Raw genomic sequence first — 282,754 nt, 5'->3', positions numbered from 1 at the left:
AAGATAGAAATCCTAAAAATCCTCCAAGATATACAAGAAAACACAGAAAGGCAATTTACGGAGCTCAGAAAACAACTGAATGAACACAAAGAATATATTTCCAAGGAAATTGAAACTATAAAAACAAATCAAAAAGAGATGATAAACTCAATTCATGAGCTGAAAAATGAGGTAACAAGCTTAGCTAATAGAACAGGCCAGACAGAAGAGAGGATTAGTGAAATAGAAGACAAGCAACTTGAGGCACAACAGAGAGAAGAAGAAAGAGACTCAAAAATTAAAAAAAAATGAGATAGCCCTACAAGAATTATCTGACTCCATCAAAAAGAATAACATAAGAATAATAGGTATATCAGAGGGAGAAGAGAGAGAAAATGGAATGGAGAACATACTCAAACAAATAATAGATGAGAACTTCCCAAGCCTGTGGAAAGAACTAAAGCCTCAAGTTCAAGAAGCAAACAGAACTCCGAGTTTTCTTAACCCCAACAAATCTACTCCAAGGCACATAATAATGAAATTGGCACAAACCAACAGCAAGAAAAAATCCTCAAGGCAGCCAGGGAAAAGAAGAATACAACATATAAAGGAAGGCCTATTAGATTATCATCAGATTTCTCAGCAGAAACTCTACAAGCTAGAAGAGAGTGGACCCCAATATTTAAAGTCCTGAAAGAGAGGAACTTTCAGCCACGAATACTATACCCATCAAAGCTATCCTTCAAATATGAAGAAGAAATAAAAACATTCACAGATACAGAAAAGATAAGGGAATTTATCATCAGAAAACCCCCACTCCAGGAATTACTAAAGGGGGTTCTCCAATCAGATACAAAGAACAAAAAAAAAAAAAACAAAAAAAAACAGAGCCACAAGTAAAAGCTCCAAGAAGAACACAATGAAACCAAATTTAAACTGTGACCACAACAAAAAGAAAGGGGGGGGAGAGGATGGAGATTAACAGTAGCAAAGGATGATAGAGTGCAAAAGTACTTACAAAATAGTGCACTACAATGAACAGGGTAGGAACCCTTTTCATTGCTTAAAGGTAACCACCATTGAAAAAACCACCACAGGAGCACATAAGATAAAAAAGATAGCAACAGTGGAAAGATGTATAGAATACAACCAAATAAAAACAAAAGATAGAAAAACAAAAGAGAAGGATAAAACAAGACACAAAACTAACAGAAAGCAATATATAAAATGGCAATAGGGAACTCACAAGTGTCAATACTTACACTAAATGTAAATGGATTCAACTCACCAATAAAAAGGCACAGAGAAGCAGAATGGATTAAAAAAGAAAATCCAACTGTATGCTGCCTACAGGAAACTCATCTAAGTAACAAAGATAAAAACAAATTCAAAGTGAAAGGCTGGAAAACAATACTCCAAGAAAATAACATCCAAAAAAAAAGCAGGCGTAGCAATACTCATATCTGATAATGCTGACTACAAGACAACAAAAGTACTCAGAGTCAAAAATGGCCATTTCATAATGGCTAAGGGGACACTGAATCAAGAAGACATAACAATTCTTAATATATATGCACCAAACCAAGGAGCACCAAAATATATAAGACAGCTACTTACTGACCTTAAAAAAAAAACTGACAAAAATACAATCATACTTGGAGACCTCAATACACCGCTGACGGCTCTAGATCGGTCATCCAAACAGAGAATCAACAAAGATATAGTGGCCTTAAACAAAACACTAGAGCACCTGGATATGATAGACATCTACAGGACATTTCATCCCAAAGTGACTGAGTATACATTTTTCTCCAGTGTAAATGGATTATTCTCAAGAATTGACCATATGTTGGGCCACAAAAACAACATCAGCAAATTCAGAAAAATCAAAGTTGTACCAAGCATATTTTCTGATCATAAAGCCTTGAAACTAGATTTCAACTGCAAAAAAAGGAAAAAAATCCCATAACAATGTGGAAACTAAACAACATACTTTTAAAAAATGAATGGGTCAAAGAAGAAATAAGTGCAGAGATCAAAAGATATATACAGACTAATGAAAATGACAATACGACATATCAGAATCTATCGGATGTAGCAAAAGCAGTTATAAGAGGGAAGTTCATATCACTTCAGGCATATATGAACAAACAAGAGAGAGCCCAAGTGAACCACTTAACTTCACACCTTAAGGAACTAGAAAAAGAAGAACAAAGACAACCCAAAACCAGCTGAAGAAAGGAGATAATAAAAATCAGAGCAGAAATAAATGAAATAGAGAACAGAAAAAACTATAGAAAAAATTAATAGAACAAGGAGGTGGTTCTTTGAAAAGATCAACAAAATTGACAAACCCTTGGCAAGACTTACCAAGGAAAAAAGAGAAAGAACTCATATAAACAAAATCCAAAATGAAAGAGGCAAAATCACCACGGACATCATAGATATACAAAGAATTATTATAGAATGCTATGAAAAACTTTATGCCACTAATTTCAACAACCTAGAAGAAATGGATAAATTCCTAGAACAATACAACCTTCCTAGACTGAGTCAAGAAGAAGCAGAAAGCCTAAACAGACCTATTAGTAGAGAAAAAATAGAAAAAACCATTAAAAACCTCCCTAAAAATAAAAGTCCAGGCCCAGACGGCTATACCAGCGAATTTTATCAAACATTCAAAGAAGACTTGGTTCCTATTCTACTCAAAGTCTTCCAAGCAATTGAAGAAGAAGAAATACTTCCAAACACATTTTATGAGGCCATTATAACCCTTATACCAAAACTAAGCAAGGATGGCACAAAAAAAGAAAACTACAGACCAATATCTCTAATGAATACAGATGCTAAAATACTAAACAAAATACTAGCAAATCGAATACAACAACATATTAAAAAAATAATACATCATGATCAAGTAGGATCCATCCCAGAATCTCAAGAATGGTTCAACATACGTACAACGGTTAACGTAATACACCATATCAACAAAACAAAGAACAAAACCACATGATCTTATCAATAGACGCAGAAAAGGCTTTCGATAAAATACAACACAATTTTATGTTTAAGACTCTCAACAAAATGGGTATAGAAGGAAAATATCTCAACATGATAAAGGCCATATATGATAAACCATCAGCTAACATCATATTAAATGGCACTAAACTGAATGCTTTCCCCCTTAAATCAGCAACAAGACAGGGTTGTCCACTCTCTCTCCTCTTATTTAATGTGGTACTAGAGGTTCTAGCCAGAACAATCAGACAAGACAAAGAAATAAAAGGCGTCCGTATCGGAAAAAAAGAAGAAAAGGTATCACTTTTTGCAGATGATATGATCCTATACATTGAAAACCCCCAAAGAATCCACAAAAAGACTACTAGAAACAATAAGCCAATACAGTAAGGTCGCAGGATACAAAATTAACATACAGAAGTCAATAGCCTTTCTATATGCCAACAATGAAACAATTGAGAACAAACTCAAAAGAATATTCCCTTTCACATTTTCAAAAAAAAAAATAAAATACTTAGGAATAAACATAACAAAGAATGTAAAAGACTTATATAATGAAAATTATAAACCATTGTTAAGGGAAATTGAGAAAGATATGAGATGGAAGAATATACCTTGTTCTTGGTTAGGAAGAATAAATATAATCAAGATGGCCATATTACCCAAAGCAATATACATATTTAATGCAATTCCCATCAAAATTCCAGTGACATTTTTTATAGAAATAGAGCAAAAAATCATCAGATTTATATGGAACTATAAAAAACCCCGAATAGCCAAAGCAATCCTAAAGAAAAAGAATGAAGCTGGGGGCATTACAATACCTGACTTCAAACTATATTATAAGGCCACGACAATCAAAACAGCACGGTATTTGCAGAAAAATAGACACTCAGACCATTGGAACAGAATAGAAAGCCCAGAAATAAAACCACATATATATAGTCAAATAATTTTTGATAAAGGGGCCAAGAAAACACAATGGAGAAAAGAAAGCCTCTTCAATAAATGGTGCTGGGAAAACTGGAAAGCCACGTGCAAAAGAATGAAACTGGACTACAGTTTGTCCCCCTGTACTAAAATTAACTCAAAATGGATCAAAGATCTAAACATAAGACCTGAAGCAATAAAGTACATAGAAGAAGACATAGGTACTAAACTCATGGACCTGGGTTTTAAAGAGCATTTTATGAATTTGACTCCAAAGGCAAGAGAAGTGAAGGCAAAAATTAATGAATGGGACTACATCAGACTAAGAAGTTTTTTCTCAGCAAGAGAAACTGATAACAAAATAAACAGAAAGCCAACTAAATGGGAAATGATATTTTCAAACAACAGCTCAGATAAGGGCCTCATATCCAAAATATACAAAGAACTCATAAAACTCAACAACAAACAAACAAACAATCCAATAAAAAAATGGGAAGAGGACCTGAACAGACACTTCTCCCAGGAAGAAATACAAATGGCCAACAGATATATGAAAAGATGCTCATCTTCTTTAGTTATTAGAGAAATGCAAATCAAAACTGCAATGAGATACCACCTCACACCTGTTAGATTAGCTATTATTAACACGACAGGTAATAGCAAATGTTGGAGAGGCTGTGGAGAAAAAGGAACCCTCATACACTGTTGGTGGGAATGTAAAGTAGTACAACCATTATGGAAGAAAGTATGGTGGTTCCTCAAAAAACTGAAAATAGAACTACCTTATGACCCAGCAATCCCTCTACTGGGTATATACCCCCAAAACTCAGAAACATTGATACGTAAAGACACATGCAGCCCCATGTTCATTGTAGCATTGTTCACAGTGGCCAGGACATGAAAACAACCAAAAAGTCCATTAATAGATGACTGGATAATGAAGATGTGGCACATATACACTATGGAATACTACTCAGCCATAAGAAATGATGACATCGGATCATTTACAGCAAAATGGTGGGATCTTGATAACATTATACGAAGTGAAGTAAGTAAATCAGAAAAAACCAGGAACTGCATTATTCCATAAGTAGGTAGGACATAAAAGTGAAACTAAGAGACATTGATAAGAGTGTGGTGGTTATGGGGGGAGGGGGGAAAGGAAAGGGGGTGGGGAGGGGCACAAAGAAAACTAGATAGAAGGTGACAGAGGACAATCCGACTTTGGGTGATGGGTATGCAACATAATTGAACGACAAGATAACCTGGACTTGTTATCTTTGAATATATGTATCCTGATTTATTGATGTCACCCCATTAAAAAAATAAAATTATTAAAAAAAATAAAATTAAAAAAATAAAATGAATAAATAAAATCTTTAAAAAAACTATTAAAAATACGTATGTGTGCTGAAAGCAGATGAAACAAAGCAAAACGACAAAATGCCCAAGTATCATAAGATATAATACACGAGATGGATAAATAACCCATGTTTCAGAACTGACAATTCACTCAAACGGCATTAATTCACTTAAGACTTCAGTAAGTACCACAAGTCAGTACATGAGGTTTCTATCCTTGGGTACCACAAACTTGGTGGCTAACACAGCATGTGTCTGTTATCTGACTTTATAGATCTCGGGTTCAGGAGAGGATGCCTGTAGGCTTCTCCCAGTCTCATGAGCTAAAACCAAGCTTCTGGCTGGTGGGCACTTACCCAGAGATTCCTGCCTTACTTGCCTTTCAGGCTTAATCAGATTGTTGGCAGAATTTAGTTTCATGTGGTTATAGTTTTGAGGTCCCTGACACCTTGCTGGTTGTCACCTGGAAGTCACACTCTACTCCTATAAGGCACTCATATCTCTTCCCAAGAAACCTCCTTCAAGGCCACCAACATTATATCAAATCCTTTCAGTTCTTTGAATTTCTGACTTCTTTCACCTTTGTCCTCTGCCACCGGCCAGAGAAACTTCTTTACTTTTAAAAGCTCATGTGATTAGATCAAGCCCACCCAGGTAATCTCCCTGTTTTATGGTGACCTGGGCTACAGAACAGCCTGACCTTAGAGGTGGCATCCCTGCACGCTCACAGTTTCTAGAGCGCTGTGTGGAACCCAGGGGCCCTTCAAAGACTCCTGCATACAGGTAGATATAAGTCTCAAGATCAGGCCCCTGTCTGAATCACAGAGTATCAAAATTGAAGAAAAATTTGGAAAATATTAATTTAACTTTTCAACTAAAGCATAAATTCTGCACATGGGGAAAAATATTACATTTAAGTTCACTAATGCAGTGTTTCTCAACCAGTGTGCCATGAGACATGGTCAGGTGTGCCGTGGGGAAAATAAACATGGGTCCCCAAACTACAGCCCGCGTGCTGGATACATCCCGTGGAGGCTATATATCCGGCCCACTGCCAGCTGCCTCCATCCAAACATAAACATTCCCCTCACAATCCCTCCAGCTATCTGTGACAGGAGGAGTGGAGGCTCAGGGAATGCTCACTGACTAATCACCTTCTAGGATTCATCCCGACCACTAGCGATGAACCAATAGTAGGCCGCCTCTCATCCACTCCCAGGAAGGTCCCCACTGGGGCGCCGCGCACTTGTCATTGTGTGGCCACGGCGAGTAGTTGAAGCTGCTACTCCTCTCTATGGTCCCGATTTCTAATCCTGGTCAGGACTGGAGGTAAATGTTGCCACCACTAGATGAAGCCTCAGCCTCAGCTGGTTATGTCTATCCTGATGGTGTATATAGGTATTTGACCTTTTTCTTTTTAAAAGAGGCCCCCACAGAGGGTGATATACAATGCATCACAATGTTATCTATATTGTATATGGCCTCCTGAAGGGTCATCTTCTTAAAGAGCTCAAATGTCTATATACGCCATCAAAACAGACAGAAACAAGGACCCTGCACCCAGCTGACCATGGGATTTGAACCCACAACCTCAGGGAGAACTCTAGTATTTATCAGAATCCTTACCTAGAAAGCAAACTTCTCAATCTGACAGTAGAGATGCTCTGAGGACTTATGATGTTACACAAGTACCCAACATTTTCTAAAATTGATTTTGTCCAGTCTCTATATAGAGAGAGTAATTGCCAAATTGATTTGAACCTACAACCTTGATGAAAGCACCAGTATCTATTAGTGGAACTATATATATGAGGGGATACATGGGACTGTATATATGAGGGGTTACATGGGACTGTATATATGAGGTTACATGGGACTGTATATATGAGGGGTTACATGGGACTGTATATATGAGATTACATGGGACTGTATATGAGGGGATGTTACGTGGGATTGTATATGAGGGGATGTTACATGGGACTGTATATATGAGGGATGTTACATGGGACTTTATATATGAGGGGTTATCCTTTTTTATTTAACTTTTTTTTGAATAAATGTAATTTATTTAAAGGACCTCTGCCAGGCATATTTCACTCTTGTGACAGTTTGGGATCTCAGCAAGATGAGCAAGTGACAGTGATGGAGAAGTTTTTGAGAAAGGAAAATGCAAATGCCGAACAGGGCCCTGGACAAAATTCTGACCCAGATGAAGGCCCTAGTATGAGTGGTCGACAAAAGAAAAAAGACAGGAAGGTGAGCTTGAGGCAATGCAGAGAAAGCTATCTTTCATTTGGATTTACTTTCACCGGGGATGAGACAGCACCGACTCTGCTGTGCTTGGTGTGTGGTGAGAAGCCTAATATCGCCATGGTGCCAAGCAAGCTTAAACACCATCTCCAAACGAAACACCCTTCCGTTCAAAACAAGCCGATGCTCACCCTGGCCGGTTGGCTCAGTGGTAGAGCATCGGCCTGGCGTGCAGAAGTCCCGGGTTCGATTCCCGGCCAGGGCACAAAGGAGAAACGCCCATCTGCTTCTCCACCCCCTCCCCCTCTCCTTCCTCTCTGTCTCTCTCTTCCCTCCTGCAGCGAGGCTCCATTGGAGCAAAGATGGCCTGGGCGCTGGGGATGGCTCCTTGGCCTCTGCCCCAGGCGCTGGAGTGGCTCTGGTAGCAACAGAGCGACCCCCCCCCCCCCGGGAGGGGCAGAGCATCGCCCCCTGGAGGGCAGAGCATCGCCACTTGGTGGGCGTGCCGGGTGGATCCCGGTCAGGCGCATGCAGGAGTCTGTCTGACTGTCTCTCCCCGTTTCCAGCTTCAGAAAAATACAAAACAACAACAAAACAAAAAAAAAAAAAACAACAAGCCAATGGACTATTTTGTACGCTTATGTACAAACAATGAGAAACGGGCAACTTTTTTGAGAAAAACCACAAAGGTAAATGAGAGAGCCCTCAAAGCTAGCTACCTTGTTGCTGAACTCGTAGCTAAATCAAAAAAGTCCCACACTGTGGCAGAAACATTAATACTGCCAGCTTGTAAAGCCATTGTAAATGAGATGCTTGGCCCTACCGCAGCCAAAGAGATAGCTAAAGTGCCTCTCTCAGATAACACAATTGCCAGGCGTATTGATGACACGTCTGCAGACACTGAAACTGTTGTTTTGGAAAAGGTGCGCATCAGTAAGAAATTTGCATTGCAACTTGATGAGTCCATGGATATTAGTGGACATTGTCAGCTCTTGGCCAATGTGCGTTTTGTGGATGGAGAAGCAATTAGAGAAAACTTCCTATTTTGCAAGGCACTGCCAGAAAAATCAACAGGAGAGGAAATATTTCGGGTCACGTCGGAATATCTTGATAAAAGTGGGCTTACATGGGAAAACTGCTCAGGTGTCTGCACTAATGGAGCCGCAGCCATGGTCAGGCGCATCCAAGGCTTCGTAAGTAGGGTCAAAGAAAGAAACCCAGATGTTATTGTTATGCACTGTTTTTTGCACCGTGAGGCCCTCGTTGCAAAGACCTTACCAGCAGATCTAGCTCCTGTGTTGGATGATATTGTGAGCATAGTGAAATTTGTGAAGATGCGACCTTTGAGATGTTGCGTATTTGCTTCTTTGTGTAAAGAAATGGGAGCGGAACATAAAATCTTATTGCTCCACATGGAGGTCCAGTGGCTGTCGCGCGGCAAAGTGCTGGCCCATGTGTATGAGTTGTGAGAGAAACTTAAAGTATTTCTGAAAAATGAGAGGTCCGATTACGCAAAGCTGCTTGCAACTGATGAGTGGTGTGCAAAGCTGGCATACCTGGCTGATATATTTCATTATCTGAATGAACTGAACACACGGATGCAAGGCCAAAATGAAAACTTGCTTACAAGCACTGATAAAATGAATGGATTCCATTTAAAGGTGCAGCTCTGGCAACAACATGTGCAGCGTGGCAACCTTGAGATGTTTCCGCTCACCGAGAAACAGCATGATGGCAACACTGCTGCAATGCGCGAGGTGATTGGCAGACATTTGAAAACTCTTGAGAAGACGTTGTCATTTTATTTCTCTTCAGCCTTCACAGAATGCCTTGACTGGGTTAGGGACCCATACAGCTCAGTATCCGTTGCTGGAAAGGACATGACTTTAAAGGACAAGAGGAACTCATTGAACTGAAACAAGATCATGGTTTTAAACCTAAAGTTTGCTGATCTTCCATTGGACAGTTTTTGGTTATCTGTTGCCAAGAAGCTCCCCATTCTGGCTAACAAAGCTATTTGACATTGTTCTCATTTTCAACCACATATCTATATGAGCTGAGCTTCTAAAGCTTGACTGCAATAAAAACTAAAAACAGAGAGACTGAGAACTGTTGAGGAAGGGCTTCGAGTGTGTCTTTCTACCATTCCTGCCAGGATATCCCTTTTGTGTTCATCGAAACAGGCCCAGGTTTCACACTGAGTATAAATACATTTAGAAAGTATATTATTAACTATATGTATAATATGTACTGTGTTAGAGTGTCATTTTGTGTCATTTTGGTATGTGGTGTGCCCCAGGATTTTGTAAATGTAAGAAATGTGCCGCAGCTCAAAAAAGGTTGAAAATCACTGCACTAATGAATGAAAATAAGGGATCTCACTCTTTGACCAATGTTCTGCTTAAAAAGTCAGAAATACTGTGATGACATTTGTTCCCAATAATTTTTCATTTTTAAAATTGAATCTAGAGAGATGACGTCAGAGTAATGGCGGAGTAGGAAGTGATACCGATAAATCTCCCCCAAACCTCAACAAGATCTTCAACCAGAAACAGAAAAACCTATCCTTGGAGCCTCCAGATGTTTCGCAATACACCCAAAGGTATGATCGAGCGAAAAATTGGCTAAATATATAACCAAACCCCGAAGGAAATAGGGAGTCAGAAATGCTCCGCTTTCCTCACTAACCTAAACAGGGCGATTTTCACTGGAAACTGAGAATATATAAACTAAGGCGGGCAAAGGGGGTGAATAGATCCAGGCCGCGGCACAAACGGCCAAACCAGGCTGTGGCACGGAGATCCAAGCCAAGGAAAAACTGTTCCTGTGACAACCTGGGCAATACAGCTAACACTCGCGCCAAACCCAGACAAAGAAAGACAAGCGGGGCAGCCATTTTACCTGATCCCCTGGTAGGTGCATAGTGGGTGAGAGATTCCTTCCAAAGCCCCCGGAGGGTGCGCCCGTGTTACTCCACAGAGAGGCAGAGTCAGAGGCCTTTGTGTGGGCCGAAAGCCTCCGGGCTGCCCCAGCACCCAGGGAGAGCCGCACACGGGGAGGAAGCGAGAGCTATTACAACACTGGAACTTTTCAGTGCGGGTGGGAGGTTTCACTCAGAGGGCGAGACTCCGGCCTCACATCCTGGTCTGTGCGCACAAAGAGTGGGAAGGAGACTCCTCCCAGCACCTCCGGAGTGGGAGCCCGTGTTGTCCCACGGAGGGGCAGAGTTGGGGGCCTTTGTGTGGGCTGAGGGCGGAGTCACGGGCTGCCCCAGCGCCTTGAAAGAGCGGCACACGGGGACGAGCGAGAGCCAATTCCAACATTGGAACTTTTCAGTGCGGGCGGGGGGTTTCACTCAGAGGGCAAGACTTCCGGTCTAACATCCTGGTCTGCGCGCGCAGACCCGCCCGTGTTACCGGAAAGAGTGACAGAGCCAGAGGTCTTTGAGTAGGCAAAAGCCCCAGCTGATTATGCTAGCAGTTCTGACTGACTGAGCCTTACCCAGAGCCCTGTGCTGAGTGGAAATAAGAGTGGGGAGTTGCCCGCTCTTTGAGCCTCTTACTATCCAGGCAGAGGCAGCAGAAACCCCATAGCTGGATTCTCAGGCTGCTGGTGGAGGAAGGAAAGACTAGGAGAGAGGCTCCTGGAACACGGACTCTCTCACTGTCGGAGCCTATAAACGCTAATGAGCCTCGACTGCCAACGAGACTGAAGCACAATACATGACATCGCCATAGAGACTTATCAACTGCAAACCTCTACCTGAGCGTGCCAAAGGGGCAGAACCCGGGGTACAGAGTCGCTGACCAGGAAGAGGGAGAGAAAAGAAAAAGCAAGAAGATAACCTCTCAAAATCAGAATAATCCGCAGACTTTATAACCTATCCCATTTTATTATATTTGTTCGTTTGTTTCTCTTATCTTCATCCTTGATTTTTTTTTTCTTTTTTCTTTTTTTTTTCTCCTCCAATTTGGTCGTTTAACTCCCTACCGGTCTTACTCTCTCCTCTCCTTGAACTACACTACCCATAAGTGTTACATCTCCCATTATCTTTTCTTTCCTCTTCCTTTCTCTCTATGAGGGTTGCACTCCAAAACCCTTAACTCTCTCTCTCTCTCTCTCTCTCCTCTTTTTTCTTTTTTCTTCTTTTAGTGGTTCCCTCTTTTTTTCTCTCTCTCTCTTCTTTTCTCCCTCTATATTAGTTTCTTCCTTTTTCCTTTACATCTTCTCTCATTCAAACCTCAATAACAAACAAATTATTTTATCTGGGACTAAACTTATGTTTGTGGCATTTTGGGGGGTTTTTACTTCACCTTTTTAACTCGCTAACAGTGCTCCCATCCCTGGCTCTCCATTTTATCAAGCTCTTGTTCCACTAAATACAATAGTAATTTTTTAATTTGTTCCCCCATTTTCCTGTTTCCCTCTTACTCCTCTCATCATAACTCTTAGTCAACCAACACCTAAACGCAAATCATTTTATTCTTGATCCAGATTTTTTCATTATTTGCTTTTTGTGGGTCCATACCCCCACCCCTTTTATTTATTTATTTTTCTTGCCCCTTTATTACTTTTCCCCACTTCAGGCCCTCCATTACAGGCATTGTTTGTTCTATTAAATACAATATAATTCACAGTTCACCACAAGATTTTCTCAAGAAAGAGGGGAGAGGAGAGGAGAAAAAAAAAGGAGGGGGGGAATAATTTCCTTTTTTAAAATTTTTATTTTATTTTATTTTTCTTTATTTCATTATTAATTTTTTTTAAAAAAAACAACTTTTTTCAATTTTTTATTTTTTTAACTTTTTATTTTTTATTAAATCTCATTAATACTATCAACAAAACCACCCTCAGATGCCATTAAGGAAGAGAAAATCGAATATCATGGATACAAAAGAGAGAGAGGTAACACAGATAAAAGAGGAAAAATCTATGGAGAAAAAATGTAATATATTGGAAACCTTGGAGTTAAATGACAGAGAATTCAAGATAGAAATCCTAAAAATACTCAGATATATACAAGAAAACACAGAAAGGCAATTTAGGGAGCTCAGAAAACAACTCAATGAACACAAAGAATATATGTCCAAGGAAATTGAAACTATAAAAACAAATCAAACAGAGATGAAAAACTCAATTCACGAGCTGAAAAACGAGGTAACAAGCTTGACTAATAGAACAGGCCAGATAGAAGAGAGGATTAGTGAAATAGAAGACAAGCAACTTGAGGCACAACAGAGAGAGGAAGAAAGAGACTCAAAAATTAAAAAAAAATGAGATAGCCCTACAAGAATTATCTGACTCCATCAGAAAGAATAACATAAGAATAATAGGTATATCAGAGGGAGAAGAGAGAGAAAATGGAATGGAGAACATACTCAAACAAATAATAGATGAGAACTTCCCAAGCCTGTGGAAAGAACTAAAGCCTCAAATTCATGAAGCAAACAGAACTCCGAGTTTTCTTAACCCCAACAAACCTACTCCAAGGCACATCATAATGAAATTGGCACAAACCAATGGCAAATAAAAAATTCTCAAGGCAGCCAGGGAAAAGAAGAATACAACATATAAAGTAAGGCCCATTAGATTATCATCAGATTTCTCAGCAGAAACTCTACAAGCTAGAAGAGAGTGGACCCCAATATTTAAAGTCCTGAAAGAGAGGAACTTTCAGCCATGAATACTATACCCATCAAAGCTATCCTTCAAATATGAAGGAGAAATAAAAACATTCACAGATACAGAAAAGATGAGGGAATTTATCATCAGAAAACCCCCACTCCAGGACTTACTAAAGGGGGTTCTCCAATCAGATACAAAGAACAAAAAAAAATATAAAGCCACAAGTAAAAGCTCCAAGAAGAACACAATGAAACCAAATTTAAACTGTGACAACAAAAAGAAAGGGGGGGGGAGAGGATGGAGATTAACAGTAGCAAAGGACGATGGAGTGCAAAAGTACTCACAAAATAGTGCGCTACAATGAACAGGGTAGGAACCCTTTTCATTACCTAAAGGTAACCACCATTGAAAAAACCACCACAGAAGCACATGAGATAAAAACGATAGCAACAGTGGAAAGATGTATAGAATACAACCAAATAAAAACAAAAGATAAAAAAACGAAAGAGAAGCATCAAACAAGACACAAAACTAACAGAAAGCAATCTATAAAATGGCAATAGGGAACTCACAAGTGTCAAAAATTACACTAAATGTAAATGGATTAAACTCACCAATAAAAAGACACAGAGTAGCAGAATGGATTAAAAAAGAAAATCCAACTGTATGCTGCCTACAGGAAACTCATCTAAGTAACAAGGATAAAAACAAACTCAAAGTGAAAGGCTGGAAAACAATACTCCAAGAAAATAACATCCAAAAAAAAGCAGGCGTAGCAATACTCATATCTGATAATGCTGACTACAAGACAACAAAAGTACTCAGAGTCAAAAATGGCCATTTCATAATGGCTAAGGGGACACTGAATCAAGAAGACATAACAATTCTTAAATATATGCACCAAACCAAGGAGCACCAAAATATATAAGACAGCTACTTATTGACCTTAAAACAAAACTGACAAAAATACAATTATACTTGGAGACCTCAATACACCGCTGACGGCTCTAGATCGGTCATCCAAACAGAGAATCAACAAAGATATAGTGGCCTTAAACAAAACACTAGAGCACCTGGATATGACAGACATCTACAGGACATTTCATCCCAAAGTGACTGAGTATACATTTTTCTCCAGTGTACATGGATCATTCTCAAGAATTGACCATAAGTTGGGCCACAAAAACAACATCAGCAAATTCAGAAAAATCGAAGTTGTACCAAGCATATTTTCTGATCATAAAGCCTTGAAACTAGAATTCAACTGCAAAAGGAGGAAAAAAATCCCACAAAAATGTGGAAACTAAACAACACACTTTTAAAAAATGAATGGGTCAAAGAAGAAATAAGTGCAGAGATCAAAAGATATATACAGACTAATGAAAATACGACATATCAGAATCTATGGGATGCAGCAAAAGCAGTGATAAGAGGGAAGTTCATATCACTTCAGGCATATATGAACAAACAAGAGACAGCCCAAGTGAACCACTTAACTTCACACCTTAAGGAACTAGAAAAAGAAGAACAAAAACAACCAAAACTAGCCGAAGAAAGGAGATAATAAAAATTAGAGCAGAAATAAATGAAATAGAGAACAGTAAAACTATAGAAAAAATTAATAGAACAAAGAGCTAGTTCTTTGAAAAGATCAATAAAATTGACAAACCCTTGGCAAGACTTACCAAGGAAAAAAGAGAAAGAATTCATATAAACAAAATCCAAAATGAAAGAGGAGAAATCACCACGGACACCGTAGATATACAAAGAATTATTGTAGAATACTATGAAAAACTTTATGCCACTAAATTCAACAATCTAGAAAAAATGGATAAATTCCTAGAACAATACAACCTTCCTAGACTGAGTCAAGAAGAAGCAGAAAGCCTAAACAGACCTATTAGTAGAGAAGAAATAGAAAAAACCATTAAAAACCTCCCCAAAAATAAAAGTCCAGGCCCTGACGGCTATATCAGCGAATTTTATCAAACATTCAAAGAAGACTTGGTTCCTATTCTACTCAAAGTCTTCCAAGCAATTGAAGAAGAAGCAATACTTCCTAACACATTTTATAAGGCAAACATAATCCTCATACCAAAACCAGGCAAGGATGGCACAAAAAAAGAAAACTACAGACCAATATCTCTAATGAATACAGATGCTAAAATACTAAACAAAATACTAGCAAATCGAATACAACAACATATTAAAAAAATAATACATCACGATCAAGTGGGATTCATCCCAGAATCTCAAGGATGGTTCAACATACGTAAAACGGTTAACATAATACACCATATCAACAAAACAAAGAACAAAAACCACATGATCTTATCAATAGACGCAGAAAAGGCTTTCAATAAAATACAACACAATTTTATGTTTAAGACTCTCAACAAAATGGGTATAGAAGGAAAATATCTCAACATGATAAAGGCCATATATGATAAACCATCAGCTAACATCATATTAAATGGCACAAAACTGAAGGCTTTCCCCCTTAAATCAGGAACAAGACAGGGTTGTCCACTCTCTCCACTGTTATTTAATGTGGTACTAGAGGTTCTAGCCAGAACAATCAGACAAGACAAAGAAATAAAAGGCATCCAGATCGGAAAAGAAGAAGTAAAGGTATCACTTTTTGCAGATGATATGATCCTATACATCGAAAACCCCAAAGTATCCACAAAAAGACTACTAGAAACAATAAACCAATACAGTAAGGTCGCAGGATACAAAATTAACATACAGAAGTCAATAGCCTTTCTATATGCCAACAATGAAACAATTGAGAATGAACTCAAAAGAATAATCCCCTTCACAATTGCAACAAAAAAAATAAAATACTTAGGAGTAAACATAACAAAGAATGTAAAGGACTTATATAATGAAAACTATAAACCATTGTTAAGAGAAATTGAGAAAGATATAATGAGATGGAAGAATATTCCTTGTTCTTGGTTAGGAAGAATAAATATAATCAAGATGGCCATATTACCCAAAGCAATATACATATTTAATGCAATTCCCATCAAAATTCCAATGACATTTTTTAAAGAAATAGAGCAAAAAATCATCAGATTTATATGGAACTATAAAAAACCCCGAATAGCCAAAGCAATCCTAAAGAAAAAGAATGAAGCTGGGGGCATTACAATACCTGACTTCAAACTATATTATAGGGCCACGACAATCAAAACAGCATGGTATTGGCAGAAAAATAGACACTCAGACCATTGGAACAGAATAGAAAGCCCAGAAATAAAACCACATATATATAGTCAAATAATTTTTGATAAAGGGGCCAAGAACATACAATGGAGAAAAGAAAGCCTCTTCAATAAATGGTGCTGGGAAAACTGGAAAGCCACGTGCAAAAGAATGAAACTGGACTACAGTTTGTCCCCCTGTACTAAAATTAACTCAAAATGGATCAAAGATCTAAACATAAGACCTGAAACAATAAAGTACATAGAAGAAGACATAGATACTAAACTCATGGACCTGGGTTTTAAAGAGCATTTTATGAATTTGACTCCAAAGGCAAGAGAAGTGAAGGCAAAAATTAATGAATGGGACTACATCAGACTAAGAAGTTTTTTCTCAGCAAGAGAAACTGATAACAAAATAAACAGAAAGCCAACTAAATGGGAAATGATATTTTCAAACAACAGCTTAGATAAGGGCCTAATATCCAAAATATACAAAGAACTCATAAAACTCAACAACAAACAAACAAACAATCCAATAAAAAAATGGGAAGAGGACCTGAACAGACACTTCTCCCAGGAAGAAATACAAATGGCCAACAGATATATGAAAAGATGCTCATCTCCTTTAGTTATTAGAGAAATGCAAATCAAAACTGCAATGAGATACCACCTCACACCTGTTAGATTAGCTATTATTAACAAGACAGGTAATAGCAAATGTTGGAGAGGCTGTGGAGAAAAAGGAACCCTCATACACTGTTGGTGGGAATGTAAAGTAGTACAACCATTATGGAAGAAAGTATGGTGGTTCCTCAAAAAACTGAAAATAGAACTACCTTATGACCCAGCAATCCCTCTACTGGGTATATACCCCCAAAACTCAGAAACATTGATACGTAAAGACACATGCAGCCCCATGTTCATTGCAGCATTGTTCACAGTGGCCAGGACATGGAAACAACCAAAAAGCCCGTCAATAGATGACTGGATAAAGAAGATGTGGCACATATACACTATGGAATACTACTCAGCCATAAGAAATGATGACATCGGATCATTTACAGCAAAATGGTGGGATCTTGATAACATGATACGAAGTGAAGTAAGTAAATCAGAAAAAACCAGGAACTGCATTATTCCATACGTAGGTGGGACATAAAAGTGAAACTAAGAGACATTGATAAGAGTGTGGTGGTTACCGGGGGAGGGGGGAAAGGGAGAGGGAAAGGGGGAGGGGGAGGGGCACAAAGAAAACTAGATAGAAGGTGACAGAGGACAATCTGACTTTGGGTGATGGGTATGCAACATAATTGAAAGACAAGATAACCTGGACTTGTTGATCTTTGAATATATGTAACCTGATTTATTGATGTCGCCCCATTAAAAAAATAAAATTATAAAATTGAATCTAGTTTTCTATCCTGATATCTGGTAGTCTTATACTTTTTTCTATGTTTTAATGTTTCTGTGACTTTGTTTTGTTGACCTTAAAAATTAAACAGCCAGTTATCTTTATCAGAAAAAGAAATTATGTATTTGGGAATAGCAAATAATTACAATTGAGGACAAGTATCAAACAGCAAAACCTATGGGTAAGTCCAGCAAACAAATGAAAAAACAGGTTACATTATAAAAAAAAAAAAGGTGGAATTTGAGAGGAGGTGCTTTGAACAAATGTCCATTGGAGGAAAAGAAGCCTTCAGAGTAATAACTTTTCATTGGCTGAGTTGTGACCACTCTCATTGTTTGGGCTTATTGCCAGGCAAGGAGAAAATCTTCCTTCCTCCTGCGGCAGTAGAAAATAGAGATGCTTCTGTTAGGAATACAAGGGCATCTCTTCCTGTGAGCTGTGTAGTTGACGTGGAGTGGTAGTGCCCTCTCAGGTCTTCCAACTTTATTTAAATAAGGTTTCTTTTATTCAGTTTCACAGTGTTACTTTATCCCAATATCTCTTATGAAATATGGGCTGACAAGAAACAAAGCCCTGCCCTGGCCGGTTGGCTCAGTGGTAGAGCGTCGGCCTGGCGTGCAGAAGTCCTGGGTTCGATTCCCGGCCAGGGCACACAGGAGAAGCGCTCATCTGATTCTCCACCCCTCCCCCTCTCCTTCCTCTCTGCCTCTCTCTTCCCCTCCTGCAGCTGAGGCTCCATTGGAGCAAAGATGGCCCGGGCACTGGGGATGGCTCTGTGGCCTATGCCCCAGGTGTTAGAGTGGCTCTGGTCGCAACAGAGCGACGCCCTGGAGGGGCAGAGCGTCGCCCCCTGGTGGGCGTGCCGGGTGGATACCAGTCGGGCACATGCGGGAGTCTGTCTGACTGTCTCTCCCCATTTCTAGCTCCAGAAAAAAAAAAAAAAGAAAGAAACAAAGCCCTTTAGCTGCAGCCTCATTCAATACCTTTTATAGACATTTATCCTGATATTTTCCTGTTACTAAGATAGCTTTCCTTTTGAAATTGTACTTATTTCAACTTCAGACTCATGTGTTCTCATGAGAATCTTAGTGTTCAGAATAGGCTTCTAGAAGTTTGGAAAGCTCACTAAGAGCCAAAAGAAAAGAGCATAACTTTTAAATAATGGCTCCCTGTGATTGAATCTCACCTCATTCCCTATACCATTATTTGAAGAATCATCAAATACCCTAGAAAGCATTCAAAGTACCATAAGAGCCCCTAGTATTTTGGGCTGCTTTGAAACCCTTAAAAGAAAACATATCTAAACAAACAAGAGAAAAGAAAAATATTGTTAGAAACATTCTGTGGATATACAGGTGCATTTGTGATCTAAACACCTGATTATCCCATCATCACGGAGGCCCAGTGTGAGCATCCACCTGACACTTTCATCCTGAAAGGAGGGGCCTGTGGTGAGCAAAGTGCATCCCTATGGGCTTGTTTATTTCCCAAGCAGGATAAAATCATAAAAAGAAAAGAAATGACTACTGCTATAGAATTAGCCATTCAGGAAGCTTCAAGCTTTGAACACATTTTACTTTTGTTTCTTCATTTATTTTGGTCAAGAGAAACCTTAAAGTTTGTTGAAAATATTTGTTAGTTCAATTATGAGTTTGAAGACCCGGGGAAAAGAACTGTTCTGTTCTCCAGCCTGGCAGCCTGCTGGTCTGGGTTCCTGTTTGCATTTTGGATACTCAGTCAAATACTGGATCAGAGTCTTTCTCATCAAAGTTTACTCTTTGTGTAATATGCCAATATACTGTTGTCATCTGAAATATCAACGCCAAGCAAATAGTGTCGGTGCCTTCTGAAACTTGACAGGCATGGCACAATCCCTTTGATGAAATCTATGTAGCACTTAAATTGTTTGCACCCAAAATGTCCAAACCTGTATCTGAAATAAAAGTTTATTCTTTATTCTTTTATTATTATTATTAAGTGAGAGGAGGGAGATAAAGAGACAGATTCCCACATGTGTCCCAACGGGGATCCACCTGGCAAACCCTGTCTGAGGACGAAGCTCAAATCAACCAAACTATTTTTAGCAACTCAGGCTGATGTTCTCAGACCAACTGAACTATCCTCAATGCCCAGGGCTGACACTCGAACAAATTGAGCCACTGGCTGCGAGAGGGGAAGTGAGACTAAAGGGGGGAAATGGAGTGGGAGACAGACAGATGGACGCTTCTTCTGTTTGCCCTGATCTGGGATCGAACCAGGTATGTACACACACCCGGCTGACGCTTTATCCACTGAGACAACTGGCCAGGGCCTGTTTTCTTTATTTCATGTGATGCTCCATCTACATGGAGCTTTCTGTGGTGGAACAGGAGTGGAATCCCACTTCCCCCAAGAATGCACTATTTAGGTTACATGTGAAATCCCCAGAATACAGTGTGTCCGTAAAGTCATGGTGCACTTTTGATGGGTCACAGGAAAGCAAAAAAGACGATAGAAATGTGAAATCTGCACCAAATAAAAGGAAAACTCTCCTAGTTTCATACCTATTCAGTGCAGTTTGATGTGGGCTCACGCACAGTTTTTTTTAGGGCTCCTTAGGTAGCTATCCCGTATAGCCTCTACAGACTCGTCACTGACTGAGAACCTACCAGAACGGGGATTCTCCACCAAACTGCCGGTTTCCTTCAACTGTTTATCCCACTGAGTAATGTTATTTCTAACTGGTGGTGCTTTTTTATAAACGCGCTGATATTCACGTTGCACTTTGGTCACAGTTTCGAATTTAGCAAGCCACAGAACACACTGAACTTTCCTCTGTACCGTCCACATCTCGACGGGCATGGCCGAGGGCTACTCCTCTGTATACATGGTGTTAATCATCATCTGCACATGCGCACATGCTGCCACATTATCCTACAGAAACTGAAAGGGTTTTCCTTTCATTTGGTGCAGATTTCAAATTTTTATCGTCTTTCGTTGCGTTCCCGTGAACCGTCAAAAGTACACCATGACTTTACGGACACACTGTATATTATTATGATCTACATTAGGTCTCACTCTGGGTGCAGAAGACAAGAAGATATAATTTGCTGTCATGTAGGCAAACTTCTCAGAACTTAGGTGATTGGATGATACACTCTCCCACAAGTCAAGTTGTTCCCAACTATTTCAGTGCAACCTAATGTCAGCTGATAGATGATATAAGAAAAGTTTGTTTTAGATCACACTGTAACTTTCAGCATAGAACTTGGAAAGAGTTAAAATCAATGGAGCGTTGCCACCATAAAAAAATTCCTCGAGTGTCCTGCAGGGTAAGTAAGTCAGACTTCATTGCACTTAAAGGTATCCACTTGAAAACTATGAGGAGAATCAACGCTCAAACCTGTCTCAGTCTAGAGGTAAGTGGTGTTAGTCACATTAGACTACTAGGTCCATTAACTAGTAGAGAAGTAACCCCAAGCCCTTCTTATCACGTGATACATTTCCAATGGGTTTCACTTGTGTCTCAGGCTCCTTTTACCTGGGACCCTTCACTTCTGGATTTGGGTAGTTAGACAACATTTTTAAAATAAAAACATCTCACCTTGTAAGGAGGAGAGACAGGCTGCAGCCTTTGGACAGGGCACCAGAGGTCTGAGCACTGCTCCTGTGCTCTGCCAACACTGCCATGTGGACATCAGAGAGAAAAAGAAAAGGTCCACTATTAATTAACATGACTACACTTTGCATTTTAGTAAAGAGGCATAATTCACTCATTTTTTAAAGTGAGAGTAGGGCAGATGGACAGACTCTCTCATGCGCCCAACAGGGACCCACCTGGCAACCCCCAACTGGGGCCAATGCTGGAATCAGCTGAGCTATCCTCAGCACCTGGGGCTGACACTGGAACCAATTGATCCACTGGCTATGGGAGAGGGAAAGGAAAGAAGGAGGAACGGTGGAGGAGAGAAGCAGATGGTTATTTTTCTTGTATGTCCTGACTGGGAATCGAACCCAGAACATCCAAACATCTGGGCTCACTCTCTACCCACTGAGCCAGCCAGCCACAGCCAATGCACTCATTTTTAAAAAGACATGTTTAATTGGTACAGGGGCACATGAGGATGTCTCCTCAGCTACCCCTGTTACCGGGAGACTAGCTGTTGGTTTGTAAAGACTCAGTAAAGAACCACCACTCATGTGGTGACTTAAATAACACACTTTATTTTGCAGAGTTCTGGAGGCTGAGAATTCCTGTATCGAGGTGCTGGTGGATCTCGTGTCTGCTACGAGAGCCTCCTACCTGGTTCACAGACAGCCACCCTCTCTCTGCATCTTCACATAGGGGAGAGCGATATCTTGTGTCTCTTCCCCTTTTTAGGCCGATAATTACATCATGAGAGCCCTACTGCATGACCTACTCTAGCCCTAATCACCTCCCTAAAAAATAGCACCACACAGGGGTCGAGGGCTTCACCAAATGTGTGAATTTTGTAGACACAAGAGTTCAGTCCATAGCACCTGGTGGACAGGATCTAGTTGGTAATATTATCTGAAAATGTGAATAACCTGTTTGTGAGGAATTAAATGGACCTTACAGCCTAGAAACCCAAGAGAAAGTACACAGTGGTTTTCTCCTTGTTTTACGATGAGTTCTGAGCCTACTTGTTAGGGATTTCAACTGTGTTTACAAACTCCTGAGGCCTATGTTTTCTTAGGCTGGTAATGGATGGAACAAAAGACAGAGATGAGAAACCCCTTGGACTCAGCAGGGCAGGTAAGAGGACAGTGTGTGTCAGTGGAGACGGCATGGCGGGGAACACCGTTTTCCCCACCTGTATATGCACACAATAATAACAGGGGGCTGCTAGTTCAGAAACCATTGGAGATAAAAATATTCCATAGTTTTTAAGGAAATATAGTCACCAAAATAACTATTTGGTGTCAAAACAACAATGTCCAATGTTCCCTCAAAAATCAGGATTTTACTCTGTGGAGTCAGAAAACAAAAATTCTAATGGATTTCTCTCATGCACCTAGCTCAAATCCAGATTGTTTTTTCAAGTAACAACCAATTCATTCAGAACTAAACTTGACTCACCTTACCCCCTGGCTCAGTTTCTCTGAGACAGTTTTTTGAGAGAGATTACATGACAGGTGTTCAGCCACAACCCTTTGTACCACCTTTGTGATGATTTGGGGGTCCTTGGCCCCGGGGGTAGGGTTTGGGAAAGGAACAGGAGCTGCTTTGTTGAGCTGACAGGGAACCTCTTTGTACCAGACTGTAAGTATCACTTCAGAAAGGAATCTCCATCAGAGAAAACACTTCCATGAAAAATAAAACCATTCATGAGAACAAAATCCAACAGCAGTAAGAGAAAGGAAAGTTGGGCCGTCGATGACTGAAGTCACTGTCGATGGTGAGCTGCCCGGGTGAAGGAGAATTACCAAACCAAACCACATAAGGCACACAGTGAAAAGATTCGAGTAAACCCAACACCTGCAAGGAGGCATACTGCCTGTAAGAGCTGTGCAGAAAGCCCCATGAGGCTTTAGAAGATGAGTTCTGTGACCCTGCCATGGCAGTACTGAATTCTTTACCCACGACGAAGCCTGAGTCATGGGGTAAAGAGTTCAGAAGAAAGAAAGAAAATAAGCTGTCCTGGTCGGTTAGCTCAGAGGTAAGGCATTAGCCGGCATATGCATGTCCCAGTACTATTCCCGGTCAGGGCACACAAAAAAATGACCATTTGCTTCTCGACCCCTCCCTCTTCTCTCCCTTTCTTCTCACTCTTTCTTTCTTCCCCTCCTGCAGCCATGTCTTGAATGGTTTGAGCACTGAGTATAGCTCCATGGCCTCACCTCAGGTGCTAAAATAGCTCAGGTACCGAGCAATGGAACAGTGACTCCGGATCAGCAGAGCATTTTCCAATAAGAGACTTCCCAGGTGGATCCCGGTTGGGGAACGTGTGGGAGTCTGTCTCTCTTTCTCTCTGCTTCTCCTCCTCTTGCTTAATAATAATATATATTTTAAAAGTATATAAGCTTATAAGCCCAAGACTCAAAGAAGAGTAGTGGAAGGAGTCAGTTATAACTTGGGTCTGGATGGTGGAGAAGATAATTCCAGTGAATGACATGTACAGGACATTCCAGTGAAAAACATGGAACTTGTGGTCCTGTGTTAGTAGTTGCTTTATATTCAGAGAACCCCAGTCTGCATTGGGACTGGTGTTAAGGACCCCATCAGGTGAGGCTGGTAAAGTCAGCTTGGAACCAGATAAAGGAAGGTCTTACCAGAGAAAAAGGGAGTTAGAAATTGATCTCCAAAGGAGAGTTCCTATGGAAGTTCTGAAGCTTCTCAACAACTGCCACTCCAGCCAGGAGGTCTGGGTGCTGCCAGCTGCCACTATGTGTCCTTCCCACCTCCACTTGTGTAGCACAGCTGTATGGGTCTGAAAGGCTCATTAACATGAAAGCCACGTTCTGATGTCAGGAGTTATTAAACAGCAAGAAATTGGAAAGAAAGCCAAACCATCACATTGTCCCAACTTCACTGATTGGACCACTTTCTGAGTACTTCCTTACTGCTCCACTGCCAGTAACTGCAGACCTAGAGGAAGTGTTACTAAGATACTGCCTTGCTTCTATCTTATCCAAGAGACTCCATAGTCTTGCATTGAGGACATACGTCTAATTCATCCCATGTGTGTTCAGGAAATGATGTTGTCTTTCTATGTAATTTGTTTCAGATTTTATAATTTGGTCTTTGATTTATTTTGAATTAATTTTTTGTGCAGGGGGACAAACTGTAGTCAAGTTTCACTCTTTTGCATGTGGCATTACACTTTTCCCAGCATCACTATTGAAGAGGCTTTCTTTTCTTCGTTGTTTGTTTTTGGCTCTTCTGTCAAAAATTATTTGCCTATATGCATGTGGTTTTATTTCTGGGTTCTTGATTCTGTTCCATTGGTCTCTGTGTTTGTTTCTCTGCCAATACCATGCTGTTTTGATTATCCTAGCTCTGTAGTGTAATTTGAAGTCAGATGGTGTGATAACTCCAGCTTTGTTCTTTTCTCTCAGGATTGCTTTGGCTAATTAGAGGCGTTTGCGGTTCGATACAAATCTGATTATTTTGTTCTATTTCTTTAAAAAATTGAAATTTTGATGGAAATGTTATTACATCTGTATATTGTTTTAGGTAATCTTAAATTTTATTATGTTGATTTTTCAAATCCATGAAAAATGAATATCTTTTCATTACATTGTGTCTTTTTCAATCTCTTTTAATAATGCTCTGTAATTCTTAGTACATAGGTCCTTCACATCATTTGCTAACTTTATTCCTAGGTATTTTATTCTTTTGATTGCAATTGCAAAAGAAATTTTTTTCAGAGGTTTCCCTTATACTATATAAGAAAACAGTGCATTTTTATACATTGAATTTGTATCCTGCAACTTCACTGTATTTGTTTATTGTTTCTAATAGATTTTAGTAGCATTTTTAGGGTTTTTTATATACAGAATCGCATCATCTGTGACTAGGCCTTCCAGACTATGTTGAATAAGAGTGGTGGAAGTGAGCACCCTTGTCTTGGTCCTGATTTTAGAGGAAAAGCTTTCAGTTTTTTATTGCTGACTCTCATATTGGCTGAGGATTTCTCATATATGACCTTTATTATGTTGAGGTACATTCCTTCTGTACCCATTTTTTAAAATCATAAATGGATGTTGTATCTTATCAAATGCTTTTTCTGCATCTATTGATAATATCATATAATTTTTATCCTTTGTTTTGTTAATGTGGTGTATTACACTGATCGATTTGCATTTGTTGAACTATCCTTGTGCCTCTGGAATGAAACCCATTTGATCATGTTGTATTATTTTTAATGTAATATTGTATTCAATTTGCTAGTATTTTGTTTAAGATTTTTGTATCTGTATTCATTAGAGATATTTGATCTGTAGTTTTCTATTTTTGTGTTATCCTTGCCAGGTTTTGGTATCAGGGTTATGTTGGCCTCATAAAATGTGTTAGGGGGTATAGCTTCTTCTATTTTTTGGAAGACTTTGAGAAGGCTAGGTACCAAATATTCTTTGAATGCTTGGTAGAATCCACTAGTGAAGGTATCTAGTCTAGAACTTTTAGTTTTTAAGAGTATTTTTATGGTTCTTTCCACACTTCAGTGTTTATTGGTCTATTTAGATTTTTTAATTCTTCAGGATTCAGTCTAAAAAGGTTTATAGTTCTAAGAACTTATAGATTTCTTTTGGTTATTGAAATTGATAGTACATAGTCTTTCATAGTATTTTAGTATAATTTTTTATGTATCTCTGATGTCTGTGCTAACTTCTCTTTCATTCCTGATTTTGTTTATATGAGTCTTTTCTTTCGTTTTTAGTGAGTCTAGAGCTGTCAGTGGAATTTTAAGGTCACCAATGATGACTGCGTCTTTCTCTATATCTCTTTTCATTTCTGTTCGTAGTTACTTTATATATTTTGATGCTCCCTGATTGGGTGCACATATATTAAGAAGTGTTATGTCTTCTTGATATAGTACTCCCTTTGTCATTAGAATATGTCCATCTTTATCTTTTGTTAACTTTGTTATCATGAAATCTATTTTGTCATATGTAAGTATGGGTACACCTGCTTTTCCTTGGATGTTATTTGCTTGTAGAATCATTTTCCACCTTTTCACTTTGAATCTACTTTTGTTCTTACAGCTTAGATGTGTCTTCTGAAGGCAGCAAATGGTTGGGTTTGCTTTTTGATCCAACCTGTTAGTCTATGCCTCTTTATGTTGAATTCAGTCCCCTTATATTTAGGGTGTTTATTGATGCATGCAGATTCCTGTAGAAATTTTATCTTGTTATCTGATAGTGCTGTTTCCATTTCTTCTTTTCCTTTGTGTACCTGTCTCTTTTGTTGGTGTACTCAATACTTCTTTTTTTTCTCTCTTTTGAAGTAGCTGTCTCAGTTGTGTATGTTTGTGTATGTGTGTGTGTGTGTGTGTGATTACCATTAGGTTTATGAAAAAGAATGTTTTATGTATACAATAGTCCTTTTTTTATTATTAAATTTATTGCAGTGACATTGATAAATCAGGTACATATGTTGAGAGAAAACATCTCCAGATTACTTTGACATTTGATTTTGCTGTATACCCCTCCCTCAAAGTCAAATTGTCTTTTTTCACCTTCTATCTGGTTTTCTTTGTGCCCCAACGCTCCCCCACCCCCTCTCTCGTTTCTCGCCCCCTCCCCCCACATTCCTCACCCCCGTTGCCATATCATTCTTGTTCATGTCTCTGAGTCCCATTTTTATGTCTCATCTATGTATGGGTTCATATAGTTCTTAGTTTTTTCAATTTACTTATTTCACTCTGTATAATGTTATCAGGGTCCATCCATGTTATTGTAAATGATCCGATGTCATCATTTCTTATGGCTGAGTGGTATTCCATAGTATATATGTACCAAACCTTTTTAATCCACTCGTCCTCTGACGGACACTTGGGCTGTTTCCAGATTTTGGCTATTGTGAACAATGCTGCTGCAAACATAGGAGTGCATTTCTCTTTTTGGAGCCGTTCTATGGTGTTCTTGGGGTATATTCCTAAAAGTGGGATGGCTGGGTCAAAAGGCAGTTTTATTTTCAGTTTTTTTGAGGAATCTCCATACTGTTTTCCACAGTGGCTGCACCAGTCTGCATTCCCACCAGCAGTGCAGGAGGGTTCCCTTTTCTCCACATCCTCACCAGCACTTATTCTGTGTTGTTTTGTTGATGAGCGCCATTCTGGCTGGTGTGAGGTGATATCTCATTGTGCTTTTAATTTGCATTTCTCTAATGAATAGTGATGTTGAGCATTTTTTCATATGCCTATTGACCATGTGTATGACCTCTTTGGAGAAGTGTCTATTCATTTCTTTTTCCCATTTTTTTATTGGATTGTTTGTCTTCCTGGTCTTGAGATGTACAAGTTCTTTATAAATTTTGGTTATTAACCCCTTATCAGATCAACTGTCAAATATGTTCTCCCATTGTGTAGTTTGTCTTTTTATTCTGTTCTTATTGTCTTTAGCTGTGCAAAATCTTTTTAGTTTGATATAGTCCCATTCATTTATCCTGTCTTTTATTTCCCTTGCCCTTGGAGATAAATCAGCAAATATATTGCTCCGAGAGATGTTGGAGAGCTTACTGCCTATGTTTTCTTCTAAGATGCTTATGGTTTCACGGCCTACATTTAAGTCTTTTATCCATTTTGAGTTTATTTTTGTGAGTGGTGTAAGCTGGTGGTCTAGTTTCATTTTTTTGCAGGTACCTGTCCAATTTTCCCAAAACCATTTGTTAAAGAGGCTGTCTTTACTCCATTGTATTTCCTTACCTCCTTTGTCAAATATCAGTTGCCCATAGAGCTGTGGGTTTATTTCTGGGTTCTCTGTTCTGTTCCATTGATCTATATGCCTGTTATCGTGCCAGTACCAGGCTATTTTGAGTACAACGGCCTTGTAGTATAACTTGATATCAGGAAGTGTGATACCTCCCCCTTTCTTCTTCTTTTTTAAGATTGCTGAGGCTATTTGTGTTCTTTTTTGGTTCCATATAAATTTTCCAAATATGTGATCTCTATCTTTGAATTATGTCATTGGTATTTTAATTGGTATTGCATTGAACTTATAAATTGCTTCGGGTAATATAGACATTTTAATGATGTTTATATCTCCTAACCATGAGCACGGTATATGCTTCCACTTGTTTGTATCTTCCTTGATTTCTTTTATCAATGCTTTGTAATTTTCCGAGTACAAGTCTTTAGTCTCTTTCTTTAGGTTTACTCTTAGGTACTTTATTTTTTTGGTTATAATAGTGAAGGGGATTGTTTCCTTAATTTCTTTTTCTAACTGTTCATTGTTGGTGTATAAAAATGCCTCTGATTTCTGAATATTGATTTTATATCCTGCCACTTTGCTGAATTCATTTATCAGGTCCAGTAGTTTTTTGACTGAGACTTTAGGGTTTTCTATATACAATACCATATCATCTGCAAATAATGATAGTTTTACTTCTTCTTTTCCAACTTGAATGCCTTTTATTTCTTCTTGTCTGATTGCTGTGGCTAAGACTTCCAGGACTATGTTAAATAAGAGTAGTGAGAGGGGTCACCCCTTCCTTGCTCCTGATCTTAAGGGGATTTCTTTTAATTTTTGCCCGTTGAATATGATGTTGGCTGTGGGTTTATCATAGATGGCTTTTATCATGTTGTGGTATGTTCCCTGTATTCCCACTTTGTTGAGAGTTTTGATCATGAATGGGTGCTGGATATTATCAAATGCTTTTTCTGCACCTATTAAAATGATCATGTGGTTTTTCTCCTTCTTTTTGTTTATGTGATGAATCACATTGATTGATTTGTGAATATTGTACCAGCCTTGCCTCCCCAGAATAAATACCACTTGATCATGGTGTATAATTTTTTCCATATATTGATAGATCAGGTTTGCTAATATTTTGTTGAGGATTTAGCATCTATATTCATCAGTAATATTGGCCTATAATTTTCTTTATTTGTGTTGTCTCTGCCTGGTTTTGGAATCAGAATTATGCTCGCCTCATAAAAGGAGCTTGAACATCTTTCTTCCTCTTGAATTTTTTGAAATAGCTTGAGAAGGATAGGATTTATTTCTTCTTTGAATATTTGGTAGAATTCACTTGTGAAGACATCAGGCCCAGGACTGTTGTTTGTTGGGAGGTTTTTGATAACTGTTTTGATCTCATTTGGTGTAATCGGTCTGTTTAGGTTTTCTGATTCTTCCAGATTGATTTTTGGAAGATTGCATGTTTCAAGGAATTTGTCCATTTCATCTAGATTGTCTAATTTTTTGGCATACAATTCTTCATAGTATTTTCTTACAATATTTTGTATTTCTGTTGTGTCAGTTGTTATTTCTCCACTCTCATTTCTAATTTTATTTATTTGAGTCCTCTCTCCTTTTTCTTGGTGAGTCCAGTTAAAGGTTCACCAATCTTGTTTACCTTTTCAAAGAACCAGCACCTAGTTTCATTGATCCTCTGTATTGTTTCTTTAGCCTCTATGTCATTTATTTCTGCTCTCATCTTTATTATTTCCTTCCTTCTACTACATTTGGACTTTACTTGCTGTTCTTTTTCTAGTTCTTTTAGATGCAGGGTTAAGTTGTTTATTTGAACTTTTTCTAGCTTCTTAACGTGTTCCTGTAGTGCTATGAACTTCCCTCTCAGTACTGCTTTTGCTGTGTCCCATAAATTTTGAGTTCTTCTATGCTCATTGTCATTTGTTTCTAGAAATTTTTTTATTTCTTCTTTGATCTCATTCTTAATCCATTCGTTATTTAACAACCTGCTATTTAGTTTCCATGTGTTTGAGAATTTTTGAGCTTTTTTGTTGTGGTTGATTTCTAGTTTCATGCCGTTGTGATTGGAGAAAGTGCTTGATATGATTTCAATCTTCTTAAATTTGTTGAGACCACTTTTGTGCCCTAACATGTGGTCTATCCTAGAGAATGTACCATAAGCACTTGAAAAGAATGTATATTCTGCTGCTTAATGGTGAACGGTTCTAAAGATATATTAAATAGAGTTGATCTAGTGTGTCCAATATGTCTGCTGTTTCTTTGTTAATTTTCTGCCTTGAGGATCTATCTAGTGATGTTAGTGGGGTATTGAAATCCCCTACTATTATAATATTGCTGTTGATCTCACCCTTTAAATCCATCCAAGTCCACTTTATATATTTAGGTGATCTTATATTAGGTGCATAGATATTTATAATAGTTATATCTTCCTGTTGAATTACTCCCTTTATCATTATGTAGGGGCTTTTTTTATCTCTTACTATATCTTTTGTTTTAAAGTCCAATTTGTCTGATATAAGTATTGCTACCCCAGCTTTTTTTTCATTTCCATTTACATGAAATGTTTTTTTTTTCCATCCTTTTACATTCAATCTATGTGTATCTTTTGTTCTAAGGCGTGTCTCTTGTAGACAGCATATGTATGGGTTCTGTTTTCTTATCCACGCAGCTACCCTATGTCTTTTGATTGGATCATTTAATCCATTTACATTTATGGTTATTATTGATATGTAGTTGTTTATTGCCATTTTATTTTTTAAAGCTGTATTCTTTTTTTGCTACATTCTTTTCCCACTTTGATCTGTTTATAACAAGCCCCTTAACATTTACTGCAGCACTGGTTTGGTTGTAATGAATTCCTTGAGTTGTTTTTTGTCTGGGAAGCTTTTAATTTTAAACAATAGACTTGCTGGATAAAGTAGTCTTGGTTGTAGGGTCTTATTCTGCATTACCTTGAATATTTCTCGCCATTCACTCAGTTCATCTCCTGAAGGGTTCTCTTGTGGTTTCATTTGGATTGCACTTTTTTGTCTTCTCATTGTCTGTGTTTGGGTGTTTTGTTTGTGGAGTTGGTTGAGTCTTGGTTTGGTGTTGTCTGCCTCCAGTTTTCAGTTGTGTTATTTCTAGGTCTTCTTGGGTTGGTATCAGCTATTATTTGTAACCCACTTTCGGATTTGGGCAGCTTTGAAGTCTTGAATTGTTTATTTTCTTAACAGGTGATAGTCTTATTTACTGATCTCAGCAGGGGGCTACCTTGAAACTGTATCCAGGAATGCGATGGGTGTAACCTGAGACTCTGAAGGCCTCTTCCACCAACTAATCTCTCTGGGGGCAGGGTGTTTTCTCAGCTTCAGTAGGGGGAAGTGTATCTCTGATCTTCATGGAGACCTGAGTTACTGCTCCTCCTCCCCACTTCTTGTTTTCAGCTGTGTCTTGTTGCACTGATTGGAGCTGAAGAGATGTCTGGAGATCTCTGATCCGGAAGCAATTCAGTACTGTTTTGTAAAAGGATCAGTCACTCCCCCAGCTATGGCCACCTCCAGCACAGATGAGCCAGCTTTTTTAGGTCATCTCCTGCATTATTTAGCCCTTCTCAGTCGGTTCCTCTGTCTGTCCTTTCCACTTTGGAGATAAGCTGTTCTTTTCAACATACCTCACTCCCTGGTCATCAGGCAAGTGGCTGAGAACAGTATTTTCTGCTCTTTTCCTGAAGTGAGATCTCTCTGGGCTCTCAGCCTCACCCCCCCCCCATTCATTCCTGTAAGCAGGGGAGATTAAGGTGCTCCCTACCAGGTTTACTGTGGCTTCGTCTTTGCTCATTGGTTTTTGAGAGATGTTCTTTTAGTCCAGATTTGGTTTTTCAAGCTGATTTTTCCTAAATTGATTTGTATTCCAGTTTGGTGGTGAGAGCTGGGCGTCTGTGCATCCACCTACTCAGCTGCCATCTTCACGTCCTCTATTCAGTCCTTCTTCTTTTGAATGCATCTGATCTCCATTTTCTGTAAATTCGGATCTTTACCCTTTCTCCTTTTATATTTTTGTTGTCACAAATTATCCTTGTTTATGCTGTAAGTTTGTTAGTGACTTTAGCTGTAGTTTTAGTATCCTTTGTTCTTTGTTTCAGTTAAAATAACACCCTTAAGTATTTCCTGTAATGGGAGGTCTTCTGGTGGAAAATTCCCCCAGCTTCTTCTATCTGGAAAAATGTGTGTTTCTTCTTAAATCTGATGGATAACTTTGCTGCATATATAATTCTTGGCTCTTAATTTCTCTTTTTCAGTAATTTGAATACTGCCTTCCACTCTCTTCTGTCTTATAGTGTATCTGCTGAGAAATCTAATAATAATCTAATGAGATTTCCTTTATAGGTTACTGTCTTTTTCTCTATAGCTGCCTTGAGAATTCCTTCTTTGTCATTAATTTTTGACAGTATTAGTACAATATGCTTTGGAGAAAGCCTCTTTGGATTGGGTAACTAGGTGTTCTGTTTGCTTCATGGATCCAAGGATCTAGCTCTTCCCATATGTTTGGGGTATTCTTATCAACTATTTATTTGAATAGGCTCTTCATTCCCTTTTCCCTCAGTTCTTCTCTTCTTATACCTATTATTATTTTATTACTATATCTGATGGAGTCAGATAGTTCTCAGAAAGTTTTTTTTCTTTTTATGTTCAAACGTCTCTCTTCCTCCATCTGCATTATTTCTAACTTATTATCTTCAGTATCACTAATCCTTTCCTCCATCTGATTCACTCTATTTCTTATGCACATTAGTTCATTTTTCATCTATTTTACTGAATTCTTCACCCCCAAATTACTGTGTGGAACCTATTTAAAGTTTCCATTTCTTTGGTAAAGAATTCATTTTGTTTGTAGATTTCTTTTTTGAGCTCATTAAATTGTCTGTCTGCATTTTCTTGCATCTTGTTCAATATTTTCAGAATACAATCTTGAATTTGGTCTCTAATATCACACATTTGTATGTGTTTAAATTTGTTTTCAGGCATTTTTACTGTTCTCTCTTAGTTGCTTTGTTGTGTTGGTTATTCATGGTATTTGTTGAATTTCTTCTCTTTGTAGGTATCTAGGTATGAGTGGTAATTTTGTAGCAGATTGACATGAAGAGGTCTTTCTATTATTTTCTTGTAGGTGGTTCTGAAGATTTTCTCTGTGGAATCTCAGTGCTGTACCTCACCGTTAGATGTTGCCGTCAGTGTAGCTGCATGCGTGGGGGTGGGGTGGACTGGGGGAACCTGGTAGCCAGCCTTCTATGTTGTTGTGTCGTCCCAGTAAGGGTGACCTCAGGCCACTGCAGGTTCACCTCTGTACCCTCAACCCTTGAACCTGTCACAGAATGTACTTTTTTCTCAGAGAAAAAATAGTGATTCTAAAGCACCTGTTCTTGGGTTTGCAGATAATGTGCTCTGCAACCCAACACCAAGGGCAAACGGAGGTGACCTCTGGGAAGCTATCTGGGGGCCAAGCTCCATGCTCTCTGCAGCTTTGTTTCTCTGTCTGAAATGCTTGCTTCCCAATAACTGAGGCTGCACTCCTGTGCTCTATTCTTGCCCAGGTCTCTGGGCTCAGCCACAACTCATACTACTCACTCCTACAGGAATGCTCAACAAATCTCCTTTCTCTTCCCAGATGAAGTTAGCACCCGCCACAACCCAATTCCCCCCTCTCCATGTTGAGCCCCACCGTGAACTTTCTGCTGCTGAGCTGTATCCATGGCTCATCTCTGCTTTTCTAACTTCTTCTTTTTCCTTTTCACTCCCACTTGCTTACCTTTAGATGTTTCAATGCACGGATCTCTCAGACACATTTGTGCATTGAACAAGGAAAAGCTTGTTGAGTTATAGCTTTTGAAACTGTCTAAACTTCAAGGGAAGGGAGTAAAGGGAATCTCTAACACCACCATTCCTCTGATGTCACTCTTGAGTTTTGCCTCTCAAACCTCAGTAGCTGTTGCCTTTCATGCTTGTTTTACAAACTACCATTTTATAGGTGAAACATGGAAAGTTACCACAGAAGCAAAGGGATTAGCAAGGACCTGAAGAGAGAAAGCAAAGAAGAGGGTCACATCTGCAGAAGTTAGAGCCCGGGGCTATCAGTGAGAAAAGCAGTATGGACTCATGGCCACATTTCAAGAGAGAAGTAGAATTGAAGAGATGCTGTGTACATGTTTAGTTGAGAAGATGTCTGCTCCAAAATACAGAGGCATTTTACAATCAGACAGTGATCTATAAGGAGCTTCAGTTGAAGTTTGAGATTAATAAATTAAGCACCCATAGAATAATAGCCAAAATATGAAAATGAGAGCTCTTTCACAGAGAAAAAGGATAACAGGAGAGAAGAAATAGGGAGGTTTTCCATGACCCAGAGCAAGGATGGAGGAACAGGGACCAACACTAACAGAAAGAACAGGAGAAGCATCTGGACTGGGTTGCTCCATTAGGGATATATACCGAGTACACCAGAGCATGCTGCCTCCCTAAAGGATACTTGACCATGCTTGAAGAGACAAGAAATTTATGCAGATACACATTTATAAATCAGTCTTCAGTTGGCTCCTTGTCATCCTGTTGGTGAGCAAGAGATAAGCACCTAGGGTTGTGGGAAGGACCAAACACACCACAATTAACTCAAAGCAAATGAGCTCAGTAGTCACATATACTCACAGCCCAGGTAGGAGGACACCAGACAACACACAGGACCACACAGGAGTTGTACTCAGCAGCAGGGTACATGAGCACGAGCTGTAGTAACAAGAGGTCGGGTCCCCCTTTAGTCCCTGCAGAATGAAATAGTTGACTGGTTTGAATAATTCTGAGTTCTGGCAGGAAACTGAAGATTGCTACTCTGGGGACATAGGAACTGCCCCTGGTCCCCACAATAAGCAGTGTCATTGGGCAGGGTGACCTTGTCTGTGGGGACAGAGTGGGAAAGGGAATGCTGTCAAGGTGGCACATCATATTGAAGCGTGCTTTGGGTCATGCACTACCATGACCCAATGTGGGGAAAGTCAGGCAGTGCCATCGTGGATCAGAAGCACAGTGTTTATTCAGATTACACATGGCTCTCGGAGTGAGTCAAGGAAATGGTACCGTTAGGAGCGTGACCGACAAATTTCCCCAAAATTTCAATAAGTTCATCAACCAGAGACAAGAAAAAAAAATCTATCCTTGGAGCATCTGAGAGTCCCACACACTGAAAACGAAGGTATGATCAAGCAAAAAATTGACTAATTATATAATCAACCCTGAAGGAAATAAGACGGAGAAAGGAACACTCCACCTTCTTCACTAACCTGAGCAAAGGCTGCTTTCACTAGGAATTGAAATAGAGTTGAGCAGGCTAAGGGTATGGAGGAAGCAAGGCTGTGGCACAGACGTTCAAGCCAAGGAAAGAGTGTGCCCGCGGCGACTCACCCCACACGAGCTAACGCCCGCGCCGTCCTCGGCAAGGACGGGTGAGCAGCAGCTGCCAGCAGCGTGTGGGGAGTGCGCCAAAGCAAACTTCCCTATGCCCAAGCTTCTCTGGTTGGGCGGGGTGCCTCACCCAGCCATTCAAGCTAACAATCAAGCATCAGGGGAGGGGTACACGAGCAGCTTGCATTCTCCTTCCTGGAGCAGATCCAAACACTGAAATAGCTTAACCCACAGTCTGCTCACCTCCTAACTGACCTATGCAGTTCTAACTGACAAGATCTCTCTCAGTTCAGCAATCTAAGACAAGAGGCATGATATTTTTTAGTGCCTCTTGCTAAAGGCACTACAGGGGTGGGGGCAACTTCTGATTGGCAGAGATTTCATGCTCAGGGATATACACTAACAAGAGGGACTTGACACCTGTTAGGACCTCCTGTACTGTAGGCAACGACTAGGGCATATTCTTCTCAGCCAGAAAAGGTTACAAAGTGCAAAAAGCCTGGCGAGAGTGGTCCCACAGAGTGCTAGGCGTGCTGAACAGGACTGAAGGCTCATAGAAAGTCATCTTGAGTCATTGGCTCTTAGCCCCGCCTGATTACGCTGGCGGCACTAACTGACAGAACCTTACTCAGAGCCCTGCATTGAGTGGGGATAGAGTGGGGATTTGCCAGCTCTTTGAGCCTCTTACTCCCCAGGCAGAGGCAGTGGCAGCCTTATAGCTGGATCATCAGGCTGCTAATTCAGGAAGAAGAGACTAGGAGAGAGGCTCGGGGAAAACGGACTCTCTCATTGTCGGAGCCTGCAAACAAGCCTTGACTACCAACGAGACTGAAGCCTAATATATGACATGCCATAGAGTCTCATCAACTGCAAATCTCTACCTAAGCCTGCCACAGGGGCAGAGCCTGGGGTACAGAGTCACTGACCAGGAAGAGGGAGAGGAAAGAAAAAGGAAGAAGTTAACCTCTCAAAATCAAGAAAAATCCTCAGACTTTATAAATTGTTACACTACTTTTTATTGTTTCTTTCATCTTCTTGCCTTTATTATAATTTCTTTTTCCTCCACCTTGGTCCTTTTATTCTCTGCCCATCTTATTCTTTCCTCTTCTTGAACTACACTACATATAAGTGTTACATTTCCCATTTCATTCTTTTCTTCTTCCTTTCTCTCCATGTAGGTTACACTCCAAAACCCTTAACTCACTCTCTCACTCTCTGTCTTTTTTTTTTTCTAGTTTCTTCTTTTCCTTTTCCCCTTTTTATTTATCCAACCAAACTATTAGTTTCTTCCTTTTGCTTTTACTTTTCCTCTCATTCAATCCTCAATCACAAACAAATTATTTTATTTGGGACTGAAATTATTTTTGTCGCACTTTGGGTGATTTTATTTTGCCTTTTAACTCATTAGCATTCCTCCCAAACCAGGCTCTTCATTCTATCTAGTTTTTGCTCCACATAATACAATAGTAATATTTTTTTTCCTTTTTCCTGTTTTCCTCTGATCCTTCTCATTATATCTCTTAGTCGACCATCACTTAAAAGCAAATTATTTTATACTTGTCCCAAATTTTTTCCTTTTTTGCAATTTGTGGGTCCCTACCTTCTTTTTTGCCCCTTAAACACTTCCCCCTAACCCAGGCCCTCCATTATATGCAGATTTTGTTCCATTTAGAATAATATAATTCACAGTTCATAATGATATTTTCCTAAGGAGGAGGGGGCAGGAGGGGAAGAGAAGAAAAAAAAGGGAAAATAATCATTTTTTTTCCAAAATTTCCCCCTTTTTTACTTTTTATTCTTTATTAATTCTCATTAGTGCTATCAACAAGACCATACTCAGATGCCATTAAGAAAAAGGAAATCGAATATCATGGATACAAAAGATAGAGAAGTAGCACAGATAGATGCGGAAAAATCTATGGAGAAAAAATTTACTAATTGGAAATCTTGGAGCTAAATGACAGAGAATTTAAAATAGAAATCCTAAAACTCAGAGATATACAAGAAAATACAGAAAGGCAATTTAGGGAGCTCAGAAAACTCAATGAACACAAAGAATATATTACCAAAGAAATTGAAACTATAAAAACAAATCAAACAGAGATGAAAAACTCAATTCATGAGCTGAAAAATGAGGCAACAAGCTTCACTAATAGAACAGGCCAGATAGAAGGTATGATTAGTGACATAGAAGACAAACAACTTTAGCCACAACAGAGAGAAAAAGAAAGAGAGACTCAAAATTTTTTTTAAAAAATGGGAAAGCTCTACAGGAATTGTCTAACTCCATCAAAAAAAAAATAACAAGAATAATAGGTATATCAGAGGGAGAAAAGAGAGAAAGTGGAATGGAGAATATATTTAAACAAATAATAGAAAAGAACTTCCCAAGCCTGTGGAAAGAACTAAAGCCTCAAATTCAAGAAAAAAAGAGAACACCGAGTTTTCTTAACCACAACAAATCTATTCCAAGGCACATCTTAATGAAATTGACACAAACCAATGACAAAGAAAAAATTCTCAAGGCGGCCCGGGAAAAGAAGAATACAACATATAAAGGAAGGCCTATTAGATTATCATCAGATTTCTCAGCAGAAACTCTACAAGCTAGAAGAGAGTGGACCCCAATATTTAAAGTCCTGAAAGAGAGGAACTTTCAGCCAAGAATACTATACCCATCAAAGCTATCCTTCAAATATGAAGGAGAAATAAAAACATTCACAGATACAGAAAAGATGAGGAAATTTATCATCAGAAAACCCCCACTCCAGGAAATACTAAAGGGGGATTTCCAACCAGATACAAAGAACAAAACTAAACAAAACCACAAGTAAAAGCTCCACCAAGAACACAATAAAACAAAATTTAAACTGTGACAACAAAAGCAATAAAAAGGGGAGAGGACGGAGATTAACAGTAGCAAAGGATGATGGAGTTCAGAAACACCCACAAGATAGGGTACTACAATGAATATGGTAGGTACCCTTTTCATTACTTAATGGTAACCACCCTTGAAAAAACCACCACAGAAGCACATGATTTAAAAAGGTAGCAACAGAAGAAAGAAGTATGGAATAGAAAAAAAAAAAACAAATGATAGAAAAACAAAAGTGAAGAGTCAAACAAGATACAAAACTAACAGAAAGCAATTTATAGAATGGCAATAGGGAAACCACAAGTGTCAATAATTTCACTGAATGAAAATGGATTAAACTCAGCAATAAAAAGACACAGAGTAGCAGAATGGATTAAAAAAATCCAACTCTATGCTGCCTACAAGAAACACACCTAAGCAACAAGGATAAAAACAAATTCAGAGGACCTGAAGATGGCAGTGAAATAGGCAGATGCACAGATGCCCAGCTCTCACCACCACACTGGAATACAAATCAATAATGGAAATATCAGAGTGAAAAACCAACTCTGGACTACAAGAACAGCTCTCAAAAACCAAGGAGCAAAGAAGAAGCCACAACAAACCTGGTAGGCAGCACCTGAATCTCCCCTGTTTACAGGAACAAAGGGACAGGTGAGGCTGAGAGCCCAAAGGGGATCTCACTCCAGGGAAAAGAGCAGAAAATACTGCTCACAGCCACTTGCCTGGTGACCAGGGAGCGAGGTGTGTTGAAAAGAACAGCTTATCTCCAAAGTGGAAAGGAGAGTGAGAGGGACAGACTGTGAGGGGCTAAGGAATGCAGGAGATGACCTAAAAAAGCTGACTCATCCTTGCTGGATGCAGCCATAGCTGGGGGAGGGACTGACCCTTCCACAAAACGGTACTGAATTGCTTCCGGATCAGAGATCTACAGACATCTCCCCAGCTCCAACCAGTGCAACAAGACACAGCTGAAAACAAAAAGTGGGGAGGAGGGGCAGTAACTCAGGTCTCCATGGAGATCTGAGATACACCTCCTCCTACTGAAGCTAAGAAAACACCCTGTACCCAAAGAGATTAGTTGGTGGAAGAGGCCTTCAGAGTCTCAGGTTATACCCATTGCATTCCTGGATACAGTTTCAAGGAAGCCCCCTGCTGAGATCAGTAAACAAGACTATCACCTGTTAAGAAAACAAACAATTCAAGAATTCAAAGCTGCCCAAATCCAAAAGTGGGTTACAAATAATAGCTGATACCAACCCAAGAAGACCTAGAAATAACACAACTGAAAACTGAAGGCAGACAACACAAAGCCTAAACTCTACCAACTCTACAAACAAAACACCCAAACACAGACAATGAGAAGACAAAAAAGTGCAATCCAAATGAAACCACATGAGAAACCTTCAGGAGATGAACTGAGTGATATGGAAATAATCAAACTTCCAGATATGGAGTTCAAAATAATGATTGTAAGGAAGCTTTGGGATCGTAGAACAACAATGGATGGTCATTATGAACACCTAAATAAAGAAATAGCAAGAATAATAAAGAATCAGTCAGAGATGACAAATACAATATCAGAAATAAAGACCACAATGGAAGGAATTAAAAACAGAATAAATAGAGCTGAGGATCGAATCAGCGAATTGGAGGACATCTGCAATGAAGGCATGAAAGCAGACAAGAAAAAAAAAAAGAGACTCAAAAAGTCTGAGGAAACTCTTAGAGAGCTCTGTGAAACATGAAGAGAAATAACATCTGCATCATAGGGGTTCATGAAGAAAAAGAACAAGAACAAGGGATAGAGACTTTGTTCAAGCACATCGTAGGTGAAAACTTCCCTCAATGAAGGTAGGAGAACTGCTCACAATCTCAGTAAGCACAGAGGACCGCATTAAAGAGAAACCCAAAGAAACTTACACCAAGACACATCATAATTAAAATACCAAAGCTAAGCGATAAAGAGGAAATATTAAAAGCTGCATGAGAAAAAAAAAAGCTATCACCTAGAAAGGAGAGCCCATAAGGATAACATCTGACTTCTCAACAGAAACACTTGAGGCCAGAAGGGAATGACAAGAAATATTCAAAGTAAAGCAGAACAAGACCCTACAACCAAGACTACTTTATGCAGCAAGGCTATCATTTAAAATTGAAAGAGAAATAAAAAGCTTCCCAGACAAAAAACAATTCAAGGAATTCATTACAAACAAACCAATGCTGCAGTAAATGTTAATTGGCCTGTTTTAAACAGATCAAAGAGGGAAAAGAATGTAGCAAAAAAAGAATACAGCTTTAAAAAATAAAATGGCAATAAACAACTACATATCAATAATAACCATAAATGTAAATGGATTAAATGATCCAATCAAAAGACATAGGGTAGCTGCGTGGATAAGAAAACAGAACCCATACATATGCTGTCTACAAGAGACACACCTTAGAACAAAAGATACATATAGATTGAAGGTAAAAGCATGGAAAAAAACATTTCGTGCAAATGGAAATGAAAAAAAAGCTGGGGTAGCAATACTTATATCAGACAAATTGGACATTAAAACAAAGGATATAGTAAGAGATAAAGAAGGCCACTACATAATGATAAAGGGAGTGATCCAACAGGAAGATATAACTATTTTAAATATCTATGCACCTAATATAGGAGCACCCAAATATATAAAGCAGACTTTGATGGGTTTAAGGGGTGAGATCAACAGCAATATTATAATAGTAGGGGTTTTCAATACCCCACTAACATCACTAGATAGATCCTCAAGAATAAAAATTAACAAAGAAATGGCAGACTTATTGGACACACTAGATCAACTCTACTTAATAGATATTTTTAAAAGTTTTCACCCTAAAGCAGCAGAATATACATTCTTTTCAAGGGCTCATGGTACATTCTCTAGGGCAGACCACATGTTAGGGCACAAAAGTGGTCTCAACAAATTTAAGAAGATAGAAATCATATCAAACACTTTCTCCAATCACAACGGCATGAAACTAGAAATCAACCACAACAAAAAAGCTCAAAAATTCTCAAATACATGGAAACAAAATAGCAGGTTGTTAAATAACGAATGGATTAAGAATGAGATCAAAGAAGAAATAAAAAAATTCTAAAAACAAATGACAATGAGCATAGAACAACTCAAAATTTATGGGACACAGCAAAAGCAGTACTTAGAGGGAAGTTCATAGCACTACAGGCACACTTTAAGAAGCTAGAAAAACTTCAAATAAACAACTTAACCCTGCATCTAAAAGAACTAGGAAAAGAACAGCAAGAAAAGCCCAAATGTTGTAGATGGAAAGAAATAATAAAGATGACAGCAGAAATAAATGACATAGAGGCTAAAGAAACAATACAGAGGATCAATGAAACTAGGAGTTGGTTCTTTGAAAAGGTAAACAAGATTGGTGAACCTTTAACTGGACTCACCAAGAAAAAGGAGAGAGGACTCAAATAAATAAAATTAGAAATGAGAGTGGAGAAATAACAACTGACACAACAGAAATACAAAATATTGTAAGAAAATACTATGAAGCCCTGGCCAGTTGGCTCAGTGATAGAGAGTTGGCCTGGCATGCAGAAGTCCCGGGTTTGATTCCTGGCCAGGACACACAAGAGAAGTGCCCATCAGCTTCTCCACCCCTCCCCCTCTCCTTCCTCTCTGTCTCTCTCATCCCCTCCCGCAGCTGAAGATCCATTGGAGAAGGGATTGTCCGGGTGCTGGAGATGGCTCCTTGGCCACTGCCCTAGGAGCTAGAGTGGCTCTGGTCACAACAGAGCGATGGCTGGAGGGACAGACCATCGCCCCCTGTTGGGCAGAGCGTTGCATCCTGGTGGACATGCCAGGTGGATCCTGGTAGGGCGCATGCGGGAGTCTGTCTGACTGTCTTTCCCCGTTTCCAGCTTCAAAAAAATAGAATACAAAAAATAAAAAAAAAAGAAAATACTATGAAGAACTGTATGCCAAAAAACTAGACAACCTAGATGAAATGGACAAATTCCTTGAAACATGCAATCTTCCAAAAATTAATGTGGAAGAATCAGAAAACCTAAACAGACTGATTACACCAAATAAGATCGAAACACATCAAAAAACTCCCAACAAAGAAAAGTCCTGGGCCTGATGGCTTCACAACTGAACTCTACCAAATATTCAAAGAAGAACTAACTCCTATCCTTCTCAAACTATTTCAAAAAATTCAAGAGGAAGGAAGACTTCCAAGTTCCTTTTATAGGGCGAGCATAATTCTGATTCCAAAACCAGGCAAAGACAACACAAAGAAAGAAAGTTATAGGCCAATATCCCTAATGAATATAGATGCAAAATTCTCAACAAAATATTAGCAAACCGGATCCAAAAATATATGAAAAAAATCATACACCATGATCAAATGGTATTTATTCTGGGGAGGCAAGGATAGTACAATATTCGCAAATCAATTAATGTGATTCATCACATAAAAAAAAAGGAGAAAAACCATATGATAATTTCAATAGATGCAGAAAAAGCATTGATAATATCCAGCACCCATTCCTGATCAAAACTCTCAGCAAAGTGGGAATACAGGGTACAAACCTCAACATGATAAAAGCCATCTATGACAAACCCACAGCCAACATTATACTCAACGGGCAAAAATTAAAAGCAATACCCTTAAGATCAGGAACAAGGCAGGGGTTCCCCCTCTCACCATTCTTATTTAACATAGTCCTGGAAGTCCTAGCCACAGCAATCAGACAAGATGAAATAAAAGGCATTAAAGTTGGAAAAGAAGAAGTAAAACTATCATTATTTGCAGATGATATGATATTGTATATAAAAAACCCTAAAGTCTCAGTCAAAATACTACTGGACCTGATAAATGAAATCAGCAAAGTGGCAGGATATAAAATCAATATTCAGAAATCAGAGGCATTTTTATATGCCAACAATAAACAATCAGAAAAAGAAATTAAGGAAACAATCCCCTTCACTATTATAACAAAAAAATAAAGGACCTAGGAGTAAACTTAACCAAGGAGATTAAAGACTTATACTCAGAAAATTACAAAGCATCAATAAAAGAAATCAAGGAAGATACAAACAAGTGGAAGCATATACCGTGTTCATGGTTAGGAAGAATAAACATCATTAAAATGTCTATATTACCCAAAGCAATCTATAAATTCAATGCAATACCAATTAAAATACCAATGACATAATTCAAAGATATAGATCACATATTTTGAAAATTTATATGGAACCAAAAAAGAACACAAATAGCCTCAGCAATCATAAAAAAGAAGAATAAGGGGGAGGTATCACACTTCCTGATATCAAGGTATACTACAAGGCCATTGTACTCAAAACAGCCTGGTACTGGCATGATAACAGGCATATAGATCAATGGAACAGAACAGAGAACCCAGAAATAAACCCACAGCTCTATGGACAACTGATATTTTCCAAAGGAGGTAAGAGCATACATTGGAGTAAAGACAGCCTCTTTAACAAATGGTGTTGGGAAAATTGAAGAGCTACCTGCAGAAAAATGAAACTAGATCACCAGCTTACACCATTCACAAAAATAAACTCAAAATGGATAAAAGACTTAAATGTAGGCTGTGAAACCATAAGCATCTTAGAAGAAAACATAGGCAGTAGGCTCTCCTACATCTCTCGCAATGATATATTTGCTAATTTATCTCCAAGGGCAAGGGAAATAAAAGACAGGATAAACGAATGGGACTATATCAAACTAAAAAGATTTTGCACAGCTAAAGACAATAAGAACAGAATAAAAAGACAAATTACACAATGGGAGAACATATTTGACAGTCGGTTTGATAAGGGGTTAATAACCAAAATTTATAAAGAACTTGTACATCTCAACACCAGGAAGACAAACAATCCAATAAAAAAATGGGAAAAAGAAATGAGTAGACACTTCTCCAAAGAGGATATACAGATGGCCAATAGGCATATGAAAAAATGCTCAACATCACTATTCATTAGAGAAATGCAAATTAAAACCACAATGAGATACCACTTCACACCAGCCAGAATGGCGCTCATCAACAAAACAACACAGAATAAGTGCTGGTGAGGATGTGGAGAAAAGGGAACCCTCCTGCACTGCTGATGAGAATGCAGACTGGTGCAGCCACTGTAGAAAACAGTATGGAAATTCCTCAAGAAACTGAAAATCAAACTGCCTTTTGACCCAGCTCTCCTACCTTTAGGAATATACCCCAAGAACACCATAAAATGGCTCGAAAAGGAGAAATGCATACCCCTGTTTGTGGCAGTATTTTTCACAATAGCGAAGATCTGGAAACAGCCCAAGTGTCCGTCAGAGGACAAGTGGATTAAAAAGCTTTAGTACATATATACTATGGAATACTACTCAGCCATAAGAAATGATGACATCGGATCATTTACAATAACATGGATGGACCTTGGTAACATTTTACGTAGTGAAATAAGGAAATCAGAAAAAACTAAGAACTATATGAATCTATACATATATGGGACATAAAAATGAGACTCAGAGACATGAACAAGAATGTGATGGCAACAGGTTGGTGGGGTTGTGGAGAGGTGGGAGGGAGCGCGGAAGGAGAGAGGGGGTGGGAGAGGGGAGGGGCACAAAGAAAACCAGATAGAAGGTGACAGAAGACAATTTGACTTTGGGGGAGGGGTATACAGCACAATCAAATGTCAAAATAAACTGGAGATGTTTTCTCTCAACATATGTACCCTGATTTATCAATGTCACTGCATTAAATTTAATTTAAAAAAATTATACAAATAACTGAAAAAAAAAATCAAAACCCAAATTCAAAGTGAAAGGCTGGATAACAATACTGCAAGCAAATAACATCCAAAGAAAAGCGGGTGTAGCAATACTCATATCTAATAATGCTGACTAAGAGACATAAAAGTACTCAGAGACAAAAAAAGTCATTTCATAATGATTAAGGGGACACTGAATCAAGAAGACATAACAATTCTTAATATATATGCACCAAACCAAGGAGCACCAAAAAATATATATATATAAGACAGCTACTTACTGACCTAAAAACAAAAACTGACAAAAATACAATCATACTTGGAGACCTCAATACACCGCTGATGGCTCTAGATCGTTCATCCAAACAGAAAATTAATAAAGATATATTGGCCTTCAACAAAACACTAGAGCACCTAGATATGACAAACATCTACAGGACACTTTATCCCAAAGCGACAGAGTATACATTTTTCTCTAGTGTACATGGAACATTCTCAAGAATTGACCATATGTTGGGCCACAAAAATAACATCAGCAAATTCAGAAAAATCGAAATTGTACCAAGCATATTTTCTGATCATAAAGCCTTGAAACTAGAATTCAACTGCAAAAAAGAGGAAAAAAATCCCACAAAAATGTGGAAACTAAACAACACACTTTTAAAAAATGAAAGGGTCAAAGAAGAAATAAGCACAGACATCAAAAGATATATACAGACAAATGAAAATGACAATACGACATATAAGAATCTCTGAGATGCAGCAAAAGCAGTAATAAGAGGGAAGTTCATATCACTTCAGGCCTATATGAACAAACAAGAGAGAACCCAAGTGAACCACTTAACTTCACACATTAAGGAACTAGAAAAAGAAGAACAAAGACAATCCAAAACCAGCCGAAGAAAGAAATAAAAATCAGAGCAGAAATAAATGAAATAGAGAACAGAAAAACTATAGAAAAAATTAATTAAAACAAGGAGCTAGTTCTTTGAAACGATCAAAAAAATTGACAAACCCTTGGCAAGACACACCAACGAAAAAAGAGAAAGGACTCATATAAACAAAATCCAAAATGAAAGAGGAGAAATCACCACAGACATCATAGATATAAAAAGAATTATGATAGAATACTACAAAAAACTATATGCCACCAAATTCAACAATCTAGAAAAAAATGGATAAATTCCAGAACAATACAACCTTCCTAGACTGAGTCATGAGAAGCAAAAAGCCTAAACAGACCAATTAGCAGGGAGGAAATAGAAAAAACTATTAAAAACCTTCCCAAAAATAAAAGTCCAGGCCCAGAGGGTTATACTAGTGAATTCTATCAAACATTCAAAGAAGACTTGGTTCCTATTCTACTCAGTCTTCCAAAAAATTGAAGAAGCAATACTTCCAAACACATTTCATGAGGCCAACATAACCCTCATACCGAAACCTGGCAAGGACGGCACAAAAAAAGAAAACTACAGACCAGTATCTCTAATGAATACAGATGCTAAAATACTAAACAAAATACTAGAAAATTGAATACAACATATTAAAAAAATCATACATCATGATCAAATGGGATTCATCCCAGAATCTCAAAGATGGTTAATCATAATGTAAAACGGTTAACGTAATATACCATATCAACAAAACAAATAACAAAAACTACATGATTTTATCAATAGATGCAGAAAAGACATTCAATAAAATACAACACAACTTTATGTTTAAGACACTCAACAAAATGGGTATAAAAGGAAAATATTTCAACATGATGAAGGTCATACATGATAAAACATCAGCCAACATCATATTAAATGGCATAAATCTGAGGACTTTCCCTCTTAAATCAGAAATAAGACAGGGTTGTCCACTCTTATTTAACATGGTGCTAGAAGCTCTAGCCAGAGTAATCAAACAGGAGAAAGAAATAAAAACCATCCATATCGAAAAAGAAGAGATAAAGGTATCACTTTTTGCAGATGATATGATCCTATACATCAAAAACCCCAAAGACTGCACAAAAAGACTACTAAAACAATAAACCGATACAGTAAGGTCACAGGATACAAAATTAATATACAAAAGTCCATAGCCTTTCTATATGCCAACAATGAAATATTAGAAAACGAACTCAAAAAAATAATCTCCTTCACGATTGCAAAAACAACAAAAATATACCTAGGAATAAACATAACAAAGAATGTAAAGGACCTATATAACGAAAACTACAAAGCATTGTTAAGGGAAATCAGAAAAGATACAATGAGATGGGAAAATATTCTTTGTTCTTGGATAGGAAGAATAAATATAATCAAAATGGCCATATTACCAAAAGCAATTTATAAATTTAATGCAATTCCCATCAAAATTCCAATGACATTTTTTAAAGAAATGGAACAAAAAATCATCAAGTTTATTTGGATCTATAAAAAAACCCTGAATAGCCAAAGCAATCCAAAGGAAATAGAATAAAGCTGGGGGCATTATAATACCTGACTTCAAACTATATTATAGGGCCACGACAATCAAAACAGCATGGTATTGGCAGAAAAATAGACACTCAGACCAATGGAACAGAATTGAAACTCCAGAAATAAAACCACATATATATGGTCAAATAATTTTTGATAAATAGGCCAACAACACACAATGGAGAAAAAAAAGCCTCTTCAACAAATGGTGCTGGGAAAACTGGAAAGCCACATGCAAAAGAATGAAACTCGACTATAACTTGTCCCCTTGTACGAAAATTAATTCAAAATGGATCAAAGACCTAAATATAAGACCTGAAACAATAAAGTACATAGAAGAAGACATAGGTACTAAACTCATGGACCTGGGTTTTAAAGAACATTTTATGAATTTGACTCCAAAGGCAAGAGAAGTGAAGGCAAAAATTAATGAATGGGACTACATCAGACTAAGAAGTTTTTGCTCAGCAAGAGAAACTGACAACATAATAAACAGACAGCCAACTAAATGGGAAATGATATTTTCAAACAACAGCTCAGATAAGGGCCTAATATCCAAAATATGCAAAGAACTCATAAAACTCAACAACAAACAAACAAACAATCCAATAAAAAAATGGGAAGAGGATTTGAACAGACACTTCTCCCAGGAAGAAATACAAATGGACAACAGATATATGAAAAGATGCTCATCTTCATTAGTTATTAGAGAAATGCAAATCAAAACTACAATGTGAGACCACCTCACACCTGTTAGATTAGCTATTATCAACAAGACAGGTAATAGCAAATGTTGGAGAGGCTGTGGAGAAAAAGGAACCCTCATCCACTGTTGGTGGGAATGTAAAGTAGTACAACCATTATGGAAGAAAGTATGGTGGTTCCTCAAAAAACTGAAAATAGAACTACCCTATGACCCAGCAATCCCTCTACTGGGTATATACCCCAAAAACGCAGAAACATTCATACGTAAAGACACGTGTAGCCCCATGTTTATAGCAGCATTGTTCACAGTGGCCAAGACATGGAAACAACCAAAAAGCCCTTCAATAGAAGACTGGATAAAGAAGATGTGGCACATATACACTATGGAATACTACTCAGCCATAAAAAATGATGACATCAGATCATTTACAGCAAAATGGTGGATCTTGATAACATTATACAGAGTGAAATAAGTAAATCAGAAAAAAACAAGAACTGCATTATTCCATACATTGGTGGGACATAAAAACGTTACCAGGGGTGGAGGGAAAACGGGGCGCAAGAGGGAAGGAGGTGAAGGGGAAGGAGAGGGGGAGGGGCACAAAGAAAACTTGATAAAAGGTGACAGAGGACAATCTGACTTTGGGTGATGGGTGTGCAACATAATTGAATGACAAGATAATCTGGACATGTTTTCTTTGAATATATGTAACCTGATTTATTGATGTCACCCCATTAACATTAATAAAAATTTATTAAAAAAATGAGACTAAGAGACCTGGACAAGAGTGTGTTGGTTACCGAAGGGGGGGGGGGAGGGAAAGAGTGGGAGGAGAAGGAAGAGGGGGAGGGGCACAAAGAAAACTAGATAGAAGGTGACCGAGGACAATCTGAGTTTGGGTGATGGTTATGCAACATAATTGAATGACAGGATAACCTGGACATGTCTTCTTTGAATATATATACCCTGATTTATTGTCACCTCATTAAAATTAATAAAAATTTATTAAAAACAAACAAACAAAATAACAGATGGCTCTCGAATTCAGCATCTATGCAACTAGAAGCGTGCCTGTCTCCTAATTCACCTGCTGGCGGACCAAGGCATGGTTTACTGCCCCTTAAGTCTGTTTATAAACAAAAGGTGGCAAGGCTTCTACCCTCACATCAAAGAATGAAAAGGCTGAAAACAATAGGACATAAAGCTTCCTTGTTCAAAATTAAATCGTGTTTTTAGGGGCAAAACCAACCAAATAGTTTAATTTGATCCAATATGTGAGTCTTTGCAATAAATAGCTACATTTACATTGAGCTCTGATGTGTTTTGTTTTCATTTGTTTCGTTGAGTATAAATATAAGGGAACTGAGAAAAAATACTAATTTACACAAGTTTAAACCTTTTTAGTATGCCAATATCTCTGTGTGACAGGAAGGACTGTTTTTTTTTCCAAGTGAGAGGAGGGGAGATAAACAGACTACTGCATGCACCCCAAATGGGATCCACCTGGCAACCCTGTCTGAGACCAATGCTGTGCTCTTTGGAGACCATGCTCACAGTGGAACTATTTTTAACACCTGAGGTGGAGTCTCCATAGAGTAATTCTCAGCACCTGGGACAATACACTTGAATTAATCGAGGCACAGTTGTGGGAGGGGAAGAAAAAGAAGTGGAAGCGGGACGGGTGGGGAAGCAGAAGGTCACTTCTCCTGTGTGCCCTGACTGGGAATCAAACCCAGGACATCCACATGCCAGGCCAATGCTCTACCACTGAGTGAAACTGCCAGGACCAAGAAACTTTTGATACTTGCCAGGTTCAGTTTCTGAAATAGCATCATTATCTTGAGAAATAGACATACCGACTTTCCTTTGGATGCATCCATTTGTTGCATTTTCAACCACTGTTTTCCACTTAGTCATTCCTTATGGTCTCACTTTGTATCGTTTCTCAAATCAAACTCAAATTTGTGGAAATCAACCACTTGAAAAGCTACAGCTTCTTCGTGACACTACCTGCTCTCCCATGGGTGTGGCTTTCCATGTTTCAAGGTCACTGCTGTCACTTCAGGCCTGATTATCTAGGAAATGACTGTCTCATTCAGGGGTCACTCAAGTCCCTGCCTCTGTTTTCACTTTGACCCTGCTTTTCTGCTTCTGGGTCATTTCTCAACTGATTAACATCTCCACCTATCTGGTGGACAAAGAAAAAATAAATGAAAGACAATCTAATCTCATTTTCCTGCATCTAGGTGTTGCTGAAGGACTAGGAAACCTGCTGGAGACATTGAAATGAGCAGGAGATGCTAAAATGTCAGAGCGAGCCTGGTCCTGATATTAGCAAACTCCTTTATGAATCATGGAGACCCACAAAGCTGCCCCACCCACAAACACTGGGCCGGTTGAGCCTGGAGATATCCATGCCCCCGCCCCATTGCACCCCACCTGTGAGGTACGGGATTATCTCGAGTTGCCCCAATGAGGCCTTCTTTTCCCTGACCAAAGCTTCCAGAGCCTGCTTTGCACTGCCCCGTGTTGATTTCAGGTAAAGGATAGACCCAAGGCCTTGGAACCCTGGGTTTTGTACAACTTTCATTTGGGAAATTAAGGCCATTTGTCTTCTCAGATTTACTTGGCACATGTCCCAACAACCAACAGGGCAGTTCCCTGGCCTGTACCCTGAACACCCAGCCTCCATATAAGGGAACACTGTCCCTGCCACCCACACTCTACAGCAGGGGTCCCCAAACTACGGCCGGCGGCCGCATGCGGCCCCCTGAGGCCATTTATCCGGCCCCGCCGCACTTCTGGAAGGGGCACCTCTTTGATTGGTGGTCAGTGAGAAGAGCATAGTTCCCATTGAAATACTGGTCAGTTTGTTGATTTAAATTTACTTGTTCTTTATTTTAAATATGGTATTTATTTCAGTTTTGTCTTTTTACTTTAAAATAAGATATGTGCGGTGTGCATAGAGACTTGTTCATAGTTGTATTTATAGTCCGGCGCTCCAACGGTCTGAGGCACAGTGAACTGGCCCCCTGTGAAAAAAGATTGGGGAACCCTGCTCTACAGTGTCTCTGATACTTAGAAATCTTATCCCCTGGCCAGGAGCTACCTTGGATTACACAACCAGCTGGGATCCAGCCCTGCCTTCCCTCCCCGTGGACATTGGTTTAGACACTAAACTGTTCTCTTTTTCTTTCTTTCTTTCTTTCTTTCTTTCTTTCTTTCTTTCTTTCTCTCTCTCTCTCTCTCTCTCTCTCTCTCTCTCTCTCTCTCTCTTATCTCTCTATCTCTCTCTTTCTTTCTTCAAGAGATAGATACAGGCAGACATGAAGGGAGAGAGTTGAGAAGCATCAACTTGTAGTTACATCACCTTAGTTGTTCATTGATTGCTTTCTCATATGTGACTTGACCCAGGAGCTCTAGCTGAGCCAGTGACTCCTTGCTCAAACCAGCAACCTGGGACCATGTCTATGATCCCACACATAAGCCAGCGACCCCGTGTCCAGTCAGTGACCTTGAGGTTTCAAACCAGGGTCCTCAGCATCCCAAGTGGACGCTCTATCCACAGTGCCACCAATTGATCAGGTTAGATTGTTTTCTTGGGAGCTACTTCTGAGGTCAAAATGTTCCACTACTAACCCATCACCCCAATTCCCATTTCAACAGTCTGTTTGCAGATGTTATTTAATCATTATATCACTTTTTTCCATACTCCTAGATCATTAAGTTTTGTCAATAACTACAATAACTAAGGACTGAGGTTCAGTTTTGTTAGTTTCCTATTAATCAAATTGACAATTCATTTAATCAATTCAAAACATTGAACTATATCCAATATTGTTAAGATATCCACTGTCCCCAAATTGATCTATAAATTTAACACAACTCTACCAAATTCCCAGCAGATTTTTTTGTAGAAATTGACAAGTTAATTCTAAAATGTGCATGGAAATCAAAATGATCTAGAATAGCCAGAACAATTTTGAAAAAGAACTAAATTAGAGGTTTCATATGACCTAATCTCAAGGGTAAATGATGACTAAAGCTACAATAATCAAGGGAGTCAAACATGAGTATGAAGACAGACGTATATAGATCAGGGATCTAAACAGAGAGTCAGAAACAGACCATCCATAAGGGGTGAATTGATACTCAACAAAGTAGAGTTGAGAAATGAAGAGTTTTCAGCTATAGTAGAATACTGAATGTCCACATAGAAAATAATGAACTGAAATCTTTTAACTCACATAGTACAGTGTTCTTTGTGGCAGAAGTTTTGTCCAAGTCCTAATTACCAGTACCTGGGAGTGTGACCTTATTTGGCAAAAGGTCTTTGCAGATGTGATTAAGGGAAGGACCTTGAGATGAGGTCATCCTGGACTGATCAGGTGGGCCCCAAAGACACAGACAGAAGAGTTGACACACGGGATAAGACTATGCAGAGATGAAAGCAAAGACTGGAATCACGTTGCCACTAACCAAGCGGCAGCAGGAGCCCCCAGAAGCTGAAGGAAGCAGGACGACTCCCTGGAGCCTTCAGAGGGAGCACGGCCCTGCCAGATTTCTGGCCTCAGAGTAGTGATGGAATGCATTTCTGTCACTTGAAGCTACCATGCCTGTGGCCATTGGTTATGGCAGTCCTAGAAAACTAATACAATGCATAAAAATTAACTGAAAATGTGCCCTGGCCAGATAGCTCAGTTGGTGAGAGCATCGTTCTCAAACACAGAGATTCACAATTTGATCCCTGGTCAGGGCACATAGTGAGCGGATTGATACTCCCATCTCTCTCTCTCTCTCCCTACCGCCTTTCCTCTCTCGCTAAAATCAATTTAAAAAATAAAAGTAAATTAACTGAAAATGTATTACAGGCTTAAATTTAAGATCTAGAACTATAAAATTTCTAAAATGGAGCACAAGAAAGGGCCCTCGTGACTTTAGTTGCACTAAGCAAAGATTTCTTAAGTAGGACAGAAAAAAAATTAAGCTAACCACAGAAGAAAAACAAAGTGAAAACAGCTGCTTTTTGAAAAACACCATTAAGAAAATTAAACAGCAAGCCAGAAACTGGGGTGAGAATACAGAAAAACTGGAACTTTCACTCTGCTGACAGGTATATAATAAAATGTCAACCTGCCACCTCCCGGCCTTGGTTGTGTGGTCTCTCCCAGGGATGTGGTTCCAGCAGACAAGGCTCTGTCCTTCTGCTCCCCTGCCTGGAATCATACAGTACAGATTCCGTTGTGTCTGGCTTCTTTTGTTCAGCAAAATGCTTTCGCGAAATCTCGAGGCTTAGCATGCATCATAACTCCATCCTGACACTGTCGGGGTAAGTATTTCACTGTGTGCATAGACCACGCTTTGTTCTCTGATTCACCTGTTAGTGGACCTTTGGGTTGTTCCTGCCTTTCACCATGACAAATAAAACTTCCGTGAACATCCATGAATAAGTAAGCCTTCATGTGGACACACAATATTTGGGAGCACATGCTAATCGTATGTTTACATTCTTTAAAAAATTACCAAACTGGTTTTCACACACTTTATGAGGATTATAAGAAAAACATTGCAGGGATGAGGACAGTATTACAGAAGCCTGGATGGAGCAGTGTGGGGGGGCTTCTTAAGGAGGTGACACATGTGCTGACTCCCAAGGGTGAGCAAGACTCTGCCAGATGCACGGGGGCGGGGGAGGAGTCTCTGAAAAGGAAGAGTATATGTGAGAAGCTCAAGGCTCAGGCTTTGGGAGGGGCTACACAGAATCCATGAACAGGAGACTCTCACGGTGGAGTCGGCCCGGTCCTACTTTACAAAGGAAGATGATTCAAATGTGTTTTATATTAGTTTTCTATCACATATAACAAAATACCAGAAGTTTAGGGGCTTAACCAACACACATTTTTTTTATCTCATGACTTCTGTGGTTTAGGAGCTAGCTGGGCACATGGCGACTAGGCTCCTCGAGGCTGCAGTCCAGTATCGGCTGGCTGTGTTTTCATTCTGGACACTCAGCTGGGGAGGGACTGGATCCAACTTCCAGGGTCAATGGCAGCACACAGTTCCTTTCTGTTAGGATTCAGGGAAGCTGGCTTCATCAAGGCCAGCAAAGGACGGAGAGATCCAGAGTAAATCAGCTAGCAAGTGGGAATCTTATATAATGTAATGTGACCATGGGGGTGACAACCCATCACTTTGGCCATATCCAGTCAGTTGGAAGCAAGTCATAGATCCTGCTCACACTCAAGAGAAGGAGTTCCATAAGGAATTGAACCAGGAGGCTGAGATCACAGGGGCCAACTTATAGTCCGTCTACCACAACACTGCATCTATATTGATGTTAATTTACATGAATAATGAAGGATATTCAGGATCTCAACATAATAATACATGAAGGACTTGCCTTGGTGGATGATATACATGCTTCTGCCTAAAGGTTTGTCCAGATTAGAAAAGGGTTCAATACAAAATTTATAGGCTCTTTTAATGCATGGCTGAGTGCATGAAATCACTGCAGTGCCTGACCCCTGGTGGCGCAGTGGATAGATACATTGACATGGAATGGTGAGGTCACCATGGGCTTGCCTGGTCAAGGCACATATAGAAGTTGATGCTTCCTGTTCCTCCCCCTTTCTCTCTCTCTTCTCTCTCTCTCTCTCTCTCTCTCTCTCTCTCTCTCTCTCCCTCTCTCTCTTTCCCCCTCCCTAAAATGAAAATAATTTTTTAAAGGGAGAAAATCATTAGTCCCTGGCTGGTTTACTCAGTGGTAGAGTGTCAGACCATTGTGTGGATATCCCGGGTTTGATTCCCAGTTAGGGCACACAGGAGAAGTGCCCATCTGCTTCTTCACCTCTCGCCCTCTCATTTCTCTCTCTCTCTCTCTCTCTCTCTCTCTCTCTCTCTCTCTATCTCTCGCTTCTCTCCCCCTTCCCCTTTTTACAGCCATTGCCCAATTGGAGCAAGTTGGCCCCAGGCACTAAGGATGGCCCCATGGCCTCTGCCTCAGATGCTAAAAAGAGCTCAATTGCTGAGCAACAGAGCAACACCCCAGAGGGGTAGAGTATCACCCCATGGAGGGCTTGCTGAGTAGATCCCGGTCACAGTGCGTGTGGGAGTCTGTCTCTGCTTCCTCTCCTCTCACTGAATAAAAAAAGAAAGAATGAATGGAAGTAATCACTGCATCTTTAACACGTGATTATATTTTGTTCTCAAAGAATGCAGCATGTTGGTAGCTGAAATTCTGTAACTATATAGACAGTGAAGTCCACTGCCCTTTGTTCTTTTCTAGATAAAATACTTTTACCACACTGCAGTGATACATCAGTTTACTTTGGCTGTTTATTCATTGATACAATAACTTTTTAATCAACTTGGGAAAATATTTTTAAGAGGCTGAGTGAAATTTAAATTATGAAATTTTACTTGTTTCCCCTACAATATTTTTTAAATATACAAATGTATGCTATCTACATTGGTGTTTATTACTTTATCTCTACTCTATAGATAAGAAATACTATGATCTTTTAATATCATTTATGATGGTATTTAAATGATGAAACACAAAGTGAAACACCAAGTAGTTAATATCTACTACACAAATTTAAATGCCTATAATGTAGATATTTAAACCTTTGCTAGAGAACATAATTTAACAATCAGTAAATTATTTGTTGAGTATTTACTATATACTCAAAACTGGTTAAAATGGTTTTGCCCCAGAGAGTTGGATTTCCAGAGTGCTAATTAAATATGCATATTCCAAAGGTTAAAACATATTAATTCCCCAAGTTTAACTTCCAAATAGAAAAAGAAAAATAACATACAATTAACAGTTCCATTGGGACTAGATATTAGGAAATTCTGCTTTCGCCATTATGAAGTGAAGCCCCCTACCACCATCCTTTTAATTACTATTTAGCAACATAGAAAAACATAGTGTGATATTAATATTCTGTTTGTCTAGAGTAAACACTACTTATAGAATTTTTTTTATATAGAACATTCGCTAGGTACGTAGTTTCAATGGATTCTTTTTTTAAATAAATTTTTATTAATGGTAATGGGATGACATTAATAAATCAGGGTACATATATTCAAAGAAAACATGTCTAGGTTATTTTGTCATTAAATTATGTTGCATACCCCTCGCCCAAAGTCAGATTGTCCTTCACCACCCTCTATCTAGTTCTCTGTGCCCCTCCCCCTCCCCCTAACTCTCCCCCTGTCCTCCCTCCCCCCACCCCTGGTAACCACCACACTCTTGTCCATGTCTCTTAGTCTCATTTTTATGTTCCACCAATGTATGGAATCATGTAGTTCTTGTTTTTTTCTGATTTACTTATTTCACTCCTTATAATGTTATCAAGATCCCACCATTTTGCTGTAAATGATCTGATGTCATCATTTCTTATGGCTGAGTAGTATTCCATAGTGTATATGTGCCACATCTTCTTTATCCAGTCTTCTATTGAAGGGCTTTTTGGTTGTTTCCATGTCTTGGCCACTGTGAACAGTGCTGCAATGAACATGGGGCTACATGTGTGTTCACGTATCAGTGTTTCTGAGGTTTTGGGGTATATACCCAGTAGAGGGATTGCTGGGTCATAAGGTAGTTCTATTTGCAGTTTTTTGAGGAACCACCATACTTTCCTCCATAATGGTTGTACTACTTTACAGTCCCACCAACAGTGAATGAGGGTTCCTTTTTCTCCGCAGCCTCTCCAACATTTGCTATTACCCATCTTGTTGATAATAGCTAATCTAACAGGGGTGAGGTGGTATCTCATTGTAGTTTTGATTTGCATTTCCCTAATAACTAATGAAGCTGAGCATCTTTTCATATATCTGTTGGCCATTTGTATCTCTTCCTGGGAGAAGTGTCTATTCATGTCCTCTTCCCATTTTTTTATTGGATTGTTTGTTTGTTTGTTGTTGAGTTTTATGAGTTCTTTGTAAATTTTGGATATTAGGCCCTTATCTGAGCTGTTGTTTGAAAATACCATTTCCCATTTAGTTGGCTGTCTGTTTATTTTTATATCAGTTTCTCTTGCTGAGCAAAAACTTTTAATTCTGATGTAGTCCCATTCATTATCTTTGCCTTCACTTCTCTTGCCATTGGAGTCAAGTTCATAAAATGTTCTTTAAAACCCAGGTCCATGAGTTTAGTACCTATGTCTTCTTCTATGTACTTTATAGTTTCAGGTCTTATATTTAGGTCTTTGATCCATTTTGAATTAATTTTAGTACACGGGGACAGGCTGTAGTCGAGTTTCATTCTTTTGCATGTGGCTTTCCAGTTTTCCCAACACCATTTGTTGAAGAGGCTTTCTTTTCTCCATTGTGTGTTGTTGGCCCCTTTATCAAAGATTATTTGACCATATATATGTGGTTTTATTTCTGGGCTTTCTATTGTGTTCCATTGGTCTGAGTGTCTATTTTTCTGCCAATACCATGCTGTTTTGATTATCGTGGCCCTATAATATAGTTTAAAGTCAGGTATTGTAATGCCCCCAGCTTCATTCTTTTTCCTTAGGATTGTTTTGGCTATTCGGGGTTTTTTATAGTTCCATATAAATCTGATGATTTTTTGTTCCATTTTTTTAAAAAATCTCATAGGGATTTTGATGGGGATTGCATTAAATTTGTATATTGCTTTGGGTAATATGGCCATTTTGATTATATTTATTCTTCCTATCCAAGAACAAGGAATATTTTTCCATCTCATTGTATCTTTTTCGATTTCCCTTAACAATGCTTTGTAATTTTCATTATATAGGTCCTTTACATTCTTTGTTATGTTTATTCCTAGGTATTTTATTTTTTTTGTTGCAATCGTGAAGGGGATTATTTTTTTGAGTTCGTTTTCTAATATTTCATTGTTGGCATAGAGAAAGGCTATGGACTTCTGTATGTTAATTTTGTATCCTGCGACCTTACTGTATTGGCTTATTGTTTCTAATAATCTTTTTGTGGAGTCCTTCGGGTTTTCGATGTATAGGATCATATCATCAGCAAAAAGTGATACCTTTACTTCTTCTTTTCCGATATGGATGCCTTTTATTTCTTTGTCTTGTCTGATTGCTCTGGCCAGAACTTCTAGCACCACGTTAAATAAGAGTGGAGAGAGTGGACAACCCTGTCTTGTTCCTGATTTAAGGTAGAAAGTCCTCAGTTTTATGCCGTTTAATATGATGTTGGCTGATGGTTTATCATATATGGCCTTTATCATGTTGAGATATTTTCCTTCTATACCCATTTTGTTGAGAGTCTTAAACATAAAATTGTGTTGTATTTTATCAAAAGCCTTTTCTGCATCTATTGATAAGATCATGTGGTTTTTGTTCTTTGTTTTGTTGATATGGTGTATTACGTTAACCGTTTTGCATAAGTTGAACCATCCTTGAGATTCTGGGATGAATCCCACTTGATCATGATGTATTATTTTTTTAATATGTTGCTGTATTCGGTTTGCCAGTATTTTGTTTAGTATTTTAGCATCTGTATTCATTAGAGATATTGGTCTATAGTTTTCTTTCTTTGTGCCATCCTTGCCTGGTTTTGGTATGAGGGTTATGTTGGCCTCATAAAATGTGTTTGGAAGTATTGCTTCTTCTTCAATTTTTTGGAAGACTTTGAGTAGAATAGGAACCAAGTCTTCTTTGAATGTTTGATAGAATTCACTAGTATAACCGTCTGGGCATGGATTTTTATTTTTGGGGAGGTTTTTAATAGTTTTTTCTATTTCCTCCCTGCTGATTGGTCTGTTTAGGCTTTCTGCTTCTTCATGACTCAGTCTAGGAAGGTTGTATTGTTCTAGGAATTTATCCATTTCTTCTAGATTGTTGTATTTGGTGGCATATAATTTTTCATAGTATTCTACAATAATTCTTTGTATATCTATGATGTCTGTGGTGATCTCTCCTCTTTCATTTTGGATTTTATTTATTTGAGTCCTGTGCCTTTTTTCCTTGGTGAGTCTTGCCAAGGGTTTGTCAATTTTGTTGATCTTTTCAAAGAACCAGCTCCTTGTTTTATTGATTTTTTCTATAGTTTTTCTGTTCTCTATTTCATTTATTTCTGCTCTGATTTTTATTATCTCCTTTCTTCGGCTGGTTTTGGGTTGTCTTTGTTCTTCTTTTTCTAGTTCCTTAAGGTGTGAAGTTAAGTGGTTTACTTCGGCTCTCTCTTGTTTGTTCATATAGGCCTGAAGTGATATGAACTTTCCTCTTATTACTGCTTTTGCTGCATCCCAGAGATTCTGATATGTCGTATTTTCATTTTCATTTGTCTGTATGTATCTTTTGATCTCTGCGCTTATTTCTTCTTTGACCCATTCATTTTTTAGAAGTATGTTGTTTAGTTTCCACATTTTTGTGGGTTTTTCCCCCTCTTTTTTGCAGTTGAATTCTAGTTTCAAGGCTTTATGATCAGAAAATATGCTTGGTACAATTTCAATTTTTCTAAATTTGCTGATATTGTCTTTGTGGCCCAACATATGGTCAATTCTTGAGAATGTTCCATGTACACTAGAGAAAAATGTATACTCTGTCGCTTTGGGATGAAGTGTCCTGAAGATGTCTATCATATCCAGGTGTTCTAGTATTTCGTTTAAGGCCACTATCTCTTTATTGATTCTCTGTTTGGATGACCGATCTAGAGCCGTCAACGGAGTATTGAGGTCTCTAAGTATGATTGTATTTTTGTTAGTTTTTGTTTTAAGGTCAATAAGTAGCTGTCTTATATATTTTGGTGCTCCTTGGTTTGGTGCATATATATTAAGGATTGTTATGTCTTCTTGATTCAGTGTCCCCTTAATCATTATGAAATGACCATTTTTGTCTCTGAGTACTTTTCTGTCTTGTAGTCAGCATGATCAGATATGAGTATTGCTACACCTGCTTTTTTTGGGTGTTGTTTGCTTGGAGTATTGTTTTCCAGCCTTTCACTTTGAATTTGTTTTTATCCTTGTTGCTTAGATGTGTTTCTTGTAGGCAGCATATAGTTGGATTTTCTTTTTTAATCCATTCTGCTACTCTGTGTCTTTTTATTGGTAGGTTTAATCCATTTACATTTAGTGTAATTATTGACACTTGTGGGTTCCCTACTGCCATTTTATAAATTGCTTTCTGTTAGTTTTGTATCTAGTTTGATTCTTCTCTTTTGTTTTTCTATCATTTGTTTCTGTTTGTTTGTGTTCCATACTTCTTTCCTCTGTTGCTACCTTTTTTAAGTCAAGTGTTTTTGTGGTGGTTTTTTCTAGGGTGGTTACCATTAAGTAATGAAAAGGGTACCTACCATATTCATTGTAGTACTCTATCTTATAAGTATTTCTGCACTTCATCGTCCTTTGCTACTGTTAATCTCCATCCTCTCCCCCCTTTTTTTTTCTTTGTTGTCACAGTTTAAGTTTGGTTTTATTGTGTTCTTGGTGGAGCTGTTACTTGTGGTGTTGTTTTCTTTTGTTCTTTGAATCTGGTTGGAAAACCCCCTTTAGTATTTCCTGGAGTGGGGGCTTTCTGTTGATAAATTCTCTCATCTTTTCTGAATTTGTGAATGTTTTTATATCTCCTTCATACTTGAAGGATAGCTTTGATGGGTATAGTATTCGTGGCTGAAAGTTCCTCTCTTTCAGGGCTTTAAATATTGGGGTCCACTCTCTTCTAGCTTGTAGAGTTTCTGCTGAGAAATCTGATGATAATCTAATAGGCCTTCCTTTATATGTTGTACTCTTCTTTTCCCTGGCTGCCTTGAGAATTTTTTCTTTGTCATTGGTTTGTGTCATCTTTATTATGATGTGCCTTGGAGTGGGTTTGTTGGGGTTAAGAAAACTCGGTGTTCTGTTTGCTTCTTGAATTTGAGGCTTTAGTTCTTTCCACAGGCTTGGGAAGTTCTCGTCTATTATTTGTTTGAGTATATTCTCCATTCCATTTTCTTTCTCTTCTCCCTCTGATATACCTATTATTCTTATGTTATTCTTTCTGATGGAGTCAGACAATTCCTGTAGGGCTTTCTCGTTTTTTATTATTTTTGAGTCTCTTTCTTCTTCTCTCTGTTGTGCCTCAAGTTGTTTGTCTTCTATTTCACTAATCCTATCTTCAATCTGGGCTGTTCTGCTAGCTAAGCTTGTTACCTCGTTTTTCAGCTCGTGAATTGAGTTTTTCATTTCTGTTTGATTTGTTTTTATAGTTTCAATTTCCTTGGTAATATATTCTTTGTGTTCATTGAGTTGTTTTCTGATCTCCCTATATTGCCTTTCTGTGTTTTCTTGTATATCTCTGAGTATTTTTAAGATTTCTATTTTAAATTCTCTGTCATTTAGCTCCAAGGCTTCCAATATGTTAAGTCTTTTCTCCATAGATTTTTCCACATCTATTTGTGTTACCTCTCTTTCTTTTGTATCCATAATATTCGATTTCCTCTTTCTTATTGGCATCTGAGGGTGGTCTTGTTGGTAGCACTAATTAGAATTAATAAAGAGTAAAAAGTAGGGAAAAAAAAAAGGGTAAAACACCCCACACAAAAAAGCAGTAATAATTTATTATTTCCCCCTTTTTTTCTTTCTTCTCTTTCCCTCCTCTCCCCTCCTCAGGGAAATATCGTGCCTATAATGGAGGGTCTGCTTTGCGGTGAAGAGTTCAAGGGGCAAAAAAAAAAGGGGAGTAGGGACCTACTAAATGCAAAAAAAAAAAAAAAAAGGAATTAAATCTTAGACAAGCATAAGATGATTTGCTTGTGGGTGATGGTCAACTAAGAGATATAATGAGAGGGATAAGAGGGAACCAGAAAAAAGGACAAAAAAAGGAATAATAAAGAAGAAAAAAATAAAAATAATAAGTAAAAATCTGTTGTATTAAGTGGAGCGGAGACTAAATACAATGGAGACCTTGGGTTGGGAGGACCCAAAATGCCACAAAAATAAACAAACAAGAAAAAAACAAAAACAAAAGCGAAAAAGAAAAATAAAGCCAAAAAAAAGCCTTGAGTCCCAAATTAACTAATTTGTTCGTAATTGAGGATTAAATGGGAGGAAAGTAAAAAGAGAAAAAAAAAAGAAAAAACAAATAAAAAGGAAAAAATAAGAAAAAGAGAAAAATGAAGGAAGAAATAAAAAAGGAAGAGAAAAAAACAAAATAAAGCAAAACAAAACAAAAAAAAACAAAAGAGGAGAACATGAGAGTTAAGTGTTTTGGAGTATAATCTTAAAGGAGGGTGAGGATGAAGAAGAGAAATAAAATGTAACACTTATGGGTAGTGTAGTTCAAGAAAAGGGAAGCATAAGATGGGCAGAGAATATAAGGACCGAGGTGGAGGAAATAAAGGCAATAAGATAGAAGAAACAAACAACAACAACAAAAAAAAAACAAAAAAAAAATTAGTGGAACAAGTTGTAAAGTCTGTGGATTTTTCTTGATTTTGAGATGTTAACTTCTTCCTTTTTCTTTTCTCTCCCTCTTCCTGGTCGGTGACTCTGTACCCCAGGCTCTGCCCCTGTGTCACACTTAGGTAGGGATTTGCAGTTGATGGGATTCTATGGCAATGTCATATAATTGGCTTTAGTCTTGCTGGTAGTCAAGGCTTGTTGGCGTTTGCAGGGTCCAACGATGAGAGAGTTTGCTTTCCTGGATTCTCTCTCCTAGTCCCCCCTTCCTGAATTAGCAGCCTGGTGATCCAGCTATAAGGCTGCCACTGCTTCTGCCTGGGGAGTAAGAGGCTCAAAGAGCTGGGAAATCCCCACTCTATCCCCACTCAGTGCAAGACTTTGGGAAAGGCTCTGGCAGCCAGGGTCTCCAGTGTAATCAGGCAGGGGTGGGAGTCAATTGTTGTCAAGGTGACTGTTCAGCGCCTAGCATTCCGTTGGACCTCTCAACCCAGGCTTTCCACACTTTGTAGCCTGTTTTGGCTGGGAAGAGGAGGCACTAGTCTCTGCTTGCGACTAGTGTAGTATAGATCTTATTATCTGCCAAGTCCTTCTTGTTAGCGTTTATCCCTGAATATGGAGGTTCTATCAATCAGAAGTTGCCCCCGCCCCTTTAGCGAGAGGCACTAAAAAATATCACGCCTCTTGTCTTGGGTCGGTGAACTGAGAGAGATCTTATCAATTAGAACCGAGGGTGCGCAGATTTCACGGGTTAAGTTAATTTCAGTAATTGGGTCGCAGCTGTGCTCCCGAAGGTATTTCAGGCTGCCTGCGCGCGCCCCTCCCCCAACGCTTGATTGTTAGCTTGAATGGCTGGGTGAGGTGCCCCGCCCGCGGAGAGAATCTCCCAAGTAGGGAATACTGCCCTGGGGCCTCTCCCGCTCCCCGTGCGCGGGCCGATGGGAACGTCAGCAGCACTCGCTCCGCAACCGAACCGGGCGCTGCCCGCGGGGCTCGCGGCGGCTGCTCACGGCGGCGGTTCTCGCTCTGCAACCAATCCGGGCGCTGCTCGCGGCGGCTCGTGGCGGCTGCTCGCGGCGGCGGTGCTCGCTCTGCAACCAAACCGGGCGCTGCTCGCGGCGGCTCGCGGCGGCGGCTCGCGGCGGCGGCTCACGGCTCCCGAGTATGGGCTGACTCACCACCACCACAGGCGCACTTCCTCGCGGCTTGAATGAACGTCCCTGCGGTAGCTTCCTCCACACCCTCGTCTCCCAGATCCAAGTGATAACAGTCCCTTCGCTTTCAGTTTGTGTGGAACTCCGGAATGCTCCGAAGATAAATTTTCCTGTTTCTAGTTGATAAATTTGTTGTGATTTTGGGGAGATCTGTCGGACGCGCTGCTCACGGCGCCATTTCCGTGACGTCACTCTCAATGGATTTTTAAAAAAATAAAATGTGAAGGGGATTAATACGATAGATGCATTTTCTGTCTCCTATGCAGTAGTTCCGATCATCTGACCTGATTTTCCCAACCTTCTTCAAACAAGGGAGAAGATATGGACACGGGGTACATAAAAACATGCTGTGTTGCTTACTACACTGTTTAGCAAACCATGTTCTACAATGTTTAAAGCACCCCCTGGTGCCTCCAATGCATCCTGGCTGCCCCTCCCTTTTCCCAAGTCAGGCTCATGACAATGAGCTGCAACATGGAATTAAAAATTAGAGAGTGAGAGGCGTGGAGTGGGTTGCATGCAAAGTGGTGGGGGAAATGGGTTTTATGCATATGTGAATTCATGGCTAAACTGAAAGCCAAGGTCACTTTTTAATATGGAATTGAAGTCCACCATGAGTTAAGTAAAAAATTAATTAGAGAAAAATTTTCCAACTGGGACGTCAGAGTAATGGTGCAGTAGGAAGCGATACCGATAAATCTCCCCCAAAACTCAACAAGATCTTCAACCAAAACAGAAAAACCTATCCTTGGAGCCTCCAGATGTTTCACAATACACCCGAAGGTATGGTTGAGCGAAAAATTGGCTAAATATATAATCAAACCCCGAAGGAAATAGGGAGTAAGAAATGCTCCACCTTCCTCAATAACCTAAACAGGGCGGCTTTCACTGGGAACTGAGAATATAGAAACTAAGGCGGGCAAAGGGGGTGAATAGATCCAAGCCCCAGCACAAACGGCTGAACCAGGCTGTGGCACGGAGATCCAAACCGAGGAAAACTGTTCCTGTGGCAACCCAGGCAACACCAGCTAACACTCGCGCCAAACCCAGACAAAGAAAGACAAGTGGGGCAGCCATTTTTCCCAATCTCCTGGTCGGCGTGCGCAGGTAGTGGGCGAGAGATTCCTTCCAAAGCCCCAGGAGTGGGCGCCCATGTTGTTCCACAGAGGGGCAGAGTCAGAGGCCTTTGTGTGGGCCAAAAGCGGAATCTCCGGACCACCCCAGCACCCTGGGAAAGCCGCGCACGGGGAGGGAGCGAGAACTAATTCCAACGCTGTAAGTTTTCCGTGCGGGCGGGGGTTTCACTCAGAGGGTGAGACTGCTGGCCTACTATCCTGGTCTGCTCGCACAGATAGTGAGCGAGAGATTCCTTCGAGTGCCTCGGCAGTGTGCACCCGTGTTATCCCACAGAGGAGCAGAGTCAGGGGCCTTTGTGTGGGCCAAAAGCGGAATCTCGGGCCGGCCCAGCGCCTTGAAAAAGCCGCACATGGGGACGGAGCGAGAGCCATTTCCAACGCTGGAACAATTCTGTGTGTGGGGGGGGTTTCACTCAGAGTGTGAGACTGCTGGCCTGATCTCCTGGACTGCGCGCACAGATAGTGGCGAGAGATTCCTCCAATTGCCTCAGCAGTGCGCGCCCGTGTTATCCCACAGAGTGACAGTGCCAGAGGTCTTTGAGTGGGCGGAAGCCCCACCTGATTATGCTAGCAGCTCTGACTGACTGAGCCTTACCCAGAGCCCTGTGCTGAGTGGGAATAGAGTGGGGAGTTGCCAGCTCTTTGAGCCTCTTACTATCCAGGCAGAGACAGCAGCAACCGCATAGCTGGATTATCGGGCTACTAATTGAGGAAGGAAAGACTAGGAGAAAGGCTCCAGGAACACGGACTCTCTCATTGGCACAGCCTATAAATGCTAATGAGCCTCGACTGCCAACCAGACTAAAGCACAATACATGACATCGCCATAGAGACTTGTAAACTGCAAACCTCCACCTGAGCATGCCAAAGGGGCAGAACCCGGGGTACAGAGTTACCAACCAGGAAGAGGGAGAGAAAAGAAAAAGCAAGAAGATAACCTCTCAAAATCAAGAATAATCCGCAGACTTTATAACCTATCCCATTTTATTATATTTGTTCATTTCTTTCTCTTATCTTCATTCTTGTTATTTTTATTTCCTCCTCCAATTTGGAAGTTTAACTCTCTGCCAGTCTTACTCTCTCTTCTCCTTGAACTACACTACCCATAAGTGTTACATCTCCCATTATCTTTTCTTTCCTCTTCCTTTCTCTCTATGAGGGTTGCACTCCAAAACCCTTAACTCTCTCTCTCTCTCTCTCCTCTTTTTTCTTTTTTCTTCTTTTAGTGGTTCCCTCTTTTTCTCTCTCTCTCTCTCTTTTTTCTCCCTCTATATTAGTTTCTTCCTTTCTCCTTTACGTCTCCTCTCATTCAAAACTCAATAATGAACAATATCTTCTCCGGGACTCAAACTTATGTTTGTGGCATTTTGAGGGCTTTTTACTTCATCTTTTTAACACACTAGCAGTGCTCCCATCCCTGGCTCTCCATTTTATCTAGTTTTTGTTCCACTAAATACAATAGTAATTTTTTAATTTGTCCCCCCATATTCCTGTTTCCCTCTTATTCCTCTCATCATAACTCTTAGTCAACCAACACATAAAAGCAAATCATTTTATTCTTAACCCAAATTTTTTTCTTATTTGCTTTTTGTTGGTCCATACTCCCCCCCCTTTTTTTTGCCCCTTTATTACTTCTCCCCAATTCAGGACTTCCATTATAGGCACTGTTTGTTCTATTTAGTCTGAAGAAAGAGGGGAGAGGAGAGGAGAGGAAAAAAGGAGGGGGGGGGGAATAATTTCCTTTTTTTAATTTTTATTTTATTTTATTTTTCTTTATTTCATTATTAATTTTTTTAAAAAAAACAACTCTTTTTTATTTTTTTTAACCTTTTATTCTTTATTAAATCTCATTAGTACTATAACAAAACCACCCTCAGATGCCATTAAGGAAGAGAAAATCGAATATCATGGATACAAAAGAAAGAGAGGTAACACAGCTAGATGAGGAAAAATCTATGGAGAAAAAATTTAATATATTGGAAACCTTGGAGCTAAACGACAGAGAATTCAAGATAGAAATCCTAAAAATCCTCCGAGATATACAAGAAAACACAGAAAGGCAATTTAGGGAGCTCAGAAAACAACTCAATGAACACAAAGAATATATTTCCAAGGAAATTGAAACTATAAAAACAAATCAAACAGAGATGAAAAACTCAATTCACTAGCTGAAAAACAAGGTAACAAGCTTAGCTAATAGAACAGGCCAGATAGAAGGTAGGATTAGTGAAATAGAAGACAAGCAACTTGAGGCACAACAGAGAGAAGAAGAAAGAGACTCAAAAATTTAAAAAAATGAGATAGCCCTACAAGAATTATCTGACTCCGTCAAAAAGAATAACATAAGAATAATAGGTATATCAGAGGGAGAAGAGAGAGAAATTGGAATGGAGAACATACTCAAACAAATAAGAGATGAGAACTTCCCAAGCCTGTGGAAAGAACTAAAGCCTCAAATTCAAGAAGCAAACAGAGCACCGAGTTTTCTTTACCCCAACAAACCTACTCCAAGGCACATCATAATGAAATTGGCACAAACCAACGGCAAAGAAAAAATTCTCAAGGCAACCAGGGAAAAGAAGAATACAACATATAAAGGAAGGCCCATTAGATTATCATCAGATTTCTCAGCAGAAACTCTACAAGCTAGAAGAGAGTGGACTCCAATATTTAAAGTCCTAAAAGAGAGGAACTTTCAGCCATGAATACTATACCCATCAAAGCTATCCTTCAAATATGAAGGAGAAATAAAAACATTCACAGATACAGAAAAGATGAGGGAATTTATCATCAGAAAAACCCCACTCCAGGAATTACTAAAGGGGGTTCTCCAATCAGATACAAAGAACAACAACAACAAAAAAGCCACAAGTAAAAGCTCCAAGAAGAACACAATAAAACCAAATTTAAACTGTGACAACAACAAAAAGAAAGGGGGGGGGAGAGGATGGAGATTAACAGTAGCAAAGGATGATGGAGTGCAAAAGCACTCACAAAATAGTGCACTACAATGAACAGGATAGGAACCCTTTTCATTACTTAAAGGTAACCACCATAGAAAATACCACCACAGAAGCACATGAGATAAAAAAGATAGCAACAGAGGAAAGATGTATGGAATACAACCAAATAAAAACAAAAGATAGAAAAACAAAAGAGAAGGATCAAACAAGACACAAAACTAACAGAAAGCAAGATAGAAAATGGCAATAGGGAACTCACAAGTATCAATAATTACACTAAACGTAAACAGATTAAACTCACCAATAAAAAGGCACAGAGTAGCAGAATGGATTAAAAAAGAAAATCCAACTGTATGCTGCCTACAGGAAACTCATCTAAGTAACAAGGATAAAAACAAATTCAAAGTGAAAGGCTGGAAAACAATACTCCAAGCAAATAACATCCAAAAAAAAGCAGGTGTAGCAATACTCATATCTGATAATGCTGACTACAAGACAGAAAAAGTACTCAGAGACAAAAATGGCCATTTCATAATGGCTAAGGAGACACTGAATCAAGAAGACATAACAATTCTTAATATATATGTACCAAACCAAGGAGCACCAAAATATATAAGACAGCTACTTATTGACCTTAAAACAAAAACTGACAAAAATACAATCATACATGGAGACTTCAATACACCACTGACGGCTCTAGACCGGTCATCCAAACAAAGAATCAACAAAAATATAGTGGCCTTAAACAAAACACTAGAGCACCTGGATATGATAGACATCTACAGAACTTTTCATCCCAAAGTGTCAGTGTATACATTTTTCTCCAGTGTACATGGATCACTCTCAAGAATTGACCATATGTTGGGCCCTGAAACAACATCAGCAAATTCAGAAAAATTGAAGTTGTACCAAGCATATTTTCTGATCATAAAGCCTTGAAACTGGAATTCAACTGCAAAAAAGAGGAAAAAAATCCCACAAAAATGTGGAAATTAAACAACACACTTTTAAAAAATGAATGGGTCAAAGAAGAAATAAGTGCAGAGATCAAAAGATATATACAGACTAATGAAAATGACAATACGACATATCAGAATCTATGGGATGCAGCAAAAGCAGTGATAAGAGGGAAGTTCATATCACTTCAGGCATATATGAACAAACAAGAGACAGCCCAAGTGAACCACTTAACTTCACACCTTAAGGAACTAGAAAAAGAAGAACAAAGACAACCCAAAACAAGCCGAAGAAAGGAGATAATAAAAATAAGAACAGAAATAAATGAAATAGAGAACAGAAAAACTATAGAAAAAATTAATAGAACAAGGAGCTGGTTCTTTGAAAAGATCAACAAAATTGACAAACCCTTGGCAAGACTTACCAAGGAAAAAAGAGATAGAACTCATATAAAAAAAAAGTCCAAAATGAAAGAGGAGAAATCACCACGGACACCGTAGATATACAAAGAATTATTGTAGAATACTATGAAAAACTTTATGCCACTAAATTCAACAACCTAGAAGAAATGGATAAATTCCAGAACAATATAACCTTCCTATACTGAGTCAAGAAGAAGCAGAAAGCCTAAACAGACCTATTAGTAGAGAAGAAATAGAAAAAAACATTAAAAACCTCCCCCAAAATAAAAGTCCAGGCCCTGACGGCTATACCAGCGAATTTTATCAAACATTCAAAGAAGACTTGGTTCTTATTCTACTCAAAGTCTTCCAAACAACTGAAGAAGAAGCAATACTTCCAAACACATTTTATGAAGCCAACATAACCCTCATACCAAAACCAGGCAAGGATGGCACAAAAAAAGAAAACTACAGACCAATATCTCTAATGAATACAGATGCTAAAATACTAAACAAAATACTAGCAAATCGAATACAACAACATACTAAAAAAATAATACATCATGATCAAGTGGGATTCATCCCAGAATCTCAAGGATGTTTCAACATATGTAAAACTGTTAACGTAATACACCATATCAACAAAACAAAGAACAAAAACCACATGATCTTATCAATAGACGCAGAAAAGGCTTTCAATAAAATACAACACAATTTTATGTTTAAGACTCTCAACAAAATGGGTATAGAAGGAAAATATCTCAACATGATAAAGGCCATATATGATAAACCATCAGCTAACATCATATTAAATGGCACTAAACTGAAGGCTTTTCCCCTTAAATCAGTAACAAGACGGGGTTTTCCACTCTCTCCACTCTTATTTAATGTGGTACTAGAGGTTCTAGCCAGAGCAATCAGACAAGATAAAGAAATAAAAGGCATCCATATCGGAAAAGAAGAAGTAAAGGTATCACTTTTTGCAGATGATATGATCCTATACATCTAAAACCCCAAAGAATTGACAGAAAGACTACTAGAAACAATAAGCCAATACAGTAAGGTCGCAGGATACAAAATTAACATACAGAAGACAATAGCCTTTCTACATGCCAACAATGAAACATTTGAGAACGAACTCAAAAGAATAACCCCCTTCACGACTGCAAAAAAAAAAACTTAGGAATAAACATAACAAAGAATGTAAAGGACTTATATAAAGAAAACTATAAACCATTGTTAAGGGAAATTGAAAAAGATATAATGAGATGGAAGAATATACCTTGTTCTTGGTTAGGAAGAATAAATATAATCAAGATGGCCATATTACCCAAAGCAATATACAAATTTAATGCAATTTCCATCAAAATTCCAATGACATTTTTTAAAGAAGTGGAGCAAAAATCATCAGATTTATATGGAACTATAAAAAACCCCGAACAGCCAAAGCAATCCTAAAGAAAAAGAATGAAGCTGGGGGCATTACAATACCTGACTTCAAACTATATTATAGGGCCACGACAATCAAAACAGCTTGGTATTGGCAGAAAAATAGACACTCAGACCAATGGAACAGAATAGAAAGTCCAGAAATAAAACCACATATATATAGTCAAATAATTTTTGATAAAGGGGCCAACAACACACAATGGAGAAAAGAAAGCCTCATCAATATAAATGGTGCTGGGAAAACTGGAAAGCCACATGCAAAAGAATGAATCTGGACTACAGTCTTTCCCCCTGTACTAAAATTAACTCAAAATGGATCAAAGATCTAAACATAAGACCTGAAACAATTAAGTACATAGAAGAAGACATAGGTACTAAACTCATGGACCTGGGTTTTAAAGAGCATTTTATGAATTTGACTCCAAAGGCAAGAGAAGTGAAGACAAAAATTAATGAATGGGACTACATCAGACTAAGAAGTTTTTGCTCAGCAAGAGAAACTGATAACAAAATAAACAGACAGCCAACTAAATGGGAAATGGTATTTTCAAACAACAGCTCAGATAAGGGCCTCATATCCAAAATATACAAAGAACTCATAAAACTCAACAACAAACAAACAAACAATCCAATAAAAAAATGGGAAGAGGACATGAACAAACACTTCTCCCAGGAAGAATTACAAATGGCCAACAGATATCTGAAAAGATGCTCATCTTCTTTAGTTATTAGAGAAATGCAAATCAAAACTGCAATGAGATACCACCTCACACATCTTAGATTAGCTATTATTAACAAGACAGGTAATAGCAAATGTTGGAGAGGCGTGAAGAACAAGGAATCCTCATACACTGTTGGTGGGAATGTAAAGTAGTACAACCATTATGGAACAAAGTATGGTGGTTCCTCAAAAAACTGAAAATAGAACTACCTTATGACCCAGCAATCCCTCTACTGGGTATATACCCCCAAAACTCAGAAACATTGATACGTAAAGACACATGCAGCCGCATGTTCATTGCAGCATTGTTCACAGTAGCCAGGACATGGAAACAACCAAAAAGCCCATCAATAGATGACTGGATAAAGAAGATGTGGCACATATACACTATGGAATACTACTCAGCCATAAGAAATGATGACATTGGATCATTTACAGCAAAATGGTGGGATCTTGATGACATTATACGAAGTGAAATAAGTAAATCAGAAAAAACAAGGAACTGCATTATTCCAGTAATAGGTGGGACATAAATGTGAGACTAAGAGACATTGATAAGAGTGTGGTGATTACGGGGGAAGGGGGGAGAGGGGGAGGGAAAGGGGGAGGGGGAGGGGCACAAAGAAAACTAGATAGAAGATGACAGAGGACAATCTGACTTTGAGTGATGGGTGTTCAACATAAGTGAACGACAAGATTACCTGGACTTGTTATCTTTGAATATATATATCCTGATTTATTGATGTCACCCCATTAAAAATAAAATTATTAAAAAAAATTAATTAGAGAGGTTCACCAATACACTTAAGATGGCAGAAGAAAGAATCAGTGAACTTAAAGATGGACTAATAGAAATTGCAAAAGCTGAGAAACAAAGTGAAAACTATGAAGAGAAATGACCTGTGTGCCACCATTAAACACACACTTGTTGATACATGGAGAGTTAAAAACAAAAAGGAAAAAGAAAAGAGAAAAAAAAATCCAGAAATATGACTGTAAATATCAAATCTATATATAAAAATTAATCTAAAAATTTTATGTTTCCCTCTAATAAATTTAAAAAATAAAGCAGATCCACTCTTAGACACATCACAATGAAACTGGAAAAACAAATGGAAACTCATGGCAGTAGCAGGAGAAAACTCGCTCTTTGAAGGCAAGCATCCAGAATAAGGTGAATCACTGACCTCCAGTCAGATACAATAAAGTAATGGCTATGGGTGACATTTTCACAGAAATGGAATAAAAGAAAATTTAAACCAAGGATTCCATGTCTAGCAAATCCATTCTTCAAAACTTAGGGCAAAATCAAAATATTCCAGAGAAACAAAGACAGAGATAATTGGCTGCGTACAGTCTCACTTAAAAAAATTACTTAACAGAGCTTTCAGACTTGAAGGAAAGCTTGATTCTGAGATTTAAGTGCTGGATTGATTTTTTTTTTAAAGAATGTGTGTGTATAGCATGTTTCATATGTTTCTGTGTACGTAACCTTTATGAATTTCAGAGGCAAAACTGTTAGAAATCATTAAAAACATTAAAAGTTTAACTATTTCAATTTGCTTTATATTTATTTAGCTTTGAAACTTTTGAGTAATTATTAAATTTTGAAACTTTTTTGATAAAGATAGTGAAGCTTAATGAAAATAAAAAAGTTTTAATGTTTTCAAAATATAAATACACACAGCTAAATTAGCATAAAAGAAATTTAAGTTCTACGTCTTGCTTCATGCAAAGCAAAAACATATGGAGCCAAGATGGTGTTGCATACAGGAGGCATTCACAGAGTAAAGATACCTGATAATTACCCAAACGTCCAGGGACAATCCCAGAATTCTTAGTTATGAGCTGAAAAAATTCAAATACGACTCTTAAAGGAACCAGAGATTATCTACAATCCAGATGGACTGAAAAAAAAGTGGAGTAAGGTATATCTCTAACAGAAGAGAGAGGATGTGGTTGTGGAAGACTCAGAGAACGGTAGAGATAGCTTTGGGGCTGGATAGGGGAGGGGCAAAGTTTCAGCCCCTTCCTCTTAATGTCTCTTTTCTGCCTCAGCAACCCTTTGTGACTAGACCACAGCTTAGTGATGCTGGCCTGGGGCTTTAGGCTACGAACCCCGCCCAGTGCTCAGTTGCCTGAAGGCAGCATTGCGATTCAGATGATGGAGAACCCTCTCTTTTCTCTGAAGAGCGTTATTGCTACTTGTACGAGCTTCCATTTTTCGTTAATTGACGCCAGTGTTGCCATCCTGTGTGCACTGCTGCTACTCTATTTTCTCTCCTGGGTCAATGGTAATCCATCCTCACCACCAGCTAGGAGACATAGAAACATCAGGGAGGTAAGAAACCCTTTGCCCAGACTCAACACAGGTTATCTTTTTCTATTCTTATTTCCACCTCTCTGTATGACCTAGAGAGACTCCAGAGATGGAAGATAGAACGACTGTTCTCTGGAAAGACTAGAACATCATCCTCTAGGAACAAGCCTGGTTAGGCAGGGGTTAGAGTAGGTCTGAGTATTTCTTTTGAATATGAGAGAAAATTCAGAAATGTCCATCCAGGACTCCAAGTGTGGGGAAGGCTGTAGGAACCAGTGGCCAAATGTTACTGGAACAAACCTGGTTCAGTGCAGTTCATCGCAATCAAAGAGATGCACCAGACTGAGTTTATAAGAGTATCTTGATTCATAAATACCAGTACCCTCAGACTACAGGGGAGTCCTGTCCACAAAGTTGCCTTACATTCTCTTGATGTTGCCAGTTTTATAGGGTTCAGGGGGAAAAGGAAACAAAGTTGAAAGCCCGTGTAGTTAGTCAGGTAACAAGGTGTGGGAGCTGGGTGTTCAGCGGCAAAAATGTCTCCTCTTCAAGTTCTCCTGATGTAACACAGGTCCAGTCAGCATGGTCCTATGTAGTGCCCTCGGTAACTCTTCAAGGCAGCCGGGGGCAGGTGTCTTCCAGGAACAGTGAGTGGTACCTGACGCCTCTGAGACCATTTGCCTCTGGGAATTAACTGTGAAAAAAGTCCCTGTTTTCTTGGGATACAAAGTCAAGATTTAAGATTGGTGAACTAAATTTCAAATTAATTTATAGGCCTTGACTTTTCAAGTAAATCCTGTGGCTAGGCTTTTACAAATAACTATTGTGATCTAAATTCCCCTAATTAGTAGGTCCCTCCCCAATGTAAGCTTTCCTGACAGTCCTGCAAAGGTAAACTTTTCACTAAATTTCAAAGTAAAGGCCAGGGAGTCATGAAGAGAAAATAGCAACCAGATTAACTATTTCCTAACCCTTACAATCCCCTATCCATTTCAACTGATAAGTTACTATTATTGAAGTCAAATATTTAACTTTTAAGCTTCCCTATCACAAAAACTCAATGATAAGAACTGGATCTCTGTGGGACAGACCCAAAGCCCTGGTTCACCGGCTGCCTTCCCACAGCAGGTGTCTCTGGCCACCCTCTCCTCTGCTACGGTTGATCCCTGGGCAGTGCAGAGACTCCGGGAGCCTCTGAGTGGAGGATGGGTGGGGTGGTGGCCTCAGGAAGCAGAGTCCTACCTGAGGGAGCACAGATGATTCTGGAGGTCAGACTTGAGTAGAGGAACAGAGACAGGAGAAATGTATAGTCATCCTCATATAGAAAAATCTTTCTTTACCTTTTCACAGAAGAAAAAACAGAAATACTATTAATCTACTTCAAAACTAAAAGAACAAACACCAAGCCCTGGCCACTTGGCTCAGTGGTATAACGTCAGCCCAGTGTGTGGATGTCCTGGGTTTTATTCCCTGTCAGGGAACACAGGAGAAGCAACCATCTGCTTCTCCACCACACCGCCTTCCCAATCTGTCTCTGTCTCTGTCTCTTTCTCTCCTTTCGCCTCCCTCAGCCATGGCTCCATTGGTTGGAGCACAGCAGCCCCGTGCTCTCAGGATGGTTCTATGGAGCCTCCCCCTCAGGTGCTAAGCCTAGCTCAGTTGTGAGCACAGCCCCCAATGGGCAGATCACTGGGTTGCCAGGTGAACTCAATTGGGACGCATGTGGAAATCTGTCTTTCTAATTCCCCTCTGCTCACTTGGAAAAAAAAAAAAAAAGAGGAAAAGGAGAAACAGGGAGTCCCATTAGTTAAAGGTAGAAAATCATATTGTTCATGAGCATGGAGTGTCCGCAGCTTGTCTGGAGAGAAGAAAGAGGAGAGGGAGGATGGGGTGCCACTCCTCGTTCTCTCTTGTCTCTCAGCATCCAGGGGAGACCAGGTGCAGGAGAAGCAGCAGGAAAAAAAATGAAGCTTTGAAAGGTGAGCTTCTGTCCCTCAGCCCTACACCTGAGAGTTTGCCTAAACGTCTCCTGTCCCTGAGGCCCAAGGCCAGGTCCCCAAGGACACCAGCAGCAAAGCCCATCCCTCAGGATACAGAATCCTCAGGTCGAGAGGCTTCTGGGCAGAAGGTTAGAGCCCTGATTTCCCCAGACCCCGGCTTGTAATGAGGCCTAGAGGCCTGAAAATGGGTGTTTCCCTACAGGGGTGTCCCAGCAGGGGCCTCTGGGCTGTCCTGCATCAACACTGTTTACCCTCTCTCAGATTCCACTGTGAGGTAAACCCTGCCCCCATCCTAACTCCCCAGTGGGGAAGAAGTGTGGCCACACGCGGGAGTGGATTGAGAGCACTTTGTAAATGACACAACTGCCCTGTCATGAGCTTTGCCATCACTGTCAGGGATCATGTGACCTGGACCCTGAGGCTTGGGCTCTAGGGTCCACTCTCCCACGCATCTGCCTGAATGGCCATTGCACTCAGGCTCCGGTAAGACCCCAGACCTGCTTCACCATGTGAGCTGTCTCCTGATTTCCAGCAGGCAGAGATTGCCTGCATGAACTGGAAGAGGTTCGGAACCTAATGTCCATTCTTGGAATGTAAAGGATCTTCCCCTTCTATGCTTTGTCCTCCTCCCTTCCAAACCTACCATGTGACCCCCAGGGCTGCAAGCAGCCTTAGACTGACCTGGGGGGAAGTGGTGGAGGTGAGAGGCAAATGGGAAGGGTGTGGCTAGAGCCCTGGGGTCAGCACTGGGGGGTTCGATAGGGGTCCGTGGGTGACCCTGGGCCCCAGATGCTCACCCCTGCAGAGCCTCCAGGCCCTCCCAGACCCTCTGCCCCTGGCTGCAGCCTGTGCCTCTGTCTCCTACAGCCACCTGGGGAGGCCTCCTGACACGGACAACTCTTGTCAGCGCTCAGATCAAGACCTTTCCGGTGAGGCAAGCACAAAAGAGCCCGAGGTAGCCCACGGTAGCTGCCCAGTGCCTGTGAAAGAGGCCGTGCCCCTCGTATCCCCGGTGGCTTCCCCAGCTCCTTCTACCCTGTGTCCTCTACCTCTGGCCTCTACCTGCTCAACAGACCAACATGACTTGGAGGGAATGCCCCTGGGCACTGAGGTGACCAGCCCACGTCCAGAGAACACATTTCTGCTGTCTCCCATCCCAGCCACCTCAGCCAGCTGCTCAGACTGTCCCACTAAGTCCCTGTCCTGGCAGAGGATGACTAGCAAGGCCTTGTTCCCCTCCTCGTCACAGCCTGAGTCCCAGCAAGAGCACCCATCCTACCACCCACCCGGGTTCTTATTCTGGGAAGACCCCACAGACAAGTAGGTAGAGACTGGTAGCCTCTCTTTTGTTCACCATGAAGTCCAGAAGCTGCTGGAGACACTGCTCAGCAAGAGAGCGCAACTGAAGGTGTGGGAGGAAAAAGAAAAAAGGGGCCATTTTCAAATCCTAAGAGCTTGGACAGAGTCCATTCCTCACAGAGAGTTGAACAGCCCTCATCATCAGAAACAACATCTTCAGAAGAGGATCTTCAAGGACAAACAGCAGGATGGCCCTCACTTGAGAATCCAGGTGTCTCTGAAACTGATGCAGGCTCAGGGCCAGTGCCCAGGGGTGATTCGGGCACAGGGCTCACAGAAGATGGAGCCGAGTATCCAGAGAAGGTCTCACATGAAGAACCAACCACGGCAAGACCTCAGCAGGGGTGTATGGCAATGTGTGGGGGTGAACCTGAAAGGTCCCACAAGAGGCCCAGCCAACTTCGCAGTGGAGTTTCTGGAAATGAACTCCAACAAGTCAGAGCATCACGGGAAGCCTCCAAAGAGTGACCCAGGAACTTGCTTACACAGAAATCAAAAAATATCTAGAAGCACTCTTACAGGCCCATTTGGGCAGGAAGTTAGAACAGATGACACAGGGTTTGAAACCTGTGAGGGTACATTGATCCTGGCTTACTTTTTCCTCGTGCCATGTTCAAAAAAAACTACAGCTGACCCTTTAAGGGTGAACAGCTCCTGTGAGCTTTCTTTCCTCGGTCCACCTGTTAGGTTCTAATCACATACTATAAGGTTTCGGGTGGGACGTCAATGGGGCCTGCCCTTCGGGGACGTTGGTCCCCTAAAGCTCGAGCTACGTGAGGGTCAACATCTGCCCCTTCCACCATCCCACTCCTCTTCTCCAGATGTCTGTGTGTCTGGGGTCCACTCAAAATCCAACTTCACCAAGCTCTTGGGAAAACCTTCTCAGCCATTATCAGAAGAGAAGGTGATAACCACTGAGTCATTTCTCACCTGGCCAGGTCCCCTCTCCACCACCTAACCTGAGGTTGAGGAAATCCAGAAAGCCACGGGAGGGATACCTTCTGGTTATGGCCATGGGCCCTCAGAGGCCCCTCTTACTGGACAGCAGAAAAGGCCACCTTCTCAGTCCCTCACACTCGGCCTCATTGGAAAAACCCAGCAGATTGGGGCTGTCATAGAGGTTAAGGAAAGGAGTCAGGGATCAAAGCCAAGTTCAGTAGCAGCTAAAAATGAGCCACAGGAAGAAAGAGGGTCCCAGATTTCAAAAGACCCCCGCCATAGGGCTGCAGTACTGGAAGAAAACTTAGGAACCCAATAGTCAGGGGCTGATGAGGCCAGGGAGGCGGTGCATGCTGAGGAGGCCCCTCCTTGGGAAGTCACTGTGGGTACCAGTGTGCTGGTTTATCCCAGAAATATGAATATGGGTATGAGGGTGTCCGGGTGTCCAGGCCGTCATGAAATCTCCTCACCACCTACAAAGGCAGTGGCCCGAGACGCAGAAGAGCTATTCCGAAAAACAATGATTTCCACTAAGATGGAGCCCCAAGGGAAGGTAGAGTCAGAGAACCAGTTTCAAGGCCGGGCCGTGGGCGTGCTCCTTCCAGACTGTCACAATGAAGTCCTGCAAGATTATGCCACCGGCGTGCTCTTCAATGACTCTGGCACCAGCATGCTCCTCCAAGACCCTCAAACTGATGTGCTTCTTGCTGCAGACATCTTGGCTTCTCACAATTCACTGACCAGTTCCCCGCGGGAGAGTACCAGTGTGGACGTGCCAGCTGCCCGAGTGCCACATGAGCTCATATGGAATGCACAGAGCAGTCAGGGGCAGCAGGTGCCCAGGGTATCAAAAGTTAAATGTCCATGTGAGAGCCAAAGCAAGCTGTCTCTTCCCCCTGATAAGAGGGAGGATGATAGAGACCCAGCCCAGGAGAACACAAAGAAGGCCAGGCCGTGGTGACAGCTCTCAGACAGATCCTGGTGGAGAAATTAGGACTTCACCAAGAACTTCATGCCAAGGAGCCAAATCAGCACAAAACACAGTTTCAGGCCCCAGTAGGTGGGTTTTCCTCTTTCACAAGGCTCTCTCTTCTCCACAGCAGGGCAGAGTGATGGAAGATACGGCCTATACTCACCAAGTCATGCCCAATTGCCACAAAAATATTCCTAACAAGAGTGGGTCTACCAATGACAGTATCAGCAAGTGGGTCTTCTCACCCACAAAGCCAGGGTGCCCAGGTAGACCCTCCTAACATGGGCTGAAGGTAGCAGAAGTTTCAGACCACCTACATCGTTACCCTACATGCTGTCCCTCCTCTGGTCAACCAGGGTGTGCCTTTCACGTCTCCTCCAGTAAGAGTATTTTCTCCAAAACAACACAGGAGCTTAACAGGCAGGAACGTTCTTCTCGTGGTAGCACAACACCTTCTATTTTCTAATGTCTTCTCCTACCACAAATTTCATAGTTTCCATGAATAAAAGTTCTTACTCATGAGAGCTGGTGGCCTCTGTCTGTGCCCTGCAGGGGAAAGAGAAGTGATCAGGGTCCACACTTCAAAAGCACCTGTTTTGTCTTCCAGAAGGAACGGGGCCATGGGGAGAGTGACCGCAGTAAGGAGTGCCCACCCTCACCCGCTTTCCTCCCACACCTTGTTTCCATAATTGATCATTATTGCAAATGAGAGCATTTGGGAGTCATCGAGATGAGCAAAACTACAAGATCCCACCAGGATCTGGCTCAGCCCGACCTCTCCTTTCTACCTTCTCTCTGCCTTGAACTTGTGGACTGTAGGGGAGGGATTTCCAGATGATGAAATGCTCTCAGTATCTAGGAAGGGACACAGGTGATCTGTGTGTCCAATTCCACATCGTAAACATGCACTTACACCTGAGAGCAATCAACAGGGTTCTCTCTATTTGAAGAACACTGTCAGTATTTGCAGACTTCATGGTCACTGAATCACACCATGAGCTGATCTCGGCGCAGGAGGCATGAGCACACAGACAGCCACACAGATCAGCTGGCAGGGCACAGGGTCTCACAGGGGGCACTCTGAGCACAAGTAGTCAGAGCAAGCTTCTTTGTGAAGACCTCACAGAAGAAGCAAGGCGTGAGGCACCACCAGAGCCTTCATCTCCTGTAGATCTGTGGGCAGTAAACTTCTGAGACAGCACATGGGCCCCTGTCTAGGATCCACCTCCCCGGGTTTCAAGGCTTCCCTCAGACAACCCACATGGACAAGGTGCTCCGCTTGGTGCCTGGCATTTCATCACCACCCCGTCAATGCACATTTCTGTCCTAAGTGCTGTCTACAGCCTACCTAGGCCTCGGTTCCTGCGCTGTGTAGTCCCGGCAGTCATCACACGCCAACAGGTCCCCATAGCACCTTCTCCTTCTATGCACCTCAAAGGCAGAGCTCCATGCCAGTCCAACTAAAGGGCTTGGAGAGTCTGGACTGCCGTCCTTTCATTGACCAGTGGGCCAAGGCCATCTGCTCTCCTTCCAGTGGCATGTGCGCATCTTCTTCTTGGAGGCACAGCCTCCATGTGAGCATAACCAGTCCCCAGCCCTGCAGCTCCCTTTCTTCAACCAAGTGGTTTGGGAAGTCTGAGCTCTGATGTCAACGTGCCCTGGTGTGGCCTCTGCATACTTGGGTCAGTAGGGAGAGGGTTCTCAATAGCCCCTCCAGCTCCAGGCAGAAGCAGGTGCATAAACATCTTTCTATGCTGGTGCTGGACTCACCCTTTCTGAACTCCTGGATAGGCCATGAACCCCAACTGAAGAAACTGTTAGAGTTGACAAATTACTTCTCAAGGTAGGCAGGGGGGTGTAAGTGCAACCCACCAATGAAGCTGGGAATGGGAGAGAGGATTTCTGGAAGTCAGAGCAGGTTGCACTGGCAGGTGGCAGCCCAGCTCGCAGCTGTGCCTGGCCCTTGTCATTATGACAAACATGTGCAGCCGGGCCAGGCCAGCAGCCTCCAGTGGTGTCCAAGGCAGACAGTCCTGGCACTCACAGCCTTAAGTCCCCTGCTTGAGGGTCATGCCCGCGGGGCAGTCCAGATCCACCTCGTTCTCCACCGTGTGTATCCCAGGTGGGTGGAGCTCTGCATTGAGCCCCTGTGCCCAGAGCTGGAGTGCTGGCCACTGCTTGGCATTGTGCACCAGGTAGCTGGCCCAGCCTGGGTACAGGTGCCCGGGGGTGGGGTGGGGTGTTTGAGCAGGGGTGCCTCGGAAGCAGCTCTCCGTTTGTCCTTGTGGCGCTGCTTGCTAAGGCGCACATACCTGGATTCTGCCCTTAATCCAGGTGCTTTATGACTCTGGGAACCCGCGCCATGTTACCGGGGAAATCTCCTGTTCCTCTGAAACTCTAAGTCATCTTACAGTTTCGTTACCCAAGGCTAACGACATCAGGGCTTAACTGTCCTGAGAAGAGTTCTAGAAGTGGCCGAGCATGCGCGCCAGGCACTGCCCCAGCACTTGCATCCATCGCCGCCCAAGGCTCACAACCAGCACCATCCAGATCACAGGCGAAGACTGGCCACAACCTGAACCCCAGGACTGCCGCTAGGGTCCGCTCAAACAGTGCTTTCAGCGCTCTGCCAAGCCCCCAACCCCCTGCTCCCGCGCCTGGGTCGCTTGTATTTTATTTTTGCAAGAATCACCTACTGTGAATCTTATAAAGACTTTACCATTTCTACATACAAACAGAGATGCTAATTAAAACTAAGATAATGGACAAAATGACAAAAACAAATCTGCTTTGTTTTCAATATTTTTCGCATGAAAACATTTTGCTGAAAATAAAGTGATTTTTAATCTGCAGGGAAAAGGCTACATGAGATTCAGGATATGTTACAAATTGGTTTCAAAATAGATTTCTTTTTAGAATGTCTCCCACTGATTTCGATAAATACGTGTTCACGAATGTGGTGTGGAAAGCAGTGATTAATTCTGCAATAACTTTTTTACTGAATAACTTGCCTGAAGTTTCAGAGTAATTCTTGTTTTGTTTTGTTTTTAATTAAATTTATTGGGGTGATATTAGTTTCTGGTGTATTATAATTCTATAATACCGCATCTATATATTGCATTGTATGCTCCCTACCCAAAGTCTAGTCAGTCTCCCTCCATCACCATCTGACCCTCTACCTTCTTCATCCTCCCCAACCCCTGTCCCCTCTGGTGACCACCATATGTTTTGTCTGTGTATATGAATCTGTTTGTTCTGTTTGTTCATTGTTGCTTTCTGCTTTACATCTCGCATGAGTGAAATCATATGGTTGTTGTCCTTTTCTGACTTATTTTGCTTAGCATGATAGGTTTCGCTATGTTGACACAAATGGCAATATGTCATCTTTTCTTATGGCTGAGTAGTATTCCACAGTATATGTGCACCACCTCTTCTTTATCCAACCATCTATCATACGACACTTCCATTCTTTCTGTGTCTTATCTACCATAAATAATGCTGCAGTGAATGTGGGAGTACATATATCTTTATGAATAAACATTTTCAAACATTTTTGGATAGATACCCAGAAGAAAGATTACTGGGTTATAAGGTAAATCTATTCTTAACTTTTTTAAGAAACTCCATACTGATTTCCATAGTGGCTGTACAAATTTACATTCCCACCAGCTGTGTATATGGGTTCCTTTCTCTCCACAACCTCTCTAGCACTTATTTCTTGTCTCATTGATAACAGCCATTCTAACAGATATGAGATGGTGGAGTTGTGGTTTTGTTTGCACTTCCCTTATATATAGGGAGGTTGAACATTTTTTCATATATATCTAAGATTTTAATTTTTTAAATTTTATTTTAGAAAGAAAAGATAGAGAAAAGGGGGGTAGGAGGGGGAACATCAAGTTCCATAAGTGCTTTGACTTGGCAACCCCAGGGTTTCGAACCGGTGACCTAAGCATTCCAGGTCGATGCTTTATCCTCTGCGCTACCTCAGGTCAGTCTCTTCTGCACATTTTGTAAATAGACTTTTTCTGTTGTTGAGATTCACCAATTTTTGGAATATTGATTACAAATATCCTCTTCCACTTGTTTGTTTGCCTTTTTGTTTAGTTGATGGTTTATTTTGCTGTGCAGCAGCTTTTTAGGTTAATGTGGTTCCATTCATTTATTTTTGCTTCCACTTCCCTTACCTTTTGGGTCAAGTTTACAAAATCCTCTCTTAGACCAAGGTTCCTAGTTGTAGTACCTACATTTTCTTTTATGTATTGTACTGTTTCAGGTCTTATATTCTTTAATTGATTTTGAGTTGATTTTTGTTTATCATGCCAAGTAGCAGTGTAGTTTCACTCTTTGCATGCAGCTTTCATTTTCCCTGCATCGTTTATTGAAGAGACTCTTCCTTCTCCATTGCCTGTTTCTGGCTTGTCAAAAATCAGTGGCCCGTGTACATGTGGGTTTATTTCTGGACTTCCAGTTCTGTTCCACAGGTCTGTATCTGTTCTTCTACCAGTACCATATGCTTTTTATTATTGTCACTTTGTAGTACAATTTAAAGTTAGGAATTATGATAACTCTAGCTTCGTTCTTTTTTCTCATGATTGCTTTAGCCATTTTGGGGTCTTTTGTGGTTTAATACAAGTCTGATGAATTTTAATTTTATTTCTTTGAAAAATGCCATTGGGTTTTGGTGGGGATTGCATTAACTTTGTACATTGGTTTAGGTAATATGGCCATTTTAACTATGTTAATTTTTCCAATTCAAAGATATGCAATATCTTTCCATTTCTTTCACCGTTGCTTCTTCACTCCATTTATTTTTCTTATTTTTAGGTATTTTATTCACTTGTTGCAGTTGCAAATAAAATCGTTTTTATTTATTTTTCTGACATTTCATTGTTATGATATGTGAATCCAACAGACTTTTGCGCATTGATTTTGTATCCTGCAACTTTACTGTATATTTATTGTTTCTAATAGTTTTTCGATGAAATCTTTAGGATTTCCTATATATAGAATTATGTTATCTGCCAAAAGTAATCATTTTCTTTCTTGGCCTATGGTCAAGGCCCATACTAGAAAGCAATCAATGAACAACTAAGGTGTCGCAACAAAAAACAGATGATTGATGCTTCTCAGCTCTCTCCAATCCTGTCTGTCTATCCCTACCTATCATTCTCTCTGACTCCCTCTCTCTGTCTCTGTAAAAAAAAAAAAATTATAAGTTCAATTATAAATTTCTTTGAAAAATGGCATGTCTAAGTTGCTGTCTAAAATTTAGCTCACTTTTATTGTTAAACATGGCACAGGGCAGCTGTCTGTGAAATTGCTAATTCCCTTCCTGCTTGGGAAGGGCCATTGTTATGCTACTGTCTCCTCCCCTTCTGCCAGGATTTTAACCTGACCTTGAAGGTAAATACACTTCATAAAGCGGTTTATTTCTTTACATTTTCTCTTATTATGTGTGTGTGTGTATGTATGTCTTTGTTATTTATAAAGTACATTTTCTTATTTAAAAGCATATAAAACAAAACATTTCTGTAGTTTTTAGGGACTGGAACAGATTAATTGCATTCTCAAAATTTAAAGGGGGAAATTCGATTTTGACACACGAACAAATTGAATCATGAGCTCAGCCATGAAAGAAATTAAATTCGAGTGTCAGGGCACCACTGAATTTCAATGTGTTTGAATATGTCCAAACTTTATCAATAAATAGCAACCCTTGCTGTTTTTAGAAAGAGCTAACTAAACCTCATAGGACTGTGCTATCCCGTATTTCTGTTTTTGTTTTGCTGATAATGAAAATAATATACTCAGAATTTATAACAAGTAAAAGAAAAAAACCACTGAAGATGATTACACATTTTTTACCTCATAAAAAATATGTACTTATTAAAGAATCAACCTAGAATGCTGAGGTCGCAGGTTTGAAGCCCTGGGCTTGCCTGGTCATGGCACATATAGGAGTTCATGCTACCTGCTCCTCCTCCTCCTTCTCTCTCTCTTTCTCTCCTCTCTAAAATGAATAAATAAAATCTTTTAAAAAACTATTAAAAATATGTATGTATGCTGAAAGCAGATGAAAGAAAGGCAACACCACAAAATGCCTAAGTATCATAAGATATAATACACGAGATGGATAAATAACCCATGTTTCAGAACTGACAATTCACTCAAACGGCATTAATTCACGTAGGAATTCAGTAAGCACCACAAGTCTACTACATGAGCTTTCTATCCTTGGGTACCACAAAATTGGTGGCTAACACAGCATGTGTCTGTTATCTGACTTTATAGATCTCGGGTTCAGGAGAGGATGCCTGGAGGCTTCTCCCAGTCTCATGAACTAAAACCAAGCTTCTGGCTGGTGGGCACTTACCCAGAGATTCCTGCCTTACTTGCCTTTCAGGCTTAATCAGATTGTTGGCAGAATTCAGTTTCATGTGGTTATAGTTTTGTGTTTTGTTTTTTTTTAATAATATTTTTATTTTTTTAATGGGGTGACATCAATAAATCAGGATACATATATTCAAAGAAAACATGTCCAGGTTATCTTGTCGTTCAATTATGTTGCATACCCATCAACCAAAGTCAGATTGTCCTCTGTCACCTTCTATCTTGTTTTCTTTGTGCCCCTCCCCCTCCCCCTTTCCCTCTCCCATTCCCCCCTCCCCCCCGTAACCACCACACTCTTGTCAATGTCTCTTAGTTTCACTTTTATGTCCCACCTACGTATGGAATAATGCAGTTCCTGGTTTTTTCTGATTTACTTATTTCGCTTCGTATCATGTTATCAAGATCCCACCATTTTGTTGTAAATGTTCCGATGTCATCATTTCTTATGGCTGAGTAGTATTCCATAGTGTATATGTGCCACATCTTCTTTATCCAGTCATCTATTAATGGGCTTTTTGGTTGTTTCCATGTCCTGGCCACTGTGAACAATGCTGCAATGAACATGGGGCTGCATGTGTCTTTACGTATCAATGTTTCTGAGTTTTGGGGGTATATACCCAGTAGAGGGATTGCTGGGTCATAAGGTAGTTCTATTTTTAGTTTTTTGAGGAACCACCATACTTTCTTCCATAATGGTTGTACTCATGTGGTTATAGTTTTGAGGTCCCTGACACCTAGCTGGTTGTCACTTGGAAGTCACACTCTGCTCCTATAAGGCACTCATATCTCTTCCCAAGAAACCTCCTCTGGGTTCAAGGCCACCAACAGTATATCACATCCTTTCAGTTCTTTGAATTTCTGACTTCTTTCACCTTTGTATTCTGCCACCGGCCAGAGAAAATTCTCTCCCTTTCAGGGCTCATGTGATTAGATCAAGCCCACACAGGTAATCTCCTTGTTTTAAGGTGACCTGGGCTATAGAACAGCCTGAACCCTAGAGGTGGCATCCCTGCACGCTCACAGTTTCTAGAGCGCGGTGTGAAACCCGGGGGCCCTTCAAAGACTGCTGCATACAGGTAGGTATAAGTCTCAAGATCAGGCCCATATCCGAGTCACAGAGTATCAGAATTGAAGAAAAACTTGAAAAATATTAGTTTAACTTTTCAACTAAAGCATAAAGTCTGTACATGGGGAAAAGATCATACATTTAAGTTCACTAATGAATGAAAAGAATCTCACTCGTTGACCAATGTAATAATTAAAAAGTCAGAAATACTGTGATGACATTTGTTCCCAATAATTTTTAACTTTTAAAATTGAAACTAGTTTTCTTTACTGACACCTGGTAGTCTTATACTTTTTTCTATGTTTTAATGTTCCTGTGACTTTGTTTTGTTCACCTTAAAAATTAAACAGCCAGTTATCTTTATCAGAAAAAAAAATAATATATTTGGGAATAGCTGAGAATTAAAATTGAGGACAATCATCAGACAGCAAAACCTATAGGTAAGTCCAGCAAACAAATGAGAAAACAGGTTACATTATAGAAAAAAAGGTGGAATTTGAGAGGAGGTGCTTTGAACAAATGTCCATTTGAGGAAAACAAGCCTTCGGAGTGGTAATAACTTTTCATTGGCTGAGTTGTGACCACTGTCGTTGTTTGGTCTTATTGCCAGGCAAGGAGAAAATCTTCCTTCCTCCTGTGGCAGTAGAAAATAGAAACGCTTTTTTTAGTAATACAAGGGCATCTCTTCCTGTGAGCTGTGTAGTTGACATGGAGTGGTAGTGCCCTTTCAGGCCTTCCAACTTTATTTAAATAAGGTTTCCTTTATTCAGTTTCATAGAGTTACTTTATACCAATATCTCTTGTGAAATATGGGCTGACAAGAAAAACAGCCTTCTAGCTGCAGCCTCATTCTATACATATTATAGACATTTATCCTTGTATTTTCCCCTGATACTAAGATAGCTTTTCTTTTGAAATTGTACTTATTTTAACTTCAGACTCATGTGTTCTCATGAGAATCTTAGTATTCTGAATAGGCTTCTAGACGTTTGGAAAGCCCACTAACAGCCAAAAAAAAGAGTATAACTTTTATATAACGGCTCCCTGTGATTGAATCTCACCTCATTCACTATACCTTTATTTGAAAAATCATCAAATACCTTAGAAATCATTCAAAGTACCATAAGAGCCCCTAGTATTTTGGGCTGCTTTGAGACCCGCAAAAGAATACATATCTAAATAAACAAGAGAAAAGAAAAATATTGTTAGAAACATTCTGTGGATATACAGGTGCATTTGTGATCTAAACACCTGATTATCCCATCATCCCAGAGGCCCAGTGTGAGCCTCCACCCTGACACCTTCGTCCTGAAAGGAGGGGCCTATGGTGAGCAAAGTGCATCCCTATGGGCTTGTTGATTTCTCAAGCAGGATAAAATCATAAAAAGAAAAGAACTATCACTGTAGAATTAGCCATTCAGGAAGCTTCAAGCTTTGAACACATTTTACTTTTGTTTCTTCATTCATTTTGGTCAAGAGAAACCTTAAAGTTTGTTGAAAATATTTGTTAGTTTAATTATGAGTTTGAAGACCCCGGGGAAAAGCACTGTTCTGTTCTCCAGCCTGGCAGCCTGCTGGTCTGGGTTCCTGTTTGCATTTTGGATACTCAGTCAAATACTGGATCATAGTTTTTTTCATCAAAGTTTACTCTTTGTGTAATATGTCAATATACTGTTATCATCTGAAATATCAACGCCAAGCAAATAGTGTCGGTGCCTTCTGAAACTTGACTGGCATGGCACAATCCCTTTTGATGAAATCTGTGTAGCACTTAAATTGTTTGCACCCAAAATGTCCAAAACTGTATCTGAAATAAAAGTTTATTCTTTATTCTTTTATTATTATTATTAAGTGAGAGGAGGGAGATAAAGAGACAGATTCCCACATGTGTCCCAACGGGGATCCACCTGGCAAACCCTGTCTGAGGACGATGCTCAAATCAACTGAATTCTTTTTAGCAACTGAGGCTGATGTTCTCAGACCAACTGAACTACCCTCAATGCCCAGGGCTGACACTCGAAAAAATTGAGCCACTGGCTGTGAGAAGAGAAAAGAGACTAAAGGGAGGAAATGGAGTAAGAGACAGACACCAGGTCACTTCTTCTGTGTGTCCTGATCTAGGATTGAACCGGGTATGTACACACGCCAGGCTGACGCTTTATCCACTGAGACAACTGGCCAGGGCCTGTTTTTCTTTATTTCATGTGATGCTCCATCTACATGGAGCTCTCTGTGGTGGAACAGGAGTGGAATCCCACTTCCCTCAAGAATGCACTATTTAGGTTACGTGTGAAATCCACAGAATACAGTGTGTCCGTAAAGTCATGGTGCACTTTTGATGGGTCACAGGAAAGCAACAAAAGACAATAGAAATATGAAATCTGCACCAAATAAAAGGAAAACTCTCCTAGTTTTATACCTATTCAGTGCAGTTCGATGTGGGCTCATGCACAGATTTTTTAGGGCTCCTTATGTAGCTATCCCGTATAGCCTCTACAGACTCGTCACTGACTGAGGGCCTACCGAAATGGGTTTCTCCACCAAACTGCCAGTTTTCTTCAACTGCTTATCCCACCGAGCAATGTTATTTCTATCTGGTGGTGCTTCGATATAAACACGCCAATATTCACATTGCACTTTGGTCACAGTTTCGAATTTAGCAAGCAACAGAACACACTGAACTTTCCTCTGTACAGTCCAAATCTCGACTGGCATGGCCGAGGGTTGCTCTGCTGTATACACGGTGTTACGTCATCATCTGCATATGCGCACATGCTGCCACATTATCCTGCAGAAATTGGGAGGGTTTTCCTTTTATTTGGTGTGGATTTCACATTTTTATCGTCTTTTGTTGCTTTCCTGTGAACCGTCAAAGGTACACCATGATTTTACGGACACACTGTATATTATTATGATCTACATTAGGTCTCACTCTGGGTGCAGAAGACAAGAAGATATAATTTGCTATGAACTTCTCAGAACTTAGGTGACTGGATGCTAAACTCTCCCACAAGTCAAGTTGTTCCCAACTATTTCAGTGTAATCAAATGTCAGCTGATATATGATATAAGAAAATTTTGTTCTAGATCACACTGTAACTTTCAGCATAGAACTTGGAAAGAGTTAAAATCAATGGAGTGTTGTCACCATAAAAAATTCCTCCGGTGTCCTGCAGGGTAACTAAGTCAGACTTAATTGCACTTAAAGATATCCAGTTAAAACTATGAAGAGAATCATGCTCAAACCTGTCTCAGTCTAGAGGTAAGTGGCGTCTATTCACAGGTCCGTTAACTAGTTGAGAAGTAACCCCAAGCCCTTCTTATCACATGATACATTTCCAATGGGTTTCACTTGTGTCTCAGGCTCCATTTGTCTAGGACCCTTCACTTCTGGATTTGTGGGGTATGACAACATTTTTTACATAGAAACATCTCACCTTGTAAGGAGGAGAGACAGGCTGCAGCCTTGGGACAGGGTCCCAGAGGTCTGAGCACTGCTCCTGTGCTCTGCCAACACTGCCATGTGGACATCAGAGAGAAAAAGAAAAGGTTCACAATTAACATGACCACACTTTGTATTTTAGTAGAGAGGCATAATTCACTCATTATTTTTTAAGTGAGAGGAGGGCAGATAGACAGACTCTCGCATGCGCCCAACGGGGACCCACCTGGCAAACCGAATCTGGGGCCAATGCTGGAATCAGCTGAGCTATCCTCAGCACCTGGGGCTGACACTGGAACCAATTGAGCCACTGGCCATAAGAGAGGGAAAGGAAAGAAGGGGGAACGGTGGAGGAGAGAAGCAGATGGTTGTTTTTCTTGTGTGGCCTGACTGGGAATTGAACCCAGGTCATCCATACAGCTGGGGCTCACTCTCTACCCACTGAGCCAGCCAGCCACAGCCAATGCACTCATTTTTAAAAAGGCATGTTTAATTGGTGCAGGGGCACATGAGGATGTCTCCTCAGCTACCCCTGTTACCGGGAGACTGGTTGTTGGGTTTGTAAAGACTCAGTAAAGAACCACAACTCATGTGGTGACTTAAATAACACACTTTATTTTGTAGAGTTCTGGAGGCTAAGAATTATCGAGTTGCTGGTGGATCTCGTGTCTGCTGAGAGAGTCCCCTTCCTGGTTCACAGACAGCCACCCTCTCTCTGCATCTTCACATAGGGGAGAGCAATATCTTGTGTCTCTTCCCCTTTTTAGGCCGATAATTACATCACGAGAGCACTACTTCATGACCTACTCAAGCCCTAATCACCTCCTTAAAAACAGCACCACACAGGGGTCGAGAGCTTCACCAAATGTGTGAATTTTGTAGACACAAGAGTTCAGTCCATAGCACCTGGTGGACAGAATCCTGTTGGTAATATTATCTGAAAATGTGAATAACCTGTTTGTGAGGAATTAAATGGACCCTACAGCCTAGAAACCCAAGAGAAAGTACACATTGTTTTTCTCCTTGCTTTACGATGAGTTCTGAGCCTACTTGTTAGGGATTTCAACTGTGTTTACAAACTCCTGAGGCCTATGTTTTCTTAGGCTGGTAATGGATGGAACAAAAGACAGAGATGAGAAACCCCTTGGACTCAGCAGGGCAGGTAAGAGGACAGTGTGTGTCAGTGGAGACGGCATGGCGGGGAACACCGTTTTCCCCACCTGTATATGCACACAATAGTAACAGGGGGCTGCTAGTTCAGAAACCATTGGAGATAAAAATATTCCATAGTTTTTAAGGAAATATAGTCACCAAAATAACTATTTGGTGTCAAAACAACAATGTACAATGTTCCCTCAAAAATCAGGATTGTACCCTGTGGAGTCAGAAAACATAAATCCTAATGCATTTCTCTCATGCACCTAGCTCAAATCCAGATTGTTTTTTCAAGTAACAACCAATTCATTCAGAACTAAACTTGACTCACCTTACCCCCTGGCTCAGTTTCTCTGAGACAGTTTTTTGAGAGAGATTACATGACAGGTGTTCAGCCACAACCCTTTGTACCACCTTTGTGATGCTTTGGGGGTCCTTGGCCCTGGGGGTAGGGTTTGGAAAAGGAACAGGAGCTGCTTTGTTGAGCTGACAGGGAACTTCTTTGTACCAGATTGTAAGCATCACTTCAGAAAGGAATCACCATCAGAGAAAACACTTTGATGAAAAATAAAACCATTCATGAGAACAAAATCCAACAGCAGTAAGAGAAAGGAAAGTTGGGCCGTTGATGACTGAAGACACTGTCGATGGTGAGCTGCCGGGTGAAGGGGAATTACCAAACCAAACCACATAAGGCACACACTGAAAAGATTCGAGTAAACCCAACACCTGCAAGGAGGCATACTGCCTGTAAGACCTGTGCAGAAAGCCCATAAGGCTTTAGAAGAAGAGTTCCTGTGACCCTGCCCTGGCAGTACTGAATTCTTTACCCACGACGAAGCATGAGTCATGGGGTAAAGAGTTTAGAACAGGGGTCCCCAAACTTTTTACACAGGGGGCCAGTTCACTGTCCTTCAGACTGTTGAGGGCCAGACTATAAAAAAAACTATGAACAAATCCCTATGCACACTGCACATATCTTATTTTAAAGTAAAAAAACAAAACAGGAACAAATACAATATTTAAAATAAAGAACAAGTAAATTTAAATCAACAAACTGACCAGTATTTCAATGGGAACTATGCTCCTCTCACTGACCACCAATGAAAGAGGTGCCCCTTCCAGAAGTGCGGCGGGGGCCGAAAAATGGCCTCAGGGGGCCATAGTTTGGGGACCCCTGGTTTAGAAGAAAGAAAGAAAATAACCTGTCCTGGTTGGTTGGCTCAGAGGTAAAGCATTGGCCGGCATATGCATGTCCCCGTTCTATTCCCGGTCAGGGCACACAAAAAAATGACCATCTGCTTCTCCACCCCTCCCTCTTCTCTCTCTTTCTCTCTCACTCTTTCTTTCTTCCCCTCCTGCAGCCATGTCTTGAATGGTTTGAGCACTGAGTATAGCTCCATGGCCTCACCTTAGGTGCTAAAATAGCTCAGGTGTTGAGCAATGGAACAGTGACTCCAGATCAGCAGAGCACTTTCCAGTAAGAGACTTGCCGGGTGGATCCCGGGTTGGGGAACGTGCGGGAGTCTGTCTCTCTTTCTCCCTGCTTCTCATCCTCTCGCTAAATAATAATATATTTTTTAAAAGAATATAAGCCCAAGAAGCAAAGAAGATTAGTGGAAGGAGTCAGTTATAACTTGGGTCTGGATGGTGGAGAAGATAATTCTAGTGAATGACATGTACAGGACATTCCAGTGAAAAACATGGAACTTGTGGTCCTGTGTTAGTAGTTGCTTTATATTCAGAGAACCCCAGTCTGCATTGGGACTGGTGTTAAGGACCCCATCAGATGAGGCTGGTAAGGTCAGCTTGGAACCAGATAAAGGAAGGTCTTACCAGAGAGCAAGGGAGTTAGAACTTAATCTCCAAATGGAAGTTCTGAAGTTTCTCAACAACTGCCACTCTGGCCAGGAGGTCTGGGTGCTGCCAGCTGCCACTATGTGTCCCTCCCACCTCCGCTTGGGTAGCGCAGCTGTATGGGTCTGAAAGACTCATTAACATGAAAGCTACGTTCTCATGTCAGGAGTTATGAAACGGCAAGAACTTGGAAAGAAAGCCAAACTATCACATTGTTCCGACATCACTGATTGGACCACTTTCTGAGCACTTCCTTACTGCTCCACTGCCAGTATCTTCAGACCCAATGGAAGTGTTACTAAGATACTGCCTTGCTTCTATCTTATCCAAGAGACTCCACAGTCTTGCATTGAGGACATACGTCTAATTCATCCAATGGGTGTTCAGGAAATGATGTTGCCTTTCTATGTAATTTGTTTCAGATTTTATATTTTATCTTTGATTTATTTTGAATTAATTTTTTGTGCAGGGGGACAAACTGTAGTCAAGTTTCATTCTTTTGCATGTGGCATTACACTTTTCCCAGCGTCACTATTGAAGAGGCTTTCTTTTCTTCGTTGTTTGTTTTTGGCTCGTCTGTCAAAAATTATTTGCCTATATGCATGTGGTTTTATTTCTGGGTTCTTGATTCTGTTCCATTGGTCTCTGTGTTTGTTTCTCTTCCAATACCATGCTGTTTTGATTACCCTAGCTCTGTAGTGTAATTTGAAGTCAGGTGGTGTGATACCTCCAGCTTTGTTCTTTTCTCTCAGGATTGCTTTGGCTAATTAGAGGTTTTTGTGCTTCGATACAAATCTGATTATTTTGTTCTATTTCTTTAAAAAATTGAAATTTTGATGGAAATGTTTTACATTTGTATATTGTTTTAGGTAATCTTTAATTTTAATATGTTGATTCTTCAAATCCATAAACAATGAATATCTTTTCATTTCATTGTGTCTTTTTCAATCTCTTTTAATAATGCTTTATAATTTTTAGTACATAGGTCCTTCAGATCCTTTGTTAACTTTATTCCTAGGTATTTTATTCTTTTGATTGCAATTGCAAAAGAAATTTTTTTCTGAGGTTTCCTTTGTACTATATAAGAAAACAGTGGATTTTTATACATTGATTTTGTATCCTGCAACTTCACTGTATTTATTTATTGTTTCTAATAGATTTTAGTGGAATTTTTAGGGTTTTTTATATACAGAATCACATCATTTGTGGCTAGGACTTCCAAACTATGTTGAATAAGAGTGGTGAAAGTTAGCATCCTTGTCTTGGACTTGATTTTAGAGGAAAAGCTTTTCGTTTTTTATTGTTGACTCTCATATTGGCTGAAGGTTTCTCATATATGGCCTTTACTATGTTGAGTTACATTCTTTCTGTACCCATTTTTTAAAATCATAAATGGATGTTGTATCTTATCAAATGCTTTTTCTGCATCTATTGATAATATCATATAATTTGATCCTTTGTTTTGTTAATGTGGTGTATTACACTGATCGATTTGCATATGTGCAACTATCCTTGTGCCCCTGGAATGAAACCCACATGATCATGTTGTATTATTTTTAATGCATTATTGTACTCAATTTGCTAGTATTTTGTTTAAGATTTTTGTATCTGTATTCATTAGAGATATTGGTCTGTAGTTTTCTATTTTTGTGTTATCCTTGCCAGGTTTTGGTATCAGGGTTATGTTGGCCTCATAAAATGAGTTAGGGGGTATAGCTTTTTCTATTTTTTGGAAGACTTTGAGAAGGCTAGGTACCAAATCTTCTTTGAATGCTTGGTAGAATCCACTAGTGAAGCTATCTAGTCTAGGACTTTTAGTTTTTAAGAGTATTTTTATGGTTATTTCCACTCTTCAGTGTGTATTGGTCTATTTAGATTCTTCATGATTCAGTCTAAAAAAGGTTTAAGTTCTAAGAACTTATTGATTTCTTTTGGTTATTGAAATTTATAGTATATAGTCTTTCATGGTATTTTAGTATAATCCTTCATGTATCTCTGATGTCTGTGCTAACTTCTCTTTCATTCCTGATTTTGTTTATATGAGTCTTTTCTTTCTTTTTTTTAGTGAGTCTTGAGCTGTCAGTGGAATTTTAAGGTCACCAACGATGACTGTGTCTTTCTCTATTTTCCTTTCAGTTCTGTTAGTAGTTGCTTTATATATTTTGATGCTCCGTGATTGGGTGCACATATATTAAGAAGTGTTATGTCTTCTTGGTATAGTGCTCCCTTTGTCATTAGAATATGTCCATCTTTATCTTTTGTTAAATTTGTTATCATGAAATCTATTTGTCATATGTAACTGTGGCTACACCTGCTTTTCCTTGGATGTTATTTGCTTGTAGAATCATTTTCCTCTTTTTCTCTTTGAATCTACTTTTGTTCTTGCAGCTTAGATGTGTCTTCTGAAGGCAGCAAATGGTTGGGTTTGTTTTTTTATCCAAACCATTAGTCTTTGCCTTTTTATGTTGAATTCAGTCCCCTTATATTTAGGGTGTTTATTGATACATGCGAATTTCTATGGCTCTTTTATCTTTGTTATCTGATAGTGCTGTTTCCATTTGTTCTTTTTTTGTGTACCTGTCTCTTTTGTTTGCTGGTATTTCATACTTGTTTTTTTCTCTCTTTTTAAGCTAGGTGTCTCAGCTGTGTGTGTGTGTGTATGTGTGTGATTACCATTGTTTATGAAAAAGAAATTTTTATATATACAATAGTCATTATTCTTTTGAATGCATCTGATCTCCATCTTCTGTAAATTCAGATCTTTACCCTTTATCCTTTTATGTTTTCGTTGTCACAAATTATGTCTGTTCATGCTGTAAATTTGTTAGTAACTTTAGTTGTAGTTTTATTACCCTTTGTTCTTTGTTTCAGGTAAAATAACACCCTTGAGAATTTCCTGCAGTGGGAGATCTTCTGGTGGTAAATTCCCCCAGCTTCTTATATCTGGAAAAGTGTGTGTTCCTCCTTCAAATCTGATGGATAACTTTGCTGGATATATTATTCTTGGCTCTTAATTTCTCTCTTTCAGTAATTTGAATACTCGATTCCACTTTCTTCTGTCTTGTAGTGTATCTGCTGAGAAATCTAATGATAATCTAATGAGATTTCCTTTATAAGTTACTGTCTTTTTCCCCCGGGCTGCCTTGAGAATTCTTTCTTTGTCATTAATTTTTGACAGTTTTAGTACAATGTGCTTTGGAGTAAGCCCCTTTTGGGTAACTAGGTGTTCTGTTTGCTTGTTGGATTCAAGGGTCTAGCTCTTCCCAACTGTTTGGGGTATTCTTATCAACTATTTATTTGAATAGGCTCTTCATTCCCTTTTCCCTCAGTTCTTCTTTCCTATACCTATTATTCCTATATAACTCTTTCTGATGGAGTCAGATAGTTCTCAGAAAGTTTTTTATTCATTTTATGTTCAAATCTCTCTCTTCTTCCCTCTGCATTATTTCTAAGTTATTATCTTTAGTATCACTAATCCTTTCCTCCATCTGATTCACTCTATTTCTTATGCTCACTAGTTCATTCTTGATCTCTTTTACTGAATTCTTCACCTCCAGAATTTCTGTGTGGTTCCTTTTTAAAGTTTCAATTTCTTTGGTAAAGTACTCATTTTGTTTGTTGATTTATTTTCTGAGCTCATTAAATGGCCTGTCTTTATTTCTTGCATCTTGTTGAATATTTTCAGAATACAATCTTGAATTTGGTCTCTTATATCACACATTTGTATGTGTTTATATTTGTTTTCAGGCATTTTTACTGTTCTCTCTGAATTGCTTCGTTGTGTTGTTTATTCATGGTATTTGATGAATATCTTCTCCTGTAAGTGTCTAGCTATGAGTGGCATTTCTTTAGCAGATTTACATGAAGAGGTCTTTCTATTATTTTCTTGTAGGTGGTGCTGAATATTAGCTCTGTGGTATCTCAGTGCTGTACCTCACAGCCTGATGTTGCCGACACTGTAGCTGTATGCGTTGGGGTGGAGTGGACTGGGGGAACCTGGTAGCCAGCATTTCGTGTTGTTTAGTCCTCCCAGTAAGGGTGACCTCAGAGCCCTGCAGGTTCATCTCTGTACCCGAACCCTGGAACAAGTCACAGAATGCACTTTTTTCTCAGGGAGAAAAAAATAGTGATTCTAAAGCACCAGTTCTTGGGTTTGCAGATAATGTGCTCTGCCACCCAACACCAAGGGCAAAGGGAGGTGAGCTCTGGGAGCTACCTGGGGGCCAAGCTCTGTGGTTTCTGTGGCTTTGTTTCCCAGTCTGAAATGTTTGCTTCTCAACAACTGAGGCTGCACTTCTATGCCGTATTCTTCCCAGGTCTCTGGGCTCAGCCACAGCACATACTACTCATTCCTACAGGAATGCTCACCAAATATTTTTTTCTCTTCCCAGCTGAAGTTGGCACCAGCCACAACTCAATTTCTACCCTCTCCATGTTGAGCCCCACCATGTGCTTCCTGCTGCAGGGCTGTGTCCATGGCTCATCTCAGCTTTTCTAACTTCTTGTTTTCCTTTTTCACTCCCACTTGTTACCTTTAGATGTTTCAAAGCACAGATCTCTCAGATATGTTTGTGCGTTGAACATGGAAACCCCTGTTGAGTTATAGCTCTTGAAACTGTGTAAACTTCAAGGGAACAGACTAAAGGGAATCTCTCAAACCACCATTCCTCTGATGTCACTCTTGGGTTTTGCCTCTAAAACCTCAGGAGCTGTTGCCTTTCATGCTTGTTTTACAAACTACCATTTTATAGGTGAATCACAGAAAGTTACCACAGGAGCAGAGGGATTCACAAGGACCTGAAGAGAGAAAGCAAAGAAGAGGGTCACATCTGCAGAAGTTAGAGCCCGGGGCTATCAGTGAGAAAAGCAGTGTGGACTCATGGCCACATTTCAAGAGAGGAGTAGAGACGATGAGATGCTGTGTACATTTTTAGTTGAAAAGATGTCTGCTCCAAAATACAGAGGTATTTTACAATCAGAAAGTGATCTGTAAGGAGCTTCAGTTGAAGTTTGAGATTAATAAATTCAGCACCCATAGAATAATAGACAAAATATGAAAATGGGAGCTCTTTCACATAGAAGAAGGGTAACAGGAGAGGAGAAATAGAGAGGTTCTCCCTGACCCAGAGCAAGGATGGAGGAACAGGGACCAACACTAACAGAAAGAACAGGAGAAGCATCTGGACTGGGTTGCTCCATAAGGAATAAATACCTGCTACACCAGAGCATGTGTAAAGGACACTTGCCTAAAGGACACTTGACCACATTTGAAAAGTCAAGAAATTTATGCAGATACACATTCATAAATGAGTCTTCAGTAGTCTCTATGTCATCCTGTTGGTGAGTAAGAGATAACCAACTAGGGTTGTGGGAAGGACCAAACACACCACACCTAACACAAAACAGATGAGCTCAATGGTCACATATACTCACAGCCTAGGGAGGAGGACACCAGACAACACACAGGACCACACAGGAGTTGTACTCAGCAGCAGGGTACATGAGCACGAGCTGTAGTAACAAGAGGTCGGGTCCCCCTTTAGTCCCTGCGGAATGATATAGTTGACTGCTTTGAATAATTCTGAGTTCTGGCAGGAAACTGAAGATTGCTACTCTGGGGATACAGGAACTGCCCCTGGTCCCCGCAATAAGCAGGGTCATTGGGCTGGGTGACCTTGTCTGTGGGGACAGAGTAAGGAAGGGAATGCTGTGAAGGTGGCACATCATATTGAAGCGTGCTTTGGGTCACACACTACCATGACCCGATGTGGGGAAAGGCAGGCAGTGCCAGCCTGGATCAGAAGCACAGTGTTTATTCAGATTACAGGATGACTCTCGAGTTCAGCACCTGTGCAACTGGAAGCGTGCCTGTCTCCTAGTTCACCTGCCGGCGGACCAAGGCATGGTTCACTGCCCGTAAAGTCTGTTTATAAACAAGGGCTGACAAGGCTTCTACCCTCACATCAATAAGTGAAAATGCCTCCAAAGGAAAGGCTGTAAAATATAGGACATAAGGCTTCCTTGTTCAAATTTAAATAGCGTTTTTTTGGGTCAAAACCAACGAAATAGTTTTATTTGATCCAATATGTGAGTCTTTGTAATAAATAGCTCCATTTACATTGAGCTATGATATGTTTTGTTTTCATTTCTTTTGTTGAGTTTAAGTATAAGAGAACTAAGAAAAAAAATAATTTACACAAGTTTAAACCTTTTTAGTATGCCAACATCTATGTGTGAAAGGAAGAACTTTTTTTTCCCCAAGTGAGAGGAGGGGAGATAAACAGCCCCCCTGCATGCGCCCCATCTGGGATACACCTGGCAACCCTGTCTGGGACCAATGCTGTGCTCTTTGGAGACCATGCTCACAGTGGAGCTATTTTTAGCACCTTAGGTGGCGTCTCCACAGAGCCATTCTCAGCACCTGGACCAATACACTTGAATTAATCGAGGCACAGCTGTGGGAGGGGAAGAGAAAGAAGTGGAAGGGGGATGGGTGGAGAAGCAGAAGGTCACTTCTCCTGTGTGCCCTGACTGGGAATCAAACCCAGGACATCCACATGCCAGGCCAATGCTCTACCAGTGAGTGAAACTGCCAGGACCAAGAAACTTTTTGATAGCTGCCAGGTTCAGTTTCTGAAATAGCATCATTATCTAGAGAAATAGACATACCGACTTTCTTTTGGATGCATCCATTTGTCGCATTTTCAACCATTGTTTCCACTCAGTCATTCCTTATGGTCTCACTTTGTATTGTTTCTCAAATCAAACTCAGATGTGTGGAAATCAACCTCTTGAAAAGCCACAGCTTCTTAGTGACACTACCTGCTCTCCCATGGGTGTGGCTTTCCATGCTTCAAGGTCATTGCTGTCACTTCAGACCTGATTATCTAGGAAATGATTGTTTCACTCAGGGTTCATTCAAATCCCTATCTCTGTTTTCACTTTGACCTTGCTTTTCTGCTTCTGGGTCATTTCTCAACTGATTAACATCTCTACTATATGGTAGACAAAGAAAAAAATAAACAAAAGACAATCTAATCCCATTTTCCTGCACCTAGGTGTTGCTGAAGGACTAGGAAACCTGCTGGGAGACATTGAAATGAGCAGGAGATGCTAAAATGTCAGTGTGAGCCTGGTCCTGATACTAGCAACCTCCTTTATGAATCCTGGAGACCCCCAGAGCTGCCCCACCCACAAACACTGGGCCGGTTGAGCCTGGAGATACCCATGCGGCTGCCCCATTGCACCCGGCCTGTGAGGTACGGGATTACCCGAGCTGCCCCAATGAGCCTTCTTTTCCCTGACCAAAGCTCCCAGAGCCTGCTCTGCACTGCCACGTGTTGATTTCAGGTAAAGGATAGACCCAAGGCCTTGGAACCCTGGGTTTTCTACAACTTTCATTTGGGAAATTAAGTCCATTTTTTTGCTCAGATTTACTTGGCACATGTCCAACAACCAACAGGGCAGCTCCCTGGCCTGTGCCCTGAACACCCAGCCTCCATGTCAGAGAACACGGTCCCTGCCACCCACACTCTACAGTGTCTCTGATACTTAGAAATCTTATCCCCTGACCAGGAGCTACCTTGGATTACACAACCAGCTGGGATCCAGCCCTGCCTTCCCTCCCCATGGACATTGGTTTAGACACTAAACTGTTCTCTTTTTCTTTCTTTCTTCTTTCTTTCTTTCTTTCTTTCTTTCTTTCTTTCTTTCTTTCTTTCTTTCTCTCTCTCTCTCTCTATCTCTCTATCTCTCTATCTCTATCTATCTCCCTTTTTCTTTCTTCAAGAGATAGATACAGGCAGACAGAAAGGGATAGAGTTGAGAAGCATCAACTTGTAGATACAGCACCTTAGTTGTTCATTGATTGTTTTCTCATATGTGCCTTGACCCAGGAGCTCCAGCTGAGCCAGTGACCCCTTGCTGAAACCAGCAACCTCAGATCATGTCTATGATCCCACACTGAAGCCAGAGACCCTGTGTTAAGTCAGTGACCTTGAGGTTTCCAACCTGGGTCCTCAGCATCCCAAGTGGACGCTCTATCCACTGCGCCACCACCTGATCAGCTGAGATTGCTCTCTTGGGAGCTACTTCTGAGGTCAAAATGTTCCACTACTAACCCTCCACCCCAATTCCCATTTCAACAGTCTGTTTGCAGATGTTATTAAATCATTATATCACTTTTTTCCATACTCCCAGATCATTAAGATTTGTCAATAATTACAATAACTAAGGACTGAGGTTGAGTTTTATTAGTTTCCTATTAATGAAATTGACAAATCATTTAATCAATTCAAAACATTGAACTATATCCAATATTGTTAAGATATCCATTGTCCCCAAATTGATCTATGAATTTAACACAACTCTACCAAATGCCCAGCAGATGTTTTAGTAGAAATTGACAATTTAATTCTAAAATGCGCATGGAAATTAAAAAGATCTAGAATAGCCAGAACAATTTTGAAAAAGAACTATATTACAGGGTTTATATGAAATAATATCAAGGGTAAAAGATGATTAAGCTACAACAATCAAGGGAGTCAAATATGAGCATGAAGACAGACGTATAGATCAGGGAACTAAACAGAGAGTCAGAAACAGACCATCTATAAGGGGTAAATTGATACTCAACAAAGTAGAGTTGAGAAATAAAGAGTTTTCAACTATAGTAGAAAACTGAATATCCACATAGAAAATAATGAACTGAAATCTTTTAACTCACATAGTACAGTATACTTTGTGGGAGAAGTTTTGTCCAAGTCCTCATCGCCAGTAACTGGGAGTGTGACCTTATTTGGCAAAGGTCTTTGCAGATGTGATTAAGGGAAGGACCTTGAGATGAGGTCATCCTGGACTGATCAGGTGGACCCCGAAGACACAGACAGAAGAGTTGACACACGGGAGAAGACTATGCAGAGATGAAAGCAAAGACCGGAATCACGCTGCCACTAACCAAGGCACAACTGGAGCCCCCAGAAGCTGAAGGAAGCAGGACGACTCCCTGGAGCCTTCAGAGGGAGCACGGACCTGCCAGATTTCTGGCCTCACAGTGTTGACGTAATGCGTTTCTGTCATTTGAAGCTACCACGTTTGTGGCCATTGGTCATGGCAGTCCTAGAAAACTAATACAATGCATAAAACTTAACTGAAAATGTGCCCTGGCCAGATAGCTCAGTTGGTGAGAGCATCGTTCTGAAACACAGATTCACAATTTGATCGCTGGTCAGGACACATAGTGAACGGATTGATACTCCTATCTCTCCCTCTCTCCCTACCGCCTTTCCTCTCTCACTAAAATCAATTTAAAAAATAAAAGTAAATGAACTGAAAATGTATTATACGCTTGAATTTAAGATCTGGAACTATAAAGTTTCTAAAATGGAGCACAAGAAAAAGTCCTCGTGACCCTAGTTGCACTGAGCAAAGATTTCTTAAGTAGGACAGAAAAAAAATTAAGCTAACCACAGAAGAAAAACAAAGTGAAAACAGCTGCTTTTTGAAAGACACCATTAAGAAAATTAAACAGCAAGCCAGAGACTGCGGTGAGAATACAGAGGAATTGAAACTCTTACTCTGCTGACAGGTATATATTTAATAAAATGTCACCTGCCCCCTCCCGGCCTCCACCGGCATCCTTGCTCCTTCCCCTCCGCCCTACCACCACCACAATCACATACCCGCCTGCCCTCGGTCACGTGGACCCAGGCTTGGTTGTGTGGTCTCTCCCAGGGTTGTGGTTCCAGCAGACAAGGCTCTGTCCTTCTGCTCCCCTGCCTGGAATCATACAGTACAGATTCCGTTGTGTCTGGCTTCTGTTGTTCAGCAAAATGCTTTCGAGAAATCTCCCTGCTTCTGCACGCATCAGGACTCCATCCTGCCACTGCCGGAGGTAAGTATTTCACTGTGTGCATAGACCACGCTTTGTTCTCCCATTCACCTGTTAGTGGGCCTTTGGGTTGTTCCTGCCTTTCACCGTGACAAATAAAACTTCCGCGGACATCCATTAATAAGTCTTCGTGTGGACACACAAAATTTGGGAGCACATGCTAATCATATGTTTACATTTTTAGAAAAATTACCAAACTGGTTTTCACACACTTTATCAGGATTATGGGGGAAATATTGCAGGGGTGAGGACAGTGTTACAGAAGCCTGGATGTAGCGGGGTGGGGGGCTTCCCAGGGCGGTGGCACATGTGCTGACTCCCAAAGGGTGAGCATGAGTCTGCCAGATGCACGGGGGGAGGGGTCTCTGAGACAGAAGACTGTAGAATGTGAGAAGCTCAGGGCTCAGGCTGAGGGAGGAGCTACGCAGAATTCACCAACAGGAGACTCTCATGGTGGAGATGGCCCGGTCCTACTTTACAAAGTAAAATGATTCAAATGTGTTTTATATTACTTTTCTATCAGGTATAACAAACTACCACAGATTTAGGGGCTTAACCAACACACATTTTTTTTTATCTCATGAGTGCTGTGGTTTAGGAGCTAGCTGGGCACATGGCCACTAGGCTCCTCGAGGCTGCAGTCCAGTATCGGCTGGCTGTGTTTTCATCTGGACACTCAGCTGGGGAGGGACTGGATCCCACTCCCAGGGACAATGGCAGCACGCAGTTCCTTTTTGTTGGAGGATTCAGGGAAGCTGGCTTCGTCAAGGCCAGCAAAGGAAAGAGAGACTCCAGAGTAAATCAGCAAGCAAGAGAAAATCTCATATAATGTAATGTGACCATGGGGGTGACACCCATCACTTTGGCCATATCCAGTCAGTTGGAAGCAAGTCATAGATCCTGCTCACACTCAAGGGAAGGAGTTCCGTAAGGACTTGAACCAGGAGGCTGAGATCACAGGGGCCACCTTATAGTCCATCTACCACAACACTGCATCTATATTGATGTTTCTTTACATAAATAATGAAGGATATTGAGGATCTAAACATAGTAATATATGAAGGACTTGCCTTGGTGGATGATATACATGCTTTTGCCCAATGTTTTTTCCAGATTAGAGAAGGGTTCAATACAAAAATGATAGGCTCTTTTAATGCAAGACTGAGTGCATGAAATCATTGCTGTGCCTGACCTGTGGTGGCACAGTGGATAAAAACATTGACCTGAAATGGTGAGGTCACCATGGTCACCTGGTCAAGGCACATATAGAAGTTGATGCTTCTTGTTCCTCCTCCTTTCTCTCGCTCTTCTCTCTCTTCTCTCTCTCTCTCTCCTTCTCTCTTTTTCCCCCTCTCTAAAATGAATAATTTCTTTAAAGGGAGAAAATCTTTAGGCCCTGGCTGGTTTGCTCAGTGGTAGAGTGTCAGACCATTGTGTGGATATCCCAGATTTGATTCCCTGTTAGGGCACACAGGAGAAGTGCCCATCTGCTTCTTCACCTCTTCCCCTCTCATTTTTCTCTCCCACTCTCTCTCTCTCTGTCTTACTCTCTCTCTCCCTCCCTCCCTCCCTCTCCCCTCTTTTACAGCCATGGCTCAATTGGAGCAAGTTGGCCCCAGGCGCTGAGGATGGCTCCATGGTTCTGCCTCAGGTGCTAAAAAGAGCTCAGTTGCTGAGCAGCAGAGCAACATCCCAGATGGGTAGAGTATCACCCCCTAGAGGGCGTGATGAGTGGATCCTGGTCACAGTGCGTGTGGGAGTCTGTCTCTGCTTCCTCTCCTCTCACTGAATAAAAAAAGAAAGAATGAATGGAAGAAATCACTGCATCTTTAACAAGTGATTATCTTTTGTTCTCAAAGAATGCAGCACTTTGATAGCTGAAATTCTATAACTATTATAGACAGTGAAGTCTACTGCCTTTTGTTCTTTCGAGATAACATACTTGTACCACACTGCAGTGATGCCTCATTTTACTTTGGCTGCTTATTCATTGATACAATAACTTTTTAATCACCTTGGGAAAATATTTTTTAAAAATTGAATAAAATTTTAATTATAAAATTAAAATGTTTTTCCCCTAAAATATTTTTTAAATGTGCAAATGTATACATTCTACAGTGGTGTTTATTACTTTATGTCTACTGTATAGATAAGGAATACTATGATCTTTTAATATCATTTATGATGGTATTTAAATGATGAAACACAAAGTGAAACACAAAGTAGTTAATATCTACTAAACAAATTAAAATACCTATAAATGTAGATATTTAAACCTTTGCCAGAGAACATAATTTAACTATCAGTAAATTATTTGTTGAGTATTTACTATATATACCAAACTGGTTAAAATGGTTTTCCCTCAGAAAGTTGGAATTCCAGAGTGCTAATTAAATATGCATATTCCAATGGTTAAAAGATAGTAATTCCCCAAGTTTAACTTCCAAATAGAAAAAGAAAAATAACATATAATTAACACTCTCCAATGGGGCTAGATACTAGGAAATTCTGCTTTCTCCATTATGAAGTGAAGCCCCCTCACCACCGACCCATTAATTACTATTTAGCAACATAGAAAAACATAGTGTGATATTAATATTCTGTTTCTCCAGAGTAAACACTACTTATAGAATTTTTTTATATAGAATATTCTCTAGGTATGTGGTTTCAATGAATTTTTAAAAAATACAATGTGAAGTTCATGGTCCTGCCTTGAAAGGAGACAAATACGATAGGTGCACTTTCTGTCTCCTATGCAGTCGCTCCGACTATGTGACCAGATTTTCACAACCTTCTTCAAACAAGGGAGAAGATATGGACACGGGGTACATGAAAACATGCTGTGTTGCTTACTTCACTGCTTAGCAAACCATGTTCTACAATGTTTAAAGCACCCCCTGGTGCCTCCAATAGATCCTGGCTGCCCCTCCCTTTTCCCAAGTCAGGCTCATGACAATGAGCTGCAACATGGAATTAAAAATGAGAGAGTGAGAGGCGTGGAGTGGGTTGCATGCAAAGTGGATTTTGTGCAAATGTGAATTCATGGCTACACTGAAAGCCAAGGTCACTTTTTAATATGGAATTGAAATCCACCATGAGTTAAGTAAAAAGTTAATTAGAGAGGTTCACCAATACACTTAAGATGGCAGAAGAAAGATTCCGTGAGGGAGGAAGGGCAGCCCTGCGAAGCTCTGGCTCGCCACACCCCTCTCCTGAATTTCCATGGGGAATGCTGTGAAGGCCCCTGGGTGTGCAGTCCTGGGGGCCACGGGTGCCTCTCCCTGCCCCCCTGTCACATCTGCTTGGGTGGGGGTGATGACTGCTTGTAGGGGTCTATAGGGCTGCCCACGGTGCCCGTGTCTGGTCTGGCTGCCCTGTTAGGGTCATACCTGGTGCATCCAAATCAGGGGCGTGGGCAGCTGTGCCAGAAACTTACTGAGGGCCATGTTGTCCCAGTGTTTTATTTCTGAATTATCAGCATGGCTATTTCCAACAGGCCAGGAAGTAGAGAGAATGACTAACAGACCTCGTCCCACCCCCAGTTACCATCAGGAGTATCCTGTGTTCACCTTCCTCTCGCACCGTGAGATCTGGATGCTCCCCACATGCCCACCTGGGGCTCGCCTGTGCAGGTCTTGGGCCCTGGGCCACGGGCCCCATAGTCAGGACTCCCAGCTCCTGAGAGGGTCATCACTGTCACTCAGCACAACACAGGGATCGGGCCACCCTCCTCTTTGCCCCTCGAAGTGACAGAGCCCAAGAGGGGGATGTGGTCAGTGGCTTGTGGGTTTTATAGAATTGAGACTCTGTGTTCAGTGAGCATGTCTGGTGCAAACCCTGAAGCCATTCATAGAACAGACATTACCTGGGGCGCTTGAGGAAATTGGTGCCACTGTCACCATTCTGGGGAGGAGAGCCTCATGGTAGCAGGACTGCTGCCCAGAGCCCGGTCCGGGACACGGCTTGCCGTGCTTTCTGCTCTTGGCTTCAGGATGTTAAGCAGCCTACCAAGAACTGGGGATGCCAGGAAGGATGAGAAGCTCCCCACACACTCCCACTCCACCCTGAACACAGCCCTGTTCTCGTCATGGTCACTGGTGGGGGGCAATTCTGTCAAATTCCAGTGTGCCGCCTTTCACCCTTGTCCGGCTCCTAACTGCCCTGAGGACTGCACGACATTCGTCACCACCACCAGGCTGTCCCAGGAAGTCGATAGTGTCTTGTGACTATAAATAACCGTCCAGTGAGCAGTTCCACACACACACTGGCAGCGCAGTTTTGGACGACTCCCTGTGGGGGCCTGAGGGTGCTTTGTGGCCTGTTGTGACTGAGAACGGAGCTCGGTGTTAACCTGCCACCCTCTTACTTGGTGTTCTGAAAAATATTTTGAAAGCAGTAGAGGGAAAAGGTTTTTATAGGGCAAGTGTGCCCCCTTCTGCATGAGCTCGTCATCACATGTTCCCTGCACCCTCTGTGTGTGTGTGTGTGTGTGTGTGTGTGTGTGTGTGTGTGTGTGTGTGTGTGTGTGGTTTACACACATGCAATTGCCAAGCCCAGGGCTGCCTGCATATCTCTGTGGGGGCTTGTGGGGTGTTGCTCAGGAGGGGCAGCTCCCAGGACGGAGTTGTACCTCGCAGAGGGAACAATCCTGTGTTGCAAGTGTGACTGTGCAGGCCTTCTTGTCTGCTTTGCCGAGGGTCACAGGGGTGATGGTGACTCCAGACGAGAAGCCTGTGAGCAGGGTGTGTCCTGCATTCACATTGGCCCAGTCTATGTCTTGCCTTGAAAGGAGGGTCCTTGTGTCAATGGTGAGGAAGCCAATGGTGCCAGTTTGTGAGGGGCCCTGAGCTGGGGTATCGTGTGCAGCCGAGGCATGGTGAGGGAGGGGCTCATCTGTGGCCTGAGGAACAAGGACGAGGACACTGACAGTGCTGAGGACTTCTTAGTGCCCTGTGTTCTGGTGAGGAGAGGGTGCTTTGAATGTGGTGGTGACCCTGACCCTTGTGCCTGGGGCAATGCACTGTCTGCTCCACGTAGGGTCCATCTTGGGAGTGGTGTCCCCAGGTCTCCCTGTGTGGTGACCTCCTGCCCTCCTAGGCTGTATTGCTCTTGTCTGTAGACTTGGGGAGGACAAAGGGTGTGGGGGGTGTGGGGCTTTAGCTGGGGGAAGAGGCTCTGAAATGAGGTGGTGGCTGGAGTAAGGCAATGGAGTGTCTCCTGTCCCCGGGCCTGTGCTGGGCACCTGCGAGGGCCTGACTGCTGTCTCCAAGCAGCCCTGCTGAGAAAGAGGTGGAGGGTGGGTACTCTCCTCGTGGGTAGGGGTACCAGGTCCTGGCAAATCTCCTGGATCCGAATGATGTGTGTGCTTCACTCTGACAGACCTGCTTACCATGTGTAGCTCTGCCTCACCTGCCCCAGCACATTCTCAGGAGTCTGCAGGCAGGTTACAGGTCCATGTCCCTGGGCAGGGGGCAGGCAGGCAGGTCCTATTCCTAGGGGGGTTCCTCTGTCTCAGGGATGCTGAGTTGGGAGCACGCCCTATGGTGGGAGCATCCCTCTGTCTCAGGGATGCTGAGTATGGGGTAGGCCTTACGGTGGGAGCGTCTGTCCCTCTGTCTGAGGGATCTGAGTGGGGGCAGGTCCTATGCCTGCCCAGTACACTACTGTGTCTGTTTTCTGTTTGGGCTGCATAGGAACCAGACAGACGTGACCTGCCGTCTGTGGTGATGGGTTTAGGGGGACACACAGATGCATGAGGGGCGTGATGATGGCTGATGAGGCCCACCGGGTGCCCAGAAGCTCCCTGGGGGACAGATCCCAGGAGGACATCTTCCTGGGCGGCTGAGGTTGTGACGGGGGTCCTCTTCCCCACACAGGGCTCAGCAGGTGCCTGCCCCTCACATGGAGCTCTTGTGTGACCCTGGGCATCCTCACCTGTCAGATGCACTTGGGATGAGTGCCTCACTCTACAGTTTGAAAGTCTTCTTTGGCCGCCGTTACATATTTGTGTAGCTCTTTAAGATGTGATAGAAGACGTGGCTAGGCAAAAATGAAATAAAAATCACCCTGATCTTACAGAATAAAGGGAGGGTCACAACCATAGTTGAGGACGTCATGGGATGTGCGATGTGACCTGACAACATATGACGTGATTTGATGTGTGATGTAATGTGACATGTTATGTAACGTGTGGAATATGGCATGTGACGTGGTGCACTGTGTACCCTGTGATGTAGGCCTTTTCAGGTGGGGCATTTGTGACATGGCTGGTTTCTCCCTGGCCGCTGTGCAGGTTTGCACCAGCCTTCAGTTCCTTCCTTCCTTCCTTCATTTATTCTCTCACTCTTCGTTCATTGTTCATTCATTCACTCCTTTGTTTGCTAACTTGCTCTCATCCATCATTTGTGAGGCACCTGCAGACCCTGTGGGGAACCACAGAACAGAGGGATTTCCTTCCCTTTCTCCTGGGGCTGCTGGGTTTGGGAAAAGCCAGCGCCTGGAAGGTGGGGTGGGGGGTGTGGCTGTGGGTTGAGAGCTGATCCCGCTGCTGTGCTCAGTGTAGCTTACCTGCCCCTGTGACTACAGCCTGTGTGTCAGCGGGCAGTGTCCCAGAATGCCGACTCCTCCTTGTCACTCTGTTTCAGCCTGGCCCCTGACCACCCCCTTCCCTGTTGTCCCCCAGGGTTTGGGGCATTCCGGCCCCCACACATCTGGAGTCAGGAAGAGCCAGGCTGGCCAAGGGTCACGTCTGACCTTCCGCGTGTGGAGCTGTTGAGCCTCTCTGAGCCTCAACTTCCTTTCTGTAAACGGGCAGCGTGCACTTGTGTGGCTCAGAGAGTAAGCACCAGGGGAGGAGGTCTTGTCTCAGGGTCACTTTGTGGGCTCAGCGAGTGTCTGTCCAGTAGGTCATGGCTGTCAGTAAATGTTTGCCTGCGGGGAAGGTAGATTTGGGTGTGGAGGGGGGGGCACTCCTCACCCACCAGGGTTTGAGTGACAAGGAAGGATTCCCTTGCTTTAAATGTTTGGGTCCACTCTCTTCTGGCTTGTAGAATTTCTGATGAGAAGTCCCATAATAACCTAATGGGCCTTCCTTGCATGTTATATTTTTCTTTTCCCTAACTGCCTTGAGGATTCTTTCTTTGTTATTACACTGGGAACAATTTGTCTTTTCATTATCTGTTGCATGAGGTTTTTGAACTATTTCCATATATCTCTGCATTGCTGATTCCAAATCTGAAATCCGTTTTTTTGGTGCATGCTCTAATTTTTATGCAATTTTAATTTCTTTTTGTTACAATTAATGGCATGCATTGGTTTATAAATTGGAGTTAAAGGGCAATGACTCTGCAATTAATGTTTTACAAACATCACTTTTACATAATTGCAGTTGTTTTTAAATGTAAAATATTATTATCTGATAAAAACACCCTCTTATTTTGTTTTAAGATTGAATCATGGCTTCTTTGAGTAGGTATAAATGTAAGAATAGTCCTGACACCTTCTGTTATATATGTGGCTGTTACACACTTCAAAATCAAAGGCACAATATTTCATCATTTGTGACACATGCATATATTGCTTATTTTCAAGCTCCCCTTGGCCATCAAGACAAGAATTGGGTTGCTCATATTGTGTGTCATAATTGTGAGGAAATGCTTCGTGACTGGACAAAAGGAAAACACAAAGGAATCCTTTTTAATATTCCGATGGTTTGGCGTTAACCTAAGGACCACAGTAGTGACTGTTATTTCTTTCTGAGCCGTACAAAGGGCATTGGCAAGAAAAAACGGCATATGATCACATGTCCTAATATTCCTTCAGCAATACAACCTATCCCACACTTGGAGACACTCCTGGTTCCAGTTTTCAATGGTTTTATTTCTTCTAAAGATGAAGAAAGTGAATATGGTGATCAAGTGTATTTTGATAAGATGCATGAGGAAATGGTTGTAGAATCTGAAGGGTCTTCTTCTGATGCCAAGCAGTCATTAACCCCTCAGCAGTTTAGCCAACTCAAATTGAATGACCCCAGACAGGGGTTTCCGATTGGGTCTCCATCAGGGCAAACGCGGGAGTCTATCTCCTGTCCTCTCACTAAAACAAACAAACAAAAAACAAACAAACAAATCTTATAAAATTTTATATGTCCATTATATCTCAGTAAAGCTGGGGAGAAAAAGAATGATGAATAGAGAACCAAATGAATATCAAAACCTATAGTTATTGAGTGTTGACAGAGAAAAGAGTCATGTCTATGGAACAAAGGAAAGTTTAGAGACAGATCACACACATATGTAACTTTCTTACTTGGCAGAAGTTATGGGAGAAGAGTGGGAAAAGAAGAAATAATCAGTAAATTGAACTGGAAAATGGGTTCTAAATACAGGGGTGGGCAAAAGTAGTGTTATTTTTCCAGCTTGATTGAGATATTCCTTGACATACAACACTATAAGTTAACAGTGTACAGCATGATGATTTGGTACCTGTATACTATACTGCAAAATGATTACCATAATAAAGTTCATTCATGTGTTTTTAACATTAGTTTTTATTATGTATAACTATTTTCTTCAAACCTAATTATTTCTGACCTAGTGTACTTTTCAACGAAAAACAAAAAGATAACTAGCTTCATTGTCAACGTTCAGTGCTAGTTAGTGCGCAAGCATTATTCAGGTCAACCTCCTCGGCCTGCGGTTCACCAGAGGATCGGCTGTTGGGAGTGGGAACCCCCACGAGAAGGAACAAGCCCGAGCCACACGGACCCCACACTGTACATCCCCAGCGCAGGTTGAGACCAAGGGAGGTGTGACTCGCACTTCCTCCGACCACCGCCAGGGGCGCCAGGCCGCGAGGAGCCGGACAGACGGGAGCGGCGGCGGCGGGATGGGCGTGGCCGCAGGCGGGGGCGCGGTCCTGCAGCGGCGGGGCGGGGCGGAGACCAGGACCGCAGAAGGTCTCCGCGGGGCCCGGGCAAATCGAGCCGCTCCGGACCGCTTTGGCTTTGCGGAGGGAGCGGAGACCCGGCGCCGTGAGCATGCACGCTGTCCTAGGAGCCCTTCTCAAGCTGCTGTTCCTTTTGTCCGCGCAGCCCGGGAGCCCAGGGGCCGCCGGGGAGCCCGGTGAGTCGCGCGCCTTTCCGGACGTGTGCCGGCCGCTCAGCTCGCGTGCTCGTGTTGTCCACCGTAGTCCTGGAGGGGTCCTGGGTGGTTCTGAAAACGGGGCATTAAAAAAAAAAATCTTTGTGAAATAAGTAAATCAGAAAAAGCTAAGAACTATATGATTTTACACGTAGGTGGGATATAAAACTGAGACTCAAGGACTTAGATAAAAGTGAAGTGGTTACCGGGGGGGAGAGGGTGGGGAGAGAAGCGGTGTGAAGAGGTAAAAATACACGGACAGAAAGTGATTTGACTTTGGGTGATGGCACACAATACAATCAACAGTTCAAATGCTATAGAGATCTTCACCTGAAACTTGTGTTCTCTTATTGATCAATGACACTCCGTTAAATTTAATTTTCTAAATAAATCATAAAAATTAAAATTAAAAAGACAACAAAACATCTTCAAGTCCCAACGCAGCGCTAAGCTAGGGTTGCGCGCAAGGATCTGGCTAACCAAGCAAAGCCTGTGTGACTTTGAGGTGGATCCAAGCGCTGTGTTGGACACGCGTGGGAAAAGCTCCAGTGGTAGGGACACGTGCAGTTCGCACGCGTGTGCTGAGACGCGAAGAGGGACCAGCGAGAGGACCACGTGCGAGGATGAGAACCTGCGTGAGGTCCTGTGTGTCTTCGCGGTCCGGTGAGTGTGTGACTCGGCGGCAGGACGGGGCGCGGCGGCGGGTGCTGCCCCGCAGGGTGCGGGGGGAGCCTCGACCCTCCGCGGGCGCCGCAGGGCTCCGGGAGACCCGGCCCCTCGGGAGACACAGACACTGCGAAGGCGCACAGCCCGCCGCCCGGGTTCGTGCACGAGGGCGCGGCGTCCGCGCTGCGGTCCGGGGCGCTCTGACTCGGGGGCTCAGCGACGGCCCGCGCACCCGGGACCGGGACCGGCACTCCGAGTCTGACTCAGCGATGCTGCCGGATCCATTCCGCCGAGCTCATGACATTTTAATCTTGAAATCGAAAAAAGGTTAACAGTCATTCATTTGGATATCGCCGTCACAAAGCTTTTCTTTCCTTGAAGAACTTTAGGAAAGTCCACCTCATCCTCCCTCCCAACCACACGCCCCTCAAGCATTTTTCTAAAAATCAAGGCGTGGGCAATAGGAGGAGCCAGTGTGCTTTTCAGGAAAGTGTTAGTGGGCTTGTTCGGAAACGGACCTAGGTACTGGGCATCCATCCGGACTTGGCTCTTGGGGCCCAACTCCGCCCTCGCGGGGAATTTTGCGGCCAAGCGAAAAGCATTTCAAATAAAGGTACGCTCCCACGCACTCATCACAGGAGCGGGGAGGCTGTGATGATTTTATGACGTTATCATTTAGTAGTCACTCGTTTAATGCCAAATTGTGTGTATCACTCCTAAAAATGAGCCTACCCTCTATGCTGCTCTGTATTTCAGACTCAATTTGAATTTAGCTTTGTGCAACAACCCCCATGAATTAATTAAAATGGGGCATTTACATAAAATCGAATCCGTAGGTCCTGCAATAGCGCTCTTGTCATTTTGCCGAGAAATTAAAAACAACTAGGACTAAATGATTTGGCTGTACAAATAAACTGTAGAATAATTCAACAAACTACTTACTCTGAAGGAAGATTAAAAAACCACTGGAGGTCATTTTACTTAAAGCAAACGTGGCTTTAGAAATCCTTCCCATAAGAAAAGCAGAGGGTCCTTTGCCTTTCTGCCTCCTTAGCTGTAACCACAGGATATTGGCAAGATCAGTTGTTTCAGTTTTTTTGATATTTCTTTATTTTCTGTTTGCATTTTATTCCCTAAAATCCATGGAGGTATCACATGCACACTATCCTTTTTAGGACTCGCTTGCCTTGAGGTGCTGCTGTGTGTCTCCATATCCATGCAGATGATTGCATCTAAATTAGATGGGTGAGGCCCCGGCCTGGTAGCTCAGTTGGTTAAAGCATCCTCTGTTACACCAAGCTGGCAGGTAGCTGGTCAGAGCACGTACAAGAATCAACCAACAAATGCATAAATGAGTGGAACAACAAACTGAAGTTTCTCTCTCTTCCTCTTTCTCTCTTCCTCTCTTCCTTTCTCACTAAAATCAATCAATAAATAAAATTACAAAAATAAATTGTATGTGTTGGTCTGTTAGGGTGTCTGGCTGACTCTTCAAATGTCAGTGCTAGGTTTCATTTTTCAGCCTCTTTTTATTTAGATGCCTTTAGCAATTGTTATTCAATATTCAGTAAATTAAACTGCTTATGTAAATTTGCACTGTTAGGACCTTTTTAAAGTACTTTAAAATGTTACGAGTTCTTGATCACCACAAATATGCTTATTGATAGTTCTCAAAGATTCATAGAATCTACACAAATTGCAACTGATAAGTTCTTGTTGATCTCATTTTGACACTGTCATTTGTAGCAGAAGTACTGGTGAATGACTCTCACTGTGGTCTAGGTTAGCTAATTTGACCAATTCAAGTTTTCATTAACTCCTGACTATTTGGGAAGTGTATGTATGTGTGTACAAGCAAGGTATGTCAAACATGTATTTGAAATCTGTTATGACTGAGTTAAGACAGAGGTCTCTCTACTCCTGCCCCACCATTTGAAAACTTCCACGGAGGAGTTGGCCAGCAGAGTGGATTTAGGCTATGAATGAGAAATGCTGAACATCAGACTGCTCAAGCTTTTGGATGGCTAGCCTTTTATCATTGAGGCCCTGGCCAGTGGCTCATGAATAGAGCCTCGGCCTGGCATATGGTCCTAGGTTTGATTCCCAGTCAGAAAACACAGGAGAAGCAACCATCTGTTTCTCCTCGCTCTCTCTCCCCACTTCTCTTCCTCTTCCCCTCCTGCAGCCAGTGACTCAGTTGGTTCAAGCGTGGCCCTGGGCACTGAGGATACCTCAGTTGGTTCCAGCCTGTCACCCTCAGGTGCTAAAAGTAGCTCAGTACTTGAGCATTGGCCCCAGACAGGGGTTGCCTGGTCTGGGTGCATGCGGGAGTCTGCCTCACTATTTCCCCTCCAACCACCTAAAAAAAAAAAGAAAAGAAGTGTTGGAAAACTCAATCTTTACAGACACATCTTTAACAAAAATGAAATATTCCCAAGCATTTAAAAGAAATTAATGAGGACTGTATGTAAATTTTTTAAACTAGCAAAGATCTTCTTCCCAAATAGTCCAATGACATTATTGTTGTATTCCCAGCTGGTTCTCACCAGTGAATCAGTCAGCCAGGGGCCAGACTGGGTGAAGTTTTGTCATCAGACATCCTCTCAAGGAACAGGATTTGCTTGAAGCATCGGACATCTCAGAGACTATACACATTTTGATGTGAATCTTTTTAGTCAATAAGAAATTTTTAGTCAGGGGGATTCTGCTCACGGAGAAAATTGTTTCTAAATGGCAAAGGCCAAGGACACCCCCACACACACACACACACACTATACAGTCTATGTCCTTTTGAAGATAAAACAAGTTGAATGGACTGCATCCTTTAAAATATGATGTGAGCCCTGGCTGGGTAGGTAGAGCTTCATCCCAGCAAGCCAAGGTCATGGGTTCCGTTTGATCCCCAGTAAGGGCACACACAAGAAGCAACCAGTGAGGGCACAACTAAGTGGAACAACAAGTTGGTGCTTCTCTCTCTCTCTCTCTCTCTCTCTCTCTCTCTCTTTTCCTTCCCTTCTCAAATCAATGGAAACATTTTTTTAATTAAAAAATATGACCTAGAACCTGATATTTTAGAAATGTAAACAATTACTTTGGCTTCCTTCTAGATCTCTGTGTCCTCAGCAGAACGAGTGTTATATGGAGCTGACCTTCTGAGTGGAACTCGGGAATAAAGTTTGAGTGTAGGTTTCAAGTTAGAATTCTGTTTTCTAGATGTTATTTTGTGGGCAGCTCTGTTCTTCCATACTAAGAGGCAAAACAGAGGAAGGTTGGAGCTCTCTGCTTTAGAGTTATCCTTGTGAATCTATTTCTTTATGAATTTCAAGACCTTTTGGGAAAGGAAATAATATAATCACAATAAGAAAATGTCAAGGTTTCAATAGCTTATTTAATGTTGTAAATCTGTCTCCTGGATTGTCCTCTCTCTGAAGAATAATGTTTACCCTCCCCCCAATCAGGAACAACATAATTGGAAGTTAAATTTTTTGTTTAATTCAGTGAGAGGAGGGGAGGCAGAGACAGACTCCTACATATGCCCTGGCTAGGATCCACCCGGCAAGCCCACCAGGGGGCGATGCTCTGCCCATCTGGGGCCACTGCTCTGTTGCTCCAGCCGAGCTTTCTTAGCGCCTGAGGTGGAGGCCATGGAATCATCCTCAGCACCTGGGGTCAACTCTCTCCGGTCAAGCCAGGGCTGCAGGAGGGGAAGAGAGAGAGAGAGAGAGAGAGAGAAGCAAGAGGGGTAGGGGTGGAGAAGCAGATGGGTGCTTCTCCTGTGTGCCCTAACCTGGAATCAAATCTGGGACATCCACATGCCAGGCTGATGCTCTACCACTGATCCAACCGGCCAGGGCCCTCTATTCCCCTTTTACTAAGACGTTTTATTCTGCATGGATGTTGAGTATTGTCAAATGCTTCTATTGATATGTTATGGATTATGAAAATTGATTTTTAAATGTTTAATCAGCCTTGCATTTCTTTGTTAAATTCCATTTGTTCACTATATATATATTTTGTATATTGGATTTGATTTGGTAATATTTTGTTTAGGATCTTGCATCTACATTCATGAGAGATAGTGGGATGTAAATTTATTTTAATATCTGTGTCTGGTTTTGGTATTAGGGTAGTGCTGGCCTCATAGAGCAAGTTAGAAAGCCCCCCCTCTGCTTCAGTCTTCTGTAAGGGATTATAAGGTATTGGTATGATTTTCCCCTTAAATGTTTGGTAAAATTCATCTGTGAAGCCACCTGGCCTGGTGCTTTCTGTTATTCAAATAATTATTTGAATAATATTTTCAAATTCTTTAATAGATATTGGCCTATTCAGACTGTCTTTCTTCTTGTGTGAATTTGGCAGGTTGTATTTTTCAAGAAATTGGTCCATTTCATCTAGATTATCAAATTTGTGGATATAAAGTATTTTTATATAATTCTTTTATTATCTTTTAAATGTCCATGGTATCTATAGTGATATCTTCTATTTAATTTCAGATATTAGTAATTTGCATCCTTTCTCTTTTTTTCTAAGCTAGCCTGGCTTATCAGTGTTATTGAGCTTCTCAAAGAGTCAGCTTTTGGTTTCATGGATTTTCTTCATTGGGTTCCTCTTTCCAAAGCCATTGACTGCTGCTCTAAGTGGAAGACTTTTCATAGTTGATTTTGTGTGTTGGAGTTACAGATTATCTGAAAGTTTAAAACATGGTCACTAGGCAAGAAACTCTTTTTATCAACAAGTTCTTACTTAATTAAATATTCTCTGCCATTTCCATTTTAGTATTTAGAATATATTATTTTATAATTTCAAATTTTCCTTGAAAATATGGAAGCTATCGTACAATGCTATGTTCTAAAAAAAGAAAGTTTTCCCTCTTCAACTACCAGCATGAAACCACTCAAACACAGGGAACATGAGGGATAATTTGACTATAAGAAGAATGAGTGTTTTAAATTTATGCCAAATGTAATCCCTAATAATAGTTTTAATTAATGAGCCATAATTTGTTGTATTGCAGCACTAAAATTAATATCAAATAGTTCTTTCACTGTTACTATCTGATTTATAATAAAATGTGAATTTTTCAACACTGTGGAATAATTTTAAAGGCACCACCCAAATCTAGTTCTATCCATTAAAGATCTCTGAGTTAATACAATGAATATAAACCAATACTTTGAAATAATTCACAACATGTTTTGCAATAGGAAAGGAAGCCTAGAAATAAAAATAAAAGTGTTTAACTATGGACTCTGCTAATGGCTAGGTATAAAACCTCTGTGTGCGCACTGTAAATAAATTAGCCAAGAACGGCATTATGTGCCATTTTGACTTTGTTCTGCCAAAAATATAACTGTATTCTATCCTTAGAATGCATAAGTTATTGGAACAGATAAGACATTAGAAATCACCCCTGTTCTCTTCTAACCCAATTCACATCAGATTGGGCCTTGAGGGTAATGGAATTAAACTGCCAGGTCTGTTGTGGTTATTCAAGCTCGTGGTGTGCACAGCAGTGCCACGTGTGGAACCACATGGGTAGCGCAGACATGGACACACTGGGCGCCTTCTGCACTTGCTCTTTCAGGGGCAAATAGAGATAGGGGTGGATGACATGGGGCTGGAGAATTACGCAAAGGTCACTGGCCCATCTTGCATGCTGGGGTTACAAGCTTGAAATGTTCTGTAGATAATAAGAGGTTATTACCTCCTCTCCACTGGGTGTGTGTCTGAGAGTTGGAAACTGGCCAGTGTTCCAGAACACTTGGCAAAGTTTAAAACTGGGGTCCAAATCGGTGAAAACCTGACTGGCAGTCTGCACGCAGAAGAATGCTCATGCCTTCAGAAGGGTGAGGAGGTGGCATAGGTATTTAGAAAGTTCTCAGAGCCCTCGACGGGCCACTAGGAACAGTGGATATTGTAGCTCCAGACGAGCTCCAGGCCTCACTGTTCTTTTTGGGAAAGATTCTCAGGTACCCCCCGGGTCCTTCCAAGTCCAGATGTTCTCACTGGTGCAGAGTCCGAGGAGGCTCACCAGGTGATTGTGTACTTTACACACTGGTAACTACTGGTATTAGGGCTGATTGGGGCTGCCCACTTGGGAAGAACAAAGAGGGCTGGAAGTCCATCTCCAGGGAGATTTGTAACCCACTCTTTTCCATTCCAGGGACCAGAGTTCATTATGATGTGTTAAAGGGTGAGAGATAAGCAGCAAACAAACTTGCTTTTTCTATGTTGAGGAAGCTTTAACCTAGTTCACACCTGAAAAGATACCACTTATATATAGTGGTGTGTAAACTGAATTTGAAAGTGCTAAAGAATCTAAGTCCAAATGCATTACCAACAAGTTGTAGCTATCCCAAGAAGTCTCTCGAATTCTGTTCAACTTATGGGGCAGGGTAGATTTAAGTAGTTTTAGAAGGAAGTCATGAGCCAGAAAACACTCAGATTGTCTCGTTTAGATTTGGAGGACTAAGTCAATTATGTTTTCCCCAGCTGTGGGAAATTCCAGATTTCTAAGATTCTACCTGGCCCTGGCTAATTGGCTCAGTGGCAGAGCACCGGCCAGGCATGTGGATGTCTGGGGTCTGATTCCCGGTCAGGGCACACAGGAGAAGCGTCCACCTGCTTCTCCATTTCTCCCCCTCTCACTTCTCTCTCTCTCTCTCTCTCCCCCCCTCCTGCAGCCAAGGCTTGATTGGTTCGAGTGCATCATCCTGGTCACTGAGGATGATGCACTCAGTGCCTCAGGTGCTAAAAATAGCTGGGTTGTGAGCATGGCCCCAGATGAGGTTGCCAGGTAGAACTCAGTTGGGGTGCATGTGGAAGTCTGTCTCTTTATCTCCTCTCCTCTCCCTTGGAAAAGAATAAAATAAAAGATTTTACCTGGAGGAAAAATATATGAACATATATACATAACTTTTAAAAACAGAAGCTGAAATATTTTGTAATTTCCGTTTAAGGCTGTTTTGTTGGCAGGACAAACAGTGAGCTATAGGTTAATGTGGCATTAGATTAGGCACAAATACTGAGGCAAGATTTGAGTATTTCATAAACCCAAATTATTATGTAAGCATGAAGACAAGGATGGCACAGCCCCTGATGTAATCCTACATCAAACATGAACAATTGTGCTATGTTTGTTTTCTTTATAAAACACACTACAGCAAATCATCACTTTCCCTTTAGAGTTCTTAAGTTTCTCTGAGAACCTAACCTGAGTACAGTGAACTTCTGAAGAACTGAGTACCTTTCAAAATTGAGTTTATTTCATATAATCATTCCTTATTAATACGAGTGGTTATTATAAAGGGAAATAAAGTGGCTTTGCCCGATTTAACTTGACTGTTGTCTATTTTCATACCTTAATTCTTTTACACATATTATTCTTGCTCTGCATGTTTTTTCCCCAAGTGATAAATTGTTGTGTTTTACAATTGTTTTTTGCCATCAAACCTGTTTAAAACCATTATTTGTGAATAATTCCGGTAGCTTTGAAGCATTTCAGGATTCATCTATGTTTTTGGATAGAAATATTTATCAGATTAATGATAAAATAATATTCTCTTAATGGGATTCAGATGTTTTTTAGTGATGCCAGAAAAAGAAAATGAAGTTGTATCATAACAGTTTTTGCTCTAAGGATATTAGTATAAAATTTAGACATTTCAGGTTAAAAACAATAGTTAATGGAGATTTTAGATGGCATCTGAGCCTTCCCTTTACATGGATATATGATATTTCTAGAAACACAAAAAGTGTACAGAAAACACTGTCCATACACTGAGCTGCTCCTACCCAAGGGCCATATGGAGTGTAGCCACCTGGCATTTGACCACATGCATTCTCAAATTTGACTTCGTTGGAGTTCATTGAAACAGCTGATTTCAAAGTTTCTAAGTTAGCGTTATAAAAAAAATTATCATTGAAATAAAAACTTTCATAGCCTGACCAGATAGAGGTACAGTGGATAGAACATTGACCTGGGATGCTAAGGACCCAGGTTTGAAACCCAGAGGTTGCCACCAGCTTGAGCACGAGCTCACCACCTTGAGCACTGGGTGGCCAGCTTGAGTGTGAGAACACGGACATGATCCCGTGGTCACTGGCTTGAGCCCAAAGATTGCTGGCATGAGCAAGGGGTCACTGGCTCGGCTGGAGCCCCCTGATCTCTGGTCAAGGCACGTTTGAGAAGCAATGAATGAACAAGTGAGGTGCTGCAACTGCAAGTTGATGCTTCTCATCTCTCTCCCTTCTTGTTTTTCTTTCTGTCTCTCTCTCACAAAAGAAAAAACAAAACAAAACAAAAACAAAAAAAGTTTTATAAAATTGTTCCTCAAAAGTAAAGATTACATTACAAAAGATTTATTTTTCTATTAAACTTTATATGCCTTGTTTTGAGGGAAGAATAAAGAATAACAGTATGGTTTGGAACTTGAGGTGGTGCTTTCTATATCTCTCTATGGGGAAAATGGCCTTATAGAATATTTTGAAGGAACTTTTAATATGTGATGGCTTGTTTCACTCTAACAAAAATAATAAAAGCAAACACTTGTAATCCTCCCAGCTACTCTATTAGTTGTGTGATATTATCCCCATTGTACAGATAAGAAAACTGAGGTTTAGAGAGGGCAAGGCATCCCAAGAGCAGACAACTGGTAAATGCCATCCCCATGACTGGCTCCAGAGTCCACACTTGGTTCTTCTTAAGCTCCCAGCCCAGTAGGGGAAACCCCAGAGTAGTGAGATGAGGAGGATGAGAGCAGAGGGGACTGGGTGGTAGCACCTGGGGAGACTCATGAAGGAAGCTTTGCTGGGACCCAGGTGGGCAAAAGAGCCGGCTTCCCAAGTTATCAGTTAATGCCGATAATGAGGTCCTCACTTGTGCCCCGCCCACTGTGACATGGAGGAAGTTGGCTAGCTCCCAGGGGCCCCTTTACACACAAAGGGACTGCCACAGACCTGTCCTTCCAAGTGCTGCAGAGAAATATCTGTGCTCATGCCCCAGTAGTAGCTGCAGAGCAGTGTCCTTCCAGTGCTCACACCTGCCACGGGGACTTCTAGCCATTCCTCCTGCCAGTTGGACCCCTTTGGGACTTTGCTGAGACCTGTGAGCCCTTCTCAGGGCAATGCTTGTAAATGCATAAAATGTATACCTAGTGCTGGAGGATAGCTAAAGCACCAAGTGACTTTCTGTTCCCATCCTGAGGAAGTGAAGGTCGAGGCCAAGCACCTGTGACTGAAAGCAGTTGCGTCCAGGGAAGGCCCAAGGACATGGGTGTATGGCCCAGCTGGAGCTTTCTGCAGGTCAGGAGTCAGACAGCAAACGGTGTAGTGTTTTGGATCAGAAAGGGCAAGAGAAATCTTATCAGTTTTGCAAAACTAAGCAATAAAATTATACACTGTATTCTGCTTATTAGTTTCTTATGCAGGATGACATAATTCTGCTTAATAAATTCGATACCTGATCTCTCCAAGGCACCTCAGTCCTGGAGAGATTGAGGTCCTCCACTTGCAGTATTGTTGCTGCCTCATTCCTTTGTGGCTCCTCTTCATGAAACCCTGAACATTAACAACAAGTGGTGCCTGAACAGGGACATGAAGAGGAAATAAGTTTTCAAGACTGCTTTTGGTTTTCAGCCCAAAGAAACCAGAGGGATTCATGTGGACGGGTAAGTCCCTACTCTGGGATAGTGGAGCAATGGGGAATTCCCCATCAAGTGACTATGAAGCTTATTCGTAGTGGCTTAAGACATTATTACATCGTTTCGGAGTCAAAGTTAAGAGAGAAACTTTAGACAAACTATGGTATTTTGTTAGAAGGCGTTGTTATTGTTTTACTCCCACAGAAAAAAATTTACTTAATTTAGGACAGTGGAGATTAGCAATGAAGTCTCTAGGGAGAGCTCATCAGTGTGGAGAAACCATTTTTTTAAAAGTCTGGTCCTGGCCCTGGCCGGTTGGCTCAGTGGTAGAGCGTCGGCCTAGCGTGCGGAGGACCCGGGTTCGATTCCCGGCCAGGGCACACAGGAGAAGCACCCATTTGCTTCTCCACCCCTCCGCCGCGCTTTCCTCTCTGTCTCTCTCTTCCCCTCCCGCAGCCAAGGCTCCATTGGAGCAAAGATGGCCCGGGCGCTGGGGATGGCTCTGTGGCCTCTGCCTCAGGCGCTAGAGTGGCTCTGGTCGCAACATGGCGACGCCCAGGATGGGCAGAGCATCGCCCCCTGGTGGGCAGAGCGTCGCCCCTGGTGGGCATGCCGGGTGGATCCCGGTCGGGCGCCTGTGGGAATCTGTCTGACTGTCTCTCCCTGTTTCCAGCTTCAGAAAAATGAAAAAAAAAAAAAAAAAAAAAAAGTCTCGTCCTTATGTACTTTAATTAAAATGGCCCTGAAACCTTTACAGTCAAATTCAGAGGAAAATGAAAATCCTTTAAGTTCTTGTGAAATGCCTAGATCTTTGTTGGATGACAAGGGTCATTTGGCCTCTGGTGAAGAAGAACATTTGTCTTCTGAACAATTAACAGAGCGACTTTTTGAATTATGGTCTAAACTTTCTGACACAGAGGTTCGACGTAGTATTAACTCTTTCAAAACTGACCAAGATAATTAGCCTCCGCCTCCTCCTTCTGTTGTTGGGAGATGTTAGCTTGGACTGTTCTTTCAAAAGTGGAATATTTACAATTTATGACTTGGTAGAAGGATCAGGCTCATATTCAAGCTAATCAGAATGCTAACGCCAACCCTCCTGTTAAGATGAGCTTTTTGGACAGGGACGGTTTGCTGATTTACAACAGCAATGTGGGATGAGTGATTGTGTTGTGGAACAAGTTAAATTAGGCTGTAAAAATGCTTGGCAGAAAATAGCTACTCCAGGGGAGGTGACGCCTTCCTTTCTTAATGTTAAACAAGGAGTCTGTGAGCCTCATGTTGATTTTCTTGCAAGACTCTGTGATGTGTTGTTAGCTAAAACAATCCCACAAGTGGGACTCAGAGACATGTTATTTCTAGTAATTGCTTTTGACAATGCTAATGCTGAATGTCAGAGGACCTTACATCCCATTCGTACCAATGGTGGTAATACAGCAGATTCTGTTAAGGCTTGTGCTGGTATTAGCACCCCTTTGTATAACCTGAATCTTCTGGCCTCAGCAATTAAGGGAGTTAGTCCCTATGAATCAAAGACCAAGTTAAGATGTCTTTTGAACAAAACCTTCAATGGCAATTGGGTGTTGCTGATTTTTTGGGACAAATTGACAATCATCCCAAATCTAAACTCATTGATTTTCTTAAAAGAACTGCTTTTATGCTACCAAAAATTGTTAAAGATTCTCCAGTTCAAGGTGACACTTATTTCACTGATGCTGATAAGAATGGCTTTTCAGCTTATTTTGTCCCACAACAGCAACGTTGTTTCTCAAGTTATAAATCCATCCAGAAGGCTGAATTGTTTGCCATCCTTATGTTATTGTCAGATGTAGCAGATCCTATTAATATAGTTTCTGATACTCAGCACTCTACCAATGCTGTTCAATTTCTTGAAACTGTTACCTTATCTAGATCCTCTGTTAATGATACACTTTTTCTCTTTTCTCTGACTTATAAAATATTATTCACACTCATTCTGATCCTCTATATATTGTTTATATCATTCTCATTCTAATTTACCAGGTCCTTTAGCTGCAGGTAATCAAATTGTTAATCAATTGCTTATAGGTAATGTTTCCTCAGCTACAGATTTCCATGCATTTATCTTAATTCTGCTGGCCTACGCAAAAGGTTTTCTCTTACTAGACAACAGGCTTGAAAGAGTGTGAGCCCTTGCCCTACCTGCAGTCCTCTTACCATTATACTCTTTACAGGAGGAGTTAATCCTTGTGTCCTGCATCCTAATCAGGTTTGGCAAACAGATGTGACCTATATTCCTTCATTTGGGAAACTCTCCTATGTTCATGTTTCCATTGACACTTTCATGGATTTTTATGGGCCACACCTGCTACTGGAGAACAAACACGTCATGTGATCCAACACTTTTTAGAAACATTTGCTGTCATGGGCATCCTTTTGAGCATTAAAACTGACAAGGGAGGCCCTGGCTGATTGGCTCAGTGGTAGAGCGTCGGCCTGGCATGCAGAAGTCCTGGGTTTGATTCCCAACCAGGGCACACAGGAGAAGTGCCCATCTGCTTCTCCACCCCTCCCCCTCTCCTTCCTCTCTGTCTCTCTCTTCCCCTCCCACAGCCAAGGCTCCATTGGAGCAAAGCTGGCCCGGGCGCTGAGGATGGCTCTGTGGCCTTCGCTTCAGGCACTAGAATGGCTCTGGTTGAAACAGAGCGAAGCCCCAGATGGGCAGAGCATCGCCCCCTGGTGTGCGTGCCGGTGGATCCCGGTCGGGCGCATGCGGGAGTCTGTCTGACTGCCTCTCTGTTTCCAACTTCAGGGAAAAAAAAAGACAAACTGACAAGGGTCCTGCATACACTTCCTCTGCGTTTTGTCAGTTTTGTCAACAATGGCAAATTAAACATACAACAGGCATCCCTTATAACCCTCGAGGGCAAGCAATTGTTGAAAGAGCTCATCATACAGTGAAAACTATGTTAAACAGAAACGGGGGAATAAGGGGAAACCCCCAGGATACAATTAGCCAGAGCTCTTTTTACTTTAAATTTTTTAGACATCAGAAATTATGCCACTGATACAGCTGCTGAAAGACACCACTTGAAACAGCCTTTAACTATTAATCACAGCCCACTTATTGGAAAGATGATAATGGGCAATGGAAAAAGGGATTAGTCAGAATGTGGGGGCGAGGATTTGCTCTTATCCCCACAGATACGGGAGACCAGTGGGTACCTTCCAGAAGATTGAAGCCTCGGCATGAGCTGGAAGTGGAAAAAAGGGAGATTTGACATCTTTGAGCCACCAGAAGAACGGAGAGACTAAGCCTAGAGCCAGAGGTCATCAGAGAAGTGAACATGAAGACAACTGCAACACAGAAAGCTGAACCACCTACTGGGGGCAACTGAAAATACTTACCAGGAGGCAGAAAATGTTTTAATTGGGACCAAGACTCCAAAAATGTCCTGGACTCTGTTTCTGGCAATGTTGGCTGTTGTGTCTGTAACAGTGAGGAGAAGTAACTCTTCTTACTGGGTTTATATTCCTAATCCTCCTCTAAATACACCCGTTAATTGGAAAGACATCCCTTTTTCTGTATATGTTAATGATTCTGTTTGTCTTCCGGGACCATTTGACAGCCATGGACCCTTAAGGCCTGAAGAAGAAGGACAGGTTATATCAAATTATACTGTGGGCTCAGATGGATTACCCATTTGTATAGGTGCAGGAGATCATTGCTTAAAGATAAAATCACAGATTTATATCTATTATATAAAAATGGGTCACATCACCTTATTCTATATATATTACAAGGGTGGACCTTTCAGAATGAGTCATCTAATGGCACCACTGATAGTGCTCCCAATCTTCCTAATTGTCAGCAAAGGCATGCTAATGGTATGGATAGTTGGATAATGTGGTAAACATGTAAAGGAGAAATTGGAAGAGTACTTCTTAATACTTCCTAAGGCAGCATCATTGATTGGGCCCCAGTTGGCTCTGCTTGAACCAAATATTCTTTACATATGTTAACCTGGAAAAGAGGGACTAGCACCATATTTACCGATAGCACTGGAGCACCTATTGTATGGCACAGTGAGGACTGTCTCCCCCGGCTCCTCACTTTATAGGAGCACCTACACATACAGATCTATGGAAAATTGAAATAGGTTTAGATCATATGAGTGCATGGAAAGGTTCATGTATTTATCAATCAGGAAACTGTTCATTGACATTTACATGCAATGAATCCCATAATATACAGGCTTGTGTAGGCCTACCTTATATGTTCATGATTGGTCCTGTGTTCTGGAATGAATCAATTAATCTCATTACCTGTGTGAATTGTTCTTTTTATACATGTCTCAATTCCTCTATTAATTATAATCAATCTGTTGATTCTGTGTATATACTTAAAGCTAGAACAGGAGCCTCGATCACTGTTCAGATGCATAGACAATGGCAAAACTTGCCTGAATTGTATTTAATAGATGAGGGTTTAAAAAGATACTATGCAGAGGAAAATGTTTTATAGGTATGTCAATCGCTGCTATTATTGGAATTATAGCTATCACAGCCACTGCGGCGGCAGCAGCAGTTGCTCTTCATCAATCTACACAAAACACTGAGTTTGTGCAAAACTGGCATGAACACTCTGAAAAATTATAGAATAGCCAAAGATTGATTGATAGTCATATTGAGAGTCAAATAGCGGATTTACAACAGGCAGTAGGGCTATTGGGAGATCAATTGGTAAGCTTACAACATCAAATAAAACTTAAATGTGATTGGAACATTACTACCTTTTGTGTAACCCTGCATCCATATAATGAGACTAATTTTCCTTGGGATAAAGTTAGAAGACATTTGCTTAATCAAGATAGTATATCATGGAAATACAATAATTGCAACAAGATATATATGACACTCTCAGAAAAAACTGAAAGTGCTTTCCAGTGCACCTTTATTAAGTAGTATTGCTGATGGATTATCTGAACTGAACCCTGTTAAACATTTACAATTATTAGGAGCTTCTACAATAAGCACATTAATTGTCATTGCTGTTTTATGTTTTTGTGTTTGCTTAGTCTGGAGAAAGAGCAGAAGTGACTTGCGTCGTTCCAAAGGACGAGCCTCCTTGTACACCATAATGTTGCAGAATGAGTTAAACAAAAAGGGGGCAGATGTTGAGGAAGCCAAAGCACCGAGTGACTTTCTGTTCCCATCCTGAGGAAGTGAAGGTCGAGGCCAAGCACTCATGACTGAAAGCAGTCGTGTCCAGGGAAGGCCCAAGGATGTGGGTGTATGGCCCAACTGGAGCTTTCTGCAGATCAGAAATCAGACAGCAGATGGTGTGGTGTTTTGGATCAGAAAGGGCAAGAGAAATCTTATCAGTTTCACAAAACTAAGAAATAAAATTGTACACTATATTCTGCTTGTTGGTTTCTTATGCAAGATGACAGATTTCTGCTTAATAAATTGGATAACTGATCTCTCCAAGGCACTCAGTCCTGGAGGGATTGGGGTCCTCCACTTGCAGTATTGTTGCTGCCTCATTCCTTTGTGGCTCCTCTTCATGAAACCTGAACATTAACAACACCTAGGATTACAATGAAAATCCTATTGAAAAGTCACCTTAGTTATTAGCACAGCCAATAACAAGATCTAGTGGTGAATTTACTGAATACTGTTATTTTGAAGTAATGAGGAACATAAATTTCTAGGTATCTGTCACAATATCTGCTATAAAAATACGTAACATGCAATGATAACATATACTGGCACTACTGAAAATGGAGTGGTTTGTCTACATTCATGACTGAAGAAAATGCTGAATTTTAGTTATAGGTTATCAAAAGAAGGTATACTTTTTCTCTTCATCTTTACAGATCTTCTAAATTATATTGGTACTCTATGTTAAGAACCCCTGAGCTAAGTGGTTCACTGCTTCAAGTTCTAATAAGAACTCTCCTGCAATTTTTAATTTTCTTTTTTCTTTTTTGATTTGAGAGAGTCTGGGAGAGAGAGTGAGAGAGAGAGACACACACACACATTGATTTGTTGTTCCACTTCTTTATGCATTAATTGCTTGATTCTTTTATGTGTTCTGACTGGGGATCAAACCCACAACGTTGGTATATCAAGGTGATGCTGTAACCAATTGAACAACCTGGCCAGGCCTTCCTGGGCTTTTGATTGAACTTCTAATGAATCTTTAGATCAGACTAGGAAAAACTGATACATTAAATATACTTAGTCTACTTGCATTTATTGTAGTCTGCATTTACACAGTTTTCTTTTAATGTCTTTCAATATAATTTTTAAAAAATATTTTTCCATTGATTTGAGGGGGGAGAGGAAAGGGGAATAAAAAGACAGGGGAAAAGTGTGAGAGAGAGAAAGATGCATCAACTCATTGTTCCACTGAGTTCCATTTTGTTGTGCCCTCATTGATTGCTTCTCATCCGTGCCCTGGCCAGAGATTGAACCCGTGACCTGGGCGTGCAAGACAATGACAATGCTCTCTGCACTTAGCCTCCCAGCCAAGGCCTCAGTACAATTTTTATAATCTCTATAAATGTCTTGTACAATTTTGTAAGACTCATTCTTAGATAATGTATATGGGCTGTTACTATTTGCTATTCTATTACATTTATTTTTATACCTGTAAGATAAAGTTTAAAATAAAACCAGCTTTTTTAATATGGAGCTACTAAGGTAGCCAATTACTTTTGGATTTTCTTCCCATTCAGTCATATCCTCTAGAACAGATGACAGGTGCTTCCCCCCCTCCCCAGTTCTTTGCTTTTAAGTTAAATTTTTTTCTTATGTACTGATAAGACTTTCAGTGCAATGTTCAATAGAAGCAGTGATGCTTATTAAAGTATTCTTCCTGGTTTTGAAGGTGATAGTTTTAATGTTTCTCCACTGAGGAGCAGTATGCTGGAACCAAGTTTTAGCAGCTAGCAAGAGCTAACTTTTAGCATCATTAACTTTTCATGAATTTTGCAAGCAAATTGTTAAAACACAGGTTAAGAATTCAATTATAGAAACTTACAATTAAGTCAATCATATGTAAAAAAGTAATAAATCCTCAAAAATCACCACTTCCTACTTTATTTCATGGCATCTTACTATGACCTATGCTGATTAGGTTATTTACATATCTTGTATCTATCTTCTATGTTGTTGAGGTCATTTACCTATCTTGCAGCTGCATGGTGGAAACACTATATAAACATGTTTGCATGTCTTTCTCCAACCCCATGGTCAGTGACATCGCATCTATAGCTTTGAGTTGGCTGTGATAGGGGTATTTACACCATGGAAAGTGGCAAATGCTACCAAGGGTTTTTATTTTTCTTAAGAAAAATAAAATGTTAAATATTTATTATCACAGCTCTGATCAAAACTGAGGTTTTGCTACTGGTTCTAGCATTTTCCTAGCATGTTAACTCAAAAGGAAGAAAGGAAGGATAAAAAAGAGGGATGGAGGGAGGGAGGGAGGCAACCAGAGAGGGGAGAAGAGAAGAAGACATGAAGCCTTAAGCAGTGTGTTAACCTGAACGTGGGGCTTTCCCTGCAGATAACTGCGATGCTCCCCTGGGGGCTGCCTTGCCTCGCACGTCCTTCAGCAGCTCCTCTGAGCTGTCCGGGAGCCACGGCCCTGGGTTCGCAAATCTTAATCGCAGAGATGGTGAGTCAGCTCCTGTGTTCTTGTTAATCTGCCATGATTCTCTCTCAGGGAGAACTGTTTATTATTCTTATAGATGAAAAATTAATTATATTGAGTTTAATAAAATTGAAGGAAGCAGATTCATCATATTATTATTTGCTAGCTTTCTTCTTGTTTATTATCAAATTTTTTATTGTTTTGCTGTATATCTCTTCTCCTGATTGTCAACAAATGACCATAGTGAGATTCAAATCAGAGAGGAGTTGTTGGAGCCTAGATGATTTTCATTTTTATCTTAGCTATTTAGTTTTTATTTTATTTTGAAATGAAATCTAACACAGTGACATTGATCAATAAGAGTACATAGATTTCAGGTGAACATCTCTATAGCATTTGAATTGTTGGTTGTGTTGTGTGCCCATCACCCAAAGACAAATCATTTTCCGTCACCATCTATTTGTCCCTCTTTACTGCCCTCCCCTCTCTTCCCGCTGGTAACCACTTCACTTTTATCTCTGTTCATAAGTTCAGTCTTCAATCCCACCTATGTGTGAAGTCATACAGTTCTTAGCTTTTTCTGATTTACTTATTTCACTCAGTGTAATGTACTCAAGGTCTATCCATGCTGTAAATGGCACTATGTCATTATTTCTTATGGCTGAGTAGTATACCATTGTATATATGTACCACATCTTCCTACTTAGTTTTAAACAGGCTAGAGGAGGGTGACTAGTCAGGTTTGCAACAACAGATGAATGCACTAATCTCAACAGCCGCTAGGGGGAAACTGAACACGCTACTGATGACATCTGTGGCATGTGCGGCTGCTGTTGGTATGATGGGAATATGATTCTGTCCCAGGCAAAGGCTCCTGCTGAGAATAAAGACTCCCTTCTTCTCAGTGCTAAGGGAGCTATGCCATACTGTTTTTGGAGCTGTGTTTATCCATTTATGCTACTAGGTGTCATGAAGTAAATTACTTTCTGTAGTCACAAATAATAGTTCAAATGTTTCATTACCTTTTTTAAAGGGATAGATTTCCTTTTTATGAAAGATTAATTCAGAAAATAGAATTGAAAATTAACTGTATCCTGTGTAAGTGCACTGTTGTAAATTCCAGAGATATTACTATGGGAGTAAGTGTTTTTCTCCCTTTATTTGGTATTTCTAAAATCAGAGTTTAAGGATAGCTTGAATTTTACTGTGTTCTTAAAAATCGAATGGGAGCCTAGCACGTGATCAGATAGATTGGGAGCAAGAGAGAAAACAAGCAGAGAAAGTCAGAGAGCCTGGTGAGAGAGTGTGCCCATTTATTTTCCAACTCCATGTCCTTTTACTGTGAATGGACATTTTATGGCCAGATATTTACTACTCAGAGCATCATTCCTGGTCATTTTTAGTACTCCAGTAAAAATATTTTCTCATTGAAGGCAGAAATCAATTAATAATTCCATTATCAAATTAACTATTTTTGGTCTGCTGGTTCCTCTTATATTAGAATCTAAACTTTACAGTGGCTTCCCAAAGATTGTAAAAACTGAATGAGTACCATGTTTAATTAGTGTAAAAAGACCCAAAGGGTTTGTATTGTGTTTCTGATTTTATGTACAGAATATCCTTGTGATTCAGGCCTCCCATGCTGTCAGTGTGGTGACACCGTGAAGCTTATCAACATTATAAAGAAAAACTTGAAATTTAAGATTAACTTATTCCCATTATATTTTATCTATCTATCTATCCATCTATGTATCTATCAATTAAGTGAGAGGAGGGGAGATAGATTTACACATGTGTCTGGACCAGGATCCATTGGTGACCCCTATCTGGGGCTGATGCTTGGACCTACCGAGCTATCCTCAGCTCCCGGGGCCAGTGCTCAAACCAATCGAGCCAGTGGCTGTGGGAGGGGAAGTGGGAGAGAAGGGAGAGAGGGAGGGGAAGAGAAGCAGATGGTCACTTCTCCTGTGTGCCCTGACCAGGATAGTACCCAGGATGTCCAGATGCCGGGCCGATGTTCTATCCACTGAGCAAACCGGCTAGGGCCACTAAATGTTTTTCTATAACATGGCACCTCTGATTATTTGGACTCTGAATATCCAAAATAAGATATGATATAAAATTCACTTATTTTTAACAAGAAATGTTATCAAAATGTATTGAGAGGATAATGATCATTTAAACTATCTTAAAGTATGTCAACTCCTTGTGTAAGTCAGAATATTACAAAAATGTTTGATGAAAGTCATAATGGTAAAGGTCCCTATATGTTTTTAATGAAATCATAGGTCTTGTATATTCCTATCTTTACTCACAAGCCAGGAGTCTGATGGAACTGGGCAGTTTAACCAATTTATTTATTTATTATTTATTTAGCACAAGAGAGAAAAACAGACAGGAAGTGCAAGAGATGAGAAGCATCAACTCATAGTTGTGGCACCTTAGTTGTTCATTGATTGCTTTCTCATATGTGCCTTGACCAGAGGGTTCCAGCCGAGCCAGTGATACCTTGCTCAAGCCAGTGACCTTGGACTTCAAACCAGCGACCTTTGGGTCAAGCCAGCGAACATGGGATCATGTCTATGATCCCACTCTCAAGCCAGTGACCCTGCACTCAAGCCAGTGACCTTGGGGTTTTGAACCTGGGTCCTCCGCATCCCAGCCTGACATTATTCACTGCACCACTGCCTGGTCAGGCAAGACTGAGTAATTTAAATCACAATCAATGGGCTTGCAAACCAGATATTTATAAAATCATATGAATGTACTGGAAGATCTCTGCGTCTGGACATCAGATTCTGCATTCTGTTCATCTGTCTTTCCTAAAGACAGATAACACTGGGGAATAAAATTTTTGTTGCATCCACAAAATCACTTGTTCTTACCTAACTCGAGTGCGCTGATCTCAAATCTGCCATTAGTTTTTCTCTGTAAGCTACAGGTTTTTTTGCAATTCAAGATTTTAGGTTTTCATCTTATTGTAAAATTTTCAACATTTAGTTTAACATAATGAAGTAGAATGTCTTCTTGGGCATCATCTCTGTAAAAATATAATAATTTATATAATGCAGTAAATACACTAATACACTAAAAGATATGCTTGCATCAGAATTTGTATACAATTTCAAAATAGAACATATTAATATTAAAGCACTTACTTTACCCTGGCCGGTTGGCTCAGTGGTAGAGCGTCAATCTGGCGTGCAGGAGTCCCAGGTTCAATTTCCGGCCAGGGCACACAGGAGAGGCGCCCATCTGCTTCTCCACCCCTCCCCCTCTCCTTCCTCTCTGTCTCTCTCTTCCCCTCCCGCAGCCAAGGCTCCATTGGAGCAAAGTTGGCCTGGGCACTGAGGATGGTTTCATGGCCTCTGCCTCAGGCACTAGAATAGCTCTGGTTGCAACAGAGCAACACCCCAGATGGGCGGAGTATCGCCCCCTGGTGGTCATGCTGGGTGGATCCTGGTCGGGTGCATGCGGGAGTCTGTCTGACTGCCTCCCCGTTTCCAACTTCAGAAAAATACAAAAAAATAAAAAAATAAAATAAAATAAAACACTTACTTTAATCATAAAATTTGCGCAAAACTTATTTAAATTCTATTCAGGCAAAAATATGCATTTGTAGCTCTTGCATTTGTGTACTTGTTGAGGACAATCTTGTTTGATGCTCCAGCAGTAGTCTGCTCATCACTAACAGCTCCAAGATTTTCGGGAAACTTATCAAGGTGACTGTTCAGGAAATGAATCTTAACGCTCATGTTACATCCAATTTTGAAGAAAGCCAACAGCATCCTTTGAACCAGAAGTTCATAGTTTTCTGCTTTTTTGTTGCCAAGGCAGTTCTTTGTAACTGCCACAAAAGACTGCCATGCTGCTTTCTTCCCCTTATTCATCTTTCTGGCAAATTCTTTGTCATGTATGAGGGTTTGAATTTGAAGTCCATTAAATACACCTGCTTTTATCTTCTCGAAAGACAACGCAGGTAAAGCAGAAATAATATGTTGAAAGCATTCACTTTTTCTATTCAAAGCCTGAACAATCTGCTTCATTAAGCCAAGTTTGATGTGAAGTGGGGGGAAATGATTCTGTATTGATTAACTATAGGTTCATTCACAATATTTTGCATCCCTACTTCCAGAGCTTTCCATTTTGACCAATCCTTCTGTGTCCAGTGTTTCTCCCGAGCTCAGCTGTCCCACAAACACAGAAAGCAAGGATATTTTGTGAAACTTCTCTGTTGTCCTAGCAGGAAATTTACCATTTTAAGATTCACAAAAATGATCCAGTTATGCTCCTCATACTTCAGAAAATTGAAGAACAATTTTTATGACATTATAATCTTCTCGCAGATGAGTTGAATAACTAATTGGAACCACTGCATAAACATTACCGTTGTGTAGGAGAACACATTTCAGACTCAGTGTAGAACTGTCAAGAAATAGCTGCCATTCTGTTGGACTGTAAGTGCTAACACCTAGCTGGCTGAGAAGACTACTGATGTAATGACAGTAAACAAAGTCTTTGGAAAAAAGTCCTCAAAAATTTGTTCACGCTTCTTGAAATGAGACACTTTAGCTGACCAGTGAAGTACATTCTTTTCTTGAAGGCTGGAGGCTAATAACTCAGCTGCTTTCTTTGATAAGCCCAAATCTCTTACTAAGTCATTTAATTCGGTTTGGCTAAACTGCTGAGGGGTGAATGACTGCTTGGCATCAGAAGAAGACCCTTCAGATTCTGCAACCATATCCTCATGCATCTTATCAAAATACACTTGATCACCATGTTCTTCTAAATACTTTCTTCAACCTTAGAAGAAATAAAATCATTGAAAACTGGAATCAGGAGTGTCTCAGAGTGTGGGATATGTCGTATTGCTGAAGGAATATTAGAATATGCGATCATATGCTATTTTTTCTTGCCGATGCCCTTTGTATTCCTCAGACAGAAATAACAGTCACTGCTGTGGTCCTTAGGTTCACTCCAAACCATGGGAATACCAAAAGGCATTCCTTTGCATTTTCCTTTTGTCCAGTCACGAAGCATTTTCTCACAATTATGACACACAATATGAGGAGACCAATTCTTGTCTTGATAACCAAGGGGAACTTGAAAATAGGCAATATATGCACGTGTCACAAATGATGAAATATTGCACCTTTGATGTTGAAGTGTATATAACAGCCACATATATAACAGAAGGTGCCAGGACTATTCTTACATTTACGCCTACTTGAAGAAGCCATGATTCAATCTTACAACAAAATAAGAGGGTGTTTTTTATCAGATAATAATGTTTAACATTTAAAAACAACTACAATTATGTAAAAGTGATGTTTGTAAAACATTACTTGCCTTGTGGTTATGTTCAATCCAAGAGTTGTTGCCCTTTAACTCTAATTTAAAAACCAATGCATGCTGTAACAAAAAGAAATTAAAATTGCATAAAAACTAGAGCATACACCAAAAAGTGGATTTCAGATTTGGAATCTGGGATGCAGAAATATATAGAAACAGTTCTAAAACCTCATGCAACAGAAAATGAAAAAAAAAAGTTGTTCCCCAGTGAGTAGGTCTTTTAGACCTATTAAAGCCAATACACATTCTCTTTTTGAGCCATCATGTTTTCTGATTTTCTTAAAATTAATGACTACAGATGCAGTCTGCATGTGAGTGGTGTGGGCAGTCCGCTGGTGACACAGTGCACACAAGCACACAGAGCACTGTCTCGGTGGCTGGTCAGCTCTCACATTGCAGGTCATCTAAAAGGTGTGACGATACAGGTGGGAGGTGGAGCCCCCAAACCCTAATGGTTGTGCCGACCCCACCGTCCAGTTATTCCAGGGAAACCACACAGTTTATTCGCTCGGATTCTTCCTGGGTCCTCTGCAAAGCCTGGAGCCTCCAGGTTCCCAGCTCAGAGCCCGAGGTGCGGTGCTGGTGAGACCAGCCAGAACAAACCAGACACACTCCGGTACTGTCAGCTACCTGCAGGGAGGCAGTGTCTTCATCATTTTTGTCTATCAGGTAGTCCAAATTATTGAATTACCCCCAGAAAAAGGCAATCCTCAGTCCCATTTGGACTCAGCAGCCCCTCTGGATGGATGAGTGCATTCCAGGGATGGTCAATGATGTTGTGTGTTTCCGACTTTCCAGGGCAATGCTTCAGTGCTCAGGATGGGCTCATGCCGTCAGGAGCTGGATGGTAGGAGGGCTCCCATGTTGGCTCTCTGCTCACTGCCATCTGTGAAGGTGGCTGATTGGCTCTTAGCCTTGTGGGTTACTTGACACCCGCTCCCAAATCCCATGGGGAGTATACTTCGTGGTCAGGCCGTGTTCTCAGAGGAGAGGTCATTGTCCCTTGAGGAATCGGACATACGTCCCTTTCTGGCTCCCTGAAGTCTGACCGTTCATCTCATTTGGTTTCCAGACTGAGCAGTCAGGCTGTAACCGTGGTGATAGATTTAATTAGCCCTTGCCACAGTGACCTTCTCCCCAGACCCAGTCAGAGCTCAGCTGACTTCTGTGCCCCCATCTGGTGGCCTGTGAGGGGTCCTGAGTCACCACATCAAGGGGACCAGGAGTATCAGACAGTTTTGTCCTGGCTGTTTGGGCCCAGAAGTGGCCTGTTACTCGTTGTGATATGAGACCTCATCCTTTTCGTTTTTGCGTTATAATACTCTATTGTGTATATCAGGTAATCTGAGCATGCCTCTTTTTAATTCCAGAGGCCTTTGGCTGACTGAGCAGTCATACGTGAATAGATAATTTAGTTCTCACGGTTTTATTTCTGAGCATCTCACCCTTACATTTTCTGATATGATACTATGCCATATTTAATTAAAAAGATAAAGATGTTGCCTTAAGAACAGCAACAGAGCAGCAGAGCATTGATGAGAAGAGAGGCTGCAGCCTGGGCAGGTGGACGTCCTGTTCTGTACACACAGGAGGGCGGTGCTGCTGCTCCCACAGGCCTCGCGGACGGGCAGGACCATCTGTCCTGTGTAATTCAGGTGGCCTCTGCGCAGTGCACAGTGAGGCTTTGTAGTGTTAGACCAGCTCCTGGGGCCCCACTCCGCATACACACCAAGACTTCATGGGATGTGAACAGACAGACTCAGTGTCGCATTTTATTTGGTCATAAATCAGGTATTTACCTCGTGTTCAGACCGCTTATAGGCAACTCTTGTTTTATGTCCAAGGTGAGAAATGAGCAGTCGCCTTACGTATCTGTCAATGCAGAACATCAAAGGATTAAGAACCAAAAAGCTTCAGACCAGCTCAGATCTGAGTGCTTCTACCATCTGTGCCTTTAAAACTTGGTCACAGGTGTATGTAGGGAAAGAAAAGGAAATCAACACACGCTGTATCAATAGATTTCTGTCTATTTGATGCAGCAAGAGCTCTAGTAATGAATGTTTAGTGCCAAAGGGCCGTGAACTTGTCCCTGGGGATGCTGCACTGGGACTCAGAGAGTGACCCACAAATAGAACAGGGGGCTTTTGTCAGTATCACTGGTGTTTAATGTGAATCTCAAATTGACCAGGGTACTCCTAATTTTAAAATATTTTATTTTTGAATTGTTCGCTCATAAAGCTATCGTAAGGTACATTTGCATTTTGTACAGGAGTCTGTTCGACAGGGTGGCCGCGTGTGACTTTCCCTACGGGTGCACTCTGTGGGAAGCCGCTCTTGTCCTTGCTCAGGCTGCTGGCGGGTGCAGGAAGCACGAACGAGGGAGCTAGAGCACACCTGGGCAGTCCAGAGGCAGGATTCCTGCCTTTTCTAAGCCTGAGACCAGAAATACTGCTTCCTAAGAGTGGAGCTGGAGCAAATGCTTAAAATCCCGTCAGCCACATAAGCAACGTGTGACAGAAGCTTCAACAGTTAGAGCCCAGAGATCTCTGAGCATCGCACAGCCACCACCAGCTGCCAGCTCCTCTTTCCCAGGGACACCTGCCATCTGTCAACAGCAAAGCACTGATGAGCTCCTGCTTCTCGTCCTCTTCCCACTCATCCTCGGCCCCATCTGCCTGGAACTTGTAATGACTCTTCTGTGCATTAAGACCTATTTAGGCTCTGGCCTGTGGCTCAGTGGATAGAGTGTCAGCCTGGTGTGTGGACGTCCTGAGTTCAATTCCTGGTCAGGGCACACAGGAGAAGAGACCATCCGCTTTTCTCTCCCCCTCCCTCTCCCCCTTCTCTCCCTCCTCCCCTCCCATAGCCAGTGTCTCGATTGCTTTGAGCAATGGCCCTGGGCACTGAGAAAAGCTCCACTGAATTGTGTCAGCCTCAGATGCTAAAAATAGCTCAGTACTCAAGCATTGGCCCAGATGGCCCCAGATGGGGTTGCTGGGTGGATCCCGGTTGGAGCACATGCAGGAGTCTGCCTCCTTATCTCCCCTCCTTTCAACTAAAAATAAAAAGAGAGACCCATTTGAGTGAGGAGAGAAACATAGAACTGGATGAGATTCCATTGAAAGCAATATATTTATAATAATGATCTTGCAGGGAAACTTCCTTTGGCAACAGTTTCAGTGTAGCCAAATATTTGCTTGGCATGTAGATACCCTTCAAATAGGTGGAGTCTGTTCTCTTCAAATTAACTGGAGACTTTTGCTCCCGTGGGTATCTTTGTGCTCTGGGACTTGTTGAAACTTAATGAAGGTATTGTTACTTTATTTCACTTCTCTGCTATGGGTAATTTCCCCCTCTGCACAAAGCAGACACTGTCTGTGACAGGACATACTGTGTGGCCACCAGGAACAGTGGTGATTGTCATTACAATCAGTGCCCAGAATGATTCAGGCCCCAGATGAGAGTTTCCTATTAAAACTTTTTTCTCCCCAAGGAGGTGTCACTGCCTGTGTCTGAGCCGATCTATCACACAGCAATAAGCAGAGACACAAACCTTCCAAGATAGCTTCCACTGTATCAGTACACATGACATTCTCGTTCTCGATTAGCAAAGAATGCTGAATAACCACAGGGATGTGTTCTTGGATAGAGAAGGAAAGGGGAGCTAAGCTTTAATAACATACCCTCTCAAGAACTGAAATGATTGTTTCTTCCCCGTCTGCAAAGCGGAGAGTAGCGCAGACCCACTTGCTGAGTGTGTGGAGGAATGGTGAGGTGCTGGCAGGTCCGTGTCTGACCTCCATTTAGTATGAAATGGCAGAAACAAGCCATTCAGTGACGAGACAGCTGAGACGTACAATGCCCTGCTGTGGGCTGTCTTTTGCCCGGAAGCCACAGCCTTGACACTCACAGTGTCCGTGACCATGTCTGTGTATATAGGAGGGAAGTAGCAGGTGCTTCTTCACACATCTTCTTGTGACCTCCTAGCTGCAGCCCTGACACACGCCTGCCCCACCTTAAGAGGGGAGGGCTGTGTTGTGTCTGGTGACCTCCCTGGCTCTGAAACCCTCTGGACACGTTTTGCTATATTCAGCTATGGGGCTGAGGCAGGGGAGAGAGGGGTGGCAGTGGAGAAAGACTGTATATGGGGTGTGAGGCGGAAGAGCTGGGTGGGGGCCGGTGTCTTTCTTGTGGGTTAAGCACTGGTGGATCCAGAACAGTGATTACGAACCTCTGGGCTGTGTTTCATGAAGGGAACCCAAGGTGAGCACCATTTGATGCAGGCTGATGGGTGTGAGGACCACAACCTGCATGCTGGCTGGGGGCGGGGGGAGTGTACCCAGTACACCCTTCTCACTGTCAAGTATGTGTGCCTTGCATTGCACAGCAGTGGTCTCTCACCCGGTCAGTAAAACTGTGATGTGCTCTCTCACTGTCCTCAGGTCGCATTTGTATATTTCCCACTCTTCCCATTGGACATTTTATTAAATGTTAGAAGAGACATCAGTGCATACACAGCACCTCCTGTCGGCACTCAGCAGGAGTCTGAGGATTGCTGTGCCTGCCTTATCCTGGAGAAGTGAAGGGTCCTCGCAGCACAGGGGGCTCTGAAGGTCAGAGAACCTAGTTAACCAAATAGCTTAATGTGCACACAGTAGTACTCCTGCTCACCACAGGGAAGGGATGTGAAATGTCCCAGCTCAGTGATGACCTGAGCCATCAACAGCTGGTTGGTGGAGATGTAGGAGCCCCTGTGGGGAGTCTGGTCTCAGCGCCACACGCTGGAGACTTGTGCGTACTTCTGACCCCTCTGCGCTCTGTGCACAGGTGCTATCCTGCACCTCCTGGCTGCAGGAAATTAAAGATGATGGAGAAAGATTGTGAAATGTAAAGAAGTATATCAGTACATTTTTTAGCACTTTAATACTAACTAGTATGAGCCAGGATATAGAACATTCAGTAGTTTCTCAGAGATTTAAACTGATTCACATAAAATTTCAAATGTAGAACCCCCCAAGTTAAAATGATCAGCTAAATGCCAACATCTACTTTTTAATATTTTGGAGGCAGTTGTTATGAAGTACAGGCAGTTGCAGAGTAATGTTGCCCAGGGCTAGTAGTTCACTCCCAGCTAGAACCCCGGAGGACTTCCAATGTATTCAACCTCAGGTGGGACCTGGGGGAAAACAGCAGAAATAGCAGGAAGGTGTTGGGTGATAGACAAGAAAAGACTGAGGATCTTCCATAGGACACTGAGAAGACACCGTGGGATCCTGGACCGGACCCTGGAAGAAGAGGAAGGTAATGGAAAAACTGGAGAAATCAAAATAAAGTCTGTCATCTTATTAATATGATAGCAGTGTTCATATCTTAGTTTTGATGATGGTGCCGTGGTGATGTAAGATGTTAACATCAGGACAAGCTAGGTAAACGTAGTTGGGAATTCCTATACTGTCCTTGCAGTTCTTCTATAAATCTGAAATGATTTCTTTTGTTTTAATTTTATTTAGAAAATTAAATTTAACAGGGTGACATTGATCAATAAGTACATAGGTTTCAGGTGAACATCTATCTCTATAGCATTTCAACTGTTGATTATGTTGTGTGCCCATCACCCAAAGTCAAATTATTTTCCATCACTGAATATTTGTTCCTCTTTACCCTCCTCTCTCCTCCCTCTCTCCCTGGTAACCACTTCACTTTTATCTATGTCCATGAGTCTCAGTTTTATATCCCATCTGTGTGTGAAATCATACAGTTCCTAGCTTTTTCTGATTTACTTATTTCACTCAGTGTAGTATTCTCAAGGTCCATCCATGTTGCCATAAATGGCACTATGTCATATTTCTTATGGCTGAGTAGTATTCCAATGTATATATGTACCACATCTTCTTTATCCAATCCCTATTGAGAGACACTTTGGTTGTTTTCATGTCTTGGTCACTGTGAATTATTCTGCAATGAATATGGAGGTGCATGTGTCTTTACATACCAACGTTTTCGAGTTTTGGGGGTAGATACCCAGTAGAGGGTTTGTTGGGTCATATGGTAGTTCTATTCTTAATTTTTTGAGGAACCACCATACTTTCTTCCATAATGGTTGTACTAATTTGCATTCTCACCAGCAGTGAATGAGGGTTCCTTTTTCTCTACTTCCTCTTCAACACTTGTTATTACCTGTCTTGCTGATAACAACCAACCTAACAGGTGTGAGGTGGTATCTCATTGTAGTTTTGATTTGCATTTCCCTAATAGCTAGTGAAGATAATTTCAAAATAAAGTGTTAAGAATGCATTAAAGGACAACTAAAATTTCAGAGTATTTAAGATTCTGGATCAAAGGAATACACATTGAGCATATGGTACGTTGAGAGGGAAATGTTGAATATTTGAGCAGAGAATTAATGCATAAAATGAGGAAATCTTAGAAAGAGTCTGGACTCTTAATAACTTTAAGCTTTAGATCTTACCAGAAGGTTATGCACGTAATGCTGTTAACAGAGGATGTGGTTAGGAGACCTGTGCCACCTCCTAGTGATACTTCTGCGCCCCGGAGTGAGTGCCCCACTTCCGTTTCCCTGTCACATACCTTCCGGCATAAACTCTCTACTGGGCTCACTCACAAAGGCTTTAGCGAACAGGACACTGTTGTCAGTAATAGTAATTCAGGTAATAAGGAGAAGCTCGTGAATGTTGTCTCAAGTGTCAGACCTTATTATCAGAGCCTGGTGTCAGAACAGTGGGAAAATTTTTTAGAAAAAGCCAATTTTGTCGTTTTAGGGATTGTGTCCAAGACACTGTTGTTTTCTAGACATGGTAATTAGCAACATATCCGGTTCCAAGGTGCTTTTCAAACTTATTTCCCAATATTTATATTTTATATTTATTTAAAATCAGAAAACTCAATATGACAGATATAAATCCAAATTCAAAACCTATGTTTCTGTTGAAGTGGAAGAACAAAATACATCAATAATACAATCTCGGATACCTCCGATTCTCCTGTTTCTCACAGGCACTAGGAAAAAATAAGAGGCACAGTAATTTCAGAGCAGAAATTACTGCTCTGAAACCTGTTGACCTGACTCCCTGGGAAACCATTTATCACTCACTTGATCCAGGCTCTCTCTCCCCCCCCCCCCCCAGCTGCCCTCTCAGATCTTCACTCCCACCACACTGCGTTTGGATTGGTCTTTGAAGTGTCTGCTTCTCCTATTAGTCTACAGGTACCTGAGTCCAGGCTAGGCCATAACCATCTCTGCTGTCTCAGCATTCAGCAGTGTACTCCTTCAGGTCAGCAATTCAGAATTAAGGTGTTCTAGTTCTACCATGGTCTGAACATTTCCTTTATGTCCAACAAAGGTCAGCCATACACACAGTAAAAGCACTAGTTCCAGGAACTGATGGGACAATACGGTGTTTGGTTGTACACTGGTTTCATTAGTATGTCTACTTAGTGTTAGTGGGACCCTGGGACACCAGGGAGTCAGGGCATATAAGCCAAACGCTAAAGCAATTAATGTAATTAATGTACACTTTATCTCTTTATGCTTAGTCTGTGTTTTTATTGTGTGTGGGTGTGTAATCATGAGAGATTATATATTCCAGAATTTGAAACTATAATTTTTATCAATATCATTTATGTTCACATTCTTACAGGCTGATACAGATTTTAAATATTTCTTCCTCTTTACCATTTTTTTTTCTTGTTTCTATTTCCACAAAAAGGGGCTGGTGGCTGGACTCCACTTGTGTCAAATAAATACCAGTGGCTGCAGATTGACCTTGGAGAGAGAATGGAGGTCACGGCTGTGGCCACCCAGGGAAGATATGGGAGCTCCGACTGGGTCACCAGCTACCTACTGATGTTCAGTGATGGTGGGAGGAACTGGAAGCAGTATCTGCGAGAAGAAACCCTCTGGGTATGTTTCTTCACTGAAAAGCAGTCTGTCAGAATATCAGGCCAGTGACTACATGTTGCTGGAGGGCTTATCAGACCTTGTATAGAAATGGAGCCTTCTCAATTACTCAACGTTTTCAAGTGGAAGTGTCACATGTTACACACCGAAATACATTGTCCTTGTTTAATATATAAAATGCATGAAACAACTCATAATGTAATGACTTACTGAAAAAGTCTCCCCATTATTCCTTACAGTGTGAAGTTCAAAGAATAAATAAATCATATAACACAGGATAGCTTCCAAGCGCAGTTTGATTCAAAACACAGGCTAGCCTCAGCATTGTTTAATAAAGTGAGTGTATTCTCCTGAGCACTCTGATTAAGTGAGATTTCTGGAAGGCCCAGAACATTTAAAGATGGATGTAATAGGGAGCCTCTCAGTGCTGGGAGCACGGGGGCGGCCCCTATAGGAACTTGGGTGCCATGTGGCCCCTTGTAACTCACAGGCTACAGATTGCTGGGATCCTTTGGAATCATGACTACTTTAAATTACAGTTGATCCTTGAACAACATGGGTTGGAACTGTTTGGGTCCATTTAGATAATGGATTTTTTTTAATGGATTTTTTTTTAAAAGAAATACCTGTATTGTTTTTGATCTGAGATTGGGAATCTGGATGCAGAGGTGCCATTTTATATGGGACATTTGGGCATCAGTGGATTTTGATATCCAAGAGGGCCCTGAAATTAATTTGATGTGCACTCAATAGGCAATAACTTTAAAAGTATCACAATGAAATGTTTTATCCAGTATTAAGAACACACAGCCTTGGCCGGTTGGCTCAGTGGTAGAGTGTTGGCCTGGCGGGCAGGAGTCCCGGGTTCGATTCCTGGCCAGGGCACACAAGAGAAGTGCCCATCTGCTTCTCCATCCCTCCCCCTCTCATTCCTCTCTGTCTCTCTCTTCCCCTCCCGCAGCCAAGGCTCCATTGGAGCAAAATTGGCCCAGGTGCTGAGGATGGCCTATGGTCGTTGCCTCAGGAGCTAGAATGATTCTGGTCGCAGCAGAGCAATGCCCCAGATGGGCAGAGCATCACCCCCTGGTGGGTATGCAAGGTGGATCATTGTCGGGCACATGAGGGAGTCTGTCTGACTGCCTCCCTGTTTCCAACTTCAGGAAAAAAAAAAGGAACACACAGTGTCGGCCCTGGCTGGTTGGCTCAGTGGTAGAGCATCAGCCCAGCATGTGGATTTCCTGGGTTCAATTCCTGGTCAGGGCACACAGGAGAAGAAACCGTCTGCTTCTCCACTCCTCCCTTCTCTCTCTCTACCTCTCTCCCACAGTCATGGCTCAATTGGTTCGAGCACATCAGCCACGGCTCTGAGGATGACTCTGTGGAGTCTTTACCTTAGGTGCTAAAAATAGCTCAGTTATGAGCATGGCCCCAGATGGGCAGAGCATTGGCCCCAGACAGGGGTTACCAGATGGATCCTGGTCAGGCCACATACGGGAGTCTGTCTCTCTATCTCCCCTCCTCTCACATAAATTAAAAATAAAAATCACTAATTCTTAGTAATGTGTCTATAATCAATGGTATATTAGGAGCATCGCCCCTTTTTGTAGTTTCCCTGCATGCTGATATTTCCCTTACAAGAACACCGAGAAAGGACCCCCACATCCCTTACAACATCTTCCTTTGCTGTCACACGGCCCCTCCCAGTGTGGAGCCAGGTGCCTGTGACCAAGAACATGCACCTCTGTCTGTGGCAGGTGCTGGTATGTTTCTGTCAGGGACCCTCTTGACTCTGATGACTTGGGCATCCCAACATCACTCAGCAAACACTAGGATTGAAACCCACATCCCCTGGACCTTGCCCCGGCCATCTTGGTTAGTAGCTGCTCTACCTCCAGAGAACTGTTTAACTTACCTGTACTTAGGGTTTGCATTTATAAATTTAGGGGTCAGTACAAGAACACTGCCCAGGTCCCTGCTGGCTCTCAGAAAGTAGGGTCCGGAATTCACTGCACATACTGCAGTTCACCATCATGCTTGATTGCCTTGAATGGTATGTTGCCTGACAGTGTTTTGACTGCTTGGAGGTTAGGGAAAAGGTTAGGGGATGAGCAACTTTCTAAAAACAAGTTTTAGAGGGTCGCAAGTTTATAGCTGGTTTAATGGTGCTGACCCAATTTAACCTACCCTGGAAATGAGGAAGCTTGGACAATGGTGGCTAATACAAGCACAAAGGAGAGGCTTTCACGTCCCTCCTAACCATGCACAGAGTTGCAGCCTTTTGCCTATTAGCAGAGTGAAGCACACATCGCTCCTGGGCATGTGTGGGGACAAGATGAGGTTCACATTCTGTAGGCACGTTGATTCCTTTCTTTGCTTTCTCCCAGCGTTTCCCAGGAAACACCAATGCAGACGGTGTGGTGCTCTACAGACTCCAGCCTCCCTTCGAAGCCCGGTTCCTGCGCTTCCTCCCCTTCGCCTGGAACCCCAGGGGCAGGATTGGGATGCGGGTCGGAGTGTACGGGTGTGCATACAGTAAGTCAGGGGTCAGGAACCTATGGCTCGTGAGCCAGATGTGGCTCTTTTGATGGCTGCATCTGGCTCGCAGACAAATCTTTAATAAAAAAATAATGTTAAAAATATAAAACATTCTCATGTATTACAATCCATTCATTTCCTACCGCTCACATGCATGGTTGCTGGTTGCTGGAGCCAATCACAGCTGTCCTCCGGGACAACACCAAATTTTTATTGGATAATGCGTAACGTACACGGGTTGTTGTATGGCTGTCACGGAATTACATTTTAAAATATGTGGCGTTCATGGCTCTCTCAGCCAAAAAGTTTCTCGACTGGAAACTGAACTTGACTTTTTCAGCCTTTTGAATATCGGTGCATCTAGAAGTGTGTTTTTATGGAAAGCCTGGTAATACTATCTTTAGTTAATTTATAGTTGAGCATGGAGGTGGATCTGAACCGAGCGGTAGAATTTAGAGTCCCAGAGTTAGCAGAGCCACTGCTTTAGAGTAGGCACTTCATAAACTTGATGGAGTTTGACTCGGCAACAGTGATTTACCATGACAAATGGTGCTTCTCTTCTGACACTGAGATGACCCTCGTATGAGGACGTGGGTAACTGCCGGTTCCCTGTATCCCACCAGGAATCAATTCTCTCTCCAGTTTTCTCTACTTGCATCCCCGTGGTACCTCCTTTTGAACATTGATTTGTGTGTTATGTCTTCCCTGTTTTCTCCACCAATAATAAAAATAGCAAAACTGGCAGCCAACGTGAACATAAACAGAGGCGTAAAAGCATTCTGTGCAATATATGGGTGGACCAACTCTATAGGTGCCGTTGTGAGAATCCAGAATGCACTGGTTTTTCTTAAATTAACACAAAAAGGATAATTAATTTGAAACTATTCTAGAAAACTGGAGAATAACCCAAACGGTATGTTGAATGAGAATATCTTAGGAGGATAAGGGTTTGGTCACACATCATTCTGTACCTGACCAGAGCATTAGCTTTGCAGAAAAGTGTAATAAGATCTACCATATACAAAATATTTAATGTGTCAGTTCCTACCTCATACAGACATTTTCTCATTCAACCTCGAAGTTGCCAAAAAAATCAGTATAGTAGTAACCCCACTGCTTCTGAGGAGGAAGAAACTGAACCTTAGAGAAATCAAGATGTTTGCTGAAGCTATTTACCTATTGGATCTAAGATGTAAAAATCAATCTTTTTTTCAAATTTGGTCTTATACCTAGTACACTTTCAGTCATTCCTTTCTTTATTCCCTCACTGGTCATATAAGAATTTATTGAACACTTGGCATACGCTAAGAGCTATGTTAAATATTAGATGTGGGCGATGCTTCTAAAACTATTCATTCTTTTGTCAAGAGTTTATGAGAAGTTATAAAACTATTCAAAACATTTTATGTTTTCCACAGAAATAGATAGCCAGGAGCCAAAATATTGACCTATAATTCACCTCATAAAATACATATTGAAGAACAGCCACAAATGAAGTGTATTGAATTATGCAATAAATCCACAAAAATAATTAAAAATTGTAGTTTTCTATACAAAATAGGGGTTTTGATTTTTAAACCAAAGGATTGCAAAATGTCTGGTGGTGAGCTGGTTCTCCTCATATCTCCTCTGAACGGCAGAAACCAGGCACAGTGGCCATCGCTGGATAATGCTGCCGAGTGGGGTATGCACAATTTTTCTGTGGCAGGCCAGACAGGAAATATTATATGTTTGGCAAGGTACACCCAATCTTTGTTTTATGCTTGTTTTTTTTAACAAATCTTTCAAAATTAGCTAGTGGAGCTGTACTATAACAGGCTGCAGAGCAGTGTGGGTAATTTCAGACGAAGAGAGGCAGCAGCCCAACATTTCAGACCTCTTGCAAAAAGCAATTTCTGAGTTTTCTTTATCTTTTTTTAGCCCCCAAATTGAGCTTAAGTTTATTATCATTTAAGATTTTAGTGAAAGTACCAGGACTGTTGCAAAATATATTGTGTTTAAGTAAGTGGTTTTGTTTTACGCAGTTGGCTACATGTCTGTATTATATTCATTCATCTTGTAGGCTTAAAAAATATGTCAAAGTGCAGGTTGAATCTGTCTCCTGAGGTATCATTTGATGATTCACATGTGGTTATTGTTCTAGGTACAAGTGTTAGTGATCACAGTAGAGAGAAAGCCAAAACATTAGGATGAAAGAGTTTGTTAAGGCCATTATTTTGTGTTTCTATAACCCAATAAATTTTTCACTACTTTACTTCACCTGAGGGGAATGTTGCGGGAAATACAGTTTAAATGCTTTAGGGCAGTGATTCTTAAAATAGGGCCCCCAGACCAGCATCACTTGGGGATTTGTTAGAATTGCAGATTTTCAGGTCCCCTCCCCAGCCTGCTGAGTCAGGAATTCTGGGATGGGGCCACAATCTGTGTTTAATAAAAACTCCCAGAGATTCTGAGGTAATCAGAGAATTACTCTTACTATCACAAAGCAATAGTAGCAATATGGAAGATGAGGGCAGAAATGATTTGATCAAAATAATTCCGGCAAAATCAGTTATGGAACAAAAATTCCTATTAGGTAACTACAAAAAAAATAACCTTAATTATTATCATTGCCTTGTAGTGACTGACATAAAGATAAAATACACTGTGAAGCTATGAACACATTTAAATTCTTCATTCAAGTTCTCATTAGTTTATTGCAATCTAACACGCTAGAAGACATCATTTGAATTTGACAGTTATGTTTCTGTCAGGCATGTTCATTTACATATGTAGTGAAGAATAAATGGTTAGTGTACAGTCCTATTTAGACACAGGCAGTGTTTATGTATTTTTCACTATGTATATGAGACAAACTTTCAAATGTTCAAAAGACAGATGCATAAAATGGATGATTTTTCTGCATTGTGAACATAGAGGTTTCGCTATAAATATTTCAGTTAATCTGAATGAAATTCAGGTCAAAGTTTTACATTAACCACAACATTTCGTGACATTAAAGAAAACAACATTATATCGGCCTGAGAGACATTAGTTTCTGATTTTAATGGCTTTTTCTTGCAGCTTCATTTCTTACACACATATATTTTTAAGGGACAGTTATGTCTTTTCTTTTTACTTGCAAAAACTCAATTCCTAGGTAATATGAACTCTTTGTATATCGCTTGTTCTGTCGACTGATGTTCTTTTCATGTTAATAACAACATAAAACTCTTTCATATAAACTGAGTGCAGTGACCTTGGTAATTGGGAGGGTCAGACACTATCAGAGGTTGAGAGGAAAGAGCAGCGTGGTTGGGACAACAGGCTGTGGCAGGGTGACTGTCACCATGCTCTTAGGGCACACCACAAAATGGGTCTGCCGTTTGTGCCATCACTAAGCCAAAATACTGAGAAGTGCATGCCAGTTTCCTGGAGACCCTTTAATGTGATTTAAAGCAGTATTTAGGCAGTCTAGTGTGTCTATGTGTGTCTCATGACTGGACAAAACTACATTAAAGTGATTGCTTACCTGAGAATTGTTAAGATCCCAAACTACTGGTTCACAAAGAGTTAAGCCATTTTTACATTGAGTGAGACTGATGTTTTACCTTTTACCTGTGTGAGACCTATTACAGCCTTTCAAAAAAACCAAACAGTAATGTTGAGGCCCTGGCCAGTTGGTTCAGCAGTAGAGCTTCGGCCAGGTATGTGGAAATCCAGGGTTCGATTCCCAGTCAGGACACACAGGAGAAGTGACTACTTGCTTCTCCACCCCTCCCACCTCCTTTCTCTTCCCCTTCAGCAGCCATGGCTTGAATGGTTCCAGCAGTTTGGCCCCAGCACTGAGGATGGCTCCGTGGCCTTGCCTCAGGCACTGAAATATCTCAGTTGCCCAGCAACAGAGCAGCGGCCTCAGATTGGCAGAGCATCACCCTGTAGGGGGCTTGCTGGGTGGATCCCATTGGGGCCCATGGGGAAGTCTGTCTCTGACTCCCTGCCTCCTGCTTTTCACTTAAAAAGAAATACGGTAATGTTGAATGATCATAAAATATACAGGGAGATTTCATTCAGGGAAGGTTGACTTCTACTTCTGTCCTGATCTTCCCTTTTATCAGGATCAGAATAGGCCAATTAACCAACAGGCCAATTTCTGTTGAAATTAACCAACAGAAGTGTTTCTAGATGATGTATTTTGGGGGAAATGTCAGAAAAGGTAGAGTAGAGTGTAGATAGGGATATCAGCTTTCAGTGTTGAGAACATTGGCAGTAGCATTTTTTTCCCTCCTTAAAACAAAGCACAATTACACTGTGTTCATCTACGTGGGTGTCAACTTATACAGTTTAACATGCTAATAAAGATATATTATACTTAGATTATTTTGTAATGTCTTCCACTGTAGGATCTGAGATGGTTAATTTCAATGGACAAAGTTGCTTGCTGTACACATTTAATCAGAACTCCACGAGTCCAACAAGAGACGTTATTTCTTTGAAATTTAAAACCGAGCGGAATGATGGGGTCTTACTGTACAGAGAAGGACAACATGGCAAACACATCACCCTGGCGTTAGTTAAAGGAAAACTCATCTTATTTCTGAATTCAGGTAAAAACTATAAGGAGTTGTTTATGAGAATATGCTTATTTAGGTAAAAGTTTTTTTGATACTTATTTTTTTTCACACTGTATGTAAATTTATCCAGAACTCAGAACAGTTTTGAGTAAGAAAGGAGACCCTGTAAACACTTACTCTGGAGCAGTAGGTGCAAACCAGAGCCGACGAAGCCAACGGAGCCATGGTCACCCTGTTGGGGGGGGGGGGGTGAGCAAGGGCAACACGCGTGTCCTGGATATGCTTTCATGTAAAAGTCTCAAGGCCTGGTAATTGTCTAAGACCGTTAGTAGGTACTCAGTAAATAACAACGTCACAAAGACAGAGGTGTATCATTGAAATATTCATGAGGTTTGAAGGAGAAAATATTTTCAAGAAAAATGAAAATTTGGTGACTAATAATAATAGAAACAAGTAAGAGAGAAGAAATTTCTCAGGTTTGAGAGAAGACAACATTTTAGATGAAGACAAAACCCAACTGACCAGTTCCTGGGATAGAAAGATGTGAGGGAGGTGTCATTGCTGGGAGAAATGCTAAACCTCAAACCGGGAATGATGATATTGAGTGTGATGGTCCATTTCCTTTTTCCTCCCGCAAGGCCATCCTCACCTGCCCTCTGCTAACACCAGCGTGACCCTCACCCTGGGGAGCGTGCTGGATGACCAGCACTGGCATTCTGTCCTCATCAAGATCCTCAACACGTATGTCAACTTCACTGTGGACAGGCACACTCGTCATATCCAGGCAGAGGGACAATCCAGCTACTTAGATCTTAATTATAAGGTGTGAAAATTGCTTAATTTTTTATTTAGGTGAGAGGAGGTAAGAAAGAGAGACAGACTCTCACATGCACCCCAACTGGGACCCACCTGGCAAACCATCATTTGGGGCTGATGCTCACAACTGGCCTATTTTTAGCACCTGAGGCAAAAGCTCTAAGGAGCCACCTCAGTGCCTGGGGCCAACACGCTCAAATCAATCAAGCCATGGCTGCAGGAGAGGAAGTTAGAGAGTAAAAAACGGGAGGAGGAGGGAAAGAGAAGCATATGGTCACTTCTTCTGTGTGTCCTGATCAGGAACTGAACCTGGGACTTCCACATGCCAGGTCAACACTCTACCACTGAACCAACTGGCCAGGGCCGAAAATTACTTTTTCAGCATTACAGGTTTTATCATTTAAGGGCAGTATAACCTTCTAGAGAAAATACTACTAAATAGAGAGATACTCTTAGCATTCCGACATCTGAAGAAATGTTTCCTATGGGTGGTGACCACACAGTGGGAGATGGATGCTTGCACTATTGACACATGCATGTTTTTCTTCCCTTACAGATGTTAGTCTTCACATGAGAGTAAGTAGACATCAAAATTAGGAAGTGTATACATGCAGAGCTATCAACACAACAAGCAGCATTTTAAAATGCGTTTCTTTGGACAGTTCTTCTGCATTACACCTGGTGTCTGGCCATGGAAAGTTACCTTGGAGATTTATTAGTGTTTTAGGGCAATCCAAAACAGAATGAACAACTTATATCCGAACCTAATTTTCTTTAAGTAACAAGAGAGCGAAACACACACAACACAAAATAAAGGTCTAGGGGTCGTTGAAATGCCTCAGCATATTTGCAGCATGCCGCCCCCCTAACTCTAATCTACACTGAAATGCAGCATTTTTTCTGTCAGTTGTGTTCAGCACGTGTGTCAGAGCCAATCAGATGCCTTCAGCGTTCCCTTCGGTGTAAGTGGCTGCGGCCAAGGAGACCAGGTGGCAAGCCTGGTCTTAATGAGATTATCGATTGCTTTGTTATTTAACCTATCAGAGTCATGACAAAGATTTGCACCTTAAAGTCTGGATATTAGTAAGTTTTAGAAAGTAGAATGTCATCTTAGTAAACTACACTGTCTCACGGGTCAAGGGTTACCATGGAAATAAAGGTGTAATAATATTCCCCAAACAAAAATGCCAGAGCCATATAGTAGCAAATTGTGGGAAGGGTATTTAAACTATTTCTTAAAATAGGAGAAATTGATAAATTTGTTATTTTAGATGCAGATTTATCAGTTGATTGAAAAATTGAAAAATCGCATCTTAAACTTCATTTGACATGACCATGATAATCTATAAAAATGCCAAATAAATTTGAGACAGTCATCACCATACCTGCTAATCAGAAATGTTTAAGGCAGATAATCAGAAAATCATTAAACACTATGATTTTTGTCATTTTCTTTCATTCTAAGATCAGCTTTGGAGGGATTCCCACACGTGGAAAATCAGTGGCATTCCCACATAGAAACTTTTATGGCTGCTTTGAAAATCTCTATTATAATGGAGTGGATATCATTGACTTGTCCAAGAAACGCACACCACAGATTGTCGTCATGGTAAGAAAGTCTCAGTGAGCATTCAAGAGGAAAGGGAGCTGTGATTTGTTTGATTGATTCAGTTTCTGAAAGCAGGGAAGATACGTTTCACACACGCTTTCTAATTCGTCTTTGATTTAACTTTGACGTATGTATGGACACAGATGCACAATTTTACTAAGATGTTAAAGTGTGATCACATAAAAGCTTTTTAAGGCGGTCAGTTTCCTCTTTCACCTGTCTCTCCTCTCCCCACAGAGCAGCCAGCCCTCCCACCAAGTCCTAATGTTACTGAGCTAGCATCTGTACTTCTGTATTGGGTCCATAATAACCAGACCCTCGGCAGATTGGTGGCCTCATCAGTGGCGTAGCAAACATAACTGGCGCCCGGGGCATGACACTGTATTGGCGCCCTCTTCCCCTCTAACTACGCTTCTACACGCTTTTCTTGTTTGTCTTGGAGACCATTTGGCACCCTCTGCGAGGGGCGCCCAGAGCATGATAGACCCCCTTACCCCCCTCCTCGCTACGCCAGTGGGCCGCATACTGACACACATACTTATAAATCTGTATTTCTCCACATTGGACATCATTTACAAAAATGGGATCATTGTATTCTCCATGCTGATTTCTGACTCAGCAATACCTGGTGGAAACGCCTTCCAGTGCTGAGGCATCACTCTATGTCAGAACGGCTGTGTCACTTTCTGTTAAGGAAGTGCTGTGTTATTTCTGTAGTCATTTTCTACTCGAGGCATTTGCTCTGTTTCTTTGGCCACTCCAGGAGACAACTGCAATGTGTTCTCAGATGCTGGGGCTCTTATTTTGTTGACCAAAGTTCCAGGAGTAGAATTTATTGGTTGACAGTTACATACCATTTTAAATTTCAATAAATGCTGTTGGATTGACTTTCCGGAAGCTGTAAAGCAAGACTCCTCCACCAACAATATGTGTTGCCCCTCCATCACACCTCAGTCAGCCCCACGCTGCCCACACTTCTGAGCTCAGTGGACAGGAACTAGCACCTTCCTGCTCCTTCGTGTTTATCTGACTCCTGCAGAATCAAATACTCTTTTCACTTATTTGCTGTACGTGTGAATTTGCTCTTCTGGTAATTGTTCATTGTTCAGCCAATGAGTTTTGTAAAATATGATTTTTATGTTAACTCACTTATAGTTTGTATTGGGGGCTGGGCAGCACAAGGTATATGTGGTCTGTGAAATTGCAAATTACCTTCCTGCTTGGGAAGGTCCATTGTTTTGCTAATGTTTGCTGGAGGAGAGGTTTTCACCCCAGAGAGTTTTGAGAAAAGGAGAGGGAAGGAGAAGAGGCAAAGAGAAGCCATGCTTGCAGAGGGAGAGAGAGAGAATACAGAGTGCTGAAGATGAAGCCAGTTTTGTGCAGAGAGGAGAAGGTGTGCAGATGGGGAACCAGAGCTGAGGGGCTTTTGCGAGCTCCCCTGAGACTGGTGGGGGCCTCTGATTCTAGGAGAAACCAGAGAAGACTCTGCTGGTTGTGGAACTAAAGAATGTGTCAGTGGCTTTGGGAGCCCTGAGTGAAAGGGAAGTGTTTTCCCTGTGTTTGCTCCTCGGCTGGTGCGAGACTTTAATAAAGGGATGGCCCACCATTTTTTGGCTCCACTGTTTCTTTACCGTCTGCCCAAATTCAATGGGAACTGGCATGCGCATGACCAAAATGGCCACGACTACTGGCCATACATTCATTGTTATTCTTTTGTTCTTTTTTATTATTTTTTTTAACTTTTGTCAATTTAGAAGAGAATTTCATATTTGATAGGTAACCCTTTTTCATTTGTATCCAAATGTTCTTTACGGATTTATCAATTTTATATTCAATGTTATATGATAAGTTGAGTATATAAATGTTTTTATTTGTGTTGGGTCAGTATGTCTATGTATTTCTTTATAGTTGTAGTGTTCAGTCTTGCTTTGGAATGTTTCTCAAACCCTAGAATCTATATGTGGTCTCATGGGTTTCCTGTAAAACTTTAAAAAATTTTTTGCTTATTTATTTATTCTTAAATTAAAAAAAAAGTTTTTAATTATCTGGAATTTATTTTTGATGTAATATATGATAAGGATAAATTTTTTTATATTCTGCCTTGTGGATTCCCATTTTTTCTTACACTGTTTAATAACTAACCCACCCTTTCCCTGCAGAGTTGAACCATAACTGGCATTCCTTACTAGCGGCACTTGTCGCAGAGCTCTTTGTGGTTAATTATTCTGTTCCCCTGATACTTCTATTCCTATACAAACAGCACACTGACTTAATTACAGTGATTTTATAGTATGTGTTGGTACCTGATAAGTTAAGTTCAGTCTCACTGTTTTTCTTTGCAAAGTATATTTTGGAGAGGAAGGGCAGTGATTTTTCACATGAAATTTAAGAAAATTTTCCAGTCCCAAGGAAATACTTTTGTAAGAAGCGTAATTGGAATTTCCTTAAGTTCTTTTTATCGAAACACTGTGATTACAAATACATTTGCTCCAGGGACAATAAAGATAATCTAGGAGTAAAAAGCATTCGTTTAAAACAATTATGTAAAACTAAATATATGCCTGCCAGGCAGGTCAGACCTTAGGCTGGGTAACTGCTTTGGGGAGATGGCCAGCCTGCCTTGGGGTGTCTAGCTTGGCCACATCCTTTACTTCTGATGTGCAAAAGCACACCCCCCACCTAGAGTAAGATGTATCTGCCACCTGATTGATACACTTATAATCACATTTACATGACTAAGGTGAGTGCTGTAAAATTCTTGGAGCAGGTGATGCTTGGGTCTGGCCTTGACAATGAATAAAAATGTCTAACACTGCAAGGGTTTGAGGGACTTACATGGTAAACCTGGAGTTAAGTTTGATGGGGTCACCAGTTATTAAAGCCCTCCTTTGCTAGGAGGTTGATGAGAAACTCTGTAAGGCCTGTAACAGCTGCTGTTAGTGGAATGGAAGCGTCACTCCTGCGTTTTCTTGAAGCCTCTTTCACTGTGTTCACAGGGAAACGTGTCTTTCTCGTGTTTGTACCCGCAAACTGTCCCCGTGACCTTTCTGAGCTCCAGGAGTTACTTGGCTCTGCTGGGGACCCCTGGAGAGGACAGAGTAGCTGTCACTTTTCAGTTCCGAACATGGAACAGAGCAGGGCTGTTGCTGACCAGTCAGTTCCAACGTCGGCCAGGAGCTCTCCTCCTTGTTCTTCATGACGGAAAGCTCCAGCTGAGCCTCTCCCAACCCAGACATCCAGCGAGGGACCTCACAGCAGGTGACAGAGCCTCTCCCTGACCTACTCCATCCTTGTTTGCCAGAGTCAAGAAATTACCTAAATCTTGATTTATGTAGGTTTATAGTTTACATGTAATATGAACTAAACGATGTATCTTTTTTTGTTGTTGTTACACATGGGTAGATATACCCTCTCCCAGCAGACACACATATTAGTTACTCAATTTTTTTTTGTATACTGGTCCCCAATAAAACATGAATGATTTATTGCACCAAGTTTTAAGTGTTTACAGCCAATGTGTTATTTTTTGGAAGCAAACCAATGGTAAACTTCTCTGGATACTTGCTGCTTGCTTTAGGAGCATTTTGGGAAGGATCTTTTATACATTTAAAATAGATAAAAAATAAGGCAGATGGGATTTACTTTTCATTTTAAACCTTGTATCAATCATCAAACCATGTATACCAAATTGTATAGGACAGAGTAAATCTTATTAAATGGCATTGACAAGACATCTTTTAGCCTATTTTCAGGTTTTAAGTAATTTTTCCTAATAGTTATCTCAGCTTACGTCTGGAGAGAGTGACAGGCACCCACAGTATATAATCTAGAATGTGTGCTTCTGGGGCTGGGGCAGGAGAGGGGTGTGGAAAGGCATGAGAGCCACAGAACAGGGGCAGAGAGTGTGGGTGTGTGTTCCTCCCTCCTCCCAACTGCCTCTACTGCCACGCTCATCGTTCTCTGTTATAGAATAAGGTGTTTGACTTCAGCAGGCGGGCGGTGAGTGTGAGGACTCACCTCCCAGGCCCGGTCCACGGCCTCTGCACTGTGCCAGGCAATGGCCTTCGATGAGCAGTTCTCTTGTTCTCCCAAAGCTTCGGTCCTCATCTTTAAAATGACAGTAATATGAGTTATGGTGAGATGCCTGGGAAACAGGCTGTCCTTTCATCAGAAAGAAAAAGGATGGGAATCATAAGGGACAGAATTAGAAGATGAATATAAATGCAGGCATTTTATTTTTAAATTAGAAGAACAAATTTTACTAAACAGTCTTTTATTATATAGGCAAATGACATCTATTACAAATTCAACAAGGTTTTCTGGAGTGCTTTATGCAAGTTCTCCCATGAAATAAGTATGCAATAGAGAAGCAGGTATACAGGTAGGTGTAGAGAGAGAGAGGGAGGGAGGGAGGTGAGTCTGTAGGAGATGCGAGAGTCATGCACAGGTGGTAGCCAGCCAACCACTCAACCACGTGACCGTTCCCAAATTCCATCACTTTATAACTGCTTTAGGAGGGGCTAATACTAGCTTTAAAAGCAATAATATAGCAATAACAATAGCTGGAGTATACCATACCAAATTTGGAAAATACAAAAAAAAGTAAAAATAACATAAAATGAAAATAGAATTCCCCCATCCCAAAATTAAGGTTAATATTTAAGAATATTTCCTACCAATCTTTCCATTTTTATTACAATGCTTGAGTAGATATGTATACACACACACACACACACACACACACACACACTTTAATGTAATGCTTTTATAATTTTACATTTTGTTCGATGAAGTTTCATGTTTTATTGATACTGATTTGTTGTGTTTAAAGACTGGTGCCATTTTTTTTTCTTCTAAAAGGTCTACCAAGATTGTTAGAGACAATGATCATACACAAAAATAAGAAAAGTTTTTTATTTTTATAACTTAAACAGTTTTGGAAAATACCTGTACTTCTCAACATCCCAAAACATTAATTAATTACCGGTATACGTGACTAAAATAGGCCGTGTCATTGGAGGTATTTTGTTGTTTCCGGCCTGTTCGGGGTCAGGCATGGAGGGCACAGTCTGCGTTCGCCCAGACAGCGTGTTTGCACTCCCCGCTCTCCTTGCCTCTTTACCCCTTTTATTCTGATGTTTTCCTTTGCTCTTCTCTTTCTTTATTTTCTTTCTTTCTTTCTTTTTTTTTTTTTTTTTTTTTTTTTTTTTTTTTTTTTTTGTATTTTTCTGAAGCTGGAAACGGGGAGACACAGTCTGACAGACTCCCACATGCGCCCGACTGGGATCCACCCGGCAAACCCACCAGGGGCGACGTTCTGCCCACCAGGGGGCGATGCTCTGCCCCTCCGGGGCATCGCTCTGCTGCGACCAGAGTCACTGTAGCGCCTGGGGCAGAGGCCAAGGGGCCATCCCCAGTGCCCGGGCCATCTTTGCTCCAATGGAGCCTTGGCTGCGGGAGGGGAAGAAGGAGACAGAGAGGAAGGAGGTGGGGGTGGAGAAGCAAATGGGCGCTTCTCCTATGTGCCCTGGCCGGGAATCGAACCCGGGTGCCCCGCACGCCAGGCCAACGCTCTACCGCTGAGCCAACCGGCCAGGGCCTCTTTCTTTATTTTCTATCTGATCTTTTATGACTTAATTGAGTGATGAAAGAGTGAAGTGCAACCCTGGGCCTGAGTAGGCGGGCCATAACCTTCTCAACTGAATATAGCAACTTTTGTTAGAATGTGAGAGTCAGACAGGCCCGCCCATGATTGATGGGTCAGACACAAGGACCCTCCACAATCACAATATGTACACCAACCCCTCTCCCGAGTCCCGTGGGTAGCAGCTTCCTCCCAGAGAGAAACGACCAGCAGAACACATGGCCTCATTGCCTCCTTAGGACCGCCAGCCAAGCCCACCCTTATCTGAAGCCCCTCCCTGGCTCTGAGGCCACACCAGTCCTGGCACCCACGTGCCCGCCATTGCCCCAGCCAGCTAGATGGCCTGGAAGGGCTTCAGGTGAGGTCGCCTTTGGCAGGTGGTCCAGTGACCTGCATCCACTCTTCTCAGGAACTTGCCTGGTTAGAGGCATCCATAGGGTCTGTGGAAATCTCTTCTATCCCATGTGTTTACCTCCAGGTGCAGGACTGAACGATGGGCAGTGGCACTCTGTGTCCTTGTCTGCTAAAGAAAATCAGCTGAGTGTGACGGTGGACGGTGCGACAGCCTCCAGAACGCACTCCCTGAGCAGGCGGCTCCGTCTGGGCCACACTTATTATTTGGGGGGTAAGTGAAAGGAACGGTTCTGAGGGTACTCAAACCCTCTTTACCTTTTCAGCTCCTGACTTCTAATGCAAATAGAAATCTTAAATGAAAGTTAAAACAAGAATTATTTCTCTCTTTTAGTTACAATCAGTGGGAATGTTGAGTGGACACAGATGATAAATGAGGGCCTGAGGGGCAAGTCTACCAGGTGACCTTGTTGAAATATGCCTATAAAATTGATTTTAAATTTGGGACTTGTTTTCAATTAGGCCAAACAACGCAGATACCTGGAGACCTTCGAAATCACTGGTGCCTGGCTCTGTCCCCAGACACCCCGATCTCCCTGGTCCTTGGGCCCGGGCAACTTGAGGGTCATTATTTCTTACTTTTTACCTGTAAAACTTTGCTGTAGGGAATTGTCCTAATGCCAAATCACCCTTATAACCTTTCTTCAGATTTTATCTGCCAGTTTTACTGCTTCCTGTGGGTGTTCTTCTGTCAGTTGGCTCTTTCTTCCTGCCTGGAGCCTGGCTACTCAGGGTGTGGTCCCTGAGCCGGCAGGAGGGCACCAGCTGGGAGCTGGCTAGACATGCAGAGGCAGCCTCCCTGCCCTCCTGAACCCGAGTCTGCCTTTCCCCACGGTCCCCCGTGGGCTGCCGCACTTTAGGAAACATTGTTTCCGCTGTCTGTGCAGAAGGGTGTCTTAGGTACAACAGAGGGAGAGATCGATTGAACAGGTCTTAATATCTTACCAGGTGCTTCTGATGTGCTCTACCAAGGCCGCACCAGGCCAGCTCTCCTGGGCTGTGGCAAATGGAGTGTTTACTCGCTCAGCTGACCTTTGATGGAGTCTGTCTAGGACAGGGGTCGGGAACCTTTTTAGCTGAGAGAGCCATTAACGCCACAAATTTTAAAACGTAATTCCGTGAGAGCCATACAACGACCCGTGTAAGTTACGCATTATTATCCCGTAAAAATTTGGTGTTGTTTTGGAGGACAGCTGTGATTGGCTCTAGCCACCTGCAACCATGAACATGAGCGGTAGGAAACATGGATTGTAATACATGAGAATGTTTTATATTTTTAACGTTATTATTTTTTCATTAAAGATTTGTCTGCGAGCCAGATGCAGCCATCAAAAGAGCCACATCTGGTTTGCGAGCCATAGGTTCCCAACCTGTGGTCTAGGATCTGCTCAGCCACGGTAGGGAAGCTCCTGGGGAGTAATTAGTCATTCCTGGGGCCTCCAAGTGAGAAACCTTGAGGCAGTGGGCCACTTAGAGCTGCGATTGTCAGATTTATCTCTAATACTGGCCCAAGCCCTCCTTGATATTATTCCTGTTTTGCATTTTATAGCTGTTTCTTGTTAAACTAAGTTTGGAGTCATGGTGGAGAAGATAGTTCAACAGCTCAACAAGAAAGTGTAAAGTCCTCCCTAAGAATCCACACTAAGCATACAAACCGTGAATCAGGAAATTTGCTCTTTCCGGTCCCCAAAAGCAGCCATCAATGTCAAAGGCAGAGCCGTCAGCAGCCTTACATGGATTGCTGGCAGTTCTTGCTCCCTAAATATGGTGCATTTCTGAACCACATGGCTTTTAAACCTTTACACTTATGATGGATATTATAGCTCTGCAAAGGAACAAATTCCTTCAAAACTAAATAATTTATCCAAGAGCAATAAGGGATAGGAAGAAAAATCCTTACAAGCCCTGGCCATATAGCTTGGTTGATTGGAGCGTGTTTTAGGAGCTCAGAGTTGGCGGTTTAATTCCCCAGCCAGAGAACGTACAGGAGCAGCTCAGAGTTCCTGTCTCTCTCTCTCCCTGCCTCTCTCTAAAAAAAAATAAAAAAAAATAAATAAATAAATAAAAAAAATCCTTGCTATACTATTTAATGATAAAAAATCAACTATTTTTAAATTTATACTAAAGAGTAAAAAATAGTTCTCAAGTCACAGAATCAGCTCTCATATATGAATATTCTATATGTTTAGTGTGTGCGATGCATAGCAACATGGGAGAAAGTACTTTCCATAAATACTTCCCTGCTGACGTGGTATGAATCAGTTGTTACTGTAAAATTGCATGCATTTTTAAAAATTCTACTAATGTTTATTAAAAGAATACACGGGCTCATCCCTTGTCTACGAAATTAAACATGACAAGACCTAGGAACTTTCCCTTGTTCCTCTTCTAGACCTCCGTGAAGCATTGCTCTGCTTTTTCTTGCTTTTTTTTCTTTTTCTTTTTGGTAATCTTTGTTTTGTTTTTTTTTGTTTGTTTGTTTGTTTTTCTGAAGCTGGAAACGGGGAGAGACAGTCAGACAGACTCCCGCATGCACCTGACTGGGATCCACCCGGCATGCCCACCAGGGGCGATGCTCTGCCCACCAGGGGGTGATGCTCTGCCCCTCCGGGGCATCACTCTGCCGCGACCAGAGCCACTCTAGCGCCTGGGGCAGAGGCCAAGGAGCCATCCCCAGCGCCCGGGCCATCTTTGCTTCAATGGAGCCCTGGCTGCGGGAGGGGAAGAGAGAGACAGAGAGGAAGGAGCGGGGGGGGGGGGGGGGGGGGGGGGTGGAGAAGCAAATGGGCGCCTCTCCTATGTGCCCTGGCCGGGAATCGAATCCAGGTCCCCCGCACGCCAGGCCGACACTCCACCGCTGAGCCAACCGGCCAGGGCTTGATGTATTCTTTATGACTTGCTTTTGTCTGTTCTACATTAGTATTTGAGACCCAGCCATGTCCATGTGAACAGCTAATGTTAATAAGTTCTAACTGCTGTGTGGTTTTAGATGCACCTTGTACCACATTTTACTTATCTATTTCACCATCCTGTTTTGCTGGTGAGATAAATATTTTGATTATGTCAATTCCTTTTTTTTTTTTTTTTTTTTTTTTTTTAAAGAAACAGAGAGAGAGATAGACAGGGACAGACAGGAACGGAGAGATGAGAAGCATCAATCATTAGTTTTTCCTTTTTTTTTTTGGATTTTTCTGAAGCTGGAAACGGGGATGCAGTCAGACAGACTCCCGCATGCGCCCGACCAGGATCCACCCGGCACGCCCACCAGGTGCTGATACTCTGCCCATCTGGGGTGTCACTCTGTTGTGACCAGATCCACTCTAGCGCTTGGGGCAGAGGCTATGGAGCCATCCCCAGCACCCGGGCCATCCTTTGCTCCAATGGAGCCTCAGCGGCAGGAGGGGAAGAGAGAGACAGAGAGGAAGGAGAGGGGGAGGGTTGGAGAAGCAGATGGGTGCCTCTCCTGTGTGCCCTGGCCAGGAATCGAACCCGGGACTTCCGCACACCAGGCCAACACTCTACCACTGAGCCAACCGGCCAGGGCCAATCATTAGTTTTTCGTTGCACATTGCAACACCTTAATTGTTCATTAATTGCCTTCTCATACATGCCTTGACTGCGGCCTTCAGCAGACCGAGTAACCCCTTGCTTGAGCCAGCGATCTTGGGCTCAAGCTGGTGAGCTTTTGCTCAAACCAGATGAGCCCTCGCTCAAGATGGTGACCTTGAGGTCTTGAACCTAGGTCTTCTGCATCCCAGTCTGATGCTCTATCCTCTACGCCACCGCCTGGTCAGGCTATGTCAATTCCTTTTTGCTATTATAAAAAATGTCATGGCCCTGGCCGGTTGGCTCAGCAGTAGAGCGTCGACCTGGCGTGCGGAGGACCCTGGTTGAACTCCCGGCCAGGGCACATAGGAGAAGCTCCCATTTGCTTCTCCACCCCCCCCCCCTCCTTCCTCTCTGTCTCTCTCTTCCCCTCCCACGGCCAAGGCTCCACTGGAGCAAAGATGGCCCGGGCGCTGGGGATGGCTCCTTGGACTCTGCCCCAGGCGCTAGAGTGGCTCTGGTTGCGGCAGAGCGACCCCCCCCCCCGGAGGGGCAGAGCATCGCCCCTGGTGGGCAGAGCGTCGCCCCTGGTGGGCGTGCCGGGTGGATCCAGGTCGGGCGCATGCGGGAGTCTGTCTGACTGTCTCTTCCCGTTTCCAGCTTCAGAAAAATACAAAAAAAAAAAAAAATGTCATAAATGTTCTTGTATAGCTGCTAAGAATCATTTTCCCAGTGATTTCTAAATTTTCTGTATGCACAAACTATCCTAATGAGTATGACCTATTTAGTTAAACAGCTGTTGTGCCCCGTAGTTTCTGTGACATGTTCCAATGGTTAAGTGGAATGAATGCCCAGGAACACACAGCAGTCACGCTGGCTGTGCACAGCGATCCAGCCTGGGCCCCGCTAGCACCTGTGAGAGCACCTGCAGCTCTGGAGGCAGTGTGTTCAAAGAGGCTAATAGGTCTTTCTAATGAATTTTCATAAAACTGTATTGATATGCAGGAAAATCATCTTGTTAACATAGTTTCCAATAAGGCACAGTGTCCGTAAGATGGGTGGAGTTATAAAATGTAAGTATCACATGAAAGAGTTTAATGACTTTTTCTTCCTTACAGCTTTCCAGTTTTTCTGTTGTAATTGTTGTTGCAATTGTGTATTGGCGCCAAGTGGCAAAAATAGTGGGGGAGCTTGTAATCTCAGCACTTTATTCCAAATGGAGGTATAAATTTAGCGTGACTTTCCATTTGCATAGTTGTAAATACTCATTTGGTTTCTACAGAATAATTTCAGCCACAGACTCAAACTAATTTAGTCAACTGTACATCTTATACCAACATAAAAGCAACTTTCTCCTAGAAAAAGAATGTATGTTATTTTAAAAACTCAAGTAATGCCTTCACCAGGCTAAAACAAATAAGCAAAACCAAAACACTTTGATTTACTGATGTAAAATAAAAACATAGATATTATTTGTTTTCAAGAAAAAAAAAAACAAAAGAAACAGGTCTAGGACCTCAGTAGATTTATTATATGCACAAGTTGTATGCACAGGTCAAGACTCCCTTGCCCAGGGGCCCACTGTTTCCAGAGTCCATTGAACTTTCCAGCTCTATTCTGGGTAAAATGAAGCAGATCAGCTGTAGCCTGAATGGAAACTCCGCCCCTAAATCTCCAACATGAGGATTATTTTATCCAATCACAAGAGTATCCTGTATCAATGTCTTCTGCAGTTTAGTCAGTGTCTGTCAGTACCAGGACATGTGAGATGTCAAGGAGAATCACTTTATCCACTACATGCTCTGTAGCGAGATTGGGACTAGTGAAGTACGTATTCCTGGGGCCTCTCGGTAAAAGTCAATTCATGATACTTGATTCTTCAAGGAGATCAATAGCCCATGTTCTGAGACACTATTTCCCTTCACTGTTTTTCCTGGTAGAGGTTCAATTGTAAGTCCCCAATTATCTTATTATTATACAATCAATAAGTTTTGTTTGACCATAAAAGCAGACTAGTCCATCTTGTTCTCATAGTTAAAGTGAACATATAACTTATTATCCAAACCAGGAACGTAAGTGAATAAAGGAGATGGTGTCAGCAATTATGACAGGACAGCAGGCATAAACGAGGACTCTCTGGCCTCACGGAGGTCTGTGTTCTGCTTCGGGCGCAGTCTCGGAGTGCGACGACTTTCTTCCTGTGAGAGAGTCCACCTGCAGAGCAGCAGCATTTTATGTGTCCCATCAGAACTCTGACTCAGGTGTCTCCTCTTCTTTCTGCCTTGTCTCAGTCCAGGCTTCTTTTGTAAATTGCTCTTCCAACATTCAAGCTAGTGTATTGTACGCAGAGTTTTGGTGCCTGCTATCAAGGGCAGTGGGATGCTAAGCCCTTAATGAATTCCCTTTTATGGACTCCTGTACTATACGATAGCATACTTGTGCCGCACGGTGGGAGAATATTAAATCATGTTCAGAATCCCCCAAGTGCTCTTGTACAAAGCATCAGCAGGCGAGGAGGGACCTATCATCTCTTTGTAATAAAGTCTCACCAGATGACCCATTTTGGTACAGTGAAACAAAGTGAAAATTTCCATGTAATCCTCAGAGGTACTTAAACTGCAGAGTCCTTAAATATTAATGTATATGTTTCATTAACTTAGCAATAAGCATTCACTATCCACTTAAACTCTGCATCCCAAATCAAGTCATTGGTAAGGGACTCTTAGCCATTTTACCATCAGGGTTTTGGGCCATCTTCTCCATGAATGAATGAGCGAGCGTCTCCTAGTCTGCGCTGGTCCAGGGCTCTGGTACTCCTTGCTTCTTGACCTTTCCTAACTGGAGAAGTCAAGCACTTAGTGGTTTGACCATTTCTTATTTAAAGTTTCAATTTCAGAAAGATCCCTTGTGAGTACTGGATTTGGTTTACTTTTGACCTTAACAGAAATAGTGAGGTACACCTTGTATTTTGGATGAGTTTGAGGCTGTGGTCTGGAGAAAAGCAAGATAAGGAGAAAAGGAATAATAGTGATTCCATAAAACTATGTATTGGCTCAATGTTTCCCATTCCTTATTCTCATGTCCTTAGTTACTAAGTGCTGTTAGTAGAAGCTGCCTATAAAGATGATCAAGTTTCCTCCAAATGGATCCAACCCTTCAGAAATTCGTTTACAAATTAAATGTATGTATTTCACACAAAGTAAGAAAATAATAAAGGAAATCTGTCACCTTAAATAGTTCTTTATGATGTAATAATAAATTTGAAATGTCAAAGACTCATTGGGGTTAATTTATGAGGTTTTGTTGGGCCCAACAATGGTTTTAATCTGATGAAGACCTTGGCTTGTTTGAATTATATTTGTGAGAAATACAAAGCATTAAGACCTCGGGCACTGAAAGAAAAGTAAAGATACACTATGTGAATTTTATGGAAATTATTAAGCAAAACACTAGCATCCATCATGGGAGAAGAAGAGGCTGTGTCAGCTGTTCCTGCTCTGCAAGTGTCCCGGGGCGTGGAGAGCAGAAGTCCAAGGAGAGGTGAATGGGCCCTGGCCAGCTGGCTCAGGCAGTTCAGAGCGTGTCCCAGAATGACCAGGTTGCGTTGGTGGTACAGTGGTGAGCGTAGCTGCCTTCCAAAAAGACAAGGTTGCCGGTTTAATCCCTGGTCAGGGCAAAGCAGCCAGTGAATGACTGAGTGGAACAACAAATGAATGCTATGTTTCCTTCTCCCTTCTCTCTCCCTTCTTCTCTCTAAAAATTAGTTAATTAAAAAAAAAAAAATTAAAGTCCTGGCGGGATAGCTTGGTTGGAGCATCGTCTAGAAGTGCACAGGTTGCCAGTTCAGTCCCCAGTCAGGGTACACGCAGGAACAGATCGGAGTTTCTGACTCTCCTGTCTCTGTCTCAATCTCTGCCTCTCTAAAATGAGAGAGAGGGGTGAATGAAAAACACAGAAGCACAATGGGTAAACATTACTTTATAAAATTATTTATTCAATTTGGTTTTAAAAATAAACACCTGATCAAATAACCTTAAACCCTGGGCTATACACACTAACATAAGAGTTCCTTAATATTTAAATGATTGTACAATAAAAAGCAAAAGGATGAGTAATTAAAACATTGTCTCGGCCCTGGCCGGTTGGCTCAGTGGTAGAGCATCGGCCTGGCGTGCAGAAGTCCCGGGTTCGATTCCCAGCCAGGGCACACAGGAGAAGCGCCCATCTGCTTCTCCACCCCTCCCCCTCTCCTTCTTCTCTGTCTCTCTCTTCCCCTCCCGCAGCCAAGGCTCCATTGGAGCAAAGATGGCCCGGGCGCTGGGGATGGCTCCTTGGCCTCTGCCCCAAGCGCTAGAGTGGCTCTGGTCGCAAGAGAGCGACGCCCCGGAGGGGCAGAGCATCGCCCCCTGGTGGGCAGAGCGTCGCCCCCTGGTGGGCATGCCAGGTGGATCCAGTGGGCCGCATGCAGGAGTCAAGCTGACTGTCTCTCCCTGTTTCTAGCTTCAGAAAAATACAAAAAAAAAACAACAAAAAAAAATTGTCTCTAATGAGTTAAAAGACAATAGTTCTTGAAATTATGTCCATGAAACATAATTTTTAAGGCAATGAAAAAATAAAATAATTAAATTTCACACGATGCATAAAATGTTTCCACATTTGTTTGCAATGAAAGCAATATTAATTGTTTTAAAATGATGTTTATTTTGTGTTTGCATCTGAAAACAAAGTATTCAATTAAATCGATGGTTTGTGATTTTATCCTGTGTTGCTGCAAGTTGGGTTGCCTAGGAAGCTGCCCCTGCTGGGAACTTGCCCACAGGCCTCTCAGCGGGCTTTATTCTTGAGAGAAAGTTCTAGAAGGCTGCGAGAACAGCTGGATGAGCAGAGAGATAATGAGCTGCAATGCGGTTGCAGCAGAAGCCCCAGAACATACAAACACACATGCACACACACTTACACACATATGGAGGACATATTTAACAAATATTTTAGATGAATAGAAGGAATCTGGGTCAACTTTCAATTAAAAAATTTTTTTAGACATTTCATAGACAGCAAGTCTTATCATGCCTATAATTTTTTGGACTACTATTGCATGCCTTCTAGGTCATCGAGTTCAGTATCATACCAAAAGGAGTGACGTCTTATGTGTGCTTCCAAATAAGAAATTAAGCTTTGCTTAAATTAAATGTGCACTTTTCTCTCAATTTTCCCAACTATAGTGGTTATTTCATGCCTTATTAATGTCAACAACCTTTTGTTCTTGTTCGCTCTCCTCCACTCTATTCGTGAGTAGTAGTACCTCCCCGAGAGGTGTAGTAAGTCTCACCCCCAAGTGTTTGCAGAGAGGGGAAGCAGACATCTTGCAGAAGCGCTGTGCAATGTTTTTGCCATGCTGTTGATTTTCTTTTGTGTGTGTCTCCCATGTTCATTCAGGCTGTCCCAACAACAGCTCTGGCTCTGGGTGTGGAAGTTCCCTGGGGGGATTTCAGGGCTGCCTGAGGCTCATCTCCATTGGGGGCAAGGCTGTGGATCCCATCTCAGTACAGCAGGGCTTGCTGGGGAGTTTCCGTGACCTCCAGATAGACTCCTGTAGCCTCAGAGACAGGTAAGGTGACCCTATGCCATTTTAGCATGCCTGTTCTCAAATTTTTTGAAAGGAGATTTAAACAAATGAAGAGCTGGCAAAGTGTACTTTCTTCTTGCCCTTTCTCTGTTCCTGCTATCCATTCGATTGGAAAAATTATATTTCCATTTAAAAAATAAACTTTAATATTAAGCAATTGTGCCTTTCAAATGATATTTTCCTAGGAAACAAATTCTTATGAGTATGCCTTCAAGCAACTTAATTCTTTTTTTTTTTTTTTTTTTTTACAGAGACAGAGAGAGAGAGAGAGAGAGATAGGGACAGACAGACAGGAACAGAGAGAGATGAGAAGCATCAATCATCAGTTTTTCTTTGCAACACCTTAGTTGTTCATTGATTACTTTCTCATATGTGCCTTGACCGTGGGCCTTCAGCAGACCGAGTAACCTCTTGCTCAAGCCAGCGAGCTTGGGTCCAAGCTGGTGAGCTTTTTGCTCAAACCAGATGAGCCCGCGCTCAAGCTGGCGACCTCAGGGTCTCAAACCTGGGTCCTCTGCATCCCAGTCTGATGCTCTATCCACTGCACCACAGCCTGGTCAAGCAAGCAACATAATTCTTACAGAATATCACTAATGCTGCTATCATTATTGGGAATATAAATACTAAGGAATATCAATACTTTTTAAAATTCTACCGTTGAGTCCTGGCTGGTTGATTCAGTGGATAGAGTGTTGGCCCGGCATGTGGACAACACAGGTTCGATCCCTGGTCAGGGCACACAGAAGTGACCATCTGCTTCTCTTCTTCTATTCCCCCTTTTCTCTCTTCCCCTCCAGCAGTCAGTTTCTCAGTTGATCTGAGCATCAGCCTCAGGCACAAAGGATAGTTTGGTTGATTTGAGCATCGGCCCCTGATTGAGTTGCCAGGTGGTGAATCCTGGTTGGGGAGCATGCAGGAGTCGGCCCCATTATCACCCCTCCTCTCACCTAAAAAATAGTTGTTGGGTTACATATGAAGGAATTGCAGTGCCTGGGAATGTAATTTCTGCAGTATTAGCAGAGAAAAATAATAATAAAATAGCCAGATGCTCCCTTTCAGCTTTTTTTTTTTTTTTTTTTTTACTTTCCTCTTATTGATGTTTGCTCTACCTCTTCAGCAGGTTAGCCGCCTTGGGCTGCAGACTGGGATGAAACAGGAGGAGCGAGTGGCTCTCTGCTCTCCCTGTGCATGCTGTCATCTTCTAAGCACAGGTCCTGTTATCTGTGGGGATCTCTCCTGTTCTTAATGCAGTTTTATAGTCTTGTCAGTTTTCTGCTGATTTGGGGCCTGTCTTCTTATTCTCATTCACAGTGTCATTCACAAAGAAGTTTTTCATTTTAATGAAGCCTAAATTACCCATTTTTTTCTATCATGGGTTGTATCTTAAAAGTCATTGCCAAACCCTAAGTCATTTAGATTCTCTCCTGCAATATCTTCTGAGAATTTAACATTTAAATGTAGGTCTTACATGTAGGTGTTTTAAAGGTAGGTCTGTCATCTAGTTTGAGTTAATTTCTGTTAAAGGCATAAAGTCTATGTCTATATAATAATTTTATGCACATATGTTCCAATTTTTCCTGCAGTATTTGTGGAAAAGATTGTTCTTTCTTCAGTGAATTACCTTTGCTTTTTTCAAAGGTCAGTTGTCTGTTTCTGAGCTACCTACCTTGTGCCAATATTTGTTCTTTTTCCCATCCCACACTGTCTTGATCCCTGTAGCTTTATAGGAAGTCTCAAAATTGAGTACTATCAGTCCTCCAACGTTTTTCTTCAATATTTTGTTGGCTATTCTGGGTATTTTCCCTTTCCATATAAACTTTGTTTGTTTGTTTATTTTAGAAAGAGAGAGATGCAAGGGGGGAGGTGAGGAGAGGGAAGCATCAACTCATTGTGGCTTCTCCCATGTGCCTTGACTGGGTAAGCCCTGGGGTTTTGAACTGGTAACCTCAGCATTCCAGGTCCACACCTTATTCACTGCGTCACCACAGGCCAGGCCCACATACATTTTAAAATCAATTTGTTCATAGTCACAGAGTAATTTGTGGGATTTTCACTAGGATTGAGTTGAATCTATAGATCAAGTTGGGAAGAACTAATATCTTAACAATATTGAGTCTCCTTATCCGTGAACAGAACACATTTAAATTTTCTTTCATCAGAGCTCTTTTTGTTTAATATAAATGTTTTTTATACCTTTCATAAGGGTTTTGTAGTTTTCCTCTTAAATATCTTGTACTTATTTTGTTAGCTTTGTACCCAAACATTTCGTATTTGGGGTGCTAATGTAGTGCTGTGTTTTTCAGTTTAACTGTTCACGGCTCCTGTGTAAGACAGCGCCCTGCAGCCTTGCCATAGTCACCTGTTACTACCAGGGTATTTTGTGGGTTCCCTGAGATTTTCACATAAGTTAATCATGTCATCTATAAACAAAAACAGTTTTATTTCTTCCTTCCCAATTTACATAACTTTTATATCACTTTCTTAACTTCCTGCATTAGCTAAGACTTCCCATATTGTTTGAATAAGAGGGATAAGAGCAAGTTCTTGTTTTGTCCCTGATCTTGAGGGAAAACATCTAGTTTCTCACCATTCAATGTAATGTTAGCTGTAGATTTTCGTACAGTCTTTTATCAAGGTGAGGAAGTTCCTCTCTAGTCCTAGTTTGCTGAGTTTTTTTTTTAATTGTAAATAAGTGTTAGATTTTGTCGGATACTTTTCTGAAACTAGTGATAGGACCACATGCTATTTTCCCCGTGGCCTGTGCATGTGCGGATTGCCTGAGCTGACAAGTAGTTTCTGTCCAGTCCTGGAGACAGCCTCACGCTCCGGGAGTGAATGCCATTGGGTCGTGTAGTATAATGATTTTTATACATTGTTGGATCCAATTTTGTCAACATTTTGTTGAGGATAGCATTTATTTTTGAAAATCAGGAAAAATCTATAATCTTTTGGTTGGGCAGATAAAATATATTATGCTCACTTTGTTAAAGATGGCGCTGCCCACGTGGAGGCCATCACCCAGGTGATATTAATGTGTTGGGGGTGGGCTGTGGGCAGGCAGAATCCTTGTAGCCTGGAGCTTGGTTTTGGGATTAAGCCTTTCCCACCCTTTTTGATGTGGGGCGGTACAATCCCATCATGTTTCTGATAAGTGACTTTGTATTAAAGACTTCCCTATTTTGTATATTGGATTAAAGGTTTTGATTTCTACACTATAAATTGGGGGCAGAACGGGAGCTTGCTCTCTTGGTTCCTGAGATTTATATTAGAGGAGAGAGCAGAGAGGAGAGCAGAGAGAGGCCATGTGGAGGAGGCAAGGAGAAGCAGCCAAGAGGGCGGAGTGCTGAGTGAGAAGTCAGTTTGTGCAGAGTTTGTGCAGAGAGAAGGAAGGAGATGGGGAACAGAGGTGAATAAGGCTGGTGAGGTACAAAACTTTGATTCTAAGAAACTTGGATAAGTCAGTAGCTTTGTGAGCACTGAATGAGTGGGTTTTGGAGCCCAGTGTGTGCTTTTACTTGCCCAAGCTAGGGTGCAAGCTAGGATTAAAGAAGATGGCCCATCAGTTTTTGGCTTCGTTGTTTCTTTAACAACTGTCCGAATGCAATGCGAACCTGCATGGGCCAGGTGGCTGTGATAGTAGCCCTGGCTACTGGCTTTACACTTTTATAAATTAATTTTTTGATTAAATTTTTAATCTTATAAACATTAAAATCTCACAGTCAGTTTAAGTAAGTAATTGTCACCATTTCTATGATACGTAAGTGGTTATTTGTTTTACCTGAGTGGTTTTGTGATTTATTAAATTATATATTGGGCGGGGAAGCCTTATTAAATTATATATTCGGGGGGAAGCCTTATTAAATTATATATTGGGGGAAGCCTTTTAAGGCCTCAGTCCTGCATGATCTCTGGGTCTAATTTCAGGTTCAAGGCTGTTTGTGGCCACTGCAAGCAGTTTACATCCTGGTCATGTGTGAAATTAATCTTGCCTTATTTGTGAAAAAGCAAACACATTTTCTGATATAATGAGATAGGTAGCAAATGTACCTGTCACAAATACATGACAGTGGTAGCATCTACTGGATTTCTTAGTCTGTGGTTGGTATTTATTGCATTAGGAAACTTTGATGACAGACTCAAAAATTTGAGTTCATGTTGTCAAGTCTTCTGTTCAAGTCACTGTCATTATCCATCATTCGTGGTAACATATTTGTATCAAGGTACACAGTTATCATTACGAACTATGGAAAATAAGTTGTGTCTGTCTTCTTTTAGGTGTCTGCCCAGCTACTGTGAGCACGAGGGTGAATGTTCCCAGTCTTGGGACACCTTCTCCTGCGACTGCGCACACCCTGGGTATGCGGGTGCGACTTGCCACTCCTGTAAGCCTCCCACCTCACGTGTTCTCCTTTCATTCTGACTTCTGTGTAGGCCTCTCTAACTTTGCATTAGTTTGCACTTGTGTGTCTACATTTGCACAACTGTGGGCAAGACAGTGACACCAAGAAAACCAGTGTTTTAGAGACTACTTTTTGTCTGGTTTACTTTTAATCAATTGTATTTCCAAATGATGTTAAAGCAGATGTCAAATAGGACAAAAAAAATAGAAAGAATAAAGCAAAAAATTTTTAAAGTCTAGAATGCATATTATATCTTGTTCTGTTTCTTGAGTTGGAACCAATTTTAGTTTTTGAGTTCCGCCTGCTGAAGGCCAGTGGGTGAGGTTTTGAGTCTGGATATTTATAAAATTAAAGAGGAGAGTCTCAGGAGAACTGCAGGGTGGGAGCCACCACGGTCGGGTTTCTCCATGTCGGCGAGAAGCCAGGTAAACATTCAGGCCTGTGCCGTCTTGATCTCTGATGATGGTGGTGGTGATGCTGGTAACATATGGGGAACTTGCCATGTGCCTGCCCTAGTCTAGTTCTCTGCATATTTCAACCGCTATAATCCTCAAAACAGCCCTAGAAGGTAAGTGTTGTTCTTACCTGTATTTCACAGACGAGAGAAAGGTAAGCCCGGGGTCACACAGCTCCCAGCCAGGGCTCTCGATCACCTCTCTTCTGTCTTGGACACCAGTTTCTTTTCTGAAGAATTATTCTCTCATCTTTATATCAGACAAAGCTTCACTGACCTGTAATTCATTAACTACTAGAAGCTTATTATGGGGCCCCTGAAATGGTCAGGGCTATCTAATTATTGGCTTTTACTTAAGTTTTTGCTTGCTTTTTTCTTATTTGAGGATTACTGTGACATTTCTGAATCCTTGCTCTCATAGCACCTCTCTTCCCTTTAGGTCTTTAGAGAAGGAGCATGAAGCGAAGACACACAGCTCTTCCACGTTCAGTCCTCCTCCTACTGAGAGGATATGTTGCACTCTTTTTTTTTTTTTAATAAATAACTTTTTATTTTAATGGGGTAACATCCATAAATCAGGGTACATATATTCAAAGAAAATATGACCAGGTTATCATGTCATTCAATTCTGTTGCATACTCATCACCTAAAGTCAGATTGTCCTCTGTCACCTTCTACCTAGTTTTCTTTGTACCCCTCCACCTCTCCCTCCTTCCCTTCCCCTGCCCCCTGTAACCACCACACTCTTGTCCATGTCTCTTAGTCTCATTTTTATGTCCCACCAATGTATGGAATCCTGCAGTTCTTGTTTTTTTCTGATTTACTTATTTCACTCCGTATAATGTTATCAAGATCCCACCATTTTGTTGTAAGTGATCTGATGTCATCATTTCTTATGGCTGAATAGTATACCATGGTGTATATGTGCCACATCTTCTTTATCCAGTCTTCTATTTTTTTTTACAGTGATTAAAGCCTTTAAGCAAACTCTTGGCCAATACAGCAAGAATCCATAAAAGAGTAGTGTCCTTAACATGTTCACCAAGTCCAAGTTGGCCCCAACACCATGCCAAATCCCTGAAAAACGCAACCCAACCCCAGTTCAGTCTGCTAGGAGCTGTCACAAGGAGCAAGAGTCCAAGAAAAGTCCCCATGGCACTGGAATTGTTGTCACAATTCTATACTTTGCAGCTCACGTCCAAGTCCCAATGACCGCTGCTTCTAGCTGGTAATGATTCAGGTAGACTGGATAAGCCATCTGCAACATGTGTGGAGATGGAGCTTCTGTTCTCCTCTGCCTGGAGAGATGAGACCGGTTGCTTTTCCCTGGAGCTCTGCGACTGTGGCATGGTAAAGAGAACCTTGGGATACACTAAGCTGTATCCTGGTAGACTCATAATAGAAGTTGGCAAAAGGGGGAAAGAGAGCTCTAAATTAGGAGTAGGTCTCAGCCTGAAATATGAGTGGGGCATTGAGGTAGGAGGGATAAAGGAAACACTATATATTAAACAAAGCAGCAGAAAATAGGACTATCAACACCCACAACAGAGATCTTCGAGGGAAGAATAAAAAACCTGACTATTCAGGCAAGAAATAGTTAAGTGGCCCTTGTGCAAATGAGATCAGTTTACCTGCTTCTTGGAAGAAATACCCTAGGCTCGTCCACAGTGTCGTAGATGGGGCCGACGGCCCTGGGCACCTTCAGCCTTCAGTGGCAAACCCCAGCATTCTGGGCAAGGTTAGGTCATAGGTGGCTGGAACAGGGCTGGAAGAGACTGAACCCTCCCTTAGAGGAGTGAGGGGGAAGCCTACCTTCCAGTGTTTCTGTTTCCTCAGAGCAGAGGCATGTAAGTCTGGCAGGCTTTAGCTCAATGACCTTCCTTTCCACTATTGAAGCAGGACCCAAAATACATACATGGTGGGAAACTATGAACATTTCCAACGTATCCATCAGGGTAGATGTAACAGCGATGCTGTTGTTTTGAGGCAATCTAACTGGACACATTTTACATTTGGCCATGTTCAATAAAATGCTGCTTTCTTTGGGGTAACATTCTTCCACATACATTTTCTTAATCTTATTCTGTGAGAAAAAAAAATAATAACTATCCCTCTACTCCTGCCCCCCCCCCCGACTGTTTTTTAACTATTTGAAATAGTAGAAAACGTTTAAAAATGCTGATAATCTGGTCGATGTAGAATGCCAAGCATTGTCTCCCTGTCTGCCCCTCCTGGGCTTTGTGGAGCTGGTCCAACCACTACCTGAGCCTGTCTGTGTGGGGGCCAGACTCATCCTCAGGGCTGGCTTAAAGAGCCACCCAAACACGCTGCCAGAGTCAGTCCTACACATACTTCCCAGAGCCTACCTTACTGGTTTGCAGGCTTTCAGAGGAATTTTCCTGCCAAGGCAGCAAATGATCCCCACCAGAGAGGTTACTCAGCTGACAACTCATTCTAACTTAGTCTTAATGGTCATGAAGTTCAGCATCTGCACATGTCAATCACTAGTCTTGTACATGGCAAACATTTATTGTACATGTAAAAGTCCAATTCAGGATTAGGTAAATAAAAATTACAGAGACATTTCATATCTATATATAGGTAGATAGAGATATCTTTCTTTGAATTTCAGTTTTCTTAAAAATCATTTGTAAAGCCTTTCAGGAATATTAAAAACAAACTTCAAATATTGCATCAAGAGTAGTTGCTGATTTGTAAAATTTAACATGTCTACAAAATGTACTTTACATGTCAGTTGTTTTAAGTAAGCAAAGGATGTAATTACTGAGTACTTTTTAAAAACATGATTATTCAATGAAAACACATCATGTAGCAGGGTTAAGCCAGTGCACGTCAGACGCTCAGACACTGTGAGGCAGAGCTCGACTAGAGTAAGTCCAGTTTCCATGGACAGGGGAAGAGTCCTGCGTTTCCAGAGCGTGCAGGATTCAGATTCCCACACCCCCACAACGATGCCTCTTAAAATCGTTTACCTGTGCTCCAGCATCCTCCCATCTCCTGACTGAAGTAGGGAGACACTCTCCTGGGGAAGATGTCTGTGAGAGCAATGCAGAATGAGTGTCACTGGGGAAATGAAGTGTCCCATAATTAACAGGATCCATCCTCTTGTGACCTTGGTCTGAGATTCATGTCCTTTGCAGCTGTCTACGAGCAGTCGTGTGAAGCCCACATGTACAGAGGGGACTCATCAGGGTTCTACTACATAGACTCAGATGGAAGTGGCCCACTGGGACCGGCTCTTGTGTATTGCAATATGACAGGTATGCCAATAAGCTGAATTATTACAGTTAAACTTATGGAAATGCCTACTATGTGCAAAACCAAGATGGGGAAAGTAGAATTTACCTAGTGGTAGCTTTATTTAGATGTACATTGTGACTCTAATTGGAATACAATGGCTCAGAAATTTTAAGACATAAAGTTTTGTTTTTTTTATTCTGTGAGAGGAGGGGAGGCAGAGAGACAGACTCTTGCATGCACCTGACCGGGATCCATCTGGCAAGCCCACTAGGGGCAATGCTCTGCCCATCTGGGGCGTTGATCTGTTGTGAGAGAGAGAGGAGTGAGGGGGGGGATAGAGAAGCAGGTGGGTGCTTCTTCTGTGTGCACTGACCAGGAATCAAACTCAGGACATCCACATGCCAGGTCAATACTCCACTACTGAGCCAACTGGCCAGGGCCACATCGTGTTGAGTAAGTGTCCTTCTTTGTAAAACAGCAGATACCTACACTTACGACAGAACAGACACATACATTGGTCTTCCGTTGGACCAATTAAGTGAAAATGTCCTCAGAAATCCCAAGCGAAGAAGGCTGGGAAGTAGCTGCATTCTCCTGGGTATGTCTCATTATATCCTGTAATAGTTTCTTTTGTTGGAAACACTAAAGTAAATCATGAAAAGTACCAAGGCCCCAGACACTGACAAGCAGGGCATTCCTTGTGAAGGCTCTAATATAGCTTTTGATCAGAAGGGACTCACAAGTCTGGGGCTGTGAGAAGTGCTATCTTTGGGCCTCTACTGGGGCCTGAGGCTGTCTGCTTAGAGTTACCCTCCCTGCCCCTCAATAAAACACACATACAGATGACATGTCAGGGTCCAGCGCCCAGCGTCTCTGAGATCTTGAGCAAGGACAGAGAAGAGCTGACCACTGTCCTCCTCAGGGCACCACTGGGCATTCATGGCAACACACATGGCGATTATCAGCCGTGTGCACACAGAGGCCCATGATCTGGTGTTGTTTCCTCCTGGGGTTTTTGCATTTGAGATATAGGAGAGGACTCAGACATGTAGGCACTCAGGAGGGTGACAGGCCTCAACCGTCTGAGACCTCTACCTATTCAGAAAGCTCAGCAGCTCACACGGGTTGCTTAGAAATGTGTGGCAATATTATACAGTTTCGTAAAGTTGGCCACGTGAGTTTTTCTGGGCTTCCATTTTCTTATCTTTGCAGATAAAAGGTGGCAACCACCCCTCCCAGTGTTTCTCTCTGGACAGTGACACAGGGGAGAGATTCTGAGGACGCTGTCTTGGGGTTTGATGTCTCAGAGGCACAATGTCATGTTTAGACTATTATTGTGGGTCCAGAAATGGGGCTAGTATTGCTGTCAGTCCAGTCTTTCTTACCGTCATGAGTTCACCGTCTTGACCAGTTGCATATTTGGAGATAGGATGTGATGAGTTAAATCATTTGACACCTGGCCTTCCTCGCCTTCTCAGAATCTGTATACTCCTTTTCCATCTGAAAGAACACAGGAAGCTGACTTCATTTCCAAAGGGGTGCTGTTTAGACCAATTGGAGTGTATTTCAGGAGTCTTTAAGAAATGGGATTTTGCCTTCACTTCCCTGGAGGTAAATTTCCAGATTGTGAGGGATGGACCCACCTGCTCTGGAGGCTTCAGGCTTTTCATGATGAAGTCTGTTCTCTTCTTTTGTCTCAGGGAGACAGAAATGATCATGGCAGTTAAGGTCTGGATTTGTGTTTACCTAAAATTGTATAAAAAGCTATTTCTTTTTCCATCTAACCACCCATTTTCCTATAAAAGACTGCTTATATAGTTTAGGGGCACACTATAAAGAATAGGACGTGTTTCAAAGTGCAACGTGGATCTAATTTGTCAAAGTAAACAGAAACTAAGGGATCTCATATACGGTGAGCCGGAGTCATTATTTATATCCTGTTTACCAAACCAAACTGTAACGTTAACTTCAAGCAGGGTCGTTTGCCTGAGCAAGCGCTGGACTGGGAGCTACGGGTCACCCTGGTCGTGTGCAGTGGAAGACTCCAGGGAGCCGAAGGAACACACTCCTGGGGTTTCATTCAGGGAGAGTCCAAACATCCCGGCTAAATCTGTTTGCTGTTACAGTTAATTTCTTTAGATCTCATTTCTGCTTCAAACCACAATGGATAGTAGCCAAGTACTTTCCTATTGTGCTGATCACTTAAATTCCCTGTTTTGTCTCCACGGGCTTGAAAGCTAAGGTTCCGTTAAATCTCAAATGTCCCTTCCCACAAAATAGTTTTGAAGTCTGTGAAAATAATATAATCTGGAATATTAAAGAAACGTGTCTTTGCTGGAGACCTTTAATATAAATATTTCTAGACAGGTGTAAAGCCAGGAGCCACCATTGTGGCCATTCACATACAGGTTCGCATTGGATTCAGACAGTTGGTGTTGGGCTGATAAAATGTATTATGCTCACTTTGTTAAAGATGCCGTCGCCCGGGTGATATTAATGTGTGTTGGGGGCAGGCAGGATCATTGTAGCCTGGGGCTTGGTTTTGGGATTAAGCCTCTCCCACCCGTTTTGAGGTGGGGCAGTACAATCCAATCATGCCTCAGAGAAGTGACTTTGTAGTAGAGACTTCCCTATTTTGTATATTGGATTAAAGGTTATGGATCTACACTATAAAATGGGGGAAGAACGAGAGTTTGCGCTCTTGGTTCCTGGGATTATCATTAGAAGAGAGAGCAGAGGAGAGCAGAGAAAGGCCACGTGGAAGAGGCCAGGAGAAGCAGCCAAGATGGTGGAGTGCTGAGTGAGATGCCAGTTTGTGTAGAGTTTGTATTTGGGATAAGGAAGGAGATGGGAACAGAGGTGAATAAGTCTGGTGAGCTAGAAACCTTTGATTCTAGGAAACTCGGATAAGTCAGTGGCTTTGTGAGCACTGAATGTGACTGGGTTTTGGAGCCCAGTGTGTATTTTTACTTGCCCGCCGGGTGCAAGCTAGAATTAAAGACCATGTCCCACCAGTTTTTGGCTCCGCTGTTTCTCTGCCGACTGTCCGAATCCAATGCGAACCTGCATGGGCCGGGCGGCAGCTGTGATGGTGGCCCTGGCCGTGCCTCCTGGCTTTACAGTTGGTAAAGAAACGACGGAGCCAAAAACTGATGGGCCATCATCTTTAATCCTAGTTTGCACCAGCGGGCAAGTAAAAACACACACTGGGCTCCAAAACCCACTCATTCAGTGCTCACAAAGCTACTGACTTATCCGACTTTCCTAGAATCAAAGGTTTCTAGCTCACCAGCCTTATTCACCTCTGTTCCCCATCTCCTTCCTTCTCCCTGCACAAACTGCACAAAACTGGATTCTTCTTCAACACTCCGCCATCTTGGCTGCTTCTCCTCTCCTCCATGTGGCCTTTCTCTGCTCTCCTCTCTGCTCTCTCCTCTAATGCTAATCTCAGGAACTGAGAGAGCAAGCTCAGTCTGCCCCACTTTATAGTGCAGAAATCAAAACCTTTAACCTAATATACAAAATAAGGAAGTCTCTAATACAAAGTCACTTATCTGAGGCATGATGGGATTGCACCACCCCACATCAAAAAGGGTAGGAAAGGCTTAGTCCTAAAACCAAGCCCCAGGCTACAAGGATCCTGCCTGCCCACAGCCCACCCTCAACACACATTAATAACACCTGGGCGATGGGCTTTCAGGTGGGCAGTGCCATCTTTAACAAAAGGAGCATAATAAATTTTATCTGCCCAACAACAGGGTAATCACTTAACTTTTTTGTAGAAGGGCTGTTTTGAGATTCATTTAAATTTTCCCTTCTCTCCACTTAGACAGATTTCTATTACTACATTTTAACCATACAATACCATAAATCTATCATACTTGCCAGTAGCCTATAGGAGCTATTTGGGCATATCATTTTTCTTTGTGCCATAAACTGTGAACGTAAAAGACACTGCTGCATTGTAACTGATGAACTCCTAAGCCTAACTCCATCTTCTAAGTGGCTCCTATTACACTCATTTCATTTGCTGAAAGGAGCCCTGAGGTCAGATGGAAGTAGGTCATTACAGAAATGAATAAATAACACCAGGCCCATTTAAGTAATTTCCCAGGAAAATATATAAATATAAAAAGTCTAGTGAAAACTCAATTAAAGGGGAGGGGGTAATCAGTGGACTTCAAGTTGCTATAGGAACACTCATTCCCCTGAGTGAGCAGAGAGAGGGAGAGGATCTATTAAGTCATTTTTTCCCTGATTGAATATGAAGGTAAATTAGACATTCTGGCTAAGTGTTTTTTGTTGTTATTGTTGTTGTTCTTGCTAGTTTTGCATATTCTGCCATATTTTCCTCTAGGCTTTGAGCTAGAGTTCTTGCCATGGCCGGCCCTTGGGTTTCCTCTCTGTCTCTGAGGGTATTTGATGTGGGGGTCTGTGAGAGCACAGGTGTGGCTGTTAGATCTTTCTCAGGCCCAGACTTTCATGGCGGGACCAGGGCAGGGACTAGCAGGCCTTCTCAGTGGGTTGGTTGCTCATAGCATTGTTCTGATTTTTGAACCTGTTCATTTAGCAGCTGTTAAACAATAAAAATAAACTATTATGTGACTACCCTCTTACCCTTGAAATTTGGAAAGTTTATATGTGGTCTGATTGTTTTACCAAATACATGTCACAGAGTAAGTTATGTGACATGATATTATAAATGTAATTGAGTCTGGGCAACTTGAAGTCAGCCTTTTAGCCACAGAACAATGGATGTTTTATACTGTGGGAGATTTATACCTTCCTGGCAGAAGGTGTATCTAGGGAAGGTAAAAGAAGTCAAGATGTTGTATTTTGCTATTATTAGTTAGTTTCTGTTATAAACATTGGGGAGTGTGTAATCTCTTTTAAAAATATAGGTAATCAGTGTCACAGTCGTATGTCAGAATTTGCCAGTAGACATTGGTCTCGCTGTAGTTACTGCTCCGAATTATATCAGCTACTCCAGGACATTATGTGTTTTAGCGCGGGGATCAGTGAATGAGTTGCTAACACTATCCACCAGTTTTTGTAAAAAATACTTATTTATATCATTTTGCACAATTATGTGGAGCTTGTTCCTCAAATGTGCCTTTTACACAATCATTTGATTATCTTAGAAAAAGATGCTCAGACAGTTAAGGAATATATTTATTAAAAAGGTGCACATATTCACAATAAAAGTTGGTTTACTTCTTATGGTAATGGAAAGAAAAATATTTCATTTATAATTTTGACTGATACTATGCAGAATGTTAAAAATGGGTTCCCTGAAAATTTTGACTACATTCAGGGTCATGCAAATTTCCATAAAGAAAATGTTCTAATAGTAACATTTTAAGAATTTCACTGACTTTGATTTCAACCTGAAAGACTTCTGGTAGCTACAAAAATAAAATCCTTAATTCACACAAAAGATGCTTCAGACTTCTGTAATTATTTGTCAGTATTGTGGCCTAGTCACAGTCTCCATTCTCCTCCCTAACCCTGTTTCCACCCACAAGACGCAGCATGGACCTCGGTGCCGCACAATGGCTCCCACATGGCCCAGGTCAAAAGCTCGAACGAAGGACACCCCCACCCTGTGTTTTTCGAGTACACGGCCAGCCGGGACCAGCTCCAGGCCATAATTGACCATGCGCACCACTGCCAACAGGAGCTGACCTTCCTCTGCCGGAAGCCCAGGCTTTCAGCCCGCCAAGGTGAGTACTCAGAGCGGTGTCACACCATGGCAGTCACCTGGGCCTGCACTGATGCCAAGAACCTGTGCACTGTGGGTTACCATCTGAAAATTACAGAGATGCTTTTCCTTGGAGCAAAGAGCAATGTCAACATAGATCGCGCCTTGTTTAAAGTCATGAAGGATCTGAAGTCTCTTCCCAGACCCACCTGGGCCACTGGGAAGTGAAAGCCTCCCTTCCAGGCCTTAACCTCTCAGTGCTCGTCCACCATGGAGGGCAGCCCTGGTTTTCTGGAGGCTGGTCTGCCCCTTCTCTGACCAGGCATCTGGGAAGTGGGGTGAGCAGAGGGCGGTAGGCAGGGTCCACTGAGTTCAAGTTCCAAGCTGATCGCTCCGCTGTGTGCCTTGGGAACTTGTTTCATCTTTCTGAGTTTTGAGAACTAAACTTGCCAGAAGTTAATGGCACAGCATCTATCAATAGCACAAAGTAAACGGTCCAGCTTATTGAATTTTTTAGTGGGTCCGGGAAGGCTGAGCGCTTACTAGTGGTTGATTAATGCAGAATACATCACTGAACTGAAATCAAGTGTTCCCAGGAGAAGGAGAAAGCCACCTCTCAGAGAGCAGGTTGGTGCTAGGGAACAGTGTGGGCTGGGTGGTCTAACCAGGGAAGACAAGGCCAAGGTCAGAGCCAACCACCAGCAGAGTCAGACACAAGCCAGTCAGGGCGGCAGGGAGCAGACTCCCCTGCACATGCTAGCATTTGGCCTGCTCCAGACCTGGACACCACACGGGGTTTCAGAGTCTACCAATTAATGTGCAAGTGAGATTGCTCATTGTTATCCCTTTGGCAGAAATATATAAAACAGCAACAAAAAGAGTATTTAATTGGAGTTAAAGGGAAATCGCAATAAGAAAAAAGACTTTTAAACTTATTAAAACCTTGGTAAGGACTTCATCATCTATGCATGCCTGAGCTGTTTGCATTTCTTATACACTGCAACCGGAGAATTTTCAGCAGAAACTCAACTTAAACAAACTCAGTACAGACCTGTATATTTCTCAAAGCTTTTAATTAGGGGAGAGATGAGGCGGGCAAATAGTGGAGCCTAATGCATGCACCTCACCCTGGTGACAATAACTTGCTCTGTCTGCATTATCAGTAGAGACAAACAGGTGTACGGGGCACTGGAGGGCCCTCGTGTAGAAGAGAGAAAACAGGGCCTTCAGTGGGAGCCCTCGTTAATGTGAGGACAGCACAAGGTGACGGCCACAGTGCAGCAAGTAGCTTAGGAGTTGCATAGGGGAGACTGGAGACTGTCCGTCAAAATTCATTTCTAGCCCAAGAATTTACTACCCTTCAAATTCTCAGAAGATGTCAGGACCTTGGGGTTGCTGGTAACCAGGAGAGGAGAGGAGACAGGGTGCAGCCACTGGGGCTCCAGGGTGTCATTTTGGTTTCTTCAGGAGGGCTGGGCGGAGCCCGTAGTCCTGAGATTGGGTTCGGGTCCAGGAGCATTTTCCCTTCCTTCCTTCTGTGTCCTTAAAGTTTCTGTGTTGCAGGTCATTCTGGGGAACATGACTATGGGTAGCTAATGGGGCAGTTATGTGAAAGTTAGTGTGGATTCTAGGAAACAATGCAGCCGCCATCCTGTGTCTGCTGTCACTGAGGATTGGCTGTGGCTGCAGAGAAAGACCATGAATCAGGGGCTGACATGACTTGGGGGTGGGGAGTCCCACACCCTGCTCATCAGCATCTCTCCTTCTTTTCACTTCAGTCCCTATTTTTTTTTTTTCTTTTCCGAGTGAGAGGAGGGGAGACAGACAGACTTCCACATGCATCCTGACCAGAATCCACCTGGCAACCCCCTTCTTGAACTGATGCTCTGCCTATCTGGGGCCATGCTTGCAACTGAGCTATTTTTAGCACCTGAGGCACAGGCTCCATGGAACCACCCTCAGCACCTGGGGACAATGTGCTCTAACCAATCAAGCTATGGCTGTGGGAAGGGAAGGAGGTGAGGAGAAGCAGGTGGTGGCTTCTCCTGTGTACCCTGACTAAGAATTGAACCCAGAACATCCACAGGCCAGGCCAACACCCTACCACTGAGCCAGCTGGCCAGGGTTCAGTCTCTAATCCTTTTTCATGTTATTTTAAATTTCTTTATACGAATTCTCCAAAAATACTCAAGAAAATTCTGAATGGAGCCAAATGTATTTTTACCTTAATAAAACTGAATGGTTCTAATTTTATAGAGAAAATGAAATACTGCCATGTAAACATACAGTTGTGCATTGCGTATAATGACTTCTTTGTTCTTCCATCTGTGAAAGAATGTGCTGAATCGTTACCTTTTTAAAATGGTATCTTGAAACATATTTATTAAGTATCTGTGCTAAAAAGATCTATCTTCTGGAAATAAGTTTCCAACGTGTTAAAACAACAAAAGACTACTATAGGTTTCTCTGCCTGCATCTCAGCCCCGAGCCTGCTGTGTGGTGACGAGGGCGGTGGGGCTGTTGACCAGCGAAGCTGAAGATTGTCAGCAGAGGCAGGAGTCTCCTGGGACCAGGGTCCTAGGAGCAGTGGCCTTGTCAGTTATGGCGAGGCCAGGCTGTGTTCCAGGTTCTGGGCAGGGGCCCGATGGGGACAGCCTAAGGGTTTGGAAGAGCACACGGAAGTGGACAGGCATCTTGGCAGAGCCACTCTATTTGAAGTCTCTTCCGTTTCCCCTGCTCCTCTCACTCAGTGTGTACTAGAAACTGCTTTCCCTCCACCCTCCAGCCTGCTCTGCCTTTCACAATTGTCCTTGTCCTGGTGTGCCATGACCCGAAAGGGGCCGCGCAGTGTCTTGAGAGTGCCTGTAGAGGTGAGGGCCCCTGTCACTGACCCCGGGCTGCGTGGACCTGACCAGGGGCCTGGGCTGAGGAAGTGGGCTGGGCTCACCCGAGTTGTCCTGCCTCGCCCCTCAGTGCAGGCAGCAGGAAGGCTTCCCGGTCCCATTGCTCTAGTTGCCAAGCACAGAGCCAGCCCAGTCAGTGTGTAAAAAATCACGTCTCCTAAAACATCTCAGACATGATAGAAAATACCTGTATTTAGCTAATGAATAAAGGGAAAGAAGTCTACATTTTACAAAATTCTTTCAATGGCATCTTAGGATCTCAAACATTTTAGATTCAGTATATAAATTACTCTGTTTTTCTTTTTATTTTAATGACAAATTTTTAGTGTAATTTTCAAATAAGTTGTGTACTTGGAATCCTGAAGAGAAATTTGTAATATATGTAATATCAGTCCCGAACGAGTTAGGGATTACTTGTTCATTTTATCATAAGAGAAAAAAAAATACGACTCTAATACAAGTCTTGATCTTAAAATATATTCAAACAGTTTGAAGTCCTCTTAAAAATGAGCTTTCTCAGAGTTAAGTTATGCTCACTTCTGAAATAGCCTCTCTCTGTTTTCACAGAGGGGAGTAAGGGGACTGTGCTGGGGAGGCAGGTAGTGGGGCCAAGGGAGGTGTCACCTTTCTCACACTTGTCTTTCAGATGGAAGCCCAGGGAGCTGGTGGGTTGGAAGAACCAATGACACAAACACTTACTGGGCAGGTGCGCTGCCTGCTGCTCACAGGTGTGCTTGTGGATCAGAGGGGAACTGCACTGATTCTCAGTGTTACTGCGGCTGTGATGCTGACCGGGATGAATGGTGATTTCTATATAATTTCCCTGTGTAAACTGTGATTTCTTTTATATTGCTTAAGCTCTGCACCTTAGGCAGACATTGGACAAGACAGCACAGGAGAGACAATAGATTAAAGGATCCCTAGCAAGTGAAAAGTATAAGCTTTGACATGAGCGATGTAACTAATATGAAGCCTAAACTATTAAGGTGGCTATTTCTGTTTACCTGAGAATAAATAATCATGCTTGTTTTATTTTTCCAACAAGACAAAATAGGAATACTAGATAAATGTTTCCCATTTACTAAAAGTGAAGGAGCAGACTTCTTAAAGTTGAGTTTCACCCAGTTAATAAGATAATCACCGCATGGCTGACCCAGGGCTGTTTGCTGACCTCTCTAATTTCTCGTCATGTTTCCAAATGGCCACAAAGGGAAAACCAGATAGGCCTTGAGCCCATGAAAGAGTATGCGTAGACAATTTATGTAACACATCACTGTCCATACAGCTGGAGGTCTTAAAGGCTACAAACCTGAAGAAATGTGGATGAGGACAAATCTTTCAGTTAGCACTCTAGGTAAAAAAATAATCATAACAACTCCCTGAAAACTCATGTCTACAGACCTGCTCTCACACAGGCTTAGAGTCCATAGTTACACAACCTGGATGGTCCTTAAATTAGGTTAACATGGCTGCAGGTTGGCGGCACTGGTGGCTCATGGTTGAGTTTCATGAATTTTTTACTGGAGCCCTGCTTCCCGCTCTGTGCAGACCTCACAGGATTCTCACAGGTAAAGTGCCACCAAACATGAGCTCATGGTCCAGTATTACACACAGCACTGGAGAAGAAGAGTTGTGGAGGCAGAAGAAACCACAAAGGTATAGATGTGATACCTAGAAGCCCCAGATAATGGATACAATAAAAACAAGAGATAAAATAAATATGTAAGCCATTTGCAAAATAAACACTAGCATTAAAACATGCCAAAGCCATCAGATACGACTTACAGAGATGGCTGCGATTTACAATAGAACCAAATGAATGTTTAGAAATGAAAATATCATTGAAATGTAATTAAAATAATTTTTTTAAAAATTTAAAAATGACTATCATCAGATCAGACAATAGACACAAGGGATCAGAAAATTGGTGAAATGGGAAATACATGTAAACAAAGGACAGTGTAGCACAGAGAGGATCCAAGTGCTAACCAAGAAGCAGAGACGTAGAGGAGTGGTGAGGAGAAGACTGAACATGTATCTGATTTAAGTTCCAAAAGAGAAGATCGAAGATAAGGGGCAATGTTCACATGGCTGAGAAATTTCCAGGTTTGGGGAAGTGCTAGATTACCAAGCAGGATAAACAAAAGTTAATTCATAGCTAGAGACACATCAGGGTAAAATCAAAGAACACTGAAGAGAACGTTAAAGGAGCGGAGATGGAAGGCTCTTACAGGAAAGACAATTAGACAGCTAATGGAACTCCCCTCAGCAGCACAGCGCACAGGCGGGACACCCCGGTCACAACACGAAAGTGAAACAACTGTGAAATTCCAAGTGTTCACCATTTTCAAAAGTGAGATAATACTAAGATCCAGACAAACAGACACTGAAGAAATGTACCTCCAGCATACTCTACAAGAAGAGTAAAGCCAGTTTTCAGAATGAAAGAAAGTAGTCTGAAGATCTCAGATGCAAGAAGAAATATTGAGGGAAGAAATTTGTAAACCTGGAGGTTAAACAAATAAAACAGATAAATACTAAACATCAGTAACATATAACTAAAAATAAACACTAACATCGAAACATGAGAAAATAATAAGATCCTATTAACAAAGATGACTTTCAATTAAAAAGGAACTAAAAGAATGTTTAGAAATGAAAATATAAATTGAAATTTAAAAGTTGGTTTGTAAATATTTATTAGCATTAGAATGCTTAAACTGTAGACATTAAGATTTTAAGTGCAACTTCTAAAAGAGTAGAAACAGAGCATGTGGTGTTTAAATCAGTAGGGGGAAGAAAGAAAAAATGGGATTTAAACAATTTAGTTAACCTAAAATATAGGAAAAGAAATCTAAACAAGAAGAGAAAGCAACAAGCATGAAATAAGATTTAAAAATGTATGGTTATTTATACACAATGAATCTGACAAAAATATCCACTTGAATATATATATGCCATATTGAATTAAAAACAAGTATATTTTGTCTACACACCTACAAATATTGAAAGTAAAATGCTAGAAACAGTTTTCCCTGACAAATATACAGAGAAGTCATTTTAAAAGTCTTAATATACGGCCCTGGCCAGTTGGCTCAGCGGTAGAGCGTCAGCCTGGCGTGCGGGGGACCCAGGTTCGATTCCCGGCCAGGGCACATAGGAGAAGTGCTCATTTGCTTCTCCACGCCAGAGCGTTGCCCTGGTGGGTGTGCCGGGTGGATCCCGGTAGGGCGCATGCGGGAGTCTGTCTGACTGTCTCTCCCCGTTTCCAGCTTCAGAAAAATACAAAAAAAAAAAAGAAAAAAGTCTTAATATGAACAACGAACCCAGCCTGGCTTTGCAAGAGGGACGATAAAAACAACAGTAAGCCCGACCGAGAGACCTGGAGCTTTCAGAATGTGTAATCCTGGGTGATGGTAATTATAGGGTCACCAGTCCGTTTTTCTACCCAGCAATCAGAAGGCATGAAAGTTGACCCAATATTTCCCCCCCCCCCATAATCTTTCTCAACAACTTAAAGTACTTACAGCTGTGTTATTCCTCCAAAGTGTCTACCGAAAAAAAAACAGGAAAAATAATTTCTAGAGCATTAGGAACTAAAACAGAAAAGACTTGGATTTGTATGTTCTCTTACTGAATGTTTGAAACTTGTGAGAAATGGTCATGTCTAGATATGCAGTATTTACAAACTTTGAGGGGAAAAAACCGAGAAGCAACAAAAAATTTGAGATATAAGTAGAAATGAGGCTGTTTTGAACAAACCTGGTGACCATGGCAATTATCAAATCTCAGGTGAAGTGTGGGCCGTTGGCGATGGCTGGGACTAAGAATGGAATTTGAAATAAGAATTCTTTAAATTTCCCTCAGATTCAGGAAGGCACTTTGTAAACAAAAATGGAAAGGGTGTCTGTAATACACGCAATATGCATCATGATTTTCCTTACATGTTTGCAGGGCTCTGTGTGCACGTCTGTGTTATAGACAGAATTAATGTGTAGGTTCGCACTACATTAAACAGTGCAATTTGTTCTTGAATTTTTTTTTTCTTGAAATTTCAAGAATCCTTAATTAACTAGTACGCTTATATTTTTCCTGCAAGATGTTCTACCAAATACCAATCACAAGAATTAAAATACTTACTTGTAACATTTCCACCAGGAATTAATTTGGGGCATTATCTCCAGATTTAAAACAAAATAAATTCCTGGACTGGCTCCCCATAATCCAGTGGTACCTGCTGGCTTGTGGCCACTGTTCCTGCCAAAGACAGGCGTTCTGTTTATGGGGTGTCAGCCTCCACCAGCAGCCCCCACTGTCCTCACTTGGAGGCCACCAGCAGGAGTCACAGAGGCTTAGCGAGGTAAGGCCTTGTGTTTTTAGTCTGTTTTTGGAAACAGACTGTTTTTGGTCATGTTTTTGGAAACAACCTGATTCAAAAAAATTGTTTAACTTTCATGATAAATAATTTATATTTTTCATATCACACCATATACACTGCCAGTCACTTTATTAAAATTTTTAAACAAAATTAAAATCTTAGTGATTTTAAAACTTCAACATTAAAAGATTTTGATGCCTAAACAGAATTGTAACAGTTCACTGTTAAGTTATGCAAGTTGTTTTCAGCAAAGACATCAGGGTTGAACCATATGAAGTTGCTGATTTTTTTACCTGCACGAGTGGCAGGTTCATATGCTGTACCTGTCTACCCCGGACTGAGGGGTGGCTTTGTAATTGTTAGAAATTGAAACCGACTAGGTTTTACACAGGTTCAGAGTGTCAGAACGATCACTTAGACAAACTCTTATTTGTTCATAAGTCAAAAGCACATATGCAATTGGAGTATACAATAGAAACTATGAACAGTTACAAGGGAAGGGAAATCTCCTTATTTGTCCAGAGAGGACATCAGAACCACCCAGTACTCGGTCCCTGTCCTCTGGCTCCCGGTTCAGCCTCTGTTGCATTGTAACTACAGTTAGTCACGCCTTTCCAAATGCTCGCTGGCACGAATATGTTATTGTTATTATTTATAACATCCACTAGGTTTTCTGGGGCATTGCTGGTATTTTTTATACCCACATCCCCAGCACGCAGAGCCTGGCAGACAGAAGAATTGCAGCAAGCATCAGTCGACTGAATGGTTGGTGGCAGTCACTGACAAAGCACTTCCTCGTGCAGTATCCACTGATTAATTTTAAGATTGCATTGTGTCATACCTTCACCTGGTTTTGAATTGGTATTTTGCTATATTTTTTGTTTTTAAATTTATGGTATTAACAATTAAGGAAATGCCTAGTTACCACCATAGGAATTCAGAAACTTTAGTAAAAACAATCTGAGAATTGAAAACCTCACTCCTGTCAGTCAGGCGGTTTCTCCCAGGCTGGCTGCTCTCCCAGGTATAAGCTCTGCATGTAAGTGCTGCCCAGTGGCTGACAGGGAAAGAGAGGTGAACTGCTCTACTGTGTTGAAATGTGGTCTCGTGCCTGTGCCTGTGCCTGTGAGCAGACTTGGAACCTGCCAGCTTTCCTGACTGTGGTCCTGTAGGTGGACTGTGGCCTGGGGCCCTCAGATGACCTCATTAAACACTTGACCATGCCTGTAAATGTGCAGATGAGCCATTAGACTTTCCAACTGCTTACTACCTCTTGAACTGCAGAAGAAGGCTATGAGTTCTCTGTATGTCACTCCGAGGAAGGTGAAGGTGGTTGTACTTGTTTTCCAGGACCAGTGACACCGTAGTCCTTTCCCATAAGGAGCACCTGCCAGTCCGTTCAATTGTGAGGACAGATGCGGGCCAACCACATTCTGAAGCCTCCTACACACTGGGGCCTCTGCTCTGCAGGGGGGACAGTAAGTCGTGGGGAGGGAGGTGTCCTGAGTATGGGTTCACAAGGGCACTGTCTCTCCTGATAATACATGCTTCATGAGGGATGTATTATTAGCTTATAAAATAAGTGTGCATCATAATTGTAATTGAGAAAAATTATATTGCCTGTGGGTTCTGTGTCTCTTCTGTAGTAAGTCAATCAGAGTACTGCTATGAGGGCTGATGGAATCATCTGAAATACTATGTCACTTGGTCAGCAAACATGTAATATATACCTACTAAGTACTGGGCACTTTGCTGAATGCTGAGATGCCTAAAATGGACGAGATGGAGAAAATGAAAGGACAGTACCTACCAAGTGCGCCTGTTTCTTGATGCCTTCAGGCAATCGGAGTTTTCACACGGGAAACCTCCACCCCTCACTCCTCTCACCTCTCCTCTGGAATCAGGTGGCTCTCACAGCCTTCCCTCCCCCAAATAGTTAAACTAGAATGTTTGTGAGCATGAGCTTCACCTTTTCTCCTTGTAATCTGTCTTCAATAGACTCTATTCTGGCATTTCCTCCATTGCTTCCCAGAAACTGCTTTTTCCAGGTCCCCAGGGAGACCACAATGTTCCTAAGTCCCACGTGGTTCTCAGCTGCTGTCCAGATTGGCCGGTCAGCTACTTGGGGCTCCTCTCTCTCCTGATTCACTCTTCTTGACTCACTTTCCTCACTTGGAGGCCACAAGCCAACAAATGCTTTCTTCTTTTCCTCCCCTTCCCATTCTTCCTTTGTCTCAACTGTGGGACAGTGTTGGGGTGCCCCGGGCTCCATTCCAGCCCGGTCTCCTCTCTGCAATTCATTGGTGATCTTTTCCCATTGGTCTCATGGATTTAGATACCACAGTAGTGGCAGTGACCCCACACCTATACCTCAGACCCTGTCTCCCTGAACTCCAGGCCCTGGCTCTAACTAACCAGCTATTCGGCACATTTCAAAAAAAATGAAAAGAAAAAAAAGAGATATTTCCATAACTCAGTGCATGGCAACCCCATTATTTAGTTGCTCCTTAGACTGAAAACATTACAGCTACTAAGGACTCCTCTTTTCTTCCTCATGACCCACATCTTAATTGCTTCAATTTTTTTTTTTTTTTTTTTTTTTTTTGCATTTTTCTGAAGCTGGAAACAGGGAGAGACAGTCAGACAGACTCCCGCATGCGCCCGACCGGGATCCACCCAGCACGCCCACCATGGGGTGACGCTCTGCCCACCAGGGGGCGATGCTCTGCCCATCTTGGGCGTCGCCATGTTGCGACCAGAGCCACTCTAGCGCCTGGGGCAGAGGCCACAGAGCCGTCCCCAGCGCCCGGGCCATCTTTACTCCAATGGAGCCTTGGCTGCGGGAGGGGAAGAGAGAGACAGAGAGGAAGGCGCGGCGGAGGGCTGGAGAAGCAAATGGGCGCTTCTCCTATGTGCCCTGGCCGGGAATCGAACCCGGGTCCTCCGCACGCTAGGCCAACGCTCTACCGCTGAGCCAACTGGCCAGGGCCGCTTCAATTTTTTTTAAATGATCCATTATCCACCTCCATCGCTACCCATGCTTGATTGTTGCTGTAGCCCCAGAGCTGGCCAGCCAGCTCCTGCCATAGCCCAGTGAGATGCTACTGTACACAGCAGCCAGCAGGAGTGACATCCGGCCGCCACATCAGTCCTCTGCCCCAACCCTTCCAGGGGTGCTCACATAAGAGGAGGGGCCAGTGTCAGTGACGTCCAGGCCATGCTGGCTGGTGCTCTCCTCTGAGCCCCTTGGGGCCATGGGGAAGGGCTGTCTGTGGAGCTATATCTTCCTGGGGAGGCCTAGAGGGAGAGGTGGCATGTGAGAAAATCCTGGCACTTCTGAACCTTGCAGTTGAATAAAAGTAAGAGTTTCTCATTTCCGAGAATAAAAATATCGAGATGTGCCTAGTCAGAATGTAGAGAGCACATTAATATACCCTGACAGACAATGGAATGAAGACGTGTTTGTCTTACTTGTGCATAAAAATGCAGAGCACATGCCTGTTTCTGGATAAACATCTGTCCCACAGCTCTCCTATAACCTGGGCAGAATGCATGAGGCAGTTATCTCAGCACTCTGGACAGCAACTTGTAGCAGGAAGAGAAACCAGGATTCACCATGTATTATCCTTCCAGCATCTCAGAGGGCCTAGATATGGCTCTGGGTCCCAGAGAGAAAGAGCTGCAGAAGCAGCCCTGGAGTCCTGGCTGGAGGATGGTACAGGGAACTCCTCTCTCACAGGGAGTGCACAAATCACATTTTACTCCCTTCCCTCTGTTTTCTGAAGCCCCAGACCCCAGCTGGTCCTCTGGCAATAGTGACAGAGGATGCCTCGGGAGCCCAGAGTACAAAACTGTGAGAGAAGAAGGCTTCTGCTTTAAACATGGCAGCCATGGCTCCCGAACTGGGGTCAGACTCATGCGACTTCTGTGTTCTTTTTCTGTTCAACCGTCACTTGGCAATAAACATGGGTACAGTTGCAGAAGTGCCTAAGAGAGGGCAATAGAGCTGTTTTCTAGTTAAGAAGACAGCAACGGGGACCCGGTGAGTAGCTGAAAGAGCACAGAGAGCGTACTGCTTAGGGAAGCAGGGCCACCGGTTGTTTATGAAGTCCGGGGCTCCCCTCAGAGATGCACATGCATGGGTCTGACTGTAACTATGGACCAAAGAAGTTGAGAACTGAACTAAGAGGCTACACCCAGGACCCAGACTTGCCACTGAGTAGCGCACGAGTGAGGCAGATCTGAAGAGCACTGAAAACTCCTTGAACACTGGCTTGTCATTAGCGTCATGACCCACAGCAGGCAGGTCAGATGCAGTGCTAGATCATAACCAGACCAACTGCCTGCCAAAAAGAAAAGGAAAGAAAGAGAAAAGAAAAATGTCAACATGCTTCATAAAAGTTAAACAAAGCCCAGAATTGGTTAACATAATATTTAAGATATCTAGGAAGTAATTCAAAATTAGTTACCATACAAAGAACCAGAAAAACCTGACCTTGCATAGGAAAAGATAATCAACAGGTACTAATTTCAATATCACAGAGGTTAGAATGATCTGAAAAAAACTTTAAGATGGCTATTACACAAACATTCTTACAAGTAATCATAAGCACTTCTTTTTTTTCTATATTTCTATATATTTATTTATTTATTTTAATAATAATTTTATTTTTAATGCGGCTACATCAATAAATCAGGATACATATATTCAAAGATAACAACTCCAGGTTATCTTGTCGTTCACTTATGTTGCATACCCATCACCCAAAGTCAGATTGTCCTCTGTCACCTTCTATCTAGTTCTCTTTGTGCCCCTCCCCCTCCCCCTTTCCCTCTCCCTCTCCCCCCTCCCCCCGTAACCACCACACTCTTATCAATGTCTCTTAGTTTCACTTTTATGTCCCACCTACGTATGGAATAATGCAGTTCCTGGTTTTTTATGATTTACTTATTTCACTTCGTATAATGTTATCAAGATCCCACCATTTTGCTGTAAATGATCCAAAGTCATCATTTTTATGGCTGAGTAGTATTCCATAGTGTATATGTGCCACATCTTCTTTATCTAGTCATCTATTGACGGGCTTTTTGGTTGTTTCCATGTCCTGCCCACTGTGAACAATGCTGCAGTGAACATGGGGCTGCATGTGTCTTTACGTATCAATGTTTCTGAGTTTTGGGGGTATATACCCAGTAGAGGGATTGCTGGGTCATAAGGTAATTCTATTTTCAGTTTTTTGAGGAAGCACCATACTTTCTTCCATAATGGTTGTACTACTTTACATTACCACCAACAGTGTATGAGGGTTCCTTTTTCTCCACAGCCTCTCCAACATTTGCTATTACCTGTCTTGTTAATAATAGCTAATCTAACAGGTGTGAGGTGGTATCTCACTGCAGTTTTGATTTGCATTTCTCTAATAACTAAAGAAGATGAGCATCTTTTCATATATCTGTTGGCCATTTGTATTTCTTCCTGGGAGAAGTGTCTGTTCATGTCCTCTTCCCGTTTTTTATTGAATTGTTTGTTTGTTTGTTGTTGAGTTTATGAGTTCTTTGTATATTTTGGATATTAGGCCCTTATCTGAGCTGTTGTTTGAAAATATCATTTCCCATTTAGTTGGCTTTCTGTTTATTTTGTTATCAGTTCCTCTTGCTGAGCAAAAACTTCTTTGTCTGATGTAGTCCCATTCATTAATTTTTGCCTTCACTTCTCTTGCCATTGGAGTCAAATTCATAAAATGCTCTTTAAAACCCAGGTCCATGAGTTTAGTACCTATGTCTTCTTCTATGCACTTAATTGTTTCAGGTCTTTTGTTTAGATCTTTGATCCATTTTGAGTTCATTTTAGTACAGGGGGACAGACTGTAGTCCAGTTTCATTCTTTTGCATGTGGCTTTCCAGTTTTCCCAGCACCATTTATTAAAGAGGCTTTCTTTTCTCCATTGTGTGTTGTTGGCCCCTTTATCAAAAATTATTTGACTATATATTTGTGGTTTTATTTCTGGGTTTTCTATTCTGTTCCATTGGTCTGAGTGTCTATTTTTCTGCCAATACCATGCTGTTTTGATTGTTGTGGCCCTATAATATAGTTTGAAGTCAGGTATTGTAATGCCCCCAGCTTCACTTTTTTTCTTTAGGATTGCTTTGGCTATTCGGGGTTTTTTATAGTTCCATATAAATCTGATGATTTTTTGCTCCATTTCTTTAAAAAATGACATTGGAATTTTGATGGGAATTGCATTAAATTTGTATATTGCTTTGGGTAATATGGCCATCTTGATTATATTTATTCTTCCTAACCAAGAACAAGGAATATTCTTCCATCTCATTATATCTTTTTCGATTTCCCTTAACAATGGTTTATAGTTTTTATTATATAAGTCCTTTACATTCTTTGTTATGTTTATTCCTAAGTATTTTATTTTTTTGTTGTTGTTCCAATTGTGAAGGGGATTATTCTTTTGAGTTCGTTCTCAAATGTTACATTGTTGGCATATAGAAAGGCTATTGACTTCTGTATGTTAATTTTGTATCCTGCGACCTTACTGTATTGGCTTATTGTTTCTAGTAGTCTTTTTGTGGATTCTTTGGGATTTTCGATGTATAGGATCATATCATCTGCAAAAAGTGATACCTTTACTTCTTCTTTTCCGATATGGATGCCTTTTATTTCTTTGTCTTGTCTGATTGCTCTGGCTAGAACCTCTAGTACCACATTAAATAAGAGTGGAGAGAGTGGACAACCCTGTCTTGTTCCTGATTTAAGGGGGAAAGCCTTCAGTTTAGTGCCATTTAATATGATGTTAGCTGATGGTTTATCATATAAGGCCTTTATCATGTTGAGATATTTTCCTTCTATACCCATTTTGTTGAGAGTCTTAAACATAAAATTGTGTTGTATTTTATTGAAAGCCTTTTCTGCGTCTATTGATAAGATCATGCAGTTTTTGTTTTTTGTTTTGTTGATATGGTGTTTTACGTTAACCGTTTTACGTATGTTGAACCCTCCTTGAGATTCTGGGATGAATCCCACTTGATCATGATGTATTATTTTTTTAATATGTTGTTGTATTTGGTTTGCCAGTATTTTGTTTAGTATTTTAGCATCTGTATTCATTAGAGATATTGGTCTGTAGTTTTCTTTTTTTGTGCCATCCTTGCCTGGTTTTGGTATGAGGGTTATGTTGGCCTCATAAAATGTGTTTGGAAGTATTGCTTCTTCTTCAATATTTTGGAAGACTTTGAGTAGAATAGGAACCAAGTCTTCTTTGAATGTTTGATAAAATTCGCTGGTATAGCCGTCAGGGCCTGGACTTTTATTTTTGGGGCAGTTTTTAATGGTTTTTTCTATTTCTTCTCTACTAATAGGTCTGTTTAGGTTTTCTGCTTCTTCTTGACTCAGTCTAGGAAGGTTGTATTGTTCTAGGAATTTATCCATTTCTTCTAGGTTGTTGAATTTAGTGGCATAAAGTTTTTCATAGTATTCTACAATAATTCTTTGTACATCTACCGTGTCCATGATGATTTCTCCTCTTTCATTTTGGATTTTGTTTATATGAGTTCTTTCTCTTTTTTCCTTGGTAAGTCTTGCCAAGGGTTTGTCAATTTTGTTGATCTTTTCAAAGAACCAGCTCCTTGTTCTATTAATTTTTTCTATAGTTTTTCTGTTCTCTATTTCATTTTTTTCTGCTCTGATTTTTATTATCTCCTTTCTTCAGCTGGGTTTGGGTTGTCTTTGTTCTTCTTTTTCTAGTTCCTTAAGGTGTGAAGTTAAGTGGTTCACTTGGGCTCTCTCTTGTTTGTTCATATATGCCTGAAGTGATATGAACTTCCCTCTTATCACTGCTTTTGCTGCATCCCATAGATTCTGATATGTCGTATTGTCATTTTCATTTGTCTGTATATATCTTTTGATCTCTGCACTTATTTCTTCTTTGACCCATTCATTTTTTTAAAAGTATGTTGTTTAGTTTCCACATTTTTGTCTGATTTTTTCCCTCTTTTTTGCAGTTGAATTCTAGTTTCAAGGCTTTAGGATCAGAAAATATACTTGGTACAACTTCAATTTTTCTGAATTTTTTGATGTTATTTTTGTGGCCCAACATATGGACAATTCTTGAGAATGATCCATGTACACTGGAGAAAAAGTATACTCAGTCACTTTGGGATGAAATGTCTTGTGGATGTCTATCATATCTAGGTGCTTAGTGTTATATTGTACTAAATAGAACAAACAATGCTGGTAATGGAGGGCCTGAATTGGGGAGAAGTAATAAAAGGGCAAAAAAAAAAGGAAAAAAAGGGGGGGTATGGACCCACAAAAAGCAAATAAGAAAAAAATTTGGGTCAAGAATAAAATGATTTGCTTTTAGGTGTTGGTTCACTAAGAGTTATGATGAGAGGAATAAGAGGGAAACAGGAAAATGGGGAGACAAATTAAAAAGTTACTATTGTATTTAGTGGAACAAGAACTAGATAAAATGGAGAGCCAGAGATGGGAGCACTGCTAATGTGTTAAAAAGGTGAAGTAAAAAACCCCCAAAATGCCACAAACATAAGTTTGAGTCCCAGATAAGATATTGTTTGTTATTGAGGTTTGAATGATAGGAGACGTAAAGGAGAAAGGAAGAAACTAATATAGAGGGAGAAAAGAAAGAGAGAGAGAGAGAAAAGAGGGAAACACTAAAAGAAGAAAAAAGAAAAAAGAGGAGAGAGAGAGAGAGAGAGTTAAGGGTTTTGGAGTGCAACCCTCATAGAGAGAAAGGAAGAGGAAAGAAAAGATAATGGGAGATGTAACACTTATGGGTAGTGTAGTTCAAGGAGAGGAGAGAGTAAGACCGGCAGAGAGTTAAATGACCAAATTGGAGGAGGAAAAAAAAAATATCAAGAATGAAGATAAGAGAAACAAACGAACAAATATAATAAAATGGGATAGGCTATAAAGTCTGCGTATTATTCTTGATTTTGAGAGGTTATCTTGTTGCTTTTTCTTTTCTCTCCCTCTTCCTGGTCAGTGACTCTGTACCCCGGGTTCTGCTCCTTTGGCACGCTCAGGTGGAGGTTTGCAGTTGATAAGTCTCTATGACGACGTCATGTATTATGCTTTAGTCTCATTGGCAGTCGAGGCTCATTAGCATTTATAGGCTCCGACAGTGAGAGAGTCCGTGTTCCTGGAGCCTTTCTCCTAGTCTTTCCTTCCTCAATTAGTAGCCTGATAATCCAGTTATGGGGTTGCTGCTGCCTCTGCCTGGATAGTAAGAGGCTCAAAGAGCTGGAAACTCCCCACTCTATTCCCACTCAGCACAGGGCTCTGGGTAAGGCTCAGTCAGTCAGAGCTGCTAGCATAATCAGGCGGGGCTTCCGCCCACTCAAAGACCTCTGGCTCTGCTACTCTGTGGGATAACATGGGCGCACATTGCCGAGGCACTAGGAGGAATCTCTCGCCCAATATCTGTGCGTGCAGACCAGGATATCAGGCCAGCAGTCTCACACTCTGAGTGAAACCCCCACCCGCACGGAAAAGTTCCAGCGTTGGAATTGGCTCTCGCTCTGTCCCCGTGCGCGGCTTTTTCAAGGCGCTGGGGCAGCCCGAGATTCCGCTTTTGGCCCACACAAAGGCCCCTGACTCTGCTCCTCTGTGGGATAACACGGGTTCACACTGCCGAGGCACTCGGAGGAATCTCTCGCTCACTATCTGTGCGCGCAGACCAGGATATCAGGCTGAAAGTCTCACCCTCTGAGTGAAACCTCTCCCGCATGGAAAAGTTCCAGCGTTGGAATTAGTTCTCACTCCCTCCCATGCACGGCTTTCCCAGGGCACTGGGGCTGTCCGGAGATTCCACCTTTAGCCCACACAAAGGCCTCTGACTCTGCCTCTCTGTGGAATAACACGGGCTCCCACTCTTGAGGTGCTCGGAGGAATCTCTCGCTCACTCTCCGTGCTCACTGACCAGGATATCAGGCCGGCCGCCTCACCCTCTGAGTGAATCCCCGTCCCACACGGAAAAGTTCCAGCATTGGAATTGGCTCTCACTCCCTCCCCATGAGCGGCTTTTTCAGGGTGCTGGGGCGGCCCGGAGATTCCGCTTTCGGCCCACACAAAGGCCTCTGACTCTGCTCCTCTGTGGGATAACACAGGCGCCCACTCCCGGGGCTTTGGAAGGAATCTCTCACCCACTATCTGCGCGCTCCGACCAGGAGATAGGGGAAAATGGCTACCCCACTTGTCTTTCTTTGTCTGGGTTTGGCACGGGCGTTAGCTTGTATTGCCAGGATTGCCACAGGAACAGTTTTTCCTTGGCTTGGATCTTTGTGCCACAGCCTGGTTCGGCTGTTTGTGCTGTGGCCTGGATCTATTCACCCCCTTTGCCCGCCTTAGTTTATATATTCTCAGTTCCCAGTGAAAGCTGCCCTGTTTAGGTTAGTGAGGAAGGCGGAGCATTTCTTACTCCCTATTTCGTTCGGGGTTTGATTATATATTTAGCCAATTTTTCACTCGACCATAACTTCAGGTATATTGCGAAACATCTGGAGGCTCCAAGGATAGGTTTTTCTGTTTCTGGTTGAAGATCTTGTTGAGTTTGGGGGGAGATTTATCAGTATCGCTTCTTACCGCGCCATTACTCTGACATCATCTCCAAGACTATCATTTTAATAGCTCCAAACTTTACGATATTTAGGCAGACAGCTAACAAAAACATGTACCAAATGCTGAAGAAAGGAATCAAAAAGTCTAAGACAACATAGGAAAGATGTCAATTCTCCCCCAAGTTGAATAGATACTTCACCAAAGAGGGTATAAGAATGGCAAATAAGAACATGAAATGCTAAACATCATCAGCTGATAGGGAAGAAAATTAAAAACACCATGAGATACCACTTCACATCAATTTGAACTGCTAAACTAAAATTTAAAAATACTACCAATACCCATGCTGGTGACCACAGGAGACAACTGGATGTCTTGCACATTGTGGGTGGGAGTTTAGAAAGGAACAGCCACTGTGGAAAACTGTTTGGCAGTTTCTTCCTTCCTTCCTTCCTTCCTTCCTTCCTTCCTTCCTTCCTTCCTTCCTTCCTTCCTTCCTCCCTCCCTCCCTCCCTCCCTCCCTCCCTCCCTCCCTCCCCACCCCTCCTCTCTCTCTCTCTCTTTCTCTCTCTCTCTCTTTCTTTCTTTCTTTCTTTCTTCCTTTCTTTCATGATACATGGGCAGACTCCCACATGTGCCCTGACTGGGATTCACCCAGCAACCCCTGTCTGGGGCTGATTCTCAGAACAACCAAGCTATCCTCAGCACCCAGGGCCAATGCTTGGACCAGCTGAGCTATCCTCAGCATGTTTGGAAGTTTCTTACAAGTTTAAATACGTACTTACCATATGATCCAGGAATATTCCTGGATATTTACCTTACAGCAGTCATTTTTAATCCTTTTCATCTTGTGGCACACAAATTAATTACTAAAATGCTGTGGCACACCAAAAAATGTGTTGTTGTTGTTGTTGTTGTTGTTGTTTGCCAATCTGAAAAAAAGTATAGGTATAATTTTGACTCATTCACTCCAGAAGGCTATTGTTGTGTTGGCTGCTTTCGTTTTTTATTAGACAATCTCAGGGAAAAGGGGTCAGTGCCTCTGACTAAGTCACCAGGTAGTGCATGTGTTAAAAACTCTTGTGGCACACCAGTTAAAATTCACTGCCTTAAGAAAATGAACTTATGTTCACATAAAAACCTTTAGACAGATTTGTAGCAGCTTTATTTGTAACTGACCAAATCTGTAAACGACCCCAGTGCTCTTAGATGTGGCCAGATGAATGGTGGCACATCCACAAGATGGACTGCAACAGAGCAGGAAAATGGAAAGAACAGCAACACGCACCACCTGGATGAATCTCAGAGGCTTTCTGCGGAGCGCAGGATGCCAGTGGCAGAGGTTACCTACAGCCTGCCTCCATTCATGGGACATTTGGAAGAGGCAAACCTATGCGAATAGAGACTAGACTCTAGATCACAGTTGCCAGAGCCTGAGGTGGGGGGAGGGTGTGACAGTAGGGGAGGAGCCAGAGGGTGAGCTGCGGGTGGTGGAACGGTCCTTTATCCGGATTTTGGTGATGGTTACACAAATCTGGGCCTGTATTAAAATTCATATAACTGTATGTCCCTAAAAAGTCCATTTTTCTCTATATTAACTTAAAAAGTAATATTTTTTTGAAAAAAAACATAAGCCATTTCCCAAGTGATTATCCCTCCACTCAATTTCAGAGGTCCAGATTAATCCTTGAAATAATCACTATTTGTATATTCATGTCATGGCTACATAGATAATTAATTCATTGAATGATAAAAGAAAAACAGCTAGGTGTATAAAATGTAATTATTTGTTTTGTTTCATTATTATGTTCACTTTTTTTTTCTTTTTCTGAATAGATTCATTTTGGAATTCAGCTTCCTTCAATACAGAGACCTCTTACCTTCATTTTCCTACATTCCGAGGAGAGTTTAGTGCTGACATATCTTTCTTTTTCAAGACCACGGCTTCCTCTGGGGTGTTTGTAGAGAACCTGGGGATCACAGACTTCATCCGGCTCGAGCTTCGCGGTGAGTCACCCACTCTGGGCAGAGCCACTGGGCGCTCAGCAGTCTCCCTTTGTAACCTACTTTCCAATGTACTGCCATGCTTCCTTTGTCAGGCATATTTCTTTATTACATACTAACAATCTATGATTTCCAGTAACTGTTTTTAATAGAGGAATAGAGCAATGATTCAGGAATTACAATTATCTATACAATTTTCTGCTGCCTTAACTCTATGTGCAATCAAGACATTAAACCAAACTAGTCAAATAACTGTTAGCTAAATTAAAAAAATTATTTGACTTAATTGACTAGTCACATTGTTTTGTTTGTTCATTTGTCTGTTTTTTGAGAGAGAAAGAGACAGACAGACAGGAAGGGAGACAGATAAGAAGCATCAGCTCGTAGTTGTGGTACCTTAGTTTTTCATTGATTGCTTTCTCATATCAATATGTGCCTTGACCAGGGACTACTGCGGACCGAGTGACTCCTTTCTCACGCCAGCAACCTTGGGCTTCAAGCCAGCAACCTTTGGCTCAAGCAAGTGACCATGGCATCATGTCTATGATCCTACGATCAAGCCCGTGACCTCTGGTTTCGAACCTGGGTCCTCAGTGTCCCAGGTCAATGCTCTACCCACTGTGCCACATCCCAGTCAGGCAGGTCACATTGTTTATTCATATTTGCAGAGCTCCGCTCCTTAGTATCAATATTTCACATAGTGCTTTTAAATAAAGTCACTTATACAGATGAAGCCAGATAATATGTTAGTGTTCTTTCTGTAAGTATATCTGCTACTCAGGGCTTAGCCAGAGGAATAGTAAACTCTAAGGAAGATTATGTTAAAAACAGCTTTGTGTTTTCTTCTCCGGATACAGCTTTATTTTTCCCTCCTAGACAACTCAGAGTGACATCTGTCTGTATCATTGTCATGGTCTGCTTTCCTAAAGAGCATATTGTCATGGTGCCTTTTTCATGTCTGCTCCAGACTAAAGTTCCTCCCCTTTGAGTTAACTTGAGCAACTCTTACATCTGTATCTCCAGCTCCTACAGAAGTGACCTTTTCCTACGATGTGGGGAATGGGCCTTGTGAAGTCACGGTGAGGTCTTCCACTCCCTTTAATGACAATCGGTGGCACCACGTGAGGGCGGAGAGAAACGTCAAGGAGGCATGGCTTCAAGTAGATCAGCTCCCTAGCAAGACCCAGCCCGCCCCTGTGGATGGGCACAGCCGCCTGCAGCTCAACAGCCAGCTCTTTGTGGGTGAGTGCCGCTGGTGTACAGCCAAGCTGTCCTGCAAACAGACAAGGACCAAGAGAAAACCATAGCTGTAAAAAGAATAATAATACCAAGTTCAAACAACTGCTACTATTGGCACCATGTACCAAGAGCTCGTTTAGTATTTGAACTGATCGCCAAGCTTGCACTTGATACCATAGATGATTTGTGTTTGTTTCAGTTACTTCTCATCAATACCATTTCTAAAACTATTAGCAATATTTAGTCATTTTCCCATTTCACTCTCAGGGTTAGAAAGCCCGCCATGAAATTTGGACACAATTTTCCAGTGTCCCTCCCTCCAGTGACCACAGGAGGGAAACCGCGTCAGCAGAGGCAGCCCTCTGTGTCTGTGCTCAGCAGGACCCTCAGCCGGAGCCCAGCTCCTCCCAGTCCGGTGCTCCCCCTGCTGCTCTTCTTGCCAATGCCAAGTTCAGAGCAAGGACTGACTCTTCCTTCTTGCCCTCCATGCTTTAAAGATCAAAGCTCTGGGTAGTGGAAGTCTTCCTTTTAATGAACTCGCTTATTTTTTTCTTATTATTTTTCCCAAAAGGATAATTAAGCTTTGCTACATGACTTTTTAGACAACTAACTCTATTCTAATTTGGAAACTAACCAGATTAACAAAGTATCTCTCATTCGATCATTTCTCATGTATCTGAAAGAGAATAAGGACACGGTCCAATTAAAAACTGATATAAATCACAATTTAACACACAGTCTGCTTTGCCTGAGGATATCTTATAGTGTCCATAAAACTCAACTTCAAACTTGGTAGTTTGTACTGAGCCAAGGATTCGCTTTAAGTCATCAAACAGTGGGTCAAGTTAAACAATTTTATTTTCTGATATATAAGCCTGAGGATGAATTACTGACATTTCTAGGCACAGATTTTGCATGGAAATCTACCTCAAATTGACATTCCCACTAGGATAATGTTTCTAAAGCTTGAGAAACTAGTTGAAAAGTCAGATTGGGGGTAACAATCCCAGGCCCACTGAATCAGACCCCCTAGGGATGAGCTCCAAATCTGTTTTTAGCTTGTCCTCCAGATGACCCTGCCACTGAAGCGCGGTCTCGCTGCCTGCCCTAAGGAAAGCCAGGCTTGTGAGACCAGTGCTGGTGCAAAAGGAAAGAGGGGTGTTCAGGTGCCGCGACCTGGGAGGGTGACGGGCTTCACTCTCAGAGACCATCCCACACTCCTGCGCAAGCCCTGGGTTCTTGTAGGATTGGGATGGGAGGGCTTACTTCCTACTTCATCATCTTTTAGCCTTTGGTGCCACTGGGCCCCTGTCCATTTATCTTTCTAACTTCTGGCACGCTCAGTGTAAGAAACCCCCCCATACTATCTTGGCCCATGGGGGAGACACCCGGCATTCCCTGACTGTCTCTGGTAACAAGTCCTGTGTCTCTGTGTCTGAGGACAGGCTCACACAAGACAGGATAGAAACAGAGAGAGGAATATGTTATTCAGTTACTGTCACACCACCTGACCTAAGAGCTCACAATACGGAGTAAGAACACCCTGGCTTTGGTTTCACCTCTTCTTCCTTCTGTTTCTTTTCTCCGTCCTCAGTTCCTTTCCACAGCTTTATTAGTGAGGGCTCCTCTAAGTAGGGATTCATATTATACATACATACAAATTTGAATTATATGTTATATAGTATTACAGATATGTGCCTGTCTACGGCAGTGAGTTTCAATTATGTAACCCCTATTATACACAACATTTTTTCTAGATCTAAATTTTAAAAAGGATCAATGGCCTTTAGTTTGTTCTTCATAAAGGAATGATTATAAAAACATAAATATAACTGGAAATATTTTTCAAACAAATATTTACCGAGTTCAACTTTAGAAATATTTTGTTTATTTAGTGCCACTTGATGTCTCTTAATATGTGATCCCAACCAATGTTTTCAATATTCTTTTTGTTCATGAAACTTTCAACAGATGATTCTTTTTTGAAAGAGAGAGACAGACAGATAGGAAGGGAGAGTGGTGAGAAGCATCAACTCGTAGTTGTGTCACTTTTTTTTTAGTTGTTCGTTGATTGCTCCTCATATGTGCCTTGACCAGGGGGCTCAAGCTGAGCTAGTGACCCCATGCTCAAGCCAGGAACCGTGGGCTCAACTCAGAGACCTTGACCTTCAATCCAGCGACCTTTGCGCTCAACACAGTGACCATGAGATCATGTCAATGATCCCACACTCAAGCTGGCCACCTTGGGGTTTTGAACCTAGAACCTTAGCATCCAGATTGATGCTCTATACACTGCGCCACCACCTGCCAGCCTCATCAGATAACTGTTTTTAGCACTATCTGTGTGGCCTCTGTTTGGTGTGGAGATGGAATCCCCAATGAGAGACAAGGAAGGCGTTTGCATTTGCTGTGTTTCCGTGTAGGTGGGACGGCCACCAGACAGCATGGCTTCCTGGGGTGCATTCGGGCCCTGCAACTGAATGGGCAGGCCCTGGACCTGGAACAAAGAGCCACGATGACACCAGGAGTGGAGCCAGGGTGTCCAGGACACTGTGGCAGCTACGGACACCTGTGTCGCAATGGAGGGAGCTGCAGAGAGAAACGCAGGGGCATTGCTTGCGACTGTGCCTTCTCTGCGTACGATGGGCCCTTCTGCGAGCATGGTGAGTGGGACTGAAGGCAGGGTACAGGGAAAGGATGGGAGACTTGAAGACTATGGAGATCGTGTCTGTAAAGAATGGATGTGGTGAGACTCGGCGGTTAGCTGAAATAGAATTGTTTGTGTCCCAAAGCCCTCTGTCTCACTTGGGAGGTGGGATGGGTGTATTGTCGAGAAGCCTGTGGCCGCCCCATTTAGATCTGGTGTCGGTTCTCTCTAGATCTCTCAGGGGACCACTAGTCCACTGCCTCGAGGAGAGCAGCACCTCTAACTATACACTTATACTAGACATTTAATTTTATGTAAATCTAAACCAGTAATAAGATACTGATACCCAGTCCTGGGTTGTGGAAATTTGAGGGATTAGTTATTTTCTATCCATACTTTTTCTTAAATCTTAAAATTTGTAAATAAGTAAAAAACACAGCAGAGAATTCTGTTATTTTCTCTCTTTGATATATTTAAGGATTAGAGATATTCTTTTAATATGCACAAAGAAAGACCCTTGCACTTGTATAGCACTAATACATTGCTAACATAACAAAAATGAGTATCATCCCAGAGGTCTCTGCGTATTTTGGAAGCGGCTCGTCAGTTCTGTACAGTTTCCAAGAACGTTACAACGACACGTTCACTGAGAACTCCAGCTCCTCTGTCCCTTCACTGCACGAGGGTCTAACACTGACCAGAGAAACAGCCACGCTGAGCTTCCGGACCACAGGGACCCCCAGCTTACTGCTCTACGTGAGCTCCTCCCAGGGAGAATACATGTCCGTGACCCTCACCCCCAATGGTGAGTGTCCTCGCTGTACCAACAAGGAGGCTGGTTTTGAAAGTTAGGAGCATAAGGAGGGGCCCTTCCAGGCTAAACTACAAACAAGGCAACACAGGCACACAGGTGCACGCCCTGCAGCTGTCACGTTACTGAAATGGGTTTACTTTTCATTGTAACCCCATTTGATGATTAGATTAAGGTGCCTCTCTCCCACAAATGCATTCAGCGTGCACCTGTGCCTTGCTCTGGTCAGGAGAGCTTTTCTCTCTGTGTGAATAAGTTAGTGCTGCAGTTCACTCTGAAATACCTCATTTTGTACGTGGGAAATATTTCCTCCTCCTAAGCAAAGTAAAGAAGTACGCTGAACCATAGAAAAGCCAGTATCCATAGGCATTAGAGGAACAGGCCAGCTCTTTTCTGTCAGCGGTCGAGAAATCAGTCATTTGTGTCATATCTGCACACAAAGAGCAGAATGAGACTCACCCAAACCATGGCCATGGGGGGCTCTCCAAGCCCTTCCCAATCGTGGAGGAAACCCAGGCTTTAAGCACAGTTTATGGAGAGCAGGGGAGAAACTTCTAGAAAAGCCTTCCACAGTCCCTGACGGACAGGTAGTCTGGGAGTTCTGTGGACAAGGGCGCATCAATGAGGGGGAGATTCGGATACTATAGCAAAATCTTTTCTCTTTTCTCAGTGTCTTGATTATTGCACTAACATTAGGGGGAAATCTGTACAAAAAAAAAATTAATTATGCAAATGTCAGTACACATTAAAATGCATTGAAATGTCACATTAACAAAAGTTATAGAAACTGAATGCTCATGCAATATTGCTTGAGATGTTAGCACTTAATAATATGAATAATTAACTTAGAGCTTAGCTCAGAGTTTCCATATGCCTTAGTTAGACCTTTTTCTTTTGTTAAGGCAATGAAAGGACTTTGAAAACGACCATTGGGTCTTGACTTAAAATAGTGTAGTCAGATCCTGAATTTGGTCCCAGAATAGCACAAAAATAATCACTATCCCAGGAAAAGAGACTATTTGTACACTTGAATAAGTGCTCAATAGGTTTACATCGCTTTAAATAAAAATACAACGTATATTGAAACCAGTTTCAACAGTTTCTATAAGATTTTATTTTATTGAAAAAATGTCATTTTCTCATCTCTAGGAAGTTTGCAGATCAGGTATAAGCTAGACAGACACCAAGAGCCTGATGTTTTCAACTTTGGTGGTAAAAGTCTGGCCGATGGGCAGCTTCACCAGGTGAACATTCACAGAGAAGCAGCAGTGGTCTTTGTAGAGGTAAGGCTGCACATTTAACAAGAGCCACAGGGATCAAAACTGTGGGCTCAGAATGTAAGACCTAAAGCAAAAAGTTGATAATAAATCCTAATAAAAGAGATACACATTCAGCACTGTACTTTCCTAAGTCAAGGTGTTTTGTTCTGTTTAGCAATGTTTGATTCGCAAGAGACTGTCAAGGTTATTATTAATATTTGACAAAATGAGATACCAAGCTGTGCTCATTGGCATTTTACTTGGTAGGGAAATGGCTTTCTAGTGTATCATCGTGGTAATTCCCATGGGATTAAAGAAGAAGAAATGTTACAGAAATTAAAAGCAAGATCTTGCTTAAGGTGGGAATGCATTTTAAAACCATCAGAGTATTGAAACTTCACATTACCACAGGTTTTGAAGAGTAACCTTTATAAACCGATCTGCAGGAAAATAAGTTTTCTGCTCATGTTACAAATTTCCTTTCGAAACAAGGAAAAGCTTGTGGATTGTACCAATAATAGATACTTAAACCATGCAGAAAAATAGACGAGAAGAGATAGGCACTAGCAGAAGCAGAAATAGGGGTACTCTAAAAATTGTTTGTATAATAGTTTTCTCCTTTGTGATAGCAGGAACATGTGATACTTTGATCATTTCTGTTGATCTTTCTTTGCTTTCCTTCCTCGCCATTTTGATGTTCGCTTCTCATGGAACATCTACTAGGTTAACCGGAGCGCAAGGAGACAAGTCATCCTTTCATCGGGGACAGAATTCAATGCTGTCAAATCCCTCACGTTGGGGACGATTTTAGGTAAGTGGCAAAAAAGAGTGTTACCCCCATGGCGTGAAGGGGATGTGTCCGATTCCAAACACAGGAAACACTTGTCACGCTGAGAGAGGCTCCTTGTCATGCTCATGACTTCCAAGAAGTGACAGTCAAAGTCAAGGCCACTCCCTGGTCGGAGTGCACGAACAGCCATGAGCCAGGTGCTGTCTCCAGGTGAGGGAGGACCATCCTTAAAAAATGCTCCTACCCTGATCCTCCCACTTGGCAGCCGTGTACAATGAAACTTTGCGTTTTTCTAAAAAATCAGAAAAGATGAAATTCAAGAAGACAGCATCAGGGGTCAAGTACAGAAATTATGTAATGATAAAACTAGATTAGCATTATTAAAGATAAGAAGCAATACAGGAAATGGGGCTGTGGCCTGGGCCGTGCTTAGCCTGTGGGTTGAGGGGAGATGTGCTACTGCCCTGAGCTCCTCTTGAGAAGTCAAATATCTCACAGGCATTCCTTGTGGCCACCACTTATTCTCCATAAAAGCCTCAGACTCTTTTCTAAAAAATTATTTTTATTTATTTATTCATTTTAGAGAAGAGAGAGAGAGAGAGAGAGAGAGAGAGAGAGAAAGAGGGAGAAGGGAAGGAGCAGGAAGCATCAACTTCCATATGTGCCTTCACCAGGCAAGCCCAGGGTTTTGAACTGGCGACCTAAGCATTCCAGGTTGATGCTTGATCCACTGCACCACCACATGTCAGGCTCTTTTTTTTTTTTTAAACAAGAGATTGAGAGAGAAAGAGAGAGAGAGAGAGAGAGAGGACGAGACAGGGCCAGACAGACAGGAAGGGAGAGAGATGAGAAGCATCGACTCATAGTTGCGGCACTTTAGTTGTTCATTAATTGCATTCTTTTATGTGCCTTGACTATGGGGCTTCAGCCGAGCTAGGGACCCCTTGCACAAGCCAGTGACCTTGGGCTCAAGCCAGTGACCTTTGGGCTCAAGCCAGCAACCATGGAGTTGTCAAAGATCTCATGATCTCACACTCAAGCCGGCGATCCCATGCTCAAGCTGGTGAGCCTGCAATCAAGCTGGCGACTTCAGGGTTTCACAACTGGGTCCTCAGCGTCTCAGGTGAATGTTCTATCCACTGCGCCACCATCTGGTCAGGCAAAAGCCTCATATTCTTTATGCTTTTATTTTCCCCCTTGTCACCAGGAATTAAACTGATATAGAAACTTGAAAGGTGTTTCTTTTCTTTAGGATCATATATGAACTCCACATTATATTGATATTTGACTGTTACTTGGTGTCACTCACCTTACAGCCTGTTTATTACTCCTGCTTGGGGACTTGACACTCATCCAGCTCTGTTCGTTCTAAACAGCCAGTGAAATCTCTATCACCTTTCTAGCCATCTATACACTGATTTTTTTCGCCATCTCTTCCACCCTGTACATGGGACATCACCAGTTGGGGCGTGTTAGAGGAGGTACAGGAACAGATGTTCAAAGAGAAGCATAGTAACTATTAAAACTCTCTCATCTTTCAAACAGATGATGAGCAATAGAATGAAGCCTTCTTATATATTTAGAACAAGAAAATGTCGCAAACTCTAGCACTCTCCCAGGGTGTTCCTGTGAATGGTGAAAACAAACGTGCCCCCTGTGGGTGGCACAGCCTGAGAACTCTGAACTGGCTTAAGATGCATTCAGGAGAGTAGTGGATTCCTTGCTGTGAGGATATCATTTTAGGGTGCCAGAGTGAATAACAGCATCAGGCTGCGGCGGTGGTTGTGCGGTGTCATCGTGCCTTCAAGGTGGAGAAAGAATGTGGCCCGCACGGCGCACTGACTGAGAGGCAGCTCGTGCTGCAGGTCTGTCCAGGGGCTCACTGTTCTAGTCTCCCCACCACGAGGAGATGGGAGCAGCTAACCCAGAAATAAGAATGAGAACATTTTCCGTGAAGTGTTGAAAGATGTTTACAGTTCTCGCAGCCCGTGGTAGACGTGAGTGTCCTACTCTCTGACAAACTGTGGCTTTGGTGTGTTTCTCAGACCTTACTGGACATCCACATGATCATCGATATTAATGCATTTTAAAGTTCTTGTTAAAACAGTGGTATAGTATACAGAACCACAGAGAACTGGAAAAACAAATGAAAGAAACTGCTTCCCTGACGTTCACCCATCATGAGAATAACAGTTGTACATTTAGATAGAAAAGAGTCTGAGATTCCTTAAAGTTCACAGACCAAGTTGAGTTTTACAGAGCGTTGGACAGGGCCTGTCCTTGGCTGTCAACCAAACTGTATTATAATTGTTCTTAACAGTCAAGTGCGAAGACTTCGCTTCCATTTTTTTATCTGTTATTGAACTCTACTCTCTGCTCCAAATGATACTTTCTTTTTTTTTTCTTAATTTTTTAAATTCATTTTAGGGAGGAGAGAGAGAGAAAGGGGGGAGGAGCAGGAAGCATCAACTTTCGTAAGTGCCTTGACCAGACAAGTGCAGGGTTTTGAACTGGTGACCTCAGCGTTCCAGGTGGTCACTTTATCCAATGCACCACCACAGGTCAAACGATAGTTTCTTTTTTTAATTTGAATTTATAGGAGTGACACTGGTTAACAAAATTATAGAGGTTGCAGTTGCACAATTCTACAGCACATTGTCTGTACACTGTATTGTGTGTTCACCAACCCAGCTCAAGTCTCTGTCCCTCACCATTTATCCCGCCTATATCCTCCTCCACCTCCATCCCCACCTCCACCTCCATCCCCACCTCCACCTCCATCCCCACCTCCACTGCAAGGAGCTGATCGTCTCGATTGTGCAACCCCCATAGCTGCGCAGTGTGTGTAGTCTGTGAGTGGAGTAATGGTTTTCTCTGCCCCCAGCGAGCTGATCTCTCCTTTGCTGCCAGAACAGGTATCTGTGTGCACTCTTATCCCAGCCATGAAGATAGATATGGTCAATGAAACCACACAGATGGACACATAGGTTCCTGACCACAATGACTCCAACGTCTGACTCTGATGACAGTTGAGGCATGTTCAGAAATGTCTGTGACACAGGTAGAAAGTAACCATCAGGAGAGTGAAATTGACAAATGACTATGTTTGAAGACAACTGAGCTTCAAAGTTGTGTAGTTGTTTGTTTTGTGGGGGGTTTTTTGTCTGTAAAGAAATATGCAAAAGATAATAGAAATGGTATAAGAAGTAAACTGCATTATATGAAAGGGATCATATTAATAAAAAGGTAGAATGTTCCATTTTATGATAAATATTTATTGTCCTATAAGTTAATAATATATAGAGGACAATAACATGGAATTGAAGATATTGTTTTTATTCAAGAATGATATATTCAAAAGCATCTCTCTTAGGCCATAAAAATCAACATTGAAATTCAGCATTGCCTGACTGGTGATGATGGGGCAGTGCATAAAGCTTCAACCTAGGATGCTGAGGTCCCATATTTGAAACCCTGAGGCCACTGGCTTGAGTGTGGGCTCATCTGGCTTGAGCACAGGCTCACCAGCTTGAGTGTGGGGCCACTGGATTAAAAGTGGAATCACTGATATGATCCCATGGTCACTAGCTTGAACCCAAAGGTCGCTGGCTTGAGCCCCTGGTCAAGGCACATATGAGAAGCAATCAATGAACAAATCAAGTGCCGCAACTATGAGTTGATGCTTCTCATCTTTCTCCCTCCCTCCCTGTCTGTCTCTCTCTCTCTTGCTAAAAAATAATAATAAATAAATAAAAATTCTTCAATGAAGTTTATAGCCTGAAGCAATTTAGTCTAAAAAATTATAAATATTCATTTCATCTGCACCTAGAGGCATGTATCTTGATCTAAGGCTAATAAAACTTATGTTTTGTATAACTTTAAGATGGCTTCTGTTCTAATTCTGCTGCTACTCTCAGACCAGTTGTACAAGACTACAGTTTTATATTCAGATTTGAGAGTAGAAGCTTTGTTTCATGAACTTATAATGAAATATAACGAAATCTCTTAGGAGATGGCTCCTCAGAAAGAAGCCATCCGTTTTCCAAAGAGAATTGTCCCAAACTATGGCAAGTTAACCAGTACTTGTTAGCTACCTTGTTAGTTATCCATTTATTAAAAACTTTTTGGTGGTCCCTGATACACACTTATCCTTCACTGGACATTTCAAATGCCTAGCAGGAAAACATACACTGTACCTGCCTTCAAAACACTTGCAATGTAATAAGGAATATAAATAATCAAATGTTTATGACTAATCAATCATTATAAACAGTTACTCTAATGTGCTTTGGGAAAATGGTTCAGCATTGTCTTGTAATGAGCCTGTTCTTATTCTTCCCATTCTTCAATGGTCTTACTAATGATAAACAATGAAGCTATGTTCCCAGTTACTATTACAATAAGATAATTTTAGTATAATCTTACTTTTCTGAGGAATGTTGAGGAGATCAGACCTGCAGTAGCGACGAACCCCAGAGCGCTGCTGTGCCCAAACCCAGGGAACCACCTCCATGACTGGTCAGGATTCCTGTTAACACACTTTAATGATCATTTAAAAAATGAAGCGGCGCGGATTTCACTGGTCTGTCCCCGCGAGTGCAGTCAGGGAGCTGCGGGAGCTGGTGGGCATTTAGTCCAGTCCGCAGGGCGTTGACCAAGGCCACTGGTGCGATTGTTGGCCGGTCTTCCCTTAGGGGGAATGCGGAGGGCTTCGGAGGGAGGTTCGGTTCCTGGTTGCGGCGCCGATGCTCTTCGCGCGTCCCCACCCGTCGTCCCCGAGCCCAAGCGCTGTATTCCCCCCACCCCCTCTTGTGCCCACAGAGCCCCCCGGTGCGGACAAAGACATGGATGCGTACACACTGCGAGCCGGCGCGCGCGGCTTCTCCGGCTGCCTGTCGGCTGTGCGCTTCGGTCCTGCGACTCCGCTGAAAATGGCCCTGCGCCCCCGCGGCGCCGCCCGAGTCACCGTGAGCGGACACGTGGCCGCGGCCCGCTGTGCCCCGGGGGCGGAGCTCGGAGCGCCCGCCCTTGGTCTTCCACCGTCTCCGCCCCCAGGTTTCCCGAACTCCTCCGCTAGGTCACTTCCCCTCGCTGAGCTTTCGGTGCCCTTCCTTGCTGCGCGTTCCTGTCTGCAAGTGACTGCTTTTTCTTCAGATGTTCGTGAATTTCACAAAAGTGCGCTTTTCACTCGCTTCCGTCCTCTGCCTCTTCCTGCTGTAGATCATTCTGTACTAACAGAGGAGGGAGAGCCCTTCGTCAGTGTGGACCGAAGTGGCTCCGCGGTCATCGGAGATAACAGGGTCGCCAATCACCTGGTTCTCGGAGATGCTGTCACCCTTAGCATAATCCGAAAGTGTCTGCGAGTCCGAGCTGATGGAGGCGTCAGACAGGCCATCCTCATTTGCTGGTGTTCTTGATGTAATTTGGCACTTCTGGAGATGGTTTAAACACTTTTAAAAGGATAGTTGTCAAACTGTACAATGAGGTTTTTCATATGAAAATAGCCATTATAATATTCACAGGAGACTATCTCTACATCATCTCTATCTATCTCTGTATATCAATATAGATAGATACAGAGATAGATATAGCTAGGATTTTGTCATTTACTTTTAGCTTTGTGATTCAAAATAAACATGGACTTCTCGGCCCATTAGCCCAAAACATTTAAAAATAATATTAAAAATATATTGGGAGAAGCACCTAAACTATGCAAATTGGCATTTTTCTAAACATAAAAATATAAAACTTATTTTTCTTAACATAAAAATACAAAACTATTTCTAGTATTAATCTTAACTTAGAAGACTATATATGGCCTGACCTGTGGTGGCGTAGTGGATAAAGCGTCGACCTGGAAATGCTGAGGTCACCGGTTTGAAACCCTGGGCTTGCCTGGTCAAGGCACATATGGGAGTTGATGATTCCAGCTCCTCCCCCCTTTCTCTCTGTCTGTCTCTCCTCTCTCTCTCTCTCCCTCTCCTCTCTAAAAAAAACAAAAGCAAAAAAAAAAAGACTATATATAATGAGAGAATTGCATCTTTATTATGATTATTATTGAGAGGCGGGGAGGCAGGGAGGCAGAATGACAGACTCCCGCATGTGCCCCAACTGGGATCCATCCAGCAAGCCCACTAGGGGGCAATGTTCTGCCCTTTTGGGGCTGCTGCTCTGTTGCTCCAACTCCCATTCGTGGGGGGAAGGGGAGAACAAATTGCTCAAACCATTTGAGCAATGACTGGCAGGGGCGGGGGGCAGTGTAGAGAGAGAAGCGAGAGGAGAAGGGGTGGAGAAGCAGATGGTCACTTCTCCTGTGTTTCCTGACTGGGAATCAAACCCAGGACAACCACACACCAGGCTGACACTCTACAGCTGAGCCAACCCGCCAGGGCTGAGAATTGCATCTTAAATATGTACTCTGAAGCTGAATTTATTCAGGTCTGGTTCAAAAATGGATATTCAGTATACCCTCATTATTCAAATAACAATTTAATTTGTTAATTACATTATTGAAATATAAGTCAGTTGCAAACTCTCCTTGGTGAAGAAGTAAACTGCTCTCCATTCCATTTCTACCCAAAATAAGGTAATTACTCATAGAGCTGGGTGATGGACTGGGTGCCCACTGTTCAGGGGGCTGCACACCTGCTCATATTGGATCTGTTTATCGCCCACATTCATCTAGTTTTCTCCAGACAATTAGGAAATGTTCAGACATTTAAAGGGCTGTAATAATGTTAACATTTTAATTCCTTTCTCAACCACTTTATTTTTGTAATGAATGAAGAAGCATATTACCCCAATTTTACAACCCCATCAACAAACAATCTTATTTATAATGCATATCTAAAGAATACTTTTGTGTTAAAATTTAAATTAACTCTTAATCTAAAATCACTCTAATTTATTTTTAGTGAGTAGATTTTGTCGTAATGCAAAAGCTAATTTAAAAAAATCATCTTAAATGATGAGTAATATTTCCAAAATAGAAATTCAAGTCCAAATATTTGTAAATATCATTAGCTGCCCTTTTGTTAGAGAGAAGAAAGATAATAGTAGTCAAATTGATGATAAAAGATGTGGTCTTCGGAACTTTATTGCTTCTGGTTATATGTCAATGGCAAGATGTACAAAGTAAATAAGTTGCACCAGTGTTACTCCCCTGAAAAATCCTACTGACTTTTGATTGATGGGATGGTGAACCCGAGTGCTGAAGGTCTCAGGGACATAGCTGATTGCTGGGTCCTGCATTTGCTTGCACCTGCCTTCAGTCTGGGCAGTAGCTAGTTGCTGCCTATTTTGTCAGCTGCTGAGTATGTTGACTTCCAGTGTATTTCTCTGGGGAGAGTTCTCAGCCCTTTGTCTAACTCAGTGGTAGTCAACCTGGTCCCTACCGCCCACTAGTGAGTGTTCCGGCTTTTTATGGGCAGTGGCAATGCAACCAAAGTATATATAAAAAGATTTAACTATAGTAAGTTGTTTTATAAAGATTTATTCTGCCAAACTTAGCAAAAATTCAACATAAAGTACTTGGTAATTAATTATTATCATATGCTTTAACTTGCTATAACTCTGCTTTATAAATTTTATAAAGTAAAGTTACTTCCCTACTTTATAAATCACCATTACTGTGGAACTGGTGGGCAGTTAGAACATTTTACTAGTAACAGATATACAAATGTGGGCAGCAGGTATAAAAAGGTTGACTACCCCTGGTCTAACTGATCTCAGACTGCACCCACTTGTGAAATGTTTGATCTGTTTAAAGGGTTATCCTAATAGATAGATTTCTCTACGCTCTCCATTTCACATTATTGATTCTCCTCTTTCAAACAAAAGGAAAGTATGGGAAAGGAGAATTAACCTAAATGCTATGCAAAGAAGGTGAACCAGAGATCACAGAGGGCTTCTTGCCAAGGGATCCATTGTGTATGTAAACAGGATGGAGAGAGAGACAGATGTGTAGATAGATGGAGAGGCAAGCAGAGATGAGCTTACCAAACACATTTACATGGGAGTTACTCATAGGAAGGTTCTGGGATGCATCAGATTCATTATTCAAATTACCTCAATCTTTTCAGATAGTAGGTGAAGAGAGAAGTTATTCTAGGGTCTACCAAACCTCATAAAACACACTCACACACGTGAAATCCTGGCTGTGTCAGTGTATGCTGACAGTAATTATGAGACCAAGTGCCTGATCTCTGTCATTGAGAGTTATAGGTCCCAGACACTAAAACTGGAAATGATACAGCTCTTTAAAGCAAAATCCTATAATTAAACATAAAAATGATCAAAGCAAGTCTATTGTTTGTTCCCAAAAAGATGCAAAATATATTGCAACTAATGATTATTCTACCTATGGATATTTAAGAATATTCACAAACTCATATGAATATGCTCCCTCCTCCCAGCTAAGGAGGACTCTGGGTCCCTAACAACACGTGGTCAGGAGTCCCTGTGACCAATGGCAAGCAAGCAAGCTTTGCATTTGTTGGGCTTCATTACGCTTACCCATGTCTGTCCCAGAGCGTAATGAAGAACCCTATGTTTACAATACCATTTGATTCACATTACTAAACAGTAACATGTGTTTTCTCACAATTGCTAATTGGACCTATTCATTAATGCCTATGCCAATAATCTTAAATTGGACATTCATTCTTCACTAATGATAGTTTAAGTAAACATTTCTAAGCTTAGCTTGACAGTCTCAGCCCTGGTGGTGCTTCAGAATAATGTGGGGGCATTTAAAACAGTGCTGATGTCCGGCCTCCCCCCTCCAAGAGACTGAGTTACTGTCTGCTCTGCAGCCAGTATTGGGCACGACTGGCATTTCTAAATTTTTAATACTTAAAGCATGTCCAACAGGAGATGCCAAATCATCTACTTTCAATCTATCTGACTGTTTTTCATTCTATAATATCTTAGTTTATCGATTGCTGCATGGAAAATTACCACCCACTAAACAGTTTATCTCAACCCACATTTATCATCTCACAGATTGTGTGGGTCAGGAGTTTGGGCACACCTTGGTGGGGTCCAGTGCTCAGTGCCACCTCACAGCCAGCAGGAAGGAAGACCCCAGCAAGGCAGTTGCCACCATCTCCTGTAACAATCATGAAGTTGGATACACATAAACAGGGTCAGCCCATCACCTTTGTTTTGTTTTGTCTTGTTTTATTGGTTAGAAGGAAGTCACAGGCCCTGTTCAGAAGCAACAGAGGGGATTGCACACAGGCCTGGACCCCTGAGGCGGGGACCACGTAAGGCTTCTTTGGCCTCATAAAGAGGCGGCATATACACCACAGCACTGTCGGTGAGCAGTACATCAGTGTCACAATTTAGTCATGTTTTCATTAAAATACTCATACATAAACACTTAATTACTCTATGACTTGGCCACATACTCTATACTCTTAAAACAATTAACACCTGCTTGCTCGTTGCCATGAAGTTTGGGCGTGACCTAAGAGGCCACACTGTTTTCTGAAGTTAAATGTGACCGCACTAATTGAAGTTCGATTATTATATTTCTAGGATAAAGGCATTAAACTACTATAGCTGAGAGTTGTATGGATTTTGAAGTAAACTTTGTTTTATAATACTTTATAATGCCCTTGGCTTCAAATTTTCTGATGTCGTACAGATGCTCCTCAATTTACAATGAGGTGATGTCCCAATAAACCTATCATTAAGTTAAAAATATCATTAAGTCAAGAAAGCATTTAATACAGTGGTACCCAACCCCCGGGCTGCGGACCGGTACCGGTCCATGGGCCATTTGGTACCGGTCCGCAGAGAAAGAATAAATAACTTACATTATTTTTGTTATATTTATATATGTCTCAACGATGTTTTATTTTTTAAAAATGACCAGATTCCCTCTGTTACATCCATCTAAAACTCACTCTTGACGCTTGTCCCCGTCACATGATACAGTTATCTGTCCCACCCTAAAGGCCGGTCCGTGAAAATATTTTCTGACATTAAACCGGTCCATGGCCCAAAAAAGGTTGGGGACCACTGATTTAATACACCTCCCCTACCAAACATCATAACTGAGCCTAGCTTTCTCTACTGAATGCGTAGCACCGTCTCACCATCGTAAATCCAAAACCCCACGAACCACTGTAAGTGGGAGAGCACCTGTGTATGACATAAATGATGCTGGGTCGACTCTCGTCAGGCCGACATGTGCAGTTCATATTCTGACTGTGTTCCCTTTCTCTCCCCTCACTAGGTGTGATAGCGGTTGTGATATTTATCTTGCTCTGCACTGCTGCCATAGCAATACGTGTGTATCAACAGAGGTGGCTGTACCAAAAAAGTGAGCCAGATGTTCCAGAACATGGAGACGATGTGGAGGCCACTCTGAACAGTGACCTTGGTGTGCCAAGTACAGTCAATGAAAGCCGCAAAGAGTATTTTTTCTGACCAGCAGCTGTGCTTTTACTTATCCTGTGATGACGTGACTTCCTTGCTGAGCCAGGGGCTCCCCGTGGATGACAGCCCCTCTCGACCACCTGGGACAGGTGGTGGGTGTGCAGCAACCCGCCCCGCCCCCGCTTGCTCATGCCTGGTCCGGAGGCCCTCTCTGTTCTCTGTTCTCCATGATCTACTTACGTTGCCCTAACTTGGGTGCACTCATTAATCACCGGTAGGCACTTTCTGACTAGTCTGACCTGGTCCTCTAAAATGGAGATATATTTTGCATAATGCTGTTGGGTTTTAAGTGAGAACAAGGACTCAAACTGTGGCCCAATTCTCTTAAAAATGTGACCCAGAAGTTTATAGAAGTCCAAGTTGTATGGAAACTTACGCTACGCTTCCTTTATCATTTGCCTGCTGACGTTCCTAAGCAGGAGTTGTCTCCAGATGGCTTCCAACTGGGTTTCTACCTGCTGTGAACCAGAGTCCAGTGACCAAAACTGCATTAGACAGCTGGGGGAAAAAGAACTCACTTTTTGGCTGATTGTTTTTATTATTTGTCTCTTTAACTCAGTTTGGATATATTTTAATAATGAGATCAGGATTGACAGTTGGCTCTGAAATTCTAGTACAGAGTTGAACAGTTGTGGAACAGAAAATTTGCAGGTAACAAAATGTGTAAAGCATTTCAATCTGCTATAATTTGCTTATTATTCTTTGTAATTTGTCATTATATTCTTTGTAGATGATAGTGATCTCACAAAAACACATACGTTTTCTAACTAAATTTGTGCCCAGATATAAACTACACTTAAAACTGCAAATGTTTACTTCATACATTTCAAATTATATATAACCCTAAATGTATTTCCTTGAAATGTGGGGTGATTAGCTCACTTTTCTTTGTGGTCCTGTGATTCTCTTTTCCTGAAGGTTATCCTAACAACCTTTCAATTTCTTAATACTATCTTTCCATTTACTTGGGGAAAAGTCATAGTTTGACCTGAAGCTTTCCCTTCCCCCTAAGTTTTGAATGGAACAAGCAAACTATTCCCTGAATTACCATCTCATCTAGTTACTGTTTGGAATATCACTGGAAAGATGCGTATGCCAAGGGAGAGGCAGGTTGTATGATCTGATCTGAGTCTGTCATTCTGGTCAAGATTTTAGATCTTGGAGTCTGTTTCTGACAGAGCATCCAAAATTGAGTAGTTCATTTCATAGTAGAGTGTATTTGTGTACTCGGAGAGCAGACTTCATATTAACTACAGGCATTGTTCCAGTTACTACTTTTGTGACAGTGATCACTACATAATTGTGTGGAGCCACCATTTGCTCCTGTAACCAATTATAATTTAAAAAGTGCTACATTCTCCACATCTGCCTCCATGTGCCTCCAAGGGATTAGATTACTTACTTTGGACCAACAGGACCATTGGAACTATTGGAGGTACCTTCAGCATGGCTATTTCTTTGAATGTTATACCCACTTGTCTGTGTACTTTTTAAAAAATAAGAAAAGATATCTCTGTATTGTCTTTTCTAAAAAAACTTTTTTTTGTTATGGTTTTATATTAGTTTACTATCAGGTATAACAAACTACCACAGATTTAGGGGATTAACCAACACACATTTTTTTATCTCATCAGTTCTGTGGTTTAGGAGCTAGTTGGGCACAGGGCCACTAGGCTCCTCGAGGCTGCAGTCCAGTATCGGCTGGCTGTGTTTTCATCTGGACACTCAGCTGGGTAGGGACTGGATCCCACTCCCAGGGTCAATGGCAGCACACAGTTCCTTTCTGTTGGAGGATTCAGGGAAGCTGGCTTCGTCAAGGCCAGCAAAGGAAAGAGAGACTCCAGAGTAAATCAGCTAGCAAGAGGGAATCTTATATAATGTAATGTGACCATGGGGGAGACACCCATCACTTTGGCCATATCCAGTTAGTTGGAAGCAAGTCATAGATCCTGCCCACACTCAAGGGAAGGAGTTCCGTAAGGACTTGAACCAGGACGCTGAGATCACAGGGGCCACCTTATAGTCCATCTACCACAACACTGCATCTATATTGATGTTTCTTTACATGAATGATGAAGGATATTCAGGATCTCAACATAGTAATATATGAAGGCCTTGCCTTGGTGGATGATATACATGCTTTTGCCCAAAGGTTTGTCCAGATTAGAGAAGGGTTCAAAGCAAAAATGATAGGCTCTTTTAATGCATGGCTGAGTGCATGAATTCACTGCAGTGCCTGACCTGTGGTGGCGCAGTGGATAAAAATATTGACCTGGAATGGTGAAGTCGCTATGGGCTTGCCTGGTCAAAGCACATATAGAAGTTGATGCTTCCTGTTCCTCCCCCCTTCTCTCTCTCTCTCTCTCTCTCTCTCTCTCACTCACTCTGTCTCTCCTCTCTCTCTCTCTCTCTCTCTCCCTCTCTCTAAAATAAATAATTTTTTTAAAGAGAGAAAATCTTTAGGCCCTGGCTGGTTTGCTCAGTGGTAGAGTGTCAGACCATTGTGTGGATATCCCGGTTTGATTCCCAGCTAGGGTACACAGAAAAAGTGCCCACCTGCTTCTCCACCTCTCCCCCTCTCATCTCTCTCTCTCTCTCTCTCTCTCTCTCTCTCCTTCTCTCCCCTTTTACAGCCATGCCTCAACTGGAGCAAGTTGGCCCCAGGCACTAAGGATGGCCCCATGGCCTCTGCCTCAGATGCTAAAAAGAGCTCAGTTGCTGAGCAACAGAGCATCACCAAGATGGGTAGGGTATCACACCCTAGAGGGCTTGCTGAGTGGATCCCAGTCACAGTGTGTGCGGGAGTCTATCTCTGCTTCCTCTCCTCTCACTGAATAAAATAAGAAAGAATGAATGGAAGAAATCACTGCATCTTTAACAAGTGATTATCTTTTGTTCTCAAAGAATGCAGCACTTTGGTAGCTGAAATTGTATAACTATATAGACAGTGAAGTATACACAGCCCTTTGTTTTTTTTTTGAAATAACATACTTGTACCACACTGCAGTGATGCATCATTTTACTCTGGCTGCTTATTCATTGATACAATAACTGTTTAATCAACTTGGGAAAATATTTTTAGGAAGTTGAATGAAATTTTCATTATGAAAATGTATTGTTTTTCCCCTACAATATTTTTAAATTTGCAAATGTATACATTCTATAGTTGTGTTTATTACTTTATGTCTACTCTAAACATAAGGAATACTATGATCTTTTAATATCATTTATGATGGTATTGAAATGATTAAACACAAAGTGAAACACAATGTACTTAATATCTACTAAACAAATTAAAATCCTATAAATGTAGATATTTAAACCTTTGCCAGAGAACAAAATTTAACCATCAGTAAATTATTTGTTGATTATTTACTATATATACAAAACTGGTTAAAATGGATTTCCCCCAGAGAGTTGAATTTCCAAGGTGCTATTAAATATGCATATTCCAATTGTTAAAAGATAGTAATTCCCCAAGTTTAACTTCCAAATAGAAAAAGAAAAATAACACATAATTAACACTCACCATTGGGACTAGATATTAGGAAATTCTGCTTTCTCCATTATGAAGTGAAGCCCCCTCACCACCGTCCCATTAATTACTATTTAGCAACATAGAAAAACATAGTGTGGTATTAATATTGTTTGTCTAGAGTAAACACTACTTTAGAATTTTTTTTATATAGAACATTCGCTAGGTATGTGGTTTCAATGGATTTTTTAAAAATACAATGTGAAGTTCATGGTCCTTGCCTTGAAAGGAGACAAATACGATAGGTGCACTTTCTATCTCCTATGAAGTAGCTCCGACTATGTGACCAGATTTTCACAACGTTCTTCAAACAAGGGAGAAGATATGGACACGGGGTACATGAAAACATGCTGTGTTGCTTACTACACTGCTTAGCAAACCATGTTCTACAATGTTTAAAGCACACCCTGGTGCCTCCAATATATCCTGGCTGCCCCTCCTTTTCCCATGTCAGGCTCATGACAATGAGCTGCAACATGGAATTAAAAATGAGAGAGTGGGAGGCATGGAGTGGGTTGCATGCAAAGTGGTGGGGGAAATGGATTTTGTGCATACGGGAATTGATGGCTACACTGAAAGCCAAGGTCACATTTTAATATGGAATTGAAATCCAACATGAGTTAAGTAAAAAATTAATTAGAGAGCCTCACCAATACACTTAAGATGGCAGAAGAAAGAATCAGTGAACTTAAAGATGGACTAATAGAAATTATAAAAGCTGAGAAACAAAGTGAAAACTTGGAAGAGAAATGACCTGTGTGCCACCATTAAACACACACTTGTTGATACATGGAGAGTTAAAAAAAAAAAAAGGAAAAAGAGGAAGAAAAATCCAGAAATATGACTGCAAACATCAAATCTACATATAAAAATTAATCTAAAAATCTGTTTCCATTCTATAAATTTAAAAAATGAAGCAGATAGACTATTAAACACATCACAGTGAAACTGGAAAAACAAATGGAAACTCATGGCAGTAGCAGGAGAAATCTCGCTCTTTGAAGGCAAGCATCCAGAATAAGGTGAGTTACTAAAATCCCGTCAAAAACAATAAAGGAAAGGCTATGGATGACATTTTTAAAGAAGTAAAATAAAAGAAAATGTCAACCAAAGATTCCATGTCTAGCAAATCTATTCTTCAAAACTTAGGGCAAAATCAAGATATTCCCAGAGAAACAAAGACAGAGATAATTGGCTGCATACAGTCTCACTAACAAAAATTACTAAACAGAACTCTCAGACCTGAAGGAAAGCTTGGTTCTTAGATTTAAGTGCTGGGTTGATTTTTTTTTAAAGAATGTGTGTGTATAGCATGTTTCATATGTTTCTGTGCAGGTGACCTTTATTAACTTCAGAGATAAAAATGTTAGAAATTATTAAAAACATTAAAAGTTTAACTGTTTCAATTTGTTTAATATTTATTTAGCTTTAAAACTTGAGTAATTATTAAATTCTGAGACTTTGTTGCTGAATATAGTAAAGAGTAATGAAATAAAAATTTTTAATGTTTTCAAAATACACACAGCTAAATTAGCATAAAAGAAATTCAAGTTCTACGTCTTGCTTCATGCAAAGCAAAAACATATGGAGCCAAGATGGTGTTGCATATGAAAGGCATTCAGAGTAAAAATACCTGAGAATTACCCAAACTTCCAGGGACAACCCCAGATTTTTAGTTATGAGCTGAAAAAACTCAAATACGATCTTAAAGGATCCAGAGATTATCTGAGACCAGTGGACTGAACAAAAAGTGGAACAAGGTATATCTCTAACAGAAGTGAGAGGCTGTGGTTTTGGAAGGCTCAGAGAAGGGTAGAGATGTCTTTGGGGCTGGATGGGGGAGGGGCAGAGTTTCAACCCCCTCCTCTTAAGGCCTCCTCTCTGCCTCAGCAACCCTTTGTGACCAGACCACAGCTCAGTGATGCTGTCCTGGGCATTTAGGCCACGAGCCCCCCCCCCCCCCCCCCAGTGCTCAGTTGCCTGAAGGCAGCATTGCGATTCAGATGATGGAGAACCCTCTCTTTTCTCTGAAGAGCATTATTGCTACCTGTAAGAGCTTCCAATTTGGGTTAATTGACTCCAGTGTTGCCATTCTGTGTGCACTGCTGCTACTCTATTTACTCTCCTGGGTCAACGGTAATCCATCTTCACCACCAGCTAGGAGACATAGAAACATCAGGGAGGTAAGGGACCCTTGGCCCAGACCCAACACAGGTTATCTTTTTTCTACTCTTATTTCCACCTCTCTGCATGACCTAGAGAGACTCCTGAGATGGGAGATAGAACAACTGTTCTCTGGAAAGACTAGAACATCATCCTCTAGGAACAAGCCTGGTCGGGCAGGGGTTAGATAGAGTAGGTATTTTGAATATCAGAGAAAATTCAGAAATGTTCATCCAGGAGTCCAGGTGTGGGAGGGCTGTAGGAACCAGTGGCCAAATGTTACTGGAACAAACCTGGTTCAGGGCCATTCATCACAATCAAAGAGATGCACCAGACTGAGTTTATAAGAGTATCTTGAATTCAGAAACACCAGTACCCTCAGACGGCAGGGGAGTCCTGTCAAACAAAGCTGCCTTATGATTCTCTTGCTGTTGCCAGTTAATAAGGTTCAGGGGGAAAAGGAAACAAAGTTAAAGCCCGTGTAGTTAGTCACGTAACAAGGTGTGGGAGCTGGGGGTTCAGCTGCAAAAATGTCTCCTCTTCAAGTTCTCCTGATATAACGCATGTCCAGTCAGCATGGTCCTATGTAGTGCCCTCGGTAACTCTTCAAGGCAGCCGGGGCAGGTGTCTCCCAGGAACAGTGAGTGGTACCTGACGCCTTTGAGACCATTTGCCTCTGGGAATTAACTGTGAAAAAACTCCCTGTTTTCTTGAGATACAAAGTCAAGATTTAAGATTGGTGAACTAAATTTCAAATTAATTTATAGGCCTTGACTTTTCAAGTAAATCCTGTGGCTAGGCTTTACAAATAACTTTTGTGATCTAATCTCCCCTAATTGGTAGGTCCCTCCCCAATGTAAGCTTTCCTGACAGTGCTGCAAAAGTAAACTTTTCACTACATTTCAAAGTAAAGGCCAAGAAGCCATGAAGAGAAAATAGCAAGCAGATTAACTATTTCCTAAACCTTACAATCCCCTATTCATTACAACTGATAAGCTCTGATTATTGAAGTCAAATATTTAACTTTTAAGCTTCCCTATCACAAAAACTCAATGATAAGAACTGGATCTCTGTGGGGACAGACCCAAAGCCCTGGTTCACCGGCTGCCTTCCCACAGCAGGTGTCTCTGGCCACCCTCTCCTCTGCTGGGGCTGATCCCCAGGGCAGAGCAGAGACCCCGGGAGCCTGTGAGTGGAGGATGGGTGGGGTGGTGGCCTCAGGAAGCAGAGTCCTATCTGAGGGAGCACAGATGGGCCTGGAGGTCAGACTTGAGTAGAGGAACAGAGACAGGAGAAATGTACGGTCAGCCTCATATAGAAAAATCTTTCTTTACCTTTTCACAGAAGAAAAAACAGAAATACTATTAATCTACTTCAAAACTAAAGGAACAAACACCAAGCCTTGGCCACTGGGTTCAGTGGTAGAACGTCAACCCGGTGTGTGGATGTCCTGGGTTCTATTCCCTGTCAGGGAACAAAGGAGAAGCAACCATCTGCTTCTCCACCACATCGCCTTCCATTCTGTCTCTGTCTCTGTCTCTTTCTCTCCTTTCGCCTCCCTCAGCCATGGCTCCATTGGTTGGAGCACATCAGCCCCGTGCTCTCAGGATGGTTCCATGGAGCCTCCCACTCAGGTGCTAAACCTAGTTCAGTTGTGAGCACAGCCACAGATGGGCAGACCATTGGCACCTGATAGATGTTTCCAGGTGAACTCAAATGGGACGCATGTGGGAATCTGTCTTTCTAATTCCCCTCTGCTCACTTGGAAAAAGAAAAAAGAGGTAATAGGAGAAACAGGGAGTCCCATTAGTTAAAGGTAGAAAATCATATTGTTCATGAGCATGGAGTGTCCGCAGCTTGTCTGGAGAGAAGAAAGAGGAGAGGGAGGATGGGGTGCTACTCCTCGTTAACTCTTATCTCTCAGCTTCCAGGGGAGACCAGGTGCAGGAGAAGCAGCAGGAAAAATAATGAAGCTTTGAAAGGTGAGCTTCTGTCCCTCAGCCCTACACCTGAGAGTTTGCCTCCACCTCTCCTGTACCTGAGGCCCAAGGCCAGGTCCCCAAGGACAACAGCTGCAAAGTCCGTCCCTCAGGACACAGAGCCCTCAGTACTGGATTCTCCTGGGCAGAAAGAACCCTGATTTCCCCAGACCCCGGCTTGGAATGAAGCCTAGAGGCCTGGAAATGGGTGTTTCCCTACAGGGGTGTCCCAGTAGGGGCCTCTGGGCTGTCCTGCATCAACATTGTTTACCCTCTCTCAGATTCCACTGTGAGGTAAACCCTGCACCCATCCTAACTCCCCAGTGGGGAAGAAGTGAGGCCACACGCGGGAGTGGATTGAGAGCACTTTGTAAATGACACAACTGCCCTGTCATGAGCTTTGTCATCACTGTCAGGGATCATGTGACCTGGACCCTGAGCTTGGGCTCCAGGGTCCACTCTCCCACGCATCTGCCCTGAAGGGCCATTTGCACTCAGGCCCCGGTAAGACCCCAGACCAGCTTCACCATGTGACCTGTCTCCTGATTTCCAGCCTGCAGAGATTGCCTGCTAGAACTGGAAGAGGTTCGGAACCTGATGTCCATTCTTGGAATGTAAAGGACCTTCCCCTTCTATCCTTGGTCCTCCTCCCTTCCAAACCTACCATGTGTCCCCAGGGCTGCAGGCAGCCTTAGACTGACCTGGGGGAAGTGGTGGAGGTGAGAGGCAAATGGGAGGGGGTGTGGCTAGAGCCCTGGGGTGAGCACTAGGAGGTCCGTTAGGGGTCCGTGGGTGACCCTGGGCCCCAGATGCCCACCCCTGCAGAGCCTCCAGGCCCTCCTAGACCCTCTGCCCTTGGCTGCAGCCTGTGCCTCTGTCTCCTGCAGCCACCTGGGGAGGCCTCCTGACAGGGACAGCTCTTGTCAGCACTCAGATCAAGACCTTCCCGGTGAGGCATACACAAAAGGGCCCGAGGTAGCCCGCGGTATCTGCCCGGTGCCTGTGAAAGAGGCCGTGCCCCTCGTATCCCCGGTGGCTTCCCCAGCTCCTCCTACCCTGTGTCCTCTACCTCTGTCCTCCACCTGCTCAACAGACCAGTGTAACTTGGAGGGAATGCCCCTGGGCACTGAGGTGACAAGCCCACGTCCAGAGAACACCTGTCCAGAGAACACCTTTCTTCTGTCTCCCATACCGGCCACCTCAGCTGGCTGCTCAGCCTGTCCCACTAAGTCCCTGTCCTGGTCGAGGGTGACTAGCAAGGCCTTTTTCTTCCCCTCCTCATCACAGCCTGAGTCCCAGCAAGAGCACCCATCCAGCCACCCACCCCTGGCCTCATTCTGGGAAGACCCCACAGACAAGCAGGTAGAGACTGGTAGCCTCTCCTTTGTCCACCATGAAGTCCAGAAGCTGCTGGAGATGCTGCTCACCAAGAGAGCACAACTGAAGGTGTGAGAGGAGAAAGAAAAGAAGGGGCCATTTTCAAATCCTAAGAGCGTGGACAGCCACCTGAACTCTTTGGGGAACATGTGGAAATTGCTGGGTGCTGAGCAGGACACCATGACCTCCCTGCCCTTCTGGAGCATGAAGGGCAAACAAGAGCCGGTGCCTGGTGCTCAGCTGTCCTCACATCTCAAGTTCCTGGGCGACCATCTACAGCAGAGATGGAGCCAGCTTTTCTGGGGCCTCCCCTCTCTGCACAGCGAGTCCCTGGTGGCTACATTCTGGGCGTCCAAAGACTCTTTTTCCCTAGAGCCTATTTCAATGGCATTCAATGGACTGTGTAACAATGTTCCAGTTCCAGTTCCACGTCAGCCTGGAACATCTTCAGGTCTTTCCCAGGCCCCAGCCTTGCTGCCCCCTGAGGCCCAACCACAACCATTCAATGGACACTTGACGCAATCCCAACCCCCACCTCCAGCTAAGATCCAGACCCAGACCCATCTCATATCCTCCCCTCCAATCCGACCACCTTCTTCTGCGCCCCAGATGAGAACCTCTGGGGTATCTTGCCGTACACCCCAGAATAAAGCACAGGTATTTGTCCCAATAAAAAATCAGCATCTGGAACCACCCTCGCTGAAGAAACAACTGCAAAGGGTGAAGGAGTCACCCTCTGTCACCGGAACAACTCAGGGAGGTTTTAGACACCCCACTCCCAACCTTCCCCAGGGTGCCGGGGCTTCCCATGGCCACAGGTCAGTGTCCATTCCTCACAGAGAGTGGAACAGCCCTCATCATCAGAAGCAACATCTTCAGAAGAGGATCTTCAAGGACAAACAGCAGGATGGCCCGGACTTCAGAGTCCAGGTGTCTCTGAAACTGATGCAGGCCCAGGGCCAGTGCCCAGGGGTGAGTCAGGTACAGGACTCACAGAAGATGGAGCCCAGTATCCAGAGAAGGTCTCACATGAAGAACCAACCAGGGCAGGTCCTCAGCAGGGGTCTACGGCAATGTGAGGGGATGACCCTGAAAGGTCCCACCAGAGGCCCAGCCAACTTCGCAGTGGAGTTTCTGGAAATAAACTCCAACAAGTCAGAGCGTCACGGGAAGCCTCCAAAGAGTGACCCTGGAACTTGCTTACACAGAGACCCAAATAAGAAACCTCTAGAAGCACTCTTACAGGCCCATTTGGGCAGGAAGTTAGAACAGATGACACAGGGTTTGATCCCTGTGAGGGTGCGCCGATCCTGGCTTACTGCCAATCACACTTTTCCCATTCTCCACACTCACAGGGAAACTGAAGCATCTTTGAAGAGTCGGGGACACTACGTTAACACCTCCTGTGAGCTTTCCTTCCTCGATCCACCTGTTAGACAGATTCTGGAATCACATATAATAAGGTTTCGGGTGGGACGTAACTGGGGTCTTCCTTTCCAGGCCATTGGTCCCCTAAAGCTCGAGCTACATGAGGCTCAACATCTGCCCCTTCCACTGTCCCACTCCTCTTCTCCAGATGTCTGTGTGTCTGGGGTCCACTCAAAATCCAACTTCACCAAGCTCTTGGAAAAACCTCCTCAGCCCTTATGGGGAGAGAAGGTGATAACCACTGAGTCATTTCTCACCTGGGCAGGGCCCCTCCCCACCACCTCACCTGAGGTTGAGGAAATCCAGAAAGCCACAGGAGGGACACCTTCTGGTTATGGCCACGGGCCCTTAGAGGCCCTTCTGACTGGACAGCAGAACAGGCCACCTTCTCAGTCCCTTACATTCGACCTCATGGGAAAAACCTAGCAGACTGGGGCTGTCGTGGAGGGTGAGGAAAGGAGTCGGGGATCAAAGCCAAGCTCAGCAGTAGCTAAAAATGAGCCACAGGAGGGAAGAGGGGCTCAGAATTCAGAAGACCCCCGCCATAGGGCATCAGTACTGGAAGGGAACTTAGGGTCCCAATTGTCAGGGGCTGATGAGGCCAGGGATGCTGTGCATGCTGAGGAGACCCCTCCTTGGGAAGTCACTGTTAGTCCAGGTGTGCTGGCTTCTCCCAGAAATATGAATATGGGTATGAGGGGGTCAGGGTGTCCAGGGCCCCGTGAAAGCTCCTCACCACCTACAAAGGCAGTGGCCCGAGACTCAGAAGAGCTATACCGGAAAACAATGATTTCCACTAAGGTGGAGCCCCAAGGGAAGGTAGAATCAGAGAACCAGCTTCAAGGCCGGGCCGCGGGCGTGCTCCTTCCAGACAATCACACTGAAGTCCTCCTGCAAGATTATGCCACCGGCGTGCTCTTCAGTGACTCTGGCACCAGCATGCTCCTCTAAGACCCTCAAACTGATGTGCTTCTCGCTGCAGACATCTTGGCTGCTCACAGTTCACTGACCAGTTCCCCGAGGGAGAGTACCAGTGTGGACGTGCCAGCTGCCCAAGTGCCACATGACCTCATATGGAATGCACAGAGCAGTCAGGGGCAGCAGGTGCCCTGGGTATCAAAGTTAAATGCCCATGTGAGAGCCAAAGCAAGATGTCTCTTCCCCCTGATAAGAGGGAGGATTATAAGAGATCCAGCCCAGGAGAACACAAAGAAGGCCAGGCTGTGGTGACAGCTGTCAGACAGATCCTGGTGGAGAAATTAGGACTTCACCAAGAACTTCATGCCAAAGAGTCACATCAGCACAACACACAGTTCCAGGCCCCAGTAAGTGGGTGTTCCTCTTACCACAAGGCTCTCTCTTCTCTACAGCAAAGAAGAGTGATGGAAGATATGGCCTATACTCACCAAATCATGCCCAATGGCCACAAAAATATTCCTAACAGGAGTGGGTCGACCAGAGACAGGATCAGCAAGTGGCCCTTCTCACCCACAAAGCCAGGGTTTCCAGGTAGACTCTCCCAACATGGGCTGAAGGTAGCAGAGGTCTCAGACCACCTACATCGTTACCCTACATGCTGTCCCTCCTCTGGTCAACCAGGGTGTGCCTTTCACGTCTCCTCCGGTAAGAGTGTTTTCTCCAAAACAACACAGGAGCTTAACAGGCAGGAACATGCTTATCCTGGTAGCACACCTTCTCATTTCTAATGCTTTCTCCTACCAGAAATGTAATTGTTTCTATGAATAAAAATTCTTGCTCATGAGAGCTGGTGGCCTCTGTCTGTGCCTGCAGGGGAAAGAGAAGTGATCAGGGTCCACTCTTCATGAGCCCCTGCTTTGTCTTCCAGAAGGAATGGGGCCATGGGGAGAGTGACCACAGTAAGGAGTGCCCACCCTCACCCGCTTTCCTCCCACACTTTGTTTCTATAATTGATCATTATTGCAAACTAGAGAAATTGGGAGTCATCGAGATGAACAAAACTACAAGATCCCACCAGGATCTGGCTCAGCCCGGCCTCTCCTTTCTACCTTCTCTCTGCCTTGAACTTGTGGGCTGTAGGGGAGGGATTTCCAGATGATGAAATACTCTCAGTCTCCAGGAAGGGACACGGAGTGGGGAGGGGACTTTGCGGGTGGTGCTGGCCCTGAGTCCAGAGGTGGGAGGGCTCTTCTTACCCTGGCTCTCTTGCTGGGAACAGGTGACACCTGCCCCATGACCCTCCTACACCCTCATGAAGCTGGGATGGAGACAGGGTGGTCAATGCCTGTTCTCTGGTGTCTCCTCCCTCTGCCTTTCTCATGCTCTGGAGAAGCAGCGGGGACTAGCACAGCACTCCTGGCTCTGAGCCTGTGCTGGTGGGAGCACAGGGGCCATAAGCACTTTCCAAAGGCTGCACTCTGGTGACAGGACATACGTATTTCTTGCTGCTGAAAAGCAACTCCTTGTCCTTGCCTTGCTAATATCCATCTCCGAGAGCTGCCAATCTTGTCCTTGGTTGCATCTCGTGAAATATCTGTCAGGACAAACTTGTCACTGCACTTTCTCCTAGAGAGCCAAGCTGACGATAGGCTCTTTGGCCTTTTTATTTCAATGAGAAACGTGCTCCTCTTCTGCATGATTAACAGATTTTTAAATATCTGTTTACCTTGTTCCCTTTCAATGTAACTGAATTGCAAAACGGTGGAATATATATGACTGTTGACTGGAACTCTATTGAATTGTACTTGTTTTGTACTGTAGCTTATGCAGAGAACTCCAATGATCAGAACAAACGGGGGCCAAGTTAGGAAAAATTTATACTGCAAATCCTTTACAAAGAGTGAAATCTCCTGTTTATGGTGACGATTTTAAAAGGACTGAACTGAGTGATTACAATTTAGTTTTTTTAATTAATGTTGACAGGATAAGACAAACGTACATCAAGAATAGCTCTTTGCTGTGACGTGGGAATGTGTTCTCCCTCACTAACAATTCAAGGTTCAATAAGCTGAGCAAAACTACAATGAGTGTTGTGTACAGAAGCAGCGTTCCCATCAGTCAGCACACATGCATTTCGTACATTGCCTCAGATGATCTGTGTGTCCAATTCCACATCGTAAACGTGCACTTACACCTGAGAGCAATCAATAGGATTCTCTCTATTTAAAGAACACTGTCTCTATTTGCAGACTTCATGGTCACTGAATCACACCATGAGCTGATCTCAGCACAGGAGGCACCAGCACACAGACAGCCACACAGATCAGCTGGCAGGGCACATGGTCTCAGATGGGGCACTCTGAACACAAGTAGACAGAGCAGGCTTCTTGGTGAAGACCTCACAGAAGAAGCAAGGTGTGAGGCACCAACAAAGCCTTCATCTCCTGTAGATCTGTGGGCACTAAACTTCTGAGACAGCACATGGGCCCCTGTCTAGGATCCACCTCCCCGGGTTTCAAGGCTTCCCTCAGACAACCCACATGGACAAGGTGCTCCGCTTGGTGCCTGGCATTTCATCACCACCCCGTCAATGCTCATTTCTGTCCTAAGTGCTGTCTACAGCCTACCTAGGCCTCGGTTCCTGCGCTGTGTAGTCCCGTCAGTCATCACACGCCAACAGAGCTCCATAGCACCTTCTCCTTCTATGCACCTCAAAGGCAGAGCTTCCATGCCAGTCCAACTAAAGTGCTTGGAGAGTCTGGACTGCCGTCCTTTCATTGACCAGTGGGCCAAGGCCATCTGCTCTCCTTCCAGTGGCATGTGTGCATCTTCTTCTTGGAGGCACGGCCTCCATGTGAGCATAACCAGTCCCCAGCCCTGCAGCTCCCTTTCTTCCACCAAGTGGTTTGGGAAGTCTGAGCTCTGATGTCATCGCGCCCTGGGGTGGCCTCTGCATACTTCGGTCAGTAGGGAGAGAGTTCTCAATAGGCCCCTCAAGCTCCAGGCAGAAGCAGGTGCATAAACATCTTTCTATGCTGGTGCTGGGCTCACCCTTTCTGACCTCCTGGTTAGGCCATGAACCCCAACTGCAGAAACTGTTAGTGTTGACAAATTACTTCTCAAGGTGGGCAGGGGGGTGTAAGTGCAACCCACCAATGAAGCTGGGGCAGGGAGAGAGGGTTTCTGGAAGTCAGAGCAGGTTGCACTGGCAGGTGGCAGCCCAGCTCGCAGCTGTGCCTGGCCCTTGTCATTATGACAAACATGTGCAGCCAGGCCAGGCCAGCAGCCTCCAGTGTTGTCCAAGGCAGACAGTCCTGGCATTGGCAGCCCAAGGTCTCCTGCTTGAGGGTCATGCCTGCGGGGCAGTCCAGATCCACCTCGTTCTCCACCGTGTGTGTCCCAGGTGGGTGGCGCTCAGCATTGAGCTCTTGCGCCCAGAACTGTGGTGATCGCCGCTGCATGGCCTTGTGTGCCAGGTAGCTGGCCCAGCCTGGGTGCAGGTGCCCGGGGGTGGGGTGGGGTGTTTGAGCAGGGGTGATGCATAAGCAGCTCTCCATATGTCCTTGTGGCGCTGCTTGTGAAGGCGCACATACCTGAGATCCTGCCCTTAATCCAGGTGCTTTATGACTCTGGGCATCCGCGCCATGTTACCAGGGAACACTCCTGTTCCTCTGAAACTCTAAGTCTTCTCCCCCAAGGCTAACGACATCAGGGCCTAACTGTACAGGGAAGAGTTCTCCTAGATGTGGCTGAGCACGTGCATCCATCGCCGCCCAGTGAGCACACCCAGCGCCATCACGAACACGGACTGACCTGCCACAACCTGAACCCCACGCCTGCCGCTAGGGTCCGCTCAGGCAGTGCTTTCAGCGCTCTGCAAACTCCCCCACCCCCACTCCCGCCTCTGGGTTGCTTGTATTTTTTTTTAGCAAGATTCACCTACTGTGAATCTTATAAACACTTTACCATTTCTACGTACAAACAGAGATGATGATTAAAACTAAGATAATGGACAAAATGACAAAAACAAATCTGCTTTGTTTTCAATATTTTTCACATGAAAACATATTGCTGAAAATGAAGTCATTTTTAATCAGCAGGTAAAAGACTCTCTACATGAGATTCAGGATATGTTACAATTTGGTTTCAAAATTGATTTCTATTTAGAATGTCTCACACTCATTTCAATAAATACGGGATCGCCAATGTGGTGTGGAAAGCAGTGATTAATTCTGCGATGACTTTTTACTGAAGAACCTGCCTGAAGTTTCCCAGTAATGCTTGTTTTGTTTTGTTTTTTATTAAATTTATTGGGATGATATTAGTTTCAAGTGTATTATAATTCTATAATACTGCATCTGTATATTGCATTGTATGCTCCCTACCCAAAGTCTAGTCAGTCTCCCTCCATCACCATCTGACCCCTCTACCTTCTTCATCCTCTCCAACCCCTGTTCCCTCTGGTGACCATCATACATTTTGTCTGTGTATATGAATCTGTTTGTTCTGTTTGTTCATTGTTGCTTTCTGTTTTACATCTCACATGAGTGAAATCATATGGTTCTTGTCCTTTTCTGACTTATTTTGCTTAGCATGATAGGTCCCTCTATGTTGACACAAATGGCAGTATGTCATCTTTTCTTATGGCTGAGTAGTATTCCACAGTATATGTGTACCACCTCTTCTTTATCCAACCATCTATCATAGGACACTTTCATTCTTTCTGTGTCTCAGCTACCGTAAATAATGCTGCAGTGAATGTGGGAGTACATATATCTTTATGAATAAACATTTCCAAACTTCTTTGGTTAGATACCCAGAAGAAGGATTTCTGGGTTATAAGGTAAATCTATTCTTAACTTTTATAAGGAACTCCATACTGATTTCCATAGTGGCTGTACAAATTTACATTCCCACCAGCTGTGTATATGGGTTCCTTTTTCTCCACAACCTCTCTAGCACTTATTTCTTGTCTCATTGATAACAGCCATTCTAACAGATATGAGATGGTGGAGTTGTGGTTTTGTTTGCACTTCCCTTATATATAGGGAGGTTGAACATTTTTTCATATAGATCTAAGATTTTATTTTTTAAATTATATTTTAGAAAGAAAAGATAAAGAAAAGGGGGGTAGGAGTGGGGAACATCAAGTCCCATAAGTGCCTTGACTTGGCAAGCCCAGGGTTTCAAACTGGTGACCTCAGCATTCCAGGTTGATGTTTTATCCCCTGCGCTACCTCAGGTCAGTCTCTTCTGCACTTTTTTTTTTAATGAGATTTTTGTGTGTGTGTGTATATTTTTCTGAAGCTGGAAACGGGGAGAGACAGTCAGACAGACTCCTGCATGCGCCCAACTGGGATCCACCCTGCACGCTCACCAGGGACGAAGCTCTGCCCACCAGGGGGCGATGCTCTTCCCCTCCGGGGCGTCGCTCTGCCGCGACCAGAGCCACTCTAGCGCCTGGGGCAGAGGCCAAGGAGCCATCCCCAGCGCCCGGGCCATCTTTGCTCCAATGGAGCCTTGGCTGCGGGAGGTGAAGAGAGAGACAGAGAGGAAGGGGGGGTGGAGAAGCAAATGGGCGCTTCTCCTATGTGCCCTGGCCGGGAATCGAACCCGGATCCCCCACACGCCAGGCCGATGCTCTACCGCTGAGCCAACTGGCCAGGGCCTGCACATTTTTTAAACAGACTTTTTCTGTTGTTGAGATTCACCGATTTTTGGAAGTATTGATTACAAATATCCTCTTCCACTTGTTTGTTTGCCTTTTGGTTTTGTTGATGGTTTATTTTGCTGTGCAGCAGCTTTTTAGGTTAATGTGGTTCCATTCATTTAGTTTTGCTTCCACTTCCCTTACCTTTTGGGTCAAGTTTATAAAATCCTCTCTTAGATCAAAGTTCCTAGTTGTAGTACCTACATTTTCTTTTATGTATTGTATTGTTTCAGGTCTTATATTCTTTAATTGATTTTGAGTTGATTTTGTTTATCATGCCAAGTAGCAGTGTAGTTTCATTCTTTGCATGCGGCTTTCATTTTCCTAGCTTCATATATTGAAGAAACTCTTCTTTCTCCATTGCCTGTTTCTGGCTTGTCAAAAATCAGTGGCCTGTGTACATGTGGGTTTATTTCTGGACTTCCAGTTGTGTTCCACTGCTCTGTCTGTTCCTCTACCAGTACCATATGGTTTTTATTATTGTCACTTTGTAGTACAATTTAAAGTCAAGAATTATGATAACTCTAGCTTCGTTTTTTTTTTCTTATGATTGCTTTGGCCATTTTGGGTCTTTTGTGGTTTAATACAAATCTGATGAATTTTATTCTATTACTTTGAAAAATGCCATTGGGTTTTGATGGGGATTGCATTAACTTTGTACATTGGTTTAGGTAATATGACCATTTTAACTATGTTAATTCTTCCAAATCAAAGACATGGAATAGCTTTCCATTTCTTTCACCGTTGGTCCTTCACTCCATTTATTTTGCTTATTTTTAGGTATTTTATTCATTTGTTGCAATTTCAAATAAAATTGTTTTTTATTTATTTTTATGACATTTCATTGTTATGATATGGAATCCAACAGACTTTTGCACATTGATTTTGTATCCTGCAACTTTACTGTATTTGTTTATCATTTCTAATAGTTTTATGATTCAATCTTTAGGATTTCCTATATATAGAATTATATTATCTGCCAAAAGTGATAATTTTCCTTCTTCTTTCCCAATTTGGATTCTTTTCATGTTTTTTCTTGCCTGACTGCTCTGACTAGGACTTTCAGTACTATGTTGAATAAGAGTGGTGAGAATGGACATCCTTGTCTTGTTCCTGATCTTAGTGAAAAAACCTTCAGTTTCTTACCATTGAGTATATTAACTGAGGAGTTCTCACATATGGCCTTTATTATGTTTAGAAACTTTACTTCTGTACCCATTTTTTTTTTAGTATTTTAATCATAAGTGGATGTTGTATCTTTTCAATGCTTATTCTGTATTTATTGATCTGATTGTATGACTTCTTTTTTTGTAATGTGGTGCATCACATTGATTGATATGCCTGTGTTGACATGTCTTTGCACCCCGGAATGAACCTCACTATGTTGTGATCTATGTCCTTTCATGTACTGTTGTATTCAATTTGCTAGTACTTTTGTTAGGAATTTTACATTTATATCATCAGAGATATTGGTCTGTAATTTTCTTTTTTGTGTATTTCTTTGCCAGGTTTTCATGTCAGGTTTATGTTGCCCTCATAAAATGTGTTGAGTGGCCCTGGATGGTGGCTTAGTGGATAGAGCATCAACCTGAGGAATGTACACCCCAGGTTTGATCCCCAGTCAGGACACACAGGAGAAGTGACCATCTGCTTCTCTGCCCATCCCTCTCCTCCATTTCTCCCTCTTCTGGGTGCTGAGGATAGATCAGTTGGTCCGAGTGTCAGCCTCAGGTGCTGAGGATAGCTTGGTTTATTCTAGCAACCGCTCCATACATGGGGGGTGTGGATCCTGGTTAGGGTAAATATGGGAGTCTGTCTCTATCACCCCTCCTCTAACCAAAAAAAAAAAAAAAGATAAATATAAAAAATAAAAATTATACAGAATCCAGACATGTTTTTAAATACATTGCGTAAAGACTCAATGATCAATATCTTACATATGTGCCAACATTTCTTCCACCTCTCTTCCTGAGAGAGGTGATTAATCAATCATTACATTCTTGTCCTCTAAGTCCAGATGATGCTTTAAGAAGCTACAGTGAACCCACTAGATTTTAAAATAAGTATAAAAGCAATTTTTATTCCTACTGAAAATATACTGCCATGAACTGACTGCATAAAGAAAAAAAATCAGTTCTTTTCAAGTGTCGCATTTTCAGAAAGTTTGAATCTATAGTCTACTGCTAAAAAAACTATATTCTACTGCCAAAAAAAACACAAGAGTCTACTGCTAAAAATAATAGATTTGACCAAAAAAAATTAAAAATTATACAGTTCAGCCTGACCAGGCCGTGGCAGGGTGAATAGAACGTTGGACTGGGATGTGGAGGACCCAGGTTCAAGACCCTGAGGTCGTCAGCTTGAGCACAGGCTCATCTGGTTTGAGCAAAGCTTACCAGCTTGGACCCAGGTCACTGGCTCGAGCAAGGGGTCACTCAGTCTACTGAAGGCCTATAGTCAAGGCCCATATGAGAAAGTAATCAATGAACAACTAAGGTGTCACAACGAAAAACTGATGATTGCTGCTTCTCATCTCTCTCTGTTCCTGTCTGTCTGTCCCTATCTATCCTTCTCTCTGACTCTTTCTCTTTGTCTGTGTAAAACAAAAAATATTATACAGTTCAATCATAAATTTCTTACTTTGAAAAATGGCATGTCTAAGTTTCTGTCTAAAATTTAGTTCACTTTTCTTGTTAAAAATGGTGCAGGGCAACTGTGTGTGAAATTGCTAATTACCTTCCTGCTTGGGAAAGGCCATTGTTATGCTACTGTCTCCTCCCCTTCTGCCAGGATTTTAACCTGACCTTGAAGGTAAATACACTTCATAAACTGGTGTATTTCTTTACATTTTCTCCTATTGTGTGTGTATCTATTTTTATTTATAAAGTACATTTTCTTATTTAAAATCATATAAAACAAAAAATTTGTGTGGCTTTTGGGGAATGGAATGGATTAATTGCATTCCCATTAATTTAAATGGGGAAATTTGATTTGAAACACAAGAAAATTGAAACACGGGCTCAGCCATGAAACAAATTAAACTCATGTGTCAAGGCACCAGTGTATTTCAATGTGTTTGAATATGTCCAAACTTTATCAATAAATAGCAACCCTAGCTGTTTTAGAAAGAGCTAACTAAACCTCATAGGACTGTGCTGTCCCGTATTTCTGTTTTTGTTTTGCTGATAATGAAAATAATATACCCAGAATTCATAACAAGTAAAAGAAAAAAACCACTTAAGATGATTACACATTTTTTACCTCATAAAAAATATGTGTTTATTAAAGAATCGACCAGGAATGCTGAGGCAGCTGGTTTGAAGCCCTGGGCTGGCCTGGTCATGGCACTTATGGGAGTTGATGTTTCCTGCTCCTCCTTCTCACTCTCTCTCTCTATCCTCTCTAAAATGAATAAATAAAATCTTTTTTAAAACTACTGAAAATATGTATGAATGCTGAAAGCAGATGAAGGAAAGGCAAAACCAAAAAATGCCTAAGTATCATAAGATATAATACACGAGATGAATAAATAAGCCACGTTTCAAAAACGACAATTCACTCAAACAGCATTAATTCACTTAGGAATTCAGTAAGTACCACAAGTCTACTACATGAGGTTTCTATCCTTGGGTACCACAAACTTGGTGGCTAACACAGCATGTGTCTGTTATCTGACTTTATAGATCTCGGGTTCAGGAGAGGATGCCTGGAGGCTTCTCCCAGTCTCATGAGCTAAAACCAAGCTTCTGGCTGGTGGGCACTTACCCAGAGATTCCTGCCTTACTTGCCTTTCAGGCTTAATCAGATTGTTGGCAGAATTCAGTTTCATGTGGTTATAGTTTTGAGGTCCCTGACACCTTGCTGGTTGTCACCTAGAAGTCACACTCTGCTCCTATAAGGCACTCATATCTCTTCCCAAGAAACCTCCTCTGGGTTCAAGGCCACCAACAGTATATCAAATCCTTTCAGTACTTTGAATTTCTGACTTCTTTCACCTTTGTCTTCTGCCACCAGCCAGAGAAAGTTCTTTACTTTTAAGGGCTCGTGTGATTAGATCAAGTCCACCCAGGTAATCTCCCTGTTTTAAGGTGACCTGGGCTACAGAACAGCCTGACCTTAGAGGTGGCATCCCTGCATGCTCACAGTTTCTAGAGCGCTGTGTGGAACCCGGGGCCCTACAAAGACTGTTGAATACAGGTAGGTATAAGTCTCAATATAGGGCCATGTCTGAATCACAGAGTATCAGAATTGAAGAAAAACTTAGAAAATATTAGTTTAACTTTTCAACTAAAGCATAAATTCTGCACATGGGAAAAGATCTTACATTTAAGTCCACTAATGAATGAAAATAAAGGATCTCACTCGTTGACCAATGTAATGATTAAAAAGTCAGAAATACTGTGATGACATTTGTTCCCAATAATTTTTAACTTTTAAAATTGAAACTAGTTTTCTTTCCTGATACCTGGTAGTCTTATACTTTTTTCTATGTTTTAATGTTCCTGTGACTTTGTTTTGTTCACCTTAAAAACTAAACAGCCAGTTATCTTTATCAGAAAAAAAATGATATATTTGGGAATAGCTGAGAATTACAATTGAGGACAAGCATCAGACAGCAAAACCTATATAGGTAAGTCCAGCAAACAAATGAAAAAAAAGGGTTACATTATAGAAAAAATGGTGGAATTTGAAAGGAGGTGCTTTGAACAAATGTCCATTGGAGGAAAAGAAGCCTTCAGAGTGGTAATAACTTTTCATTGGCTGAGTTGTGACCACTCTCGTTGTTTGGGCTTATTGCCAGGTAAGGAGAAAATCTTCCTTCCTCCTGCGGCAGTAGAAAATAGAGACGCTTCTGTTAGGAATACAAGGGCATCCTTTCCTGTGAGCTGTGTAGTTGACGTGGAGTGGTAGTGCCCTTTCAGGCCTTCAACTTTATTTAAATAAGGTTTCCTTTATTCAGTTTCACAGTGTTACTTTATCCCAATATCTCTTGTGAAATATGGGCTGACAAGAAACACAACCCTCTAGCTGCAGCCTCATTCTATACATACTATAGACATTTTATCCTGCTATTTTCCTCTGTTACTAAGATAGCTTTCCTTTTCAAATTGTACTTATTTCAACTTCAGACTCATGTGTTCTCATAAGAATCTTAGTGTCCTGAATAGGCTTCTAGACATTTGGAAAGCCCACTAACAGCCAAAAAAAAGAGTATAACTTTTATATAACGGCTCCCTGTGATTGAATCTCACCTCATCCACTTTAAGAAACCTTAAAGTTTGTTGAAAATATTTGTTAGTTCAATTATGAGTTTGAAGACACCGGGGAAAAGTACTGTTCTGTTCTCCAGCCTGGCAGCCTGCTGGTCTGGGTTCCTGTTTGCATTTTGGATACTCAGTCAAATACTGGATCATAGTCTCTTTCATCAAAGTTTATTCTCTGTGTAATATGCCAATATACTGTTGTCATCTGAAATATCAATGCCAAGCAAATAGTGTCAGTGCCTTCTGAAACTTGACTGGCATGGCACAATCCCTTTTGATGAAATCTATGTAGCACTTAAATTGTTTGCATCCAAAATGTCCAAACCTGTATCTGAAATAAAAGTTTATTCTTTATTCTTTTATTATTATTATTAAGTGAGAAGAGGGGAGATAAAGAGACAGATTCCCATATGTGTCCCAATGGGGATCCACCTGGCAAACCCTGTCTGAGGACGATGCTCAAATCAACCGAACTCTTTAGCAAATGAGGCTGATGTTCTCAGACCAACTGAACTATCCTCAATGCCCAGGGCTGACACTCGAACACATTGAGCCACTGGCTGCGAGAGGGGAAGAGAGACTGAAGGGGGGAAATGGAGTGGGAGACAGAAAGCAGGTCGCTTCTTCTGTGTGCCCTGATCTAATATTGAACCGGGTACGTATGCATGCCAGGCTGACGCTTTATCCACTGAGGCAACTGGCCAGGGCCTGTTTTCTTTATTTCATGTGATATTCCATCTACATGGAGCTCTCTGTGGTGGAACAGGAGTGGAATCCCACTTCCCCCAAGAATGCACTATTTAGGTTACATGTGAAATCCACAGAATACAGTGTGTCCGTAAAGTCATGGTGCACTTTTGATCGGTCACAGGAAAGCAACAAAAGACGATAGAAATGTGAAATCTGCACCAAATAAAAGGAAAACTCTCCTAGTTTTATACTCACTCAGTGCAGTTTGATGTGGGCTCATGCACAGACTTTTTAGGGCTCCTTAGGTAGCTATCCCGTATAGCCTCTACAGACTCTTCACTGACTGAGGGCCTACCAGAACGGGATTTCTCCACCAAACTGCCGGTTTCCTTCAACTGTTTATCCCACCGAGTAATGTTATTTCTATCTGGTGGTGCTTCGTTATAAATGCGCCGATATTCACGTTACACTTTGGTCACAGATTTGAATTTAGAGAGCCACAGAACACACTGAACTTTCCTCTCTACCGTCCACATCTCGACTGGCATGGCCAAGGGCTACTCCTCTGTATACACGGTGTTAATCATCATCTGCGCATTTACACATGCTGCCACATTATCCTACAGAAACTGGGAGGCTTTTCCTTTTATTTGGTGCAGATTTCACATTTTTATCGTCTTTCATTGCTTTCCTGTGAACCGTCAAAAGGACACCATGACTTTACGGACATACTGTATATTATTATTCTCTACATTAGGTCTCACTCTGGGTGCAGAAGACAAGAAGATATAATTTGCTGTCATGTAGGTGAACTTCTCAGAACTTAGGTGACTGGATGATACACTCTCCCACAAGTCAAGTTGTATTTCAGTACAACCAAATGTCAGCTGATAGATGATATAAGAAAAGTTTGTTTTAGATCACACTATAACTTTCGCATAGAACTTGGAAAGAGTTAAAATCAATGGAGCGGTGTCACCAAAAAATAATTCCTCCAGTGCCCTGCAGGGTAAGTAAGTCAGACTTCAATGCACTTAAAGGTATCCAGTTGAAAACTATGAAGAGAATCAACGCTCAAACCCGTCTCAGTCTAGAGGTAAGTGGCGTCTATTCACATTAGACTACTAGGACCATTAACTAGTTGACAAGTAACCCCAAGCCCTTCTTATCACATGATGTATTTCCAATGGGTTTCACTTGTGTCTCATGCTCCTTTTTCCAAGGACCCTTCACTTCTGGATTTGGGCGGTGTGACAACATTTTTTGAATAGAAACATCTCACCTTGTAAGGAGGAGAGACAGGCTGCAGCCTTGGGACAGGGTCCCAGAGGTCTGAGCACTGCTCCTGTGCTCTGCCAACACTGCCATGTGGATATCACAGAGGAAAAGAAAAGGTTCACTATTAACATCAACACACTTTGTGTTTTAGTAGAGAGGCATAATTCACTCATTTTTTAAAGTGAGAGGAGGGCAGATGGACAGACTCTCACATGCGCCCAACGGGGACCCACCTGGCAACCCCCAACTGGGGCCAATGCTGGAATCAGCTGAGCTATCCTTAGCACCTGGGGCTGACACTGGAACCAGTTGAGCCACTGGCCATGGGAGAGGGAAAGGAAAGAAGGGGGAACGGTGGAGGAGAGAAGCAGATGGTTATTTTTCTTGTGTGCCCTGACTGGGAATCGAACCCAGGTCATCCAAACATCTGGGCTCACTCTCTACCCACTGAGCCAGCCAGCCACAGCCAAAGCACTCATTTTTAAAAAGACATGTTTAATTGGTGCAGGGGCACATGAGGATGTCTCCTCAGCTACCCCTGTTACTGGGAGACTGGCTGTTGGGTTTGTAAAGGCTCAGTAAAGCACTACCACTCATGTGGTGACTTAAATAAATAACACACTTTATTTTGCAGAGTTCTGGAGGCTCAGAATTCCTGTATTGAGTTGCTGGTGGATCTCATGTCTGGTGAGAGAGCCCCCTTCCTAGTTCACAGACAGCCACCCTCTCTCTGCATCTTCACCTAGGGGAGAGCGATATCTTGTGTCTCTTCCCCTTTTTAGGTCAATAATTACATCACGAGAGCCCTACTGCATGACCTACTCAAGCCCTAATCACCTCCTTAAAAATAGCACCACACAGGGGTCGAGGGCTTCACCAAATGTGTGAATTTTGTAGACACAAGAGTTCATCCATAGCACCTGGTGGACAGGATCCAGTTGGTAATATTATCTGAAAATGTGAATAACCTGTTTGTGAGGAATTAAATGGACCCTACAGCCTAGAAACCCAAGAGAAAGTACACAGAGGTTTTCTCCTTGTTTTATGATGATTTCTGAGCCTACTTGTTAGGGATTTCAACTGTGTTTACAAACTCCTGAGGCCTGTTTTCTTAGGCTGGTAATGGATGGAACAAAAGACAGAGATGAGAAACCCCTTGGACTCAGCAGGGCTGGTAAGAGGACAGTGTGTGTCAGTGGAGACAGCATGGCGGGGAACACCGTTTTCCCCACCTGTATATGCACACAATAATAACAGGGGCTACTAGTTCAGAAACCATTGGAGATAGAAATATTCCATAGTTTTTAAGGAAATATAGTCACCAAAATAATTATTTGGTATCAAAACAACAATGTCCAATGTTCCCTCAAAAATCAGGATTTTACTCTGTGGAGTCAGAAAACAAAAATCCTAATGGATTTCTCTCATGCACCTAGCTCAAATCCAGATTGTTTTTTCAAGTAACAACCAATTCATTCAGAACTAAACTTGACTCACCTTACCCCCTGGCTTAGTTTCTCTGAGACAGTTTTTTGAGAGAGATTACATGACAGGTGTTCAGCCACAATCCTTTGTACCACCTTTGTGATGATTTGGGGGTCCTTGGCCCCGGGGTTAGGGTTTGGGAAAGGAACAGGAGCTGCTTTGTTGAGCTGACAGGGAACTTCTTTGTACCAGACTGTAAGCATCACTTCAGAAAGGAATCTCCATCAGAGAAAACACTTCCATGAAAAATAAAACCATTCATGAAAACAAAATCCAACAGAAGAAAGAGGAAGGAAAGTTGGGCCATCGATGACTGAAGACAATGTCGATGGTGAGCTGCCCGGGTGAAGGGGAATTACCAAACCAAACCACATAAGGCACACAGTGAAAAGATTCGAGTAAACCCAACACCTTCAAGGAGGCATACTGCCTGTAAGACCTGTGCAGAAAGCCCCATGAGGCTTTAGAAGATGAGTTCTGTGACCCTGCCATGGCAGTACTGAATTCTTTAACCACGACGAAGCCTGAGTCATGGGGTAAAGAGTTCAGAAGAAAGAAAGAAAATAAACTGTCCTGGTCAGTTGGCTCAGCGGTAGAGCGTTGGCCGGCGTATGCATGTCCCAGTTCTATTCCCGGTCAGGGCACACAAAAGAAATGTCCATCTGCTTCTCCACCCCTCCCTCTTCTCTCTCTTTCTCTCTCACTCTTTCTTTCTTCCCCTCCTGCAGCCATGTCTTGAATGGTTTGAGCACTGAGTATAGCTCCATGGCCTCACCTCAGGTGCTAAAATAGCTCAGGTGCTGAGCAATGGAACAGGGCTCCAGATACGCAGAGCATTTCCCAGTAAGGGACTAGCCGGGTGGATCCCGGTTGGGGCACGTGCGGCAGTATGTCTCTCTGTCTCCCTGCTTCTCATCCTCTCACTTAATAATAATAATTTTTTTAAAAAGAATATAAGCTTATAAGCCCAAGACTCACAGAAGAGTGGTGGAAGGAGTCAGTTATAACTTGGGTCTGGATGGTGGAGAAGATAATTCCAGCGAATGACATGTACAGGACATTCCAGTGAAAGACATGCGCAGGACCACAAGTTGTGGTCCTGTGTTAGTAGTTGCTTTATATTCAGAGAACCCCAGTCTGCATTGGGACTGGTGTTAAGGACCCCATCAGATGAGGCTGGTAAGGTCAGCTTGGAACCAGATAAAGGAAGGTCTTACCAGAGAAAAAGGGAGTTAGGACTTGATCTCCAAAGGAGAGTTCCTATGGAAGTTCTGAAGCTTCTCAACAACTGCCACTCCGGCCAGGAGGTCTGGGTGCTGCCAGCTGCCACTATGTGTCCCTCCCACCTCCGCTTGGGTAGCACAGCTGTATGGGTCTGAAAGACTCATTAACATGAAAGCCACGTTCTCATGTCAGGAGTTATGAAACGGCAAGAACTTGGAAAGAAAGCCAAACTATTACATTGTCCCGACTTCACTGACTGGACCACTTTCTGAGCACTTCCTTACTGCTCCACTGCCAGTAACTGCAGACCTAATGGAAGTGTTACTAAGATACTGCCTTGCTTCTATCTTATCCAAGAGACTCCACAGTCTTGCATTGAGGAGATACATTTAATTCATCCAATGGGTGTTCAGGAAATGATGTTGCTTTTCTATGTAATTTGTTTCAGATTTTATATTTAAGTCTTTGATTCATTTTGAATTAATTTTTGTGCAGGGGGACAAACTGTAGTCAAGTTTCACTCTTTTGCATGTGGCAGTACACTTTTCCCAGCATCACTCTTGAAGAGGCTTTCTTTGCTCCGTTGTTTGTTTTTGGCTCTTCTGTCAAAAACTATTTGCTTATATGCATGTGGTTTTATTTCTGGGTTCTTGATTCTGTTCCATTGGTCTCTGTGTTTGTTTCTCTGCCAATACCATGCTGCTTTGATTATCCTAGCTCTGTATGCAATTTGAAGTCAGGTGGTGTGATACCTCCAGCTTTGTTCTTTTTTCTCTGGATTGCTTTGGCTAATTAGAGGCTTTTGTGGTTTGATACAAATCTGATTATTTTTGTTCTACTTCTTTTAAAAATTGAAATTTTGATAGAGATGTTATTACATCTGTATATTGTTTTAGGTAATATGACATTTTAACTATGTTGATTCTTCAATCCACGAACAATGAATATCTTTTCATTTCATTGTGTCTTTTTCAATCTCTTTTAATAATGCTTTGTAATTTTTAGTACATAGGTCCTTCACATCCTTTGTTAACTTTATTCCTAGGTATTTTATTCTTTTGATTGCTATTGCAAAAGAAATTTTTTTCTGAGGTTTCCTTTATACTATATAAGAAAACAGTGGATTTTTATACATTGATTTTGTATCCTGCAACTTCACTGTATTTGTTTATTGTTTCTAATAGATTTTAGTGGCATTTTTAGGGTTTTTTATATACAGAATCACATCATCTGTGGCTAGGAGTTCCAGACTATGTTGAATAAGAGTGGTGAAAGTGAGTATCCTTGTCTTGGTCCTGATTTTAGAGGAAAAGCTTTCAATTTTTTATTGCTGACTCTCATATTGGCTGAGGGTTTCTCATATATGGCCTTTATTATGTTGAGGTACATTCCTTCTGTACCCATTTTTTAAAATCATAAATGGATGTATCTTATCAAATGCTTTTTCTGCATGTATTGATAATATCATATAATTTTTATCCTTTGTTTTGTTAATGTGGTGTATTACACTGATTGATTTGCATATGTTGAACTATGCTTGTGCCCCTGGAATGAAACCCACTTGATCATGTTGTATTATTTTTAATGCATTATTGTACTCAATTTGCTAGTATTTTGTTTAAGATTTTTGTATCTGTATTCATTAGAGATATTGGTCTGTAGTTTTCTATTTTTGTGTTATCCTTGCCAGGTTTTGGTATCAGGGTTATGTTGGCCTCATAAAATGTGTTAGGAGTATAGCTTCTTCTATTTTTTGGAAGACTTTGAGAAGGCTAGGTACCAAATCTTCTTTGAATGCTTGGTAGAATCCACTAGTGAAGCTATCTAGTCTAAGACTTTTAGTTTTTAAGAGTTTTTTTATGGTTATTTCCAACTCTTCAGTGTTTATTGGTCTATTTAGATTTTTAAATTCTTCATGACTCAGTCTAAAAAGGTTTATATCATACTTCTAAGAACTTAATTGATTTCGTTTGGTTATTGAAATTGATAGTATATAGTCTATCATAGTATTTTAGTATAATCCTTCATGTATCTCTGATGTCTGTGCTAACTTTTCTTTCATTCCTGATTTTGTTTATGAGTCTTTTCTCTCTCTCTCTCTCTCTTTTTTTTTTTTTTTTTTTTTTTTTTTTTTTGGGTGTCTAGAGCTGTCAGTGGAATTTTAAGGTCACCAATGATGACTGTGTCTTTGTCTATTTCTCCTTTCAATTCTCTTAGTAGTTGCTTTATGTATTTTGATGCTCCCTGTTTGGGTGCACATATATAAAGAAGTGTTATTTCTTCTTGATATAGTGCTGCCTTTGTCATTAGAATATGTCCATCGTTATCTTTTGTAAACTTTGTTATCATGAAATCTATTTGTCATATGTAAGTATGGCTACATCTGCTTTTCCTTGGATGTTATTTGCTTGTAGAATCATTTTCCACCTTTTCACTTTGAATCTACTTTTGTTCTTGCAGCTTAGATGTGTCTTCTGAAGGCAGCAATGGTTGGGTTTGCTTTTTGGTTCAACCTGTTAGTCTATGACTCTTTATGTTGAATTCAGGCGCCTTGATATTTAGGGTGTTTATTGATGCATGCGGATTCCTATAGCAATTTTATCTTTGTTATCTCATAGTGCTGTTTCCATTTCTTCTTTTCCTTTGTGTACCTGTCTCTTTTGTTTGGTGGTATTTCATACTTCTTTTTTTCTCTCTTTTTAAGCTAGGTGTCTCAGAGGTGTGTGTGTGTGTGTGTGTGTGTGTGTGTGTGTGTGTGTGTGTGTGTGTGTGTGTATGTGATATTACCATTAGGTTCATGAAAAAGAAAGTTTTATATATACAATAGTCCATCTTCTTTTGAATGCATCTGATCTCCATCTTCTGTAAATTCAGATCTTTACCCTTTCTCCTTTTATGTTTTTGTTGTCACAAATTATCCTTGTTTACGCTGTAAGTTTGTTAGTGACCTTACTTGTAGTTTTATTACCCTTTTCCTTTGTTTCAGGTAAAATAACACCCTTGAGTATTTCCTGCAGCGGGAGGTCTTCTGGTGGTAAATTCCCTCAGCTTCTTATATCTGGAAGAGTGTGTGTTTCTCCTTCAAATCTGATGGATAACTTTGCTGGATATATTATTCTTGGCTCTTAATTTCTCTTTCATAATTTGAATACTTGATTCCACTCCCTTCTGTCTCGTAGTGTATCTGCTGAAAAATCTAATGATAATGTAATGAGGTTTCCTTTATAGGTTACTGTCTTTTTCCCCCTGGCTGCCTTGAGAATTCTTTCTTTGTCATTAATTTTTGACAGTTTAGTGCAATGTGCTTTGGAGAAAGCCTCTTTGGATTGGATAACTAGGTGTTCTGTTGGCTTCGTGGATTCAAGGATCTAGCTCTTCCCAACTGTTTGGGGTATTCTTATCAACTATTTATTTGAATAGGCTCTTCATTCTCTTTTCCCTCAGTTCTTTTTTTCCTATAACTATTATTCCTATATTTCTGTTTCTGATGGAGTCAGATAGTTCTCAGAAAGCTTTTTTTTTCTTTTTATATTCAAATCTCTCTCTTCTTCCCTCTGCATTATTTCTAGGTTATTATCTTCAGTATCACTAATCCTTTCCTCCATCTGATTCACTCTATTTCTTATGCTCACTAGTTCATTCTTGATCTCCTTTACTGAATTCTTCACCTCCAGAATTTCTGTGTGGTTTCTTTTTGAAGTTTCAATTTCTTTGGTAAAGTACTTATTTTGTTTGTTGATTTGTTTTCTGAGCTCATTAAATTGCCTGACTGTATTTTCTTGCATCTTGTTGAATATTTTCAGAATACAATCTTGAATATGGTCTCTTATATCACACATTTATATGGGTGTAAATTTGTTTTCAGGCATTTTTTCCATTCTCTGTGTTGCTTCGTTGTATTGGTTTTTCATGGTATTTGATACATTTCTTCTCTTTGTAGGTATCTAGGTATGAGTGGCACTTCTCTAGCAGATTGACATGAAGAGGTCTTTCTATTATTTTCTTGTAAGTGGTGCTAAAGATTAGCTCTGTGGAATCTCAGTGCTGTACCTCACAGCCTGATGTTGCCTTCAGTGTAGCTGCATGCGTGGGGTGGGGTGGGCTGGGAAACCTGGTAGCCAGCCTTCCGTGTTGTTTTGTCCTCCCAGTAACGGTGACCTCAGGCCCCTACAGGTTCACCTCTGTACCCCACCCTGGAACCAGTCACAGAATGCACTTTTTTCTCAGGGAGAAAAAAATAGTAATTCTAAAGCACCAGTTCTTGGGTTTGCAGATAATGTGCTCTGCCACCCAACACCAAGGGCAAAGGGAGGTGAGCTCTGGGAGCTACCTGGGGGCCAAGCTCTGTGGTCTCTGTGGCTTTGTTTCCCTGTCTGAAATGCTTGCTTCCCAATAACTGAGGCTGCACTCCTGTGCTCTATTCTTGCCCAGGTCTCTGGGTTCAGCCACAGCACATAGTACTCACTCCTACAGGAATGCTCATCAAATCTCTTTTCTCTTCCCAGCTGAAGTTAGCACCAGCCACAACTCAATTCCTCCCCTCTCCATGTTGAGCCCCACCATGCGCTCCCTGCTGCAGGGCTGTGTCCATGGCTCATCTCAGCTTTTCTAACTTCTTGTTTTCCCTTTTCACTCCCACTTGTTACCTTTAGATGTTTCAATGCACGGATCTCTCAGACACATTTGTGCATTGAACAGGGAAGCCCTTGTTGTGTTATAGCTCTTGAAACTGTGTAAACTTCAAGGGAAGAGAGTAAAGGGAATGTCTCACACCACCATTCCTCTGATGTCACTCTTGAGTTTTGCCTCTCAAATCTCAGTAGCTGTTGCCTTACATGCTTGTTTTACAAACTACCATTTTAAAGGTGAATCACAGAAAGTTAGCACAGGAGCAGAGTGATTGGCAAGGGCCTGAAGAGAGAAAGCAAAGAAGAGGGTCACATCTGCAGAACTTAGAGCCTGGGGCTATCAGTGAGAAAAGCAGTGTGGACTGATGGCCATATTTCAAAAGAGGAATAGAGAGGATGAGACACTGTGTACATGTTTAGTTGAAAAGATGTCTGCTCCAAAATACAGAGGCATTTTACAATCAGACAGTGATCTGTAATGGGCTTCAGTTGAAGTTTGAGATTAATAAATTCAGCACCCATAGAATAATAGCCAAAATATGAAAATGGGAGCTCTTTCACAGAGAAGAAGGATAACAGGAGAGGAGAAGTAGAGAGGTTTTCCCTGACCCAGAGCAAGGATGGAGGAACAGGGACCAACACTAACAGAAAGAACAGGAGAAGCATCTGGACTGGGTTGCTCCATAAGGGATATATACCCACTACATCAGATCATGCTGTCTCCCTAAAGGACACTTAAATACACTTGAAAAGACAAGAAATTTACGCAGATACACATTCATAAATGAGTCTTCAGTTGGCTCCCTGTCATCCTGTTGGTGAGCAAGAGATAACCACCTAGGGTTGTGGGAAGGACCAAACACACCACACCTAACACAAAACAGATGAGCTCAATGCTCACACTTACTCACAGCCCAGGGAGGATGACACCAGACAACACACAGGACCACACAGGAGTTGTACTCAGCAGCAGGGTACATGAGCACGAGCTGTAGTAACAAGAGGTCGGGTCCCCCTTTAGTCCCTGCAGAATAAAATAGTTGACTGGTTTGAATAATTCTGAGTCTGGCAGGAAACTGAAGATTGCTACTGTGGGGACACAGGAACTGCCCCTGGTCCCCGCAATAAGCAGGGTCATTGGGCTGGGTGACCTTGTCTGTGGGGACAGAGTGGGAAAGGGAATGCTGTCAAGGCAGCACATCATATTGAAGCATGCTTTGGGCCATGCACTACCATGACCCGATGTGGGGAAAGGCAGGCAGTGCCAACCTGGATCAGAAGCACAGTGTTTATTCAGATTACAGGATGGCTCTCGAGTTCAGCACCTGTGCAACTGGAAGCGTGCCTGTCTCCTAGTTCACCTGCCGGCGGACCAAGGCATGGTTCACTGCCCGTAAAGTCTGTTTTATAAACAAGTGCTGGCAAGGCTTCTACCCTCACGTCAAAGAGTGAGAAGGTCTCCAAAGGGAAGGCTGTAAAATATAGGACATAAGTCTTCCTTGTTCAAATTTAAATAGTGTTTTTCGAGGGGAAACCAACCAAATATTTTAATTTGATCCAATATGTGAGTCTTTGTAATAAATAGCTCCATTTACATTGAACTCCAATGTGTTTTGTTTTCATTTCTTTTGTTGAGTTTAAGTATAAGGGAGCTGAGAAAATGATTAATTTACACAAGTTTAAACCTTTTTACTATGCCAACATCTATGTGTGACAGAAAGAACTTTTTTTTTCCTCCAAGTGAGAGGAGGGGAGATAAACAGACACCTGCATGCGCCCCATCTGGGATCCACCTGGCAACTCTGTTTGGGACCAATGCTCTATTCATCAAAGACCATGCTCAAAGTGGAACTATTTTTAGCACCTGAGGTGGCATCTCCACAGAGCCATTCTCAGCACCTGGGACAATATACTTGAATTCATCGAGGCACAGCTGTGGGAGGGGAAGAGAAAGAAGCAGGAGGGGGACGGTGGAGAAACAGAAGGTCACTTCTCCTGTGTGCCATGATTAGGAATCAAACCCAGGACATCCACATGCCAGGCCAATGCTCTACCACTGAGTGAAACTGCCAGGACCAAGAAACTTTTCGATAGCTGCCACGTTCAGTTTCTGAAAGAGCATCATTATCTAGAGAAATTGCCATACCGACTTTCCTTTGGATGCATCCATTTGTTGCATTTTCAACCATTGTTTTCCTCTCAGTAATTACTTATGGTCTCACTTTGTATCGTTTCTCAAATGAAACTCAGATGTGTGGAAATCAACCTCTTGAAAAGCCACAGCTTCTTAGTGACACTACCTGCTCTCCCATGGGTGTGGCTTTCCGTGCTTCAAGGTCACTGCTGTCACTTCAGACCTGATTATCTAGGAAATGACTGTCTCACTCAGGAGTCAATCAAATCCCTGCCTCTGTTTTCACTTTGACCTTGCTTTTCTGCCTCTGGGTCATTTCTTAACTGATTAACATCTCCACCTCTCTGTGGACAAAGAAAAAAAAAAATGAAAGAGGATCTAATCCCATTTTCCTGCATCTAGGTGTTGCTGAAGGACTAGGAAACCTGCTGGGAGACATTGAAATGAGCAGGAGATGCTAAAATGTCAGTGCCAACCTGGTGCTGATACTAGCAACCTCCTTATGAATCCTGGAGACCGCAGAGCTGCCCCACCCACAAACACTGGGCCGGTTGTTCCTGGAGATATCCATGCCCCCGCCCCTTTGCACCCGACTGTGAGGTACGGGATTACCTCAAGCTGCCCCAACGAGGCCTTCTTTTCCCTGGCCCAAGCTCCCAGAGCCTGCTCTGCACTGCCACGTGTTGATTTCAGGTAAAGGATAGACTCAAGGTCTTTGTACAACTTTCATTTGGGAAATTAAGTGTAAGGCCAGGAGCCATGGCTGTCACTATCAAAGCATGCAGGTTCCCATTGGATTCGAGCAGACGGTAGAGAAATGGCGGAGTCGGAGGATGGTGGGCCATCCTATTTATTGGTGTCTCACCAAGACAGGCAAACCACAAAAGAAGACAAGGGAAAAGCAGAAAACCAGCTTTTCCCATGAAGGGCAAGGGATCAGGGAAGCCCCTGCAATTGTGATAGCAGGAACTGAGTGAGCAAGCTCCTGGTCTGTCCCACTTTATAGTGTAGAAAACCAAAATCCCTTAATCCAATATACAAACAAAGAAGTCTCTGATATAAAGACACTTATCCAAGGCATAATTGGATTCCTCATAAGAGTGCACCACCCAGATCATACAATCAGTCAAGAGTGTGGGGAAAAGCTTAGTCCTAAAACCAAACTTTAGGCTACAATGACCTGGCCTGCTTATAGCCTGTCCCCCACACCCAATATAAGTCACAAGTGAGCAAACATATATATCATATTTACAAACTTATTTGACCAACATTCCACCCCTTTTGCTCGCTTTACAATCTAAACCACAGGCATCTTCCATGATGGTCACTGTGCAAGGAGTGGGATACATTGCATAAACAGAAATAGTACCAACTACAGCAATAGGATTAACAGATCAAAAACTATGGGCGAAATGAGAGAGCTGTCAGTGGCACCAAGAGAGGCAAATCCTTCCCCTCTGGCAGAATACAGGCCAGAGTTTTGTCTGCAGACAGCACCGTAGCTGGCACCAGAGGCCACCCTGAGCGGGCATACCAAACCTTATTGGCCAATACACCAGCATCTGCTGGTTCTATGTGTAGTAAAATAGGAGAACTCATTATTGGCCATAAAGAAATTACAAAGGTGCCCTTCAAAATGCTGTCCCCTTGAGCACTCAAGGGATAATACACTTCTACCTTAGGTGGCCAGGTGCTGGTTGCCCAAGGAGTTAACTGGAGGTCCACCTCTAGCCCCTTTCCCCATGGTGCCAACAAGGCCACCCATCTCAGATGGGGGGCCTGTACAGTCCAGGACCAAGTCCATTGAAGCCGTTGTCCTTTAAGAAGGGCTGTTGGAGCAGGTAAGAGCACGTTGCCCTGCTGTCCGAAACCTGGCTTGAGTAAAATGTCCTTGGTGCGTATCTGCAACTGAATGGGGGCAGCTGTCTGATGCAGGAGGGCCTCTACTGGGGCTGCGCTCCCCCGTCAAGGTCGCTCATTCAAAATCCGGAGTACTGTCCATAAGCGGCGTGTCCATCCAGTAAGAGAGCCGGTGCCCCCCTCCTGTCGCAGTCCCTGCTTTAAGTCCATTATACCACTCAATGATACCAGCAGCCTGGGGGTGGTAGGGAACATGGTACTTCCAGTCCACCCCCAGCTTTTGAGCCCATTGCCTCACCGTTGAACCAGTGAAGTGGGTACCATTGTCACTTTCAAGGACCAGCGGTCGCCCGTATGCAGCACTCAGGCGGTCCAGAGCCTGTATGACTGCCCTCTGGTCAGGGTTACGAGCGGGGTAAGCAGCAAGCAGCCCGGTGGCAGTATCTACACAAGTGACTGCATACTGGTACCCTTCTGACTTTGATAAGGGTCCAATAATGTCTATCTGCCATCGTGTCAGTGGAACATGACCCCTCTGAATCTGTCCAGGCAACACCAGTGGTCTTCGAGGGGTTCCTTGGGACATACTGCACATTGCTCACAGGCTGCAAGTACCTCTGCATAGGACACAGGCAAGTTCCAAGCCTTAACTTTAGCCCACATAGTTTTCTGTCCTGCATGGAGCAGGCGCCGGTGGAGCCACTGTGCCACATCACCTGCAGGTGCAGTCTCCAACCATCGCACCCTTGCCAACGTATCTGCCTCATCATTCCCAGGATGGGCTAGAGGGGCATGCCCTGTGACATGATATACTGTCACCTGCTTCTGGTGTCCTATTTCCCATAAGTCCTGCCACATAGCCTGACCCCATAGTGGACGGTGCATTACCATCCACTGGTTAATGTGCCAAGTAGCAATCCAAAGGGTAAGTCCATGATAGACGGCCCAGCTGTCAGTACAGATTACCAGAGGTGAAGGTTCATTATGGGCAACTAGCCAAACAGCTCTTAATTCTGCCCATTGGCTGCTTTGGCCTATACCCATGTCCATCCAAATAGTCTCAGTGGCCGGATGGAAGGCTATAGCTGTCCATTTGGCAGGTTGGCCCCTGCTGGAACCATCAGTATACCAGGCATCCTCGGGGATGGGCACCCGCCCCTCCTGGTAGGGACTGACTTCAGGTTCTGCCTCCTGAGCCCCAGCTGCACCTGACTCTAAGGTCGCATAGGTGACTGGACCCAAGACTTCCTGCAGTTCTGCCCTCAATGGGCTGGTGCTAAGAGCACAGCGTTGTTGAAGGTAGGCACCCCACTTAGCCAGGGTGGACATTTGGGCCATACCACTGCGTGGTTTAGTTGCCCAATCTCTCACCCATCCAGCAATAGGGTATGTTGTCTTGACTGTAACTGGTGTTGTGGTTGTAATACTCTCAGTTGCCAGGAGGGCAGCATACACAGCTGCCAGCTGCTTCTCCACTAATGAGTAACGAACTTCAGCACCTTTCCACAATTGGGACCAAAACCCAATAGGTTGCCGTAGGCGCTCTGTCCGCTGCCACAAGCCCCATCCAAACCCCTCTGAGGTTACATGAACATCCAAACCCCTCTGAGGGTCTGGCAGGATCAAACACATTCAAGGCCTGTGCCACCTTGACAGCTCTCTTAGCAGCTGCAAATGAACCTTGCGCCTGCTCAGTCCAATCCCAACAAACCCCCTTTTGAATAAGGTTGTACAGGGGGCGTAGTAACTGAGCCAAATGGGGTACAAATGCTCGCCAATACCCCAACAAACCTAAGAATTCCTGTAACTGTTTTACTGTAGTGGGCACGGGGTATGCTTGAATCTTATCTATAACTGCGTTAAGGATAACTTTTGTCTTACCGGACCAGACAACTCCCAAGAATTTAAAAGATAACCCAGGTCCTTGTAATTTGTTCTCGTTGACTGCCCAGCCACATGCTTTCAAATGGGATAGCAGGGTAGGGACTGCTTGCTCCAATTCTGGAAGAGAATCACTAGTTAGCATAATATCATCAATATAATGGTACATGCGGACTACCTCTGGCTGTTTCCATTTAGCCAGGTCAGCAGCCACCAGCCCATGGCACAAGGTGGGGCTATGCAAATAGCCCTGGGGTAACACTGTAAAGGTCCATTGTCTCCCTTCCCAACTGAAGGCAAATTGGTCTTGACTCTCTGCGGCTATATCAATAGAGAAAAAAGCATTGGCCAAGTCTGCCACAAAGTGGTATGTCCCCAACTCATGGCTTAGCCGATCCATCATGTTAGCTATTGAGGGAACAGCAGCATGCAAAGGGGGAACAACTTTATTAAGTTCCCTGTAATCTACTGTCATTCTCCAGGTTCCATCTGCTTTGCGCACAGGCCATACCGGGAAGTTGTAAGGACTGTGTGCTGGCCGGATGATCCCCACCTTTTCTAATTCGAGGAATGTCCCTGTGACTTCTTCATAACTGCCTGGCAGGCAATACTGCTTGGTGTTAGTCACACGTCGAGGGACGGGTAATAGCAAAGGGGAATGTGATGCGTGTCCCCACAATACGGCCTTCACGACCCTGATCCGCAGCCGAAACTCCCCAGCTGTAGTTTCCAACCACAGTCCTTGCAAGACATCTACCCCGAAAATATATTCAGGAATAGGAGATACATACACCTTATATGACTTAGGAGGCAGTCTTCCTATCCCCAATGGAATAGTTATTGGCTTCACTTGAACAGTTTGTCCCCCGTAACCGTCAATGGCCACTGGGGTCCCAGCAAACCGCTCTGGGTTCCCATAGAGAAGGGAACATTCTGCACCTGTATCCACCAAGGCCAACACCCGTTGTACATTGGAAGGGGACCAGTGGATAGCCAGTTCCACGTGTGGCCTCCGGTCCCCGCCCATCCCCGTTAGATGGGTCCCTCGGCCCTTTTCCTATTCAAACTGGTACAATGGGTCTTGGGAGTTCTCTCCCTCGGCCGTCTCTATCATATAATCTTGTAACCGAGCTGTGCGCGCACCAAATGTCTTATTGGTAGCTGCTGGGGCCTTTCGTCTCAGTGGCTGGAACTTCTGTTCTGGCTTAAGCTGCCGCCAAAGCTCCAAAAGAATTTTATTAGACTGGCCATCCAATTTCCCCTTATCTGCTCCAGCTGCCATCAAGTCTACCCACATCTGCGTTCAGGTAACCTTTACAGGCCCGTTTCCCTTGCTAGTTGGGGGGGCAACATAGGCAGCAGCCCTCACTGCTTTATGATCCCGAGTGGCCTCCAGCTCTCCCAAATCTGCTACCATCTGTGTGACTGCATTGATGGGCTGCCCCACATAGGGGTCCAATATAGCCACAAGTGACCCAAAAAGGGCTGATGGGGCGCTATCAAGGACAAATTCCCTCATTTTTGCCGTAAACACTTCCTCGTCTGGCCCACGGGACCCAGGGTTGAAAACAGCATTCTTCATACCTAGTTCCCGAAGGACCTTTACTAACTCACTGTAGCACTGCCACCAACTCATTGCCCCCGGCAATTCTCCAGCATTCTGCCAGACCATACAAATGGCAGCCATCACCCATTCTAATAGGGTATGGTCTCCTGGGTTGCCATGGCAGTTCTGAAGACGCTGCCTCAAGGAAGAGTGTGTGGTAATGGCGGCCAATTTCTCCACCTCTGTTCCGGAGAGCATGATGCCATCCACCCTTATATCCCATAATCGTAGTAACCAGGCTACCAGGGATTCAGTAGGTTTCTGTCTAAATTGTGCCCCCAACTCCATCAGCTCTGCCTGGGTATAGGGCCAGACAACAGAGTGTTCCATTACCTGGGCAGGAGGCTGTGGCTGCCCCTGAGGGACTCTTTGCTGCTGGGTTTTTACCTTTTTGACGACCACTGGTCGGGCTCTCAGTGTGCGTATGGCAGCTTCAGCCTGAGCATTCTCATCCTCAGAAGAGGAGTTGCAAGCACCTTCTCCCGCTGACTCAAAGCCAATCCACCGGCACGGATGCTGCTGCTCCTTTGGTGACCATTTAGGCTCCTGTGGCTGCTGGCTTTTGGCCGGAAGCTGAGACTCGAGCTCTTGAATCCACAGCTGTTTCTCCAACAACTGCCGGTGAAAACGTTCAGCTTCCAGGGTAAACTGCAACTCGTGAACCCGTAATTCCTTCTCCAGTGCTCGCTCCAATTCCAGCCTTTTCTGCCGTTCTATTTGCAATTCACACTGAAGCTTTTGACCTCGGGCAGCTTCTCGCACAGAACTCCTGGTTTCCTCTTGAGTAAAAAACACGTAGCCCATGGCCCCTAAAAGGACAGCCATGGGGAACCAGAGCAGCAACCAGTACTCTACCCCACCCATCAAGGGTGGCAGCCCCATACCAAGCTCTGAATGCTGCCGACTACGCCAGTTGTAAGGTGTAAAGCCAGGAGGCAAGGCCAGGGCCACCATCATAGCAGCCTGGCCCATGCAGGTTCGCATTGGATTCGGACAGTCGGTAAAGAAACAACGGAGCCACAAACTGGTGGGCCATAGTCTTTAATTCTAGCTTGCACCCGGCGGGCAAGTAAAAACACACACTGGGCTCCAAAACTCACTCACATTCAGTGCTCACAAAGCCACTGACTTATCCGAGTTTCTTAGAATCAAAGGTTTCTAGCTCACCAGCCTTATTCTCCTCAGTTCCCCATCTCCTTCCTTATCCCAGATACAAACTCTGTACAAACTGGCATCTCACTCAGCACTCCGCCATCTTGGCTGCTTGTCCTGGCCTACTCCATGTGGCCTCCTTCTGCTCTCCTCTCTGCTCTCTCCTCTAATCATCCCAGGAACCAAGAGCCCAAGCTCCCACTCCGTCCCCATTTTATAGTGTAGAAATCCAAACTCTTAATCCAATATACAAAACAGGGAAGTCTCTAATACAAAGTCACTTCTCTGAGGCATGATTGGATTGTACCGCCCTACATCAAAAAGGGTGGGAAAGGCTTAATCCCAAAACCAAGCCCCAGGCTACAAAGATCCTGCCTGCTCACAGAGACACACATTAATTTCACCTGGGTAACACCATCTTTAACAAAGTGAGCATAATACATTTTATCTGCCCAACAGGCAGACGGTAGAGAAATGGCGGAGTCGGAGGATGGTGGGCCATCCTATTTATTGGTGTCTCACCAAGACAGGCAAAACACAAAAGAAGACAAGGGAAAAGCAGAAAACCAGCTTTTCCCATGAAGGGCAAGGGATCAGGGAAGCCCCTGTAATCGTGATAGCAGGAACTGAGTGAGCAAGCTCCTGGTCTGTCCCACTTTATAGTGTAGAAAACCAAAATCCCTTAATCCAATATACAAACAAGGAAGTCTCTGATACAAAGTCACTTATCCAAGGCATAATTGGATTCCTCATGAGAGTGCACCACCCAGATCATACAATCAGTGAAGGGTGTGGGGAAAAGCTTAGTCCTAAAACCAAACCTTAGGCTACAATGACCTGGCCTGCTTATAGCCTGTCCCCCACACCCAATATAAGTCACAAGCGAGCAAACATATATATCATATTTACAAACTTATTTGACCAACATTAAGTCCATTTGTCTTCTCAGATTTACTTGGCACATGTCCCAACAACAAACGAGGCAGCTCCCTGGTCTGTGCCCTGAACACCCAGCCTCCATATAAGGGAACACAGTCCCTGCCACCCACACTCTACAGCAGGGGTCTCAAACTCAACTCAGCATGTGGGCCACAGAGCAAGATCACAGCCGTTGGGCGGGCCGCACTAGGTCTACAAAAGGCAACTGTTATGCAACACTTTTCTCACTGCAGTTGAAAACAAAAAAAAATCAGTACAACAAGCACAATCGTACATGCAGTTTACTCAGTGTCACAAAACGACCAGAAACTGTAGTTCGCATCACAACTGCTGTTAACTAAGCTAATATCTAGCTAGGATGCTAGAGAAATGAAAAATACAAGTAGGCCCCTAGGCTTACTTAATTTTATCCAAAATATTTTGAACTTCGTGGATTAGTCTGCGGGCCGCACAAAATTGTTCGGCGGGCCGCATGTGGCCCGCGGGCCATGAGTTTGAGACCCCTGCCCTACAGTGTCTCTGATACTTAGAAATCTTATCCCCTGACCAGGAGCTACCTTGGATTACACAACCAGCTGGGATCCCTCCCAGCCTTCCCTCCCTCATGGACATTGGTTTAGACACTAAACTGTTCTCTTTTTCTTTCTTTCTTTCTTTCTTTCTTTCTTTCTTTCTTTCTTTCTTTCTTTCTTTCTTTTTTTTTTTCTCTCTCTCTCTCTTTCTCTCCCCCTTTTTTTTCTTCAAGAGATAGATATAGGCAGACAGGAAGGGAGAGAGTTGAGAAGCATCAACTTGTACTTACAGCACCTTAGTTATTCATCGATTGCTTTCTCATACGTGCCTTGACCCAGGAGCTCCTGCTCAAACCTTGCAGGAGCAAGCAAGGTTGCTCAAACAAGCAACCTCAGATTATGTCTATAATCCCACACTTAAGCAGCGACCCCGTGTCAAGTCAGTGACCTTGAGGTTTCAAACCTGGGTCCTCAGCATCCCAAGTGGACACTCTACCCACTGCACCACCACCTGATCAGGTTAGATTGCTCTCTTGGGAGCTACTTCTGAGGCCAAAATGTTCCACTACTAACCCTCCACCCCAATTCCCATTTCAACAGTCTGTTTGCAGATGTTATTTAATCATTATAACACTTCTTTCCATACTCCCAGATCACTAAGATTTGTCAATAATTACAATAACTAAGGACTGAAGTTGAGTTTTGTTAGTTTCCTATTAATGAAATTGACAGGTCATTTAATCGATTCAAAATATTGAACTATATTCAATATTGTTAAGATATCCACTGTCCCCAAATTGATCTATAAATTTAACACACCTCTACCAAATTCCTAGCAGAATTTTTTTGTAGAAATTGACAAGTTAATTCTAAAATGTGTGTGGAAATCAAAATGATCTAGAATAGCCAGAACAATTTTGAAAAGGAACTAACTTAGAGGGTTTATATGACCTAATCTCAAGGGTAAAAGATGATTAAAGCTACAGTAATCAAGGGAGTCAAATATGAGCATGAAGACAGATGTATAGATCAGGGAACTAAACAGAGAGTCAGAAACAGACCATCCATAAGGGGTGAATTGATATTCAACAAAGTAGAGTTGAGAAATGAAGAGTTTTCATCTATAGTAGAAAACAAAATATCCACATAGAAAATGATGAACTGAAATCTTTTAACTCACATAGTACAGTATTCTTTGTGGCAGAAGTTTTGTCCAAGTCCTCATCATTAGTACCTGGGAGTGTGACCTTATTTGGCAAAAGGTCTTTGCAGATGTGATTAAGGGAAGGATCCTGAGATGAGGTCATCCTGGACTGATCAGGTGGGCCCCAAAGACACAGACAAAAGAGTTGACACATGAGAGAAGACTATGCAGAGATGAAAGCAAAGATCGGAATCACGCTGCCACTAACCCAGGCGCACCTGGAGCCCCCAGAAGCTGAAGGAAGCAGGACGACTCCCTGGAGCCTTCAGAGAGAGCACGGCCCTGCCAGATTTCTGCCTCAGAGTGGTGACAGAATGCATTTCTGTCATTTGAAGCTACCATGCTTCTGGCCATTGGTTATGGCAGTCCTAGAAAACTAATACAATGCATAAAAATTAACTGAAAATGTGCCCTGGCCAGATAGCTCAGTTGGTGAGAGCATCGTTCTGAAACACAGAGGTTGACAGTTTGATCCTAATCAGGGCTCATAGAGGAACAGATTGATATTCCTGTCTTTCTCTCTCTCTCTCTCTCTCTCTCTCTCTCCCCTTCCTCTCTCGCTAAAATCAATTTTAAAAATAAAAGTAAATTAACTGAAAATGTATTATAGGCTTGAATTTAAGATCGAGAACTATAAAATTTCTAAAATAGAGCACAGGGAAAAGTCTTCATGACCTTAGTTGCACTGAGCAAAGATTTCTTAAGTAGGACAGAAAAAAAATTAAGCTAACCACAGAAGAAAAACAAAGTGAAAACAGCTGCTCTTTGAAAGGCACCATTAAGAAAATTAAACAGCAAGCCAGAGACTGGGGTGAGAATACAGAAGAACTGGAACTCTCACTCTGCTGACAGGTACATAATAAAATGTCGCCTGCCCCCTCCCGGCCTCCACCAGCATCCTTGCTCCTTCCCCCTCCACCCTACCACCACCACAATCACATACCCTCCTGCCCTCGGTCACGTGGACCCAGGCTTGGTTGTGTGGTCTCTCCCAGGGATGTGGTTCCAGCAGACAAGGCTCTGTCCTTCTGCTCCCCTGCCTGGAATCATACAGTACAGATTCCGTTGAGTCTGGCTTCTTTTGTTCAGCAACATGCTTTCGAGAAATCTCCCTGCTCCTGCACGCATCACGAATCCATCCTGCCACTGCCGGGGGTAAGTATTTCACTGTGTGCATAGACCACGCTTTGTTCTCCCATTCATCTGTTAGTGGACCTTTGGGTTGTTCCTGCCTTTCACCGTGACAAATAAAACTTCTGTGAACATCCATGAATAAGTAAGTCTTCATGTGGACACACAAAATTTGGGAGCACATGCTAATCGTATGTTTACATTTTTAAAAAAATTACCGAACTGGTTTTCAAACACTTTATGAGGATTATGGGGGAAATATTGCAGGGGTGAGGACAGTGTTACAGAAGCCTGGATGGAGCGGGGTTGGGGGGCTTCCCAGGGCGGTGGCACATGTGCTGACTCCCAATGGGTGAGCAGGACTCTGCCAGATGCACGGGGGGGGGGAGGGGTCTCTGAGACAGAAGACTGTAGAATGTGAGAAGCTCAGGGCTCAGGCTGAGGGAGGAGCTCCGCAGAATTCACCAACAGGAGATTCTCACGGTGGAGATGGCCCGGTCCTACTTTACAAAGTAAAATGATTCAAATGTGTTTTATATTAGTTTTCTATCAGGTATAACAAACTACCACGGATTTAGGGTCTTAACCAACACACATTTTTTTTTCATCTCATGAGTTCTGTGGTTTAGGAGCTAGCTGGGCACAGGGCCACTAGGCTCCTCGAGGCTGCAGTCCAGTATCGGCTGGCTGTGTTTTCATCTGGACACTCAGCTGGGGAGGGACTGGATCCCACTCCCAGGGACAATGGCAGCACACAGTTCCTTTCTGTTGGAGGATTCAGGGAAGCTGGCTTCGTCAAGGCCAGCAAAGGACAGAGAGACTCCAGAGTAAATCAGCTAGCAAGAGGGAATCTTATATAATGTAATGTGACCATGGGGGTGACACCCCATTACTTTGGCCATATCCAGTCAGTTAGAAGCAAGTCATAGATCCTGACCACACTCAAGGAAAGGAGTTCTGTAAGGACTTGAATCAGGAAGCTGAGATCACAGGGGTCACCTTATAGTCCATCTACCACAACACTGCATCTATATTGATGGACTAATAGAAATTATAAAAGCTGAGAAACAAAGTGAAAACTTTGAAGAGAAATGACCTGTGTGCCACCATTAAACACACACTTGTTGATACATGGAGAGTTAAAAACAAAAAGGGAAAAAGAAAACAGGAAGAAAAATCCAGAAATATGACTGTAAACATCAAGTTTATATATATTGATAAAAATCAATCTAAAAATTCTGTTTCTATCTAATAAATTTAAAAAATAAAGCAGATCCACTCTTAGACACGTCACAGTCAAACTCAAAAAACAAATGGAAACTCATGGCAGTAGCAGGAGAAAACTTGCTCTTTGAAGGCAAGCATCCATAATAAGGTTATTCACTGAACTCCAGTCAGAAACAATAAATGAAAGGCTATGGATGACAATTTCAAAGAAGTAAAATAAAAGAAAATGTCAACCAAAGATTCCATGTCTAGCAAATTCATTCTTCAAAACTTAGGGCAAAATCAAGATATTCCCAGAGAAACAAAGACAGAGATAATTGGCTGCGTACAGTCTCACTTACAAAAATTACTGAACAGAGATTTCAGACCTGAAGGAAAGCTTGATTCTTAGATTTAAGTGCTGGATTGATATTTTTTTAAAGAATGTGTGTGTATAGCATGTTTCATATGTTTCTCTGTAAGTTAACCTTTATTAACTTCAGAGGTAAAAATGTTAGAAATTATTAAAAACATTAAAAGTTTAACTCTTTCAATTTGTTTAATATTTATTTAGCTTTGAAACTTTTGAGTAATTATTAAATTTTGAGACTTTTTTGCTGAAGATAGTGAAGAGTAATGAAAATAAAAATTTTTAATGTTTTCAAAATACACAGCAATTTAAATTAGCATAAAAGAAATTCAAGTTCTACATCTTCCTTCATGCAAAGCAAAAACATATGGAGCCAAGATGGTGTTGCATACGGAAGGCATTCAGAGGGTAAAAATACCTGAGAATTACCCAAACTTCCAGGGACAACCCCAGATTTCTTAGTTATGCACTGAAAAAACTCAAATACAATCTTAAAGAAACCAGAGATTATCTGAGATCCACATGGACTGAACAAAAAGTGGAGTAAGGTATATCTCTAACAGAAGTGAGAGGATGTGGTTGTGGAAGGCACAGAGAAGGATAGAGATAGCTTTGGGGCTGGATGGGGGAGGAGCAGAGTTTCAGCCCCCTCCTCTTAATGCCTCAGCAACCCTTTTTGACCAGACCACAGCTCAGTGATGCTGGCCTGGGCCTTTAGGCCTCCCCGCCCAGTGCTCAGTTGCCTGAAGGCAGCATTGTGATTCAGATGATGGAGAACCCTCTCTTTTCTCTGAAGAGCATTATTGCTACCTGTAAGAGCTTCCTTTTCTGGTTAATTGACTCCAGTGTTGCCATCCTGTGTGCCCTGCTGCTACTCTATTTACTCTCCTGGGTCAATGGTAATCCATCCTCACCACCAGCTAGGAGACATAGAAACATCAGGAAGGTAAGGGACCCTTGGCCCAGACCCAACACAGGTTATCTTTTTTCTATTCTTATGTCCACCTCTCTGCATGACCTAGAGAGACTCCTGAGATGGGAGATAGAATGACTGTTCTCTGGAAAGACTAGAACATCATCCTCTAGGAACAAGCCTGGTTGCTCAGGGGTTAGAGTAGGTCTGAGTATTTCTTTTGAATATGAGAGAAAATTCAGAAATGTTCATCCAGGTGTCCAGGTGTGGGGAAGGCTGTAGGAACCAGCGGCTGAATGTTACTGGAACAAACCTGGTTCAGGGCCTTTCATCGCAATCAAAGAGATGCACCAGACTGAGTTTATAAGAGTATCTTGAATTCAGAAATACCAGTTCCCTCAGATGGCAGGGGAGTCCTGTCCACAAAGCTGCCTTATCATTCTCTTGATGTTGCCAGTTTTATAGGGTTCAGGGGAAAAAGGAAAAAAAGTTAAAAGCCCGTGTAGTTAGTCACATAACAAGGTGTGGAAGCTGGGGGTTCAGCTGCAAAAATGTCTCCTCTTCAAGTTCTCCTGATGTAACACAGGTCCAGTCAGCATGGTCCTATGTAGTGCCCTCGGTAACTCTTCAAGGCAGCCGGGGGCAGGTGTCTCCCAGGAACAGTGAGTGGTACCTGAGGCCTCTGAGATCATTTGCCTCTGGGAATTAACTGTGAAAAAACTCCCTGTTTTCTTGAAATACAAAGTAAATATTTAAGATTGGTGAACTAAATTTCAAATTAATTTATAGGCCTTAACTTTTCAAGTAAATCCTGTGGCTAGGCTTTTACAAATAACTACTGTGATCTAAATTCCCCTAATTGGTAGGTCCCTCCCCAATATAAGCTTTCCTGACAGTCCCGCAAAGGTAAACTTTTCACTACATTCAAAGTAAAGGCCAGGGAGCCATGAAGAGAAAATAGCAAGCAGATTAACTATTTCCTAACCCTTACAATCCCCTATTCATTACAACTGATAAGCTACTATTATTGAAGTCAAATATTTAACTTTGAAGCTTCCCTATCACAAAAACTCAATGATAAGAACTGGATCTCTGTGGGGACAGACCCAAAGCCCTGGTTCACCAGCTGCCTTTCCACAGCAGGTGTCTCTGGCCACCCTCTCCTCTGCTGGGGCTGATCCCGGGGCAGAGCAGAGACCCTGGGAGCCTCTGAGTGGAGGATGGGTGGGGTGGTGGCCTCAGGAAGCAGAGTCCTACCTGAGGGAGCGCAGATGGGCCTGGAGGTCAGACTTGAGTAGAGGAACAGAGACAGGAGAAATGTATGGTCAGCCTCATATAGAAAAATCTTTCTTTACCTTTTCACAGAAGAAAAAACAGAAATACTATTAATCTACTTCAAAACTAAAAGAACAAACACCAAGCCCTGGCCAGTTGGCTCAGTGGTATAACGTCAGCCCAGTGTGTGGATGTCCTGGGTTCTATGCCCTGTCAGGGAACACAGGAGAAGCAACCATCTGCTTCTCTACCACACCGCCTTCCCATTCTGTCTCTGTCTCTGTTCTTTCTCTCCCTTCCCCTCCCTCAGCCATGGCTCCATTGTTTGGAGCGCATCAGCCCCGTGCTCTCAGGATGGTTCCATGGAGCCTCCCCCTCAGGTGCTAAAACTAGCTCATTTGTGAGCACAGCCCCAGATAGGCAGACCATTGGCCCCTGACAGAATTGCCAGGTGAACTCAATTGGGATGCAGGTGGGAATCTGTCTTTCTAATTCTCCTCTGCTCATTTGGAAAAAGAGGTAAAAGGAGAAACAGGGAGTCCCATGAGTTAAATGTAGAAAATCATATTGCTCATGAGCATGGAGTGTCCGCAGCTTGTCTGGAGAGAATAAGAGGAGAGGGAGGATGGGGTGCCGCTCCTCGTTCTCTCTTGTCTCTCAGCATCCAGGGGAGACCAGGTGGAGAAGAAGCAGCAGAAAAAAAAATGAAGCTTTGAAAGGTGAGCTTCTGTCCCTCAGCCCTACACCTGAGAGTTTGCCTCCACCTCTCCTGTCCCTGAGGCCCAGGGTCAGGTCCCCAAGGACAACAGCTGCAAAGTCCATCCCTCAGGACACAGAGCCCTCAGTTCTGGAGGCTCCTGGGCAGAAGGTCAGAACCCTGATTTCTCTAGACCCTGGGTTGGAATGAAGCCTAGAGGCCTGGAAATGGGTGTTTCCCTACAGGGGTGTCCCAGCAGGGGCCTCTGGGCTGTCCTGCATCAACACTGTTTACCCTCTCTCAGATTCCACTGTGAGGTAAACCCTGCCCCCATCCTAACTCCCCAGTGGGGAAGAAGTGAGGCCACACACGGGAGTGGATTGAGACCACTTTGTAAATGACACAACTGCCCTGTAATGAGCTTTGCCGTCACTGTCAGGGATCATGTGACCTGGACCCTGAGGCTTGGGCTCCAGGGTCCACTCTCCCACGCATCTGCCCTGAAGGGCCATTGCACTCAGGCCCTGGTAAGACCCCAGACCTGCTTCACCATGTGACCTGTCTCCTGATTTCCAGCCTGCAGAGATTGCCTGCTAGAACTGGAAGAGGTTCGGAACCTGATGTCCATTCTTGGAAGGTAAAGGATCTTCCCTTTCTATCCTTGGTCCTCCTCCCTTCCAAACCTACCATGTGACCCCAGGGCTGCAGGCAGCCTTAGACTGACCTGGGGGGAAGTGGTGGAGGTGAGAGGCAAATGGGAGGGGGTGTGGCTAGAGCCCTGGGGTGAGCACTGGGGGGTTCAATAGGGGTTTGTGGGTGACCTTGGGCCCCAGATGCCCACCCCTGCAGAGCCTCCAGGCCCTCCCAGACCCTCTGTCCCTGACTGCAGCCTGTGCCTCTGTCTCCTCCAGCCACTTAGAGAGGCCTCCTGACACAGACGGCTGTTGTCAGCATTCAGATCAAGACCTTCCCGGTGAGGCGTGCACAAGAGCACCTGAGGGAGCCCGCAGTACCTGCCCGGTACCTGTGAAAGAGGCCGTGCCCCTCGTATCCCCGGTGGCTTCCCCAGCTCCTCCTACCCTGTGTCCTCTACCTCTGGCCTCCACCTGCTCAACAGACCAACATGACTTAGAGGGAATGCCCCTGGGCACTGAGGTGACAAGCCCACGTCCAGAGAACACCTTTCTGCTGTCTCCCATCCCGGCCACCTCAGCCAGCTGCTCAGCCTGTCCCACTAAGTCCCTGTCCTGGCCGAGGGTGACTAGCAAGGCCTTGTTCTTCCCCTCCTCGTCACAGCCTGAGTCCCAGCAAGAGCACCCATCCAGCCACCCACCCCTGGCCTCATTCTGGGAAGACCCCACAGACAAGCAGGTAGAGACTGGTAAACTCTTCTTTGTCCACCATGAAGTCCAGAAGCTGCTGGAGATGCTGCTCACCAAAAAAAGCACAACTGAAGGTGTGGGAGGAGAAAGAAAAGAAGGGGCCATTTTCAAATCCTAAGAGCGAGGACAGCCACCTGAACTCTTTGGGGAACATGTGGAAATCGCTGGGTGCTGAGCAGGACACCATGACCTCCCTGCCCTTCAGGAGCATGAAGGACAAACAGAAGCCAGTGCCTGGTGCTCAGCAGTCCTCACATCTCAAGTTCCTGGGCGACCATCTACAGCAGAGATGGAGCCAGCTCTTCTGGGGCCTCCCCTCTCTGCATAGCAAGTCCCTGGAGGCTACATTCTGGGTGCTGAAAGCTCTTTTTTCCTAGAGCCTATTTCAATGGCATTCAATGGGCTCTTCTGTAACATGTTCCAGTTCCAGGGCAGCCCAGAACACCTTCAGGGCTTTCCCAGGCCCCAGACTTGCTGCCTCCTGGGGCACAACCCCAACCTATGACTGGACACTTAGCCCAGTCCCAGCCCCCACCTCCAGCTCAGATCCAGACCCAGACCTGTCTCATATCTTGTCTTCCAATCCAACGACCTTCTTCTGCGTCCCAGATGAGGACCTCCGGAGTATCTTGCCCTACACTCCAGAATAAGGCACATTTATTTGTCCCAATAAAAATTCAGTATCTTGAACTGCCCTTGCTGCAGAAGCAACTGCAAAGTGAGATAGCCTCACCCTCTGTCACCAGAAGACTTGAGGGAGGCTTTAGCCACCCACTCCCAACCTTCCCCAGGGTACCGGGGCCTCCCATGGCCACAGGTCAGTATCCATTCCTCACAGAGAGTGGAACAGCCCTCATCATCAGAAGCAACATCTTCAGAAGAGGATCTTCAAGGACAAACAGCAGGATGGCCCTCACTTGAGGGTCCAGGTGTCTCTGAAACTGATGCAGGCTCAGGGCCAATGCCCAGGGGTGAGTCAGGCACAGGACTCACAGAAGATGGAGCCCAGTATCCAGAGAAGGTCTTACATGAAGAACCAACCAGGGCAAGTCCTCAGCAGGGGTCTACGGCAATGTGTGGGGATGACCCTGAAAGGTCCCACCAGAGGCCCAGCCAACTTCGCAGTGAAGGTTCTTGAAATGAACTCCAACAAGTCAGAGCGTCACAGGAAGCCTTCAAAGAGTGATCCAGGAACTTGCTTATGCAGAGACCCAAATTAAAAAAAATCTAGAACAACTCTAACGGGACTATTTGAACAGGAAGTTAGAACAGATGACACAGGTTTGATCCCTGTGAGGGTGCATCGATCCTGGCTTACTGACAATCATACTTTTCCCACGCACTTCACTCACAGGGAAACTTGAGCATCTATGAAGGGTCAGGAACACTACGTGAACACCTCCTGTGAGCTTTCCTTCCTTGGTCCACATGTTAGATGGTAGAATCACATATTATAAGGTTTCGGGTGGGATGTAAGTGGGGCCTGCCTCTCCAGGCCACTGGGCCCCTAAGCTCATGCTACATGAGGCTCAACATCCACCCCTTCCACTGTCCCCCTCTTCCCCTCCAGATGTCTGTGTGTCTGGGGTCCACTCAAAATCCAATGTCACCAAGCTCTTGGGAAAACCTCCTCTGCCCTTATCGGGACAGAAGGTGATAACCACTGAGTCAGTTCTCACCTGGGCAGGTCCCCTCCCCACCACCTCATCTGAGGTGGAGGAAATCCAGAAAGCCACGGGAGAGACACCTTCTGGTTATGGCCACGGGCCCTCAGAGGCCCCTCTGACTGGACAGCAGAACAGGCCACCTTCTCAGTCCCTCACTCTCGGACTCAGGGGAAAAACCCAGCAGACTGGGGCTGTCATGGAGGTTGAGGAAAGGAGTCGGGGATCAAAGCCACGAGAGGGAAGAGGCGCTCAGAATTCAGGAGACCCCCGCCATAGGGCTGCAATACTGGAATGGAACTTAGGGTCCCAATCGTCAGGGGCTGATGAGGCCAGGGAGGCAGTGCAGGCTGAGGAGGCCCCTCCTTGGGAAGTCACTGTGGGTCCTGGTGTGCTGGCTTCTCCCAGAAATATGAATATGGGTATGAGGGGGTCAGGGTGTCCAGGGCCCTGTGAAAGCTCCTCACCACCTAAAAATCAGTTTCCCAAGACTCAGCAGAGCCATTCATAAAAACAATGATTTCCACTAAGATGGAGCCCCAAGGGAAGGTAGAATCAGAGAACCAGCTTCAAGGCCGGGCCGCGGGCGTGCTCCTTCCAGACTGTCACACTGAAGTCCTCCTGCAAGATTATGCCACCGGCGTGCTCTTCAATGACTCTGGCACCAGCATGCTCCTCCATGACCCTCAAACTGATGTGCTTCTTGCTGCAGAAACTTGGCTTCTCACAGTTCACTGACCAGTTCCCCGAGGGAGAGTACCAGTGTGGACGTGCCAGCTGCCCAAGTGCCACATGACCTCATATGGAATACACAGAGCAATCAGGGGCAGCAGGTGCCCAGGGTATCAAAGTTAAATGTCCATGTGAGAACCAAAGCAAGATGTCTCTTCCCCCTGATAAGAGGGAGGATGATAAGAGACCCAGCCCAGGAGAACACAAAGAAGGGCTGGCCGTGGTAACAGCTATCAGACAGATCCTGGTGGAGAAATTAGGACTTCACCAAGAACTTCATGTTAAGGAGTCAAATCAGCACAAACACAGTTCCAGGCCCCAGTAGGTGGGTGTTCCTCTCAACACAAGGCTCTCTCTTCCCCACAGCAGAGAAGAGTGATGAAAGATATGGCCTATACTCACCAAGCCACCCCCAATGGACACAACTTTTCAAACAAGAATGTGTGGACCAGAGACAGGGACAGCAAGTGGGCCTTTCTACCCATGAGGCCAGGGCGCCCAGGTAGACCCTCCCATCATGGGCTGAAGGCAGAGGTCTCAGACCACCTACATCGTTACCCTACGTGCTTTCCCTTCTTTGGTCAACCAGGGTGTGCCTCTCACGTCTTTCCTGGTAGGAAATTTTTCTCCAAACAGAACAAAAAGGATAACAGGCAGAAACGTTCTTCTCATTCTTCTCATGGTAGCACATCACCTTCTATGTCCTAATGCTTTCTCTTCCCACAAATGTAATTGTTTCCAAAAATAGAGGTTCTTGCTCATGAGAGCTGGTGGCCTCTGTCTGTGCCCTGCAGGGGAAGAGAAGGGATCAGGGGCCGCTCTTTCTGAGCACCTGCTTTGTCTTCCAGAAGGAACAAGGCCATGGAGAGAGTGACTGCAGTAAGGAGTGCCCACCCTCACCCACACCTTGTTTCCATAATTGATCATTATTGCAAACGAGAGCATTCAGGAGTCGTCAAGATGAGCAAAACTGCAAGATCCCACCAGGATCTGGCTCAGCCTGACCTCTCCTGTTCTCTCTCTACCCTGAACTTGTGGGCTGTAGAAGAGGGGTTTGCACAGGCTGAAATACCCTCAGTCTCCAAGAAGTGACACAGAGTGGGGAGGGGACTTGGCAGGTGGTGCTGACCCTGAGTCCAGAGGTGGGAGGTCTCTTGCCCTGGCTCTCTTGGTGGGAACAGGTGACACCTGCTCACGAGCCCCCCGCACTCCCATGAAGCTGGGATAAAGCCAGGTTGGCCAAGCCTGGTTCTCTACTGTCCCCTCCCTCTGCCTTTCTCACGCTCTGGAGAAGCAGCGAGCGAGGACTGGGACAGCACTCCCAGCTCTGAGCATGTGCAGGTGGGAGCACAGAGGCGGCTAAGGCCTCACCGCACCTGTTGGGAGGAAAGGCCACTGAAGGGTGCCCACAGTCTTCTCCCAAGGATGGAGTAGGAACATATGTGTGCAGTCACCATATGAAGATGGGACACTGCGCACCCAGCTGAGTGCGGTGGGGGAGGAGTGAAATAGGTGAAGCAACCCAGTGTGTGCAGTGACTGAGGAGACTCTGGGATCCTACTGCCATCTACAGGCCCAGAGGGGAAAAATCAGGGTTCCAGTGGCTCACGGTGGCCCTACCCCATCGTGACTTCCCCTTCTACTTCCAGAGCCAAGACGAGAGAAGCCACTTGTATTGGCCACTCAGAAGACTGGGCACACAAAGTTAGTAGAGACTTCAAAAAGATTCTTCACAGTATATTTCCTTAGCTTTCAGAGTTCATGGGACCTCAGAATGCAGTTCATGACCTTATATATGTGCTCCAGGGAAGACCAGGACAGGGTGGAGGGACAACGAGTCCACAGTGGCCTCACACAGAGACATGTGACAGGGACTCATGTCCATAGAGATCTCACACAGAGATCTGTTTCAGGGACCATGCAGTTGTGAAATTCAGCCAGTTCACACAATTTCAGTAGAATCAATACCTAATTTTTTTGTTGAGTTCCAGGAACCTGTTGTTAAAATGGCTCTTGTAACAAGGATTCTCTCTAAGGTGGGCGCCTGGGCAGCCACCCAATGTGGAAATCACATATTTACATTCCTTACTCTTGTTTAATGTTCATCTGCGCAACAGTGTATTCTAAGCACGTATAGTAATGTCCATTCCATCCATAAGTGAACAACATTGCAAGTGAGGACACCAATCAAGAAGCAATACAGAAATAGTTTAAATAACAGTTTAATTGGCAACTAGGGTATTTCTCTAGGCCATCCTACACGGGGCGGAGTTGGAATATGCGAGGTCTTCTCGGCTGCAGAGCCAGGCCCACAGCATGTCTGTCCGCCCCCACGCATGTTAGAGATGTGGCTTAGGTTGCTCATGGGCATAGTAGCCCTTGCTGCTCCATGGTGCAGTGCAGTGAAGAAGACTACATTTCCCATAGATCTCCATGGGCGCCTTGAGCTGACCTTACAAGTCAGTTTTTTCAAAACAAACACAAGGTCAATTTAATCCAAGGTGCAGTGCTTGATGGGATAATTTTGGCAAAGTAGCTTTGCACTCTAGTCCTTTCCCAGATTAGCTGGTGTTTATTGGTGCTTAGCATTGACTTTATTCTGTGCAGACCATGATACAAATACATTTCTTGAAAAGTGCTGTTTCTACTTATTTACAATTTGTTTTGACCCTTCATAAGTGTCATCGTGGTATCATGTAAAAATAGTTAGAACTACATCATGCTTTTTCTTGGCTGCATGATATCATACTGGAGGGGTATATAGTATTAAATGTTAATAACAAGACTTTAAAAGGGCTGTGGTAGTATATGCTCCCACTAGAATTTGTTTAAAAAAACAACTATTCTGACCCTTGTTAAAATGGAAAGTAAGATTAATTCAAGACTATTGCCAATTAAGGTGACCAACTTTTTTACAATGAAAAGGAGGTTAAAAATAAATTGAAGAAAACAATATCGTAAATAAAATAAACATTTTATTCATTACAACAATAATGCACTATAATATGATAAATGCATAATAAAAACATTTGTAATATTTTATATTGTAATTATGCTTACATGCCTATTAATTTTTAATCATTGTAAGTAAAAATATCCACTGAATGAATATTTTGTCAATGTATCATTTTGTAACAATACATTGGAAATATCTGAACAAGAAATATCCTTCATATTGAATTTTAGGCAAGTGCTGCAGCTAGAGTATCAACATTCAGTCTCAGTTTCTCACTGGTCCAAAAATCATTAGCAATTGAAAAAACTCTTTCAACTGCTGCATTAGTTCCAGGGCAGCACAATGTATATGGAACAAGAATAAATACATTTTCACATGGAATATATTCATTTTTGAAATGGCTGAATATTTCCACCCATCTTTTATCAATTTTGATGTGTTCACTTTTCCCATTGTATTAATTTTTCAGAATTTAAATGTACATTCAGTCTTCTAATTTATTCAGAGACAATTGTCTATTTTGATGTCTGGCATTTCTTTAGATAAAAACTCAAGACAAGATTCAGTATCTGTCCAATATACTTGCGATGAAGTCAAAAACACCATTGAAAACTGTTATTTCCAGTGATGTTTGTTTCAAACCATTCTTCGATATATTGAAAGCATGTCTGGTAAAAATTCTGCACTTCTTTGATAAACTTTTCTGTTATGCCCAGATTTAATTTCTCTAAGTCTGACAATTTTATTTTTATAATTAAAGGAAGAAATTTTTCTTCAAAAATAGATTTATATTGAAGGACGAAGTCATTCAAAATAAGACTAACTTCCATAACTGAAATGTGTTCACCTTCAATCTTTTTTTTTTTTTTTTTTTTTTTTTAGAGAGGAGAGGGAGAGACAGAGAGAGAGAGAAGGTGGGGAGGGGCTGGAAAGCATCAACTCCCATATGTGCCTTGACCAGGCAAGCCCAGGATTTCGAACCAGCAACCTCAGCATTTCCAGGTCGACGCTTTATCCACTGCGCCACCACAGGTCAGGCGTTCACCTTCAATCTTTTGAATCGTTTTGTGAAAAATGGATGCCTGATTATGTACAAAATACATTAATATCTCAGATACTTTATTATTGAAAAATGATTCCAGGATTTTAAGACATTTGTCTAAACTTCAAAAATATGAATGGAGAGGTTCAAATAATTATAGAACACGCTCTAGAGAAGGTGTTAGAGCAAGCTGTCTAACTTGAATATCCTAAAAGTTTTTTGTGTTCAACATTTGCTTCTTCACAAAATTGTTTTAAAGTAGCAACACTAATGGTAAAACGACTAAAATGCAAGTAAATTGTAGTTATTATTACTTCTACATCAAGTGGAATGGCACATGATGCTGTGTTGATTGCATTTGACAAAATATATGCATTACAACCTATTCCTAGTATTTTCTTTTGGAGTAACTTTTGTAATTTTACATACACATTATTCACCCCTTTGCGTCTTCGCCCACCAAAATTTGTATTTGTATTATCAGCCATTAGTGCAACAACTTTGGATTTCAAATTGTTTTCATTTATTACTCTGTATAAATGGTTTGACAGAATTTCAGAAGTTTCACCCTCAATGGATTCTAAATTTAAAATTTTTACTTGAATGCCCTTGGTAACATTAAAATATCTTACTGTTATTAGATACAATTTAATTTCGTTATGATTTGATGCATCAGATAAAATGCTGCAGTTTCCAAGTCCTCTGTAAGTATTTTGTCACAGTAATTTTTAAATACTGATTTTAAAATAGCCTCGCATTTTGTCCTGGCACATGAAAATTTTGCATTGTGAAACCTTTTCAATAATTTAGCTGTACAATCCATACTACAAAAACTTTGATTGTGAGTTATGGTAGGAAATGCAAATGTTCCCTCCATTGCAGCCAACTCTTTTTCATCTTCAGAATAATTTGAAGTTGTAAAAAAACTTGTTACTTTACAACTGGAGGCTGATGCATCTAATGATTGCTTATGTTTGTTGGTGGTCAAGTGTTTCGCTATCGCTGCTCTGCCCCCAACTGCAATGCAAACCTCTCCGCTGCAAATATTGCAGAAAACAATGGTATCTTTCTTTGATATGAGGAATGGAAATTCCTTTTTCAATCTATCGTTGAAATGGCATTTTCTTTTTTATTTTTCCACCCCTTAAATGAAATTTAAAAATAAAAATAAAATATAAAATTATACGAACGATGCAAGCACATTAGGAACTAAAAACGTTTCATCATGGTAGGTAAATTTTCTGGAAGCTAAATTAACAAAACTAAATATCAAACAAAACTACTAATTTGGAGTGATATTCAAGTGTATTTATCATTTTCTAATTAAAAAACATCTGTTTTATGCAACTATTTAATCAAAATGCATTATTAATAGATATGGTTTGAAGTTAGATTTCCACTTTAAAACTCAAATTTTGGGAAAATACTTGTAAATAAAATTATACATATTTGGAAATTATTAAATAGATAATAAATTAATAAAAACGTGAATTGTGCTTCCCTATGATTGAATATTCACTGAGAAAGAAATAATTGTGAGTCTACAACGTCGTATGTGCCCTGTCATGTTTCAGTAAGAAGTATACAAAGCCATTTGCGCGCTCGGTATATAGTGTGCGCTCTCTCAAGGTCTCCCGTGTGGAGCGCATGTGTCTCATAATCGCGTCTCACCACACTGTACTGATCCTTGACGAATTGTCATGTCATATACAAATATGTCACATCACATGCAATGGATCTACTCTGCATCAGTCGAAAACAGATATTTACAGATTAGTCTTTTAATATCAAAAAGGAGGACATGTAAGAGGACACTTTTCGAGGGAGGACGGAACTTACAAAAGAAGGACTGTGAGGCCCTGGCCGGTTGGCTCAGCGGTAGAGCGTCGGCCTGGCGTGCGGGGGACCCGGGTTCAATTCCCGGCCAGGGAATAGGAGAAGCGCCCATTTGCTTCTCCACCCCCCCTCCTTCCTCTCTGTCTCTCTACCCCTCCCGCAGCCGAGGCTCCATTGGAGCAAAGATGGCCCGGGCGCTGGGGATGGCTCCTTGGCCTCTGCCCCAGCCGCTAGAGTGGCTCTGGTCGCGGCAGAGCATCACCCCCTGGTGGGCAGAGCGTCGCCCCTGGTGGGCGTGCCGGGTGAATCCCGGTCGGGCACATGCGGGAGTCTGTCTGACTGTCTCTCCCCGTTTCCAGCTTCAGAAAAATACAAAAAAAAAAAAAAAAAAGGACTGTGCTCCCTAAAGGAGGACGATTGGTCACCTTACTATTGCTATAGGAAGAGAGAGATTTGTCTGAACTCCAAATGCAGCAAAGAAATCAAGGGATTTATAGCTAAACAGCAGAGTGAGAAAATATATGGATGGCAGATTACTGTACTAAGAGGACAGTTAAAGGGTAGGAATCTTGCTAAACTTTCCTAATAAAATTCTTGCTAAAGACAGGCCAGGGATTTAGATGTCAAAGATCAGGGATGAAGGTCAATGCCTGACCTGTGGTAGCACAGTAGATAAAGCATTGACCTAGGTCACGGGTTCAAAACTCTGGGCTTGCCTGATCAAGGCACATATGGGATTTGATGCTTCCTGCTCTTCCTTCCTAATTTCTCTCTCTCTCTCTCTCTCTCTCTCTCTCTCTCTTTCTCTCTCTCTCTCTTCTCTCCTCTCCTCTCTAAAATAAATAAATAAATACCTAAAAAAAAAAAAAAAGGTCAAGAAGGATGGGCCTCTCTAAACTGATTTAGGAGGATGTTTACTAAACACTGGCCTAAACTAATCCTGTCAGTGAGAGGATGGATATGGAATGCCAAATTCAATCCATAGTCAATAAAAGGGCTCAGAGGAGCCTGACTAAAATTTGATGAAGGTGAGAGTCTGTCACATTATCAGAAAGTTCCACTTCCCCCACCCCAGTTCCAACATTGAATATCATCAATCTTTAATAAATAATCAATCTTTGATAGGTAATCATTACAGAGTCTGAACTGACTATTCATAGCTAGATATTTCCATTGCATGTTTAATTATTGTATTTCTTTCCTTGGGTTGCTATAACTAAGTACCACATACTTGGTGGATAGAAGTTCAAAATCAAGATGTCAGCAGGGCCATGCTCCCTTTGAAACCTTTAGGGGAATTATTCCTTGCTCTTTTTGGTTTCTGGTGTTTGTCAGCAATCTTTGATGTTTTCTTGGTTTACAGCTACATAATTCCAATTTCTGCCTACCTCATTACATGGCATTCTCTCTATGTGTCTGCCTTCACATAGCCATCTTTTTGTAAGGACTACAGTCATAATGAGTTAAGGGTCCAACCTACTCAATATAACCTCATCTTAATTGCATGTGTAATATTTTCCAAATAAGGTCAAATTCTGAAGTAATGGGGATCAGAACCTCAACATACTTTTTTGGGGGGTGACACAATTCAATCCATAACTATCATTTTTCTCTTTAATGTGTAAAATGCTTTATAAATTAACCTTTCCTTATGTAAATGTTTGGTATCTGTTGTTAGACATTATTACTAACATTTAATGTTGTTTTTGGTCAAAGAGAAGATTTAAGTTTTTACAAAAATTATATTTATCATGTCTTTTACCTTTTAGCCTTTTCTTTTAGCCTTCAGTTATTTTGCTATGCTTTGAAAGGCAGTCACAAAGCATCAAGATATGACATAATTTGTTAAATAATCCATTATTTTTTTACTGATTTGACATTAGGGTCATGAGAGCCTCATAAAATGAGTTGGGAAGTATTTCTTCTAATTATATGTTTTGGAAGAGATTGTGGGAAATCAGTAATATTCTTCATTAAATGATTGTTAGAATTCACCACTGAAACCATTTTAAGACATGGTGTATTCTTTTTCATAAGGTTTTAAACTATTTATTTATTTATTTAATAAATGGTACTATTTAGGTTATGGATATCTACTTGAGTAAGTTTTTGTAGTTTGTGCCTTTGGAGTAATTGGTCCATTTTATCTATGTGGATATAGAAATGTGCTTAATATGGTTATTATCCTTTTAAGGTCTATGGGATGAGTAGTGATGCCACTCCTTCATTTGTGTATTGGTAACTTGTACCTTCTTCATATTTTCTTCATCAGCCTAGAGTTTCATCAATTTTACCTAGTTTTTCCTCAAAGAAACAGCTTTTTAATTGTCTCTATTATTTTCCTGTTTTCAGTTTCATTGATTTGTGCTCTAATTTTTATATTTATTTCCTTCTGCTTGTTTTAGATATAATTGGTTCTCTCTTTAGTTTATGCAGAGGAAAACTTACATTATTGATTTTAGATCTTCTTTTAAAATATGTGCATTTAGTGCTATAAATTTTCCTCTAAGCAGTGCTTTAGCTGCATGCAACAAATTTGGGTTAAGTTGCATTTTTACATAATTCAAAATATTTTTAAATTTTCTTAAATGTTCCTTTTTTGACTCACAGATTACTTGGAAGTATGCTGTTTGATCTCCAAATGTTTTTATATTTTCTAGTTGTCTTTCTGGTATTGATTTCTAGTTTAACTTGTTGTAGTCTAAGAATAAACTTTGTATACACTGATTTCTACTCTTTCAAATTTGTTGAGGTATACTTTCTTATCTACTACGTGGTCAATCTTGATCAATGTTCCATGTGAGCTTAAGAATGTGTATTCTGTTAGTGTTGCATGATGTATTCTATAAATGTGATTAAGTACAGTTTATTGATTGTGCTATTCAGGTAAACTACAACTCTACTGATTTTTATCTGCTTGATCTATTAATGATGGAAAGAAGAAAGACAAACTCTCCATTACAACAGTGAGTTTGATTATTTCTCCTTTCAGGTCTATCAGCTTTGGCTTTATATATTTTGATGTTTTACTGTAAAGTCTGTACATATTTAGGATTTTAATGTCTTCTTGGAAAATTGTTCCTTTATTCTTATTTAATGCCACTATTTATACCTGATAGTTTTCCCTTTAATTAGATATGCATTATCTTAAATTAATGTAGCTACTCCAACTTCCTTTTGATTATAATTAACATTGTTTATCTTTTTTCACTCCTTTATTTTTAATCTATTTGAATATTTATATTTAAAGTTTGTTTCTTGTAGACAAAATATAATTTGGTCTTTTTTTTTCATTCTAACTATCCCTATCTTTTAATTAATGTGATCAGACTGTTTACCTTTAAAGTCATTATTAATATTGTTAGATTAATAGCTACCATACTGTGGCAGTCTTCTAGTTGTTACTTTTGCTCTTTTTTTCCCTTTTTCTGCCTTCTTTGGTTTTAGATGGAAATTTTTATAAGATTCTACTTACACTCCTCTCTTAGAGTATTATTTATATATCTCCTTTTTATTTTTTTAAAGTGTAGTTGCCTTAGAGTTTACAATGTAAATTTTGAAATCATCTAAGTCCACTTCCAAATAACACTATACCACTTAATGTGTATATACCCTATTAAAGTATCCCAAAATCATTTCTCTGTCTCTTATGATATTGCTCATATATTTCACTTATCTATATTGTATAGTTACCAATACACTGTTATTATTGCTTTAAAAAAACAGTTATCTTTAGGCCAATTAAGAATAAAAAAGCTAAAAAATTTATTTTACCTGTATTTCTTTTTGGATACTTTTTTTAATGTAGATACAAGATTCTGACCTATATTATGGTAGACCTATTTTTAAATTTTGTTTTGTGGAAACTCCATATTGCTTTCCAAAGTGGTTGGATCAATATATGTTCCCACTAACAGTATATAAACGTCCCATGTTCACTCTGTCCTCACCAGCACGTGGTATCTCCTGTCTTCTTAATGACAGCCATTCAAACAAGTGTGAGATGATCTCACTGTGGCTTTAATTTGCATTTCCCTGATGGTTAGTGACGTTGAGCATCTGTTCATGTGCCTGTGGGCCACTTTGCTATCCTCTAAAAAGTTCTTTGACCACCTAAAAATTGGGTTTGGATTTTTTGTAACATTGTTGTGAGTTTTTTATATATTTTGGGTATTAGCTCCCTATCCAATATATAGTTTGCAAATTTTTTCTTCTATTTCATAAATTGTCTCTTCATGTTTTAAATTATTTATTTTAGTGTGCAGAAGCTTTTGATTTAGTCTCATTTGTTGAGTTTCATTCTTGCTGCTTGTGCTTTTAACATCATGTCAAAAAGTTATTGCCAAGACCAAAATCTAGTGATTTCTTTCTTATGTTTTATTCTAAGAGTTTTATGGTTTCTGGTCTCATATTTGAGTCTTTGGTCCATTTCAAGTTAATTTGTGTGATTTGTGTAAGATAAGGGCACAGTTTTGTTGCCTTGCATGTATTTCTCCAGTTTTCCTAGCAATGTTTGTTGGTCCTGTCTAGTGGCTCAGTGGATAGAGCATAGACCCAGCATACGGATGTCCCTGGTTCAATCCCAGGTCAGGGCATACAGGAGAAGTGACCATCTGCTTCTCCCCTTGCCTCCCTTTCCCCTTTTTCTCAATTCCCCTCCCGCAGCCAGTGGCTCAATTGGTTAGAACATGGCCCTTGGCATTGAGAAAAGCTCTGTTGGAGTGCGTCAGCCTCTGGTGCTAAAAATACATAAGTTGAACATGAGTCCGGATGGGGGTCACTGGGTGGATACCAGTTAGGGAACATGTAGGAGTCTATCTCACTATCTCCCCTCCTCTCACTTAAAAAGAAGCCAGTTTAAAAAGACTACATAAAGTATAATTGCAATTATATGACATTGTGGAAAAGGCAAACTATAGAGCCAGTGAAATAGTTGGTGGATGCTAGGAAGTTGTTTAGAACAGGGAAAAGCTGCCTGACCTGTGGTGTCACAGTGGATAAAGCGTCGACCTGGAACGCTGAGGTCGCCAGTTTGAAACCCTGGGCTTGCCTGGTCAAGGCACATATGGGAGTTGATGCTTCCAGCTCCTCCCCCCTGTCTCTCTCTCCTTTCTCTCTCTCTCTCTCTCCCCCTCTCTCTCCTCTCTCTAAAAAAATGAATAAATAAAATAAAATTAAAATTAGAACAGGGAAAAGCTGGGTAGGTGAAGTACAAAATTTATATTACAGTGAAACAATTATTTATAATGCTGTAATGGTGGATGAATAATATTCTGCATATGTCAAAGCCCACTGAACTCTACCACAAAAAGAAAATCTTAAAAAGGCATAAAGACAGAAAAATAGTGGAAGGTCCAAGCCATCACTCTCCCTTGGAGACACACACAGACAAACACAACTGAAATGTTACTTTATAGTGGCTTTGGAAAGCAAATATCTATAGCAACCAGGTAAACAACCATGAAACAAAAAAAATCAAGTAAACAGTAAAATTTGTGACATTCTTGTTCATCCTTGGTTCGGCCCCTTCCTGGCATTATTCAACTTAGTATGGAGAAA

The 282,754-nt window shown here is 42.1% G+C and overlaps 1 protein-coding gene, 1 long non-coding RNA gene and 1 pseudogene across 3 annotated transcripts; 2 read left to right on the top strand and 1 right to left on the bottom strand.

Moving 5' to 3' along the window:
- Positions 1 to 63,746: 63,746 nt before the first annotated feature.
- Positions 63,747 to 106,791, top strand: LOC136391454 (putative spermatogenesis-associated protein 31C1; annotated as a pseudogene).
- A 5,214-nt stretch (positions 106,792 to 112,005) lies between these two features.
- On the top strand, positions 112,006 to 219,015 carry LOC136393065 (contactin-associated protein-like 3). Its single transcript, XM_066365727.1, has 24 exons — positions 112,006 to 112,163; positions 130,044 to 130,154; positions 143,210 to 143,403; positions 145,785 to 145,932; positions 150,318 to 150,521; positions 151,127 to 151,311; positions 152,770 to 152,913; positions 155,910 to 156,171; positions 159,036 to 159,182; positions 167,951 to 168,122; positions 172,416 to 172,522; positions 176,156 to 176,275; positions 181,781 to 181,978; positions 185,506 to 185,662; positions 190,588 to 190,715; positions 201,665 to 201,835; positions 202,856 to 203,074; positions 205,495 to 205,734; positions 206,293 to 206,523; positions 207,679 to 207,812; positions 208,512 to 208,599; positions 213,400 to 213,633; positions 213,817 to 213,868; positions 218,820 to 219,015. Exons 1-24 carry the CDS (start codon positions 112,079 to 112,081, stop codon positions 219,013 to 219,015), a joined length of 3,927 nt encoding a protein of 1,308 aa, XP_066221824.1. The 5' UTR covers positions 112,006 to 112,078.
- On the bottom strand, positions 203,002 to 213,088 carry LOC136393066 (uncharacterized). Of its 2 annotated transcripts, none has more exons than XR_010749026.1 (3): positions 213,004 to 213,088; positions 209,888 to 210,019; positions 203,002 to 203,105 (listed from the first exon to the last, which is right to left on the bottom strand). It is a non-coding gene; the product is annotated as an uncharacterized lncRNA (long non-coding RNA). The 2 variants fall into 2 exon arrangements; XR_010749025.1 differs by lacking the exon at positions 203,002 to 203,105 and adding an exon at positions 208,684 to 208,870.
- Positions 219,016 to 282,754: the final 63,739 nt, after the last annotated feature.

The sequence above is a fragment of the Saccopteryx leptura genome, chromosome 2 (genome assembly GCF_036850995.1).
Source record: "Saccopteryx leptura isolate mSacLep1 chromosome 2, mSacLep1_pri_phased_curated, whole genome shotgun sequence".
NCBI lineage: Eukaryota > Metazoa > Chordata > Mammalia > Chiroptera > Emballonuridae > Saccopteryx > Saccopteryx leptura.
Note: the sequence above shows the minus strand (reverse complement) of the source record. Positions and strands in the feature narration are given on the sequence as shown.

What these genes read in the sequence shown, in the direction of transcription:
- LOC136393065 (XM_066365727.1), top strand. Translation starts at nt 112,079, where the DNA reads ATGCACGCTGTCCTAGGAGCCCTTCTCAAGCTGCTGTTCCTTTTGTCC. An exon ending in TGCGAGAAGAAACCCTCTGG is followed by an intron (nt 143,404 to 145,784) that starts GTATGTTTCTTC and finishes GCTTTCTCCCAG; the next exon opens with CGTTTCCCAGGAAACACCAA. An exon ending in CATCTTATTTCTGAATTCAG is followed by an intron (nt 150,522 to 151,126) that starts GTAAAAACTATA and finishes TCCTCCCGCAAG; the next exon opens with GCCATCCTCACCTGCCCTCT.